Below are 246,636 nucleotides of genomic sequence, written 5' to 3' on the forward strand. Positions count from 1 at the left end.
CTTTATTCATTAATTCATTTTGAAAAGAAGTAATTTATTTTTTGAGAGAGACTTTTTTCAAACCAAGCTGTTCCAAATCATTTTCAAGGTATTTAAAGTCCCTCTTGAATTTCTCATAACTTTACTTAGAGTTTGCCTCTTCTTCTTCCTCAATCATTATAAAGTACATGTTGGCCACTTTATTTTTGTTTTCTTCTTCAAATGATTCTTCTTCACTTTCGGTGGACACCACTACCTTCTTTATTTCCTTTCTTTGCCTCCCATTTGAATAGTGGACAATTATATTTGATGTGCTCCATTTTCTTACATTTATAACATAAGGTATCCTTCTTTTCTTTGTTACCACTTCGAATTCTTCTTTAGATAATGCCTTTTTGCTCTCCCTTTTTCAAATGTAATGAATCTCTCCATTTTTTTTTTCAAATTTAATGAATCTTTTGAACTTTAATATGATGAGGGTTGTGTCTTCATCTTCCTCACTATCTTTTTGTCTTCATTATTATTTGTTGATGCCTTGAGAGAAATAATTTTCTTCTTTTTACTTTCTATTTTTCAAAGACTTCTTATAGTGATTTCATGGATCATGAGTGATCTAATGATCACCTCAAATGGAATCTTGGTGAGTTCCTTGGCTTCTTATATTATAGTAATCTTTGCTTCCCATTGATTAATCAATTATCTTAATGTTTTCATCACCTTCTCCAATTCAATGTGGACTTTTCCCAAAGCTTGAAGTTCATTAATGATGTTGAAAAATCTAGTAAACATTTCAACAATAATCTCATTATCCTTCATGCTAAACATTGCATGATCATGAACTAAATTGTTAATGTTTTTTATTCTTCTAATTGGTTAGTCCTCTCATGTATAACTTCAAGTAATCTCTATATCTCTTTTGTAAATTGACATTGACATGCCCTGATATATTCATTCAATTGAGCTTCTATTTCATCATACTCATTCCACGCATGACTAGGCTTAGGGATAGCTACCTCATTTTCAATTTTTGTTGGAACATGAGAACCATTATGAATGGCTTCCTATAAATCATAATAAATGGATTTTAAGAACCGAATCATTCTTATTTTTTGATAACTATGATCATTTCAATGGAAAAAAAATGTTTATTTATAGAATACCCTTCTATATGTGGGAATAGTTAGATTACTCCATTCCAAGCCCAAAATTATGGGGTGCATGCTACTATAATCCTAGGGATAGTAGATCTAACACAACAATAGCAATAAAAACATAAAAGTTAGATCTAAGTACTCCATAAAACAATACTTATGATATAGATTTTCCCAAATCAATTATATTCAAATCGATGAAGAGGCTTGTGTGGATCTCGTAAACCTTGTGATCATTCATTCAATGGCAACCTTGTGTATTTATCAAAACACCTTTATGCATATATATGAATAAAGAATTCAAATATTCTTTAAACAATGTGCCACTAAAGATTATAAGTTTTAGTAATGATTATTAGGACTCATAGGAAAATATTAGATATCTCAAAATACAATTCTAAAGTTGACTTAATATACCACTATAGAGAGTCAACTATACTCTAGTATCTTATGATATTACAATGAGGTAAAAAGCTCAAGTCTATGACCTATTAACGATTGAATGCAAGCTCCCTATGAACTGGTATTTGTAATCTAACAAGGTAATGCTATCAACCTTTCAAGATTACATTTATAATTCTTGAGCCTTAGATCCTCCTGTGCATACTTTAGCTCTTTAAAAGCTTATGTCATATTCCACTTAAGGAATTACTATGTGTTAAAATATCTTGAAAAATCCATTCTAAGCCTTAGATTGTTGGGGTCATGCAACTATCTTCCTAGGGATTCTAAATCTAGGCAACAAAAACATCAAAACAATAAAACACTAGATCTAGGTGCTAAATAAACCTTTAGCTTTAATTTGAATGTTCTCAAATCAATTTCAATCGAAGAAGAGGATGGTATAGATCTCAAAAACCTCACAATCTTCCATCCAATGGTTTTCTCTTAGACCTTAGCAAGTGAGAATGGTGGGATTCTCTCCATAAAGATGGAGGATAGGTTTTTCTCCTTCTCTCTCTCTCTCTCTCTCTCTCTCTCTCTCTCTCTCTCTCTCTCTCTCTCTCTCTTTCTTTTTCTCTCAAGCTTAAGTGATTTTAACCCATCTTAGACTTGGGTCGCTTAATCTAGCCCATTGTGTTCTAATTAATTAACTAGCCTATTGGGTTTCAATTAAGTAGCCCAATCTAGAAAGACCATTCATAAGCTCTTGTATAACCTTGCATATTCACCAAAATGACCTTATTCACACATATGAATAAAGAACCCAAAATTTCCTTAAATAACATGTCACCAAGGAATATGAGCTCAAGTGAGGACCATTGGGATCTATAGGAAAATATTGGTTCTCTTAGAATCCAATTCTGAAGTTGACTTAACATCCCACTACAAAGAGTCAATTGTACTTTAATCCCCTATGATATTAAATAGAGATATAAAGCCTAAGTTTATGTCTTATTAACTAACAATTGCATGCAAGCTCCCTATGAATTGGTGTTTATAATTTAATGAGGTGAACGTTGTCAACCTCTCATGATGACCTTTATAATCCTTGAGTCTTAAATCTTGTTAGTATGTGATTAACCAACATACTTAACACATTTAGATTCATTAATAAATTTATTTATATATGTATATCGTGCCCTTTTTATATATGAAATCAAAGAGGAAAAATGCAACTCTCTGTTCTATTTTATTAAGAATGCAAGCCTTAAATATATAAGCAATCTATTTAGGAAGATAATTACGAAAAATAAAATATTCCTAAGAACTAAGAACCTAAGAAACATAAAGCTAAAAACTAGGTGGTTACACATATTTATTTGAAAATTACAAAACAGATAAATACTCTAATAAAATAACTAGATAATTAGTTAGAGTTTATCCAAAGTTATCTTCAGCTACCAACACTTTCCTTAAGCTAGGGAATATTTGTCTACTAATCTTAGCTTTCTTGTGAGCTCATTAAAATTTTGATGAGGTAGTCTCTTTGTCAGGATGTCTGCTACTTGTTCCCTTGTAAGCACATAATCCACATTAAGCATCCCTCCTTCGATCTTTTCTTTTATGAAATGATGATCCACCTCCACATGTTTTGTTTTATCATGGTGAATCGGATTGTGTGCTATGCTTATAGGTGCTTTGTTATCATTGTATAATAACATTGGATTAGTTGTAGTCACACGTAGTTCTCTTAAAAGCTTCAAATCCCTAAAGTCATCGCTCTATACTCAACTTCAACACTACTTCTAGCCACTACTAATTGCTTCTTACTTTTCCATGTCACAAGATTTTTCCAAACAAAGGTGTAATATCCTGAAGTTGATCGCTTATTTTCTATTGATCCTACCCAATTTGTGTTAGTAAAGACTTCTAATTTTCTCTCTTATGATTTCTTGACAAAAAGTCCCTTTCTAGGTGTTATTTTGAGATATCTTAGGATTCAAAACTCTGCTTCTAAATGTTCTTCACAAGGGGTGTGTATTAACTTGCCATACTCATTGCAAATGCAATATTTGGTCAAGTGTGTGAGAGAAAAATAAGCTTACCTGCTTGTCATTGATATCTACCTTTATCCATAGAGTCCCAATTTCATTTTTCTTATTTTGATCCATTGGTATATTAGCAAGTTTGTTGCTAAGCATGCTTATTTCCTTCAATAAATCAAGAGTATACTTTCTTTGGGAGACCACAGTACCCTTTCTACTCTTTGCCACTTCCATTCCAAGGAAGTACCTTAGGGGTCCAAGATCCTTAATTTCAAATTCTCTAGCCATAACGCCTTTGAACCTTTCTATTTCCTCATGATCATTTCCTGTGAGAATTATATTATCAACATACACTATAAGGATAGTGATCTTACCATTTGACAAGTGCTTGAAGAATAGGATATGCTAAGTTTGCCCTTATGTAAAGTTGTGACCTTTTACAGTTCTAGTGAATCTTTGGAACCATGCGCTAGGAGATTGTTTTGAACCATAGAAGGACCGTTTCAATTTACAATCAAGATTATTTCTTCTATTGTCTTCAAATCCTAGTGGCGAGTCCATATAAACTTTCTCATCCAATTCTTCGTTTAGGAATGCATTCTTTACATCCAACTATTGAAGAGGCCAATCTACGTTGGCTGCAAGTGACAAGAGGGTTTGTATGGTGTTTAATTTAGTAACAAATGCAAATGTCTCTTGGTAATCTATCTCGTATGTTTGAGTGAAACCTTTAGCAACCAAACCTGCTTTATACCTCTTAACTATTCCATTTGATTTGTATTTGATAGTGAACACTCATTTACAACCCATTGTAGTTTTTCCCTTTGGCAATTGAACAAATTCCCAAGTACTATTATTTTTTTCAACGCCTTCATTTCCTTTAATATTACATTGAAATGAACGAGGGTCTTTATTTTCAAATGAATATGGAAACAAGTTTTTTTAAGTAAGGAAAACTGGGGCCAATCTATGATGCCATAACATTATTTTATCCTTAGAAACAAAAGTAGATTCAAATCCAAAAACAAGAGCATGTCTATTCTTAGAGTCCTCATCCCTAAATAAATACAACCTTTCATGTACTTTAGCATTACCAATCGTCTTTCTCGAGTGTAACTGCTGAATTCACAAGAAGAGGAAAATTTAGCTATGCAATTGAAATCTTTTGTAAGCCTACTTATAAACAGTAGGCTACATGATAAATTTGGAACAAAAATGACTGAAGTTTGGGTAACATTTTCACAGATTTTAATTGAGCCCTTTCCTACAACAATTGACAAAGACCTATTAGCTATCTTGACCCTTAGATTATTGGAACAAGGAGTGTATAAAGAAAACAATTGAAAAGTACTTGTCATATAGTTTGAAGCACCTAAATCTATGATCTAAGGTGCTTTTGAATTTTTTGTGACACTAAAGGCTGCTAAGAAATTACCTGTTTGAGCAAGATTACAAGATTCAACATTGTTGTTGGGCTGTTGTGATTGATACAATAGGTCCATTTGTTCCTTGCTAAGTGATATTTGAGTGGTTGCATATTCTTCCCTTTTAGGGTCGTTCCTACATCTGCTACAACTTAAAAGCTCCTTCCATCACTCTGTCTAGGTCTCCAATTGGCAGGTTTTCCTTATAGCAACCAACATTTGTCTTTGGTGTGGTCGAGTTTGTTACAATGATCACAACACAGTGTTCTTCTAGTTCTTTGCTCCCCACGGTATCTATTTTCACCCCCTTTTGAAGCCACGACATAACCGTTTGAATGCTTCTCTTCTCTGACTTCATCAAACACTTAGTTCCTTTCCAAGAATCCTTCCTCGCATCTCATCTAGGTCCTCGTTGACACCTACAAAAAAATCAAAAAACCTTTCCTTCTCTATTAACCTTCTTTGTTTGTTTTTTTTTCAATACACTTAGGACAACAATTGACCTCTATAAATAAATCTAACTCTTGCCATAAAGCTTGAAGATTAGTGTAATATTGAGTTACACAATGATTACCTTGTTTGGTCTCCTTCAATTTGTACCTGATTTCATAAACCTGGGCTAAGTTTCTGACGTCTGAATAAGTCCTCTTTACTAAAGACTCGTTTAACCATCTACTGTGGACAACCTGAAGTAGCCACTGAAGACTCGTTTCCATCATGGCAGTCTTTGCCATGAGATTGAATTAGGCCTAGATGTGCTGCTGCTGCTCTGATACCATGAAATCACAGAGGAAAAATGCAACTATCCGTTTTATTTTATTGAGAATGTAAGCCTTAAATATATGGGCAATTAGAGAGATAATTATGAAAAATAAAATATTCCTGAAAATTAAAAACAAATAAATACTCTAATAAAATAACTGGATAGTTAGTTAGAGTAGAGGGCGCAAGTGGTAGCCTTGCCGACCGCACCCATACTTACCCCTAGGGTTGTGGCCCAGTTAAGGCGTGACCAACCACATTCGGCCCGTTGGGTTCAGGCCAGTCTGTGGGTTGAGGCCCTCAAACTCTCAGTTGGGGAAGCCTACCAACATCCAATCAATTTTATTAACTTGTATCATTCACTCTAAGAGAGAATCCTTCTACTATTACCAATAAACTGTTAAAACCCACAATCTTGTTCCCAACTATATATTGAATCATTCGACTTCTTTTTCAACGCTAAAAATATTTTCTTTCTCCGCATACTTATTTCTCTCCAAGTTTAGTAACGAACATATGATGCCAAGGCCACCTTTTGTACTTAGGATGGAATACTTAATTCCAAGCAAATAAAGAAAGAGAGTTTAGGATATATTAGGTAATATTTTCAAAAACAATTCTCAAATAATGGGTTGTGAGAACAATTCTTAATTGTTTTTAAAAATCAAATTTTATTGGAAAATTTAACTAAGAAAAATATATTTTTTGGCTTTTTCTTGAAATTATTATGTATTGATGTATGATAATTTTTTTTTAAACCAAAATTATCATCATCATCATCATTGCATATGCATTTAAAGTATTTTCCATAGTTATATTTTTTTTTCCCCATAATATTAGTTGCTCTCATGAATGATTTTGAAAAACAATAATACAATTATCAGCAAATCTTAGATATGAGATATGAAGCCCTACTTCATAAGTTGGAATCCCACTTGTTCATTGCGAATATACCAAGTTTAAGTATTTTTAGTATTTTTATATTGAACTTATCTTTTAAAAAACGAGTTCAATATTTTTATATTGAACTTTTCTTTTTTTTAAAAAAATAAAGATCAATACAAAAATGTTAAAAAAACTAGTTACAAAATACTAAAAACGAGTTCAATGTAAAAATACTAAACTTTTCGTTTTGAAAGGATAAAAATCAATGTCAAAACTAATTTTTTTTTTTTTTTAAAAGGCAAGATCATGATGATTTTTTTCCTTTAATTTTTTATTTTGTCTTTATCAAATGACAAGTTCAATATAGCCATAATAAATTACTATTAGTTTATTATTATTATTTTTATTATTATTTTAATCAAAAATAAAATATACATCGATAATAGTAAGGTTCACGAGAGGGATGAAAAGTTCTTCCCACAAAATACAAAACTGGTCAAAGTAAGACTATACCCATCCATTATTACACAAAACATGTACAAAATATGTCAAAAACCGAAATCAAACTCTCTAAACATTATTCACCCCTTCCTAATTACAAACTGAGAGTCAACTAAATTGAATAATATTAAGTGAAATTCCTATAAAAGTGGCAGTTCCAGAGGTTTAAAAAGAGACATTGAAGTAAAAAGAATATCCTACAATATCCTTTCCGTTCTACATTTTTTTTCAAAAAAATCTAACATTTCTCTTTTTCACATAATCCACAATACTATAATTTAATATAAATTACTGTTATATTAAATTTATCTTTTCAAAATATGAGTTTCATATGGATTCTAATAAGCATAAACTACGATAGTTTTAAAAAGATTTTTGGGAGAAAGAAATTTGAGAAGTGTTTTTTCTTTCTAACTGCTCTAGTCATGCAAAAAAGGACTATCATTCCTTGGAAATTTTGGAAATACTCCTACCAAGACATTCTGCATAAAGAATAAAAACATAAGGGGCACTTGAATCTCCTTAGCGAATGCCAGGGGAAGGTTAAATAAAAGCTTTAGAGTATGAAACAGAAGAAATAATCCAACCTAATCCATTGTTCATACTAGAGACATCCGATACTTTTGGTCAAACACCAATTTAGAAACAAGTTACAACTAGTTTCAGGTCATAATCTCTAATCAGAATCAGATCCTTCTAAGATCCCAGCCCAAAATACAACATGCTTTCTCAAGCTAAAATTCTTTCAGATGAGCACTAGTGCTTGACCTGATGGCCTTAGTTAGATACTCCAGGAACATCAGGTTTGTCTCAAACCCTTCCATGTTTTGAGTGTAGGTTAGCCTAGAAATTTGTCTTTGCTACATCACATGATCTCAGAATTTTATTTTGTTCATCTGGTCTCACATTGTGGAAGCTTTAGCAAAACCTGAAAATCTGGAGGAGTGATCTTGTAGAAGAACCTGCGGGTTTCCTTGTTCAACCTACACAAGGGCAGAGAAAAAGGAACTAAGCACAATGCATAAGGAAGAAATCAAGCACTTGTCTAGCTAGCCCTAACAAGTTATACTTGTTATTATGGTATGGTCGGGTTCATAATAACATAATTAAATGTTTCAACCAGATGCCGATTTTCCAATGTGTAGGACAATTGGAACAAGTGCACAATTTCTTGATAATTTGGTAGAAGATTGGGCAATCGATTCCCCGTATGAGATTATATTTCATGGTTAATAAATAAATAATGGTTCTGTAGCCTTATACAACTCCTGAGAAGTAACAAAACATTAAGAAGTTATAGGTGTTGAAATGCTAATCCAACACACCAACTGAGGCCCATTTCTGACTGATTCTTAAAGTTCCTCATGAAGCAGCATTTCCACCTAAGATCAAAGAAATCTTTGACCATTAACTCCACCTTTTAAACTAATATTAGATGGAGTGTGAAAGAATGATTAACACTAGGGTGACCTGAATTGAATAATAAATAAATTCAGACTATAATCGGGAGCATCCTCAGTAAATATGGCTCATATTCATGGGTGGGACAACAATGAACAAATTCTACCCTGACATCTTTAATTGTGAATCATGAGTGGATGGAATATGTATGTTATTCTGCAATTCATGGTTTAACATGATTTACATCATTATGCTCATTACCTAATAACCTTGTAAGTCGATTGATGATTTAACATGGTATCAGAGCTTTGGTTCTTAGATGTCTAGGTTTGACCTCTTTGTCCCCATGTGTGTTATTGGTTATATGTCTCTCCACCAGTCCACCTCCAGGCTAGGGCTAAAAAGTGAGGGAGGGTGTTAGCTTGATAGCTTAAGCTTTTGGGTTAATTACAGATTAACAATTTGCATGTCAGAGATCTTGCCTGTTTGATCCATTAAGTAATAGATTTCAAAACCTTGCATATGTGCTGCATCACAATACTTTTCTCAAAGGCCAACCCATGAGATCTCCAACATCTATTAAACATTCTAACACCTTTTTTTTATTGGAAAATGACTGATATCTCCTCTTTTTCTTTTTCTCTCTCTTTTTTTTTTTTTTTTTTGGGAACAGAGACTGATATCTCCTCTTAAGCATAAAGATTACAATGATAAGCACACGTGATGAGAGAAAAGAAAAGCATACCAGGATGCCTCGATCAAGAATCAAGATATTATCCATGCTTAAAACTGTGGAAATCCGGTGAGCAATTGTGATCACTGTCATGCCTCTGCATTCAGTAAGTATGGCATTCTGTAGTACTGAAGATGTTTGAGCATCTATGTTGGCCGTGCATTCATCCAGACACAATACCTGAAAATTTTCATGCTGTTCAATATGTGTAAATTATGAATTAGGATCAAGTCTCAGCCTCATTGTTCTCCCTGATGCTCAATAATATCCCTAAACCTGATAATGCCTAACTGGAGCGAAAACCAACAGCTCCAGGTATCTCATCAACAGGTCAACAGGTCCAGCAAACTAATCAAAATTTTCTTTTCCTTCTCACTTTCTTCTGATCCTATGTTTGCAATGAGTCTATCTGACATTAAATGATATAAATGAGAATATAGCAGTTTTAGTATGGATGTTTCTTTTCCAGGTTATACACCATTCTTTCTCTACCTATTTTTTCTCAAGTTTTCATATATTGGGCAGCTGAACTGAGAAACAAACAAAACCAACCTTGATCCATATCAGGCATACTTGTTAGATTTTCTGGAATTGACTTGTGTCTTATTTTATCTGGTTTGATGATAAACCTGAACCAAGTTGCATGCTATTCTATATTGTTAAAAAAATTGAAAAAAAATTGAATGTGGAGCTTTTTATTCTGTCATTACAGCTCTCCAAACCTATGGAAAGAAGTAGAAGAAGCTTGAGCAATATGGAAAGGAAAACCTTTGAGCTAAGATTTGAAGATGAGTTTGGTGGGACATCAATTTCAATATTAGTGCAAAGCCCAGGTACTATTTCTCCTTGGGTTTTGAAAAAGGAAGAGATTGGATGGTTTCTGGAGGACTTGAGGAAGGCAGCTAAGATGGATAGCTTCCTGGGATTCAACAGAAAATATAGAAGAAAGATCAAGGTTTATCTAATTGAAGTGAGAATTATGAGAGCAAGAACAAGAAAATATTAGGAATAAGCTGTCCCTTCACTGATTAGAAAAATTTATGAGGCTATTGACACACATTGTACAGATTAAAAAAGCTAAACAAAGATTATAATAAAGTCATGTTATCCTTAGAAACACCCCACGATCTATTAGTTACTGAAAAATGCTAAAGATTATGATAAATCATCGACTAAATCAGATTCTAGGACACAATTAGACCTTAGAATCTGCCTTAATTCTTGCACTCCCCCTCAAGTTGATGCAAAGATGTCATGCATTCCCAACTTGCTAACTATAGAGTTGAACATTGTGTTCGAAATTCCCTTTGTGAAAATAACTGCTAGCTGCTTCTTGGTTGTGGCAAAGGTATGAAAATTTGTCCATTCTCGATTTTTTCCTTCATGGAGTGCCTATCCACATTAACATGTTTGGTGCAATCATATTGAATTGGATTATGTGCAATATTGATTATTGCTCTATTGTCACAATAGATCATCATAGGCTCTTTAGGTTCCAATTTAAACTCCTCGAGTAAAATTGTAATCCACAAGACTTCATATATACCTTAGGCCATTGCTCAGAATTCAGCTTCAGCAATAGATTGTGCTATAACCGGCTGCTTCTTACTCATCTAACAAGGTTGTCTCTTGCAAAATACAATATCCCAAAGTTAATCTTCTATCCATAAGAGACCCAGCCTAGTACATGAGTAAGGCTAAGATCAAGGCTAAAAACTAGGAGAAAAACAATTGGAAAACAGTAGTAAAACTCCTACAGGCAATTACAGTTGTAGAATGATTTAAATATAGCTACAAATCAACCTAATCAATCATAGAATTTTAGGCTGTTCAACTGAGTTTAACTTCTTATCTTTGACAACAAAGTCCTCCTGACTGTATGATCTAATTTGATTTTGAATTCTCATTAAAATGCTTAGTTCAGTTATGTTGAACTAAATTGTGGTTGTACTAATAACAGACTTCTTGTCACAACAGAGCTTTCATAGAACCTTCCCAACTTACTCTGAGAACACTAAGAATAATTTTTATCCAAAGAAACTCACACAGTCCATGTGCTATATCTTTAAATTCAACCTTAGCACTCGACTTAGAAACCACATATTGTTTCTTACCCCTGTAAGCCACCAAATTTCCTCCTAAGAAAGTACAATGGCCAGATGTTCATCTTCTGCTAGTGACTGGTCCTACCCAATTAGCATCTGCATAAAGCTTAAGTATCATCCTCTCAGTTTTCTAAAACAAAGTATTATTCCATGAGTTAACTTTAAGCATTCAAGTATCTAAATAACGCCTCTATGCGTAGCTCCTTAGGATTGTGCATAAATTGGCTCACAACATATGGTATATCAATTCTAGTATGTAATATGTAAATTAACTTACCCATTAAGAGCCGATACCTCTCTCTCTCAATTAGAGGACTTTCTGGTTCATCAAGTTTGTGACCAGCCTTGATGGGTGTATTTTCTGGCTTACACCCTGACAATTGGTTTCTCTGAAGAGACCTAAAATATACATTTGCAGTTAAATGAGAATTCCTTTCTTTGACGGAGTAATTTCAATCCCAGAAAGTATTAAAGTTTTCTTAGGTCTTTAATTTCAAACTTTTTTCCAACTTCTCTTTTAATCTCCTTATTTCTTCTCAATCACAATGAGAGTAGTTATTTTCCCACTCCCAGAGGGTTTAACAAACAATATATGATCCCCTTGACTCTAAATATAATTCATGTTCTTCATTGCCTAAGCAAACCTTCCAAACCAAGCTTTGGGGGATTGTTTAAGCCCTTACAGAGCCTTCTTCAATTGACAAACCTTGTTCCCCTTGAAATTTTATTCTAGACCAGTTAAGATCTTCATATAAATCTCCTTTTCTAAATTCCCATGGAGGAATGCATTCTTTATATCGGAACTAATGCAAGGGTTAATCTAAGTTATTATTGAGGGATAACAATATCTGAATAGTATCAATCTTTGCCACTAAAGTAAAGGTTTCTTGGTAATCTATCCTACAAGTTTGAATATATCCCTTAGCTACCAATCTTGCTTTGTACCTCTCAAGTGTCCCGTTTTCCCCTATAATTTATTGTAAACGTCCACTTACATTCAAGTTGTTTCTTTACAATAGGGAGATCGTGAACCACAAACACTGAAAACCGAGTTTTAAACCAATCCCTTGAACCAACGCCAACTATGAAGGCTAAAAGGATAAGTGAACAATTCTAGCAATTGAGAATTGAAAAAATTGGGACTAATGCTAGCAATTCAAGCCATAGATAGAAGAGAAAAAAAAAAAAAAAAAAAAGCTACTGAGCACAAGGCTCTTATACCATGGAAACAAAGAATGATTTCTAAATAATACTTGTATATTCACTTAATATATTTACAACATATTTATAACGTTTATAATGGGAAAAAAAAATTGAAATTACTCTATTCTAGGCCCAGATTTTCTACACAACATCAACCACTAATTATAGGAAATAAATCAAGAAATAAATCAAATCAACTGTACGGAAAAAGAAACAAAAATTATTGCACCAATTCTCCAATATTGTCAGACTTATAAGAAAATATTTTATTGTTTAAAGGTATTTCTCATCCTTCTGTGTGCTTATACTATTTCAATGCAATGAAATCATTGTTTCTTATCCCCAGAGAAAACAGAAAACAAAAAAAGGAAGAAGAAGAAAAAGTGGATACTACTAGAGGTAGTTAGGTGGAACATTTCTACCCATGATCTCCACTAACACAACCATTTAGCCTATCAACTTTTTCATCAAGCATGATTAAGTACTTAATTTGCAGATGAGAAACAAGATATGGCAGCATGGTTTATGTTGGATAACCTAGCTAAAATTGACAAAAAATGAAGACAGACATTTAGGTGACCCTGTCTATCAACTATGACTTTCTGCTTAATTGACTCCATATTATGTTGTCTTCTAGACACATGGACACATGTATGCAATGTATTACCATCACTGTAGTTCCTATAATTCATAAGAAAAAAACTTCATTTTGGTCAAAGCCAAGTTACCTCCTTAAACTGAAAAAGTGCAGCTTCAGTTTTTTGTTCATTTGAGTTGTCAACTAGATACTTTTCTCTTTGTTTTATTTATTATCCTTTTTTTTTTTTGTCTTTTTTCCATTTTGGTCTTCTCCTTTTGATAGGAAACAAAATTTTCATTGAAAGGTAAAAAGTACAAAGCAATGATGATATTCTTCAAGCCAAATAAAAAAAGGAGCAAGCACGAGATCTATTAAAATAGAAAAGCAAATAACAGGAAATTTAAATTTAAGAATCTCTATGCTCAAAATAAATACCATCATGTAATATCTAAATTAAGTTGGCAGATGAATTTAAAATACTCAGGTGTTTAGTCTTTCATAGTCTAGGAGCATTTTAAATTATTTTTCTGAAAAATAATACCCTTTTTACCTTAGAAGACTTGAGCAGTGCCCGTGCAAGACAAAGAAGCTGCCGCTGCCCAACAGAAAATGACGTACCAGATTCCTTAACATGAATATCCAGCCCTCCAGCTACTTCTACTTCCTCCTTGACATGACATCTTTCTAGAGTCTTCCAAATTTTTAAGTCATCACTAACCCGGAATGGATCTAGGTTATCCCTAGAAATTCACAAAAAAAATCAAACTGAAGCATAGCTTGATTTCAAACTACAATGTAACTGTCTAATTTGGATCCACAAAAAATGAAAAACCCAGTAGCTTAAGTTGAATGAATAAGTAATCAAAGGAATTACAATGCAGGAACATAAATATTTTGGCTGAATACCTTAAAGATCCTTCAAATAAAAATGGACTCTGGGGAACAACTGCAAAATGTGAGCGGAGATCTCTAACAGGAACATCAGCTATGTCTAATCCATCCACCAAAATACATCCTTTACATATTGGGGTGAGGCGAAAAAGGGCATTCAATATACTAGATTTTCCAGCACCTGTTCTCCCAATGATTCCAACCTGATAGAATAATATGAAGATTGGGAATGTTAACTTTAAAGCATGAACTAAGTAAACAGCCTGAAGTCTTTGTATCCAGGGGCAAAAAATGATTGCATCTTGATGTAAACCGTGCTTCAAATAAACTAACAGATACAGTTGTTAAGTATATGCCATCACCTGTGTTCCTCCAGAAATGGTGAAAGTAATATCATGAAGTGCATCTGGCAAAGAAGGCAAATATCTCAGGGATACATTCTGAAACATGATATATCCTTCAGATGGCCAATTTGGACTTAAAGATTGGCATCCATTGAGTTCTTCTTGAGGAATGTCCATATACTAGAATGACAGAACTAATACATTAAATTAATTATCAGAATCAGAGTGTCCCTGGTAAATGTATAGCATTAGTTCTATATTCATACCTGAAGAACTCTTTCAACAGAAACCATTTCCTTTTCTGTTTCAGTGAAACTTGTTAAGAAACTTCCCAACAAAGACACAATTGGAGCTGCATAAGAGAGAGCCAAGCCTACCTGTAGAGAAAAGCACCTCAAAATATTTTGCAGCTATCATAACATGTGGAAGGTACTAAAAAAGTGCAGCAATTAAACAGTTTTTGTAAAGAAAGAGGTTGGAAAAATCTGAAGACAAATGAGGAGTTCAAAAACTTACAAGCCCTGGGGTGCCCAAACTAATGGGTAAACTATCACGAGATCCAATAACAGCCATCATGGCAACAAATGAGATGACCAATGCTGCTAACAACTAAAAGAAGTTCAACGGTTACCAAAGCAATTTTCAGCAGCTTGAAGATAACATTCTATACTACTACGAATAATAGTGCTTGCTAGAATGAAGCTTCAGGGCATAAAAATTGGGAAGCATATATCAGAAACATGAAGTTGCACTATTTTTATATCCGAGTAAAGGCATTTAAGTCTCAACTGAATGTAGCTGTTTTGAGTCTGTAAGATACCTGAAGGCGAAGGGAAAGCCACAAACTCGCTATTAACTCTGAGTAAGAAGTTTGCTGATACAATGCCACATGCTCAGAAAATCTGGTGAAGAATAAGTCCTGCTCAAAATGACAGTGTGACCGTGGTTTTATTTTTTGATTTAACTACTAATATTCATCATTCTAAGAACGAGTACATTTGAAAATAATTTAATAGCCAAAAACTTGAAAAAAGATAAAGTGAAAACAGCCGATCTAATAGGAGAAAGAACATCTTGCTCATTTGACCTACTTTTATGGACCTTTCAATATATATATATATGTTGAATATAATGTATGTATAGTATACTATCTTTCCTTGTTAATATAGGTCACATGTATGGTAGTTAGGACTCCTAGCCTTGTATATATATATCTCTCAATTGTAAGTAGAGATTACAATGAATGAATAAGGTTTTTCTCCTCTCTCTCTCTCTCAACATGGTATCAGAGCCAAAGGAGAAAACCTAATTTTTTTTTTCGGTTTAGTCGTGTACTCAATTCCGGCGAACCGTCCCGTGACCGTGTTTTCACTCCGGTCCCCTCACTCTCTTTCCGAACCACCCCGGACAACCTCATCGCCGTCGGATCTCCATCACGCCGGCAACCTTTTCCGGCGACATTTTCCGGCGACATTTTTTCCGGGAAACGACCACATATTCCGAACCGCCGGAGGCTGATCTACACGCCAGTGGAAACCCCACCGGCAACCGGCATCTCACGCGCCCCCACGCGCCGCCCTTCTCCTCCGGCCTGTCACCCACGCGTCGGCGCGTGACGGCGCGTGGCCCACTTTCCGGCCACTTCCGACACCTCTCCAGGCTCGTTCGGCGCCGTCTTGGCCTTCTAGCCCTCCGGCAGTCCTCCCCGAGCCCTGCATCTCCATTTTTTCCCTGGTTTTGGCCTTCTTGCCATTCCGGCCACCTCCGACAGGGCTCCCCCTCCATCCCCGAGGCTTGGGTGCTGCTTCTCTTCCTCTCCAGGCACGTCACGACCTTTTTTTCTCCATTGATTGCACCTCTCACAGCCGTGGTTTCACTGTTTTTCTCTCTCCGCCGAAATCTGAACCCATCTTAGGGCTCTCTTCGATCCAAATACGTGAATATGACCACCAAAAATCAGATCTTTACGTCTGTTCTCTCTGGATCTCCTCTGATTACCTCAGAGAAATTGGTTGGCAGTGAGAATTATCTCTCCTGGTCTGCCTCTGTTGAACTTTGGTTTATGGGTCAAGGATATGAGGATCATTTGGTTACCCAGGAGGCAGATATCCCTGAGGTTGACCGCGTACAGTGGAGGAAGATAGATGCACAGTTGTGTAGTGTATTATGGCAATCGGTTGATCCCCGGATTCTTCTTCATCTTCAGGCCTATAAAACTTGTTTTAAATTTTGGACTCAGGCCAAAGGATTATACACGAATGATATCCAGCGTCTTTATAAGGTGGCTTCTGCTATTGTCCATCTCAGCCAACAGGACTTGGATCTATCTACTTATATTGGTCAGATTGCCTCTCTTAAAGAGCAGTTCTTGACTGTGATGCCTCTTACTCCTGATGTTGGGGCTCAACAAACACAGCTTGACAAGTTCTTCATGGTCCTTACTCTTATTGGCCTCCGTCCGGATCTTGAGCCTATTCGTGATCAGATTCTTGGTAGTTCATCAGTTCCGTCCTTGGATGATGTGTTTGCTCGCCTCCTTCGTATCTCGTCCACTCAGACTTTGCCATCTGATAGCGCTTCAGATTCTTCTATGTTAGTTTCTCAAACTACCTCTCGAGGAGGACGCAGTGGTACCCGAGGTAGAGGCCAACGTCCTCATTGCACCTATTGCAATAAACTTGGCCACACTCGCGATCGTTGCTATCAGTTACATGGAAGACCTCCTCGCACTGCCCATATGGCCCAGTCCTCTGATTCTCCGCTGTCTCAGCCTCCGAGCTCCTCCGCATCTCAGACATCTCAGGCTTCTATTGCCTCTGTTGCCCAGCCTGGTAATGCCTCTGCCTGCCTTACCCACACATCTTCTCTTGGACCCTGGATTCTAGATTCTGGAGCATCTGATCACCTATCTGGTAATAAGGATCTTTTCTCCTCTATTACTACTACCTCTGATTTACCTACTGTTACCTTAGCTAATGGTTCTCAAACTGTGGCTAAAGGTATTGGTTTGGCCCTTCCTCTGCCTTCTCTACCTCTCACTTCTGTCCTTTATACTCCTGAATGTCCTTTTAATCTTATTTCCATCAGCAAAATCACTCGTACTCTTAATTGCTCTATTACCTTTTCTGATAAATTTGTGACCTTGCAGGACCGGAGTACGGGGAAGACGATTGGCATAGGACGTGAGTCTCAAGGCCTCTATCACCTCACCTCAGATTCATCTCCTGCAGTTTGCATTTCCACTGATGCTCCTCTCCTCATTCACAATCGTCTGGGCCACCCTAGTCTCTCCAAGTTCCAGAAGATGGTTCCTCGTTTTTCAACTTTGTCGTCGCTTCCGTGTGAGTCATGTCAGCTTGGGAAACATACTCGTGTCTCATTCCCAAAGCGTTTGAATAATCGGGCAAAGTCTCCTTTTGAGCTTGTCCACACTGATGTTTGGGGTCCTTGTCGGACTGCGTCTACTTTAGGATTTCAGTATTTTGTCACTTTCATTGATGACTATTCTCGATGTACTTGGTTATTTTTAATGAAGAATCGAGCTGAGTTATTCTCTATTTTCCAGAAATTTTATACTGAAATCCAAACCCAGTTCAATATTTCTATTCGTGTGTTACGCAGTGACAATGCCAGGGAATATTTTTCAGCCCAATTTACTTCGTTTATGTCTCATCATGGGATTCTTCATCAGTCTTCTTGTGCTCATACTCCTCAACAAAATGGGGTAGCTGAACGCAAGAATCGACATCTTGTTGAGACAGCTCGTACTCTCCTCCTCCATAGTCATGTTCCTTTTCGCTTTTGGGGGGACGCTGTTCTTACCGCTTGTTATTTGATTAATCGTATGCCCTCCTTTGTCTTACACGATCAGATTCCTCACTCCCTTCTTTTCCCTGACCAACCACTTTATTTCCTTCCTCCTCGTGTCTTTGGTTGTACTTGCTTTGTTCATATTCTCACTCCTGGACAGGACAAGCTTTCCGCCAAAGCCATGAAGTGCCTCTTCTTGGGATATTCCAGACTTCAGAAGGGTTATCGTTGTTATTCCCTTGAGACTCATCGGTACTTTATCTCCGCTGATGTCACCTTCTTTGAGGACTCACCATTCTTTTCCACCACTTCTGAGTCTCTTCCTGTTTCTGAAGTCTTGCCCATTCCCATTGTCTCCCCACCTGATGTTATGCCCCCTCGACCACTTCAGGTTTATCATCGTCGCCCTCGTGTCGTTGCTCCTCTCCCTTTTCCTGAGGCACCTGCTGACTCACTTCCTATCCCTTCGGCTTCACCTGCCCCGGCTCTGCCTTCTCCTAATGACTTACCTATTGCTGTTCGGAAAGGTACTCGCTCTACTCGTAATCCTCATCCTATTTACAATTTTTTGAGTTATCATCGATTATCTTCACCCTATTCTGCTTTTGTTTCTGCTATATCCTCTGTTTCTCTTCCAAAGAGCACCCATGAAGCTCTTTCCCATCCAGGCTGGCGACAGGCAATGGTGGATGAAATGGCTGCTCTGCACTCTAATGGCACTTGGGATCTTGTTGTTTTACCCTCTGGTAAATCTACAGTTGGTTGTCGTTGGGTCTATGCAGTTAAGGTTGGTCCTGATGGTCAGGTTGATCGCCTTAAGGCCCGTTTAGTTGCTAAAGGCTATACTCAAGTTTATGGTTCTAATTATGGTGACACATTCTCTCCTGTTGCCAAGATTGCTTCTGTCCGCTTGCTTCTCTCCATGGCTGCTATGTGTTCTTGGCCTCTTTATCAGTTGGATATTAAAAATGCCTTCCTTCATGGTGATCTTGCCGAGGAAGTTTATATGGAGCAACCTCCTGGTTTTGTTGCTCAGGGGGAGTCTGGTTTAGTGTGCAGGTTACGCCGTTCTCTATATGGCTTGAAACAATCCCCTCGAGCATGGTTTAGCCGTTTTAGTTCTGTTGTTCAAGAGTTTGGCATGCTTCGCAGTACAGCAGACCATTCAGTTTTTTATCATCATAACTCTTTGGGGCAGTGTATTTATCTGGTTGTTTATGTGGACGACATCGTCATTACAGGCAGTGATCAGGATGGTATTCAAAAACTAAAGCAACATCTTTTTACCCACTTTCAGACCAAAGACTTGGGGAAACTCAAGTATTTCTTGGGAATTGAGATAGCTCAATCTAGTTCTGGTGTGGTCTTTTCCCAAAGGAAATATGCTTTAGACATCCTGGAAGAAACCGGTATGTTAGACTGCAAACCGGTAGACACACCTATGGATCCGAATGTCAAACTTGTACCAGGACAGGGGGAGCCTTTAGGAGACCCCGGGAGATATCGACGGCTCGTAGGTAAATTGAACTATCTCACCATTACTCGTCCAGACATTTCTTTTCCTGTGAGTGTTGTTAGTCAATTCCTACAGTCACCATGTGATAGCCATTGGGATGCCGTAATCCGTATCCTTCGATATATCAAAAGTACACCAGGCCAAGGTGTATTGTACGAGAACAGAGGTCATACTCAAGTTGTTGGTTACACAGATGCAGATTGGGCTGGCTCACCCACAGATAGACGTTCCACTTCAGGGTACTGTGTTTTTATTGGAGGTAATCTAATATCTTGGAAGAGTAAGAAACAAGATGTAGTGGCCAGATCTAGCGCTGAAGCCGAGTATCGAGCTATGGCTTTGGCAACATGTGAACTCATATGGTTGAGACATCTTCTTCAGGAGTTGAGATTTGGAAATGATGAACAGATGAAACTCATCTGTGATAACCAGGCCGCATTACATATTGCATCCAATCCAGTCTTTCATGAAAGGACCAAGCATATTGAAGTTGACTGTCATTTCATTAGAGAGAAGATCGCATCAGGATGTGTTGCTACAAGTTTTGTCAATTCAAATGATCAACTAGCAGACATCTTCACTAAATCTCTAAGAGGTCCTAGGATTAAATATATTTGTAACAAGCTTGGTGCATATGACGTATATGCTCCAGCTTGAGGGGGAGTGTTGAATATAATGTATGTATAGTATACTATCTTTCCTTGTTAATATAGGTCACATGTATGGTAGTTAGGACTCCTAGCCTTGTATATATATATCTCTCAATTGTAAGTAGAGATTACAATGAATGAATAAGGTTTTTCTCCTCTCTCTCTCTCTCAACAATATAGAACCTGAATTTGTCATATGGAAAAATCTGACATGATGCTGATGCTGAGCATGAGCCGAACAGGAATGTTTGAATAAAGGAAGATGTAGAATGAGTAGAAAACTCTATTGAATTCATTATGAAAATCCAGATGATTACAAAGGGTCTTATATAAGAAATATGACAGCAGAATATCAGCAAATCTCCTTGATTATTATTATTATTTTTTGATAAACTGAGGAACCTTCCATGGTCCAGCCCTTAGGACTCTTCATGGGGACCCAAATGGGAAAAACAATCCTAATAAAGTAGAAGGCTGGAAATATTATCATAAAAACTAGAGACATTATCCTAATCTCTTTCTTTAAACAAATAAAAAACTTAACTAAAATAGGCTACAACACATGATCTCCTCAAATTGCCCTACAAAATAGGGCTCTAAATTCGGAATTCCACACTCCTCAAGCTGGGCCATAGATGTCAATCATTCCCAGCTTGTTGATCAAAGCTTCAAAACTGGTTTTTGGAAGAGCCTTTGTAAGAATGCCTGCAGTCTGAAGGCTTGTAGGAGTGTATAACATTTTAATTAATCCTTCCTCGAATTTTTCTTTGATGAAGTGACAGTTAATTTCCACATGCTTAGTTCTGTCATGATGGACAGCGTTCTTTGCAATACTTATAGTTGCTTGATTGTCACAAAACATCTTCATTGTCCTCTTGGTAGGAATTTTTAACTCTTCAAGCAATCTTTTCAGCCACATTCCTTCACATATAACATGCACCATTGCCCTGAATTCAACCTCAACACTGCTTCTTGTAACCACAGATTGCTTTCTACTTTGCCATGAAACGAGATTCCCTATACAAAAGTGCAATAACCAGAGGTGGCTCTTCTGTCTGTCATAGAACCAGCCCAAATCAGCATCTGAAAAAATTTCAATGCTCTTGTTTATTCCCTTTCGAAAGTACAAACCCTTGCCTAGTGTCATTTTTAGGTACCTAAGGAAGAGTAGGTAGGTTAGGAAAGAATTCCTTATCTTTTGCAAAAGGCTCCACCTGAAGATAAGGATTAGGAAAAAAAGGTTGTTTTTCATTAAAGAATACATCCATAGTGACAAAACACCTTTTAGAAGCTAGGTGATAGCACTTATAATCCTTTTTTTTGTAGGAGAATAACCAACAAAGATACATTTAAGGGCTCTTGGGTCAAGTTTAGTTCTTTGCCGAGCATGGATATGTACAAAGACCACACACCCAATGATCCTTAGGGAAAGGTGGTTGAAATCTTCAAATTTTGGAAAAAATCTAGAAAGTATTTCAATAGGGCTAGAATAGTTAAGAATTTGAGAGGGTAGCCTATTTATGAGGTATGTGGTAGTTAGGACAACCTCTCCCCAAAATGACTTTGGAACATTTATTTGAAAAAATGACGCTCTAGTGATCTCTAATAGGCCTATTTTTAGGCTTGGCTATCCCATTTTGTTGGGGAGTATCATTACAGGAGGAATAATAAATGATTCCTTCTTTTTGGAGATAAGGTATAAGGTATTGATTAAAGCACTCTTTTCCATTGTCTGACCTTATTCCTAGGACCTTGGCATCAAACTGATTTTTTAGTATGTTATGGAAAATGGGGAAGATTATGTTAACCTTGGATTTTTGTTTCATGAGATATACCCAAGTAAACCAAGTGCAATCATCAACAAATAAAACAAACTGGCTTACTCTTGAAATGCTTTGAACTTTAATAGGTCCCCAAACATCCGTATGGATCAAACTAAATGGAACAAATTTTTTCTTATTACTTAAAGGAAAAGACACACGATGATGTTTAGCATACTCATAAACATCACATTGGAAGTTTTGAACATTTAATTTTTCAAACATATTAGGAAATATTTTTTTCAACAATAAAAAAGGTGGATGACCAAGACAAAAACGGGATAACCAAACTTGTTCCTCGGCTAGAGTATGATGTTCTGATAAATAGATATGAGGAGTAGGACATGTTGTGCCACTTTCAGCTTCAAGGAGAAAGTCCCCCTTCTTCTCTAGCATGCCCAATCACTTTCCTTGTAAGAAGGTCCTAAAAAGAACATTTAGATTGTGTAAAGTTGACTAAGCAATTTAGGTCCTTAGTAATTTGAGGAATAGACAACAAATTTACTGATAGTTTTGGAACGTGTAAAACATTTCTTAATGTTAGAGAAGATGTTAACAAGACATCCCCTTGACCAGCCATAGTTACTAAGGTACCATCAGCAATTTTGATCTTTTGATTTTCTGGGCGTGGAATGTAACTAGAAAAGACTTTTGAAGAATTGGTCCTATGGTCCGAAGCCCTTGAATCAATGATCCAAGGGCTAGAAAACTGAATTTTAGAGGCACTCAAGGAGAAGGAATACTTACCCATTTGAGCAAAATGACTGTCCCTCTGGTTTTTCCAGCTTGGAAATGAACCTTTTTAAGTTTGTCAATTTCCTCCTTGTTGAGCTTCATTTCTTGTCCAAAGCTTTCTTCTTGCTGTTTTCCTCCATTTTCAGCAAGATTAGCTCGTGATTTATAGCCAGAATTAACCCCTTTACCCCCATTCCTCTTGAATAAATTTAGGGGCTTGCCATGGAGCTTCCAGCATGTCTCCCATGTGTCCCAATATTTCTTGCAATAGCTGCACCATAAAGAGCTTCTCTCACTTATTTTCTTACCTTCATTTCTACCAGAGTTTGCAACATTAACCACAACACTTCCTTCATTTCTCCTTGGTTTTGAGATGGCTAAAGCAGATTTGTACATGGTGCTTCCCTTTTCTAACATTATATTTCTCCTTCCTTCTTCTCCTCTAACGATAGCAAAGGCTTCGTTTATAGATGGCAATGACTCTTTCCCAAGAATTTGGACCTTTACTTGATCCAATTCCACATTCAAACCTGCTAAGAAATCATACACCCTCTCTCTTTCAATGAACTCTTAATGCATTGTTGCATCTATGCTGCACTTCATTCTTAAATTTTGATATTGATAAAGTTCAAGCCAAAAACCTTTAATAACAGTGTAGTACTCAATTATGGAAAGAATACCTTGTTTGGTGTTGTGAATCCTTGTCTTTAGTTCAAACATTTGGGCTGCATCCCTTCCCTTAGAATAGGTATGACACATGGACTCCCAAATTTCCTCGGCTGTTGAGAGGAACATGCATGTGCGGCTTATCTCTAGTTGCATAGAGTTCTAAGGCCATGACATGATTTGAGAGTCTTCTTCATCCCACACGAAAAACCTTGGATCATCCTTGCTCACAACGGGTCCAATGAGATGGCTTAAACTCCCCTTTTCCCTTAATATAAGTCTTTACCAACTGTGACCACTCTAAATAATTTCCCCCATTGAGTTTGAAGGATCTTACTATATTCTGGAATTCAACAAGTGGTGTTGATTGTTGGATTGTGGCTTGGCCTGATATTGAAGAATCAGTCTCTGAAGTATTTGACATTATGAGGGGAAGAAGAGATATGGAGGTCAAAAAAAAATAAAAATGGGGCAGTGAAGGCCTAATTTAGAGCAATGTTCTATGTACAGAAGGTCATAAACTAATGGGATATGATCTAAAAAAAAATTCCTGGCAATAAAGGCGTAGGACATTGAAATTGCTAGTGATTAAACAAAGAAAATTCTAGCTCTGATACCTTGTTCTGATTTAGATCTAGAACCCTTTTTTGAAATGCTTTCTACTGTGTTTTATTGTATAGGATTACATATGAAGATATACAGAATAATTGTATAGAAATAGCCTAGGAAATAATGCCTATGATTATGCTATCAAAGATAAATAAAATAAGAATGTTAAGAAAGGAAAAAATCCTAGGAGATTCTATGTACAGCTATACAATTGTTACAACTCATATGGGCAGGAAAAATATTCGATAATCTGCCACCCAATCTGCCAGAATTTCCAATTGTCAGATTTTCCAACGCTTATGAATTATTTCTTGTTGAAGGTATAGGGTTAGGACTCGATTGAAATAACCTTTGACGTTGTTAGGCCAAAATCTCTTGATTTATACACCAAACTGGTTTTTTTATCATGTTATAGAAATTTAAGAGAACAAAACTCACATCAAATTTGTGTTTAAGTAAGAAGATCCAAGAGACCCTACCACACTCATCAATGAAAGACACAAACCAATGTGTCCCAGTTATATTACGGATAGTGGAAGGACCCCAAATAACACTATGAATTAGATGAAAAGAATTTGAACTTCTTTTATTATTGGTTAGAAAGGATGTACACTTGTGTTTGCTAGTTCACATACATCACAATGAAAGCTCTCAACATTTAACTACCTAAATAAAGAAGCAAACAAGATCTTGGTTTTATTGTTAACAAACCAACTTGCCTTTTTCTGTATGCCTAACACAAATGCCACATGCTTAACACAAATGCCAAATTGTCATTTTTGAACTTCCACTTGAACTTTAAACAACTGGAAGTTAAAGCTGGACTGCATCATGCTATCTTTAGGGACCATGTGTTCTGATACTTGATGGAGATAAAAAAAATGTACTACCATTTATTGAAGTAATGACATGTAATTTCGAAACAAAAACATTTGTGTACCTCACACTTAAATGCCCTTATAGTTGATGATCCATCTAGTGTTTCTGTAAATGATGCAAAAATGGGAGAACGAGAAACACTGTCTAACCGTCGAAGTTCCCGTGATGTTGACCTGTAGTAAAACTGAAAGTTTTTCTAATTTATTAGAAAACAGTAATGGTTGAGTACTAGTATTTCATTGCATCAACCACCAATACTAACTGAATAAGAATTCTGGTATTTGAGGAGCAATTGCTCTTTATGAATGAAATGCAAGTTTCATTATTTTTTCATCCATAGTTTTATATGGTCCTTTTTATTAATAACCAAAGTTCCCATTATGTTCATGCAAAATGTTCTTTACAAAAGTATCACTAACAAATAGAAATTCAATGTATAATCTCAGCTTTCAATGTATATTCTTGAATAATCTCATTTTCAACTATTAAACCATTTTATTTTAGCAGGTTCAATGTTAGGCAAATACTATATTTGGATGCTTGGAGGCTATGTGCACAATCGAAACACGTGGACCTCCTCAAGGTGAGATCTACTGTTGAGCTATAAATAGAATAGGAGATTTTTTTTTCCTATTATGTTAGTTTCCTATTTCTGTAAATAGATAGGTTTATTAGTTTCCTATTTCTGTAAATAGATAGTTTTATGATTTAGAAATAGGTTAGTTTAGGAATAAGTTAGTCTCCTATTATATATCTTGTTTCCTATTTCTTCTCTTGTAATCTCCTATATAAACCGTGTGTATAGTCAATCTAATAGAGAGAGAACTTATTATTTTTCATCCCATATTTCGTGTCATCTACCATGTTGCTGCACCTGAAATCATTTCCATTCCCACTTTGTGCTTCCAAGAATGAAAATAAAAATGTAAATTATAACAGAAATCATTTGTCATATTCTCTTTTAAAACTTATCTTATAGCAGTTTCTAACAAGTAGAAATGCATGCTCTATATTTTCATATTTTGAACCATTATTAATGATGCCTTTGCATCCAAGAATCTGATCCATGTCAATTACACAAAACACCTGATGGACTTGAGGTGTGGCAGCAGTTTACTCTTGGAACTATTAGAAGCAATAAAAAAACCCTACAAAATATCAAAGGGGCTAGCCAGTAAAGGTAATACCTGAGAAACTTAAATATTTTTTTTTCCTGATAATGAACTAATAAGCTTTAGATAGGAAACAATGATATTTTGCTGCATTAATGAAGAAGATTAAGGTACAGGGATGGGATTGATGAGGATGAATATTCAAGATATATATCAAGAAAGGGAATTAGTATTAATTGTAATTAAAGTAGGATTATTATTACTTGGAATTAAATTAGGATTAATATTTGTTGGAGTCTAATTAGGATTAGCTAGTTGAGTTATAATATAATTAGAATTTGAGTCATGATAGGTTATTAGAGTCCTAGTAGAATAGGTTATTAGAGTCCTAGTAGACTTTGGATTTCTTAGAGAAGCCTATAAATAGGCTAATCAATGTAAATCAAAGGAATGAATTTTTTTATGAATAATATTATATTTTCTTTCATTGCAAGGTTGCAACCCTCAATGGTGAGACTCCATTGATTTTCTTCTAGGTGAGACTCCTAGAAGGCCTTAGTGAGACTCTAAGGTTTTCCATCTTTTCTTCATTGTTTCTTCTTTCTCTCTATTTCTTATTTTATAATTTTCTCTACCACAAAGTTTATTCCTTGTTCCTCTCCTTACACCCTAAAAATAAAACCCTAGCCCACCTACCCTTGAGTGTAGGCAACCATCCTAGGGTTGTCCTACATCAATTTTGGTATCAGAGCCAAAATTCTTGGCTTGAAGGCATATGTAATTGAGGAGTGGAGCAACGTATGCAAACATGGTTGAAGGCTACAACTTTTTTATGCAGCCATTGGTTAACATACCAAGGCTAAATGAAGAGGAGGATTAGCTAGTTGAGTTATAATATAATTAGAATTTGAGTCATGATAGGTTATTAGAGTCTTAGTAGAATAGGTTATTAGAGTCCTAGTAGACTTTGGATTTCTTAGAGAAGCCTATAAATAGGCTAATCAATGTAAATCAAAGGAATGAATTTTTTATGAATAATATTATATTTTCTTTCATTGCAAGGTTGCAACCCTCAATGGTGAGACTCCATTGATTTTCTTAAATCAAATCCAAGACGGTGAACCCTCCTATCCTACGCCTACCAGACTTTGAGAAAGCATTTGAGGTGGCCTGTGATGCTTCCCATGTGGGAATTGGAGCAGTCCTTAGCCAAGAGGGACATCCTGTGGCTTTCTTTAGTGAGAAGCTCAATGGGGCAAAGAAAAAATACTCCACATATGATCTTGAATTCTATGCAGTGGTGCAAGCAATTAGGCATTGGCAACATTATCTCAGTTACAAGGAATTTGTTTTGTATTCAGATCATGAAGCCTTGCGATATCTTAATTCTCAAAAGAAGCTTAACTCTCGACATGCAAAATGGAGTAGTTTTCTTCAACTGTTTACCTTTAATTTAAGGCATTGTGCAGGGATTGAAAATAAAGTAGCTGATGCCCTTAGCAGGAAGACCCTTCTCTTAGTAAACATGTCAACCACTACAATTGGATTTGAAGAATTAAAGCATTGCTATGACAATGATGCTGATTTTGGAGATGTTTATTCCTCTCTTTTGAGTGGTTCAAAAGTAACATGTATTGATTTCTAGATTTTAGAAGGGTACTTGTTTTATAAAAATCGTTTATGCTTACCAAGGACTTCTCTACGTGATCATGTCATATGGGAACTTCATGGAGGCGGAATGGGCGGACATTTTGGACGAGATAAGACCATTGCTTTGGTGGAAGATCGCTTCTTTTGGCCTAGTTTAAAGAAGGATGTTTGGAAGGTTATCAAACAATGTCGAGCATGTCAAGTAGGAAAAGGTTCAAAGCAAAATACGGGGTTATATACGCCATTACCAGTTCCTTCCAAACCTTGGGAAGACTTGAGCATGGATTTTGTACTTGGATTACCAAGGACACAATGGGGCTTTGATTCTATATTTGTTGTGGTTGATAGATTTTCCAAAATGGCACATTTTATCCCATGTAAGAAGGCTTCGGATGCTTCTTATGTTGCTGCCTTATTCTTTAAAGAAGTAGTTCGATTGCATGGATTACCACAATCCATTGTCTCTGATCGCGATGTCAAGTTTATGAGCTATTTTTGGAAAACCTTGTGGGCCAAGCTAGGTACTCAATTAAAATTTTCAAGTTCTTTCCATCCTCAAACTGATGGACAAACAGAAGTTGTCAATCGCAGTCTTGGTAATCTGTTGAGATGCATTGTGAGAGATCAGTTGAGAAAGTGGGATAATGTCTTACCACAAGCCGAATTTGCTTTCAATAGCTCCACTAATCGTACTACTGGGTACTCACCTTTTGAAGTGGCATATGGGCTAAAACCTAAGCAACCTGTTGATCTTATACCATTACCTACTTCTGTCCGCACCAGCCAAGATGGTGATGCATTTGCACGTCATATACGAGATATACATGAAAAGGTACGAGAAAAAATCAAAATCAGCAATGAGAACTATAAAGAGGCAGCAGATGCACATCGAAGATATATTCAGTTTCAAGAAGGTGATCTAGTGATGGTTCGTTTACGACTAGAAAGATTTCATCCGAGCACATATCAAAAGCTTCAAGCTAAGAAAGCGGGTCCATTTCGGGTACTAAAGCGGTTGGGTGAGAATGCTTATTTGTTAGAGCTCCCTTCAAACTTGCATTTTAGTCCAATATTTAATGTGGAAGATTTACATATCTACCATGGCCATCACAACGATGTAAGTGAAGAGTTGGATCTTCAATTACCACCTACTCTTAACCCACGTCCTGAGATCGAGTATGTTCTTGATGATCAACTTGTGTCTACTCGACAAGGCGGATACCAAAAATTTTTGGTGAAATGGCGAGGCAAACCACATTCCGAGAATACATGGATTACGACAACGGATTTTCAGAAGATTAACCCCGATCTCTATGAATTGTATCAAGCATCTAACTCGTCGGAGCCGAGTTCTTTCAAGCCGGGGAGAATTGATGGGGAAAAGCCTTTTAAAGTTTATTCAAGGAAGAAAGGGAAGACCTAAGTAAACTTTAAGTAGGATTAATATAATTAGAATTTGAGTCATGATAGGTTATTAAAGTCCTAGTAGAATAGGTTATTAGAGTCCTAGTAGACTAGGTTATTAGAGTCCTAGTAGAATAGGTTATTAGAGTCCTAGTAGACTTTGGATTTCTTAGAGAAGCCTATAAATAGGCTAATCAATGTAAATCAAAGGAATGAATTTTGATGAATAATATTATACTTTCTTTCATTGCAAGATTGCAACCCTCAATGGTGAGACTCCATTGATTTTCTTCTAGGTGAGACTCCTAGAAGGCCTTAGTGAGACTCTAAGGTTTTCCATCTTTTCTTCATTGTTTCTTCTTTCTCTCTATTTCTTATCTTATAATTTTCTCTACCATAAAGTTTATTCCTTTTTCCTCTCCTTACATCCTAAAAATAAAACCCTAGCCCACCTACCCTTGAGTGTAGGCAACCATCCTAGGGTTGTCCTACATCAATTTTGGTATCAGAGCATATGTATTTTCATAGCCGTCATGTTGAACTTTTCTATCAAAGAGCCAAGGTCTTCCAAGTAAAATATGACTTACTTTAATGGGTAAGACCTCACACCATACAGACTCTTCAAAGTCCTTACCAAAAAGGAATGTTACTAAACAACGAAAACTTACCGGGATAGAGGTGTCATTAACCCATGCTACTCGGAATGGATTTGGATGTCTCTCTGTTTTAAGGTTTAGCTTCTCAACAAGTTCTTGTGAAGCTATGTTCAAACTGCTACCTCCATCAATGATCATGGTGCATAATCTCCCTTGGCAAGAAATACGTGTTTGGAAAATGCTAGTACGTCGCCAATCTTCTTCTCCTTTTACTTTTGGAACGGTTAATAAAGGTCGTACTACAAGACTATGTCCTTCCGTCATACCATCATAGTAGTCACATTCTTCACTAACTTCATCTTCATTGTAGGTCTCTTCTTCCTTTGGGTAACTTTCCAATTCAGATTCTGGTTCTTCAACACAAAAGTGTAAACTTTTGGTTGGGCATACAACAGCATAATGACCATGCCCACCACACTTAAAGCATAAAGGAGTCACGTCTACTTTTCTATCTCCATTACTCATTGAATTTTTACCCTTATTACCATTCTTATAAGCCACATTCGAAGTTTGTTGAGTGTTGCCCCCACCATTCACATGATTAGGAGTTTTGAAGTTTGACGTGCTTAAAGGTTTGCTTGCTGTCCTGTTGGAGAAAGTGCTCCCAATTTGTGAACTTGGACGCCTGGAAACCCGGAATTTGAGGCCTTCTTCTATTTTGAGGGCTAGTTGATAAACGTCATCTACGGTATAAGTGTGTGCAGCTATCATCTCAAGTTGAATCTCCATTCGAAGTCCAGCTCTAGCATCTTCCAAACTCGTGTTGCTTGTCAAGGGAGACTATGTACTTTGATTATTGATGGAGGTAGTTGTTCTAATCTAGCTTCAGAGGAGCTTGTTGAGAAGCTTAATCTAAAGACAGAAGATCATCCAAATCCCTATCAAATAGCATGGGTAAATGACGCATCTATTTTGGTGAGTTCTCGTTGTCTAGTGACGTTTAATTTCAGTAATAATTTTGAGTTATCAGCATGGTGTGATGTTTTGCCGATGAAAGTTGCCCATATTATGCTTGGAAGACCATGGCTTTTTGATGAAAGGGTCCAACATGATGGCTATGAGAACACTTACACACTTGTGCGCAATGGGCGAAAGAAGATCCTTCGTCCAATGAAGGAAATTCCACCACATAAGCAACCAGAGGAAAAAGTAGCACCCTTGAAACTAGAAGAGCCATCAAATATTCTTATTAAAAAGCAAGTCGAAGTTACTAGAAAAGACGAAGAAATCATCAATGATGAATCTAGAAAGCCAGAGGTGATGAAACTAATCTTAGATCAACCAATAGAAGAGCTCAAAGAAGTTGAAGAAGTTTCAGAAGAATCGATGTTTGACTTCCCAAGGCCAAACATTATCGTGAGTGGTGGCAAACATGAAGAATCTGCTGAAATTTCTTTTGAATATAGGGAATTCAAGAATCTTATTCTTCCACAAAACAATTTACAAGAAGAGTGTGGGAAACAACTTCCCACAAGTTTGTTGAAGACACATAATTATTTCGAGAATTATCAACTTGTTGTACAACATCAAAAAGTTTTTCAAAGTCTAGTATTTGTCTTGCATGAAATTGAAAAAGTTCAAGAGATCTTGAGATCTTGTCTTACAATGGGAAAGAGACGACGAAGAAAGAAAGGGTGGAAAGCATTGCTCGGAATTTCAATTGATCGTGGAAAATCACTAAAACTCGAGGTCGAGTTTTTTTCAAGTCAGGGGGAATTGATGAGGATGAATATTCAAGATATATATCAAGAAAGGGAATTAGTATTAATTGTAATTAAAGTAGGATTATTATTACTTGGAATTAAATTAGGATTAATATTTGTTGGAGTCTAATTAGGATTAGCTAGTTGAGTTATAATATAATTAGAATTTGAGTCATGATAGGTTATTAGAGTCCTAGTAGAATAGGTTATTAGAGTCCTAGTAGACTTTGGATTTCTTAGAGAAGCCTATAAATAGGTTAATCAATGTAAATCAAATGAATGAATTTTTTATGAATAATATTATATTTTCTTTCATTGCAAGGTTGCAACTCTCAATGGTGAGACTCCATTGATTTTCTTCTAGGTGAGACTCCTAGAAGGCCTTAGTGAGACTCTAAGGTTTTCCATCTTTTCTTCATTGTTTCTTCTTTCTCTCTATTTCTTATCTTATAATTTTCTCTACCACAAAGTTTATTCCTTGTTCCTCTCCTTACACCCTAAAAATAAAACCCTAGCCCACCTACCCTTGAGTGTAGGCAACCATCCTAGGGTTGTCCTACATCAGGGATATTCTCCAAAAGCAAAATAAGGTAATAATAAGCGACTAGAAAAATACAATCATGTATACCCGAGGGTCATGGGCACCTACTAAACAATCTGCCTAGACTAAGTTGACTTGGCTTTTGGGTTTCCAATGCAGCCTCAGTTTCTGAAGGGATTGAGATGAATCCTTAATCAAAATATCAGCCTTGGCTGGTCAAAGTAAAATATAAGATACAATGAATACCTGTATTTTACTGTAGACATACCAAAATGGCAGGAGTAGAAGCAAGAAAACGACCTGTACATATATAGAATTAAAAGTAACATTTTGAGGCTGAGATAACTAAGAATGAAATAACAGAAAAGGAAAATAATTCACATGGTACTATGGTTTTGTTGCATGCAATCTTTGGTTACCTGAACATATGACAACACTATTGCAATCCCCAAAAGGCCAACAATATTAGCCAGGAGAATGTTGAGAATGAATGGAAGGGAATCATCGATTGTATAAAGATCTGAAGACATCCTACAGAATCCAATCAATAAATAGAGTTAAACCATGTAAACTCGTACAATCTCTGGCACAACATCTTATTCTAACCTGTTGAGTATTCTTCCACCTGGTGTCTTATCAAAGAAATGCACTGGTGCATTGATAAGCTTACTAAGTAGCGTATTGTGCACCTGAACTGCAGCACGTAAGCCTCCAAAAGCAAATGAGAATGCCCGCACCAAAGTTAGAAATGAATTTATGACACAGAAGATGCAGAGTACAACCTGCAACATAGATTACCAGGTCAACAAAGATGGAGATTAAATTCACTCAGGTTCCCTTACTTCTGTGAGTATTTTCTTCGGAAGTGAGATATCATGATGATGTGGAAAAGAGATGCTCTGTTAGAACTTATATTTATACCCTAAAATGACATTGATTAGTCCATCATAAAAAAAAATTGCCCTTCCTTCATTATTTTTGTCCACAGTTTTTGTTTAACAAGTACTTTTGTTTGGCATAACCACTCACAGACTAAATTCAGCTATTGCCCTTTTTGTTTGGCTTAATCTTGTTACTAGGACCAGTAAGAAACAAAATGCAATTGCTTGCTCTAGTTTTGAGATTATTATAACATAACACACACTGCTTTTGAGATGTTATGAGTTCACTCTCTACTTTTTTTTTCTTACAAGAAACAACAATTTCATTACATTGAAATATTTAGTGTGAAGAAGAATGAGAAATCTTTCCAAAAAGTACACAATCCTCTATATAAAAAAGGATAAACAAGGCGGTTAAGTGTATGCTAGTTCAAAAGATCAAATTTAACTATAATTCACATAGGCATAAAATCTCCTACAAAAGAAATTATATGTCTAGCTCTATGTGTTGTTAATGCACCTGCCATATGATCACCTAACTAAGGAGCCCAAGAGCAGGAACATCCCAACTCCGAAGAAATATCAATAATTTGGCACAACCATCTGTTAAATTTCCACTATTTCTTTCTTCGACACTCATGATATTACACTAGAAGAATCACCTTCTATTAAAAAATTGGAGAAACCTAAAGCTTTGGCCTATACCAACCCTTCCAAAAGGGCTAGAATTTCCGCCTCAATGGCTAAACCCTGGCCTGCAAGTATAGAGAAAGCTCTCAACACTGTGATCTTTAATCAACCCTCAAATTCATAATTGCCTTGCCTAAAGAACATCCATCAAAATTTAGCCTCACAAAGCCTACTTGAGGTGGCATCCATTCACTAGGTATCTCCTTGGTTAGTCTCATTGTTCTGCAAACTAGGTTTTGTGGAAATTTGGTTTTAATGACCAGATTTGGTTGACCTACTATCCTATTCAATTAGAAGATATTTAGTTTTAATTTGGTAAATATATGGCCTCAAATAAGGTGGGATCTGACTATATTTTTTATTTTCTAGATTTAGCCATGTAAATCCCTAATTTTAATGGATATTCTCATAACTGTTATAGCTATTACAGTTGTATTGATTTTAAGGGATCTTCACACAGCTGTTATAGCTGTGTATTCTATATATCCCTCTCTTGTATTTGACGTAAGGTATCAATGAAAATTTTAGAGTTTTCCCCTCTAAATTCTTGATGGTATCAGTGCCAAAACCAAAACTGATTAGAGTTTTCCCCTCTAAATTCTTGATGGTATCGGTGCCAAAACCAAAACTGACCATATTCAAATGGTAAAATACAGTATGGCTACTGAAAAGATGGGTCAGCCTCGAAGGTATCATCCGGGTCAGAAAATATTGTTCCCTCTCCTCAAATTAGCTACACAATCGATTATCGGACACAAGTTGAATAGCCAGAATTACATGGAGTGGTCACAATCTGTCTTAATGTTCATATGTGGGAAAGGCAAGGATGATTATCCCATTGGTTAGGCCACTGCTCCATCCACAATTGATTTGAAGTACAAGGTTTGGAAGGCTGAGAATACCATGGTAATGTCATGGCACATCAACTCCATGACTAATGAGATAGGTGTTGACTTCATGTATTATGAAATGGCTCAAGAGATTTGGGATGCAGCAATGGAATCCTACTCCAACAATGAGAATACTTCACAACTACTTGAAGTTAAAGGTATGATTCATGACCTACGACAAGGAGACCTTTGTGTCACTCGATATTTCAGTACTTTGAATCGTTTTTAGCAACAACTTGATCTTTTTAATGATTCTAAGGTTTGTTGTCCTGAATGTAGCCTCAAATATAAAAAGGTTGAGGAAAAAGAGAGGATTTTTAAATTTTTGTCAGGATTAAATCAAAACCTAGATGAAGTGAGAGGGAGAATACTTGCTATAAATCCACTTCCATCTATTCGGGAGGTTTTTTCTAAGGTGAGAAGAGAGGAGAGTAGGAAGAAGGTCATGTTAGGAGGACAAACAACTGTGTATAAAGGGTTTGCTCTTGCTGCCTGCAACTCTAACATCCCAGGACTTGATAACTGCACCAAAAAAGGAGGGAGACCATGGTTTGAACACTGTTGTAAACCTGGACATACCAAGAAACTTGTTGGGTTCTTCATGGCAAGCCTCTAGATTGGAAACCTTGTGAAAATTGAGGTTATGCAGCTACTGGAGATGAACAACCAGCACCAGAAACTACTCCTTTCAGCAAGGAGCAACTTCTACTTCTCCAGAAAATGTTTGCTCAACAGCAAACACAACCAGTCCACCAGAGTCCTCCTAGTCCAAGCAAGTCCAACCCTACTTCGGGTGTTGCAGTTGTTGCCCAAACAAGTAATACTCCCACTACTTTGGGCATTCAGTTAAAGAAAAATAATCCTTGGATCATTGACTCTGGTGTTTCTGACCACATGACTGGTAATGCCTCATTCCTTCATGATGTTACCCCTTGTTATGAAGACTTCATGGTGAGAATTGCTGATGGATCCCTACCCAAAGTGGTTGGAATAGGATCTGTTATGATTTCTCAAAAATTGATTCTGAAATCGATGTTATTGGTTCCTACATTAACTTGCAACCTAATATCTGTGAGCAAACTTACAAGAGATTTGAAGTGTGTTGCTAATTTTTCACATACATGTTGCTCATTTCAGGACTTGGCATTGGGGAGGATGATTGGCAATGCTGAGGAGTGTGTGAGGCTTTATCTCCTACAAAAGGTTGACAATCCTGAAAAACAAACTCAAATTGTAAGGGATGTGTCATTTCCTATCTTCTCTATGTCCAATAATGAAAGTGCCATTATGTTGTGGCACTATAGGCTGGGGCATCCTAATTTCTTGTACTTGAAAAAACTTTTTCCAAACTTATTCAATAAAACTATTGCCAAATTGCTCCAATGTGAGGTGTGTCAATTATCAAAGCATGTTAGGAATAATTACCTTATCCAAGGTTATAAACCATCACAACCTTTTACAATCATTCAAAGTGATATTTGGGGACCATCTAGGGTTGACAACATTTCTGGTAGTAGATGGTTTGTTTCATTCATTGATGATCATACAAGGGTAACCTAGAAATTCCTTATGAAAGAAAAGTCTAAAGTAAAAACCATCTTGTTAACCTTCCATTCCATGATCAAACACAATTCCAAACTATGATTAAAGTTTTTTGTTCTAATAATGACTAAGACTACTTGAATACAATATTGGGTGATTATTTAAAAAATAATGGGACAATTCAACAAAGTTCATGTCTTGAGACCCCTCAACAAAACGGAATTGCTGAAAGGAAAAATAGACACCTCCTAGAAGTTGCACGATCTCTTATGTTTTCAATGAATGTTCTTAAACATATTTTAGAGGAAGATGTTCTAATTGCAACTTGTCTAATTAATAGGATGCCCTCTAGAGTCCTAAATTTTAAAACTCCTTGTCAAACGCTTCTCCAATCCTACCCTCACATTCGAATAATCTCCTTATTACCCCTAAATATATTTAGGTGTATAGTTTTTGTCCATATCCACTCCCAACATCGAAGTAAACTTGATCTTAAAAGGATAAAGTCTATTTCTTGGTTATTCAGAACTTGATTCATTAAAGGCATTACTTTGTTGGGTGCATCTGAAAAACTAAAAAACATTACAGTCCATTTATAAAGACCATGCTTAGTTTCAAAGGCCATTTTCCACTCATCACCTTCTCAAAACCCAATATGATGATAACCACTTTTAAGATCAATTTTAGAAATACCTTTGCTCCATGCAACATATCTAGCATATATTCTAGTACTAGGATTGGGTATCAATACTTTTCCTTATTTGATTTATTGCTCAACTATCAATGCACATTCCTATGTAGTATCTTTCTTTGGAACTACATACAAACTCATTGATTCTCTTATAAATCCCTTCTACAACAACCCTTCCAGTTACCTTTGAAGTTCTTCATGTATTTTTAAAGGCATTCAATATTGTGGCAGGTTTCGTAGGTTGGCTCCTAGTACTAGATCAATACAGTACTTTATGTTTCTTTTTGGAGGCAATCTACTTGGTAGCTCAGTAGGAAATACTTTTGCAAAAATTTTCTAGCAATGCCTTTGCTTTATTAGGAACATCTTGTTGATCTTCTAATATTTCTTTCACCAACAGAAAAAAGGAAACTCCATTAGCTTCAAATTCATTTAAAAAGCATTGAACATTCACATAAAATTGTTCATGTTCTACCATAGACTTGACAAACTCTTCTTTTATCAAGACAAGTAATACCTTAAGTTCATTTTTTTAGAAAGCATAAACATTCTTCTCTCCATGGTAGATACTTTAATTGTCAAATTATCATGACCTTCCTACTAACAAATGGTAGGCTTCCATTTCCACCACATCGCATAAAACCTTATTTGGATAGTTTTTCCCAATTGAGAAGGGTGTTAGACACTAATGCACTACTTTTATTTCACCTCCTTTTTTGAACCAAGCAATTCAATATGGCTTTGGGTGTGGCAACACTTCCAAGTTGGGCTTTGTCACCATTTCTTTAGAAACAAGATTTTCACAACTCCCCTAATCAATAATAGCATTGCAAAGCCTCCCATATGAAGAAAATCTAATTTTAAAAATATTGTTTTTCTGTTAATCACTTTTTAATGCTTTTGGAGTTAACATGGAACGTCTCACTACTAAGTCTAGAAGACCATGGTCTTCATATGTGATTTCATCTTCCATGAATTCCAGCAACCCTCCTTCATCATGAGGTTCCATCACTACCTCCTTGTTATCTTTATCCTCCCATTCATCTTCATTAATCAGTAAGTTGTTGGCTTGTTTCACTTATCAAAAAAGTTGTTGGCTTGTTTTCGACAATCAGAAGATACCCTATTTTCCACAGTTATAGCATATTATTCTACATCCCGTTGGTTGAAATGAGTTGTTACCATTTTTGAGAACATTATTTCTCATTATTGCATGCCCTTGGCCTTGGTTGTGAGCTTGGAAGTAAGTGTTTGATCTAGAATTCTGTCAATCATCAATCACTGCCAAGATTTTTGCTTGACATCTCCTTACCACCTATTATCCTCCAATTGATTAGGCCCCCTTAAACTCTTGATCAGGTGGTTGTTAGACCATCTTTGTTGACTTTCAACCTTTATTGCTAACTGCACAGCACCAATTTTTGTCTAACAAGGTTGTAGTTCCACAAAATTTCCAACGTTTGGCCTCAATCCTATCAAATAACGATGAATGGCCTGCACTTTCATTTCAATTAGTTGTACTCTAGTTCACATTTTGTAAAACTCATTAGTGTATTTTCGCATAGAGTGTTTGTAACAACCCTAGTTTTAATAATAATGCTTTTGAAGTTTCCTTTTAACCAACTTCTTACTAAGCAAGTAAGAGCATCACCTTCTTGCCTATCTCTTACCAAGCTTGAGGTGTCCCAATGCATGCAACCAAGGATGAGATGTTGGAAGACATGCAACCAAGCATGAAGTATCAATAAGCATGCAACCAAGTATGAGTTGTTGAGGGTATGCAACTAAGTATGAGGTGTTAAAAGCATGTAACCCAGTATGAGGTGTCCAAGGCATGCAACCAAGCAGGCGGTGTTGAAATGACGTGTTAAAATAAGTGCAACCTAGAGGACACTAAGCTGCCTTCATCATGTGACACCTGCTAGGGCATGGTGACTCACCAAGTTGTTGCACCTACTCAAGTAGCTGCAAGGATCAAGCATGTGTCATGTATCGTCTCCATGCAATAAGAGAGACACTAATCATTCCTCTTTGATTGACACCTAGCTAGGTCATGCAATGAGTCACCTATATGTTCACTTGCTTTAGGTTCCTACAAATAGGGTGTTCACCTACCAAGAAAGAAAAGCAGAAAAGTATGAAGAAGCTCCTATGGTGGTACTATTCCAAAGGTTTAATCTTTCAATTGTCGTAATAGATGTAGTGCGAAAATTCTAGTCTAAAAGGCGAGTGATCTTATAAAGCATGATTTTACATGGTTTTAAAATTACATATCTTATGTTTAAAATGTTATATGCATTTATTATTTTTCTTTTAAATATCATGAGATATGGTTTGAAAATGTTTTAGTTAAATGCTATTTTTATAATAAATACGTGTTCCATGTATCATTGATATATATGCATATAAATAGTTAAGATGGTTCGGTGATCATGAAGGGATGAGTACGGTTTAGGGAAGCTATGTCTAAGGAGACTAGGTTTTAAATGAGCCCATTGTGACCCCTCTAGCCTTTCTTGGGAGCTTACCTAGTACGCACTATTCACTAAAAATCACTGGTACTATCATTACGGTACTTTATATTATTGCTTTGGATGTGATTGTAATATGCCCTAGACCCCTATCGTGCCATAGAGATTGAGGGGCACACTGTAGCCAATTGACCTTGTAATCCTTTGTGCTAAGAGTTGGAGGGGATGGAACAACTTGTATGAGAAGCGTGCTGAGAAGTGTAGGGGCATTGTGTTTTTAAGGCACCATGATATGTGAGACATATGTCGTCTGCAGATGCATATGTGATATATCCCAATGGAGGAAGGGTCACTATACTAGTTATATTGCATGATAGTTGGATGTGCCGAGAGTTAGAGTGACATCATAGCCATGGATTATGAATGTGTTTGATTGATTATACATTAGGTTGTCCGATGTTATATGCCTACTTGATTGTTGTCCTATATATTATTTACGTTGAGTGTTACCTGCATGATGAAACTCCTTTTTCTATTTTGGACAGACCATCCTAAAACTTGCATTATTTGATCATTCACTGAGTTATACTTACTTTGTAGTTCCCTAAAATTCTCAAATGAGGACCTAGTAGAACTAGATACCAAGGAAGTTTGATGGGGGAAAGCCTTTTAAGGTTTATTCAAGGAGGAAAGAGAAGACCTAAGTAAACTTTAAGTAGGATTAATATTAATTAGAATTGAATTAGGATGGGTATTTGTTAGAGTCTAATTAGGATTAGCTAGTTGAGTTATAATATAATTAGAATTTGAGTCATGATAGGTTATTAGAGTCCTAGTAGACTTTGGATTTCTTAGAGAAACCTATAAATAAGCTAATCAATGTAAATCAAAGGGATGATTTGATATTAATAATATTATATTTTCTTTCATTGCAAGATTGCAACCCTCAATGGTGAGACTCCATTGATTTTCTTCTAGGTGAGACTCCTAGAAGGCCTTAGTGAGACTCCAAGGTTTTCCATCTTTTCTTCATTGTTTCTTCTTTCTCTTTATTTCTTATCTTATAAGTTTCTCTACCATAAAATTTATTCCTTGTTCCTCTCCTTACACCCTAAAAATAAAACCCTAGACCACCTGCCCTTGAGTGTAGACAACCATCCTAGGGTTGTCCTACATCAAAGTTCCAAAGGATGGACAACAAAGCATATAACCCTTGTTGCCCCTTTTCTTTTTGCTTCTTTTTGGATAGCCTACTGGCATGTAGTCATTTCCTTAGGTATGTACAAGTTTTTTGGTCCCTTAAGGCCAACTTTTATGTACTCAAAACCATGTATCTTGGAAGGGTAATGAATATATAGTTCCTTTGGTATGCTTCCTTGTGCTGCTCTGACATAGTATATTTGGTTACGAGTTAATTTCCTTTTGTAAGATAGTACTTTCACCTCAATTTTTGGACTTGAGAGGAGACACTAGCTTATGTAGATGGTGCTTGCAAGGGTGGGTCGTCACAACAATGGCCTTACTGAAGTATTTAGTATTGCTAAAAGAGAATTCCTTCATAGTTCAATGGAAGGAATTGACTACCGATTTTCTGTTATATTTTAGTCCAGATCTAGATTTTCTTCTTTCCAAATTGAACTCTTGTCATCTACACTTGCTACCACTTAGAGGAAGCATACCCCTTCAATTTTATAGCCACCAGCTTCCCCCTTTCGTTTTCTGGAAGATTTAGAAACTTGGAAACTCTTTCAACTTCATTCAACCAATTTAAGACCTCCTTTGGTTGCTTCTCTCTAGTAAAGTGCGGAATATCTACCTTAATATTTTGATTTTGATCACGATCTATAGTACGATAAAATGTTGATTGCCTCTCTAAAGGTAAAACTCCACCTTCTTCATCCAAAAAGCCCCCTACAGTTTGATGGAACTCCTTAATGGCATGTTAATTTCTCAAATTCCTCCGCTGGTAAGTTGAATATTCTGCCTTCTTTGGCCTCTAATGGTGGAATTCAGAGCACCAAAAATATCAGCTTGCTCCAACCTGACACATAGTTAATTAAGCTCCTACTGCAAGTTTGCAAACTCTTCTATAGTTAGACTGTTTCCTGCTGGTTGTAAAGATGTAGCATTCAAATGATCCCCAAACCCAATCATTGATTCAAAACAATCACGAATTTGGAACAAAGGCTTTGATACCAATTGATGAAAATTGAAAAACTAATATAGCTACTATCCAAGTAGACCACAACCAAGTTACTCCAAACACTGCCGGAGCCGAGATTTCTTAAAGGAGAAATAGAGGAAAAATCCTTTGCATGAATTGAAACCAGAAAGTTTTGGATAATCACTCAGTTTATTTCTCCTGAAAGAAATAATGAAAAGTCCTTACAATAAGTAAGGTCTTCTCTTTTATAAGCTAGCTGTCTACTTTTTGATGGTTTTCAAGATACAATTAGTAGCCTTTATATAGTCATTTCCTATAGTTCTAGTAAAAAAAATAAAAAATAAAAGGCTGACATTTTGACTTGTAATTTACTAACAAACTTTTCCCATACAAACCTTTGACTACTCAAATTTGCTATCAATTCTCTATTAATGATTGCATCAAAACCCTCAAGGAGCACCCTCTAAAGGATTACTCCTTTCCTTTGAAAATTTACCTCTTCTCTTACAGTATACTTTGTCCTTTTACTAAGGCCTATATCCTTTACTGCTAAAAGGAATTGAAGATTTGTTGTATTTAACAATGTTGATATCCATAGAAGCCAAAAGTGCATTCACACTCCATTTTAGTAAGGGTTAATCATTTTATCTGAAAGCCATCTAAAGGAATAAGGGGTGGGTCTACAGCCTGATCCTCTTAAGGAACAAGTCTCTTTGGAAGCTCTAGGGAAGGAACTAAGGGAGACAACACTGTCAGGCACATCAGGACCCAAAGCACCCTTGGAAAAAATCTCTAACAGATTTTTGACTAGAAGGCTAGAAGGATCACCACAAGACAACTCTCAAATTTTCTGGGAAGAAGGGACTGGCCTAGAATTACAAGACTAGACAAGAAGGATAAAATAGGAAGTTTCCCAGCTGATTCTGACTCCCTCAAAGATAAATCCAACGCCCTGCCAAAATTCAGACCATCTGTGCCTGCTTTTAAATTAGAAGGCCAACCCTGGATGGCATTAGGATAAGAACACCTCTCTGTATCTTCAGAAACAGAATTCTGGACAGCTTTTTGGATATTGTGATGATATAAGAAAAAGGCCATTCTTCCTATAAGCTTTCACAAAAGCCTGCAAATCCTTCCGAGGTTCTTTGTAGATGAGCGCCCAAATTCTTCATCAGAGGACTCCATACCCTCTGAAGATGGGACAATCTCTAACTCTTTTCTGCAGACTCTTTTCTCCCCTGAAATTGACTCTATGTCAGCTTTGAAGCCACAACAAATGTTCAGATCATCATTAATCTTGTGATTCCTGCCACTGAAAGCCCTCATTTGACTTCTATAAGCCTCAATAGGTGGTGAAAGGTGAATCTCAATGATGGACCACACCTAGAGGGGGGTGAATAGGTGTTGTTGAACAATTTAAAAAAAAAATCTCCCGACACAAATTATCTAACCTTAGAATTTCTCAATATCTATGAACTTCTCTTCCAACTTTTCAACAAAGTATAAAATTCACAAGCATGAATGCAACAACACTCCAACAAATTTCAAATGCAAGTCATATGCCAATGCTTCAACACTCCTCAAGATTAATTCATAAAAACAATTATCTACTTAACTCATTTCCAATTACTACAAGATATCATCAACCAAAATGAACAAAAAAAAAAAAAAAATATTTAAGATATCCAATGGATAATCACACATATTTCAACTCATTTTTCTTCCATTGTTGATATATGCCCAAGTAATCAATGATATCAAAAACTGAAAATAAATCAAAGGGGAGAATGAGAGAAAGAGACAACGACACCAAATTTTTAATGTAGAAAACCTCCGAAGAGATAAAAAACCACGGGTCTACAACCGATTGAAAATGTCTACTATGAAGAACAAAAACCGAATACAAGGTTTTACCTAGCTCAAGCCTACCAATCCTTCCCGAACCACTTGACTAGTACCTTTTACTTGCAACTTCTCGACTTCTTCTTCCGGAGCACACTTGGAGTCTACACCAAGCTCGACTCAGCCTCTTCTTGAATCCACACAAGAAGAAAATGGGTTTTTACCCAAACCCAAATAGATTAGAGATTGAGAAACGAATGAATGAAGAATCAACCCATTTTTTTTCTCAAGAAAATCCATTAAAAATAGTTTGGAAAACAATAGGAAAGTTGGATTTTCTTGGCAACCAAACACCCCAAATTAGGAAAGGAGAAGAGAACCAAAGGGGATGGTTGCTGCTATATCTCTCTCTACTAAACATGAAGCAAGTTTTGGGTTTTTAAATGAAGGAAGCCCTTGATCCAACGGATGAGATTTCATCAAAAAAGTGTAAGCTGGATTCATCCGACCTAAAGCTAGATCAATCTTGGAACAGGGCATTTCCAACACTTAGTAAAAAAAATTCTTCCTAAGCCTTCCTAACTCCTTAAAAAATATTTTATGTAAAATAACATTTAAATAATATGGTTGATTCAATTTCATCCAACTCCAATCTCAACTACATACCTTAGTCACTTGACAAATTCAACAACTTAATCTTCATTGGGCAAGTAGTCCGAAGAAAGATTGGAAAAATTGAGCTAGGAGACACTTAGGAATTTTGTCTGGAATTGTCAACCTAACTACAACACTCACAGGTGGAACCACACTGCTAGGAAGATTCCTATCATGCGCCTTCGTCTTTCAGCCTCAATTGTCTAGATGGATTAGTGCTACTAGAAGCTGACTTTACAGATTTTGACTCCTATACCAACGTATTGTGACAATCAAACCACTATCCTTATTGGGAATAATCCTATCTTTCATAGGCATACTAACATGTAGAAGTTGCATGTTATTTCATACAAGATTTGTTGATGCAAAAGTAGATTGTTACACCTTATATTTGATTTATGATTAATGAAGTGACATTCTTATGAAACAATTGCCTCATAGTACTTTCATTAATTATCATCCAAGTTAGACATGTTTAGTCTTCAAGTTCCAGCTTGAGGGGGAGTGTTAGAGTTTATTTTCTTTTTCTTTTTTTTTTATTTGTAAAGTTATGTGAAGAGTTATTCTATCGATTGGTTATTAGTGCCAATGTTGTAATTTTAGTGAATGATGTAAAGAGATCAGAGGGTATAGGTAAAACCTAGTCAGACAAATCTAAACCTCTTTTATAGACTTTCTTCTTCTCCTCTTTTCTCCTTCTCCCTAACCCTAACCCTAATTTCACAAGTTTCTACTTGTAATGATATTAAAATATAAGTTGTCAACTTATTCTTGGAAAGCAATAGTGTTGCTTTAGGAAGAAAAATAGGCATAAAAATCAGATCTGTAAATGGATACAATTTTATACACATGTTACTCTCAAGGATTGCAACACTTCAGAACTACAGTTGGATTGCACCTCCTCAAAACCGCTCTAATATTCATGACCTTTGTTGTATCCTAGAGGTAATTTGCACCCTTATTAACTAATTCAATAAGTGGCAGCAAATAAAATCTCAAAGAAAGTTTTCATCTATGTGCCTGGACGCTGCAAAAACTTCCTTAATTATCTAGCAACTGCATGATTCTTCTTCCACACGGTAGACTCAATGATATTGCTTAAATTATATAAAATATTGTCCAAATGCCAGATCATGACTTTAAATTTCAAAATGACTTCTAAAAGTTTTGATAAACTACTTTGCATTTCCAATATCTGCTTCCATAACTGAATTCAATCAATGGTTTTTAACTTAAATAATTGAGTTAAATCTTCATCACTTAATTCAATAACTGGAATACTCACAACAAACTTTCACAGAAAACATGTCCATTGGTAGAATATAACAAGTTCAATCAACTGTGGGATGGCTAGGACAACTTTTCTAGTTTGGTTGCTAGGGGAAGTTTTTGTCAGTTGCATTTGCTGTGGAGTCTTTTTTACTAATAGGCTTCTAAAGGTACTTTTCAGTGACTAATTACAATGATTTTAGAACTTTGACAAGGTTTTACAATAACAAATTGATGGAAGTTCATTCAAAGAAGAACTGATCAGTTACCAGATAAAAAGATGTGGAGTACTCTGTATGGCTACTTCCTGTTGTTGTATCAACCCAATATGACAGCCACAGATCATTTCCATTACGTGAAGCTTGCATTAAAATTGCTGACAGACATATTACAACTGTAATAAACCAACCAGAATATGTGGCATAACTTCTGCAGAGGATAATCATTAACAGTAAAAATTACTAATCAAACAAGTATATTAATGAAACAAACAGGAAAAATCCTAAAGATATTTCTCCACTTTAACCACCAAATGTTACAGTAAAAGTTATCACTCACTTGTATACTGTAAGTTCAACTCTGCCCTCTTTCCTCAGCTCAACCTCAATGATCTCTTGTGCTTCCCCAGGAACACATATAGAATCCCTCTCAGGTTTACAATCTTGTTTTGTTTCAGTTGAAGTATTAGTGCTGCATTCTAGGCTTCGAACTTGAGATACAGTAAATTCATTCAGAGAACAGAATGTAGAATATGAAGAAACAGAAAAGTCAGTTGAACTCCCCACCCACTTCACGTGTCCTTTGTCCATCACCACAATCATATCAGCAGAAGACATTGCCTGAATGATGTAGAAATACTGAATAATTCTCAACTTTGTTTGGAAGACCACTAGTTTGTGAAAGTCATAAGTTAAAACAGCATTCAAGATCATAAACATTGCTCACTTGAGCTGCTAAGACCAAAGTATCACTCAACTTGCTATACATTTTTTTTCCCATTATTTAACTACTTAAGTTCTGGGGGTAGCTGATAGCTTAACACAGTACCAGAACCTTGGTTTCCAAGAGGCCTGGGGTTTGAAGCTTATCATTTATTCTATATATTAAACCCACATGCGAGATAAGGTCACAAGTGAGACAGGTTGTCAACTATTAGCCTAAGTATTAGCTGTTTGATAAACATTGTTAGTTCGTCATCTAAATCTTAAGCTTTTGGGTTAACTAGTAGCCCAACACAAGCTATGGCTCACTTTCAAATAATGCTATGCTTGAACAGTAGTATCTAGACATAAGTTGATTCCAAGACCAAATTCACTGAATTAAGAAACAATTATAAAGGTGCCAATAACTACAACAACATCAAAAGACCAGATAACAATATTCCAATTCCACTTCCATCATATGTTATGTAACCATATTGCAACGTGTAAGAAGTTTTTGAGGACAGAGTTCAAACTTAATTTCTGGCTCATGCATGTGTTTCCATCATATTAAGTTCATGAAGAACAATCCAAACCACCCAGAAGAATTATAGATACTGAAATTTCCAAAACAGAACCAACTGAATTGAAAATTGCAACAGTTATTCAATAGATAAACCCTCTTCACTATATCACTATTCTTAATTCTTGCTTTAACAATCAATTCAATAAATAAAAAATCACATGGAATTGACGGACATTACACATTAACAACTTTGCCACTAGATGATTAACAAAAAGTGGAGACACAAGAAAGGGAACAAAAAAAAAAAGAAAATTAAATTGACTAGAAATTTCCATTGACCAATAACTCTTCTTTCTTTTGAATATGATGTAAACATCTAATTTCTGATATAATGCCAAAATATTAAACACAGAGAGAGAGAGAACAGTAAAGAAAAGAAGGCCATCATCATCCAGTTTTAGCTTGCCATTGTTAATTTAATACATTTCATCATTAGATAGAATGCAGCAAAATTTGGAAACATGTTTGATTTTTAGTTGATTTTGGCCCATTTATTTCAAGTAGATGGAGATATCTCACTTCACAACTGTTGATTTCGGCCCATTTACTTCATCTAGGTCTTTATTGAGACTAGTAAGAAACTCAAAACACTCTTTCCTTTTCAATCATTTTTCTCTGCTTCCCACAACACTTGGTACACCATTAAACACACTTTTCTTTTCAATAATTTTTTTCTGCTTCACACTACACTTGGCACACCCCTAATCAGCCTTATAAAATGAATCAAGCTGTTGCCATAAGTTCTTCAATGCATTACAGTATTGAGTCATGGATCAGCTCCCTTGTTTTGTATCTCATAGCTTTGATTGATCTCAAATACTTTTTCAGAATTCCCCAAATCTGAGTAGGTCATTTTGTAGCATCTCAAACATCTTTTGCAATCAACAAAAAAAGGTATCTTTGGCTAACTTCAGTCTCTATGGAATTAATCAAGTTATCAACCACATAACCACTATTGAATTTTTTGCATCCCATCCTTGAAAAGGCAAGGTCATCCTCCTCTGGTCCTTTAGTGGCTCCATCAGGTGTCCAAGCTTTCCTCTCCGTTGAATAACCCATTTGACTGACTAAGACCATTACAAGTTTAATTTTTACCGTTCAACTTGTAGACTGTAAGTTGGAGGGAAACATTCTCTTCTCCCTGCAATATGGTCATCAATTGTTATGTGATGTTTATTGGGATTGGCTCAAGTAGACTATAGACAAGTCCTCTCCTCTACTTGTCCCAACCATGGTTGTTTTAGCCATTAAACCCTAGGGCCAAAGGTACCGCTCTAATACCATTTAAACAGTGACTGGAAAACAAATAAAATAGCTCTATTGCATTATTTGAATGAATGACCAGTACAATTATAGAAAAATACCTAGCAACAAGATAGAATCTAGGCTAAACTAAATCCATAGAAAATAGGAACCAAAATTACAGAGAGATATAGCTTCCTAATCACCTACAACAGCTATATTTCAAATTTTAAAAACAAAATATTAATAAAATTGAAACATAACAAACTTGATCCTAACTTATATTCTCTCACATTAGGTATTTCATGATATCCAAATATGCTATCTATGATGTTAATCCAATTGAAAAAAATCCTTAGTATTAGGACTTGCACAAAATTTAGGAAACATAATCTTAATATTTCTTTTCTATTGTCATTTAGCCCGTTCAATAGGTGATCTTTAATGGTGCAGAATATAGGAAAGATTTTCCACTAAAATCCAATTACTACACATCATTTTCCAGTGAAGATTAAGATCACCAGTGGGCAATTAACTAGCAGGTTCATAATGCATTAAGTTAATGATATGGCCAATATCTTGACTTGTCTTTAAAGAAACTCTACTTGGTCTAAAGAGTGTTACAATAATGCTTTACTTAAAGCAGGCACTTGACAACATCCACTTCTCAATTATTATTGTGGTGGCATGATTGATCATATAGTAAGCTAAAACCAAAGCTCTAACACCAAATTTGATGCATATACCAAGAGAGGATGATGGGGCAAAGTGATGGGGGAAAGCCTTTTAAAGTTTATTCAAGGAAGACAGGGAAGACCTAAGTAAACTTTAAGTAAGATTAATATTAATTAGAATTGAATAGGGATTGGTATTTGTTGGAGTCTAATTAGGATTAGCTAGTTGAGTTATAATATAATTAGAATTTGAGTTATAATAGGTTATTAGAGTCCTAGTAGATTTTGGATTTCTTAGAGAAGCCTATAAATAGGCTAATCAATGTAAATCAAATGAAAGAATTTGATGAATAATATTATACTTTCTTTCATTGCAAGGTTGCAACCCTCAATGGTGAGACTCCATTGATTTTCTTCTAGGTGAGACTCCTAGAAGGCCTTAGTGAGACTCTAAGGTTTTCCATCTTTTCTTCATTGTTTCTTCTTTCTCTCTATTTCTTATTTTATATTTTTCTCTACCATAAAATTTATTCCTTGTTCCTCTCCTTACACCCTAGAAATAAAACCCTAGCCCACCTACCCTTGAGTGTAGGCAACCATCTTAGGGTTGTCCTACATCAATTTTGGTATCAGAGCCAAAGTTCTTGGCTTAAAGGAGTGGAGCAACTTATGCAAGCATGAGTTCCAAAAAAACTTCTAGCAATCAAGATGCCGCTACAATACGCTTGGAGGAAATTTCAGCCACACAACAATCCCATCAAGATGCTATAATACAACTAAATAGCAAACTTGATGAGATCATGAAGCTATTAGAGAAGAGCCAAGAAAAATGACCAATTGAAGAGGAGATCGCAAGTCATCAATTTAGACAATTGCCAAGTCGATCACGCAAAGAACAAGACAATTTTATGATGGGGAATCAAAGAAGGGCCAAACTTTTTGAGCTAGATGATGATGTGACAAAAAAGGTACGTCTTGAAGTTGCTGAATTTATGGAAAACTAAATCCAACAACTTTTCTTGATTGGATTATGTCAATGGAAGATTACTTTGATTGGTATGCAATGCCCGAAAATAGAAAAGTTCGTTTTGTGAAGGCAAAGTTGAAAGGAGCAGCACGTCTATGGTGACATAATATTGAGAATCAAGTTCATAGAACTGGCCAACCGCCTATTGACACATGGGACGAGATGAAGTTGAAGATGAAGGAGCACTTTCTCCCAACTGATTATGAACAACTTATGTATACAAAATTGTTTTCCCTTAAACAAGGTACCAAGTCCGTTGAAGAATATACAGAAGAATTCCATGAATTAAGCATTCGAAATCAAGTGCGGGAAAGTGATGCTCAACTTGCAGCCCGCTACAAAGCTGGACTTCGAATGGAGATTCAACTTGAGATGATAGTTGCACACACTTATACCGTAGATGATGTTTATCAACTAGCCCTCAAAATAGAAGAAGGCCTAAAATTTCGGGTTTCCAAGCGTCCAAGTTCACAAATTGGGAGCACTTTCTCCAACAGGACAACAAGCAAACCTTTAAGTATATCAAACTTCAGAACTTCTAATCATGTAAATGGTGGGGGCAACACTCAACAAACTTCGAATGTGGCTTATAAGAATGGTAATAAGGGTAAAAATCAATGAGTAATGGAGATAGAAAAGTAGACGTGACTCCTTTATGCTTTAAGTGTGGTGGGCATGGTCATTATGCTGTTGTATGCCCAACCAAAGGTTTACACTTTTGTGTTGAAGAACCATAATCTGAATTGGAAGGTTACCCAAAGGAAAAAGAGACCTACAATGAAGATGAAGTTAGTGAAGAATGTGACTTCTATGATGGTATGACGGAAGGACATAGTCTTGTAGTACGACCTTTATTAACCGTTCCAAAAGTAAAAGGAGAAGAAGATTGGTGACGTAATAGCATTTTCCAAACACGTATTTTATGCCAAGGGAGATTATGCACCATGATCATTGATGGAGGTAGCAGTTTGAATATAGCTTCACAAGAACTTGTTGAGAAGCTAAACCTTAAAACAGAGAGACATCCAAATCCATTCATAGTAGCATGGGTTAATGACACCTCTATCTCGGTAAGTTTTCGTTGTTTAGTAACATTCATTTTTGGTAAGGACTTTGAAGAGTCTATATGGTGTGAGGTCTTACCCATTAAAGTAAGTCATATTTTACTTGGAAGACCTTGGCTCTTTGATAGAAGAGTTCAACATGACGGCTATGAAAATACATATGCTCTCATACACAACGGATGTAAGAAGATCCTTCGTCCAATGAAAGAAGTCTCTCCAATTAAGAAGTCAGATGAGAATGCACAACCAAAAAAGGTACTTAGTATGTGTCAATTTGAAAATGAGAGCAAGGAAACTAAAGTTATTTTTGCTTTAATGGCTCGAAAAGTGGAAGAATCTAAAGAACAAGATAAGGAATATCCAGCAAACGTACGTAAAATCCTTGATGACTTTTCTGACTTCTGGCCTACAGAGTTACCTAATCAACTCCCTCCTATGCGTGACGTACAACATGCCATTGATTTGATTCCCGGTGCATCATTACCAAATTTACCAGCCTACAGAATGAATCCAACAGAGCATGCTGAATTGAAAAGGCAAGTTGATGAATTACTTACTAAAGGATTTATTCGTGAAAGCCTAAGTCCTTATGGAGTTCCTGCCCTACTAACACCAAAGAAGGATGGATCATGGCGGATGTGTGTGGATAGTCGTGCAATGAACAAAATCACAATCAAGTATCGATTTCCAATTCCAAGACTTGATGACATGCTAGATATGATGGTTAGATCAGTAATCTTCTCAAAGATTGATCTAAGAAGTGGATATCATCAAATACGTATTAGACCAGGGGATGAATGGAAGACATCTTTCAAAACTAAGGATGGATTGTATGAGTGGTTAGTCATGTTGTTTGGACTAACCAATGCTCCAAGTACCTTCATGCGGATTATGACGCAGGTATTAAAACCTTTTATTGGACGGTTTGTTGTTGTCTATTTTGATGATATTCTTATCTATAGTCGATCTTGTGAAGATCATGAGGAACACTTAAAGCAAGTAATGTGCACTCTTAAGGCTGAAAAGTTTTACATTAATTTGAAAAAATGTACTTTCATGAGCCCTAGTGTTGTATTTCTTGGCTTTGTTGTGTTGAAACAGATCCGGAGAAGATCAAAGCTATTGTTGATTGGCCAGTACCAACAAATATCCATGAGGTGCGAAGCTTCCATGGAATGGCTACATTCTATCGACGATTTATTCGAAATTTCAGCTCTATTATGGCCCTAATTACTGAATGCATGAAACTTGGTTTATTTATTTGGACCAAGGCGGCCAACAAGGCATTTGAAGAAATCAAATCCAAGATGGTGAACCCTCCTATCCTACGCCTACCAGACTTTGAGAAAGTATGTGAGGTGGCTTGTGATGCTTCCCATGTGGGAATTGGAGTAGTTCTTAGCCAAGAGGGACATCTTGTGGCTTTCTTTAGTGAGAAGCTCAATGGGGCAAAGAAAAAATACTCCACATATGATCTTGAATTCTATGCGGTGGTGCAAGCAAGTAGGCATTGGCAACATTATCTCAATTACAAGGAATTTGTTTTGTATTCAGATCATGAAGCCTTGCGATATCTTAATTCTCAAAAGAAGTTTAACTCTCGACAGCAAAATGGAGTAGTTTTCTTCAACTGTTTACCTTTAATTTAAAGCATTGTGTAGGAATTGAAAATAAAGTAGCTGATGCCCTTAGTAGGAAGGCCCTTCTCTTAGTAAACATGTCAACCACTACAATTGGATTTGAAGAATTAAAGCATTGCTATGACAATGATGCTGATTTTGGAGATGTTTATTCCTCTCTTTTGAGTGGTTCAAAAGTAACATGTATTGATTTCCAGATTTTAGAAAGGTACTTGTTTTATAAAAATCGTTTATGATTACCAAGGACTTCTCTATGTGATCATGTCATATGGGAACTTCATGGAGGCGGAATGGGTGGACATTTTGGACGAGATAAGACCATTGCTTTGGTGGAAGATCGCTTCTTTTGGCCTAGTTTAAAGAAGGATGTTTGGAAGGTTATCAAACAATGTCGAGCATGTCAAGTAGGAAAAGGTTCAAAGCAAAATACGGGGTTATATACGCCATTACCAGTTCCTTCCAAACCTTGGGAAGACTTGAGCATGGATTTTGTACTTGGATTACCAAGGACACAACGGGGCTTTGATTCTATATTTGTTGTGGTTAATAGATTTTCCAAAATGGCACATTTTATCCCATGTAAGAAGGCTTCGGATGCTTCTTATGTTGCTGCCTTATTCTTTAAAGAAGTAGTTCGATTGCATGGATTACCACAATCCATTGTTTCTGATCATGATGTCAAGTTTATGAGCTATTTTTGGAAAACCTTGTGGGCCAAGCTAGGTACTCAATTAAAATTTTCAAGTTCTTTTCATCCTCAAACTGATGGACAAACAGAAGTTGTCAATCGCAGTCTTGGTAATCTTTTGAGATGCATTGTGAGAGATCAGTTGAGAAATTGGGATAATGGCTTACCACAAGCCGAATTTTCTTTCAATAGCTCCACTAATCGTACTACTGGGTACTCACCTTTAGAAGTGGCATATGGGCTGAAACCTAAACAACCTGTTGATCTTATACCATTACCTACTGAAGAATTTTAGAATTCCTTTTTATTGATTCATATTCGGTACACACCATACACATATATATACACAAAATGACTGAATAAGAAAATATCAATCTAGCTTGATTCTCTCCTAAAATTAGGAAACTGAATCCTAAGGAAATATCCTAAATGATCTCTCCTTTTTTATTCCTAAAATACTTTCCTAAATTAAAACTCTAACTTTGAATGCCAAATTTCAACACTCCCCCTCAAGCTGGAGAATATATATCATATAATCCCAGCTTGTAAGTTAAGTCTTCGAAGTTAGGTCTAGGTAAAGCTTTGGTGAGGATGTCTGCAGTTTGGTGCTTGGTAGGAACGTAGTTCAATTTAATCGTCTCACTAGTCACCTTCTCTGTGATGAAGTAGCAAATGCTCTGTAAGATGGTGATAGCCCTTCATACGTAACATAATTCCCAATTGGATGATCTGTACATCTCCTAACACCCTTTCTCAATGCAATCGGCAGAGTAGAATCATCAATGCTGGGAATTAACACCTCTCCAGCCCTATCCTCACCTATGTTCTCTTCAGGTAGACTTGAAATGGAGTCAATATATTGGCCACATGTTGGCTGTGATCCGTACTCTAATTCCTGTCTTTTCCTCCTCCTGATATAAACTTGTAAGTTCTCATTAGCAAGTTGTGGGGCTATAGGTTGAATAGGCATGGGAGACTGGATGGTCACGGAAGAAGGAACATTTGTGGGCTGGGCTGGCTGGACTGATGACGGCATGGGTGTGGACAACTCAGTGGGCGCGGATTGGAAAGGATTTGGTGACTCTGAGGGAGAAAAAGGTACAGCCTTAAGAAGAGACTCCCAAACTTGATGTTCATTCATGCACTCCCCCTGAACATGAGATTTGGGATAGAAGAAGACATGTTCAAAGAAAAAGACGTCCATAGTAGTGTAAAATCTTTTGTTGGTTGGAGAATAGCATTTGTACTCTTTTTGGGTTGGAGAATACCCTAGGAAAATGCACTTATTGGCTCGAGGAGCAAATTTGCTACGATTTTGAGGATACACATGAACGAATGTCGTGCAACCAAATACTTTGAGTGGTAAATCAGAAGAGGCTGCATGGGTGTGAGGGAATTTTTTTAAGAGAAGTTGACGTGGGGATTGAAAGGTAAGCACTCTGGATGGCATACGATTAATCAAATAGGTAGTTGTGAGAATGGCTTCCCCCCAGAAATAGTTTGGAACATTAGAGGAAAACATAAGGCACCGGGCAACCTCCAAGAGATGTCTATTCCTGCGTTTAGCCACCCCATTTTGTTGTGGGGTGTCAACGCAAGAACTTATGTGGATAATGCCGTGATTTTGAAGATAAGTACTGAGACTACTAGTAAAATATTCCTTTGCATTATCTGACTTGAGGACTTGAATTTTGGAATTGAATTGATTTTGAACCATAAGATTGAAGATTTGAAAAATGTGCCAGACCTCTGACTTTTCTTTCATAAGGAAAACCCATGTCACCCGTGTATGATCATCAACGAATGTCACAAACCATCGAGTGCCAGAAATATTTTTTATCCGTGAGGGACCCCACACATCACTATGTACTAAAGAGAAAATAGTCGAAGGTTTGTATGGGATTTGAGGATATACTGTTCGAGTATGCTTTGCAAACTGACAAATTTCACAATGATAAGATGCTGGATTTTTATTGATAAATAATTTGGGAAACAATTTTGTAAGGTAAACAAAGCTAGGAAGATCAAGGCGATAGTGTAACATTATAATCTCACTATCTTTATTGACCTTAGAATTTGACACAGAATTGAAAGACTCTAACATACTCTGAGACTGTACGCAACTTGCTTGAGAGACTTGGTTTGAGAATTGGCCACATGGGAGGAGTTAGAGCCCGGAACACAGTTCAGCACTGCCAATCATCTTCCCCGATTTCAAGTCCTGAAAAACACACGAGTTTGGATAAAATTTAGTAACACATTGGAGATCACGGGCCAATTTGCTAATGGACAAAAGATTACAATCCAAGTTTGGAACATGAAGGACAGAGTCAAGATACAAGTCTTTAGTAAGTTTTATGGAACCTGTCCCGACAATTTTTGACTTTGAACCATCAGCAATATGGACGGATGAATGACCATTACTTGGCTTGTAATTTTGAAGAATGGCAGCATCTCCTGTCATGTGATCAGAAGCACATGTGTCCACTATCCACGGCTTCATTCCTCTTCAATTAGCAGTGAAGGCTATCCCGGTAGTACTGCCACTGCCAACTTGGCTTAATAGTTTCTGTAGCATCTCCATCTGCTCTTTGTTGAATGGACTTGGCTCGGGAACAGATGTGCTCTCAGAGTTGGCAGCCACGTGTGCTCTGCCATCTCTGTCAGACCGTGGCTTTGGTTTCCAATCAGCCGGTTTGCCATGAAGCTTCCAGCAAGCCTCCTTATAATGGCCTAGTTTCTTACAATAATCACACCAAGGCCTATCCCGTTTCTGACGATCTCCACCACTACTATTAAATGATCGAGTAGCAAGGGCAGAGGCATCCAAAGTTGGGGCAGGTTGCTCTTTGGATCCCATCATCACTTTCTTTCTACTTTCTTCACGCCTAACCTCTGAAAAAGCCTCCTTGAGACTTGGCAGGGGTTTAATGCCCATGATTCGGCCTCTAACATCATCCAATTCCCTGTTTAGTCTTAGGAAAAACTTGAACAGTCTCCTTTGTTCCACAATTTTCCTGTATGTTGCTGCATCATCCAAACATTTCCATGAGTAAGTCTCGAATAAGTCAAGTTGCTGCCAATACCTTGTGAGTGTGTTGTAATACTGAGTAACTGACTGCTCTCCTTGGCGGAAGTCATGTAGGGCTGATTCAACCTGAAAAAGTTCTGAAGTATTTTCAAAACTTGAGTAAGTTTCTTTGGCTGAATCCTAGATGTCCTTTGCAGTCCTAAACAGTAAAAAATTTCCACCTATGTCATTGTTCATGGAATTGATAAGCCATGACATGATCATGCTGTTTTCAATCTTCCACTTCCTGAAACCCGGTTCTGTAGTTTCTGGCATGGCTACTTCTCCAGTGAGGTACTCATCCTTTCCTTTACCGCAAATGAACAGCAACACAGATTGTGACCACTGTAAATAGTTATGGTCATTTAATTTGTGTCATGTGATGAGAATAGGAGAGGAATCACTGCCACCAAGGTTTGGAATTTCAGAACTGCCCCCTGATTCTGATGCCGTGACGCTGGATACTTGTGATGATGCCATTCCGTATTTTGTCATGGAGATAAGGAAGACAGCCGAATATGGTTAGAGAGAGAAAATCAGAGATACCGGCCTAATGGAAAAGAAAAACAACCGTGGCACCACTGGAAAGGTAGAAGAACACTTCCCAAGGCACATGCAGGGATTGGGGTTGAGAAAAAAATAGCCGGAGGACGCCGGAAAACTGTTCGGAGAGCCCGCGGAGGCAAAAGAACCCCAAAAGAGGCACGTGCAGGGCTCGGATGGCAGAACAGGTATGAAGGGTGGCTAGTCGGCGTCAGGCGAGGCTGGAGGAGGAAGCGCGTCGCCGGAAAGTAGCTCACGCGCCAGTGCGTGAGATGCAGTCGCCGGCCCGTGGGTGGTTTTCTGGCTCCGGTGCTTTGGGAAGAATTGGAGATCTCCTCCAGGTGCTCCTTGCAGTGTGGGAAAAAAAATACGTCGCCGGAAAAGTTCGCCGGAAAAGTCCCCGGCGATGAATGTTTTTCTGACGACGATTCAACCGACCGAAAAGCGTTTTCTCCCTTGTCTCTAAGAACAGGGACTGATGGCCGGAATGAGAGATGGCCAGAGAGAGAGATGGTCGGATTGAGAGATGGTCAGAGAGACTTGGCCGGAATGAATGATGGCCTGAATAAGAGGCGGCCAGAAGGGATTAGGGTTTCAGAAAACTGGCTCTGATACCATGAAGAATTTCTGAATTCCTTTTTATTGATTCATATTTGGTACACACCATACACATATATATACACAAAATGACTGAATAAGAAAATATCAATCTAGCTTGATTCTCTCCAAAAATTAGGAAACTGAATCCTAAGGAAATATCCTAAATGATCTCTCCTTTTTTATTCCTAAAATACTTTCCTAAATTAAAACCCTAACTTTGAATGCCAAATTTCAACACCTACTTTTGTCCGCACCAGCCAAGATGGTGATGCATTTGCACGTCATATACGAGATATACATGAAAAGGTATGAGAAAAAATCAAAATCAGCAATGAGAACTATAAAGAGGCAGCAAATGCACATCGAAGATATATTCAGTTTCAAGAAGGTGATCTAGTGATGGTTCGTTTACGACCAGAAAGATTTCATCCGAGCACATATCAAAAGCTTCAAGGTAAGAAAGTGGGTCCATTTTGGGTACTAAAGCGGTTGGGTGAGAATGTTTATTTGTTAGAGCTCCCTTCAAACTTGCATTTTAGTCCAATATTTAATGTGGAAGATCTGTATATCTACCATGGCCATCACAATGATGTAAGTGAAGAGTTGGATCTTCAATTACCACCTACTCTTAGCCCACGTCCTGAGATCGAGTATGTTCTTGATGATCAACTTGTGTCTACTCGACAAGGCGGATACCAAAAAAATTTGGTAAAATGGCGAGGCAAACCACATTCTGAGAATACATGGATTACGACAACAGATTTTCAGAAGATTAACCCCGATCTCTATGAATTGTATCAAGCATCTAACTCGTCGGAGCCGAGTTCTTTCAAATCAGGGAGAATTGATGGGGGAAAGCCTTTTAAAGTTTATTCAAGGAAGACAGGGAAGACCTAAGTAAACTTTAAGTAGGATTAATATTAATTAGAATTGAATAGGGATTGGTATTTGTTGGAGTCTAATTAGGATTAGCTAATTGAGTTATAATATAATTAGAATTTGAGTTAAAATAGGTTATTAGAGTCTTAGTAGATTTTGGATTTCTTAGAGAATAGGCTAATCAATGTAAATCAAAGGAAAGAATTTGATAATAATATTATACTTTCTTTCATTGCAAGGTTGCAACCCTCAATGGTGAGACTCCATTGATTTTCTTCTAGGTGAGACTCCTAGAAGGCCTTAGTGAGACTCTAAGGTTTTCTATCTTTTCTTCATTGTTTCTTCTTTCAATCTATTTCTTATCTTATAATTTTCTCTACCATAAAATTTATTCCTTGTTCCTCTCCTTACACCCTAGAAATAAAACCCTAGCCCACCTACCCTTGAGTGTAGGCAACCATCCTAGGGTTGTCCTACATCAAAGGATGATCTACTTCGTTCACAATAATAACCAAATTCAGAAGTAAGAAAAATGATTAGAAACAAGGAGAAACTTTAGGTAAATTAAAGCTATTAAATAAAAATATATAATGAAACTAAATAATAATCTTCAAAACATAAATAACATTTAAAATCTTCTTAAACCTAGAAATAATAGGAAAACAGTTCTACTCATAAAAGACCTAGTTGCCTATATATTAAATAGAAAATCTAAGAACATAAAAAAAAATGTAAATATATTAAATATAGGAAATTAGAACAATAGGAAACTAATTCAAATTGCACAAGGATTTCCGATGCTACACAAAATTCTTCATGCACTAAGTTGCATCACTACTAGTGTTTTTGCACGTTCTTTTCTAAAGCACCTCTCGTCCTTCTTTGTGAATCTTTCTATTAGTTAATATAGTTTCAAGTATAGTTTCAAATAAAAAAAGAAATAAGTTTCAAGGATCTAAGAAAGTGCATGGATCTAGATACAAAAAAGGGTAAGGATATTTTTGCATCCAAACCTTTCCCCCTGACCAAAAAAAAAATGGTAGTTGGGACTATGGCTTCATTTAGCAAACATGAGATTAGGATCTCTCTTTTTCACCGGTCATATGAACCACGCTATAAATGCAATTGTAGGATACTGTAATTTTTTATATAAGAAAATGTTGTAAGCACTATTACAAAATAGTACTATCCAATAAATTAAGATATGTTTTATTTCTACTCTGCTACACTGCATCAAACATTATATTTTAAGACTGAATGATTCCTATAGAAAACTTACTCATTGTCCTGCTGCCTCAAACTGAAAATTTTAAATTGTTGTGTGGATCTTACTAGCGTACAAAAATGTCTCAAAAATACCAAAGGGTTCAGAGGAATAACCTGAATATTATGTGTACAAAGAACACGTGTATGCTGGTTCATAAGAGGCCCCAGGATTGCATTATGTAGAATGCACCTGGCAACTTGTGTATCAACAGCACTCAGGACATCATCGAGCATAAATATATCAGATCCATGATAAATAGCCCTGTCAATTGCGCAAAATTCAAAATGAAGTTGCCAAAAATAAAGAAACAAAATAGTTCATGTTCATAATGCTAGCTGCATTAGGCACAGAGGAAAGATAATACCGTGCCAGAGCAAGTCGAGCTCTCTGTCCGCCTGATAAGTTGACTCCTTTATCTCCAATATAAGCCATGTCACCTCCAACCATTAGTGAGATATCAATGTCCAGTGCACATGCCTCTAATACATCTGAGTACCTACTCAAAATAGAAAAAGAAACTAGTATTGAAGAACCGAAAAAAGGTTCACTTGCTGATTGTTTTTCAACATTTCACATGGTCAACAATAAGAAACAAAATTACCTTTTATATTGCAAATGGCAGGAGCAATTGAGCTTAGATAGTGAGAATAGACAATGAGGAAACACAAACAAAATTATCATGACTTCTCAAAATTTTACTCTGATGTTGATAGATTTATACCTTGTAGGATCATACGCTTTTCCAAACAAGATATTCTCACGTATTGTCCCTGATAGAATCCATGGTACCTACAGTTCCAAATAGCAAAGTCCATCATAAGGAAATTCGGCCTTGAAATAGAGTAGATATGGCAAGCACATGTTGGGACATTTACAAACCTGTGGTACATATGTTATAGATCCATCCGAATATATTGATCCATGGATGAGCCTCATTTCTTTCAGAATTGAATTTAACAAGGATGACTTACCCGAACCAACCTGAATGTAGAGTGGATTGAATGTGGTGACTGTTCAAATAGGACCATCCAAAAGGCAAGGATACAAGAAGTTTTGCATTTTATTCTATCAAATATAAATTCTACAATCAAAAATAATTTTTATTATTTTCTCACATTCGTCTGTTCGAGTTTTTTTTAACCTCTGTTACTTCTTCATGATTTTATGGACAGTAAAGAAAACATGAACAAACAGCTAAAAATATCTTGAGAGAGGCCAGTGTTTTGAGGTGGAAAATTTCAAGTAATGGGTTCTTTTCAGTGAAATTCATATTTGATGCTTAGCTGCAAGGGTGATGTTCTTACCAAGCTTCTGAGATTTGGAGCTCCTCAGTCTACTACCCAAATTGGTTTTCTTTGCTTGGTCAAACATATGGAAAAGATTCTAATGATTAACTAGTTGATGCAACAGAGAGGAAGCTAAAACAAAGTGTGTGGCATCCTCTCCATTTTAGGTCCAAAGAGAAAGCAGGGGATAAGAGGCAGTCCTCTATGGAATAAATTATTGCTTGGGTTCTGAGTCTAAGAGTTAGTTGTTTTTATTCATATTTTCTCCAGTCCTTTGCTTTGTGTAAGGTGATCAGCGTATCTTCCTTGGGCACTTGAGATTGAACCTTCCCATTTTCAATGTCACTTGTTTTACTTAATAAAAAAATATCTATCAGACTATTGGCATTATAAATAACTTGAGAAAAACTTATTGGAAGCAGCCTACTGCCATCAACTTAGCTGTTGAGGCACATATTCTAGCCTCATTGGAAACTTTGAAATTGTCGAGCATCTTAGTTTTGACAAGGTTGGGGGCCTCAATGGCTTCTCCATATTATGGATCTTTCTAGAGCTTTATGTCACAGGATGCTTCAAATGACCCTCCCCATGGGCTTATATAGGAGGAGGGAAGCTTCTGGAGACTCCTGGAGTCATCTACACTAAGCCATTGGTGGGAAGAGTGTGGAAGGTTCTAGAAAAGCCTAGAGATATCCACACATCTCTACACTATGGTGGAAGGCATGGGAGGAGTCCAAGGCTTTCTAGAGACTTCTAGGAATCTCTTGTATATTCTTGTACATAGGGTTGTACATAGAATAGGGTAGGATGTTCTAGAATATTCTTGATTTGTAAGGAACCCTCCAAGGTTCTAGAGAGTTCCCTTGGTGCCTATAAATAGGTGAGGGCCTCATTTGGCCAAGGCACCACCCAAATCACTTCCTAACCTAGCAAGTAAGCTTCCAAGCACTTTTAAAAGCTTCTTTGAGTAATAAAGAGCTTCCATTCTTTAAGGAGTTGCCTACTAAGCTTCGTAAGCTTCCGAGTCGCAAGTGTCTTAGCCGAGCAAGCTAAGCATTGGGGATCAAGGCTGACTTAGCAAGATCAAGCATCTTGACTTGCCTAAGTGCCGCACAAGCTTAGTGAACGACTAAGTCCGTGACAAGTGGTATCAGAGCGCGGTTATGAGGTGGGCATAGCAAAGGAAGCATGTCGGGTTCCAACGTGGAGGAGACTAGTGAGCAAACCCGTAGGAGGGAGACCGAGCCTACTGCACGGGGCAGGGGGAAGAAGGATAAATCTCGTGATGCCGTTGCCAACATGGAGGCAAGGTTAGCCAAAGTGGAGCTAGCCATGGCGGACACTCGGGAGGGGTTGGACTTGATCGAGCAAGGCATGGAGAAGGGCTTAGAGGATCTAAGGGAGCAGATCCAAGACCTTCGTGAGAGGGTGCTAGTCTCACAAGTTCAGCCAGTGTCGCACGAGGAGTTTATGTCCTTCCAAGGAAAGGTCTTGAGCATGCTTGCTAGCATGGAGTCAAGGATAGAGGCCTTGGCCACTCGAATGGAGTCCCGAGACCAGGAAGTTAGGCAGGAGTTGGTCATCTACAAGGCTACTGTGTCGGCACGGGTCATGGCCACACAGGAGGCATCTAGGGTGGAGGTGCCGAAGCCACATAGGTTTAGTGGCAATCGGGATGCCAAGGAGTTGGATAACTTCTTATGGCACATGGAGCGATACTTCGAAGCTATCGCATTGACGGATGAGGCGGCTAAGGTGAGAACTGCGACCCTCTACCTTACTGACACAGCTACTCTATGGTGGCGTCGAAGGTTTGCCGATATGGAGAAAGACATTTGCACCATAGAGACGTGGGAGGACTTCAGGAGGGAGATCAAGAGGCAGTTCTACCCCGAGGACGTGGCTTACCTGGCTAGGAAAAACATGAGGCGCCTCAAGCACACGGGCTCGATCCGTGACTATGTCAAGGAATTCTCTTCGCTCATGCTTGAGATTCCTAACATGACTCAGGAGGAGTTGCTATTCAACTTCATGGATAACCTGCAAGGGTGGGCCGAGCAGGAATTGAGGCGTCGAGGTGTTCAAGACTTAGCCACTGCCATGGCAGTAGCAGAGTCCTTAACGGATTATAAAAGGGGAGACTCCTCCAAGGATGAGTCTTTAGAGGATAGCCACGCCATGGGAGACGAGGTTCCAAGGGACCACAATGCTCCTAAAAATGGATCAGGCAAGACGCCTAACGTCCAAGAAGGAAGGGTTAAGGCGGAAAGGAAGGAGTTCACGCCTAAAATCAAATGCTTCCTATGTGACGGACCACATTGGGCACGGGATTGTCCAAAGAGGAAGGCGCTTAGTGCCATGATTGAGGAGAGGGAGCAGGAGGATGAAGCACATGTGGGCTCAATGCAGCTACTGGGTGCCCTCCAATTCAACCCAAAGCCTAGTACGCTTAAGACCTCCTTACTAGCAGGGGTGCAAGTAAAGGAGGAAAAAGGGGAGCGAGCTGAGGTAGCCCGCACACACATGGAAGATGTCACCAAAGGAAAGGTGAACTCAATGGGTAAGAGGAAGCAGCACTCTAAGCATCAAAAGCGCACGGGTCTGCATCCATCTGAAGCCTCACGGGAGAAGGAGGTGAAGAATATCCTGGCTGAACGGGTCACCAGGAGACAAGGGGTCCCTCATGTGATAGAGTATCTAGTCCGATGGAAAGGACTACCTAAGAGGCTGGTAAGTTGGGAACATGCGGATGCCTTGAGAAAATTCTGGAAACACATCGAGAAGTTTCAGAATGAGGCAACGACGAGGACGTCGACGGCATCGGTGGGGGAGAGTGTCACAAGATGCTTCAAATGACCCTTCCCATGGGCTTATATAGGAGGAGGGAAGCTTCTGGAGACTCCTGGAGCCATCTACACTAAGCCATTGGTGGGAAGAGTGTGGAAGGTTCTAGAAATGCCTAGAGATATCCACACATCTCTACACTATGGTGGAAGGCATGGGAGGAGTCCAAGGCTTTCTAGAGACTTCTAGGAATCTCTTGTATATTCTTGTACATAAGGTTGTACATAGAATAAGGTAGGATGTTCTAGAATATTCTTGATTTGTAAGGAACCCTCCAAGGTTCTAGAGAGTTCCCTTGGTGCCTATAAATAGGTGAGGGCCTCATTTGGCCAAGGCACCACCCAAATCACTTCCTAACCAAGCAAGTAAGCTTCCAAGCACTTGTAAAAGCTTCTTTGAGTAATAAAGAGCTTCCATTCTTTAAGGAGTTGCCTACTAAGCTTCGTAAGCTTCCGAGTCGCGAGTGTCTTAGCCGAGCAAGCTAAGCATTGGGGATCAAGGCTGACTTAGCAAGATCAAGCATCTTGACTTGCCTAAATGCCGCATGAGCTTAGTGAACGACTAAGTCTGTGACATTTAGCTTGCTCCTTCACATGAAAGTCTAAGGTAGCTACCATGAAGTTGATAAGACTTACCACAAATAGAGCTCACTCATGTCCTGACTTTGTTGGAAATTTTCTAACCCCAGAGTTTTTCTATCCTTGCCATTGTCTAGTTTTCTTATTGGGAGATTTTTTAGCATTGGGAGATGCTTTTATAGTTTTTCCTCCTTTCCTTTTTAGGTTGTTGTATTGCCAAAATGATCTGTCTTTTCTACTTCTTCTGTTAAACAATATTTTTGTTCACTATGAGCATATAGGACAAAATATTTTTCTATAGAGATATGTGTCCATGTAGCATGTCCCAAGTTCTAACTTTCCAAGTTCACTGTTATTCTAACACTAGACAAATGGTCTTTCCATGTCATTAAAAGCCTATTTGGGAGTGTTTTTAGGAGGGTCAGAAGAGCTTCCTAATGTCTAGAAGCACTTTCCTGACAAAGCTTTGGCATTTGGCAAGGTTTTAAAAATCTAAAGAATCACTTGAAGTGATTTTAGGACTATCACATGAAGTGATCTTAGGACTATCACATGGTAGGTGTCAGGCAAAACTGATGGAGATTAGTTTGGTTGTTATTAGATGACATGGTTAAAGTTGTTAGATTGAGGGGTTTTTTTCTCCATATTTCTAGGTGGTTAGTTATCTGTGTTTTGTTCCTAGAATAAAGGGTGTCTACGGCCTATAAGAGAGTATTGTATCGTTTGATTAAAACTAGTTTTCTAAACTTAAATACTATTGAGTTTTGGCTGCTCTTCTTTCATTCATATATTTTTTCAAAATTGTAGTAAATTGGGCCCTAGATCACTAAAATGTATTTTTTGGGGGGATATTTAGCAACCTAAAAAGGGTATCAGTGTTATTCCTCAGAAAAACAAAATTTTTTTACTTCCATGGATGTCACATTTTTTTAAAATCAACCTTATTTTACCCAAAATTCCCTACAGGAGGAAAATGAACATGAAGGAAATTTTGGTATAGGGACAACGATTCAAATTCAAAATATTTGAGTAATTCAAATTCAAAAAATTCAAGTCTATGGGAGTATTTTTGGGATTTCTCACCTTATTCTTCCCTACCATCCATATCTTCCACACAGCCACTCCAAGATCCTAATCTCTCTCATCAGCCCAAGTCTCCCACCTAATCAGAATCCAACTCAAAGCAAAATTCGAATTCCTCCTAGTCCAAATTTCTCTTCTCCAAATATGATACCAAATCTGCATCAACCTCAGAGTCCATATTGTACTACTCAGTTTATGCCTTCTGTTCAGCTCATATCCACTCAAACAGCACCCAATCCAGAAAACTCAAATCCAAATCAGAGTCCCAACAATTTGGATTTTTCTATAGCTAAGGAAGCAACAATGGCAGGGGAAGATTTGCTTTTATTTAGACCCGTTTACTCACGGAAAGAGACTTCAAAGAAGGAGAACAATCCTAAAAATTCCTACCATTAGGAATCTAATCTGAAGTCAGGTATGAACATAGACTTAATTGGTCTTGACATTCCTTATGCAATGAGGAAAGGAATTATATCTTATACAAAGCATCCTATATCAAATTTTATGACATATGAACACTTATCCCACTCTGTTCAAGCACTAGTTACTAACCTCTCAGGTGTGGAAATCCCTAAAAATGTGCAGGATGCATGGAGGAACCTAGAATGGAAAAAAGCCATAATAGCAGAGATGCAAGCTCTAGAAGAAAATGGTACATGAGTTGTCATATGACAACCTAAGGACAAGACACAAATGGGATGTAAGTGGGTATTTATAGTCAAATATAAAGCAGATGGTTCAATTGAATGCTAGAAGGCAAAACTCGTTGGGAAGGGATACACTCAAACCTATGAAATTGATTACCAAGAAACATTTGCTCCGGTTGCTAAGATAAATACAGTTCGAGTCCCATTGTCATTGGCACCCAATTAAGATTGGCCTCTTCAACAATTAGATGTGAAGAATGCATTCTTAAACGGAGATCTAGAAGAAGAAGTCTATATGGAGTTACTAATGGAATTTGATGAAGAAAGAAAAAAATGGAAAAGTTTGCAGACTAAGAAAGTCATTATATGGCCTAAAGTAGTCACCTAAGTGTCACGGACTTAGTCGTTCACTAAGCTCGTGCGGCACTTAGGCAAGTCAAGACGCTTGATCTTGCTAAGTCAGCCTTGATCCCCAATGCTTAGCTTGCTCGGCTAAGACACTCGCGACTCGAAAGCTTAAGAGCTTAGTAGGCAATTCCTTAAAGAATGGAAGCTCTTATTATCTCAAGAAAGCCTTTACAAGTGCTTGGATGCTCACTTGCTTGGTGTCTTGGCCAAATGAGGCCCTCACCTATTTATAGGCACCAATGGAACTCTCTAGAACCTTGGAGGGTTCCTTACAATTCATGAATATTCTAGAATGTCCTACACTATTCTAGAATATTCAAGAGACTTCTAGAATGTCCTACACTATTCTAGAATATTCAAGAGACTTCTAGATTTCTCTAGAAAGCTTTGGACCCTTCTCATGCCTTCTACCATAGTGTAGAGTTGTGTGGACTTCTCTAGGCATTTCTAGAACCTTCCACACTCTTCCCACTAGTGGCTAAGTGTGGATGTCTCCAAGGGTCTCTAGAAGCTTCTCACCTCCTATATAAGCCATGGGGAGGGTCATTTGAAGCATCTTGTGACACTCTCCCCCACCTAAGCCGTCGACGTCCTCGTCGTTGCCTCATTCTGAAACTTCTCGATGTGTTTCCAGAATTTTCTCAAGGCATCCGCATGTTCCCAGCTTACCTGCCTCTTAGGTAGTCCTTTCCATCGGACTAGATACTCTATCACATGAGGGACCCCTTGTCTCCTGGTGACCCGTTCAGCCAGGATATTCTTCACCTCCTTCTCCCGTGAGGCTTCAGATGGATGCAGACCCGTGCGTTTCCGATGCTTAGAGTGTTGCTTCCTCTTACCCATTGAGTTCACCTTTCCCTTAGTGACCTCTTCCATGTGTGTGCGGGCTACCTCAGCTCGCTCTCCTTTTTCCTCCTTTACTTGCACCCCTGCTAATAAGGAGGTCTCAGGCGTACTAGGCTTCGGGTTGAATTGGAGGGCACCTAGTAGCTGCATTGAGCCCATATGTGCTTCGTCCTCCTGCTCCCTCTCCTCGATCATGGCACTGAGCGCCTTCCGCTTTGGACAATCCCGTGCCCAATGTGGACCGTCACACAGGAAGCATTTGATTTTAGGCGTAAACTCCCTCCTTTCCGCCTTATCCCTTCCTTCTCGGACGTTAGACGTCTTGCTTGATCCCTTTTTAGGAGCATTGTGGTCCCTTGGAACCTCGTCTCCCCCACCCATGGCGTGGCTATCCTCCAAAGACTCATCCTTGAAGGAGTCTCCCCTCTTATAATCCGTTAAAGATTCTGCTATTGCCATAGCAGTGGCTAAGTCTTGAACGCCTCGGCGCCTTAATTCCTGCTCGGCCCACCCTTGCAGGTTGTCCATGAAGTTGAATAGCAACTCCTCCTGAGTCATGTTAGGAATCTCAAGCATGAGCGAAGAGAATTCCTTGACATAGTCGCGTATTGAGCCTGTGTGCTTAAGACGCCGCATGTTTTTCCTAGCCAGGTAAGCCACGTCCTCCGGGTAGAACTGCCTCTTGATCTCCCTCCTGAAGTCATCCCACGTCTCTATGGTGCAAATGCCTTTCTCCATATCGGCAAACCTTCGACGCCACCATAGAGTAGCTGTGTCAGTAAGGTAGAGGGTCGCAGTTCTCACCTTAGCCGCCTCATCCGTCAATGCGATAGCCTCAAAGTATCGCTCCATATGCCATAAGAAGTTATCCAACTCCTTGGCATCCCGATTGCCATTAAACCTATGTGGCTTCGGCACCTCCACCCTAGATGCCTCCTGTGTGGCCATGACCCGTGCCGACACAGCAGCCTTGTAGATGGCCAACTCCTGCCTAACTTCCTGGTCTCGGGACTCCATTCGAGTGGCCAAGGCCTCTATCCTTGACTCCATGCTAGCAAGCATGCTCAAGACCTTTCCTTGGAAGGACACAAACTCCTCGTGCGACACTGGTTGAACCTGTGAGACTAGCACCCCCTCGCGAAGGTCTTGGATCCGTTCCCTTAGATCTTCTAAGCCCTTCTCCATGCCTTGCTCGATCAAGTCCAACCCCTCCCGAGTGTCTGCCATGGCTAGCTCCACCTTGGCTAACCTTGCCTCCATGTTGGCAACAACATCACGAGATGTATCCTTCTTACCTCTGCCCCTGCCCCGTGCAGTAGGCTCGGCCTCCCTCCCACGGGTTTGTTCGCTAGTCTCCTCCACGTTAGAGCCCGACATGCTTCCCTTATGCCCGCTTCGTAGCCACGCTCTGATACCACTTGTCACAGACTTAGTCGTTCACTAAGCTCGTACGGCACTTAGGCAAGTCAAGACGCTTGATCTTGCTAAGTCAGCCTTGATCCCCAATGCTTAGCTTGCTCGGTTAAGACACTCGCGACTCGAAAGCTTAAGAGCTTAGTAGGCAATTCCTTAAAGAATGGAAGCTCTTATTATCTCAAGAAAGCCTTTACAAGTGCTTGGATGCTCACTTGCTTGGTCCCTTGGCCAAATGAGGCCCTCACCTATTTATAGGCACCAATGGAACTCTCTAGAACCTTGGAGGGTTCCTTACAATTCATGAATATTCTAGAATGTCCTACACTATTCTAGAATATTCAAGAGACTTCTAGAATGTCCTACACTATTCTAGAATATTCAAGAGACTTCTAGATTTCTCTAGAAAGCTTTGGACCCTTCTCATGCCTTCTACCATAGTGTAGAGTTGTGTGGACTTCTCTAGGCATTTCTAGAACCTTCCACACTCTTCCCACTAGTGGCTAAGTGTGGATGTCTCCAAGGGTCTCTAGAAGCTTCTCACCTCCTATATAAGTCATGGGGAGGGTCATTTGAAGCATCTTGTGACATAAGGCACGATTCGTCTGGTTCACTAAGGCTCTTCGTCAACATGGATATAAGTAAGCACAAGCAAATCATACTCTATTTCATAGGCAGAAAGAGGGAAAGACAACAATTCTCATTGTTTATGTTGATGATATTATCCTAACTAAGGATGACTGAGCAAAGATAGAATGCTTAAAGAAAAATCTTGCAGCCGAATTTGAGATGAAAGACTTGGGAAGTTTAAGATATTTTCTTAGGATGGAGGTTGCAAGAAACAGAAAGGGGATTTCCATTTCTCAAAGGAAATATGTGTTAGATCTACTAAAAGAGACAAGAATGCTTGGATGTAAACCAATAAACATTCCTTTGGATCCAAACTTGAAGATAGGTGAACAGCCAACTAACAACCCAGTGAATAAAGGAAAATATCAACACTTGATCAAGATGCTTATTTATCTATCTCACACCAGGCCAGACATGGCTTTTGCGATAAGTTGTGTGAGCCAATTTATGCATTCTCCATTGAAAGAACACATGAAAGTAGTATATTGAGTTTTGAAATGTCTAAAAGGGAATCTTGGTAGAGGACTCTTCTTCAAGAAAACAGAAGAAAAAGGTGTTGAAGCCTTTATCGATACCAGTTGGGTTGGCTCAGTTAGTGATAGAAGATTAACATCAGGCTACTACTCATTTGTCTAAGGAAATCTAGTAACTTGGAGAAGCAAGAAGCAAATAATGGTAGCAAGAAGCAGTGTTGAAGCAGAACTTAGATCTGTAGCTCATGGAATTTGTGAGTAACTATGGCTAAAGTTGTTGTTAGAGAAGTTAGAAGTAACAGTAAAGCTACCAGTGAGACTTTACTATGATAACAAGGCTGCCATAAATATCTCACAATTTGGTGTATCATGACCGAACCAAGCATGTGGAGATTGATAGACATTTTATTGAAGAAAAGATACAGGAAGGAGTTATCTGTATGACTTATGTGCCAACATCAAAACAAGCTGCAAACCTTCTTAGGAAAGGACTCGTCAAGCTATCATTTGAGAAGTTAGTAGACAAGTTGGGGTTGTTTAATTTATTTAGTCCAACTTAAGGGGGAGTGTAGGCAAACTGATCACTGAGAGAGATCAGTTTGGTTGTTATTAGATGACTTAGTCAAAGTTGTTAGATTGCTGTTTTTTTTTTCTCCTTATTTCTAGGTAATTAGTTATTTGTTTTTATGTTCCTAGAATAAAGGGCGTTTACAGCCTATAAGAGTGTATTGTATCGTTTGATTAAAAGTAGTTTTCTGAATAACAAAACTGCAGTGTTAAATCAATTCCATCCTTGTGTTAGCATTTATGGGTGTTTTTTTTTTTTCTACAAATCACTTTTTTGTTATGTAGCACTAAAAACACTATAAAATCACTTTTTTTTTTTTTTTTTTGTTTATATCCAAACATCAATGGAATCATCATAAAAGTGTTTTCATTATAATCACTCCCGGAAGGGTCCTAAATCCAACATACTAAATTTGAGACTCTAAATAATTTAACACAAACTAAGTTTTTCCTTATTACAGAGTATGCTACTTTCATTTACAAGACTCGTATCAATCAATCAATATTTCTATTAACATTGCAATATTTTTCAAATTTAATAAATTAATATACCAAAATGAGAATGGATAGATCAATTGGGTCTTTTGCAGTTCAAAGTTTGGTTAGTTTATTTTGATAATGCATTAGACACAAAGATAATATTTTTGTTTTTCTTAATGTAAAATAGGATTTAAAAAATATATTACAACATGAGTTTTTATCAACAAGGAGTAAAGATCTTTATTGACTGCATTTGGGAAGTTGGGACAGCCAGACAGGAAAGTCTTATTCATCTACCTTCATGTCAATCAAACTGATTATGCCAGTATAATTTTTACTATAAGACTCGGAAGAATCAATGAGATAATAAACTTTTAAGAAACTTCAGTCAAGGAGTTGACCTCTCCAATTATTGCAACCAAAGAACCCCTTGGAAGGCCTAGAGTCACATGATGCAAGACCAAATCTTTTTCCACTTCTTCACTGCTTGACCAAGCACAAGATGCATCATACATGGCAACAGCCATATCTTCTAATTTAAAATTAAACTGACCACTGAAGGAAGGTGATGAAGGAGAACCAGCTGTTTGTTCCAGTTCAGCAGGTTTATGCTCAGAGCAGGACAGGAACCTGCTCAACCGCCTTGTAGATATAATGGCCTGAGATAAGGATGAGAGAGGATGTAGCTTTTAAATCCAAAACCATTTATTGTTGAAACGTTATAATTATTAACCAGAGGAAAGATCAAAGCTTATAAGTATCAAACATGAACATGGACTACTCACATCAATCAATCCGTTGATCACCCATGGGAATGAATTTAGAGGAGAGATCAAAGTATTAAACAAAGCAAGACAAGTAAAGACCTGAAAATAAGGTTTCAGAACAGCATTAGGTTTCTCAACAATCACTAGATTTTTACTGGAAAAACATATAAGGAAAAACTAACAAAATTAAACCATGATCACTAAGATATTACACAGAATCAAGAATATGTTACAATACCATTGCAGCATCAAGCTGATATCCCATCAATGTAAAGAGGCCGAATGTGAACAAAGAGAAAAGAGTTGGTGTTGTTGCCCAAAAGAATACACACCAGGCATCTAAATACTTCCGTGTCTAATAAAAAAGGAGAAACATAAGGATGGACGATTAATCCAGGCATTTGAAAGAAGAATATATTAACAGTACTGTTGTAAGAACTCTATGAATTAAAGTACATTTCATACAGATAAGTGTTTCACTTCTGAAGATCTTATCTCCATCAACCAACTCATGAAAAGAAGCTCCCAGCCATACATCTTCAAAGTGCGAATGTACGCCAAAATTTCTGCTGTCTTACTAATCCTGTCAAAGAGCTTCCATGTCTAGGATGTAAAAATTTCCAGAAATTATAAACATTCACTGCTAGAATTTATTTTTCCTGCTGTTGTCACATATCACCACTAGTATCTTTGTTATCACTACTTTCAAAAACGTACATCTAACCTATTGTTGACAAGATTCACATTTAAGATTTGTGGATACAAATTTGATTTAAAAAAAAAAATGTTAGTGACAGAGAGAGCTCCTGTGGAATTCTTAATACCACTATCATCTTACAGCATTGCGGTCTCCCTTTTATAGAGCATTTAATAAATACTAACTCTTTCTGGAAGTGCTGGCATTGCATTTATGAATACATCCAGCTCTTCACTCATTGCTCAGTTACTACCAATGATTGGGCCCACATTTGAAGGTTTTTTAAGGTAACATTCCAAAAAACCCCTTTTGTTCAACTCATCTGTTCATATCAACCATCTATCATAGGTTCTCATGTTTATTTTTGGTATATGTAAGCAATATTATTAATTAAATTACATTTTTGTATTTTTCCCTCTAGCATAGATTTGATACACAAGCAAAATGTTTTTTTTTTTTTGGCTTTCAAATGGAAGTGTTTTTTTATCTTTCTTACTTGTTTTATCTTCACGATTGTCTCTCTCTATCACCTGAGTGATGGTGCCCATATAAATGCACCTCAGCTGTCTGGAATTATTATATTATTATTTTGTAGTTATCTACATCCACCAAAATCAACTCTAGCCAATTAGCTGCAATTGAAATGTAGTTGATCAAAAATCCAACAGAATGCAACCAAATAAACTGTCCAATCAATTTGGAAGTTGATAAAGACTTCAAGGTTGACTAAAATATGGTGAATGCAGGCCATTGGTTTCAATAATAAAATAAGAAGAAAAAGAACATTACATAATTAAGACCTCAAACATAAATTTTAAAATGGTCCAAATATAGCCTTTTCTTTTTAAAATGTAAGGGCTGGATAAGCGTTGAAAGAACCTACCAGATTTAGTCAACATAATGCAACCATTTTCATGACAGAAGTATAACAAATGCACATTACAGTCAACTAATAATTATAATTTGTTTCATTACTCTAAGAATCGATAAGTATTCAAGTATCCTGGGCAAGCAAAACAAGAGTGGAACAGAAACATTGGAGAAAAATAAAATCTAAAAGTCATTTTATAAACTAAATGGAGTGTAATAATGAAAAAACAAAAACAATATATACCTCTCATCCTTTTTCTTCATCATTTTTTCAGTGGCCCTGGCAATGAATTTGGAGATCCATTTGTTCACTGTACATAAGAAAGTTTAATATCATGAGAAATATATTTGGTCACAGAAGAATTAAGCAACAAAATGAAGAAAGGAACATATGAGAAATATCAACAAGTTTGAAGCAAAATGCATGTGGAATTCTTCTAGAATGAAAACATCATTATATCAAACATATGTAGCCTGGTATTAGCGTTTAGTTATCACATATCATTTCCGAAAGGAACCATGGAAAACTTAGCATTGCCTAGTGCAGAAGCTGAAAGCCCATGTTATGAAGCAATGAAAATGAATTTAATGCTCACACAATGCTAAAATCAGGCATGAGTAGTAAAACTTAAAAAGACCATATAACTTGAACATGAATAATATTATGCAGATCAAGATCATCCATTTCACATTTATTATTGGCATAAACATAGGAATAAGAGGATTCATATTTACATTAAGACTGGGATTTCAATTCCCATCAAAATTAGAAAACTTATTTTACTCACCACAGTTTTCTATTTCAGCTAGTATTTTTTTTCTTTTAGGATTCTTGAATTATTTTATTTACTTCAACTAGAATTTTATCCTTTAGGCTTCTTGAAATGTTTGTCTACTTCAATTCATATTTTATTTAGACACTTCTTGAAATGTTTGTCTAAGTGTCTCTCTCTTAGATAAACTAAAACCATTGTAATTGATGGACAACATGTCGGAAATGCTTCTCGGGGAAACCCAATTTGTCTTGGCAAACTAAAATAATTTGTGTCACAACTCTATTGTCAAAGAACAATATAGGAAAAGATGATTTGCTGATTCTCCATGCCTCATGCACAACTTACAAATATCAGGACTAAGAGCTTTGTAGGGTCTTCTCAATTATAGCAAGTCATTAGTATTTACCTTCTTGTGTGCCACCAACCCGACAAAGGACTTGACTTTGAAAGGGACTTGAGAATTTCAAATGAACTTAGAAGGGAAAACTGGAGGAGAACCAGAACATTGGGATAAGGCAAGAAAGAAAGATTTGACTGTAAAAAGCCCTGAAGAAGATAAAGACCCGGATCTTGCATCTGAAACCGAAGATAACAAATGCAAACAATCAAGTGAACGCATGAGACCCTCTAAAACTTCTATCTCAGAATCGGATAGGTTGCGACAAAAATTAAAGTTCCAAGAGAAGGGACAAGTAGAACCGAGAATTGAAGAAATAGGAATATTTTTATCCATGACTACTTTAAATAGTCTTGGATATTGGGATCCCAAAGGTTGGTCCCCCCACCACAAGTCTTCCCAGAACCAAATTCTTTCCTCATCTCCTACCACAAACTGAGTAAACTTGGAAAACTTCTGAAAGGCTTGTGCAATAGCCTTCTAAAGACAACGATGTGACCATCTGACTATAGAGTTTGCATCCCAACCATTAGAGTGTGATCCGTAAATGCTTAAAATAACCTGATGCCATAGAGTTGAACCCTCCCTAGGGTACCTCCACAACCATTTCCCTAAGAGAGCGACATTCCTCAAAGCAATCTTCCCAAATCCCTAACCCCCTTTTGCCTTTGGCTTACACACTACATCCCAACTGACAAGATGATCTCTTTTACCTTCCCCAACCCTTAACCATAAAAAATCCCTTTGCAATCTCTCAATTTTTGCAGCCATTGAAGCGGGTATTCTTAAATAAAGAAAGGAAGTAGCAAGACATGTGGGTGAGGCAAGATTGGATAAGAGTTATCCTACCTCCAAAAGATAAATAAGCCTTTTGCCACCCATCTAATCTTCTTAAGATCCTTTCAATCACTCGATCCCAAAAGCCACAAGCCTTGGGATTCCCTCCCAAAGAAAGACCCAGGTAGGGTATAGGCCAACCAAAAGTCTTGCAATCAAGCAACTCGGCCAACCTAGAAAGATGATTCTGTTCAAGATTGATGCCATAAATATTACTCTTGTCAAGGTTAACCTTAAGCCCAGAAATATGCCCAAACACTAGTAACAAACTCTTGAGAGTCTGTAATTCTTCCTCACTAGTGTTAGAAAAGAAAATAGTATTATCTACAAATTGCAAATGGGACACCTTTGTATTGTTCCTACCCACCTTAAAACCCTCCAACGAATTTCTTTCATCTGCTCTCAATAACATCCTGCTCAATACATCTACGACTAAAGTAAACAAAAAAAGGATAAAGGGTCACCTTGTCTTAAGTCTCTAGATGCCTTGACCCACCCTTTAGCGTTTCCATTCACTAAGACTACAAAAGATACCGTGGACAAGTAATCTCTCATCCATTTCCTCCATCTAGGACTAAACCCCTTATTCTCCAACATATGATCCAAAAAATCCCAACTCACATGGTCGTAAGCCTTTTCAAAGTCGATTTTGAAAACGACTCCTTCCTCCCCTGAACGTCTTTTCTCATCCACTATCTCATTGACTATGAGAACTACATCCAATATTTGTTTCCCTTGAACAAAAGCGCCTTGAGTAGAATGGATAGTTTCATGTAGTACCCCTCTTAGACGCCCTGATAACACTTTGGCTATTATCTTGTAAAGACTAGTGATTAGGCTAATAGGTCTAAATTCTGAGATTTTCTTTGTCATGTTTTTTTTGGCAACAGAACTATGAAGGAGGCATTAGTGCTTTGATTGATAATCTCGCTTCTGTGAAACTATGCAAACACTCTCACTAAATCCTCCTTGATCACATCCCAACAATCTTGAAACACTGCAATGGTAAAGCCATCAGGACTCGGCGCCTTATCCCTATCCAACTGAAAAATGGCCTTAGAAATCTCTTCTTCAGTAAAAAGGGAGTCCAACCTAGATGCACTCTCTTTAGATATAGGGGACCAATCTAAGCCTTCAACTCTCCAAGACTCTCTAGTAGGACCCGAGTAGAGCTTTTCAAAGTAAAGTAAAATCTCCTCTGTGATGCTCTCTGAATTATTCAATACTAATCCTCCTTCATTCTTCAACACCTTGATAAATTTCCTATTTCGCCTGCCATTAGCCACTTTATGAAAAAAAATTGAGTTACAATCCCCTTCCTTAACCCATTTCGCCCTACCTTTTTGTCTCCAATGAATTTCTTCTCTCAAAATTAATTCCTCTAGCTCCCCTTTTCTTAAAGCTCTTTAAACTAAAAGTTCAGAAGTGAGACCCCCTACTTGCTCAATGGCATCAAAGTTAGCTATTTCATTCAGGATGTTTTTTTTCCTTTTGTTTAGCACTCCAAAAGAAACCTTATTCCACTCTTTCAAATTGGCCTTAACAAATTGTAATTTCCTTATGAACTTGTGACCTTCCCACCCAGTTCCTTGAAAACCTCTCCACCAACTTCTAAAGCACTCCTTGAAACTGGGATGTTGCAACCACATATTCTCAAACCTAAAAGGTGTTGGGCCCCACTTGAACGGGTTGGTATCCAAAACTATTGGCCAATGATCCGATGTCCTTCTAGGAAGAACTTCTTGAAGGCTTTAAGGAAAGGAATGCTCCCACTCATTTGAGTAAAAAAATCGGTCCAATCTTTTACACACAAGAGACTCTTGCATGTTTGTCCAAGTGAATGATGCGTTCCGTAAAGGTGGGTCAGGCAATTCACATTCTCTTATAAAACCATCAAAGTCCTTCATGCTTGAAGTTAGACTAGAACCTCCCAATTTTTCTGAACTTCTTCTTATGACATTAAAATCACCGCCCACACACCATAATGGAAAACATAGACCAAAAATGTCTAACAGCTCCACCCAAAAATCCTTCCTAAGTAAGGGACTATTTGGGCCATAAACTACGAACAGCCATAGAGGTCCACATCCATCCAAAGCAAACTTGATCGAGACCGAAAATGATCCTATTACCACCTTCTCACTGTGCAATTTTTTAGAGTCCCAAATAATCAAAATCCCAACTGAAGCCCTGCATGCTGGAAAAGCAGCCCATTCCTTATTTCTGACTGTCCAAACACTACCCACAAACCTTCTATTACACTCCATCTTTTTTGTTTCCTGGATCATCACTACATCCGGATTCTCTAACCTTAGAAAATCTTTAACCACCCTTCGCTTTTTTCTTGATCCCAAACCTCTGGTATTCCAACTAATTATTTTCATGGAAAAACCTCACAAACCCTAAACCTCCAAACCAGTTCCAACAGGTCTCACAAACCTATAGAACATCTGCTCTTCCTCCTGGAGTATACCTTAATATCCAGAGAGCTTAAAACCTCACGCACTTTAGCCATTTTCTTGGGAGACAAGCCTTCAATTTGGAACTCGCCCGATGGGGAAACCACAGCATCACCCTGGCTAACTATAACCAGGTTGGAAACCTTAATAGGTAAAATGGGTTTAGACTTAATGGGGTTGAAACTCTCGGGCAACTAGTTTGAATAAGCAGACTGGGACTCCACCACAACAAGGTTACTATTGCCAACAGAATTTTGACATAAAGTACCATCATCGTCTTTTTTGGAAAAAAATTCAGAAATTACTCGATTTTCCACAGGAAATTGAGACTGAATGATTGAACTAGGGAAATATGGAACAGAAGGACTCAGAAATGGAAGTGCCAAACCAAAAGAGAAGGTGAGGACAAGTTTACCTCCAAGTTTTCCGCTATCGACATTCCACAATTCCCCATAAAGTTGAGCCCTTTACCTCTGATTTCTGGATTAGAAGGTGTTAGATAGTGTACAGTTATTTCAGTTATTTAATTTTCCTTTTCTCTCTTTTCTCTCTTTTCACATGGTATCAGAACTGTCTCAACAAGATGTCAATTCTTACGTACAGTTTTCTTGAGCTCATAACAAAAATTAGGGATTATCCCTTTTCTCTCTTTTCTCTTTTTTTACAGAAGGCAAAAACGTGACTGAAGAACCACAAAGATCGGACCCCACTAAGCCCAAAAATCCTTCTCTCTCTTCTTCAAAAAAGGGTTTGCGCACAGCCTCTTCGCCTCTAGACGACGAAGCCCCTTCCCCCGAACACCGCTTTTGAATCCTTGGAGATCGGCAAAAGGTGATAGGACTCGCACTGAATCCTCGTTCCCACTGAGCTCCCGCCCCGGAAGCCTCCTCCTTTGGTAGCTCTTCGCTATCTGACAATGGCTTCCCGAGCAAAAGAGGCTCGCTGCGACTTCAAAATCCTTGTCGTCAATCAAAACTTGGAGGAAATAGGGTAGTCCACAGCTTCTTTGAACCAAACTTCACTTCCTTCTTCGTGGAGCCTCTCGTCTGAACAACAGGATCAACTGATACTCCTTTCCCCTTTCCCACTACAGAAACTTCTTCACTTCATAACGAACCCTGCTTTTTAGAGGACTTCTTTTCTCCTGTTCCTTAGCCCAACCTCAACGGGCCTTTTAAGTTACAACCCACTTTTGCAACAGTTAGTGGACTAGATTTGGGAAGAGACTGGGTCTTTCTCTCAAAGGCCCGACCATTCTCATCTGAGAAGGCCTCGTCCCCGCTGGCCATAGCTACGCCCGCCATCTCTGTCCCAACTAGCCCAAAGTTCAGCTTTTTTGAATTCAAACTAAACCAGCTATTCCCCACAACCTGACCACTCTTACCACATGTCCCCACTGGAAGAACTTCAGCCAAACTCCTTTCTCATCCCTTCTTCTTTCTGTCAGCTTCCTCAACACGAAAACTACCTCCAACCGTTGATCTATCTCTCTCCTCCTGCCTTCCACCAATTGTCCCCGAGTGAGATTCAAACACCTCCCGAGTCGACTCACCCATTACTCTGCCTCTCCTAAGCTCTTCAATTCCGATCACTGCGAAAAAAATAGTAAACACCCAATCCCTGTCTATCACCTCGATCAAAGTTGGGAGAACTGACCGATCCTTCATTGCAATTCTTACCCTCGCCTTGCTAAGATCAAACAATTTCAACGTTCACCAATCAACTTTAGTCGCCGTCCCCCACTGCTCCACTATTTTCTTCAGATGTAACTCAAACCAGAGATGAAATGGCAAACCCCATAATTCTATCCAACCTCCTCTGAACTTCCCCTCAACTTCCGAATTTTCCTTTGGCAACCACCTTCTCAATTGGACTGTATTCCCTCCCTCAATCTTAAGAATCCTTAAATCCTGGAGAAAAAAGCTTCCTCTATCATTTCTACAAAAAAAAGTCCTTCTCCGCCTGAGAAGGGCACACTCGTAGCCACTCCTTTCTTCCCTAACATTCTCGCCACAGCTTGGCCAACCTCAACCCATTTAACACTATCTGCATTGCATTCACACACCACGGCACACACCCACCTCCCAACAGGAACAAGTCCACCTCTCCTTGGTCCTTTATCTCTGACTACGTTCACAAAAGATCGGTATAGAGGACCCATGTGATTGTGGATAAACCTTTCCACTTTGTATTGTCTTCTTTTTTCATCTACATTCTAGGGGGGGACCATCGGCAATGAAGACAATGCGCTTTTTAGATTCTCCCATCCTCTGCCTTTCTCGCCCTCAAGAATAACCAGAAAAGTTGGTTTTCTGTTGGTAGCGAACTCCGAAATCCTTATGAACCTTCCATGGTTGTCAAAGCATACTTCCATCAAATGGACACAGAATTTTCCCCTGTACTTTCTTTTGAACCCCAAGTGACTCTTCATTTCGATGGCTTTTGTCAAATGTTCGATCAACCACCCGACTTCTTCCTTTTCAAAACATAAGACATAAACAGAGCCTCTGCTGTGCTCTGTAATTGAGCACCAATTTCCTTTGTGCTCGCCTTCCAACCTAATCAAGAAGGTCTTCCTCTCCACAAAGACCTTCAACGTCCTTACCATATTCTCTGGAAAAGATGATATGAGAAGTCTAATCTGTAGAAGCAATATATTAGAGGAATCCTCCAAGGTTTCATCAGAAGATGCTCTAAATATTGTATAGAGAAGAATTAAAGATGATGTTAAGAGAGAGAGAGAAGAAAACCTTGATTTTCATTCATGTAATGTCTACTTACAATGGAGAAGATATATATATACAAGGCTAGGAGTCCTAACTACCATACATGTGACCTATATTAAAAAAAAAAGGAAAGATTGTACACTATAAATTCATTATATTCAACACTCCCCCTCAAGCTGGAGCATATACGTCATATGCACCAAGCTTGTTACAAATGTATTTAATCCTAGGACCTCTGAGAGATTTAGTGAAGATGTCTGCTAGTTGATCATTTGAATTAACAAAACTTGTAGCAACACATCCTGATGTGATCTTCTCTCTAATGAAGTGACAGTCAACTTCAATATGTTTGGTCCTTTCATGAAAGACTAGATTGGATGCAATGTGTAATGCGGCCTGGTTATCACAGATGAGTTTCATCTGTTCATCCTTTCCAAATCTCAACTCTCGAAGAAGATGTCTCAACCATATGAGTTTACATGTTGCCAAAGTCATAGCTCGATACTCAGCTTCAGCACTAGATCTGGCTCCTACATCTTGTTTCTTACTCTTCCAAGATATTAGATTAGCTCCAATAAAAACACAGTACCCTGAAGTGGAGCGTCTATCTATGGGTGAGCCAGCCCAATCTGCATCTGTGTAACCAACAACCTGAGTATAACCTCTGTTCTCGTACAACACACCTTGGCCTGGTGTACTTTTGATATATCGAAGAATGCGAATTACGGCATCCCAATGGCTATCACATGGTGACTGTAGGAATTGACTAACAACACTCAAAGGAAAAGAAATGTCTGGACGAGTAATGGTGAGATAGTTCAATTTACCTACGAGCCGTCGATATCTCCCAGGGTCTCCTAAAGGCTCCCCCTGTCCTGGTACAAGTTTGACATTCGAATCCATAGGTGTGTCTATCGGTTTACAGTCTAACATACCAGTTTCTTCCAAGATGTCTAAAGCATACTTCCTTTGGGAAATGACCACACCGGAACTGGATTGAGCTATCTCAATTCCCAAGAAATACTTGAGTTTCCCCAAGTCTTTGGTCTGAAAGTGGGTAAAAAGATGTTGCTTTAGTTTCTGAACACCATCCTGATCACTACTTGTAATGACGATGTCGTCCACATAAACAACCAGATAAATACACTGCCCCAAGGAGTTATGATGATAGAAAACTGAATGGTCTGCTGTACTGCGAAGCATACCAAACTCTTGAACAACAGAACTAAAACGGCCAAACCATGCTCGAGAAGATTATTTCAAGCCATATAGAGAACGGCGTAACTTGCACACTAAACCAAACTCCCCCTGAGCAACAAAACCAGGAGGTTGCTCCATATAAACTTCCTCGGCAAGATCACCATGAAGGAAGGCATTTTTAATATCCAACTTATAAAGAGGCCAAGAACACATAGTAGTCATGGAGAGAAGCAAACGGACAGAAGCAATCTTGGCAACAGGGGAGAATGTGTCACCATAATCAGAACCATAAACCTGAGTATAGCCTTTATGTCACAAAATGCTTCAAATGACCCTCCCCATGGCTTATATAGGAGGTGAGAAGCTTCTAGAGACCCTTGGAGACATCCACACTTAGCCACTAGTGGGAAGAGTGTGGAAGGTTCTAGAAATGCCTAGAGAAGTCCACACAACTCTACACTATGGTAGAAGGCATGAGAAGGGTCCAAAGCTTTCTAGAGAAATCTAGAAGTCTCTTGTATATAGGCTTGTACATAGAATAGTGTAGGACATTCTAGAATATTCATGAATTGTAAGGAACCCTCCAAGGTTCTAGAGAGTTCCATTGGTGCCTATAAATAGGTGAGGGCTTCATTTGGCCAAGGCACCAAGCAAGTGAGCATCCAAGCACTTGTAAAGGTTTCCTCGAGTTAGTGAAAGCTTCCATTCTTTCAAGAGTTGCCTACCAAGCTTCTTAAGCTTTTGAATCGCGAGTGTCTTAGCCGAGCAAGCTAAGCATTGGGGAGCAAGGCTGACTTAGCAAGATCAAGCGTCTTGGCTTGTCTAAGTGCCGCACGAGCTTAGTGAACGACTAAGTCCGTGACATTTAGCAACTAAGCGGGCCTTAAGGCGATCAACCTGACCATCAAGACCAACCTTAACTACGTAGACCCAATGACAGCCAACTGTAGATTTACCAAAGGGTAAAACAACAAGATCCTAAGTGCCATAAGAGTGCAGAGCAGCCATTTCATCCACCATTGCCTGTCGCCAGCCTAGATGGGAAAGAGCTTCATGGGTGCTCTCTGGAAGAAAAACAGAGGATATAGCAGAAACAATAGCTGAATAGGGTGAAGATAATCGATGATAACTCAAAAAATTGTAAATAGGATGAGGATTACGAGTAGAGCGAGTACCTTTCCGAATAGCAATGGGTAAATCATCAGGAGAAGGCAAAGCCGGGGCAGGAGAAGCCGAAGGGATAGGAAGTGAGTCAGCAGGTGCCTCAGCAAAAGGGAGAGGAGTAGCGACATGAGGGCGACGATGATAAACCTGAAGTGGTCGAAGAGGCACAACATCAGATGGGGAGACAATGGGAAGGGGCAAGACTTCAGAAACAGGAAGAGACTCAGAAGTGGTGGAAAAGAATGGTGAGTCCTCAAAGAAAGTGACATCAGCGGAGATAAAGTATCGATGAGTCTCAAGGGAATAACAACGATAACCCTTCTGAAGTCTGGAATATCCCAAGAAGAGGCACTTCATGGCTTTGGCCGAAAGTTTATCCTATCCAAGAGTGAGAATATGAACAAAGCAAGTACAACCAAAGACACGAGGAGGAAGGAAATAAAGTTGTTGGTCAGGGAAGAGAAGGAAATGAGGAATCTGATCATGTAAAATAGAGGAGGGCATACGATTAATCAAATAACAAGCGGTAAGAACAGCGTCCCCCCAAAAACGAAAAGGAACATTACTATGGAGGAGGATAGTACGAGTTGTCTCAACAAGATGTCGATTCTTGCGTTTAGCTATCCCATTTTGTTGAGGAGTATGAGCACAAGAAGACTGATGAAGAATCCCATGATGAGACATAAATGAAGTAAATGGGGCTGAAAAATATTCCCTGGCATTGTCACTGCGTAACACACGAATAGAAATATTGAACTGGGTCTAGATTTCAGCATAAAATTTCTGGAAAATAGAGAATAACTCAGCTCGATTTTTCATTCAAAATAACCAAGTACATTGAGAATAGTCATCAATGAAAGTGACAAAATACTGAAATCCTAAAGTAGACACAGTCCAACAAGGACCCCAAACATCAGTGTGGACAAGCTCAAAAAGAGACTTTGCCCGATTATTCAAACGCTTTGGGAACGAGACACGAGTATGTTTCCCAAGCTCACATGACTCACACGAAAGCGACAACAAAGTGGAAAAACGAGGGACCATCTTCTGAAACTTAGAGGGACTAGGGTGACCCAAACGACTGTGAATGAGGAGAGGAGAATTAGTGGAAATGCAAACTGCAGGAGATGAATCTGAGTTGAGGTGATAAAGGCCTTGAGACTCACATCCTATGTCAATCATCTTCCCCGTACTCTGGTCCTGCAAGGTCACAAATTTATCAGAAAAGGTAATAGAGCAATTAAGAGTACGAGTGATTTTGCTAATGGAAATAAGATTAAAAGGACATTCAGGAGTATAAAGGACAGAAGTGAGAGGTAGAGAAGGCAGAGGAAGGGCCAAACCAATACCTTTAGCTACAGTTTGAGAACCATTAGCTAAGGTAACAGTAGGTAAAGCAGAGGTAGTAGTAATAGAGGAGAAAAGATCCTTATTACCAGATATGTGATCAGAAGCTCCAGAATCTAGAATCCAGGGTCCAAGAGAAGATGTGTGGGTAAGGCAGGCAGAAGCATTACCAGGCTGAGCAACAGAGGCAACAGAAACCTGAGATGCCTGAGATGCGGAGGAGCTCGGAGGCTGAGGCAGCTGAGAATCAGAGGACTGGGCCACATGGGCAGTGCGAGGAGGTTGTCCATGTAACTGATAGCAACGATCGCGAGTATGGCCAAGTTTATTGCAATAGGTGCAATGAGGACGTTGGCCTCTACCTTGGTTACTATCAGCCCCTTAGCCACTTGATTTAGACCCGGAGAAATAGGCCTCATGGGTAGGCCTTGCACCCATGAGAGCCTAGGCGGAAAGCAAGGAAAGCCTGGAGGTTTGGTGGTTCAAACCTCAGGAGCTAAGTGTGGGGATCGCGGGCGAGCCAAGCGCGCACCGCGCGTGCACCACGGGCGAGCCAGACGCGCACCGTGCGCGCATCGTGAAGGCACTTGGGCCATGGAGTGGTGCAGAAGGATATTTTGGGAATTTAAATTATTTTGTATTTATTTAAATATTCCATTATGTCTCCTCAGACATATTGATGTCTCCTCCAGAAACTTTGAAAACGGCCCGTATTGCTCTTTAAGGGGGGATAGGTGTCTCAAGGGGGATGAGCACCAAGGGCGAGCCTTGACCGCACCAAGAGGGCACCCTGGCACGGCCTTGGGTGTGCCTAGGACACGGATGGCATTTGAGCATGCACACATGGGCTCCACGACGTGTGTGGCATGCACCCCATGGCTGCAACAGCACGGGGCATGGTGCGACCTATCCCCTCCCCGCGCAGGCACGAGGGCGCCTAAACCTTGTGCAAGCGAGCCAGCCAAGAAGACCATGGGCGCAATGCCATGGCCAGATAGGGCATCAGACAAGCAGTTGGTTCACACCATGACGCCTATGCACAGCACAGGGGCGCAATGCCCTGTGCACCAAGAGGAAACAACCATGGGCGCAATGCCATGGCTCGTTGAAATTGAACCTGATGAGTGGGAGCAATAGGCCCAGGCTATGGGCACCTTGACATGGCTTGGGCTCACGCATCATTGTGGGGGAGGCACACTGATGCAGCCTGGTCAGCTAGTGGTGCATGCTGCTTGGTTCCAAGAGCCTTGATCAGAGACGCGTTGGTGGGCACCCGGTCACAAGAGGCACCTTGCGGGGAAGGAGGCAGCTTGTTAGGGGAGGGCTCTCTAGCAACTTGATGAGGCAAGTTCGAGGAAATGGCAGCTAATCAGAGCACTAGCTGGGACAGCCAGTGATCAAGTTAGTCAGCTGCATGGACTGGCAGTGGGCTAAGTCACTGCTGATGCTGATGCTAATGCAAGTGGATGGTTTCTCAGCAGACCACCATCTGGGTGGTGGGTGGTTGTGCAAGTGGTTCTGGGTTGTTGCATAACCACCAAAGGAAAAAAACTGCAGGACAAGTCTTTTAAATAGGACTCCTGCAGCCTTGAGAGAGAGAGAGAGAGGGAGAAGAGGGAAAGTAGTCTCTGAATGTTTGGGATGTAAGCCATTGCTCTCTGACTCAGGGAAAGAATTTTGTATCTTATAGTTGAGATTAATACAAGTTGGGAAGGATTTCCTGTAACCTCGTTGTGTCCCTGTTTCCTTTGATTTGTGGTTGCTGTGTGTGTGTTGAGAAGGCTAGGAAGGAAGGTTGGCTAAGGAAGGGTCCTTAGCACCGCGCACCAGGCAAAAATTTTAGGGTGATTTTCGAGGGTGTGACAGTTACCACTGCGTCCTCCTCGAGAGGTAGTGTGAGAAACTAACACAGAAGAATCTGAAATGCTATCAGATAGCAAAGTTTGAGTGGACGAGATACGAAGGAGGCGAGCAAACACATCATCCAAGGACGGAACTAATGAACTACCAAGAATTTGATCGCGGACAGGCTCAAGATCCGGACGGAGGCCAATAAGAGTAAGGACCATGAAGAACTTATCAAGCTGTGTTTGTTGAGCCCCAACATCAGGAGTAAGAGGCATCACAGTCAAGAACTCCTCCTTAAGAGAGGCAATCTGGCCAATATAAGTAGATAGATCCAAGTCCTGTTGGCTGATATGGACAATAACAGAAGCCACCTTATAAAGACACTGAATATCATTCGTGTATAATCCTTTGGCCTGAATCCAAAATTTAAAACAAGTTTTGTAGGCCCGAAGATGAAGAAGGATATTGGGATCAACTGATTGCCATAATACACTACATAACTGGGCATCTATCTTTCTCCACTGTACGTGCTCAACCTCAGGGATATCTGCCTCCTGTGTAACCAAGTGATCCTCATATCCTTGTCCCATAAACCAAAGTTCAACAGAGGCAGACCAAGAAAGATAATTTTCACTGCCAACCAATTTCTCCGAAGTAATCATAGGAGATCCAGATATGACAGAGGAAAAAATGGAAGTTTTAGTAGTCATATCCACTTATCTGGAGAATGAAGTATATTTGGATCGAAGAGAGCCCTAATACGGCTTCAGATGCGGCTGAAGAAGGAAAAACCGAAGAATCGCCCGTGTGAGAGACCAAATAGAAAAGAAAAACAACCGTGGCACCACCGGAAAGGTAGAAGAACACTTCCCAAGGCACGTGCAGGGATTGGGGTTGAGAAAAAATAGCCGAAGGACGCCGGAAAAACTGTTCGGAGAGTCAACGGAGGCAAAAGAACCCCAAAAGAGGCACGTGCAGGGCTCGGATGGCAGAAACAGGTATGAAGGGTAGCTAGTCGGCGTCAGGCGAGGCTGGAGGAGGAAGCACGTCGCCGGAAAGTGGCTCACGCGCTGGCGCGTGAGATGCAGTCGCCGGCCGGAAAAATGCACGTGGCCGGCGCGTGGGTGGTTTTCTGGCTCCGGAGCTTTGGGAAAAATTGGAGATCTCCTCCAGGCGCTCCTTGCAGTGTGGGCGGTGTTGGAAAAAGACATTGCTGGAAAAGTTCGCTGGAAAAGTCGTCGGCGGTGAATGTTTTCTGACAACAATTTGAACGACCGGAAAGCTTTGGGGGATGGGGAAGGTGACCGGAATGAAACACGGTCACAGGAAGGTTTCCTGGAATTGATGACATGGGGAAACTGGAAAAAATTAGGTTTTCTCCCTTGGCTCTGATACCAAGTAGAGAGAGAGAAAGAAGAAAACCTTGATTCTCATTCATGTAATATCTACTTACAATTGAGAAAATATATATATACAAGGCTAGGAGTCCTAACTACCATACATGTGACCTATATTAAAAAAAGGAAAGATTGTACACTATAAATTCATTATATTCAACACTTATGAATCATGCTCTGTTGATCCCATTGTTATATTCTTATATCTTGACTTGCCTATTGCTCTTAAGAAAGGTATTAGCTAATGTTTGACTTATTTTTTGCACCATCCTAGCTAAGAAAATCCTCCTATTTTCTCATGTCCCAGCCACATTGAGATCTAGATCAGGAATGCAAAAGAACATTATCACACAAGACAATGCCTTTAATTTTCCAACTTCCCAAATCCATGAGTATTAGCATGCATGCACCTCAAACATTGAAGCTTTATTAGTATGGCTACGTCAAAAGCAGAAATATCATTACTTAAAAGAAATGCAGAAATGGGTGAGAGATCCTTCTTAAAAATTATGAATGATTGTTTTCATCCAATGCAAAAACATTTAAGATTAGAAACATACATTTTCATGTTGAGTAACAAGCAATTATGGAACATATATCCAATTTAGATCCGCAATGAAAGTGTCAAAGTTGATGTGTGTGTGTGTGTGATTTTCCACATGCACAAACATGTATATTAGAACAAAAGGAAGCAAAACGTAGAAAAATTGAAATCAAACCATGTATGATACACTAAAAGATCCCATTCAAGAATTAGGTTTCCAAGTGAACTTAATACCTGGTATTAACAAGATAGTTATTGCGATCCCAGAAACAAAAGCAAATTTGACTTGTGTATACAACAAGTATAGTGCTAGTCCAATTTGTAAAGGCAAGCTGAAATATTGGCATGAGAATTAAAAAATATGAAGAAAAATATGAAGAAAAAAATGGTCCATGGAATGATAATTATAAGCTTTTGTTCAAAAAAATATTTTTAACAAAGAATCAACTATTTAATAACAAATGTTACCAACTCCACTTTATTAATAACTAAAATTGCATATCTTTATAACAAAATAGAATATAATAACCACTTTATATGAAGAAATTTGAGAAAGAGAAAAACCTTCTTTTTCTTTTTCTCGCTCTATTCAAACTAATTATTGCATTGATATTTATACATGCATGGCTGAGGTCATCTTGCCATAAAAGAAATCTAATCCTTGATTTTAGGAGAAAGTCTATCACAAAATCAGGAAATAAAATTAGAATAGGAAACAACTATATGCGGTACAATTGGGCGTACAGCTGGAGGTACAGCTAACAGTACATGTATACGGTACAACTAGCAGTACAGGTATATGGTACAGCTGTATGCATAGTTGTACCTTCCAGATTTCCACACTCCCCCTCAAGCTGGGTTGTAAATGTTGATCATTCCCAACTTAGATCTCAAGTCCTCAAAGCTGGTTCTAGAAAACGCCTTGGTAAGAATGTCTACTGTTTGGAGAATTGTTGGAGTGTAAACCAATGAAATCGTCCCTTCTTCTATCTTCACCTTAATAAAATGACGATTTATTTCCACAAGCTTTGTCAACAAAGGGAAATTCAAATAAGTTATTGGGACAACAAGACCACCACTTGAAAGTTATCCTCAGTATGAGATTTGACAGGAAGAAAACTCAATGGTAATGTCTTGGCTACTACACTCCATGCAACCTAAGATCAGTAAGACATATCTACTTCCTCCCACAGCTAAAGACATTTGGGAGACTGTTAATAAAACCTATTCAAAGGTTGGTTTCACCTTCCAAGTTTTTTAGATCAAGTGACAAATTATGAATACCAAGCAAGGGACTTCAAGTGTCACGGAATACTATAACTCTCTCAAATGGTTATTGATAGAGTTAAATCTCTACCAAAACATGGAAATGGAATCTATTGCTGATTCAAAGAAGATGGACATGTTTGAAATGGAATGAGTCTTGCAGTTTTTGTTGGGACTTAATCCTGAATTTGATTAAGCATGTAAAAGAACACTAGGGTAAGACCTTTTTCCTGATCTTGATGAAGCTTTTCCACACATCCGTGGGGAGGAAAGTCGCAAAGAATTAATGGGCGAAAAAACTGAAAATTGTGGAAGTCTTATAACAGAAAATTCTGCTCTAGCAGTGGCCAAACAAAATCAAAATGCAAGCGACAACAGGAAACCAGTGAACAAGGATAAAATGTGGTATGACTATTGCAACAAACCAAGACACACAAGAGCCATGTGTTGGAAGCTACATGGACAGCCTCAAAACCTAAAACAAATTGGTAACAAAGGAGGAAATCAGCCTACTAGATTGGGACAAGCCAATCACATGGCTATTGTTGAAGAAAAATCAGCACAGTTGGGATTCAATAAATCTGATATTGAGAAGTTAAAACAATTGTTGAACCAGTTGGAGGATTCTAATGCAAACCCTTTGTCAAATTCAGATTCATGTTCCATGGCTCAATCAGGTACAAAGGCTTCAATTTCCTTCTAAAATAACTCCAATACCTGGAACACTGATTCAGGTGTTTCAGACCATATGACCAGCATGTAGCTTTTTTCCCGCAACTTAACATGTTCAGGAAAATAGAAAATCAAGGTAGTTAACGGATCATTCTCCTCAGTTGTTGGTCAAGGATCTGTACACATTTCACCCATGTTGGCCTTAACACTTTGTCCTTCATGAGCCAAATTTAAACTATAATCTATTGTCTATTGGAAAAATCACAAAAGATTTGAATTGTTCCATTGAATTCACCCTTACAGATTGTTATTTTCAGGATCATTTGGAGAAGATGATTGGGCATGGTAAGCTGAAAAATGGACTTTACAACTTGGAGACTGATTGGAGAAGTGGAGGCAAAGTGTATCAATGCCTAGTTTCAACCCACAAAACTGGTTTGGACCGAATCCTTCTTTGGCATAACCCGCGCCCACCCCCTCCCCCCCTGCCTTTGTTAAAAAGGTTGTTCCCTCTCTTGTTGAGAAAATAAACATTAGCAAGTTCCATTGTGAGCCATGTACTCTTGCTAAACATCATTGTGTGAGCTTTCCAATAAAAGAAATTCAATATGTTTCCCCATTCAATTTAATTCATTCAGATGTTTGGGGCCCATCCCATGTTACCAATATTTCTAGTGCTCGTTGGTTTGTTACTTTTATAGATGATTGCACTAGGACCACTTGGATTTATCCCATGAAGTCCAAGTCTGAAGTGCCCTTAATTTTTTCTGCATTTCACAAATTTGTTAACACTTTGTTTGGAGCTAAAATTCAAAAACTGAGATCTGACAATGGCAAAGAATATCTCAATCAAAAATTGATGAATTCCTTGAGCAATGAAGGTATTCTACATTAGTCAACATGTGTTAGTACCCCACAACAGAATGGAGTGGCTGAAAGAAAAAATAGATATCTTTTGAAGGTAGCTCGTCCTCTCTTATTCCAAATGAAAGTGTCGAAACGCTACTAGGGTGATGTTATACTAACTGTAGCATACCTTCTCAACAGAATGCCAACAGAAGTCCTAGAAAACCAAGCACCAGTGAAGAAACTCATGACACTATTTCCCAACTTTCAAGGAGTAAGGCACTTTACCACCAAAGGTCTTTGGACGTGTATCCTATGTTCATATTCATGACCAATTACATGGAAAGTTGGATCCTAGAGCTGTGAAGATTGTGTTCTTAGGGTACTCCCCCACAAAGAAAGGCTACAAGTGCTATCACCCTCCTACGAAGAAGCATTATCTTACTATGGATGTGACTTTTGCAGAGAATCAACAATACTTTGATAACACCTATCTTCAGGGGGAGAATATATCAAGATTGGAAGATAGGCGGGATTAGGATGTGGAAAAAGAATTGAAAGAAGGAATAAACATCATTGCTGCTGAAGAGAATGATGTAATTGCTGCTCAAATTACTGCTAAACTAAATGATGCAGCGGCTCAAACTGTGGATAAAGCTTATGGGAATAGAATGGTTGTTTATACAAGTCAAAGAGAAAATCCTAGAAATCCTTCCTACAATCAATCAAATAGTGTTTTGCCAACAATACCTGATGCAATGGCTGAAACCATGGATAAAGCTGATGGGAATAGAATGGTTGTTCATCCAAAGTTTGAGAGAGAATCCTATACACCCTTCCTACAATCAATCAGAGAGTGTTTCACCAACAATACTTTCTGAAAACCCTGTTGAAACATCTCCTAATCCTCTCACAAATAATGAAACCATGGCGGAGAGACCTAAGACCCCAATTCTCAATGTGTACTCCAAGAAGAAAAGATCTATCATCACTTCTCCAGCTCCAAGTGTCAACCTTGAAACAGGTAATGAAAATAACAATTAAGTCCACCCTATACTTTAGAGATCTCTTCTCTTAGTAATCTTGATTTGCCTATTGCTTTTAGAAAAGGGGTTCGAGCTTGCACTTGTTACTCATGTCTCATTTTGTGTCTATGCAGAAACTCACCTCCATACCAAGCCTTCCTCTCGCAAGTTTTGTCTCAAAAAATACCAACCACTGTTCAAGAAGCCTTAAACTCAAAACCATGGAATGATGCCATGAATGAGAAGATGATGGCATTGAAAAAAAAAACCAGACTTGGGAGATTGTTGATTTACCGGAAGGAAAGTCGCTCATGGGTTGCAAATGGATCTTCACTGTGAAGTACACATTTGATGGACCATTGGAAAGATACAAGGCAAGACTTGTTGCCAAAGGGTACACTAAAACTTATGGAATAGACTACCATGAGACATTTGCACCAGTGGCAAAGATGAATACCATCAGAATTCTTTTGTCTTTGGTTTCCATCAAGGATTGGTCTCTACATCAATTTGATGTGAAGAATGTGTTTCTTCATGGAGATTTAGAAGAAAAGGTTCATATGGAGATTGAAAAAATCCCTCTATGGACTAAAACAATTACCTCGAGCATGGTTTAGGAGATTTGCCAAGTCTATGCTTGATAGAGGATATTCCCAAAGTCAAGGTGATTATACCTTATTCATAAAACTATCCTCAATTGGGAGAGTTACTACCTTAATTGTGTATGTGAATGATATTATTGTGATTGGTGATGACAATAAGGAGATGTTAGGATTGAAGGTCTATTTTGCAAAATAATTTGAAATTAAAGACCTTGGAAGTCTAATATACCTTCTAGGAATTAAAGTGGTCTGATCTCAGCACGGAATTTTTATCTCCCAGGAAAAGTACACTTAAGATCTGCTTTAAGAAACAGGCATGGTTGGTTGCAAACCTATTGACACTCCAATGTAGGTCAGATAGACTACTTCCCAAATATCCTTCATGATTAAAACAACAGATACATCTTACTAATTTCTGGTCGCATGGAGTGTAACAACCAAGGCATCACCATTAAATTCTAAACATCCCAAACTTCTAATTTAGGAAGTTTTTGATTGATTCAGATCATTTCATGAAGTTGGATCCATTCATCTTTGAAGTTGCAATCTGTAGAGTGGGATTTTCTGAAGAAAAAGATCAAAATCGGCAGTAAGAGTGACATTGGCAGCAAAGGCAATTTCAGAGGTGTCTAACCTTTTTCAAGAAGGATATGGACAAGATTGTGGAAGAAATTCGAGTGACTAAGGCTAGAATGAAAACCAGAATCGGAGAAAAGTTTCAAACCTCAACCCAATATAATACTATATAGACATAATTGGTAGAATGGCTTGATTTGTTCTTCATTAATACTATTTCTAAGATACATTAGGAAACTTATACAGTTAAGAAATACAACTAGTCTATTCTGATTCATATTCGGATTCCAAGGAATACAGAAATATCTCATTACTACAGTACAAAACGTAAGATGAAACAAATAAAACCTTGATTCTCTCATGTATGTCAACACCTGGTTATATTTTTCCTGATTGTAATACACATAAGGATCTTTGGCATTTTTATAAATCTGAGATTTAGTTTCATGATCAAATTTGAGAGATATGAGAAGGTTTCAATTTTTTCACAAGATCATATTTTGTTTCTAAGAGCAACCTTTCCGCTGCACCTTTCTCAGTTTCCTTCTCTTCACATCTTTCTTTACTTAATACAATTACAAGGTATAGCGTCTTTACCAAAATAAGGGAAAAAAAAAAGTAAGAAAAAGAAAAATAAGCAAATAATACAATAGAATATCAAAGTTAGCAATTCTAAGTATGCAGAGTAAGTTGCTAAATATTTAGTGAATATACAACAAAGTTAAGCCAATACCTCCACATATCATGGAAACTATTACACAAGTTGACAATTCGATCAGCATCTACAGACATGAATGTCTGAATTTCCCCTTCAGAAAACTTTGATCGCTCAGCCAGGTTAACACATAAGCACTGGAAAGTAAGTCTTAATGAGAGACCGATGATAAAGCAATGAACAAGTTGAAGAATAGGGTTTCACGGGAATAATATTCTTTCATTGAGATTATTCTTTTATAGAGTTTACAGCATATACAAATCCTTCAAATTAGGAAACTAAATCACTAATTAAAAGGAAAGAATAACTCCTAACAATTATTTTCCTAAAAATACAAAGATTGACAACTAATAAATAACTCCTAATAATTACTTTCCTAAAAATACAAAGATTGACAACTAATAAATAATTTACAGCTTTACAAAGTTATTTCTTTCCATATCAGTTTCGGTTTTCCAACACTCCCCCTCAAGCTGGCTTAAAGATATCTTCCATAGCTAACTTGCCAACTAGAAAATCGAATTGCCTCTTATGTAGTCCTTTGGTGAAGACATCAGCCACTTGTTCCTCAGTAGGGATATAGGTCATACAGACCAATCCATTGTCTATCTTCTCTTTAATGAAATGCTTGTCCACTTCCACATGTTTGGTGCGGTCATGGAGAACTGGATTGTAAGCTACTGAAATTACTGCCTTGTTGTCACAATACAACTTCATAGGAGATGAACCTGTCATCTTTAACTCTTCCAATAATCTTCTTATCCACATAATCTCACAAATACCATGAGTTACAGCTCTAAACTCAACCTCAGCACTACTTCTAGCAACCACGTTCTGTTTTTTACTTCGCCACGTAACCAAGTTACCACCTACAAATGAACAGTACCCAAAGGTGGATCTTCGATCCACTATGCTTCCAGCCTAGTCTGCATCGATGTAGGTTTCAATTTGTAGGTGTCCTCGTGACTTGAACAGAAGACCTTTACCTGGTGTCCCCTTTAGATACCTTAGAATCCTGTAAACAGCTTCAAAATGCTCTGGTCCAGGCGCATGCATAAACTGACTAACCATACTCACTGAGAATGCTATGTCAAGGCATGTATGGGATAGGTAAATCAATCTCCCAACAAGTCTCTGATAACGATCCCGGTCCTTCACATTCTTGGCTTTTTTAGGTTGCAGTTTTACATTCAACTCTATAGGTGTTTCAGCAAGCTTACATCCTAACATACCTGTCTCATCAAGAAGATCAAGAACATACTTCCATTGATTTACAAAGATACCTTCTTTGGACCTAGCAAACTCCATCCCAAGAAAGTATTTTAATGCTCCCAGGTCCTTAATCTCAAATTCCTCAGCAAGTTTCCCCTTCAGCTTCTCTAGTTCATTGCAATCATCCCTAGTTAACACAATATCGTCAACATACACAATTAAGATGGCTACTTTATCTTCATTTGAATGTTTGTAGAACATCGTGTGATCAGTTTGACTTTAAGTATATCCATAATGCTTTTTTACTTTGCCAAAGCGCTCAAACCAAACTGTAGGCGACTGCTTTAGTCCGTATAAGGACTTCTTCAATTTGCACACTTTCCCAACTCCAAAACTTTCTTCAAAACCTGGTGGAGGACTCATGAACACTTCCTCCTCTAGGTCTCCATTAAGAAAGGCATTTTTAACATCCAATTGGTGTAAGGGCCAATTGGAATTTACTGCAAAGGACAACAAAACTCTAATCGAGTTTATTTTAGCTACGGGGGCGAAAGTCTCTTGGTAGTTTATCCCATAAATTTTGAGTAAAACCCTTTGCCACAAGTCTGGCTTTGTATCTTTCAACACTTCCATCTGCTTTACTCTTTATCGTAAACACCCATTTGCACCCTACAACTTTTTTTTCCCTTGGTAAATCTACAACCTCTCTAGTGCCATTCTTTTTTAAGGCATTCATTTCCTCAAACACTACCAATTTCCAACTCGGTTCATCTAGTGCTTCTTGAATATTTCTAGGTACCACAAGTTTTGAAATATTTGTAGTGAATGTTTTATAGTTGTGAGAAAGGTTACTATAGGAGATATATTTGGCAATGGGATGTTTAGTGCAGGCTCGGGTTCCCTTTCTAAGAGCAATAGGGAGATCAAGGTCAAGGTCCTGTGCAAGAACAATTGGGGCTAATCCTAAACTGGGTTTGGGTGCAGATATTTCTGGACTTGGACCAAAGTGTGACGGTAAACTTAGACCAGTAACAGAAGAAGAAGAAGCATGTATATGAGTAGGAATAGAAGGAGGGTTACCTGAGACATTTAGAGAGCCATTGCCCAGGGCTTTCGGTTGACCATGTGCTGGGATGATCGACTAGTCTTTACTTCTTCCAGGGACTTTTTTCCTTGAATAAACCACAAGCTCAAGATTGTTTCTATTTTTTTTCATTCGTAATATTTCTTCTTCTGACCGACCAATTTCAGATTCAGATTCAGTAAGCTTAGTTTCCTTATTTTCTTTTTCAAGAGAGATATCAAGAATTACACTAGGCAAAGGTTCAACAATTTCCCAAAAATTTGGTTCCACTAATTTCTCCCCCTGAAGTAAATTTTTGGTAAAATATGGGACATTTTCCATAAAGGAAACATCCATAGTTGTGTAAAAACGTTTTGTAAGGGGATTAAAACATTTGTAACCCTTTTTATTAGGAGTATATCCCACAAAAACACATTTTTCTGCTCTTGGGTCTAACTTAGATCTTGACCTTTTTGGAATGTGTACATATGCAGTGCAACCAAATATTTTCAAGGGTAATTCAGAATTAATTCAAGATTTTGGAAATACCTTTTTAAAGCACTCCAAAGGAGTGGTATACTGCAAAACTTTTGTAGGCATCCTGTTGATTAGATATGAAGCAGTTAGTATGGCATCCCCCCATAAGTATTTTGGAATATTCATGTAAAACATCATAGCCCGTGCTACTTCTAACAAGTGTTTATTTTTACGTTCAGCTATTCCATTATGTTCAGGGGTATCAGAACACGAGGATTGATGTAAAATTCCTTTCTCGTTTGAAAAGGTTTCCAAAACTTTATTAAAGTACTCAGTCCCATTATCAGATCTCAAAATACTGATTTTTGTTTGAAATTGGTTTTCAATCATTCTATAAAATTCTTTAAAAATCCTTTCGACTTCAGATTTTTCCCTCATTAAATATACCCAACAAAGACGTGTATGGGTCATCTATAAAGGTCACAAACCATTTTTTTCCTGAAATTGTGGTTACTTTTGAAGGTCCCCAAACATCACTGTGAAAAAAATAAAATGGTTTTGATGAAACATTACTTTTGGAATGTAAGTTTTTCGTTGGCTCTTTGCCAATAAACAACTTTCACATTGAAATGATAAAGGATCAACCTTTTGAAATAACACTGGAAATAAATGTTTTAAATAAGAGAAACTAGGATGGCCTAATCTGCAATGCCAAACCATTATTTGATCACGAACAGAAAGAGAACTAATACTACTTAGTCCTTGAGCAATTTTATTACTAGGTAAATTATCCTCGAAATAATAGAGACCATCGATCATCCTAGCACTGCCAATCGTCTTCCCTAAGCTCTGGTCCTGAAAAATACAATGGGATTCATAGAAAATAACACAACAATTAGAATCTCTAGATAATTTGCTAACAGACAAGAGATTACAAGTAAGTTTAGGAACATGGAGAACAGATTTAAGATCTATTCCCTCATATATTTTTATTAGACCTTTTCCTGCAATAGGTGAGAAATTACCATCAGCTATCTGAACCTTTTTATTTCCAGGACACGGTGAATAGGATTCAAACATGTTTGAGGAATTGGTCATGTGGTCGTATGCTCCAAAATCGATTATCCATGGAGTAGATTTAAAACGACAAGATAGAGCATATAATTCATTACCTATGTGTGCCAAAGAAACACTAGAAGTACCGGATGTCAAGTTGGATTTCAGCAGTGCAAGAAGATGCTCCATTTGCTCAGTGGTGAAGGGGCTGGTCTCAGCCTCATTAGCAGTAGGAATAATGGTTCGGTCTGGCTTGTCACCTGTTTTTCCTTTCCAATTTGCAGGTTTCCCATGGATTTTCCAACAGTTCTCACATGTATGGCGAGGTTTGTTGCAAAAATCACACCAAACCTATGGTCTTTCATCTGATTTGCGCTGAAATGCAGCAACTTTATTATAGCCTCCACCCGTGGTAACCAAGGCTGAACCTTCAATAGCAACTCCAGGTCCTTTCTTGCCCAGCATCACATTCCTCCGACTCTCTTCTCTTCTAACTTCTGAAAAAACTTCACCAATTGAAGACAGGGGTTGTCTTCCAATGATTCTCCCCCTTACCTCATCAAACTCGACATTAAGGCTAGCCAAGAACTTGAAGATCCGATTGTCTTCCATAGTCTTCTTATGATGAAGTCCATCCTCGGCAGATTTCCACTCATAGGTGTTGAAGAGGTCAAGGTCTTGCCAGATCCGCTTCAAGGAGTTGAAGTACTTTGTGACGTTGTCCTCCCCTTGTCGTATCTCACCAAGTTTGAGGGTTAATTCAAAGATCTGTGATTGATTCCCTAAATCAGAATACATCTGATTTACATTCTCCCAAAGCTCTTGTGCTGTTGGATAGCACATATAATTAGAGCTAATGTCTTCTTCCATAGAATTCACAAGCCATGTCATTACCATGGAATTCTCAGCATCCCATATAGCATAGTTCGTATCATCCACTGCAGGAGCCTTCTTTTCACCCGTCAGGTAGCCCATCTTTCCACGTCCTCTGATGTACATCCGAAGTGATTGAGACCATCTCAGAAAGTTGTCACCATTCAAGCAAATCGTGGTGATTTGGACAGAGTGAGATTCCGAGGTGATAGGACTGATTTTTGAAGAATCGGTGATGATGAGATTGTTCAGAGAAGGTTGAGGAACAGTAGTGGACTCATTTGAAATATCCGACATGGTTTCAGAGAACAATGATTGAAAGAGAGGAAGAAGGAGGATTTCGGCAAGCAAATTGCTAGCTCTGATACCAAGTTGAAGAATAGGGTTTCATGGGAATAATATTCTTTCATTGAGATTATTCTTTTTTAGAGTTTACAGCATATACAAATCCTTCAAATTAGAAAACTAAATCACTGATTAAAAGGAAAGAATAACTCCTAACAATTACTTTCCTAAAAATACAAAGATTGACAACTAATAAATAACTCCTAATAATTACTTTCCTAAAAATACAAAGATTGACAACTAATAAATAATTTACAGCTTTACAAAGTTATTTCTTTCCATATCAGTTTCGGTTTTCCAACAGAACATTTCACTAAAAGTCTTAAGGAGTAAGGCAACATCAAGTATAGAATACCATGCTGATAATATTTATTAGTGTAGAAATATAATTGTGAGGCTAAAAGAAGAGGACTAAAGGTTGCATTTAGTAAGAGATCCAAAATATTTATGAAATGAGAACTAAAAGATTCACAAATCTACAAAATGCAAAATAGAAAATATGATCACCATATTGATGTAAACTGACCAGGGAAAGTCTATCACAATTTAGTGTTACGCTTATGTAGATAGTAAATATTTTCTTACACTTTTTGCTAGAAGTCAATGGTTTTTTCAATCCCAAAGGATTTGGAGCACATTCTGCAATTTGAATTAGGCATATTTACGTGTATTATGTTTCTTTCCTTTGTTGTAAAATTATACACTGATTTCAAAGGATCATTCTGCTCAATCACTATTTCCTTTACGACAGAGGAACTACATTTTCCCACATGGTATAAGACACCTAGGGTTGTTTTGATGTTCTTTTTCTTCGGTCTTTGGCCTTCATATCCAATAATTATTCTGTGATTGCACAGCTTTTTCTAGCAATACAATTTCTCCTTTTTCACTGATCATAAGAACTTCATGGGCATTAACCTCCAATTTTTGAGCCGTTTCATTCCATAGAATCCAGAATTCTTTCTATACTTCCTAAATATCTCAGAAACATCAGAAGCTACCCCTGCAACCCCAGGCTCAAACGAGAACACACCATTTTATATATATATATATCAGAAACAAAATATATGTATTAATAGAGAAAAGAAACAAGAAATCCTCCACATGAAGTACAAGCCTGATCAAAAGAACTAAGTGAACCTCCACTAACCAAGGAGGGCCATACAAGAGGTACAAAAGGCCACGTGATCAAAAGAACTAAGTAAACCTCCACTAACCCAAGGATGGCTATACAAAAGAAACAAAATGCCTATACAAGTAAAAGAATCTTGACCCTCTAAACCCAACCCTAGGGTGTACATAACAGAAGCTAACTAAGTTGGATTACACTCAAAGAATAGGGTTTAAAAATGTTTATACAGTAAGCCCAGAAAGAAACATAAAAATGAAGCTAATCCCACATCATCTCTAGCGTCTTCCAAATGTCCTAAAAAATCCTATCATTTCTCTCTCCACACAATCCACAAGAGAGAAAGAGACGCGATCCTCCAAAGAGTCTTGCCTCTAATAGAATTCCCAAAACACTTGAAGGAGATCACCAACATATCGCAAATACTGCTAGGCTCAACCCACTCTATCCCAGCTTGTGAAAAAATTTTGTGCCACAATCCCAAAGTAATCAGACAATGCAAGAAAAGATGATCAATCGTCTCTTTGCTCCTCCTACATAGGATGCACCAATCAGGGTTAAGGGCTTTGAAAGGTCTTCTCAACTGCAACATATCATTGATATTTACCTTCTTATGAGTCACTAACCAAGCAAAGGCCCTGACCTTAGAGGGGACTTTTGAGTTTCACAAAAAATTAGCCGGGTGGAAAGGAATAGAATTTGAGGCACTAGCTAAGGCTGAAAAAAAAAATTAATTGAGAAAATTCCAGAAGATGATGGAATCCAAGCTTTCGCATCTGGAACAAAAAGGTCAAATGAACAAAGAAGAGTAAGGATTTTAGTCTTTCAAGATCCATATTCTCCGCAGCAGTTAGGTTTTGTTTGAAGACTAGATCCCAAGACAAAGAAGTATTATTACCTAGAATATATGAAATAAGACAAGTTTTAATGGTGGTGATTTTGAATAGTCTTGGAAATTGTAAACAAAGAGATTGGTCCCCCCATAACCTACCACAAAACGAATGTGTGTTGAAAAAATTTGAAGAAAATGAGCAATGGTCGTCCAAGGGCAACGATGTGACCATCTAATTATATTGTTGGCATCCCACTCATAGATACTCAAGATAAGTTGATGCCAAAGGGCAGAACCTTCCTTAAGGTACCTCCAAAGCCACTTTCCTAATAAAGCTTGATTCCTCAGAGGGATTTTCCCAAACCCCAACCCACCAAACATCTTAGGCTTACAGACTATGTCCCAATTGACCAAATGATCCCTTTTACCCTCCCTAGAACTTCACCATAGAAAATCCCTTTGTAATTTCTCGATCCTCAAAGCTATTGAAGCTGGAACCTTGAAAAGAGAAAGAAAATAGCTTAGGATGTGTGACAAACAAGACTAAATAAGGGTGATTCTTCCTCCTAAGGACAAAAAGGCTTTTTTCCATCCATCCAACCTCCTAGAGACTCTATCCAACACTCGATCCCAAAAGGAGAGCTAATTTGGATCCCCCCCTAAAAGAAGATCCAAATATGATAAAGGCCAATCAGAGACTGCACACTCAAGCAAAGAAGCCGACCTTGCGGTGTGGTCTTGAGTAATGTTGATTCCCGAGAGAGTGCTCTTATTCAGATTGCTCCTTAGCCCTAATAACTGCCCAAACACCAACAAAATTAACTTGAGAGAATGAAACTCTTCAACGGATGCTCCAGAAAAAAAGATGGTGTCATCCGCAAATTGTAAATGAGACACCCGGATCCTATTTCTACCTACTAGAAACCCCTCGAATAAACCTCTCTCCTCTGTCCTCACAATCAATCTACTTAAAACATCAGCCACCAAGGTGAAAAGAAAAGGGGAAAGGGGATCTCCTTGTCTTAGGCCTTTGTATGCCTTAACCCACCCCTTAGCGCTTCCATTTACTAATGTTGCAAACTATTGAAAGAGAGAGAGAGAAAACCTTAATTCTCATTCATATATTTAACTTCTTACAATAGAGAAGTATATATACAAGGCTAGGTTTAACTAACTACCATCTATGTGACCTATATTAAGAAAGGAAAGAAAGATTGTACACTATAAATACATTATATTCAACACTCCCCCTCAAGCTGGAGCATATATGTCATATGCACCAAGCTTGTTACAAATGTACTTAATCCTAGGACCTCTGAGAGATTTAGTGAAGATGTCTGCTAGTTGATCATTTGAATTAACAAAACTTGTAGCAACACACCCTGATGCGATCTTCTCTCTAATGAAGTGACAGTCAACTTCAATATGCTTGGTCCTTTCATGAAAGACTGGATTGGATACAATATGTAATGTGCCCTAATTGTCACAGACTAGCTTTATCTGTTCATCTTTTCCAAATCTCAATTCTTGAAGGAGTTGCCTCAACCATATGAGTTCACATGTTGCCAAAGCCATAGCTCGATACTCAACTTCGGCGCTTGATCTAGCCACTACATCTTGTTTCTTACTCTTCCAAGATATTAAGTTACCTCCAATAAAAACACAATACCCTGAGGTGGAACGCCTATCTGAGGGTGAACCAGCCCAGTCTGCATCTGCGTAACCAACAATTTGGGTATGACCCCTGTCTTCATACAACATACCTTGGCCTGGTGTTCCTTTAATATATCGAAGAATGCGGATCATAGCATCCCAATGGTTGTCACATGGTGACTATAGAAATTAACTAACCACACTCACAGGAAAAGAGATGTCTGGCCGAGTGATGGTGAGATTGTTCAGTTTGCCTACAAGTCGTTGATATCTCCTAGGATCTCTTAAAGGCTCCCCTTGTCCTGTTACAAGTTTGACATTTGGATTCATAGGAGTGTCAACAGGTTTACATTCTAACATACCTATCTCTTCCAAGATGTCTAAGGCATACTTCCTTTGTGACATAACCACACCTAAACCGGATTGAGCTATTTCAAGTCCCAAAAAGTACTTGAGTTTACCCAAGTCTTTGGTTTGAAAGTGATTGAAAAGGTGTTGCTTTAGTCTTTGGATACCCTCCTGATCATTGCCTGTAATGACAATGTCATCCACATAAACTACCAAATAGATGCACTAGCTCGAAGAGTTATGATGATAGAAAACTGAATGATCTGCTTCACTCCGAAGCATTCCAAACTCTTGAACAACTGAACTAAAACGCCCAAACCATGTCTGAGGAGACTGTTTCAAGCCATATAGAGAGCGGCATAACTTGCACACTAAACCAGACTCCCCCTGAGCAACAAAACCAGGTGGTTGCTCCATATACACTTCCTCGAGAAGTTCACCATGAAGGAAAGCATTCTTAATATCCAACTGATAAAGAGGTCAATGACACAAAACTGCCATGGAGAGAAATAAGCGAACAGAAGCAATCTTGGCAACAGGAGAGAAGGTGTCACCATAGTCACAACCATAAATATGAGTATGACCTTTAGCAACCAAGCGGGCCTTAAGGCGATCAACCTGACCATCAGGACCAACTTTAACAGTGTAGACCCAACGACATCCAACTGTAGATTTACCAGGATGTAAAGAAACAAGATCCCATGTGCCATTGGAGTGCAGAGCAGCCATTTCATCAACCATTGTCTGTCGCCACCCAGAATGAGAAAGTATCACACTAATGCTCTTAGGAAGAGAAACAGAGGATAAAGTAGAGACAAAGGTAGAATAGGATGAAGATAATCGATAGTAGCTCAAAAAATTATAAATAGGATGAGGATTACGAGTAGATCGATTACCTTTCCGAAGAGCAATAGGCAAATGGTCAGTAGATGATAGGGCCCGGGTAGGAGAAATCGGTGGGACAGGAGGTGAGTCATCAGGTACCTCAGCTGAAGAGAAAGGAGGAGCAACAACACAATGTCGACGATGATAAACCTGAAAAGGACGAGAGAGTGCATCTGAAGGGGGGGATATATAGGGAAGTGGCAATACTTCATAAATGGGAAGAGATTCAAAGGATGAGAAGAATGGATAGTCCTCAAAGAAGGTGACATCAGTGGAGAGAAAATAACGATGAGTGTCAAGGGAATAACAACGATAGCCCTTCTGAAGTCGAGAGTATCCCAAGAAGATGCATTTCGTAGCCTTGGCGGAGAGCTTGTCCTGTCCAGGTGTGAGAGTATGAACAAAACAAGTACAACCAAAGACACGAGGAGGAAGGAAATAAAAAGGTTGAGTAGGAAAAATGAGGGAATGAGGGATTTGGTCATGTAATATAGATGAGGGCATGCGATTAATCAAGTGACAGGCCGTAAGAACAGCATCCCCTCAAAAACGAAAAGGAACATGACTATGGAGAAGGAGGGTACGAGCTGTCTCAACAAGTTGTCGATTTTTACGTTCAGCAACCCCATTTTGTTGAAGAGTATGAGCACAAGATGACTGATGGGGGATCCCTTGTTGGGACATAAAAGAAGTAAAGGGTGTACAAAAATATTCCCTAGCATTTTCACTGCGTAACACTCGAATAGAAACACTGAATTGTGTTCGGATTTCAGCATAAAATTTCTGGAAAATAGAGAATAACTTAGCTCGATTTTTAATTAAAAATAACCAAGTACATCTTAAATAGTCATCAATGAAAGTGACAAAATACTGAAATCTTAAAGTAGACGCGGTCCGACATGGACCCCAAACATTAGTGTGGACAAGTTCAAAAGGAGACTTTGTCCGATTATTCAAACACTTTGAGAACAAGACACGAGTATGTTTCCTAAGCTGACACGACTCACACGCAAGCGACGACAAAGTGGAAAAACGAGGGACCATCTTCTGGAACTTGAAGAGACTAGGATGACTTAGTCGATTGTGAATGAGAAGAGGAGCATCGGTGGAAATGCAAGCTGCAGGAGATGAAGGTGATGTGAGGTGATAGAGGCCTTGAGACTCACGCCCTATGCCAATTATCTTCCCCGTACTCCAGTCCTGCAAGATCACAGATTTATCAGAAAAAGTGATAGAACAGTTAAGAGTGCGAGTTATTTTGCTGATGGAAATAAGATTAAAAGGACACTCAGGGGCATAAAGGATAGAATGGAGAGGTAGGGAAGGGAAAGAATGAGCCAAACCAATACCTTTAGCCATAGTTTGGGAACCATTAGCTAAGGTAACAGTAGGTAAGGCAGAGATAGTAGTAATAAAGGAGAAAAGGTGTTTATTACCAGAGATATGATCAGATGCTCCAGAATCTAGAATCCATGGGCCAAGAGAAGGAGACTGAGTAAAGCAGACAGAGACATTACCGGTTTGGGCAACAGAAGCAACAAAAGCTGATGTGGCTGCCTGATATCGGAGATAGGCATCATAATCAATACCAGTAAGGGTGATACTCTGAGACTCGCAGCGGAGTCAGGTCGAGATAGTAGAGGATCAGATGACTGAACAATGTGGGCAGTGCGAGGAGGTCGTCCATGTAACTGATAGCAACGATCTCAAGTGTGACCAAGCTTATTACAATAGGTGCACTAAGGACATTGTCCTCGACCCCCATTGCCACTACGTCCTCCTCGAGAGTTAGCCTGAGAGGCTAACACAGATGAATCTGAAGGACCATCAATCGACAAGGTCTGAGTAGAGGAGAGGCGTAAGAGACGAGCGAACACATCATCCAATGATGGTACTGATGGACTAGCAAGAATCTGATCTCGGACAGACTCAAGATCTGGACGGAGGCTAATGAGGGTTAACACCATAAAGAACTTATCAGTCTGTATTTGTTGAGATTCAGCACCATTAGTGAAGAGCATTAAAGTTAAGAACTCCTCCTTAAGAGACACAATCTGGTCAATATAAGTAGACAGATCCATGTCCTATTGTTTCACATGAACAATATCAGAAACCACCTTATAAAATCGTTGAATATCATTCGTGTATAATCCTTTAGCCTGAGTCCAAATTTTAAAGCAGGTTTTGTAGGCACGAAGATGATGTAAAATTTTGGGATCAACAGATTGCCATAATACGCTGCATAATTGTGCATTGATTTTCTTCCATTGCATTTTGTCAACATTAGGTATAGCATCCTCAGGTGTAACAAGATGATCCTCATAACCTTGTCCCACAAACCAGAGTTCCACAGACGCTGACCAGGAGAGATAATTCTCACTACCAATCAATTTTTTCGATGTGATAGTAGGAGAGCCAAAGTTGACGGATGTAAAAATAGGATTTTTAGTCGCCATATCCGCTTCACCTGAGATTGAATCACGTTTGGATCGAAGAGAGCCTTAAAGGGAGGTCGGATCACAGCTGTGAAAGAAGAACCTGGTATGTCGGGACCTAAACAAAGGAGAAAAGTGATTAGAGATGAAGAAGAGGCCTTCCCAAGGCACACACAGGTCTTAGCCAAGGAAGGGAGCTGCCGTCGGAGGCCGGAGGAGGCTGAAAGAAGACCCGCGTAGGCTAAAATGCCAAAAAAAAATGGAGAAGCAGGGTTCAGAGAGGACTGACGGAGGCTTAGAAGTGCAAGATGGTGTTTGACGAGCTTGCTAGTAGAAGCTCGACACCAGAAAGTGGGTCACACGCCCTCACACGCCGGCGCGTGGGATTCAGGCCGCAGGAGAAAAACGGCGCATGGGAGGCGTGTGGATCGGTTTTTGGCTCCGATGCTTTGAGAAAAGTTGTAGATCTCCTCTTTGCGCTCCTAATGATGTGGTCGGTATTGGAAAATATCGCCGAGAAAAAAAAAAGTCGCTGGAAAATGTTGACGGTGATGAGGGTTTTCTGACCACGATATGGCTTATTGGAAAGCTTTGGGAGATGGAAAAGGTGACCGGAATGAAACACGGTCACTGGACGGATTCCCGGAATTAATTACACGGGTAAACTAGAAAGAATAAAGTTTTCTCCCTTGGCTCTGATACCATGTTGAAAGAGAGAGAGAAAACCTTAATTCTCATTCATATGATTAACTTCTTACAATAGAAAAATATATATACAAGGCTAGGTTGAACTAACTACCATATATGTGACCTATATTAAGAAAGGAAAGAAAGATTGTACACTATAAATACATTATATTCAACAAGGACTTATTTGCATGCCATTTGTTCCTGCAACGCAGCAAACTGCTGATATTTTAACAAAGGGACTGTTTCGACCAAACTTTGAGCTTCTTGTTAGCAAGTTGGGCATGATTGACATCTATACTCCAACTTGAGAGAGGGGGGGGGGGGCTGTTGAAGAAAGTTAGGAAGTTAGTTAGGATTTTTTTTGTTTTCCTTCAATAAAATCTAGTAACAAACTTGGAGTAGATAGGACATTTCCTATTTTTTCTCTTTACTTAAGTTAGGATTCTAGGCTGTTAGGAGTCTCACTTCATTAGAATTCTAGGCTACTACGAGTCTCACTTAGTTAGGTTTCTAGGCTGCTAACTTCAAGTTTATTAATTTCCTGCTGTATTTTCGAGAAGAGAATAATGAAAAAAGGAAGAATTTGGATATTCTTCCAAATAGATTTTAGGTGGACATTTATCAACACATTGAAATGGAATCACCAAAGGTTGTTGCAAAGCTTGTTGATTTATTGGAAATTGTTGAAATAATGCCAAAGTTAGGACTTTAATTTAGGAATAAAAAAGGAGAGATCATTTAGGATATTTCCTTATGATTTAGTTTCCTAATTTTAGGAGAGAATTAAGTTAGATTGATTTTTTCTTATTCAGTCATTTTGTGTATATATATGTGTATGGTGTGTACCGATTAAAATTAATAAAGGAGTTCAGAAATTCTTCATGGTATCAGAGCCAGTTTTCTGAAACCCTAATCCCTTCTGGCCACCTCTTATTCAGGCCATCACTCATTCCGGCCAAATCTCTCTGGCCATATCTCAATCCGATCATCTCTCTCTCTCTCTCATTCCGGTCATCAGTCCCTGTTCTCAGAGCCAAGGGAGAAAACGCTTTCCGGTCAGTCGAATCGTCGTCAGAAAACACTCACCGCCGGCAACTTTTCCGGCGAACTTTCCGGCGACGGTTTTTTCTACACCGCAAGAAGCGCCTAGAGGAGATCTCCAATTTGTCCCAAAGCACCGGAACCAGAAACCCATCCACGCGCCGCCCACGCGTGTTTTTCCGGCCGGCAACTGCATCTCACGCGCCGGCGCGTGAGGGCGCGTGAGCCACTTTCCGGCGACGCGCTTCCTCCTCCAGGCTCGCCTGACGCCGACCAGCCACCCTTCCTACCTGTTTGTGCAATCCGAGCCCTGCACGTGCCTCTTTTGGGGTTCTTTTGCTTCCGCGGGCCCCTTTCCGGTCCATGACAAAATACGGAATGGCATCATCACAAGTATCCAGCGTCACGTCACCAGAATCAGGGGGCAAATCTGAAATTCCAAACCTTGGTGGCAATGATTCCTCTCCTATTCTCATCACAAGACACAAATTAAATGGCCATAACTATTTACAGTGGTCACAATCTGTGTTGCTGTTCATTTGCGGTAAAGGAAAGGATGAGTACCTCACTGGAGAAGCAGTCATGCCAGAAACTACAGAACCAGGTTTCAGGAAGTGGAAGATTGAAAACAGCATGATCATGTCATGGCTTATCAATTCCATGAATAATGACATAGGCGAAAATTTCTTGCTGTTTGGGACTGCAAAGGACATATGGGATGCAGCCAAAGAAACTTACTCAAGTTCTGAAAATACTTCAGAACTGTTTCAGGTTGAATCAGCTCTACATGACTTCCGCCAAGGAGAGCAGTCAGTTACTCAGTATTACAACACACTCACAAGGTATTGGCAGCAACTTGACTTATTTGAGACTCACTCATGGAAATGTTCGGATGATGTAGCAACATACAGGCAAATTGTGGAACAAAAGAGACTGTTCAAGTTCTTCCTAGGACTAAACAGGGAATTGGATGATGTTAGAGGCCGAATCATGGGCATTAAACCCCTGCCAAGTCTCAGGGAGGCTTTTTCAGAGGTTAGGCGTGAAGAAAGTAGAAAGAAAGTGATGATGGGATCAAAAGAGCAACCTGCCCCAACATTGGATGCCTCTGCCCTTGCTGCTCGGTCATTTAATAGTAGTAATGGAGATCGTCAGAAACGGGATAGGCCTTGGTGTGATTATTGTAAGAAACCAGGCCATTATAAGGAGACTTGCTGGAAGCTTCATGGCAAACCTGCTGATTGGAAACCAAAGCCACGGTTTGACAGAGATGGCAGAGCACACGTGGCTGCCAACTCTGAGAGCACATCTGTTCCCGAGCCGAGTCCATTCAACAAAGAGCAGATGGAGATGCTACAAAAATTATTAAGCCAAGTTGGCAGTGGCAGTACTACCGGTGTAGCCTTCACTGCTAATCGAGGAGGAATGAGGTCGTGGATAGTAGACACAGGTGCTTCTGATCACATGACAGGAGATGCTGCCATTCTTCAAAATTACAAGCCAAGTAATGGTCATTCATCCGTCCATATTGCTGATGGTTCAAAGTCAAAAATTGCCGGGACAGGTTCTATAAAACTTACTAAAGACTTATATCTTGACTCTGTCCTCCATGTTCCAAACTTGGATTGTAATCTTTTGTCCATTAGCAAATTGGCTCATGATCTCCAATGTGTTACTAAATTCTATCCAAACTTGTGTGTTTTTCAGGACTTGAAATCGGGGAAGATGATTGGCAGTGCTGAACTGTGTTCCGGGCTCTACCTCCTTTCATGTGGCCAATTCTCAAACCAAGTCTCTCAAGCAAGTTGCGTACAGTCTCAGAGTATGTCAGAGTCTTTCAATTCTGTGTCAAATTCTAAGGTCAATAAAGATAGTGAGATTATAATGTTACACTATCACCTTGGTCATCCTAGCTTTGTTTACCTTGCAAAATTGTTTCCCAGATTATTTATCAATAAAAATTCAGCATCTTATCACTGTGAAATTTGTCAGTTTGCAAAGCATACTCGAACAGTATATCCTCAAATCCCATACAAACCTTCGACTGTTTTCTCTCTAGTACATAGTGATGTGTGGGGTCCCTCCCGGATAAAAAATATTTCTGGCACTCGATGGTTTGTGACATTCGTTGATGATCATACTCGGGTAACATGGGTTTTCCTTATGAAAGAAAAGTCAGAGGTCGGGCACATTTTTCAAACCTTCAATCTTATCGTTCAAAATCAATTCAATTCCAAAATACAAGTCCTCAAGTCAGATAATGCAAAGGAATACTTTACTAGTAGTCTCAGTACTTATCTTCAAAATCATGGCATTATCCACATAAGTTCTTGCGTTGACACCCCACAACAAAATGGGGTGGCCGAACGCAAGAATAGACATCTCTTGGAGGTTGCCCGGTGCCTTATGTTGTCCTCTAATGTTCCAAACTATTTCTGGGGGGAAGCTATTCTCACAGCTACCTATTTGATTAACCGTATGCCATCCAGAGTGCTTACCTTTCAATTCCCACGTCAACTTTTCTTAAAACAATTTCCTCACACCCATGCCGCCTCTTCTGATTTACCACTCAAAGTATTTGGTTGTACGGCATTCGTTCATGTGTATCCTCAAAATCGTAGCAAATTTGCTCCTCGAGCAAATAAGTGCATTTTTCTAGGGTATTCTCCAACCCAAAAAGGGTACAAATGCTATTCTCCAACCAACAAAAGATTTTACACCACCATGGACGTCTCTTTCTTTGAACATGTCTTCTTCTATCCCAAATCTCATGTTCAGGGGGAGAGCATGAATGAACATCAAGTTTGGGAGTCTTTTCTTAAGGGTGTACCTTCTTTTCACTCAGAGTCACCAAATCCTTCCCAATTCGCGCCCACTGAGTTGTCCACACCCATGCCGCCATCAGTTCAGCCAGCCCAGCACACAAATGTTCCTTCTCCCGTGACCATCCAGTCTCCCATGCATATTCAACCTATAGCCCCACAACTTGCTAATGAGAACTTACAAGTTTACATCAGGAGGAGGAAAAGACAGGAATTAGAGCACGGATCACAGTCAACATGTGGCCAATATATTGACTCCAATTCAAGTCTTCCTGAAGAGAACATAGGTGAGGATAGGGCTGGAGAGGTGTTAATTCCCAGCATTGATGATTCTACTTTGCCAATTGCATTGAGGAAGGGTGTTAGGAGATGTACAGATCATCCAATTGGGAATTATGTTATGTATGAAGGGTTATCACCATCTTACAGAGCATTTGCTACTTCTCTTGATGATACTCAGGTTCCCAACACAATACAAGAGGCATTAAAAATTTCAGAATGGAAGAAGGCAGTACAAGATGAGATTGATGCACTTGAGAAGAATGGGACGTGGACTATCACAGATTTGCCGGTTGGGAAGAGGCCTGTGGGGTGCAAGTGGATTTTCACCATAAAATACAAAGCAGATGGATCAGTCGAAAGATTCAAGGCTCGTTTGGTAGCTAGAGGGTTTACACACCTATGGGATAGACTATCAGGAGACTTTTGCTCCTGTTGCAAAACTGAACATTATCAGGATCCTTCTCTCATTGGCTGTCAATCAAGATTGGTGCTTGCAACAACTGGACATAAAAAATGCGTTTCTAAATGGGGACCTAGAAGAGGAAGTCTACATGGAAATACCACCTGGTTTCGAAGAAAGTATGGCAAAGAATCAGGTTTGCAAACTCCAAAAATCATTGTACGGCCTTAAACAATCTCCTCGAGCCTGGTTTGATAGATTCACAAAAGCAGTCCTGAAGCTGGGCTACAAACAAGGTCAGGCTGATTATACTCTATTTGTCAAGAAGTCTCATGCCAGGAAATTGGTCATATTGATAGTCTATGTCGATGATATTATTCTATCTGGAAATGATATGGGGGAGTTACAGAATTTGAAGAAGTATTTGTCAGAAGAGTTTGAAGTTAAAGACCTTGGAAATTTGAAATATTTCCTTGGTATGGAAGTGGCTAGATCAAGGAAGGGAATCGTAGTCTCTCAAAGAAAATACATACTCGATCTTCTTAAGGAGACCGGTATGCTTGGATGCAAACCAATTGATACTCCTATGGATAGTCAGAAGAAACTTGGTATCGAGAAAGAAAGTACACCGGTAGACAGGGGGAGATATCAGCGGCTTGTCGGGCGCTTGATTTATCTCTCACACACTCGGCCAGATATTGGCTTTGCAGTGAGTGCTGTAAGTCAATTCATGCACAGCCCCACTGAGGAACACATGGAAGCAGTCTACAGGATTCTTAGATATTTAAAAATGACACCAGGGAAAGGCCTATTCTTCAGAAAGACAGAGAACCGTGACACTAAAGTATACTCAGATGCGGATTGGGCAGGAAACATCATTGACAGGCGGTCCACTTCCGGATATTGTTCTTTTGTCTGGGGAAATCTTGTTACCTGGAGGAGTAAGAAGCAATCAGTTGTAGCCAGAAGTAGTGCAGAAGCTGAGTACAGAGCTCTTGCACAGGGAATCTGTGAAGGGATTTGGATAAAAAGGGTTCTTAGTGAACTGGGACAAACGAGTTCATCTCCAATTCTGATGATGTGTGATAATCAGGCAGCTATAAGCATAGCAAAGAACCCCGTGCATCATGACAGGAGCAAGCATGTTGAGATTGACAGACACTTTATCACAGAGAAGGTGACTAGTGAGACGGTCAAATTAAACTATGTTCCTACCAAGCACCAAACCGCAAACATCCTCACCAAAGCTTTACCTAGGCCTAACTTCGAAGACTTAACTTGCAAGCTGGGATTATATGATATATATTCTCCAGCTTGAGGGGGAGTGTTGAAATAATGCCAAAGTTAGGACTTTAATTTAGGAATAAAAAAGGAGAGATCATTTAGGATATTTCCTTATGATTTAGTTTCCTAATTTTAGGAGAGAATTAAGCTAGATTGATTTTTTCTTATTCAGTCATTTTGTGTATATATATGTGTATGGTGTGTACCGATTAAAATTAATAAAGGAGTTCAGAAATTCTTCAGAAATACAAAGGATCTTTGAATTCCTTGCTGGCTTGAATCCAAAGCTAGATCAACTAAGGAGTCAAATCCTTGGAAAAGTTCCCCTTCCTTCATTAAGTGAAGTGTGTTCCCTTGTGCATAGTGAAGAATCCAGAATTGATGGTATGATGAAAACACCATATCATGATAATTCTACTCTCAATTTGGCTGTGGAGAACAATCCAAACACAAACAAGGCAGGAGAGAAAGATACAAGATGTTGTGATTATTGCAAAAGACCTAAACAAAAAAGAGAGACATGCTGGAAATTGAATGGAAGGCCACAACAAGGAAACAAGAATGGAAAATTTTCCAAGCCTAGCAAGAGTTTTCAAGTTAAGACAGTATTGGGCCTCACCTCTTGTCACACCCCGATTTCAGACTTATTAATACTTAAATATGTAACTAGAGCCCCCAAATCCTAGGAGACAAAAATAGGTGTTGAGTTTCAGGTAGATTTTGTGAAAAAATGAGGATGTGGAAACCTATTATAAAAAAGTATGTATCCTCTTATATTTTATGTTTTGTAGCGACCCATCAGTTCCTTAAGATTTCTTAATCCTGATTAACCCCCAAGAAACTAATACACATGCTTAAGCCATTAACTAATTACACTTAACCTTAATCAATGTTTAATTCATAATGAAACGAGATTAGCATTAAACTAGTTTTAGCCTCTAATTAAGCACGTTTAAGGTTAAGTATTCAGATAATCATTATTGCTTATTTAATTCATTACTACTAGGTATTACATACTCTCCCCCCAACAAAAGTTTTGTACTTGAAATTTAAAGTAGCAAACCTATGAAGAGTTTCGGGTACTTTCTTATATATGTTTCCAACTCCCACATTGCTTCTTCCACTCTATGATGATCCCACAACACTTTCATTAGAGGAATGGTCCACTTGTTCTTTCTTATCTAAAATCTCTATAGGTGCTTCCTCATACGTTACATTTTCTTGCAAGTTCAAACCATGCCAATCTAGTATGTGTGAGGTATCAAGTTCATACTTTCGCAACATGGAGACATGGAACACATAATGTATACCTGATAGTTGTGGCAGTAAGTCTAGCATGTATGCAACCTCTCCAACCTTTCAAAGGATTTCAAAGGGCCAAATATATCTTGGAGCAAGCTTTCCCCTTTTACCAAATCGAAATACGCCTTTTCTAGGTGTCACACGTGAAAACACATGATCACCAATCTGGAATTCTACGGGTCTCCTTTTGTGATCAACATAACTTTTTTGTCTACTTTGTGCTACTAACAACCTATTACGTATTAGTCGAATCTTGTCAATAGTCTCTTGCACCAATTTTGGCCCAATCAAGCTAGCTTCACCAGTTTCCATCCAACACATACGGGATCTACAAGGCCTCCCTTAGAGTGCTTCATATGGTGCCATTCCAATACTGCTTTGGAAACTGTTATTGTAAGCAAATTCAATCAAAGGCAAGTGTTCCACCCAATTTCCTTTAAAATCCATCACACGTGCTCGCAACATATCTTGCAAAATCTTAATAACTCTCTGATTGCCTATTAGTTTGAGGATGAAATGCATAACTCGATCTGATTTCGGTTCCCAAGGCTTTTTACAAGGATTGCCAAAATTGCGATGTAAACCTAGGATCTCCATCTGAAACAATAGAAAGTGGTACCCCGTGGAACCTCACAATTTCCTTCACATACAATTTACTCAATGCAAGGATTGAGTTAGTGATCCTCATTGCTAAGAAATGTGTTGATTTTGTTAGTCAATCTATTATCACCCATATACAATCCTTGCTTTGTTGAGTTCTCGGCAATCCTATCACAAAATCCATAGTCCCATGGTCCCACTTCCATTCTACTATAGGTAATGGTTGTAATAACCCTAATGGTTTCTGGTGCTTAACTTTCACCTGTTGACATGTTAAGCACTTAGAGACGAATTGAGTTACATCTCGCTTCATACCTTGCCACCAATATTAGCGCCTCAAATCATGGTACATTTTAGTTTCTTTAGGGTGCATTGTCAACTGAGAATGACGAGCTTCCTTCATTACTTCCTCCTTACCTATGCATCATTAGGAACACAAAGTTTGTTCAAGAAATAAATCCCATTATTAGAATGTATTGTTGGAATCCAATAATTATAACTGATTTCATGGAGTTCATTTGATTTATTCTTGATTTTGTGTATATTTTCCACATATTTAGATTAGTGGACCATCTAAATTAAAAAAGTTGCAATTTAGAGGATTTCTAGGAGAATTTTTAGGAGGATTTTTAGGAATAGGTCAGTTGTCTTGTTCTATTCCCATTTATTGTACAAGTTTGAAACTTATATGTATATTTGTACTAATTTTTCAACGAAAGAAGAAGATTTTATTTTCCAACATGGTATCAGAGCTGAAAAAAGGTTTCTGGTAGTTTTTTCTTCTTCTTGGCCTCCATTGCCAAGCCTTGTCTATCATATTCGCAACCTTCAATTGCCATCATTGCAATAAGCCAAGATACACTAGAAAAACATGTTGGAAATTGCATGGAAAGCCACAATCAAGGGCTAAGGACAGCCACAAGGGTAACACACAATTTAGAAACAACAAAGACACTAGGTTCAACATCAACCTCAAAGAGTCTCCCTTTCACAAAAGAACAACTAGATCTCTTGTATAAGATTATGGGAAAATCCAAGTTTCCTATTCCTCCACTTCTTGTGCTTTTGCATAATCAAGTACTAATAATACAGCCCTTAGTACTTCTACTATTCTTCATTCTAAAACTTGGATTATTGATTTAGGGGCAACTAATTACATGACTAAAGAGTCTAATGTTTTTCTACCTTACATTCCAAGTTCTAGTAACCAAAAAGTACAGGTTGCTGATGGATCTTTGACTCCTATTAGTGGTAAAGGCAATGTTTCAGTCACTCCCAATATCACTCTTTCATCTGTTTTGCATGTCCCAAATATGTCTTGTAACTTATTGTCCATCAGTCAATTAACAAAATCTCAAAATTGTTCTGTAACTTTCTTTCCTATTCATTGTGTGTTTCAAGACCTAACTACGGGGAAGGTGATTGGTAGTGCTAAAGAGAGAGAGGGTCTCTATTACTTGGTTACTAAGGAGCAAGGAAAGATTCAAGCTCATCAAATAAAATGAAATATAGAAAAATAAGGAGAACTCTGGTTAATGCATGAAAGATTAAGGCATCCAAGTTGTTTCTCTTTGAAAATTTTGTATTCTAAATCGTGTGTCAACCTGGATCCTTCTGAATTCCAATGCGAAATTTGTGAGTCATAAAAAAACCACCGTATTTCTTATCCTTTGGGTAGTAAAAGAAGTGAAATTCCTTTTTCTCTCATCCACACTAATGTTTGGGGTCTTTCACAAGTTCCTTGTTGTTCAAGAGCAAAATGGTTCATAAGTTCTATTGATGGTTGTACTCGAACCACATGGATCTATCTCCTAAAAGAAAATTTTCATACTATCCTCACCCTTAAACATTTCCATCAAATGATCCGAACCCAGTTTAAGGCAAAATTGCAAGTTATGAGGTCGAATAATGGAGGGGAGTATTTAAACCAAGCCCCTGAAAATTATTTCTTGAAGAATGGGATTGTTCATCAAACCTCTTGTGTCGGTACTCCTCTACAAAATAGGGCAGCCGAAAGGAAGAATAGACATTTGTTGGAGGTAGCTAGAGCCTTAATGTTTGCTAGAAATGTTCCTAAGTTTTTTTTTAAACCAACCCTATTACTAGAAATCTGATCTTCAAAGGGAGAAAATACTGCAAGAAGATCAGTCTTAGATGCTTTTGTTTCCCATTTGGAGTCATGCTACTAAACATGGTGATGTAGAGGAGGTAAACAACATACAACCAGTAACACAAAAAGAAGCTGACATCATAAAACCAACAGTAGCAGAAGATGCTATTGAACATGGTGATGTAGAGAAGGTAGACATCATACAACTAGCAACAAGAAAAGAATCCGACATCATAAAACCAATAGTAGTAGAAAATGTTGATTCAGACTTGATGGTTTACTCTAGGAGACCAAGGCTATCAATGCAAGAGCAAGACCCAATCTCTCTTGCACACGACTAGTCATCAACCCTAGAATTAGGTGGCAAGATAAAAAAGGGGAATTTATGTTACTCAAAGGAAGAATATCCTTGATTTGCTAAATGAAACCAAGATGCTAGGATGTAAACCTGTGGGTACACCTATTGAACAAAATCATCAATTAGGCGTCATCACTGAAGGAATACCAGTTGACAAAGGGAGATATCAAAGACTTGTTTGGAGATTGATTTATTTATCACACACAAGACCAGATATAGCATATGTTGTTAGCATTGTAATTCAATTTATGCACTCTCCCTCAAAATGTCATATGGATGCAATCTTGAGAATCTTGAGGTACCTAAAGTCAACTCTAGGAAAAGGTTTATTGTTCTCAAAGAACAATCACCTTAGAGTTGAGGCTTATACAAATGCAGATTGGGTAGGTTCTATTATTGATAAAAGATCTACTTCAGGATACTATACTTTTGTGGGCAGCAACTTGGTTGCTTGGCGAAGCAAAAAGCAACATGTAGTTGCTCGGTCTAGTGCTGAAGTGGAGTTAAGAGCCAAGACCCTTGGCATTTGTGAACTCATGTGACTAAAGGGTTGATTGAGGGAACTACAAATTAATCTTAAGAATCCCATGAGACTATATTGTGATAAAAAGACTACAATCAACATTGCTCACAACCCAGTACAACATGACATGACTAAACATGTTGAGATTAATAGACATTTCATTAAAGAAAAGATTGATAGTGGATTGATTTGCACTCTGTTTGTTGCATCCAAACTACAACTAGTTGTTGTCTTGACAAAGGGAGTTCAGAATCCTACATTCAACTATGTGGTTAGCAAGTTGGGGATGGAAGATATCTTTAAACCAACTTGAGGGGAAGTGTTGGAATCCAATAATCATTCCTAATTTCATGGAGTCTATTTGGTTTATTCTTGATTTTGTGTATATTTTCTGCATATTTAGATTAGTTCACTATGTAAATTAAGGAAGTTGTAATTTAGAGGATTTCCAGGAGGATCTTTAGGAATATGTCAGTTGTCTTATTCTGTTTCCATTTGTTGTACAAGTTTGAAAGTTGTATATATATTTGTACTAATTTTTCAAAGAAGAAAGAAGATTTTATTTTCCAAAAGCTTTTATTTTCCAACATGTATGCTCCAACCTTCCAATACTTCACTTGCTATAATTTGAGAGTGCATGCCCTCTACCTTTGCATCTTTCCTTTGAGCTTCAGAAACTTTGTGCAACATTGTTAGCTGAGCTACTAAAGTATAAAAACATGCATTAGAATCTTTTACATCAAAACAAGGGTTAAACTCACTAGTGTAATCATACATTTTCCACTCAGAAACCATCAACCCAGATAACACACAATGAGTTTTTCTACTCTGGGCATCAATAACTACATTGGCTTTTCCTAGATGATATTGCAATGTAAAGTTAAAATCTTCAAGGGTTTCCATCCATCTCCTTTGCCTTGTACATCTTTTGAGAGAAAATGTGCTTCAAACTTTTGTGATCAGAAAACACCTCAAAATTTTCACCATATAAATAATGTCTCCATAACTTCAAAGCAAAGACTATGGTTGCTAGTTCAAGATCATGTGTGGGATAGTTTTGCTCGTGGTTCTTCAACTGCATAGAAGCATAAGCAACCACTCTCCCCCTTTGCATCAAAACACATCCCAAACCATTTCTTGAAGCATCACAATAAAGTATGTATCTTTCCCTAGTAATAAGAGTAATTAGCATAGCCGCTATTGATAGCCTTCCTTTTAGCTCTTGAAAAGATTCTTCACACTTATCATTCCAATCAAAGTTCACTCCTTTGCGCATCAATTTAGCATTAGGCATGCAATTCGAGAGAAGTTTTCATCAAACCTTTTGTAGTACCCAACTAATCCAAGAAAATCGCATACTTCAAAAACATTCTTAGGTCTTTCCCACTTTGTCACAACTTTTACCTTTTTTGGATCCACTGAGATACCCTCTTTAGGAACCATATGTCTCAAAAATTGAATTTCCTACAACCAGAAATCACATTTCTCCAACTTGGCATATAACTGTGTTCTCTAAGTGTTTGAAGTGCCAAACGCAAATGATGTCCATGCTCTTCTTAACACTTAGAATATACCAAAATATCATCCACAAACACCACCACAAAATGATCCAAGTAAAGCCAATAAATACAATTCATCATATCCATGAATGCAGCTGGAGCATTGGTTAATCCAAATGGCATGACAACAAACTCATAACGCCCATACCTTGTACGAAATGCGGTCTTCGAAAAATCTAATTCTCGTATCCTCAACTAATGGTAGCCAAATCTTAAATCAATCTTGGAAAAATAGCAAGCCCCACATAACCGATCAAATAAATCATCAATCCGAGGTAATGGATAGTTGTTTTCACTGTTACTCTATTCAATTTTTTGTAATCCACACATAGCCGCAACACCCAAGATTTCAAACTTACTAATCAATACTTAAATATGAAATTAGAGCCCCCAAAACCTGGGAGACAAAATATGTGCTGAGTTTCAGGTAGATTTTGTGAAAAAATGAGGATGTGAAAACCTGGTATAAAGAAGTATGTATTCTCTGATATTTTATGTTTTGTAGCTGCCCATCGGTTCCTTATGATTTCTTAATTTTGATTAACCCCTAAGAAGCTAATACACATGCTTAAGCCATTAACTAAATGCACTTAACTTTAATAAAAGTCTAATTCATAATTAAACAAGATTAGTGTTAAACTAGTTTTAACCTCTAATTAAGCACGTTTAAGGTTAAGCACTAAGATTATCATTATTGTTTATTTAATTCATTACTACTAGGTATTACAACTTTACTACTAATGGATCTGTATAACTGATGAGAATCTGCCTTTTACGAAGGAACAACTTGATCTTTTGTATAAGATCATGGGAGAGTTAAAGGTTACTCCCACTTCCACTTCTTATGCTTTTGCACAATCAGGTACACTCCATAAAGCTCTTACAACCACTGTCGTATCTAATTCTAACTCCTAGATCATTGATTCAGGAGCTAGTGATCACATGACCAAAGAATCCAATTTTTTCTTGTCATATATACCGTGTTATGGCCAACAAAAGGTGCAGGTTGTTGATGGAACTTTTACTCCAATTAGTGGTAAAGAAAATGTGTCTCTTTCGCCAAAGATTACCCTCACTTTTGTACTGCATGTTCCAAAAATGTCGTGTAACCTTTTGTCAATTAGCAAACTTACAAACACTTGCAACTGTTCAATAACTTTTTTCCCAAATCATTGTGTTTTCCAAGACCTTACTTAAGGGAAGATGTTTGACAGTGCTAAGGAGAGAAATGGTCTATACTACCTAGACACCAAGGAAGGAGGAAAAGTTCAAGCTTATCAAATAAAAGGGACTACTGAAGGATTTTTTGAAAGCAATTGGCTAATGCATGAGAGACTAGGGCATCCAAGTTTTGCTTACCTGCAACATTATATCCTAAACTTTGTATCAACCTAGATAACTTTAAGCTCAACTATGAAATGGAAAAAAACCATCGAGTTCCCTATCCTTTAAGTAATAAAAGAAGCGAAGTTCCTTTCTCTATTATACATATATGTGTGTGAGGACCTTCACAGGTAACTTGTCTTTCCAGAGCTAGGTGGTTTCTTACCTTCATTGACAATTGCAACAGGACTACTTTGGCGTATCTATTAAAGGGGAAATCTGAAACTATTCCCATCTTATAAAACTTCTACAAAATGATACAAACACAATTTGGTGTCCAAGCACGAGTGATTAGATTTGATGATGGAACTGAGTACTTCAATGAAAATCTAAGTACGTTCTTTACTCAAAATGGCATTATCCACCAATCTACATGTGTGGACACCCCTCAATAAAATAGGGTGGCTAAATGAAAGAATAGACATCTCCTTGAAGTAGCTAGGGCACTTATGTTTGCAAGGAATGTTTCAATGAATTTTTGGGGAGATATCATCCTTACAACAACCTATTTAATAAACTGTATGTCTTCAAAAGCCCTTGACTTCAAAACTCCCATTGAAACCTTGAAATTTTTTTTTTTCCCATATAACATGGCTTGAGACTCTCCGAAAGTTTTTGGATGCACTATTTTTGTTCATATCCCAAGTAAAGATAGATTTACACTTGACCCTAGAGCTACGAAATGTATCTTCTTGGGCTATTATCCCACTCAAAAGGATTATAAATGTTACCATCCACTTTCTCAACAGAAATTTGTTACAATGGATATTAACTTCTTTGAGGACCAATCTTATTATCAAAAGACTAATCTTCAGGAGAAGAAATTGGAAGTGGAAGACCAATCACAAGATTGGTCCCTACCTTTGCCAATGCCTACTTGGGAGGGTGAGAGACATGGAATTATGGGGGAGCCTAAAAAATCAGAGCTACAAAATCAAGGGAAGCCTCAGGATTCGGAGTTGTTTGTTTGCTCAAGAAGACCTTAGGAAACTAGGTCGGAACAAGGTCAAAATCCTCCAAAGCACAATCAATCATTGACCTTAGAAGAAGGTATGTCTCCTAATCCTCTTGATTCCACAATTTTAAATCCTCCCAATATTGTCCAAGTGGTTGATATTAATCTGGACATTCCTATACCCATCAGAAAAGGCATTAGGAATTGTACCAAACATCCTTTTCGAATTTCTGTCTTATCACAAGATGAACAATAGCTATAAGGCTTGTGCTACAAACTGAAGTTCAAATCCAATCCTAAAAAATATACAAGAAGCACTTGTTGACCCTAAATGGAAAGAGACAATAGAGGAAGAAATGAAGGCCTTGTACAAGAATGACACACGTGATATAGTTTATCTACCTAAAGGAAAACATCGGATGGGATGTAACTGGGTGTTCACCATCAACTACAAAGCTGATGGCTCTATAAAGAGATATAAAACAAGATTGGTTGTCAAGGGGTACACTCAAACCTATGGGATCGACTACCAAGAGACCTTTGCACCTATTGCAAAGATGAACTCCATCAGAATCCTACTATCTCTTGCTACAAATCACAATTAGTCACTTCAACAATTTGATGTGAAAAAAGATTTTCTTTATGGGAACTTGGAAGAAGAAGTCTTCATCGATGTACCTTCTGGATTCGAAGGGCAATTTAAGAATGGGAATATGTGTAAGTTGAACAAATCTTTATACGGCTTGAAACAATCCCCAAGGACTTGGTTTGAAAGATTTGCTTAGTCCTTTTTGGGGTTTAGATATCAACAAAGTCAAGAAAACCACACATTGTTCATCAAATGTTCACCAAGGAAAAAGGTAACTATGCTTATTATCTATGTGGATGACATTATAGTCACTGGGGATGATCATGAGGAGATATAGAACTTGAAAAGCAAATTAACCAAGGAATTCAAAATTAAAGACTTGGGAAGTCTTCGATATTTCCTTGGCATTGAAGTTGCATGATCAAAAGAGGGACTATATGTGTCTCAAAGAAAGTACATTCTTGATCTTCTAGAACACATCGGAATGTTAAGTTGTAAGCCTTTAGATACACCTATAGATCATAATAATAAGCTAAGGATAAACTTAGATGGAGTATTGGTTGATGAAAGAAGATATCAGAGGCTTGTTGGCAAGTTGATAGAGACTTGTCTCATACAAGGCCAAAAATTGCATATACTATCGGTGTCGTGAGTTAATTCATGTATGCTCCCTTAGAAGTCACTTAGAATCTGTCATGAGGATACTGAGATATTTGAAGGCCACTCCGGGCATTGGTTTGTCATTCTCTAAAAACGATCACATGCAAGTAGAAGCTTACACTGATGCTAATTATGTTGGATCAATAGCTGACAAGAGATCTACTTCAGGGTATTGCACCTTTGTAGGGCAATTTGGTGACTTGGAGGAGTAAAAAACAACCAATAGTTGCTAGATCAAGTGTTAAGGCTGAATACCAAGCTATGGCCCTAGGTATTTGTGAACTCATGTAGATCAAAACTCTACTAAAAAACATTACAAGTAGACAACGAAGAACCTATGAGGCTATATTGCAACAATAAGGCAACCATAAACATCGCACATAACCCAGTTCAACACAACCGCACTAAACATGTTGAAGTGGATGGACACTTCATCAAAGAAAAGATTGATAACAATCTCATTTGCACTCCTTTTGTTTAATCTAAATTGTAGTTGGTTGATATACTCACTAAAGGAATGTCTAATCCAAGTTTCAACTCAATGACATGAAAGCTAGGAATGAAGAATATCTTTGAACCAACTTGAGGAGTAGTGTGGGAAATCAACAAAATCCCCTGATCTTAGGGCTTGATTAGCTCTAAAGAACCTATATATGGTATATATTAGCTATTAATATAACTAGTAGAATTAATCAATCAATGTACAAATTAGGATACTGTAACAACCAACTATTGACTAGGGTAGCTATAAATTAGTGATTAGAACATCTGTAAATTGGGTGTTTGCCTCTTAGACACTATTATATATTAGTATTATTGTTTAATAAAAAATTAGAGTTCTTTTTCAACCAATACAATCCCTCATCGACTTCAAATAATACCCAAAATGGGTATTTAAACATCAAGTGCCGATGGCTTTTAACAAGCACACAACATGCTAGGTTGGGTAATGCTAGTAGACGAGAAGGATGAGCTCTCTGATGAATCGAGCCTTGAGCCCATTTCAAAATTTCGGCATTCAAAAATCTAAAATGGCTAACTTGGAGCCAATTAACTGGCACGTCACCCCAAATATCAGGAAAAAGTTGCTATATCAGTGATAAATTGGCGATAAATTGCCAATCTCATGCAAATATCGGCCTATCGAAATTTCTCCCCGCACTTATCATGTTAGAGGCTGCCAATAGACAATATTACAAAATTTATCATCATAATATCCCGACACTTTCAACCTGGTTTGAAACATGATTTTTTTTTTTTCTAAAATTAATATTTAGCAACACAATTGTTTATGCATTTCCTTTTATCTAGTCTTATACATTTAGGTAAATTATTATCAAATATTTTTATATTTCAATAATATAGGATTTGCAGTCTATTATGTACATGCCATATGACTTCTATGGGGAACTAATCATAATTGAAGTGATTGACAAGGTTCATCACAGTCAAAGTCGATCATCAGAGATCTAAGAATACCCTTTTCTTTTATTAATTTACTTATATTTTCATCACAAATATGACTGTCATATCATTTAGATAATGACAATCTAAATAGTAACCAACATTTATGTCAACCAAATGAGGAAGCATTAAAAATTCAATCTTAATGATTATGCAACTTCTGATCAATTTTACATAAAAGCAATATTTATAAACAATGTCATAACTGAAGCATAAATAGACATCAAATTATAACTTAAGATTATGTTATTTTCACCTTCTTTTACTAAAAGAATTAATCACAGAGGAAACATAATGTTCACTCAAACACCATATCATATTTTAAATTTTATGGCATGCACTTCCAGTAACATCTTGCTTTACATGCATAGAAAAATATTTATTTACTGGAGGTCAGCATATATAAAAATAAAAATAAAATAAAAAAAGGCAAACATTCTTGTTACAAGCATTCAATGTTGTAAAAGGTGGATGAACTGTGCATAACAATGCCAAACTAAAAACTTAAAAAATGTTTCATACTAGAAACTTAAAAGGAAAAATGAAAGAAGATATACCTTGTGATATATAACAGTCATAATACTAGATCTCAGCTTTAACTTTAGCTTGGAAAGATGAAATGTGTACTGTGTATCAAGAAATGATCTGCACCAGTGGGCCAAACATTTACCAATTTAGTCTATGGCATAAAGAACATTACAATAAAGTGTATATACATACACACACACACACACACACATATAGCATAGAGAAAATTGCAAAAACATTATAATGTTGTGCACTGCACACAAAGTGTCATTGTACAAGCAGGAAAAAGTAGACATATAATAAGTACTACAGTTGAAAAAAAAAAACATATGCTTTTATTCTTGTTAGGTTTTATTGCTCCAAAACCAATCATTTGACACCATTATTTAACAACTAAGATTTTTTGTAGGGCTTCATACTTTGTGCGTCATATGTCATGTTCATGGAATGGGTAAGGATCCATAAGTTACAGTGAGGAGACTGGGGTGCATGGAATGACTAGTACCTTGTAGTTTAAATACTTCTTTACAGTCAGAAATAAAGTTTGGAGTTTTATCCAAAAGATTGTACTATGTCAATTTCTAGCTAATAGAATAATATAGCTCAATCATCAAATTGGTGACATCATGTTGGTATATTAGCGCATTCAGTATGTGTTGAACAGGATCCCCATGAGAGATATCTATGCAATTAATATAAATTGAATAAGCTCTCAATCCTGGGAGGATAGTGAACTCAAGTTACCTATCAGGTTTGCTTTGATTTGCCAAAGAGTGAGATGATACATGATCAATATCTCATGATCTTGGTTAATCTACATAGGATGATCAAAAGATTTTGTCCTCAAAGATCTATTTCTGAAACTTGGTCTATCAAAAGATTTTGTATGGTAATCAAGCCTTTCAATTAGGTACTCAAGAAACATAAATATGAGTGTGGAATAGATTTAAAATGAACATTTCAAAAAATTCTCAAGAAATTTCAGAGCCCAATCTCTCATAGTGAACAGTCAAATAGGAATAGGGAGGAAGATCTTGAGGCTAACGAGATAACAACTAGTTCCCAATCAAGCTTCAACCAAAGCTCTAATTGGAAGTATTTCCTTTCTCTTATTTTGAATCATGTAAATGAAGAGGTAAACATCTAAAATAATTTTGTATTCTAGTTTATCATCATCATTTTTATCTGTCCATTATTATTATTTTCTTTTTTGTGATAGGCAAAATGAGAGAACATATTATAAGCATCTGACCAAAGTACATACAATGTATACAAAAACCGCCAAAAGGCAAAAAAAAAAAGGAGAAAGAAAACAAAAAACAACCTTTCTCTCCTTAACCAATCTACAAGGCCTATCATAGTCATGGGATAATCATCCATATGCACTCTAGCTCAATCCACAAAAATGCACAAAAAGGAAGATTTGACTGTTTGATTCAACAGTTCTCCATCTTTGAAAGATCTCCTATTTCTTTCCTTCCATAACATCTATGACATACACAAAGAAACAGTTCTCCAAGCTTTCTTCCACTTCTTTGTGTCCCCATCCTCTATATCTATATCCTCGAACAATCATTCCTCATTCACTTTAGCTTTGGACAATAAGTATCTTCTTCTCTACACGTTAGCTATTTTATGAAATAATTTAGGGCTTATCCCCCTTTCTTGACCAAATTTCTGTTGAATTCTACCTCCACATAGTTTCTTCTTTTAAGGCCTTGTTACTGAACTCGACTACTGCTAACCTTTTGGCCTAAAATTCTATAACAAAAAAGGCTACTTCTCTCTCCTTGAAGTCTCAAAAAGCAATCTAGTTTAGGGCATCAAATTTCTTAGTAGTAGCATTCCCAAAGACGTCTTTACTCCATATTTTTAAATTCTGTTTGAGAGCCTTCAGCTTTTGCTGCCAATATCAGGCAAAATGAGTCACTCACATTATAACTCATCCACCCGCTCCTCACCTTATCTTTGAAGCTACATATTTTCAAATCTAAAAAGAGATTTTCCCCTCCTCATCCCACCACCATCTAAAATATTGGGAGAGTAATCAAAAATCAGTTTAGGTAAAACACTCTGAATTAAATCATAAAAATGATCCTCTTAATCATCCAACACTAGGAAGTGGTCAAGCCTCAAAGAAGACTGAAAATTCTGACCGCTGCACCAGGTGAATGGCCCGCCATCTACTGTAAGATCTCTCAAGTTTAGGTCCTCTATGATATGTGAAAAGGGCCTCATGTTGGAAGATATTCTAGGACAGTTTCTCGTTTTCGAAAGGAATCTAACCATATTAAAATCCACTCCTAAGCATGTTATCTCAAAGACCTCTTACTGCTGCCAACTCTACCTAGAAACCCTCTTTCTCCACCTTTTGTGCTGACTCATAAACCCCTAAGAATATCCAAACAAAACCATCTTCACAGTTTTTAAAACAAGAAGAAATGTAGAACACTCCAACTTCTGTACCTATCAATTCCAATGTAATGAACTCAGTTTTCTTTATGAATAATATTTTTGATGTGTTCCTTTTTAATCGCCTTCTTATCTATCCTTAGCATGCAACTAAGCATGAGATGTCAAAGTAGGTAACCAAGTATGAGATATTCAAGTATGCAACCAACTATCAGATATGAAAAGCATGCAACCATGCATGAGTTGTCCAAGACATGCAACCAAGCATGAGATGTCAACGTAGATAACCAAGTATGAGATATTGAAGCATGCAACCTAGTATCAGATATGGAAAGCATGCAACCAAGCATAAGGTGTCCAAGACATGCAACCAAGAATAAGGTGTCTAAGGCATGCAACTAAGCATGAGGTGTCCAAAGCATGTAACCAAGCATGAGGTGTCAAAGAAGTATGAAGTGTCCAAGGCATGCAACCAAGCATGAGGTGTCCAAGGGATACAACAAAGCATGAGGTGTCCAATGTATGCAACTGAGCATGAGGTGTCTAAGGCAGGAAACCAAGCATGAGGTGTCCAAGGCAGGCAACCAAGTACGAGATGTCTAAGGCAAGCAACCAAGCATGAGGTGCTGAAATGACATGTCAAAATACTACAAACAAAGGGACACTAAGTCGTCGTGAACAATTGGTACCTAATTATGTTAATTCATGAATTTACTTTACCGGCCAAGTAGCTACAAGGATTAAGGAGGTCATAACATGTCATCGCCATAGAATAAGGAAGACACTAATCTACTTCCTTTGGATGACACCTAGCTACAGCCATGCATCGAGTCACCTATGAGCTCTCGCTTGATTTAGATTCCTATAAATAAGAGCATTTACCTACCAAAAAAGGGAAGAAGAAAATTGTTAAGAAGCTCGTATAAGCTTATTATCATGAAGTAGGATCTTACATCAACGTAACGAAAGAGTTGCTACAATTCTAGTTTGGAATTCTTATTGTGAGTAATCTTATAACGCATGATTTTACTTGGCTTTAGAATTATGTATCTCATGCTTAAAATGTTATACGTATTCATTATTATTTTAAATATCATGAGATATGTTTTGAAAATGTGTTAGTCAAATGCTATGTTTATAATAGATATGTGTTCCTTGTATCCTTGATATATGTATATATAAATAGTTAAGATGATTCGGTGATCATGAAGGGACAGGCACAATTTAGGGAAGCTTTTTCTAAGGAAGCTAGGTTTTAAGTGGGACCATTGTCACCCCTCTAGTCTTTCCTAGGAGCTTACCTAGTACGTACTATTTGTTGGAAGAAAATTCGAATAAAATCGAATCATTCTAATTATGGGAAAATTTTGTATTAAACCAATAGCTGAATAATCAGCTATTATTTGAATGTTATTTGACTTTTTTTATTTTGAATAAATGTTGTTGATTAATAGCAACAAAATCTTAGGAAATATGATTCTATTAGTCCTAGAATTAAGGCTTATGTCACATTCTGCTTTGTATAAATTAGGGTTTGTACTTTTGTTTCATTTTTAATAAGAATTCTGTGAATGCTGATTTTTTCTCCTAATCGGTGACACTATTCATTGAAAATCACTAGTACTATCATTATAATACTTTAGATTATTGTTATGGATGTGATTGTTATATACCTTGGACCTATATCGTGTCGTAGAGATGGAGAGCAATACTGTTACCAATTGACCTTGTGATCTTTTATGCCGAGAGATGAAGGAGCAATGGAACAACTTGTTCTAGAAGTGTGCCAAGAGATGTAGGGGCATTGTGTCCATATGACACCATGTTATATGATATATATAACGTCTATAGATGTATATGTGATATATGCCGATGGAAGAAGGGGCATTATAACATGTGTTTGTTTGATTGGGATGTGCTAAGAGTCTGAGTGGCATCGTAGTCGTGGATTATGCATGTGTTTGTTTAATTATACATTGGGTTGTCCAATGTTGTGTGCCTACTTGGTTGCTATACTAAATATCATCTACATTGAGTTGTTATCTGCATGATGAAACTCCATTTTCTATTTTGGACTGACCATTCTAAAACCTACATTATATTATCATTCATTGAGTTATATTATCAAACAACAAGGCATATAGTCGTTGTTGCCCTCTTCTTTTTGTTCTTTTGGATAAAGCAATGGCATATAGCCATCTTCGTACAATTGTACAAGGTTTGTAAAAGGGCCCTAAGGCCACTTTTGTGTACAAAAAGCTTTACATCTCAAAAGCTTAATGAATATATAGTTTCTTAATTATGTTTCCTTGTGCTACTTTGACACATTATATTTGGTTACAAGTTAATTTCCTTTCATAATATAGCATTCCATCTCAGTCTTTAGACTAGAATGGAGACACTATCTTACGTGGATGACACCTACAAGGGCAGATTGTCACATCCAGTGCCTCATTGTCCCAAAAGACCAAAATGTCTCCTGTCAATTCTCTTTCTTTCACTACCACCCATTCTAAGAATCTTCTCACTTTCCTCAATATCTACACAGACACCACTTGCAACTTGGTTTCATGTAAACAAGCTAGATCGACCCCCTGAGACTTTATCAATGACTTCATTATCTTCCATTTCTCGTCATCATTTTCACCTCTAGCATTCCAAGAACAAAATTTTAGCTTCATTAAGTAGCATGAGCTAGCTCCTAATTACTTCTCACACTACCCCTTTCATTTTCATATGAGCTTGTATAATTAACCAAGCATTCCAACTTCCGAAGCTTTCTCTCAAAACAGGATGTTCAAGTTAACTTCCTCTTCACCCATAGAGACAAAACACCATGCCCTCTCCAAGCCCCCATCTTTTTCCAAAGGGAAATAACTTCATTTTCAAAACCCAAAATAAAACTACTTCGAGCAAATAGTTAGCTCTTTCTCCAATCCCGAATTTAATTGAAAACAAAAATTAGAAATACATTGGATGAAAACTTTGCTATTGTTAAACTTCAAGAAAAATTTATAATATGTTCCGAAAGTGAACCACTTTAAAACAATGAGTGCACCAAGGGTAAAGCACCAAAAATGCCTCTCCAGGTTTATTTTATTTTATTTTTATTAGAAACTCAAAAGATCTTTTCAATTATTTAAAAATATCCAAAAGAATGAGATATCCTTCCATAAAATACAAATTTAGATCAAATCAAGGAAATACATACCATTACATGGATCCATATCATAGAACAAAAGAGAGAAATTACAAAAAGTACAACAACAATCAAAAGATTCAAAACAAACATTAGATAGACTCAAGGAGGCACATAACCTTTCTCAAAGGATAGCAATCCTTTCGCTCCTCTCTTAGCTAGCTCATCCTCCACTTGATTAGCTAAGAGAGGAACCCATCAAATGGAGAATCCAATTCTGTAAGATATTGAAAATTTAGCACAACCACCTATCAAGTCTCCACAAACCTCTCTTTTTTAGCCACCCATTGCATAACAACAACAAAATCCCCCTCCACCGCAAATTGGACAAGCCTAATGCTTTTGCTTGTACAAAACTCACCGAAAGCACTACAACCTCTACTTCAATAGCAAAACCATTATCTATAGGTTTAAAGTATGCTTTGATTACTAAACCTTGATGACCTTTAATCACAGCACCAATCCCAAGTTACCCTTAAGTGCCTAAGTCACATCCATCAAAGTTCAATTTAACTACTCCTTCAATTGGTGCTACCCATGCTTGTGAGGCCTTTCTAACCAACCTTCTTAACTTGCATATAAGCCTCCAATCTAACAATATAAAGCTCTAAGGGGCCTTTGAAGGCCTTGCTAGTATAGGCAAAAAGAGAGGAAGAAGAGTAAAATAAGTCCTAAATTGCATCCACTGTCCTCCTAGTATCTTTAAATATTCTCACATTCCTTTCTAACCAAATTGACTAAATCATACAAAGGCTTGCAATTCCCCACAGAACCTCTCCTTTTGCATGATTTTCAAAGCCTTAGAAGGAAATAGTCATCATCTCCACCATCAAACATGGCGGTACCCAATCTATCCCCAAAAGGCTAAATAGTCTATGCAATAAGTTCAACTATTGAACAATGAAGACAAATATGATCAATTAATTCTCTAATCTCCTTGCACATACTGCACCACTCTAGATTAAGAGCCTTGAAAGGCCTTCGTTCTGAAGCATATCATTGGTAGTAACCCTCTTACTAGCCACCAAAGTTTTTAAAGGCGAAGGCGTAAGGTGAGGCGTTTTTGTGCCCATGAGGCGAGGCGTAAGCCTTTTGGGACCCTCATTTTATAATTAATAAATATTTTACAATATATAAAAAATAAAAATAAAATAGCATAAATTAAAAACATGAAAACAATCCATTAGAATTATAAAAAAACCTGACTAGTTCCATACTTTCACAATAGAAAATAAAGCCAACCATACTAATAGTTCCAAACAACCATAACCAAGTCAGAAAATATCAAATAGAGTTCAACACATATTACTAGAACGTTTCAACTTAAATCATCCTCTCCAATGTCATCATCATCCTCGTCCAATGTATCAATAGTTGGAAAGTTCCCACTATCAAACCCTCCCAACTCATCTAACTCCTCATCTCCATGAATTGGTGTCAAATTCAACTCCTTCCCCTTGCCTTTGCCTCCACTTTTACCTAACATAAAGTATAAATTAGGTCTAAATATAATAAGTTCATTAATAAATTTAACAAAATTTATAACTTAAAATTTTAAGTACTTACTTGCAAATTCATCATGTTTTCTTTTGTTGGAATGTGAAGAAACCATGTTGTCTAATAACGCTTGAGTCTCTTGGTTTTGGGATGACACAATTCTAATGGCATCAACATTAAATAGTTCATTATCTTCAAGCCAACAAAGATCAAGCGGAAGGAGGGGATCTTCTTTCTCCGCAATCCACTCATCATCCGAATCAATCTCATCTACCAAAATCGGATCAACATTTTGTTTCCTTTGTAGACTTCGCTCTCTCAATCTAGTGTTGTACCTCACATACACTAGAGCATTTAACCTCTTATGTTCGAGTCTATTCCTCTTTTTGGTATGAATCTACAAATAATAATAGAAACAAATTTATATATTAAAATTAAATTAAAGTTCTTTAACATTAGAATAAAAATGCATATACTAAATTTTTTTAAAAAGTAGAAATATTACTGATTCAAAAGTGCTCCAATTTCTCTCACATCCTGAAGCACTACAAGTGAGGCTAAGGACTCGAACAACAAACTTCTGCAACTCCGGTGTGGAACCCCCAAAACGCATCCACCAACTCGTAGGACTTCTTAATCTTCGAGAATCAATTGCAATTTGGCTTCCAAATTCACCCATTGCTTGGTCATATGAATCCAACTGAATGTCAGCTTTTAAACGTTCTTGGTAATCCAACATCCTATCCATGCATTCAAATAATCCCTTCCTCACCTCATCCACATTAGAGAACTTATCTTCATAGCGCAATTGCGGATTCAGATAATAACCTGTTGCATATAAAGGCCGATGAAGTTGCGGAGTCCATCTTGCATCTATTTTTCTCCAAATTGGGTCATATTTCCTCTCCATGCCCCCACAATTAAATGCAATTTTCTTCTTGGCTGAGTCCATCAACTCATAAATATAACCCATGGCTGGTCTTTCCTCTGAATCAACCTCTCTTAAGACACTTACTAATGGAATAGTGGTCTTAATAAAAAAAGCAACATGAGGCCAAAAATTTGGATCGAACAATACTGCACTTCGAGCTTTTACACCTTCTACCTTTTTGGCCCATGTACTAGAACACCATTTTTCATCGGAGAACATTGCTATAAGAGCTTGTTTTTGCTTATAAAGACTTTGGACAGTAAGAAATGCAGTAGCGAACCGTGTAATTGCTGGACGAATAAGTTCATGATTTTTTGTAAATGTTCTCATCAAGCTAAGAACCCAAGTATGCCCATATATGAACTTCACCACTTGTCTAACTCGCAAAAGTGTATTAGTATGAACATTTAGCTTCCCAACATCCTCCAACATCAAATCTATGCAATAAGCAGCACAAGGAGTCCACCACAATCTTCTCCTCTTTTCCATAAGCCTCATTCCAGCATTCACATAATTAGATGCATTATCAGTAATAACTTGCACAACATTCTCCTCTCCAATTTCTTCAACCACCTCATCAAGATGCTTGAACATCAATTCTCCATTTTTTATCGTATCAAATGCATCAATTAATTTCAAAAACCATGTGCCAACAAGACTATTTACCAAAAAATTTATAAGACATCGACTCTTTCCATCTATCCAACTATCTGACATAATTGAGCATCCATATTGCTTCCAAGCTTTTTTGTGCTCTTCCATCATGATATTTATATCATTCACCTCTTCTTTCAAAATCCATGTCCTCAATTCATGCATAGATGGAGGCTTAAACCCGTGCCCAAAATTTGCAATTGCATCAACCATAGGAACCCAATAAGGATCATTCACTGTATTAAATGGGCGACCTTTTGAGTATATAAACTGACCAATTTTTCTACACACTTCCTTCCTTTCTTCGAGCTTCCACTTAGAATTCAAAGTACTTTGTCTAGGTTGTGAAATTGTGAATTTATCCATGGGTCCTCTAGGTATAGGTTCCCCACTCCCATTTACACTCCCACTACCACTTCCACTCCGCAATGTCCCCATTGTTTTAGAGAAAGCACTCTCATTTGGACCCACACTAATTTCTTGGAGCAATTCATTTCTTTTTTATTTTTGTTCCTTATAATTGCTCAATGCCTCTTGGCATTCCAATCTAACATCTTCACTGACTTTAGTACATGGTTTCATACCATGATGAGTTCCGGCTAGGTGATGTTTTAGTTAATTCGCCCCTCCCGCGCATCTTTGATTCCAAAACTTACATCGTATATACTTTTCCTCAGAGACTTCAATAACATATTTCCACACAAAATCTTTTCGTGAAGCTTTCAAATCAGAAGAACTCATTCTAAATAATAATAATAACAATAATAATTAAATTTCATTATATAATTGACCTTAAAAATAATTATAAAACATAATTGAGCTATTTTGGCCTCCAAGCGCGCCTCAAGAGCGCCTTTCAAAACACTGCTAGCCACAAGCCATGCGGAATTCTTTACTTTGGAGGGGGCTTTAGATTTCCAAATGAACAAAGTTGGATCGAAAGGAATGGAGGAGTACAAATGTGAGAAAGCTAAGAAGAAGAAATTAACTGAAAACAAGCCTGATGTGGTCAAAAGACGAAACCCTCACATGTGGGTAGGAAGGTGATAGATGCATATGGGCTGCAAAATACATCAATCGAGCTATTTTTTTGCTATAAGAAGTGGTCTAGGACTAACAAAACAAACAAATTTCCTTTTAAATGTAGCAAGTACCATTTCAAATTGATTGGATTAAAATGTTTGTTTAATCCAAAATTTCAATAAAAATGTGAATTTTGAAATATTCTGTAGGAGAAGCAAGGTAATCTATTTCTCACCAGAAACATCTACAAAATAACTAACAAAGTAAATTAAAGGGAAGATGTGGTCATAAATGCAAATCCAATACAACAACAATATAAAGGAAAAAAAAAAAAGAAACCCAGCAACAGTATTATAATCCAATAATAATATTTACTTGAATATAGGTATAAGGCCCATTGCTACTGCAAGAATATAGCCGTCCAAATTCCCAGAACCTGTTAAAAAATAATATTAACAAAAAATATCACATTATATAAGTTCTGAATCAATATTTCACAATGGAGCAATTACGTAAAGCAACATTTGCAAAACACTGATATGGCAATGCCTGTGCTGTAGATATGGATACATCAAATCAACAAGTGAAACAAATTTCAGAACTTTTTTTATCAGAAGAAATTTCATAATTCTCAAGAACCCACTGTACCATTTGCCTGAAGTACATAAAGATAAAATAAATAGATGATACACCAATGCAACCATTCACCAACCAAAATCTTTCCACTAAAGGAATAGAAAGATCTCAATCATGTGTGATGAACATATGAAAGAAGCTGTTAAAGCTAGACTGTGTCGAATTATAAGAAAGATAAAACAGAACGTCAGATGGCAAAACGTATACCAAGAGAGGAAAAATATAATCCTGAATTTTAATACCTCAAAACTCCTCATGATCAATTTAATGACAAGTTAGCTCCTTATTCAGGGATAAGCACATCAGGAATCTGAAATTGTTTTGTTGCTTATGTAAAAACTCAAAATGCAGCACTTCTACAGTACATAGAAAAATCTTTGCAGAACTGATAACAGATGCATACTGAACATTAATAATGTTGAAAAAGTGTTTCAAATTTCTTTTTGTGCCTATTCTAAGTCTTTGATGTTAATATTGTTGAAAAAAAATGTTTTACATTTCCGTTTGCGCCTATTCTAAGGCGGTGTTTGTCTTTTTGTCTTAAATTTATATAGACATTAAATTAAGTCTAAATAATATTTGTTGGTACATTAGGTTATGCAGTTTAAGACTGACAATTTTTTTCCATTCATTCTAGCATTAAGACCTTTCTAGATTGTGTCTTACTCTCCATTAAAGACTCGAGGTTGTTGCTTGATCAACTGAGCCCCGGAAAGGCAAATTAGTGTTTGGTAAGGCATGGTGTGGATCTGGGAAAAATTGCAAAGAAAGCACATTTTATTGCTTAGAAAAAGTGTATATATGTAAGTGTACATTTGGTAAAGAAGGGCAGAAAAATAGGAACCCTTTAGAATCCCTAGAAATCAAGAAACTAAATTTAAAATCTCCTAAAATACAAAGTTTGACTTCTAAACTAATTCAAAGCTGCAACTCCTAAAGATCCTCAAGTTGGTTCAAAGATGTCTAACATGCCCAGTTTGTCAATTAAGGGAGAATAGATGTTAGAAGGTAAGGCCTTAGTGAACACATCTGCCAGTTGTGACTTGGAGGCTGCGAACAGTGTGCAAATCACCCCTTCGTCGATCTTCTCCTTGATGAAGTGTCGATCAATCTCAATATGCTTTGTCCTATATGTTGCACTGGATTATGTGCAATACTTATTGTTGCCTTGTTGTCACGATACAATCTCATAAGTTCATCCACTTTTACATGTAGTTCTTTCAAAAGAGTGTTGAGCCACGTTAACTCACAAATCCGAAGAGCCAAATGTTTAAATTCTGCTTCTGCACTGGAGCAAGAGACCACTTGCAATTTTTTACTCCTCCATGTAACCAAATTTCAAGCAACTAGAGTACAGTAGCATGATGTAGAACGTCCGTCTGTGAATAAACCACCCCAATCAACATCGATATAGGTTTCAACACTACAATGTTCGTGTTTCTCAAATAGAAGACCTTTTCTTGGAGTATGTTTCAAGTACCTGAGAATGTAAGTCACTGTTTTCATATGACACTTCATTGGAGCGTGCATGAATTGACTAACTAGACCAACGACATAAGCTATTTCAGGTCAAGTATAAGACAAATAAATAAGTTTTCTAACCAATCGTTGATATCGTCCCTTGTCTACAGGTGTTCCCAAGGGGTTAGCGCCCAAATTACGATTAGGATTGATGGATGTAGTTTCAAGTTTGCATCCCAACATTCCAACCTTGTTTAACAAGTTGAGTATGTATTTTCATTGTGACACATAGATACCTTTCTTTGATCTTGCCACCTCAATGCCAAGGAAACACCTCAAACTGCTTGAGTCTTTGATCTTGAATTCTTTGGCAAGTTTTAACTTGATCATTTTCATCTCCTCAACATCATTCCCTGTCAAGATAACGTCATCCACATACACGATTAAGGTTGTTAGTTTTCCTTATGGCTTGCTTTTTATAAAGAGAATATGATCACTGTGAAAAGATGGGAATTTTATTGATTAATTTACAAACGTACAAGGGAAAATATATAGGCTAACAACAATCAACTAAATCCTTACAAAATTGGGATATTGATTGTTAGAAAAGATAGAAAACAATTCCTATAAATCAAGGATAAGGCTAACTAATTAAATCAAATATTTACAACTTTCCTAATTAATCTCAACCATCTTATTCACAAGATTCCAACCTGGTCTAGTCAACTTTGACACTCCCCCTCAAGCTAGCGAGTGGATATCATCCATTCCCAGCTTGCCAACAATAGTCCGAAAGATTGAGTCATTTAATCCTTTGGTTAGCACATCAGCAACTTGATTGCTAGTAGATACAAATAACGTACAGATCAATCCACTATCCAATTTCTCTTTTATGAAATGTCTATCAACTTTGATGTGTTTGGTCCGATCATGTTGTACAGGATTGTGTGCAATGTTGATTGATGATTTTTTATCACAATAAAGTTTCATAGGTCCTTCCCATGCAACCTTTAGATCTTCTAAAATAATTTTTAGCCACAGAAATTCACAAACTCCTAATGCCATTGCCCTAAATTCAGCATCTGCACTTGACTTTGCAACTATGTTTTGTTTTTTGGTTCTCCAAGTTACAAGGTTTCCACCAAGAAAAGTACAATAGTCTAATGTTGATCTTCTATCATCAATAGATTCATAGTCTGCATCTGTTTAGGCTTTTAGAGTTAACTTTTCTCCTTTCTTGAATAATTTTCCTCTCACCAAACTTCCTTGAGATACTGTAAAATCCGATGTGCTACTTGGAGATGGACCTTCTTGGGATTATGCATAAATGGACTCACCACTCCTACTGCATAGGCCATGTCTGATCTTGTATGTGGGAGATAAATCAATCTACCAACTAGCCTTTGATAGGACTCTCTATCCACCATTGTATCTTCAGTAGCTTCACAAAGCTTGTGATTTTGCTCAATAGGAGTTTCCACTGGTTTACACCCAAGTTTCCACGTCTCACTTAGCAAATTCAGCTCGTACTTTTGTTGAGATATAAAAATCCCATGCTGAAAGTGAGCAACTTCAATGCCAAGAAAGTATTTCAACTTGTCAAGTTCCTTTATTTCAAATTCTTGAACTACACATTTTCTCAAAGCTTCTCTACCTTCCAAGTCATCTCCTGTTACAATTAAATAATCTACATAAACTAACAAGGCTATAATTCCCCTTGAAGCCAAATGTTTAACAAACAATGTGTGATCACCTTGACTTTGCTTATATCCCATAGCTTTCATAACTTTGGAAAATCTACCAAACCAAACTCTAGGGGATTGTTTTATCCCATAAAGCCTTTTTTTCAATTTACACACCTTGTTACTTTCTGACTCAAAACCTGGAGGAACTTCCATGTAGATTTCTTCATCAAGATTGCCATGTAAGAAGGTGCTCTTAACATCATATTGTAGCATACTCCACCCACAGTTGGTAGCTAGAGACAACAAAACCCTCACAATGTTCATCTTAGTAACCGGTGCAAAGGTTTTAAGATAATCTATTTCCTAGGTTTGAGTATACTCTTTAGCCACCAACCTAGCCTTAAATCGTTCAATTAACCCATCTGCCTTATACTTCACGGTAAAGGCCCATTTACATCCCAATGGGCTTTTTTCCTTAGGTAGCTCAACCAATTCCCATGTTTTTTTTTTTCAAGAGCCTCCATCTCAACTCTCATGGCTTCTTTCCACTCTTTATGAACCAATGCTTCAAAAACTGTTTTTGCGATGGTTATAGTGTTTAGATGAGTAAGAAAGCTTTTATAACTATCAGAAAACTTCTCATAAGACACAAAGTGAGATAATGAGTATAAAGGATATTGCATCATATTTCCATGTAAGAAGGCGCTCTTAACATCATATTGTTGCATACTCTACCCATGCTTGGCAGCTAGAGACAACAAAATCCTCACAGTGTTCATCTTGGCAACTGGTGCCAAAGTTTTTAAAGGCGAAAGCGTAAGGCGAGGCGTTTTTGTGTTCGTGAGGCGAGGCGTAAGCCTCGCGGCGTTGAGGCGTAAGCTTTTTGAGCCTTACATTATATAATTAATTAATATTTTAAAATATATAAAATAAAATAGCATAAATAAAAACATGAAAACAATTCATTAGAATCATAAAAAAAACATACTAGTTCCCTACTTTCACAAAAAACCATAACAAATTCATAAAATAGATTATAGATTCAACTATACTAATAGTTTCAAACTTTAACAAAAAGCCATAACTAAGTCATGAAATAGAAAATAGAGTCAACCATAATAATAGTTCTAAACTTTTACAAAAAATCCATAACTAAGTCATGAAATAACAACTAGAGTAAATTGTTTCAACTTAAATCCTCCTCTCCAAGGTCATCATCATCCTCATCCAATGTATCAATAGTAGGAAAATGTCCACTATCATGTATCCCCATTTCATCTAAATCTTCATCTTCATTAATTGGTGTCAAATTCAATTCATTCTCTTTGCCTTTGCCTCCACTTGTACCTAGCATAAAGTATTAATTATGTGTAAATATTAAAAGTTTTTTTTTATTAAATTTAATCAAATTTATGATTTCAATTTTTGAGTACTTACTTGGTACTTCATTATGTTTCCTTTTGTAGGAATGTGAAGAAACCATATAATCCGATGATGCTTGCGTCTCTTGGGAGTTGGATGACACAACTCTAATGGCATCAACATTGAATAATTCATTATCTTGAAGCCAACAAAGATCAAGGGGGAGGAGGGGATCATCTTTCTCCGCAATCCATTCATCATCGGAATCAATCTCCTCTACCAAGATTGGATCAACATTTTGTTTCCTTTGTAGACTTCGCTCTCTCAATCTAGTGTTGTACCTTACATACACTAGAGCATTCAACCTTTGATGTTCAAGTCTATTTCTTTTTTTTTGTATGGATCTACAAATAATAAAAGAAACAATTTTATGTGTTAAAATGAAATAAAGTTCTCTAACATTGAAATAGAAATATATGTATAAAAATTTACAAAAATAGAAGTATTACCGATTCAAATGTGCTCCAATTTCTTTCACATCCCGAAGCACTACAAGTAAGGCTAAGGACTCGAATAGCAAACTTTTGCAACTCCGGTGTTAAACCCCCAAAACGCATCCACCAACTTGTAGGACTTCTTAATGTTCGAGAATCAATTGCAATACGACTCCCAAATTCACCCATTGCTTGGTCATATAAGTCCAACTGAATGTCAGCTTTTAAACGTTCTTGATAATCCAACATCCTATCCATGCATTCAAATAATCCCTTCCTCACCTCATCAACATTAGAGAACTTATCTCCATACCACAATTGAGGATTAAGATAATAGCCTGCTGCATGTAAAGGTCGATGAAGTTGCGGAGTCCATCTTGCATCAATTTTTCTCCAAATTGGGCCATATTTTCTCTCCATGCCCCGACAATTAAATGCAATCTTCTCCTTAGCTGAATCCATCAACTCATAAATATAACCCATGGCTGGTCTTTCCTCTAAATCAACCTCTCTCAAGACACTAACTAATGGAACAGTGGTCTTTATGCAAAAAGCAACATGAGGCCAAAAATTTGGATCAAACAACACTGTACTTCGAGTTTTCACACCTTCTACCTTTTTAGCCCATGTGCTTGAACACCATTTTTCTGAGGAGAACATTGCTATAAGAGCTTGCTTTTGCTTATAAAGACTTTGGACAGTAAGAAATGCAGTAGCAAACCGTGTAATTGCTGGACGAATAAGTTCATGATTTTTTGTAAATGTTCTCATCAAGCTAAGAACCCAAGTATGCCCATATATAAACTTCACAACTTGCCTAGCTCGAGAAAGTGTAGTAGCATGAACATTTAGCTTTCCAATATCCTCCAACATCAAATCAATGCAATGAGCAGCACAAGGAGTCCACCACAATATACTCCTTTTTTCCATAAGCCTCATTCCAACATTCACATAATTAGAGGCATTATCAGTGATGACTTGCACAACATTCTCGTCTCCAATTTCTTCAACCACCTCATCAAGATATTTGAACATCGATTCCCCATTTTTTATTGTATCAGAAGCATCAATTGATTTCATAAACCAAGTGCCAGCAGGACTATTCACCAAAAAATTGATAAGACACCTACTTTTTCCATCTGTCCAACCATCTGACATAATTGAACATCCATATTGTTTCCAAGCTTTTTTGTGATCTTCCATAATGATACTTAGGTCATTCACCTCTTCTTTAAGAATCCATGTCCTCAATTCATGCATAGATGGAGGCTTAAACCCGGGCCCAAAGTTTGCAACAGCATCTATCATAGGAAACCAATAAGGATCATTCACAGTGTTGAATGGGAGACCTTTTGAATACATAAACCTACCAATTTTTCTACACACTTCCTTCCTTTCTTCTTGCTTCCACTTTGAATTCAAAGTACTTTGTCTAGGTTGTGAAGTGGTAAATTTATCCATGGGTCCCCTAGGAATAGGTTCCCCACTCCCACTTACACTCCCACTCCCACTCCCTAATGTCCCTATTGTTTTAGACAAGGCACTTTCATGCATTGAAGTTGGACCCATACCAATTTCTTGGAGCAATTCATTTCTCTTCGTTTTTTGATCCTTAAAATTAGCCAATGCCTCTTTACATTCCAATCTAGCATCTTCACTAACTTTGTTGCATGGTTTCATACCATGATGAGTTCCGACTAAGTGATGCTTTAGTCTATTCACCCCTCCCGTACATCTTTGATTGCAAAATTTACATCTTAAATATTGCTCTCCAGAAACTTCAATCACATACTTTCACACAAAATCCTTTCTTGAATTTTTCGAATCGGAGGAACTCATTCTAAAAAAAATCACCAATAATAATATTCAAATTTCCATATAACAATATAATTGACTAAAAAATAATAACAAAGCACAATTGAAAGAAATTTAAAAATGAAATAAAAAATTTAATTGGTTTAAATTAAAAAAAAAAACCAATTTTTTTTTAAAGGAGTTCAAAAATTATACACATAAATTTTAATTGGAATTTAATAATGAAATAAAGAAAATTGAGGTGAGAATTAAAATTAAACCAGAAATAAAAAATTCAAAATTCACAAATAATTATCTTTTATATAATTTTAATTATATTTGTTTATTGATACTATAAGCAAACATATAAAAAACTTCAAAAAAAAATCTTATTAACAAAAGGCACATCTGATTTGATAATTTAAAAAATAATAATAATAATAATAATAAATAAATAAAAAGAAAAAAAAAGATGAAAAACCTACTGGGAGAGAGAGAAAAGTGTGGACAGGAAGTGTGGGCTGTGAGCCTGTGAGAGAATTTAAATGCTGTGAGAGAGAGAAAAAAGGGTTTAAAACTTAAATAGATATACAACACATCTGATTTGATAAAATAAAATAAAAAAAAAATTGAATGAAGAGTTGTCGCCCGTGTGGATTGCAGAGAGCGAAACGAAGAGGGAGAAACCATGGAAGAGGGAGTTCGCAACATCCCTGGAGAAGAGAGGGATTGCCGCCGGAGAAGATCGCTGCGATTGGTAGCCGCCGAGGGTGAGCACTCCGTCGCCGCTTGACTGGAAGAGGTAGGGTTTCGTTTTGGGTTTGTTTTTAGTCGGGACTGGGGTTTTAGGGATTACTTAGGGTTTTTTTTAAAATCTCTGTTCATTGCCACATCAGATCCGACGAAGCGTACGCCTCACCGGAAAAGCGTGAAAGGCGCGATCAAAGCGCGCCTCAATCACGCCTCACCGGAAAAGCATACGCCTTTCAGGTGTTTCGCTTTATTTTTAACACCTCAACGCGTTTTCGTTGCGCCTCGCCTCAAGGCGCGCCCCACAAACGCCTTTAAAAACATTGACTGGTGCAAAGGTTTTAAGATAATTTATTCCATAGGTTTGAGTATACCCTTTAGCCACCAACCTAGCCTTAAATAGTTCAATTGACCCATTTGCCTTATACTTCACGGTAAAGACCCATCTACATCCCACCTGTTTTTTTTCCTTAGGTAGCTCAACCAATTCCCATGTTTTATGTTTTCAAGAGCCTCCATCTCAACTCTAATGGCTTCTTTCCACTCTTTATGACCCAATGCTTCAAAAATTGTTTTTGGGATGGTTATAGTATTTAGATGAGTAAGAAAGCTTTTATGACTACCAGATAACTTCTCATAAGACACAAAGTGAGATAATGGGTATAAAGGATGTTGGGTACACTTTCTCACACCCTTCCTAATAGCAATAGGAAGACCATAATCATCTCCAAGCTTGGGATCATAGACATCACTTTCATAAGCTTTTGAGTAAAAAATTACCTCAATACCATCAGCTCCATCATCAGCACCAAGGTTTGGTTCAGATTCTAGGATCTGCATAGGTTGAATAGTGGATTCTCTCCTCCTTGAATAGACCTATAATGGGTGAGTAGCACTCTGAATATGTTTGTCCTTTCCCATAGAACTTGGAGTGACCGGAGCTGTTTGATTATAAGATGGTGGCTCATTTGGTGACAATGTTGGTGAAGGCAAAGATGATCATGAAGATAAGGAGTGAAAGATCAAGTAAAATCAAATTTTTATCCTTATCTTCCATGAAAGATGTCTCCCCCTGAAGATAAGGTTTGACAAAATAACTTTCATGTTCAACAAATGTAACATCAGTAGATACATGGAATTTTTTTGTAGGAGGATGATAACTTTTATATCTCTTTTGTGTGGATGAATACCCAACAAAGCTACACTTTTGAGCTCTTAAATCAAATTTACTCCTATGATGTGAATGAATATGAACGAATGAGAGAACCAAATATTCTAGGAGTGAGGTGGTTTGTGGTTTTGAAATCAAGAAAGAATTTTGAAAAAAGTTGCATAGGAGTTTTGTGATCAAGGACTTGAGAAGATAAACTATTTATAAGATGAGTAGCAGTTAAAACAGCTTATCCACAATAATTTTTTGGAACATTGTTTTGAAAGAAAAGGGCACGAGTAATTACTAAAAGATGACCATTCTTCTTTTCTACCACCCCATTTTCTTGTGGTACATTAACACATGAACAATCGTGAATTATTCCTTTTTCTTGAAAAAATGATGACAAGGTTTGATTAAACTAGTCCCTAGCATTATCTAATCAAGCCCTAGTAAGTTCTAACCCAAATTGATTTTTAGTCATGTGAAAAAATGTTTAGAAGGTAGAGCTAACATCAGATTTTTGTTTTAACAAAAAAACCCATGACACACGAGTACAATCATCAATAAACAAAACAAACCAAAGAATTCTAGAAACATTTTGGAACCATAGAAGGTCCCCAAACATCAATATGGATAAGAGTGAAAGGAGATGACATTCTTTTATTACTTATTGGAAAAGAAGTGTGTATGTGTTTTGCAAGCTCACAAAGATTACAATGAAATATCCTCATATTAATCTCTTTAAAAAAAATCTAGAAATATAATTTTAAGAACATTGAACAATGGATGACCAAGACGAAGATGATACAACCAAATTTTGTTTTTATTTGAAAGAGATGACTTAGAAAGGAATGAAAAAGGAAAATTGTTCCTAGTGCTATTTTGCCCACTGGATTCAAGGTAGTAAAGTCCATTCCTCTCTCTAGCAAGTCCAATCATCTTCCCCATACCTTGGTCCTGAAATTCACAATGTGTAGAAGAAAATGTCACTATACAATTCAAATCCTTTGTTAGTTTATGAACTGAAACCAGGTTTACGGACAACTTAGGCACATGCAAAACATTCTTTAAAACAAATTTCAAATTGATAACAACATCTCCCCAACCAGCAACTGTAATCACAGTACCATCTGCTGTAGATATCTTTTTATTACTAGGGCAAGGATTGTAAGAGACAAAATCATAAGAAGACTTAGTCATATGATATTTGGCCCCGGAATCAATTATCCAAGATCCTATTGTAGGCATATTCGACACTGAGAGTAAAGGATTGAGGTCTATTACTTGAAAAAGCAAAGGAACAAGTACTTGAACCTGTGGGTTTCTCTAAAGTTCCCAAAAAAATTTTCAGCTTTTCAATCTCCTCTATTAAACTCATCTTGGTCCAAAAAGGAGTTTTTTTCTTCCCCTAGTTGCATTCTGATTACATGTGATTGTCCTTGTCCCTTTTCTGGTCCATTTTTTGTCATCCAGTTTCTGCTATTTGTTTGGGCATTTTGAAAGTTTGAGGGCTTACCATGAAGTTTCCAACATTTTTCCCTAGTGTGTCATGGCTTTTTGCAATAAGTGCACACCACTGGATCTTTGTTTCCAGCCTCGGACACCTTTGACAAGCCACTTTCATTTGTCACTCCACTAGAATGGGTGCTCAGCTGGTGATCTGCTCCTCCACTCCTTGCATTAGCACCTCTTACCACCATAGCAAAACTGTCCACTAGTTGAGGTTCTAACATGACCCCCCTTCTACTTTCCTCTCCAATAGTTTCATTCAATGATGGAAGGTCTTCTTTTCCAAGAACTTGGACTCTTAACAGCGTCAAATTCAGCATTTAATCCAGCAAGAAAAGTGTAAATTCTGTCTTTCTCCACAAATCTCTTAAGAATGGCAGCATCTTCACTACATTTCATCTCTATACATTGATAATGATCCAATTCTTGCCACAAGTTTTGCAAGATATTGGAGAATTTGATAATAGAGTGATTACCCTGTTTAGTAGTCAAGATTCTGGTATTGTAGATTTGGGCAGCATCACAAACCTTTGAATATGTTTGTCTACACATGCCCCAAATATCCATTGTTGTCTCCAAGAACATGTAGGCATCACTTACTTCAAGCATCATCAAATTCCATAACCATGACATTACCATAGAATTAGCTTCATCCTAGGTGTCGAACTTTGGATCCCTAAGTTTCGAACCCTTGCCAAGGAGATGACTCAATTTGCCCTTCCCTTTTAGAAAGGTTCGGGACAAATTGAGACCACTTCAAGTAGTTTTTTTCATTTAACCGATAACTTGGTTGAATATTCTGCAAATCTCCAACTAAACCATGCTTGGTGTCTCTATCACTTGAATCTCGAACCTATTAGACACCTTAGTTGCATCAAACATGATGATGTGTGAGGGAAAAGGGAAGAAAAATATCTGGATAATGAAGGTCAAAAAATATAAGACAAACAAGAGAGTTTTTGAGCTGAAAGAAAAACTTTGCAATTGGCAATGAAGGCCATAATAGATAGATAATATATGACTTCAAGGTACTCTGTTTTGCATCAAAAAACTGAGGAAGATTAAGCACTGTAGCAGTTTCAATGAATGAGACAGCAAACACTCAGAGAAAAAAAAATATTCAGCAATGAAGGCTGAAAAGAAAATATCCCAAGGAGCCAAATTTGGCTCTGATACCATATGAAAAGATAGGAATTTTATTGATTAATTTACAAACATACAAGGGAAAATATATAGGCTAACAACAGTCAATTAAATCCCTATAAAACTGGGATATTGATCCCTAGAAAAGATAGAAAACAATCCCTATAAATCAGGGATAAGGCTAACTAATTAAATCAAATATTTACAACTTTCCTAATTAATCTCAACCACCTTATTTACAAGATTCCAGCCTGTCCTAGTCAACTTTGACAATCACCTTGGCTTTGTCGGAAGCCAAATTGAATAATTGACCTATTAAATCTTTCAAACCAAGCTCCAGGTAGTTGCTTCAAGCTATAGAAAGATTTCGTAAGTTTTCACACTTTACCAATGCCAAAGTATTTTTCGAAACCAGGAGGAGCATCCATAAACACTTCTTCTAGATTTCCATGGAGGAACGAATTCTTCACATCTAACTACTACAAGAGTTAGTCATTATTAGTTGCTAGTGACAACAAGACTCAAATGAAATTGATTTTTGGGCAACTGGAGTGAATGTTTCCTAATAGTCAATCCCATAACTTTGTATGTATCTCTTCACGAGTAGACGTGTTTTGTATCTCTCTATAGTGCTATCAGACTTGTATGTGATTGTAACACTCACTTGCACCCAAGGATTGAAATGTTGGTTTTTTTTGCCCAAATATCGGCGAAATATCATATATCGGTGGGGCCCGAAACGATATTGGGCACCGATTATTGATCGATAGAAATTTCAAGAAAATTTCGGAAAATTTGTCGAAATATCGGCAAAATATTGGTTCAAAAGCAATATATTAACTAAAAAATCAAGCGTGGGGTGACGTGCGGCGGCAATGGATAAGAGCACAAAAAATCGTCGATTTATCGATGATTTTTCGAAAAAATTGGCGATTTTTTGAAAGTTTTTTTTTTTTTTTTTTTAATAATATATCCATTTTTAAATTATTTATTTTTAATATATATTTTATTTTAAATTTATATTATCATTTTATTTTATATTATCCTTTTATTTTTAACTATTTTTTATATTTATCTCATTAATCCTATTTTTAAAAATTACTATCACTTCACTCTTAATTTTTTTTTATTTATCCTTTTAATTTTAAATGTTTTTATTGTAAAATATTAAAAATATAATTTTACTCAAAATTTGCTACAATATAAAAAAATTTAATGAAGTCCTAATATTTTATAAATTAAAATTAATTTGATAAAATAATATTAATTATTTAAATAAATTAATATTAATAGAAAAAAATTGTTGCAACATATTTGTGATAAAATTTTAGAAATTAAATCTCAAATAAAATATTATATATAAATCAATTTAATTTTTTATTTAAAATGTTATAAAACATGTTTTAATAAAAGTATTTTTAAATTTTTTTAAATAAATGAATATAAATATATTAAACGAATTTAAACTAATTTTTTTATAAAAATTTGATAAATATTATCTTTAATCGTACTTATATCAATTATACTTACAAAATAACTTTAACATTATATTTTTGTTTATTTTATCATTTTTTGGAGTTTTTTCAAACATTCCCATGAATTTTGAATAATTTTTGTTTTATCGATATTTTTGTCAAAATATCCACCGATATTTCTACTATGTCGGTAAAATCCAAGTACTGATATATTCGTGTTTACTGATATTTCAAACCTTGCTTACAACCCACAGTATTCTTCCCTTTGGGTAAGTCTACCACTTCTCGAGTGTTGTTCTTCCTCAGCACTTTGATTTCTTCATTGATGGCCTCTTTCCACTTTGGATCTTTCAAAGCTTCTTCAACATTTGTCAGGATAGTCTCTTTTGACAAGCTTGCTACAAAAGTTTTTAAAGTCTTTAATGCATAAGCTTTTTTATTATTCTTTAACTTGTGAAAAAAAAAGGGAAATAAATAGGCTCTTGCTCTAAGTGATCAACAAGGACTTCTCCTAAAACTAGGGATATAGATAACTCTAAAGAATAATCCAAAACAAAAAAATAAAAGAGTCCTAATCCTAATTGCAAGCTGACCTTATTTATTTTGAATGCCTAACGGATAAAGTACTAACTAATAGACAAGAGAAAAACTCATAATTATCTAACTAACAGATAAGATAAAAAAACTCATAATTATCTACACTCCTCAAGTTGGGCAAAAATTATTCAGCATGCCCAGCTTGCCAACCATATACTCGAAGCTGCTTCTAGACAAGCCTTTTGTTAAAACATCCGCAACTTGCTCTTTTGTAGGCACGTAAGAAATGTCTAAGACTCCACTCTCGATCTTCTCCTTAATAAAATGTCGATCAACTTCAACATGTTTGGTTCTATCGTGGTGAACCGGATTTCATGAAATTTCTAAAGTTGCCTTGTTGTCACTAAAAAACTGCATTGGCTGGTGTACTCCTATTTTCAGCTCTTCCAACATTCGTTTAATCCACAAACCTTCACAGATTCCGTGAGCAATTGCACGAAACTCGGCTTTAGCACTACTTCTAGCCACCACACTTTGCTTTTTACTTCTCCACGTTACTAAATTTCCCCAAACCTAGGAACAATAGTTGAATGTCGATAACTTTCTGACCCTGCCCAATCAGCATCTGTGTAAATTTTGACTCCTCTTTCTTCATTTTTTTCTAAAAAGCAGCCCCTTACTAGAAGTAGTTTTGAGATATCTCAGGATCCTGTACACCTCCTCCATATGATCTTTAGTGGGCAAATGCATATGTTGACTAACACGACTGACTGCAAAGGCAATGTCTGGGTGAGTATGAAACAAATAAATCAGCTTACCAACCAGGGTTTCCCACCCCCCCCCCCCCCCCCCCCTCTTGTCGATTGGCATTTTCTCATCTAAATTTCCGTCCCTCTTGTTAACTTCCATAGGTGTATCAATCGGTTTGTAGCCTAGCATCCTGGTTTCTTCAAGAAGATCTAGTGTGTATTTTTGTTGACACACAACAATTCCCTGTGTGGTTCTCACCATTTCCATTCCTAAGAAATACCTCAAGAAGCCAAGGTCTTTAACTTCAAACTCATTTGCCAAAACTCCCTTCAACTTCTCCATTCTGTTTATGTCATCTCCTATAAGTATAATATCATCTACATACACGATTAGTATAGAAATTTTTCCATCAACTAAATGTTTGTAGAACATAGTGTGATCAACATGTCCTTGACTATATCCATGTCTTCTTAGCACTTGGGAGAACCTTCCGAACCAAGCCCTTGGGGACTACTTTAGACCATAAAGAGATTTGTTTAACTTACACACCTTTTTGTCACCTTGGTCATCAAAGAATCTGAGTGGAAGTTCCATATACACTTCCTCAACAAGCTCTCCGTTCAAGAAGGCATTCTTGATATTAAGTTGATAAGTGGCCAATTAAAGTTAATTGCCAAAGAAAGAAGGATCCTTATTGAATTTAGTTTTGCTGCTGGAGCAAATGTTTCAGAATAATCAATTCCGAAAGTGTGGGTGAATCCTTTCTCTACAAGCCTAACACAAATCTTTCAACTTTCCATTCCGAGTTATATTTCATTGTAAATACCCATTTTCAGCCCACTGGATGTTTACCACCTGGTAAATCAACAATTTTCCATGTATTATTTTTCTGCAAGGCTTTCATTTCCTCCATAACAGCTTCCCTCCATTTTGGGTTTTTCAAGGCTTCATGTATATTCCTTAGCATTATTTGTTCAGAGGAAATATGGGTAACAAATGCTTGAAATGAGGTTGACAGCCTGTGGTATGAAACAAAGTTTGAGATTGGGTGTTGGGTACACGATCTTACTCCCTTTCGAAGCGCTATTGGCTTGTTTAAGTTGTCACTTGTTTCCTCACAAGTTTCACCTTGAACATCAAGTTGACTGTTGGTGTCAGATTCTGGTTCTATCTCCAGTTCAGACTTTTGGCAAGTTTCACCTTGAACATCAAGTGGACTGTTGCTGTCAGATTTTGGTTCAATCTCCAGTTCAGACTTTTGGTCAACTCATGATGTGTTGAGCTCTATTTGTTAAGAAGGCTGCCGTTGAGAATAGACACGGAGCTGTTGTTTTGGTGGTTCTGCAAGTAGTGAATTAGTATCTTCCCCTGTAACAGAATTTTCAAGTATTAATGGCACTCTAGATTCAGTTATGATGGGTGATTCAGGTAGTAATGGTGGCAGTTGCTCGGCTGGTGGGCTATTTGGCAATTGAGCTGATGATGTTTTCAGAAGCAATCTTTACTCATATTCTCCCCCTAAAGAGTGGTGATGGGAAAGTATGGTTTTTTTTCAAAAAATTTGACATCCATGGTGATAAAAAGCTTACCCGAAATAGGATCAAAACACTTGTACCCATGTTTAATGGATGAGTAACCCAGGAAAACACATTTAATGGCACAAGGCTCAAGCTTAAACCTACCAGGGGCTGTGTAGTGAAGAATTGAGGTACAACCAAAGATTTTAAAGGGTAAGTTCTGATGAAGCCGAGAGTTAGGGTAGGATTGAAGCAGTGTGCCTAAGGGTGTTTTCATTTTAAATATCCTAGAGGGCATTCAGTTGATTAAGAAGGCTGCAGTTAAGATAGTTTCACCCTAAAAACGTTTTGGCATGTGGGTAGTAAACATGAGAGATTGAGCTACTTCTAAGAGGTGGTGGTTTTTTCTTTCGACAATGTCGTTTTGTTGATGGGTGCCAACACATGAGCTTTGGTGTATGATTCCATGGTCTTTTAGGTAAGGTCCAAGGATGGAATTAAAATACTCTGTTCCATTATCAGTTCTGAGGATTTGAATGTCGGTTTGAAATTGACTTTGGATCATAGAATGAAACTCTTTAAAAATTTGGGTTGTTTCTGATTTTTCTTTTAACTGGTAGATCCAACAAATTCGTGTGTAATCATCTACAAAAGATATGAACCACTTAGTATTGGTTAAGTTTAGAACTCGCGAGGGACCCCAAATGTTGCTATGTATCAAGGAAAAAGGTAGTGAGGCTTTATACGGTCGTGGTGGGTAGGTATTTTTATGGCTTTTTGCAATTTGGCATATTTCACATTGAAAATCAAAAACATTTTTATTACCAAATAGGGCTGGAAACAAAGATTTTAAGTACAAGAAATTAGGGTGGCCTAACCTAAAGTGCGATAACATTATTTCATCATTACTAGAAAAAGAACCTAACTCACTACTTGCAGCATTAGCTTGTCCATTCTCCATGGCTGAATCCTCATAATAATAGAGTCTGTCACATTCCCGAGCTTTCCCAATCGTCCTCCCTGAAGATAGATTCTGAAACTCACAACAAGAAGCGAAGAACTTAGCAGTGCAATTCAAGTCCTTGGTTAACTTTCTGACTGACAAAAAATTGCATGATAAATTTGGTACATAAAGCACAGAATTCAGTTCTAATGAATCTGAAAAAGAAACAATCCCCTTTCTTGCCACTGGGGATAGTGTACCATCTATCTTAATTCTCTGACCATCATTACATGGTATACAGGATGAAAACACTTTAGTGGTTCCTGTCATATGATCTGATGGTCCAAAATCCACAATCCACACCATTCCTTTTGTATGTGCACCATTAAGAGCAGTAAGAAAGGTACCTTTCTGAGCTACTGAACATGATCCTATATTAGAATCCCCATTCGTTCCGGTTAATGAGGATTGATTGAGAAGTTTGTACAACTGCTCAATTTGTTCCTTGTTAAGACGAATGGCAGCACTTTCAGATCCTTCTGATTTGTTGAAGTTAATATTCAGGTCACTAGTTGAGGTTTGGGCTTGGAATCCTCTACCTTCCGATTGTCTCCTTGGTGTCCAGTTTGCTAGCTTTCCGTGAATTTTCCAGCAACTGTTACGAGTATGCCCAATACGGTTGCAATGGTCGCACCACAGGCGTTTCCGTTGCTCTCCATTGCTTCTGTTCACTGGTACACCGTGTGAGACAAGGGCAGAGCCATCAACCAGCCCTTGATTGTTGTTTTTATCTCCAAATATGACTCGTTTTTTATCCTCCTCTCTTCTTACCTCAGCAAAGGCATCGTCAATTGATGGGAATGGCGATCTGCTCAGTATCCGTTCACGGACTTCATCAAGCTCCCCATTAAAGCCTGCAAGGAACTCAAAGACACGCTCCTTCTCAATCATTCGCTTCATTTTCAGGCAACAATCTTCACATCCCAAATCAGATCCATAAAATAAATCTAACTCCTGCCAAATATTTTGTAATTTAGTGTTATATTGATTAACACTCATTGTTCCCTGCTTCATCTCTTTTATTCTTGTTTTTAAATCAAAAAACTGTGCTACATTGTCCATATCCGAGTATTTTTTTCTTGTCGAGTCCCAGATTGCCTTCGCGGATGAGAGAAATATGAAAATCTGACCAATCTTCGACTCCATCAAATTTATCAGTCACACCATTACGATTGAGTTATCTGCTACCCATGACAAATAAGTCAGATCTGTTTTGTTTGGTGCACTCGTTTCTCCGATGAGGAAGCCCAACTTTCCTCTGCCACAAATCACCAATTTGACGGACTGGGACCATTGAAGATAATTTTTCTCATTTAATTTGTGCAGTAATCTACAGGGAGGCGTTATCGTTGACCTGGAACGTTGCTGTTGTCTGCATTTTCGCCTGAATCTGGCTGTCTCTTCGTGCATCTGTTCTGCCACTGCTACCGGTCATGATCATCTTTACCATTGCCAGGATTCATAAGATTTTCTGCTCTGATACCATAAAGTCTTTAATGCATAGACTTTTTTATTATTCTTTAACTTGTGAAAAAACAAGGGAAATAAATAGGCTCTTGCTCTATCTGATCAGTAAGGACTTCTCCTAAAAACTAGGGATATAAATAACTCTAAAGAATATTCCAAAACAACAAAATAAAAGAGTCCTAATCCTAACTGCAAGCTGACCTTATTTATTTTGAATGCCTAACGGATAAAGTAGTAACTAATAGATAAGATAAAAACTCATAATATTTATAGTTTTGTACTCTGAGTCGATTTTCCGATAAGAGAGAATGAGCAATAGGATACTTTGTACAACTTCGCACCGCTTTTTTAACAGTTATGGAAAGATCACAATTAGTGTCAAAAAAACAGCTAGGTTTTTCTTGAACATTGCAAGTTTCAGGACTTACCTCGAGTTCAGAAGATTGACTATGCTTTGGAGAGAGAAAGTTTGTTCCCTCGTTCATCGCCTGCTTGTTCTTCCTAGAGTGAACTTGACGAAGGCGGTCTGCAGGTGTAGAAGCTGTTGGTTCTTGACTTTGAAACTAATCTGATACCTTCGAAGGAACTTGTTTGGATTCATTTTCAATGGTAGGAAGTACAAGAGGGGTTTCTATCTTCTCTACACTCTCCCCCTGACCCGAAGCTCCACCCTACGTGTCAACATTTACGATATCTTCCCACTTTGGAAGTGGAAAATATTTTGTGACTGGTCTTTACTACTTCTGGTCTTCCCTTGAAGATCAGGGCCAGCAAAATAACCCCGTGTCTCAAAAAAGGTAACATTTAGGGAGACATACTTTTTCTTGGTCAGAGGATGGTAGCAAATATAGCCCTTTTTATGAGGTGACTAGCCTACAAGTAAACACTTTAGGGCTCTTGGTTCCAGTTTTGAATGACTCCTAGCTGGAATGTGAACATATGCAACTAACCCAAAGACTTTTGGCGGTATGGAGCTTGGAAAATATTCTATAGGAAAGAACCCATTAAGTGATTCAAGGGGTGCCTTGTAAGCAAGTATTCAGGTAGACATCCGATTTATTAAGCTGCTACTAAAACATCACCCTAATGAATCTTTTGGACATTCCTAGCAAAGAGAAGTGATCGAGCAACTTCTAGAAGATGTCTATTCTTACACTTGACACAGGCTTAATTTCAATAAGAAATGTACAAGAAGATGCCAGTGGAGCTTAGTTAACACCCAACTGCATGAATTACATAGGTAATGAATTCACTAAATCAAGCAATATGTTATGGAGTGCTCCTATACTAACTGTGAAAAAGAACAGTTTTCTACATTTATGCATGATTAAAGGAAGCTTCCAAAGTGACTTAAGTAACTGACATGTGTTCATGCTTATGCATGACTAAGTGACTTTAAATAACTGACATCTTTTCCAGCAGATTGATGAACTTTTGACCAGCTACAAGGAGTTGGATATTATTTTAAGGTTGATTTAATCTTATGACAAAATAAAATAAAATAAATAAATAAAATAGAAGGATTTGAGGTCACACTTGAACTTATAAATTTTTACAGTAAATTATTAGCTTGACACTCTTATAATCTGTTTTAAGCTCTGAAATGCAAGTGGATCCAGGGTTATTTAGGTTGATTTACAAACTCAAAATTTGACTCAATAGATTAGTGTTCTAAAATAGGATATTCCTTTGCATGGAAAGGGTTCAATACATCTCAAAATCCTGATTACTTGCTTTAAAGTAGAAAATGTTGGTGAGTTCAAAGATTTAACTAATGACAACAACCAAACAAGAGATGCAAATTGATTAACATGCAGATTAGCCATTGCACAAGGTGGGTAAACAACCTGCAGCTGCAATTAGTTGACCATCTAATAATTCAACTAATGTCCAGCTTGATGGCAATATCAACTAGCTTACCTCCAACCTTTAATATGATCTGTTCAAGAAGATTTAGTGCATATTGCTTTTGTTCAATGAAAAGCCTCTTTTAAAGAACAACTGATTAAATCTTTAATTTCACAGTCCCTCCCAAGATAACCTTAAAGTTTCTGGATCTCAGTGCTGTTCTCACATTTTATAATCACTACACACACATCAGATCTAGATCTTTAGTTTCATAATCCTTGCCAGTAATTCTTACTGAACAACTGACCTAAATGGAACAAAGTTTTACCCCACATACAAAGTTCCAAAACATAAATGAAGATAAAGTAGAACACAATTAAATAACAGGTCCTTTTTAAGGATTTGTAGAATCAAAATTAGGGAAATTGGACTATCAGTTATTGAAAAACCTTGTTGAAGAAACCGAATCAGATTATTGAGAAGTACCGGCCCCACAAAACCAATACAATCATTAACCACCTGCAAAAGGTTAAAATATTTTTTTCATAAGAAACAAGCAATATCATTTATAAAGAAGAACAAAGGGGAAAAACAGAAGCCAAAACCGACAAAGGAGGATAAGGAATCCCACCACAAAATGAAAAAGACAGAACATTAGAGAATGAACCTCCCACACAAGGCCATAAAAAAGGAAGAAAGAGAGAGAGAGAGAGAGAGAGAGAGAGAGAGAGAGAGAGAGAGAGAAAGAGAGAGAACATTGGGAAATCATTTTCCAAGAACTACCATGTGACTAGGAGGATGGATCTCCAAAATCTACTCAAGAAAGAGAAGAAAAGAAATAAATTAATTTTAAATAGATTAGCATTAGTTTGTATTAAATTAGGATTAGTATTTATTGGAGTTAAATTATGAGTAGCTAATTATTAGAGTCATAATAGGTTTAGGAGAATTAGAATTAGAGTCATAATAGGTTATTAGAATTCTAGTAGAAATTGGATTTTTTAGAAAAGCCTACCAATAAGGTTAATTGATGTAAACCAAGGGAGAGCGAATAAATAATATTAGTTTTTCTTTTAATTATTGCAATTCTCAATAATGAGACTCCATTGATTTTCTTCTAAATGAAATTCCAAAAATACTTGTTTTTACATTCTAATATCCCATTTTGTTGTGGGGTATCCACACAAGATGATTGTCAAATCTAATGCTTCTAATGCAAACCCTAAATTGGTTCCTCATCATTCTGTAGAAGATAGGAAAAATGTTGTTCACTTCCAATCTTTGTTTTAAGAGAGAGATCCAATTTACTATAGTGCAATCATCAATGAATGAAAAAAAAACATTTAGCACCAAAAATATTAGGAACCGTATGTGGACCCTAAATATCTAAATGAGCTAATGCAAACAAAGTAGATGATCTTGTATTATTCAAAGGAAATGAAACCCGATGATGTTTATGAGTTTTCAAAACGGCATCGGGTAAACTATCAATACCAACACTTTTAAACAGCAGACGAAACATATTCTTAAGTAAACTAAAAGGTGGATCTCCAAGACAAAAGTGATGAAGCTAGATTTCATTTTTGTTTGGTGCGGAATTTTGTGATAGATAGAACACAAAAACTGGTCACAACTGCTACTCATTGTTTCAAGAAAATAGAGCCCTTCCTTCGCCTTAGCACATCCAATTATCCTCCTCTTATCCTAATCCTAACATATACAATACGTAGGGAAGAAAGTTACACTACAATTCAAGTCTTTGGTAATTTGATGAATAGAAAAAAGATTGATGAATAGTTTAGGAACATGGAACACATTCTTTAATGAAAGAGGAGTTAGAGTGACTACCCCTTGACTAGCAATAGTTGCTAGAGAACCACCAACAACTTTAATCTACATAGATTCTATGTAACAAATTGATGTGAGGAGTGGGTTATATGATCAGTCGTCCCTAATTCGATGGCCTAGGAACTAAAACATGACATGTTGTAAGCTACTAAGAGCATAACATACAAAAGTGAAAAAACTAAGTCTAGTACGGTAACACCCAGAGCGGGGTCAATGGATGAATTTTAAAGATTATACTAAAAGGATTGACTAAACTTAGCCCAAAATAAACTTGACAGAAAGAATTGAACTATATTGACCCAAATTAGTCTTGTAGGATGAAAGAATAGGTCAATAAAGACATTCACACGAGACACAAGATTTTATGTGGAAAACCTCCACACCAACTATGGAGATAAAAAACCATAGGGTCTAGAACTTACTATATAAGATTAAGATACACAGAATTACCTAATTGCTTATCCTAAAGGCTTATTCTCCAATACCTATATCAAGATCCACGTCCAGGCTGTAACATCTCCAATGCTCTTGTGGATTCACCTCAGCCTTTAAAAGGATGCAAGTCCTTGCAACAACCTGAATGTTGAATCAATGAACACTGAGAGTTTTAGGAATGATGGAGCAAGCTAGGGTTTTTTTTTTTCCTTCAAAAGCATTAAACCATAAAACGGATTTAGAAAATGTATATATACGTTCTAAAACCTAAAGGATCATAATCGGATTTTTTTTAATTAAAAATAATCATGAATTTCCAAAAAGAAGCATTGCCAAAATATACCAAAAATGGTACGACCACTTGAGCGGAATTTACCACCACTCGAGCATCAGCACTCGAGCACAAGCGCTTGAGTGGTTCTAGCACTTGAGTGATTCCAATGCTTGAGTGCTTAAACCAATGTTTAAGCGGTCCTATTTTACCAAAAATAATAATAAAAACATTTTTACACCAATTTTAAACGATCAATCCAATCCATAAGCTTTCATACCCTAAATTTGTCTCAAGCACACCTTTTCAAACTTACTTGTGGCAGTCCATTTGAATGATCAGCAACCTCAATTCTCCAATGGAGAGTAAGTCACATCTAAAAAGGTTCCTATGCCAAAATGAAAAGGAACAAAATTGTCAGTACAAAAAATGTCCTAACAAAGAAATTACCTATCTAGGCTAATGAGCATGGTCTTGTTGGTTTCTCAAGAGTGATAAGGAGATTTCTTAGGCTTTCGATCTCGTCTTTGTTAGGCCCCCAATTTTTGTACCATTGAGACTTGGTTTCTTATGAGAGTTCTTGTGAGAGTGATCTTCCACATTTGTCATGTGTGCTTGACTTTGTTGCTAGAAACTCTTAAAGCCACCATTCCAACCAATATTCCCATGAAGTTTCCAACTAGTCTCTTTCATACAGCAAGGTTTCTTATGGTATGTACACCACACTCCATCATGGTTGGATGGTTTGGAAAATTCATTCTTCCCACCTTCTCTATTACTACTCTGTCCCTCACTATTAATTTTGAATCCCTATCATTCAACTTTGTGGAAACCATAGTGGAGCCATCTGCAGACCAAGAGCAAGCACAACAATTCTTCAACCTTTCTCTGCTCAAATTATGGAGAACACTTCATTTAGAATAGGCGAAGACTCCTTTCCCAGAACTGACACTCAAACTTGATCAAACTCCACATTGAGTCCTATAAGAAATTCAAAAATCATTTCCCTTTCTACGAACTTTTGTAACATTGTAGCATCCTTGCTACACTCTATTTTAAAATTTTGATAATAGTCCAATTCAAGCCATAATCCTTCCATAATGTTGTAATACTTAATAACTAAGAATGTACCTTGTTTAGTGGCTAATATTTTAGTCTTAATTTTCATAAATATGGGCTACATCTTGCACCTTGAAGTAGGTTTGTTGAACTGCCTCCAAAATCTCCTTCATAGTCATAAGAAACATGCAACTTCCACTAATTTCACGCTTCAGGGAAATTCAAAGCCCAGACATGATCATTGAATCTTCCTTATCCCGTACACTAAACTTTGGATCATCTAGGTTTTGTCCAGTCCCAATCAGATGACTCAGCTTCCCCATTCCTTTCAGAAAAGACTTCAATAGTTGTGACCATTGCAGGTAGTTCCTACCATTCAATTGATACGTGGCTTGAAGATTTTGGAGTTCTCTCATTAATTGATTCTTGATTCTACCTAGTTTCAGTGATTGGAGTAGGGAGATTGATTTTAGATGTATCATACATATTTGAATGATAAGGCAAAGAAGGTTCGGTATGAAGGCTGTATAGGAATTTCAGCAATGAAGGCTATAGAATAATATGAGGTATATCAGCAATGACGGCTGCAGTATAATTTGATAAATTTTCCAGAGAAAGTATGGCTCCGATACCTTGTGAGAAAATATGATAATTCTTATATTCAAAGAGAATAATTGGTACAACCTTTATGTACAGGTTAAATGGGTTAACTTAGGAAACTTCAACTATTTTATCAATCTATATAAATCCCTATCAATCCCCATAAATCAGGGATTATTCTGTTTTGAATGGAAAACTAATCTATTTTAAATTTACAATTGCACACAAATATTCTAAGATTCAGAAAACTTAGATTTTCCAACACTTCTCATGAAAAATTTTATCACTAATCAAAAGAGAATCAAGAATTTGATGGTTTCAAACAAACTCTAAGGCTTAGAGTTACAAATGCTCATGACCCCAATATTCCTTGTATGGAAAAAAGGCCATAAAGTAATTTCTAAAGCATCTTTTTTTTTATTGGAATTTCTAAAGCATCTTTTTGTTGGAATTATTTCAAATTTCTTAGCTTATCAAAAAATGTTCACATGTCTGTCTACAAGGAACAATCCTTTCTCAACTATTTTCAAACCCCCAAATAAATTTGTTAATATAAAATGCTAAAATCTCCTAGTACATGTTCTTTGTTTCTTTAATCTAAGTACACAACATCCATCAAATATTGCATCTTCCTCCAAAATGCCTACATTTGATAGGCACCATTTGTTAAATTTTTTTTTTTTTTTTTCATAGGAATGACAAAGCGATATATTGATAAAAAAAGAAGTACAAGAGAAGGATGAGGAATCCTCCCACCAAAGAAAAACTTAACTACAAGGAAACAAATACAACAAAATACAAAGTAAAACAAGCAAACTCTCTAGGTAAGACCAACCCATTGGAATTACACACCGCTAACCAATCAACTGTAACACGTTAAGGGGAGTCCCCTTAAAAACCTTGGAACAAAAAGCCCAAAGAGAAGCAAGGAAATGAATAGAATCCCAAAGATACTTTGAATTCCTTGCTTTATCCTAAAAAATTCTTGCATTTCTTTCCCGCCACACAACCCAAATGAAGCAATGTTTGCAGCTTACCACAAAACAATCCCTCTCTTAGAAAAACCAAAACCGTTAAAATTGGTGGACAGCATGTCAGAGATGCTCCTCGGGGGAACCCAATCCGTCTTGGCTAACTGAAATAATCTGTGCCACAACCCCATCGTCAAAGAGCAATGTAGAAAAAGATGATCTACTGATTCTCCATGTTTCATGCACAACTTACAAATATCAGGACTAAGAGCTTTGTAAGGTCTTCTCAACTGTAGCAAGTCATTAGTATTTACCTTCTTGTGTGCCACTAACCATACAAAGGACTTGACTTTAAAAGGGACTTGAGAATTCCAAACGAACTTAATAGGGAAAACTGGAGGAAAACCAGAAAATTGGGACAAGGTAAGAAAGAAAGATTTGATTGTAAAAAGTCCTGAAGAAGATAAAGACCAGGATCTCATATCTGAAACCGATGGTGATAAATGCAGAAGATCAAGTGACCGCATGAGGCGTTCTAAATCTTCTATCTCAGGATCAGAAAGGTTACGGCGAAAATTAAAGTTCTAAGAGAAGGGACGAGTAGAACCGAGAATTGAAGAAATAGGAATATTTTTATCCATGACTACTCTAAATAGTCTTGGATATTGGACTCCCAAAGGTTGGTACCCCCACCACAAGTCTTCCCAGAACCGAATTCTTTCCCCATCTCCTACCACAAACTGACTAAACTTGGAAAACTCCTGGGAGACTTGTGCAATAGCCTTCCAAGGACAACGATGTCACCATCTGACTATAGTGTTGGCATCCCAACCATTGGAATGTGATCCATAAATGCTTAAAATAACCTGATGCCACGAAGTTGAACCCTCCCTAGGGTACCTCCACAACCATTTCCCTAAGAGAGCGAAATTCCCCAACCCCTGACCATAAAAAATCTCTTTTCAATCTCTCAATTTTTGCTGCCACTGAAATGGGTATCTTAAACAATGAGAGGAAGTAGCAAGGCATGTGGGTGAGGCAAGATTGGATGAGAGTTATCCTACCTCCAAAAGATAAATAACCCTTTTGTCATCCATCTAATCTTCTCGAGATCCTCTCAATCACTGGATCCCAAAAGCCACAAGCCTTGGGATTCCCTCCCAGAGGAAGACCCAGGTAGAGTATAGGCCAACCAGAGGCCTTGCAATCAAGCAACTCGGCCAACCTAGAAAGATGATTCTGTTCAAGAATAATGTCATAAATATTACTTTAGTCAAGGTTAACCTTCAGCCCAGAAATATGCCCAAACACTAGCAATAAACTCTTGAGGGTCTACAGATCCTCCTTACGAGTGCTAGAAAAGAAAATGGTATCATCTACAAATTGCAAATGGGACACCCTTGTTCTGTTCCTACCCACCCTGAAAGCCTCCAATGAATTTCTTTCCTCTGCTCTCAATAACATCTTGCTCAATACATCTGTGACTAAAGTGAACAAAAAAAAGGATAAAGGGTCTCCTTGTCTTAAACCTCTAGATGCCTTAACCCACCCTTTAGTGTTTCCATTCACTAAGACTGCAAAAGATACCGTTGACAAACAACCTTTTATCCATTTCCTCCATCTAGGACTAAACCCCTTCTTCTCCAACACATGATCCAAAAAATCCCAACTCACATGGTCGTAAGCCTTTTCAAAGTCAATTTTGAAGACAATTCCTTCCTCCTCTGATCGTCTTTTCTCATCCATTATCTCATTGGCTATGAGAACTGCATCCAATATTTGTCTCCCTTGAACAAAAACGTCTTGAGTAGAATGGATAGTTTCATATAGTACCCCTCTTAGAAGCCCTTATAGCACTTTGGCTATTATCTTGTAAAGACTAGTGATCAAGCTAATAGGTTTAAAGTCTAAGATTTTCTTTGACATGCTTTTTTTGTGTAATAGAACTATGAAGGAGGCATTAGTGCTTTGATTGATAATCCCACTTCTGTGAAACTCTGCAAACACTCTCACTAAATCCTCCTTGATCACATCCCAACAATCTTGAAACACCGCAATGGTAAAGCCATCAGGTCCCGGTGCCTTATCCCTATCCAACTGAAAAATGATCTTAGATATCTCTTCTTCAATAAAAGGGGAGTCCAACCTAGACGCACTCTCTCCAAATATAGGAGACCAATCTAAGCCTTCAACTCCCCAAGACTCTCTAGAAGGGCTCGAGTATAGCTTTTCAAAGTACATTAAAATCTCCTCTTTGATGCTCTCTGAATTATTCAACATTGGGCCTCTTTCATTCTCCAACACCTTGATATATTTCCTATTTTGCCTGCCATTAGCCACTTTATGAAAAAACTTTGAGTTACAGTCCCCTTCCTTAACCCATTTAACCCTAGCTTTTTGTCTCCAATGAATTTCTTCCCTCAAAATCAATTCCTCTAGCTCCCCTTTTCTTAAAGCTCTCTAAACTAAAAGTTCAGAGGTAAGACCCCCTTCTTGCTCAATGGTATCAAAGTTAGCTAATTCGAACATGATACTTTTTTTCCTTTCGTTTAGCTCTCCAAAAGAAGCTTTATTCCACTCTTTCAATTAGGCCATAACAAATTGTAATTTCCTCATGAACTTGTGACCTTCTCACCCATTTCCTTGAAAATCACTCCACCAACTTCTAAAGCACTCCTTAAAACTAGGATGTTGCAACCACATATTCTCAAACCTAAAAGGTGTTGGGCCCCACTTGAACGAATTGGTTTCCAAAATTATCGGCCAATGATCCGATGTCCATCTAGGAAGAACTTCTTAAAGGCTTTGAGGAAATAATTGTTCTCACTCATTTGAGTAAAGAAATCAATCCAATCTCTTACACACAGGAGACTCTTGCATGTTTGACCAAGTCAATGGTGTGCTCCGTAAAGGTGGATCTAGCAATTCACATTCTCCTATAAAATCATCAAAGTCCTTCATGCTTGGGGTTAAACTAGAACCTCCCAATTTTTCTGAATTTCTCTTTATGACATTAAAATCGCTGCCCACACACCAAAATGGGAAAAAAAGTCCAAAAATGTCTAAAAGTTCCGCCCAAAAATCCTGCCTAAGTAATGGGCTATTTGGGCCATAAACTGCGGACAACCATAACGGTCCGCATCCATCCAATGCAAACATGACTGAGACCGAAAAAGATCCTATTACCACCTCCTCACTGCGCAGTTTTTTAGAGTCCCAAATAATCAAAATCCCACCTGAAGCCCAGTACATCGGAAGAGTTACACATTCCTTATTTCTGACTGTCCAAACACTACCCACAAACCTTCTATCACACTCCGCCTTTTTTGTTTCCTAAATCATTACAACATCCGGATTCTCTGACCTCAGAAAATCTTTAACCACCCTTCGCTTTTTCCTTGAACCCAAACCCCTGGTATTCCAACTAATTATTTTCATGGAAAAACCTCACAGACCCTAATCCTCCAATCCAGTTCTAACAGGTCTCAGCTACCTATGGAGCATCTGCTCTTCCTCCTGGAATACACCTTAATATCCAGAGAACTTAAAACCTCTCGCACTTTAGCCATTTTCCTGAGGGGCAAGCCTTCTATTTGGAACTCACCCGATAGGGAGCCCGCAGTATCACCCTGGCTAACTGTAACCAGGTTGGAGACCTTATTAAGCAAAATGGGTTTAGACATATTTGGGTTAAAACTCTCGGTCAGCTAGTTTGGATAAGCAGACTGGATCTCCTCCACAACAAGGTTAGGAATACCAACAGATATTTGACCTACAATACCAACATTGTCTTTTTTGGAAAAAAATTCAGAGGTTACATTTTCCATAGGAAACTGAGATAGAAAGGCTGAACTAGGAAGATCAGGAACGGAAGGACTCAGAAATGAAGATGCCAAACCACAAGAAGGGGGTAAAGAAGACAAGGGTGACTGAGTAGGTGAAGACGAGTTTACGTCCACGTTTTCCGCTACCAACAATCCACAATTACCCATAAAGCTGAGTCCTTTACCTCTGATTTCTGATGTAAAAGGCAAAACTGTGACTGCTAAGCCACGAAGATCAGACCTCACTCGGCCCAAATATCCTTCTTTGTCTTCATCAAAGGAAGGTTTGCACGAAGCCACTTCACCTCTTTTAGGCTTGCACAAAAAAATGGGAAAATAAATAGAAGGTGAGACTCAAACACATGACCTCCCACTAAACGAGGCACTAATACCATATTGAAGTACCAATTTTCCTAAAAGCTTTGTGGAAAATATGTGGGAGATTTGATCTAGTACTGTAAATGGGATGACGTGATCTGATTTAGTAGAGTAAATTAGGTAATAGAATTAGTTGAGTCAATGTTTCTAATTTAGTTTTTATTTTTTTCTGTTTTCAGGGTAATGATTATTTGCACAGTTGTATCTTTTTATTCTTTTCCTTTTGCATGTACCCACAAGTAGTCCTATATTGTAATCCTATACTTAGAAGATATACAGGAACAATTATTTTCTCTAAACTTTCATGGTATCAGAATCAATTTCCTATTAGAAGTGATACATTTATTTTTGGTTTTAACAACCAGAATTTTTTTTCCTAGAACTATTTGTTAGATAGTATTTTAGCTTAGTTATTTCATATTATCAATAAGGGTAGAATAGTCTTTTACTCTTCTCGTTAGCTTATATAAAGCTTTTTATGTAATCTCTTTCTTAAGTCTTTCGTTAATGAAACCTTAGTTTTCCTTTTTCTTCTTCTTCTTCTTCTTCTTTATTTTCGCAAATCTCACACTATTAGGTCGTTGGTAAGAGTTTCAAGTACCAATTTTTTTTTTTTTTTTTTTTATGGAACTATTAGGCTATTGGTAAGAGGATTTGATGTCAAGAATCAACAAGGAGGAGAATTTTGGAGATTATTCACAGCATGTATCAATGCCTCCATTTCAAGTCTCACCTCATGCCATCGGTGATAATCCTTCACTATACATCACCACTCATAAACTAAATGGATTGAATTTTCTTAGATGGTCTCAATCTGTTAAATTGTTTATTCGTGGGAAAAGGAAACTAAGATATCTAACCAGTACAACAAAGGCCCCAAAAGAGGATGATCCATGCTTTCAAACATGGGACTCGGAAAACTCCATGATCATGGCCTAGTTAGTTAATTATATGGAGCCAGAAATAGGCCAAACTTACATGTTTTTACCAACAACAAAAGAGCTTTGGGAAGCAATTATGGAAAATTACTCTGATCTTGGGAATTCAGCACAAATCTTTGAGTTGAAATCAAAGATCGATGAAATAAAGCAAGAAGATCAAGGTGTGACTAATTTTTATGGATTTGAATGCCAACTAAAATTCTTGGTTTTGAAACTCCTCTTAATCATTTTTTTAAGGTTTATCCTCATAAAAAAATATTTTCCTCAATTCCTCTGAAAATTTTTGGATGTACAACATTTGTTCATATTAATAAAGAACATAGAACTAAGCTTGATCCTCATGCACTAAAGCGTGTTTTTATGGGATATTCACCTACACAAAAGGGGTATAAGTGTTATGATCTTATCTCTAGGAAAATTTTTGTTAGCATGAATGTAACCTTCTTTGAAAATCAACCCTACTTTACCAAAAACACTCCTAAAGGGGAGAATGTGGTTAAGGAAGATTGTTTTTGGGAAATGTCTTTACTGTTGCCAACATTTGACAACAATGTGAGTCTTAGTCTTTCACATTCTTCTGGTTTGGGTCCTATTGGGTTAAAAAACATAGGTTCAAGTTCAACGCCTTAACTAAGTTTTATTGTGCCAAACAATGAAAAATTGTTTATAAAAAGAGAATCACTACTAACAAAATCTCAAACTAAGCTTCATGACTACACAAGAAAAAGAAATCATCAAGGTAATCCAGAAAGTCATACTTTGCAAGTATCCAAGAGTCAGAACCGGTCATAGGGACCCAAGAAGGTATAGTTTTACCTATTCTCTCTTCAAATATAGAGTCTAATGCTTCTGATGACTTTGATATTCCCGTTGCCCTTAGGAAAGGAACCAGATCTTACACCATGCATCCTATTTCTAAATTTGTGTCATATCATAGGTTGTCTAATTCCTTTAAAGCCTTTACATCTAACATGTCTTTTGTGGAGATCCCAAAATCTATACAAGACGCTTTAGTTGTTCCTAAGAGGAAAGAGACAGTCATGGAAGAAATGAGGGTTCTTGAAATGAATGGAGCTTTGGATTTGGTAAGTTAGCCAATAGGGAAGACACCAATAGGATGCAAGTGGGTATTTACTGTCAAGTATAAGCCTGATGGTTCAGTGGAGAGGTGGAGAGGTATAAAGCTAAGTTGGTAGCCAAAGGTTTTGCGAAAACCTACGATATTGACTATCAAGAGACGTTTATGTCAATCGCCAGGATGAACACAATCCAAATCTCATTGTCACTTCCAATCAATCTAAATTGGCCATTACAACAACTAGATGTGAATGCTTTTCTAAATGGAGAATTGGAGGAAGTGTATATGAATTTGCCCCCTGGTTTTTTAGCAATCATTTGGAACTGAAAATATGTAAATTGAAGAGATCTCTCTATGAGCTGAAGTAATCCCCTAGAGCATGGTTTGATCTTTTCACAAAGTCCATTTGAAATCTTGGGTATATGTAAAGTCAAGTTGATCACACCATGTTCTACAAACATTCTAGTGACAATAAGATTGTCACCTTGATAGTATATGTAGATGATTTCATCTTGGCAACTGATAACATTATGGAATTGGAGAAATTAAAGGGGGTACTTGCTAAAAAATTTGAAATTAAAAATCTTAGTTGAGATACTTCCTTGGTATGGAAGTTGCAAGGTCTCGAGGTGGTATATTTGTTTCTCAACGAAAATATACTCTAGGCTTGCTTAAAGAAACAAGAATGTTCGGTTGTAAGCCATCTAATACACCAAATGATCCTAATAGGAAATTAGGGCAAACGGAGTTAAGCTCAAGTGTGGATAAAGGATGTTATCAACGTTTGGTGGGTAAACTGATATACTTATAACATACACGTCCTAATATAGCGTTTGCAGTTAGTATGGTTAGTCAGTTTATGCACTCACCTATTGAAGAATGTTTTGAAGTCGTGTATCAAGTTCTAAAGTATCTGAAAGGAAGCCCAAGGAAAGGATTATTGTTTGAGAAAAAGGGGCATATGCAGATTAAGGCGTATCTTGATGCTTATTGAGCAGGAGAAATCAAGGATAAAAGATCAACTTCAGGTTATCGCACCTTGGTTGGAGGGAACATGGTAACTTGAAGAAGCAAGAAACAAAATGTTGTTGCTCAAAGTAGTGCAGAATTTGAGTTTCGGGTTGTTGCTGATGGAATTTGTGAACTCATTTGGTTGAAGAGGATATTAGAATAATTGAGGATTCCTCATGGGAAACCTATGAAATTATACTATATCAATAAAGCAATGCTTAACATAGCCCACAATCCAGTTCAACATGATAGAACTAAGCATGTTGAAGTGGATCGTCATTACATTAAAGAAAAACTTGAGGGGGGCCTAGCCTATATGCCATATGTTCCTTCAGAAAAACAACTAGCAGATATCAAAACTATCAAAAGCAGTCGTTTGAAGTTCTAGTAAACAAGCTAGCAATGTTACACATCTTCAAACAAACTTGAGGGGAAGTGTGGAAAATCATAAAATATGTGGGAGATTTGATTTAGTGCTATAAATGAGATGTTTTGATTTGATTTAGTGCAGTAAATTAGGGGATAGAATCAAATGAGTCAATGTTTCTAATTCAGTTTTTATTTTTTTCTATTTTCAGGGTAGTGATTATTTGCACAATTGTATCTTTTTATTTTCTTCCTTTTGCATGCACTCAAGAGTCCTATGTTGTAATCCTAAACTTCAAAGATAAAGAGGAACAATTTTTTTTTTCTCTAAACTTTCAAGCTTGAATTTATAGGATTTGGACCCACAATGCAAATCATGCACTCGACTAGTACATGCTAGTCAAGCTAATATTTTTTAACTGAAATGATTCACCCAATAAGTTTCTACACGTACAATTTTTCTAGTTCCAAAAAGTTGGTGATTATGTGTCCTATAACATCAGGACATAAGTAGAGGCAAATATAGCTGATGTATGCCTGCATCACTCAAGTAATACTCGTTGAGGAGTTTAACACAACCAACAATTTCCAGAAATGAGCAAAATACAAAGGGAATACCAATTATGATTAACTAACAAACAAAAAGAATTTTAGGTGTCTAGAATCAATTCACTTCATAAAAATTGAGAAATAAAAAGCATAACATAATAGCAGAATCAAATTAGTATTGTAGCTAAATGATGGAAGCATAAGCTGCAAATTTTTTATTCTTATCTACCAAGAAGAAAGATAAATGACTCATAAAACAAAATACCTTCAATAGACCTAGTCGAAAATATGGCCACCCATATGCACAACAAATTGCTCTAAACAAGGATGGATTAGAGCAATTATGTCTCTGTTGAGCATGCCAACAACTCAGCAAAGTGGCATGACAAGAAGAAGGATCCATATCAATAGGTAGCTGAAGCAAATCTTCAAAGTCAAGCTGCTTTACAACACCGTGGTTCATTACAGAAGTGATTGCTTTGAATGTCAAAAGATGCCAATAGCTCTGAGTCTTTCCCTTTAACTACCAAGAACAATAGAAACCATTATTATGGAGTCATGTAGCCTTGGAAAACAAAAAAATAAGAAGAATAAAGAGCAATAAAGAGGAATAAACCAAAAACCAGAAAAGAACAAAACAAAAAAGAAGCAAACAAAAAAAAGGAGAGAGATGACGGTCAATCTCAATGTGCTTGGATTAGGTATGATATGTTAAAGACACAGATGCCCAAAGTGCATGCAACTAAGGAGGTCAGAGCAAAAATGGTACCATGATGGAAAGGATCATATTTCAATCTCTAGTGAAGGAGTACATAAATAGCCTTACAGACAAAAAAAAGAGAGACAGGGTAGGGGGATGGAGTAATATATGGATCCTAAAGAAGAATGAGCTTGAATTTTACTAAGCATATTTCTTTAAAGATAATGGAGAGTCAAGATAATGAAGAAGCTCTTTTCACTTCTTTTATTTATGCCATTTCAGTAGGATCCAAAACTGCCCAGAATATTTTATTTCACTTTATATCTTATTTCTTTTATTATGGTTTCCTCATTTTGGGGATTTTGTTTCTTAATTGAAAGATTCATTATCACAAGATTACAAAATTAGCAAGGGGCAAAAAGAACCAGTACTGGAATATCTTCTACTGGTTTTTAGGATGGTGAATATACTCTAGGTTTTGGTGATTAGACTGTATAAAATAAGTAAGAGAAGTTGAGGGAAAAGATAAAGATTTCTGTTAATCTTAAAAATACATGAGTAAGACTAGGATCAAGGCCAAAATCTAGGAAGAAAATATAGAAAAGTATCTGAGAAAATCCTGTAGATATTGAACAGCTACAGAATAGTCTAAATATAGGGACAAATCAGCCTAATTAATCCCAGAATATTAAGCGGTTCAGCCAGGCTGACTTTTTATCCTTAACAACAGAGTCCTCACGGCTGTATGGCCTGATTTGATTCCCGATTCTCAGCACTCCCTCTCAAGCTGGTTAATAGAAATTGATCACTCCCAGCTTGCCAAGAATTTCCTGGAGTTGTGGCTTCAGTGGACCCTTGGTAAATCTGCTAATTGTTTTTCAGTTGACATGAATGGTGTACAAATCAGCCCATTATCTATCTTTTTGTTAATAAATGTTGACCAACTTCAATGTATTCATTCTATCATGTTGCACCGGATTGTGAGCTATACTTATGGCAACCTTATTGCCCTAGTAAAGTATCATAGGACTATCATTCTCCATCTTGAATTCTTTTAAGAGAGATTTTAACCATAAGAGTTCACAAATTCCCAAAGCCATTGATGACCTTGCCAGAACTAATTGTTTTTTACTTCTCAATGTCACCAAATTGCATCTAACAAATGTGCAATACCTAGAAGCAGACCACCATCACTAATAGAACCTGCCCAGTCAAAGTATCCATGTTTGCCTCCACCTCTAGATTGTAGGTTTTTGAAAATAGAAGTTCTTTCCTGGGTGCTTCATTGAGATATCTCAAAATTATCACTACTGCATTCACAAGTTTTTCATTTTCCATATGCACAAAATTGAATGAATTCCAACAAAAGACAGTATCTGGTCTAGTACGGGACAAATAAATTAACTTGCCCACCAACCTTTGTTTACTCTCTTTATTCATGGCTAGGCTTATTGCCAATGCTCTCACTTTATGATTGACATCAATTAGGGTGTTTACCAGTTTGCATCCAAGCATTCTAGTTTCTTTTAATAAGTTCATAGTATACTTTCTTTATGACAAGAAGATCCATTTCTTTGATGGAGCCACCGTAATGCCGATGAAGTATCTCAAATTCCCAAAGTTTTAATTTTAAATTATTTAGCAAGGGAATCCTTTAGATTACTGATTTCAACCAGGTTATTTCCAATCACAATTTTATCATTCACGTATACAATTAGTATATTCACCTTACCTCTTTCATGTATGTGGAACATTGAGTGATCAATTTGGCTTTGCAAGTATCCTTGACAATGGAGTGACTTAGTAAATTTTTCAAACCAAGCATATGAAGAGTGCTTCAATCCATAGAAAGACTTTCTTAATCTACAAACCTTCACCCTCCCAAATTTTTCCTCAAAGCCAAGTGCTAATTCCATGTATACATCTTCCTCGAAACATCCATGAAGAAAAAGCATTCTTTCCAAGTCAATTATGAACTAAGAGGTTAATAACAAGAACACGATTAAAACCAACAAGCAAACAAAGTGCCTGTTAAGCTTAACAGGCCATCCCCCAAAATCCCATTTTTTCCTTTTAAGAGAAACTTCCTTTTCAATGACTTTGATTCTATACTCAACATACTCCATCATTTTTTAACCTCTCTTAGGCATTTTTCCACCTAGCAGTTCGTTAGAATTCCTTTAAACATCATCTTTGGATTGGAGACTTATTTGTTTAGGTAACCAAAGAAAAGAGAAAGTTATTTGTCTTTAGTTTAGCAGTTCAAATTGAATTTTGATGGTCTTGCTTTAGTAAGTCTACTTCAATTCAGCAGGGGTGTGTGTGGGAGCAGGTTTTATGTTAGTGCAAAGGAAAGCTATTATAGGCATCTTAATCTTAGTTAGTGTTGATATGGCTGTTAACATTGAGCTTCAAGCTACCTAGGAAAGTTTTAAAATTACTTCCAACTAGGGTGACAAATTATTGAAGATTTTTCCAACTCATATGAGTTGTGACTATTGTATAGTTGTACATAGAATCTCCTAGGATTTTTTCCTTTCTTAGCACTCGTCACTTATTTTATTTATCTTTGATAGCATAATCATAGGCATTATTTCTTAGGTTATTTTTATTCAATCAATCTGTATATATTCATATGTAATCTTATACAATAAACGCAGTGAAAAGTATTTTCACAAATGCTTCTAGATTTGAGTGAGAACACCTTAAACTAATGCTATTGGTTTTTAAGAAATTATCATGGCTAAAGATCAATTTAGACAAAAGCATTCTATCTAGAACTAATGCAAGTTAGGATTTGACTATCAGGTTGGCATCAATGCTTGAATGCAAAGTCTTATAGACCTTTAACTTACTTGGGTCATCCATTAGGGGGGAATCCAAAGGCAGTTGAATTTTAGGATCCAGTGATTGATAGGGTCTCGGGGAGATTCGATGGATGGAAAAAGGTCTTTTCGTTTTTAAGGTAGAATTACTCTAACTCAAACATGCTTGTCCCACATCTTTAACTATTTCTTATCTCTTTTCAAGATTCTAGATTTAGCAACATCTAAGATTGAGAAATTGCAAAAAGATTTTCTTTGGTCAAGAGTTTGGGAAGGGTAAAAAAAAATCATATCATCAGTTAGGATGTAGTGTGTAAGCCTAATGAGTATAGAGGTCTGGGACTCTCTAAGGAATCATACTCTCTTCAGAAAATGGCTTTGGAGTTTCCTTAAGGAAAGTTCTATCCTTTAGCATCAGGTTGTTTTGAGCATATATGGAACACATCCTGATGGATGAGACGCAAACATTATGGTCAAATCATCACATAGGTGTCCCCGGAATGCCATTGCACAAGTGTTCCAGGTTTTTTCAAGTTACACTCGTTATGTGGCGAGTGACAGGATAAGAATTCGCTTTTAAGAGGATTTATGGTGGGGGGATCAACCTTTATGTTCACAATTTTCATGTCCTTATAGAGTTGTCACAATAAAAAATCTTACATTTTCAACTATTCTTAGTCACTCTTCTTCTTCTTCTTGGAATCTTAATTTCCGTCGCAACCTTACGAATTCGAAAATTGAGGATCTTGAAAGACTCATGTCATCCCTCACTTGTGTGCACTTGTCTTCATCCACCCCATATGCAAAATCATGGTCATTCATCTCTTAAGGATTATTCACAGTCAAATCATTCTTCATGCTTTGTCCAATACATAAGATTTGGTTCTTTTTAGCCAAATTTATATGGAAATCTAAAGTCTCATCTAAGGTTCAGGCCTTTCCTTGGTTAGTGGCACACAAAAAAATAAATACCAACCACATGCTACAATTGAGAAAGTCTTTCAAATCCCTTTAGGCCTAATTGAAGCATCTTATGTAAGGAGAGTGGAGAGTCCATTGATCATCTTTTTTTGCATTGTCCAATAACTTTAAGGCTTTAGCACTATTTATTAAGACAAGTCAGGATTGATTAGGTTCTACCCAGGAGTATATGCAATATGATGATCATTTCTTATAAAGGTTTGGAGAGCTCTGGTATCGACAAGACCTATGCAAATAGTTTGTCACACATTACTTTGGATTGGGTGGCGAGAGAGGAATGTCAAAATTTTTTAAGATAAGTGGGGAGCGACAAAAGGGTTGTGGGATTTATTTCACTTCAATTCCTCTTTCTATGCCTCATGCCTTAAGGCTTTTAAAGGCATTCCTCTCAATGTTATCCAACTCAAGGTTATTCTCCTACCTATACTTAAGGTTACAATCAACTAGGCTTTTCTTGTACCTGTACTTAAGGTTATTCCTACTAAACCTCTTGAACAATTCTTTCAGTGGCTATTTTAAGTAACATGAAGTTTTTGTTCTCAATTCAAACCTTCTTATTGGATGATGATAACGTAGAAATATATACTTAAATGTTTCCTCTTCTAGATTCCCACAAAAGAAAGCATTCCTAATATCAAACTAATAGAGAAACCAGTCATGATTTGCCACAAGAAAGTAAGAACTCCAAGATAATTGCAAAGGCAAAGTCTTCCTATTCCCTATTGTTGAGAGAGAGAGAGAGAGAAAGGAGAAAAACCTTATTTTCATTCATCTAATCTCTACTTACAATTGAGAGATATATATATACAAGGCTAGGAGTCCTAACTACCATACATGTGACCTATATTAACAAGGAAAGATAGTATACTATACATACATTATATTCAACACTCCCCCTCAAGCTGGAGCATATACGACATATGCACCAAGCTTGTTACAAAAATATTTAATCCTAGGACCTCTGAGAGATTTAGTGAAGATGTCTGCTAGTTGATCATTTGAATTGACAAAACTTGTAGCAACACATCCTGATCCGATCTTCTCTCTAATGAAATGACAGTCAACTTCAATATGCTTGGTCCTTTCATGAAAGACTGGATTGGATGCAATATGTAATGCGGCCTGGTTATCACAGATGAGTTTCATCTGTTCATCCTTTCCAAATCGCAACTCCTGAAGAAGATGTCTCAACCATATGAGTTCACATGTTGCCAAAGCCATAGCTCGATACTCGGCTTCAGCGCTAGATCTGGCCACTACATCTTGTTTCTTACTCTTCCAAGATATTAGATTACCTCCAATAAAAACACAGTACCCTAAAGTAGAACGTCTATCTGTGGGTGAGCCAGCCCAATCTGCATCTGTGTAACCAACAACTTGAGTATGACCTCTGTTCTCGTACAATACACCTTGGCCTGGTGTACTTTTGATATATCGAAGAATACGGATTACGGCATCCCAATGGCTATCACATGGTGACTGTAGGAATTGACTAACAACACTCACAGGAAAAGAAATGTCTGGACGAGTAATGGTGAGATAGTTCAATTTACCTACGAGCCGTCGATATCTCCCAGGGTCTCCTAAAGGCTCCCCCTGTCCTGGTACAAGTTTGACATTCGGATCCATAGGTGTGTCTACCGGTTTACAGTCTAACATACCGGTTTCTTCCAGGATGTCTAAAGCATACTTCCTTTGAGAAAGGACCACACCAGAACTGGATTGAGCTATCTCAATTCCCAAGAAATACTTGAGTTTCCCCAAGTCTTTGGTCTGAAAGTGGGTAAAAAGATGTTGCTTTAGTTTCTGTATACCATCCTGATCACTGCCTGTAATGACGATGTCGTCCACATAAACAACCAGATAAATGCACTGCCCCAAGGAGTTATGATGATAAAAAACTGAATGGTCTGCTGTACTGCGAAGCATGCTAAACTCTTGAACAACAGAACTAAAACGGCTAAACCATGCTCGAGGAGATTGTTTCAAGCCATATAGAGAACGGCGTAACCTGCACACTAAACCAGACTCCCCCTGAGCAACAAAACCAGGAGGTTGCTCCATATAAACTTCCTCGGCAAGATCACCATGAAGGAAGGCATTTTTAATATCCAGCTGATAAAGAGGCCAAGAGCACATAGCAGCCATGGAGAGAAGCAAGCGGACAGAAGCAATCTTGGCAACAGGGGAGAATGTGTCACCATAATCAGAACCATAAACTTGAGCATAGCCTTTAGCAACTAAGCGGGCCTTAAGGCGATCAACCTGACCATCAGGACCAACCTTAACTGCATAGACCCAACGACAACCAACTGTAGATTTACCAGGGGGTAAAACAACAAGATCCCAAGTGCCATTAGAGTGCAGAGCAGCCATTTCATCCACCATTGCCTGTCGCCAGCCTGGATGGGAAAGAGCTTCATGGGTGCTCTTGGGAAGAGAAACAGAGGATATAGCAGAAACAAAAGCAGAATAGGGTGAAGATAATCGATGATAACTCAAAAAATTGTAAATAGGATGAGGGTTACGAGTAGAGCGAGTACCTTTCCGAACAACAATGCATAAGTCATTAGGAGAAGGCAGAGCCGGGGCAGGTGAAGCCGAAGGGATAGGAAGTGAGTCAGCAGGTGCCTCAGGAAAAGGGAGAGGAGCAACAATACGCGGGCGACGATGATAAACCTGAAGTGGTCGAGGGGGCATAGCTTCAGGTGGGGAGACAATGGGAATGGGCAAGACTTCAGAAACGGGAAGAGACTCAGAAGTGGTGGAAAAGAATGGTGAGTCCTCAAAGAAGGTGACATCAGCAGAGATAAAGTACCGATGAGTCTCAAGGGAATAACAACGATAACCCTTCTGAAGTCTGGAATATCCCAAGAAGAGGCACTTCATGGCTTTGGCGGAAAGCTTGTCCTGTCCAGGAGTGAGAATATGAACAAAGCAAGTACAACCAAAGACACGAGGAGGAAGGAAATAAAGTGGTTGGTCAGGGAAAAGAAGGGAGTGAGGAATCTGATCGTGTAAGACAGAGGAGGGCATACGATTAATCAAATAACAAGCGGTAAGAACAGCGTCCCCCCAAAAACGAAAAGGAACGTGACTATGGAGGAGGAGAGTACGAGCTGTCTCAACAAGATGTCGATTCTTGCGTTCAGCTACCCCATTTTGTTGAGGAGTATGAGCACAAGAAGACTGATGAAGAATCCCATGATGAGACATAAACGAAGTAAATTGGGCTGAAAAATATTCCCTGGCATTGTCACTGCGTAACACACGAATAGAAATATTGAACTGGGTTTGGATTTCAGTATAAAATTTCTGGAAAATAGAGAATAACTCAGCTCGATTTTTCATTAAAAATAACCAAGTACATCGAGAATAGTCATCAATGAAAGTGACAAAATACTGAAATCCTAAAGTAGACGCAGTCCGACAAGGACCCCAAACATCAGTGTGGACAAGCTCAAAAGGAGACTTTGCCCGATTATTCAAACGCTTTGGGAACGAGACACGAGTATGTTTCCCAAGCTGACATGACTCACACGGAAGCGATGACAAAGTGGAAAAACGAGGAACCATCTTCTGGAACTTGGAGAGACTAAGGTGGCCCAGACGATTGTGAATGAGGAGAGGAGCATCAGTGGAAATGCAAACTGCAGGAGATGAATCTGAGGTGAGGTGATAGAGGCCTTGAGACTCACGTCCTATGCCAATCGTCTTCCCCGTACTCCGGTCCTGCAAGGTCACAAATTTATCAGAAAAGGTAATAGAGCAATTAAGAGTACGAGTGATTTTGCTGATGGAAATAAGATTAAAAGGACATTCAGGAGTATAAAGGACAGAAGTGAGAGGTAGAGAAGGCAGAGGAAGGGTCAAACCAATACCTTTACCCACAGTTTGAGAACCATTAGCTAAGGTAATAGTAGGTAAATCAGAGGTAGTAGTGATAGAGGAGAAAAGATCCTTATTACCAGATAGGTGATCAGATGCTCCAGAATCTAGAATCCAGGGTCCAAGAGAAGATGTGTGGGTAAGGCAAGCAGAGGCATTACCAGGCTGGGCAACAGAGGCAATAGAAGCCTGAGATGTCTGAGATGCGGAGGAGCTCGGAAGCTGAGGCAGCGGAGAATCAGAGGACTGGGCCATATGGGCAATGCGAGGAGGTCTTCCATGTAACTGATAGCAACGATCGCGAGTGTGGCCAAGTTTATTGCAATAGGTGCAATGAGGACGTTGGCCTCGACCTCGGGTACCACTGCGTCCTCCTCGAGAGGTAGTTTGAGAAACTAACACAGAAGAATCTGAAGCGCTATCAGATGGCAAAGTCTGAGTGGACGAGAGACGGAGGAGGCGAGCAAACACGTCATCCAAGGACGGAACTGATGAACTACCAAGAATCTGATCACGAATAGGCTCAAGATCCGGACGGAGGCCAATAAGAGTAAGGACCATGAAGAACTTGTCAAGCTGCGTTTGTTGAGCCCCAACATTAGGAGTAAGAGGCATCACAGACAAGAACTGCTCCTTAAGAGAGGCAATCTGACCAGTATAAGTAGATAGATCCAAGTCCTGTTGGCTGAGATGGACAATAGCAGAAGCCACCTTATAGAGACGCTGGATATCATTCGTGTATAATCCTTTGGCCTGAGTCCAAAATTTAAAACAAGTTTTATAGGCCTGAAGATGAAGAAGAATCCGGGGATCAACCGATTGCCATAATACACTACATAACTGGGCATCTATCTTCCTCCACTGTACGCGGTCAACCTCAGGGATATCTGCCTCCTGGGTAACCAAGTGATCTTCATATCCTTGACCCATAAACCAAAGTTCAACAGAGGCAGACCAGGAGAGATAATTCTCATTGCCAACCAATTTCTCTGAGGTAATCAGAGGAGATCCAGAGAGAACAGAGGTAAAGATCTGATTTTTGGTGGTCATATTCACGTATTTGGATCGAAGAGAGCCCTGGAGAGGAAGAGAAGCAGCACCCAAGCCTCGGAGATGGAGAGGAAGCCTTGTCAGATGTGGTCGGAATGGCAAGAAAGCCAAAAACAGGAAAAAAGTGGAGATGCAGGGCTCGTGGAGGACTGCCGGAGGGCTAGAAGGCCAAGACGGCGCCGGACGAGCCTGGAGAGGTGTCGGACGTGGCCGGAAAGTGAGCCACGCGCCGTCACGCGCCGGCGCGTGGGTGACAGTCCGACGGGGAAGATCGGCGCGTGGGGGCGCGTGAGACTCCGGTTGCCGGTGGGGTTTCCACTGGCGTGTAGATCAACCTCCGGCAGTTCGGAATATGTGGTCGGTGCCCGGAAAAGAGGTCGCCGGAAAAATTCGCCGGAAAGGGTTGCCGGCGTGGTAGAGATCCGACGGCGATGAGGTTGTCCGGGGTGGTTCGGGAAGGGAATGAGGGGACCGGAGTGAAACACGGTCACTGGACGGTTCACCGGAATTGAGTACACGGCTAAACCGAAAAAAAAATTAGGTTTTCTCCTTTGGCTCTGATACCATGTTGAGAGAGAGAGAGAGAGAGAAAGGAGAAAAACCTTATTTTCATTCATCTAATCTCTACTTACAATTGAGAGATATATATATACAAGGCTAGGAGTCCTAACTACCATACATGTGACCTATATTAACAAGGAAAGATAGTATACTATACATACATTATATTCAACACCTATTATACAAATAAGCTATTAGCCTCATTTAAAATGACATGAATAAAAAAAAATTAGAAGATAATAGACATAAATTTGTGTACAAGATGCCATTTTAGAAAAATTAATTTTGTAGCCACAAATAGTTAGAAGATTCAAAGGAAAAATAAATATATACCAAGGTTAAACTATGGGAGAAAAATACTTACAGAGTCTCCTAAAGTACCTTCCTCAAGGCTCGTATCAATGGAGAGAAGCGGATTATCCATTGAACTACATTTTATACAAGCAAAACACAAATTACTTAGCAATCAGATCTTTAAGGTTAGAAAGATAATGACAGTATTATATACAAATATGTATCACTTATTGACAAATATATGGGTATATGATACTTGCTACTATAACATGACTATTTTCACTATATGGGTGACAAATGGAAAAGGTACAAATACATTTTGAATTTAAAATTTATAGCATAGAAAAATAACAATGTATTTTCAGTTTTCAATTTATAGAAAATAAAAGACAAATGTTGAGCATTAGGCAGTCAAGCAATCGTCATTATGTCATATTATTGAAAAGTATTGCTCATGCCAAGCATTTAGGATTTAGATAGTATGTGCTGCAAACATCAGAGAAAGAGAAGTTAGGTTGGGGGTTGGGAAATCGAATCCGTAACTGTAAAGGTGGTTTGGGGGCTTAGAAAATGGAATCCTTAACTGTAAAGGCAGTGAACCTATGTATTTGCAATTTTATGAATTGAAAAATCTTGTGGTAAGCGTGTATGCAACTTTGTGAAGCCCAAACTCAAGCTTGGAGACAAAGTACTAAAGCATGAGGAAAGTGAATCAGGTTGAAGACTCCTCCATGCAAGGACACCAACATGGATGGCAAGTTTTCATCAACCTTTGAACTTTCAAGGATGATCTGTTAAAAAGAGAATGCATGTGTGTGTGTTACTTTATTAAATTGGAACTAACTAAAATCTCTATTAAAAAGAGATTCTTCTTTGTACAAAAATGCTAATTCAAGGGTTCAAAGAAGCTTGATCTCACACCAAAATGCTTGACTCAAGAATTGAAGATCTGAAGACTGGAAATGAGTCCTGAAAATTATGAAGAGATGACTTAGGTTTTCTCTTAACTTGAGCCTTTAACTGGCTTGTCTTAGGTCTTGTTTTGACTTGAATCATGAAGATTTAAGGACTAAAGTGAGCCTATTAGCCAGTATCCATCTAACCCAAGCTTTCCAAGAAACATCCATCAAAGCTAAGTTTGAAGCTGGCACTTCCATTTAAGGACAAAAAGTTGATTTCCAAATCACACAAGATTATACTAAATACTGCAAACTCCTTGGTAACAGACATCTAAGGAGTCCTGACTAACAAAACTTCCCATAGGTTATGCAATGATCTATAAATGTCCTTAAAGATTTTAGCTTTCCTCTTTGATCATCTGCAAGATAGCTAGGATAGCTCCCCTCCGCAAAGCTCTCCCATAAGGCTCCTCCCAAAACCCACAAGGATATAAACAATATAACTAGAATAACTCTAAGGCAACAACCCCATAACAAAGCACAACATCTACTAAAGCTCCATAGCAGTAGACTAATTGGAGAAAGGTTATTGATTCACTTAAACTTCCCACAAATTAGACACAAGATTTACAAGTTGAGGCTGATGGCTCCAATGTCACCCAAGGTGAAGCAAGTCATTAAGATTGAATTTCTTATGCGTCAAAAAACAAGTAAAGGCTCTCATTTCTGAGGGATCATTTTCCTCAGAAATGAACTTCGCTTAAGCAACACAAGGAATGACTCTAATCTTGATAGGCACAAAAGAAACAATTTGAGGTAAAAAGATCATTTGGAACTAAATCCCAACACTCTTGTATGAAATGGAGGGGGAGAGAAAAGCATATTAGAAAACCATTATAAGGGAATAAAGACAGCCAATTTCTTGAAAAGACTAAAGTCCTAAATTCCTACAAAGTGAACCTTTTTTACAGAATGAGGTAATTGAAAATCGAGACGTAGTGCTTTATCTCCATCCATTTAAAGGATAAACTTCCTAACCTTAATCCTCAACCTCAGTATATTGATACATTTATATGGTTAGGTGAAAACCAAAGAATTTCATGGGTATTTAAATTTTGATCCTCTAAAATTAATCCATACAGATTCAACGATTAAAATGTTCATGTGGATAGAAATATTGGTGGTTTAATTTTACAAAGATATTAATGTCAACAAAAATATCAATAAAAAAAATGTAGAAATGAACCAAAAAAAAAATGGCAATTTTGAATAAAATTTTGGGACAAAACAATCAATAATGCTCACATTAAACTAGTTTTTTTAATAAAATAAAATAATTAATACATACATGTACATACATACGTACATACATACATATGTATATATATATATATATATATATATATATATACATATGTATGTATGTATGTATGTGTATGTATATGTATATATGAATATATGATCAAATTAGTACCATTGATCAATAATATTAGAGAAAGAAAAAAATCATGAGTACTAATATATACATCTTATACATACTTATCAAACAATATATACATCTTATACACATTTTTTATAAGTACTAATATATACATGAAAAAAAAATTAAATTAGCCGAAATGTGATCTGGAGAAGTAAAGAATGATAATAAGTTTATCTTTTTAAGTTTTATTCTCTGCTAAAAGGAGTACCCTCCAAGGGATGTGAAAAGCTTCTAGAGGTTGAAGAAGATGAGTCTCAGGTCTTGTTTGGTGGAAAGAAAATCATTTCAAGTACATTTTGTTGGAGAGAATGGAGATTTATGGTTGGTTTTGTCTTAATGAAGTGAAGGAGCTTTTTTTTCAATGGGTTTTGAGAAAGATGAGATCAAATGGTTGTTGGATCATTCATAGAAGACTTCAAAGGTGGAAAGGTCACTAGGTTTGAACCGAAAATTCGATGGACGAACTAGAGCTCATTTGTTGGAGGTATTAGTAAATCCTAGTGGAAGATGCTTGCAAATCGCTAAGTTCATGACAAGCCGAAAAACAACATTTGTGGTCATTCCAAAAGGACAGAAGAACAAGGGTTGGATGGCAATGGGAGAAACAATAGCAGTTGTGATGTTTTTTCCCTCCCAATGTGTGGAGTATAGGGGCTTTAAGAAAGTAGTATTTGAGGAGGATAAGCCTGTTTCGGTCCCTCTAAGACGCAGTTTTGCTAGTGTGGTGGTTGGGGAAGGGTCAAGAAAACAAGGTATTGAACCTTTTAGAAGGTGGGCTAAGGTGATGGTCTATGAATTTTTGGAAGCATGTGTGAGCAAAATTGCAATAGGCAAAGCCTAGCCAAAGTTGTGGGAATTAAAGGAGTGATTTCCATTACGCCTTTCTCTGAGAACCAAGGGATCTTCTTTGTGGAGTCTACTGATATAGCAAATTATTTACATGAGAAGAGGATTATTCTAGTGAGTGAAAAAATAGAAGTTAAGGTATACAGATGGAATCTAAATGTGAATGCTAGTTTGTTAGGGTTGTTTCGAAAGGGTTGGATTAAGGTGAAGGGTTTACCATTTCATTTGTGGTCCGAGAAGCATCTGTTTTGCTTGGTTGAAGGGTGGGGAAAGGTTCTCAAAATTGATAGGCATACTACCAAGCTAGTAGACTTGGTGAAGATTTGGATCAAGGTTGAGATGAAGGAAAGGGCAATAATCCCCACGATTGTGAGAGTATTAGATGAAGAATAGACCTTAGCTTTAATAACATTCGTTGAAGGGTTCCCCGACATCCAAGCAAGCAGCAAGAGGATGATGAATGGTCTTCAATCTTTGGCAAACGTGTCAATCAAGTGGAGCTTCAAGAAGATCGTAAGGTTGACATAGTACCATGTTTGAGACCACATGAGGGTCATTGGGAGTAAGGATGAAAATATCGGTTTTGAAAAATACATTGGTAACTTGATTTTACGAGTATATTAGGAAATATTGATGAATATTTTGACACAAAATATCAGTAGATAAAAATTGATATATATTGAAAGATATAATGTATTTAATTTGGATATATTAAAAAATGTAAAGAAATGTTTATATATATATATATATATAGGCATTTTTTATTTAAAAATGTTAATAATTTTATTTATAAATTTATATTTTTCTTGTATTTAATTACTATAACTAAATTTAACTTATTTACAATAATTTTATTTTAATTCATTTATAATTTAAAATTTAAAATACATACATATATATATTATCAAAGGACAGCTTTGCTGTCCACCCTTCTTTCCTTATTTTAGCCCACAATTGTTTCCTTATTTCTCCATTTATTATTCTGTACAGTTAGCATATATTATTTGACAGATTATAGTTTACATGTATAGGGCTAGAATCATGTTGGAATTTATTTGCTTTCATTTGCTTTCCATGTAAAGCATCCTTGTAAAGTCTATATATAATATACAAAACTCAAGGCCAAGGTATTCGGTCATTCACACAATATTTTGACATATATTTAGGGATGTGCATTTTAGGAAACTAAAAGAATCATAGGCCTATTGGCAAGGGCCTTAAATTCCATGTAAAAGACTAGGGTTCAAGTCTTGGTAGTGTACACCTGGGTGTGGTTATTTTCATATCTTTGTGAAAATGAATGCCACATCGGAAATAAGGAACAAAATGAAGCCATATTTTAAAAATGGATGCTCCTTGCTTATTCACACTGGAACAAAATGAAGCCATATTTTAAAAATGGATGCTCCTTGCTTATTCACACTTGAGGTTTGGGTCGGGCTTCATCTAAATGGGCTGGATGACACATGCTTCTCAAGCCCACATCAAATTCCCAAAATTTTACAACCGAAGGGAATGCTGACGCAGCACTGATTTTTCAGCGATAATGCCAAAATTTAAGTAACAAATTGGAATATTGTTCATTTATCGACGAATCAACGATGAAAAATGGAGAAAAAAATCCAAAATATCGGCAATATATTGCAATATTTTCGTCCTTGGCTAGGAAAAAGTGGAAGACAACTGCAATCCTCTCCATGTTAGCCAAATTTCAAAATTGAAATATGGTTACAATGGTAAAAAGGATCAAGGCTTCTCAATGCAACAAGTGGGCCTTTTAATCTTTTGGTCCAGTCTAGTAAGCAAAGTGGGAAGCAAGCCCACGTGCGTGAAAGAAGGCCAAGTCGTGGAGGATGCTCAAGGCCCACCAAAATTACAGGTAACAGTCCAAGAGCCCATTATCATGTTAAGGCCTAGTGTGGAGGAAGCCCAAATAGATCTTGTGGCCTGGGGCCTTTTTCTTCAAGAGAGGTTAGCAAAGCCCACCTAATAGAAAGGGCCTTTTGTGAGCCTTTCAAGGCATCTCATCAGTCCATAGGGAAAACGTCATTTCCATCCAATACAGACCTGATCAATGTTTCTCTCCTTGTTATTCATACCCTTTTATTCTACACATCAAGTTCCAATCGAGCTGACAACATTGAGAGGAATTCCTCCTTTAGAAGGGCAGTTCTTCATGTACTCAACATCACATTTCTTTGTGGCTTATGCTTTTTAGACTGTTGCATAAGGTTTGTTTTTGCTAACCACATCTATTTGAGTTCCTCGCATATCTTAAAATCCCTATATTACCTCATTGGAGGAGAACAAGTGAAGCGATGATAGCTCTTGAAGAAAACATATTATAGCCTGAAACAGCCTTGGAGAAAACTACTTGAAAGGTTTATTGGAGCTCTAACTGAAATTGGTTTGCCCACAAAGCAAATATCAGTTTATTTGTCAACCATAAAGCTAGTAAGACTGTAGTTTTGATTTCCTACAATTTTTTGTTGTATATGCTGATGATATTGTTCGCCACCAATGAAGCAACTGACATTTCCCTATTGAAGAAATACAGGACGAGAGTTTGAGATCAAAGATATGTGTCACCTAAGATACTTTCTTCAAATAGAGAATGATCAGTCTGATAGTGGTATCTTCACTTGCAGATAAAAAATGTGTTGTATTTTTTCTAAAAGAAACTAGGATGGTAGGACCCACAAATACCCCAATTAGGGTGAATCATTAATGATGTGATGGAGATATATGTTGTTGACAGATTCAGAAGCACATACTTCTGCAGTGTCATAGGTTAAAATATCTACTCAACCACTTCTAATCATCTAGAGGTTGTGCATAAGATATTTAGGTACACCTAAAAACATGCCTTGAGAAGGTATTTTGTACAAGTAACATGGCTACATGAGTGTTTAGGCCGTTACATATGCTGATTGTGCAGGTTCTATTATTGATGGTGATTGACGTAAGTATATCGTACCTTTGTTGTTGACAACCTTGTCAGTTACAAAGCAAGAAACAATCAACAATAGCAATCAAGTGCAGAAGTCAAGTCCAGAACAATGATCTTTACTATTGGTTTGTGGAAGAAAAATATTCTTACAGAAATGGGTATAGAGGCTAACTTATCCATAAGTTCATATCATGGCAATAAAGCTGCACCTAACATAGCTTATAATCCTTCAACATGATAGGATAAACATTGAGGTGCATTAAGGAATGATAAAGTTTGGCCAAATCTATATACCTTTTTACAAGGGAGTGACAAGACATGTGTTTCATCTGGTGTTAGGAAAGTTAGGCATGTCCTATATATATGCACCAACTTGAGTGGCAATGTTCAGAGGTTTAACTAATTAATAAGTGGAAAATAATGCGATGTGATGACATATTAATATGACTATTTCTCTTACTTATCAAAAAAATATTTTAATGTGACTTAGAAGCTAATGTAAGGAAGGAGTCAATAAAAAACACTGCACTGAATAATTCTCATTAATTAATTAACTAGTACATTATTTGCTAATATACATGAGTACTAAAGAGAGAGAAAACGTAGGAAAAATAAACTAACCAACAAACTCCCTAATAAATAGGCTAACCAGATGCATGATTCAAAAATAAGCTAACAAACAAAATTGAACTAATTTGGACATATTTGTAACAACTCGTCAACATGACTATTAACTGAAAAGTAAGGGATTAGAAGAGAATGATCAACTAACCAATACTGGCGTTCAAAAGATGAGCGCTTTATTCTATTGATGTTAACAAATATCCCAAATATGATATCCAGAAAAACAACACAGCTCTCTTCAAAGCATCTTAAGCCCTGGGCAAAAGAAGTCTTAGTGAACTTCAATATAATTTATCAGACAGTTTCAAACACAGATCTGCAGTGCCAAAATGGAAGAACTAACTCATAATCCATAGAGAAACTTCTGCTAAAGAAATGCAAGGAATTTAAAATTGGGGCCTACTTTAATAAAAGAAAAAAAGTCTTGAGAACAAAAATTTCAATCACAACCTAGAAGGCCTTCTGGATCACAGGTATCGTCCTGTAAGTTATCTAAAATGTAACTAGTAAATTTTTTAGCCTAATTCCATCTATCATAGATTGGAGCTACAGGATGTTGAAAGTAATTGCCACTTTATGAAAGCATGTTTTCTCCTATTTATTATTTTATTATTTACGAAAATTTTTCAAATTAAGATTTTTCGAACAGTGCCAAATTTCTCACTGGATACCTAAAAACTACTAACAAGGTGGCAGTCAATACTTGTCATCATAACTATTAATGTCTTATTTCTTCTTTTTGACTTACTGCAGCTTAGTAATGAGGTAAAGTTTTAAGTTGTAAACAGTAAAATATGCAGAAAAAAACAAGATTAATACTTGAAAGGATCATATGTTGTCAACTTTTTACAGGAAATACAGAAATTTTATTAAGTCAAACAGGAGAAGGAAGGTTGAGTGCAGCTCTTCTAGATGGCCTTGTGCAGGCCAAAGCTTTGGCCTTTTCCAAACCTGTAAGCGAGGGAGACTTGATGTAGTCAGTTCATCGGTGACTAAGAGAAAAAGAGGCTCATGGAAGTTTGTAGGTGATTCTGCCAAATTTTTATATCATTACAGAGTTGGGGAGTTCCTTTTGTTGGGCTCATCACTTAGCCAATCAAGTGGTGGTTCTTTTAGCAAAAGGAAGATTAAAACTTTTGGTGTCTTTCCTAGGGAATTTTTTTGCCTCCCTAAGTTGTACCTAGTGATTGTTTTGGTTCACTTTATGATTTCTTTTTCTTTTTTTTATAACTTTCCCCAACCATGCAAGCTACATTGCATCTTTCCCCTTGCTTTGATCAGATTTTGTATATTGTGGAAAGATATCCTGTCCCTCTTGATCCTAATAATTAATAGAAACAATCTGGTGTGTTTCTAATATTTTTTTTTAAATGAAAAGGACAAGGAAAGTTGAGGTGTCCTCAAATTAGTTGGAAAAATATGAGGATAAACCCCTATTCTTACCAGGTTAAAAAAAATATCTTACCAGGTTCAAAAAGATCACCTAGAAATGCAAGGAAACAAAGCCTAAATGACTGTAGAAACTCTTACCAGTTCAAACAATAGCATAAGAGATTTACACTTATACTTCATTGCAATTCTTTGATATCACACATGTATTCAAAGAAGATAAGGAACCCAAGAGTTAATGGAAGAAAAACAAAGGGGCTGATTTTGAATGTGGCTATGAATGTTAGGGCACCATAAATTTTGTTAATATAATTACACAGAATGCTCTACATGATAGAAAATTTTAAAGATAAATGAATAAATAAACCATAATACCTGCAGTGAAGAAAAAGTTATTTGCAGATGAGGAAGCCCCAAGAGTGATTTTGCAATCCACCAGAAACACAAGAACCGGTTGCAAAATATCATGCACCAGGAATCTTTCTTTGAGGAGACTAGGATGATCATCTAAAATTAATACAACAAAAAACCAGAAGGAAAATTTCAGAAATCAAATATGAAGCTATCAAGTTCAAAAGAAACAACTCAAGTTATAAAGGCTTACCCAAACCAAGAACTGAGAACATCTGAACAACCACTCATCATACATAACAATATCTCCATGAAGAACTCTTTGAGCAAGAAAAACCATGTCAAAGAATGACATGCAGGCTTCAAGAGCAGGTAGAAAATGCAAGAAAACCTTCTCTGAAAGGTACATCTGTGTATTTTTTTTTTAAGTACAAAATGATCATATGGAACAACACTTCCCAAGAATACCTGAAAACAAAGCTCCACTCTCCCTCCTTTTGCTAAAATTCAACAAAGTAAAAGAAAAAGAGTATGGACAAGAAACTAACAAGAGCTAACAGCAAAAGAACATTATAAACAGAGGGTAATAGAGTCTGTGCTTCTAGATGAAACAAATGCAGATTACTAGAATGCTGATAAAAAAAAATGAAAAGAAAAAGAAATTAAAGCAGAAGAATAAGAACTTCAATCTAATATTTATGAGTCAAACTATAGGATTATGAATAAGCGTCACTGCAAAAGTATACCAGTTTTTCAGCCAATCAATCAGATTCAACATGTGAAATATACACCAGAAAGGCAGACTGCACAAAAGACTCAAGAAAAAAAATAGCGATCGTATTATGTTTTGACAGACTAGTGCGCCAGATAGCTAGGAAGAGATTTAAAAAGAAAAGGATCCATAAAAATAGTTTAACTTAATCAATATGTACAAGGGAAATGTATGAGAACAATTTGCGGCTTAGATCAGGGTCAATTTGCAGCCATATCTTTATGGACTGATTGCAGATGAACTGGCACTAATTCGAACTGAGATTTTACTTTAGCATATATCATTTACACAAGTAAGAGGAAGGTACACTATGGAATTGTGGTAAAGTAATGATCCATAGACTGAAGGATAAGTTCGGTCTACTAGTTCAGTTTATACAAGGGAGGTGTACTCCAGTGCTATATGCCTTAGAATTTCAAGTAAGCAAGATGTTTCAAGCCTAGAGGTTTTGACCAGGGAGTTTATAGCTCCTTGAAAGGTTTTGTGGTTCCCTGTATTGGTTTTTGTTCCCTTGCAAAGGCTCTTTTTTTTTTTTTCCTTGTATGCTTTCAAATGGGTTTTTTTTTTTTTTTTTTTTTTATCAGAAACAAACAAATGTATTAAATTAAGGAAAAAGAAATACAAAAGAAGGATGAGGAATCCTCCCAAAATACAACGAACTAATAAGAAAGTATGCTGAAACATCCAAAGTACTAAATAATACAACAATAAAGTACCACATGAGAATATACAAAAACAAACCATAGCTCTAGTAGTTGACTAATTTCCTTCCAAGGCTCCAAGCAAACTATTTCTCATCCTTACAGTTCTTCTGATTCAGATTGCAACGTAATTTAATATTGCTTCTAATCTCACCTTACCAAACTCTTTATATCTTCTTGTGTGATATCATGATAATAATTTGGATTTTGAATAATCCAATTCAATAAACAATCTCAGTTTTTCCCAATAAAACCTATTATATAATTAAATTGAATTGTTTGAAGTACAAATCATTGTGAGGATATCACAAGCCAAATCTATTCAATGATACATTCCAACTACTGTCCAAGCATAGCATCAAGTAATGTAAAGCAATCCATGTAGAGAACTCTATACACAATTTCTGCATGTGCATTTGATATGTCAAATGTGGATTGTTTTAACTCACTTTTTTTTTTCTTTTTTTTTTTTGATAGGTGTGGATTGTTTTAACTCACTAAACCAAGCACACCACCCCACAACCAGCACCCCCACCCCCTTCTTCTCTTTCCATCACTAAACTTCTGCAAACAAGAGCATAACAACCAGACATGGAGCAGTAATCTTTCAATATGAATTTGTGAATGTCTTAACTCTTCCATGACCATGATTCACAAAAGCAGATCACTTCATTGAGAAAATTTTAAATATCTGATAAAAACATGAATTTCCTACAAATGAGTAGTCCAAGGTGAGACCATTTAACTTATTAGTAGATTGTATGGGAAAGCCATGTACGACAAGCAACTTTTAGAGTTATCCAATCAGTCTAATAACCCAACTCTTGGATAACAACTTTTTCAGAAAACTCAATGACCAGAAGACCAAAAGGCAAGCCATCCACCCTCTTTCTCTTCAAACAATGTATATCTTAGATCTGGCTGAGGAAAGATTTTGGTCTCTATAAAGCAATACCAATTTCTCTTCTAACCCCTGTTTCCCTTGTATCAAATCCAAAAAGTAAAATGCAAATTTGGAAGCCAATGAGTCTCCAAAATTCAAGGCTTTAAGTGGAACAGAGGCTGTATAAAGCTATTTTGCCAAATATGTGTGCCATGTGAAGAGGAACAGAAAGTGAAGAATCAGCTACTGACATGTTTCACTGTTTTCTGTTGATATATGTTCTGGAAGAGACTGTTTCCTTAAGCATGCATGTTGTGGGCAATTTTCAGGAAACACTCGCACTAATGGGGTAAAATTTGGAGGATGGCAACACCTACAAAGACAAAATTTCCTGGATAGATGATATATATATTATGAAGTTGATTGGATTTTTTTTATGCTATCTGTGGATGAGAATAGGGGTGGGGAGAGAATCATCTCTTGGTCATCTCTACAAACCTAAACTTCCAAGCAGTTGTGAGGAGATTCCTCTTCATAATATTGTGGGAGAAAGTGGTAAAAAAATTTGATTCAATCGGCTGTTACAATCCTAATTTATATCCTATATTTACAAAGAAATTTAAGGAAAAAAAAAACTAATAATCACTATAAATCAAGACAATCCTTATAAATTAGAGATTATTCTTCCTAATCTGATTTACAGTTATACACACTTTCCTGATCTAATTTACAGCTATATATTACATAAATATATACAAGAGACCTCAAATAGGAAAATTCAGATTTCTAACACTCCCCTTAAAGCTAGTGAATAGATATTATCCATGCCCAGCTTGCCTATAATTGCTTGAAATGTTGTGCTCGTCAAACCCTTAATAAAAACATCTGCAAGTTGTCTATCTGACGACACAAACGAAGTGCAAATTAACCCACTTTCTAACTTTTCCTTTATGAAGTGTCTATCAACCTCAACATGCTTTGTCCAGTCATATTGTACCGGATTATGAACAATGTTTATGTCTGATTTGTTATCGTAATACAACCTCTTGGTTCCTTCCCATTTAATCTGTAAGCCCTCGAAAATAATTTTAAGGCATCATAGCTCACAAATTCCTTGTGTCATAGTTCTAAACTCTGCCTCTGCACTATACCTTACAACCATTGGTTGTTTTTTACTCCTCCAGCTCACTAAGTTTCCTCCAAGAAAGGTGCGGTAACCTGATGTTGATCTCCTGTCTACTATTGATCCAACGTAGTCGGCATCCGTATAAACTTCAAGGAACAAATCCGTACCATTTCTGAAGAGAATTCCCATTCCTAAGCTACCTTTAAAATACTGTAAAATCCTATAGACAGCTTGTAAGTGGACCTCCTTCGGATTGTGCATAAACTGGCTCACTACATTCATGGCATAGGCAATATCCGGTCTTGTGTGTGACAAGTAAATCATCATCCCAGTAATCTTTGATACATACCTTGATCCACTCCTTTGTCTTTCAATGCTTCCCCAAGCTCATGATTTGCTTCAATTGGAGTCTATCGGTTTACATCCAAGCTTTCCCATCTCCTTAAGCTAGTCAAGGATATATTTGTGTTGTGATACAAATATACCCTCTTTTGACCATGCCACTTCAATTCCCAAAAAGTACTTTAGTTTGTCCAAATCCTTTATCTGAAACTCCTTTGCAAGACATTGCCGAAGTGCCTCTTTTTCTTTTGAATTATTTTTTTTTTGATAGGAAACGACAAAGGCATATATTAATATAAGGGAAAGTACAAGAGAAGGATGAGGAATCCTCCCCCCCAAGAAAACAGAACTACAATGAAACAAGTACGAGAAAATACAAAGTAGATACAGACAACTACTATGAGTTAGGCCAACCCAATGGAGTTGCACGCCGCTAACCAATCAAGGTGAATCACATTAAGGGGAATCCCCTTAAAAACCTTAGAACAAGAAACCCAAAGAGAAGCAAGGAAATGAATCATGTCCCAAAGGTTCTCTGAATTCCTTGATTTATCCTCAAAAATCCTTGCATTTCTTTCCCGCCACACCACCCATAATATAGAAATGCACGCAGCTTGCCATAATACAATCCCTCTCTTAGAAGATCCAAAACCATTAAAATTGATAGATATCATGTCAAAGACGCTCCTAGGAGGAACCCAATCTATCTTTGTTAACTGAAATAATCTGTGCCACAACCCCATCGTCATAGAGCAATGAAGAAAAAAATGATCTACTGTTTCTCCCTGCTCCATGCACAACATGCAAATGTCGGGACTAAGTGCTTTGTATTATGCCACCAACATATAATAGTAATATTGTAACTCCCCTTGATCAAAATGTTTAATGAACAAAGTATGATCTCCTTGGCATTGTTTAAACCCTAGAGATAACATAACTTTTGTAAATCTTCCAAACCATGCTCTAGGAGATTGTTTCAATCTATACAATGCCTTCTTCAACCTATACACCTTATTCTTGTCTAAACTTCCCCCAAAACCAAAAGGAACTTCCATATATATTTCTTCATCAATTTCACCATGAAGAAAGGCATTCTTTACATAAAATTGTTGTAAATTCCAATCAAAATGAGCTTCCAAAGATAATTAAATTCTCACCATATTCATCTTTACTACCGGTGAAAAAGTTTCTTGATAGTTTATTCCATATGTTTGTGTATATCCCTTTGCAACCAGCCTTGCTTTATATCATTCAAGGGATCCATCAGCCTTGTATTTAACTATAAATACCCACTACTTTCTTCCCTTTTGATAACTCCATAATTTCCCAAGTCCCATTCTTCTCCAATGCTTCCATCTCGACTTTCATAGCTTGTTTCCATTTCTCATTACTGAGTGCCTTGGTTAAGGTTTGTGGAATTGGTATGGAATTTATTTGGGTAAGAAAAGCTTTATGAGACGGTGAGAATTTTTCAAATGACACAAAATTGGACAATAGGTGTTGCATACATTTACGTGTCCCTTTCATAATGGCAATGGGAAGATCAACATCATCATGTAAGTCAAGAGGAGCACTATAATTGTGTACCTCATTTCCGAAAGTTGATTCAAATGTTTGGACTTGCATGGGTCTAGGTTCAATCACCCTCCTCGTTGAAAAAACTTGTAGTGGCTTTGTAGCAATAGGTTCTAACTCCTTTTCTGTTGTTCCAACATCTAAAATAGGGCAGGTTTGAGCTATTTTTGGGACTGTTGTAGCTATTTGAGGTGTGCTAGAAATTTCTTGACCTTTTTCATGACTTTCAGACTCTTTTTGGGTTGCATTTGAAGGTTCGGATGGGGAAGATTTAGGAAACTCAAGCAAGAACATGTCTTTATCTTCCATAGATGATGTCTCCACCTGAAGATAAGGAACTGAAAAATATCCCTCTGTTTCTACAAAAGTGACGTCAAAAATTAATTGGAGGATGGAAACATTTATACTCTTTTTGTGTTGATGAATATCCAACAAAAATACACTTTAATGCTCTTGGATCCAACTTCCCTCGATAATGAGCATGAATATGAACAAACATGGGACACCCAAACACTATAGGAGGAAGCTTACTCGATGTATTGAACTGAGGAAAGAATGTTGTGAACATTTCCATAGGACTCTTTAAACCCAAAACTCGAGAAGGAACCCTATTTGTTAAATGAGCAGCTGTAAGAACGCCCTCCTCCCCCCAATAGACTTTTGGAACATTTTTTTTGGAACAAGAGAGCCCTAGTAACATTTAGTAGGTGACCATTTTTCCTCTTAGCTACTCCATTTTGTTGGGGTGAATCGACACAGACTCATGAATGATTCCCTCTTTTTGAAAATAAGATGACAGCGTTTGATTGAAATAATCTTTTGCATTGTCCGATCTAACACGTTTTATTGACACCCCAAATTGATTTTTGACCATATTATGGTAATTTGGAAAAACAATGCTCACATCCGATTTTTGTTTTAAAAGGAAAATCCAAGTAACACGAGTATAATCATCAATAAGCGAAACAAATCAACAAGCTCCTAAAATATAAGGAACTCATGATGACCCCCAAATATCACTATGAATTAAACCAAAAGGAAATGATGATCTTTTGCTGCTCAAAGGAAATGAGACACAACGATGTTTTGCAAATTCACGAACATCACAATGAAAAGTGTCTACATCAATATTCTTAAAAAGCAAAGGGAACATGACCTTAAGTACATTAAATGAAGGGTGGCCAAGTCGAAAGTGATAAAGCCAAATTTGGTCTTTATTAGAAGAAGAGGACTCAAACAAAAAAGAAAGAGGTAGTTGATTCCCATTGCCAACATTGCCACTACTTGTATCAAGGTAGTAGAGTCCATTCTTTTCCTTAGCATGTCCAATCATCTTCCCCAAAACTCAGTCCTGAAAAACACAATGAATAGGGTAAAAGATAACACTACAATTCATATCTTTTGTGAGTTAATGAATAGACACAGGGTTGGTTGAAAGTTTGAGAACATGTAAAACATTTTTAAGACTCAAAGAAGGGTTTACATTGACTATTCTTTAACCTGCAACAGTAGCTAAAGACCCATCAGCAATAGTTATTTTCTTATTGCTAGGACATGGAATATATGTGCTAAATTTCTCTGATGAAAGTGTCATATGGTCAGTAGCTCCTGAATCAATGATCCAAGAGCTTGAAAGGGACATACCTGAGACACTAAAAGCATGAGAGAAAGGAAACTTAACTGAATGTGCAAGAGAGCAAACACCCATAGGTTTCTCCAATGAACCTAAAATTTTTTTCACCTTATCAATGTCCTCCTGATTCAATTCTTCAAGTTCCGTGCTGCTGTACTTTGATTGTTCCTCCACAGAATTATTAGCATCAGCTACATACACTTGGTTTCATTGTTGTCCCCATTTAAAACCACTAGCACAGTTGATACCCTGTGGTTTACCATGAAGTTTCCAGCATGTCTCTTTCGTGTGCCGCGGTTTTTTACAATATGTGCACCAAACATTGTCCTTATTCTTAGAAAAATCATATTTGCTACTGTCATTACTGCCACCTTGTCCCGAGTTTACGCCTTTGAAATTGTTATCTCTTGGCTTTGTTGTAGCAAGGGTTGAACCTTCAGCTGGTTGAGAATCAATCATAACACCTCGTCGTCCTTCCTCCGCTCCAATAATGGAGAACACCTCATTAATGGATGACAAATCTTCCTTTCCCAAGACTTGAACTCGAACTTCATCAAATTCAACATTAAGATCAGCAAGAAACTCGAAAATCTGCTCCCTTTCAATAAACTTTCTTAACATTGCAGCATCTTCACTACATTTCATTTGAAGATTTTGGTAATAATCCATTTCTTGCCAAAGATTTTTCATGAGATTATAATATTCAATCACGGATCTTGTTCCCTATTTAGTGGTTGAAATTTTTTGCTTAATTTTATAGATTTGAGCCGCTTCACATACCTTAGAATAAGTTTGTCTTACTGTCTCCCACATCTCTTTAGCCGTGCAACTGATTTTGGGCAACATAGAATTCCATAACCATGACATGATCATGGAATCCTCTTCATCCCACTAGTTGAACTTCGGGATCTTTGGGCTCTGGACCTATGCCGATTAGATGACTTAGTTTGCCTTTCCCTTTCAAAAAGCTTCGCACTTGTTGAGACCATTGGAGATAGTTTTGGCCATTCAACGGATACGCTGAATTGATATTCTATAACTCTCCAATGGTTTGATGAGGCAAAGTTTCACCAAAGACAGCTATGGGTGTGGCAGAAGTCTCAAACATATTAGACATGGTGAAATCCCAAAAATTGTAGGTAGAATGGATGAAAGATGAAAAAAGATAAAAACAAAACACACAGTAATGAAGGCTGAAAAACTTGAACTAAAATCAGCAATGAAGGTTGATGAAGAATGTCAAAGTGGCTCTAATAACATGTGGGAGAAAGTGGTAAAAAAATTTTACAAAGAAATTTAAGGAAAAAAGTAAACTAATAATCCCTATAAATCAAGACAATCCTTATAAATCAGAGATTATTCTTCCTAATCTGATTTACAGCTATACACACTTTCCTAATCTAATTTACAGCTATATATTACATAAATATATACAAGAGACCTCAAATAGGAAAATTCAAATTTCTAACAAATATCATGTTAGGAAGGAGATTATTTAGCTTTCTTGGGGGTAGGAGGAACATCATGTGCAATAGTAACCATGGTGATATCTTTCAAACTGAACTTCAACAGTTGTTTAATAAAGAGCCCAAGTTAGACGCCTGCTGCAAACAGTTTCAATGGTAGGGGGGGGAGAAAGATTCACCACAAAAGCAGAAGATTTTGAACACTTTGGATGGTCTTACAGAAGTGGATGCTTCAGGGCTTAGAAATGTTATTACTAAAGGGATTATAGAAACATTCCTAACTTATAAATAAGATTCTGGGACAAACTTGCAATGGAGGCTTCAAAGTGAGGAGACTTTTATGAAACAAAATTAGGAGGCTGCTTTTTCCACTAGAAGTGGGAGATTGATTATCAACTTCAGGAAACATTGATATACTAGTTAGGATTCAATACTTCTCTTTAATTCCTTTTTTTTTTTTTTTTGTAAGAAATCAAAATAGTATTACAAATAAAGAGAAGGAATGTACAAGGGAAGATGAGGAAACCTTTCAAAAAGAAAAACTACAATGAAGAAAACACAAGAGAGAACCCTTGTGAGGAAAAGACCAACTGGAGAAGAGGCTTACTGTGGAGCTTTTCAATATCTTACTCTGTAATCTGTATATAAACATATTCATTCTATTCATTAGGAAGGATCTCTCACCCTTGACATCAACAAATCTTTTGATCCCTTGCTGAATAAAAGCTTTATTACTTATTAAAAACAACAAAGAAATAGACAATAAGCACATTATTCTGTTTAATAATGCCTCTACTGGCTTCAACTCTAACTTCCTGTTCCTGGGTAAGTAAACAATTGCTTTACTGTGGACGAGAGCTGAAAGACAACTTCTTCAATTTGTAAAACAAAGTTCTTCCAAGATGAAGCAGAAAACTGCACTGCCAATCTCAAAATGGTTATTAGACATCTTAAGATGAGTTCAATCCTAAATTTTAATCCAAGTAAAAGTGAGGTTTCAGAATAAACATGGAGAATAAAAGCAATGGATCTTTTGTGAAATGCAATCTGATTTCAAGCTTAAAGTTTAACCTAAGTAAAAGCAATAGCTAAGATCCATTTATTTTTATGTATTTTTATCCATTTCTCAGCAATTAAGTGGAGAAGACACTTTTGACTGCCACTAAATTAAAGGAAAGGAAGGAAAATTAGAATCTTGTAAGAGGTAAGAAATTAGAATGACAATCACAAGATCACTAATTTCCATTCTTTTTCCACAATTTCTAGGCAATTCTGCAGACTGTAAGGGTTCCTTCACAATTTTCTGATATTTTCCCTGCCTACCCAGCAACCAACCAGAGCATTAATGGATTAAAAAGTACCCACCCTCCCACTTCCTCTGGCATTTCTTGTGGTAACCCCAAGTGCAGCAACCAGGACCAAGGTCACGAAATTCACCCCGAAACCAAAAATTGTAGCCTTTGTCAAGGAAAAACAAATTATACAACCACTACCGGTTTTTGTTGAAGAAAATTTAACAAAACATCAAACCCTGAAAATAAAGGATATATGTTACTGAAACACTCGGAAAATCCATTTCCTTGCCACACCTGAAAACAAGAAAATCAGTCCAAAAATTTAAACCTTGTTCAGTAAATCCGAACATGATGTAATTCAGCAGAAAATACAAGAAAAAAAAAATTTTAAAAGCTTAACTTTCATGTTACTGAAAATTGGAAAGCTAGCTGGACTGAGCTAAATAGTCAAGTTAGGTCAGAAGAGTCAGGAGTTAAGGTTTTGATTTTCTTGGATTCCAAATATGAAAAATCAAAGATCTATACTTTAATTTAACATATTTGTCCTCTATTTCTCAGCAACCAAATAAAGTTTTAATCTCTGTATGGTTCCTAAGAAGTCAGAATTAGAGAAGAAAAACAAAATTAAGATTATTATATTTACTATTGTTTCCATTTCCAAAAGGAATAAAAACTCAACTCAACAAAGTGCAATGGTTGTATTTTGTTCTATTGAGCTCACTACTGAAAAGTTATTCAAAATCTGGATTTCTTTTCTTGTCCTTTACTTCTTTGCAAAAAAAAATGAAGCATAACCGAAGTTTATAACCAAGAAACACTACTTAAAATGGGTAGCAGGAAGAACAGTTCAAAAGAATTAACAATGCCAAGGTTCAGAGGCTAAACATAACACTCTGTTTGCTTGCTGAATGCTGAGAAAATGTTGAGAAAGAAAATAAAAATAACTATGGAAAATTTCAAACCTAGGGTTCAAAGTATTTCAAGATTTAAGACCCAAGAGGACAAATGCCACCTCTTGACCACGCTCAGTTGAGTGGAGTCTTCCTTTTTCAGAAAACCAAAATAGATTCCAAAACTTGATTTCCTTTTCCCCGTTTTTTTCCTATACTTTCCCTCCGCAACCAGAGAGAGCTTAATCAGAGGTGTATAAAAGAGAAAAGCACCTAAAAATGAAGGAAGAAAAAATCAAAAGAAAGTCACTATCCATTGTGGAAACCTCCTCTCAACTCCATCTGCTCGCTGAGAAAGATAAGGACAAAAAAGGGAAAAATAACCAAAACGCTGAACTATCCCCAGTTAAGTTGAATATTTGCTCTTCAGAAAACTAGAACATCAATTCAAAAGCTTAATTTTCCTTCTTCCATTTTCCTACATTTTCTCAGCAACCCAACAGAGCTTCATCAAAATTTACAAAAGAGCAAAGTGCATAAAGAGTGAAGAAAGAACGGTTTAAAGGAAGTTAAGGAAGGAGAAACAAAAAAAAAAAGTTGGATTTTTGCAAAATTAAAAGCTTTTTTATTTTTCTCGGTAACCAAATAGAGCTTAACCGAAAATGACAGTAGAAGAAAGAACGTAAAATGTTGAAGGAAGAGCAATTCTAAAGAATCAAAAGGTTATAATTCAACGTAGAAGCCAGTAACACTCCGCTACGTCGCTCAGAAAAGGTGAAAAAACAATGAGAATAACTTTGAGTTCGGAAACTACAGACTACAGAAGCCTCCTCTCGACAATACCACTCAGCTGAGTTGCATCCTTCATTTATAGAAAAATCACCTGATCCCAAAAACAAGTCTCGAAAATTTTCGTTTTTGGTTCTTCCATTTTTATTTTATTTTTTTCTTTTTTCCAAGTTTTGTCGGCAACCAGACAGAGCCGAAGCAAGGAAATTCCTCTCAACTTTTATTTGTGCTGAATTGAGTCGCGTTCTAGAGAACAAAATCATCACAAAACACACGATTGAAATTCTTTTAATTTCCCTGAGTTTTCTAGGCAACCAAACATAGGGGAAGGCTAGGCCATGACAGAAATTGAAAAAAAGAAAAATGGAGAATAAAGAACAACGAAAAGAAAAGAAGAAGAAGAGAACGTACAGATGAAGAATTAGGGCAAATGAGGGTGATCAACTCCATCGTTTGGAGGAGCGAAGCGAAGAAGAAAGCAGAGAGCGACAGAAGCAAAGAGGGGGCCTTCTAAAATTCTGAATGTTCAAACTTCACTCACGGTGGCTCGACATATAAAACAATTTGATTTAATTAAATACACTTATAAAATTTATGTGACGTGAAATTTACCTTTTTGTAATTTTATATAGACGAGGACAAAATGGTCTGATAATATTCATAGGATGAATTTTATGGGCCCCACAATCCTATGGGTATATCTGGTGAACACTAAAAGGTACCTTTTGGTTGTCTTAAGTCTTAAACATCTTTCGTCATATCATTTTTAGGATTTTTTTTAAGACTTAAAAACTTTAACGCTAATAGTATTTTCATATTTAATTGTTTAAATTAATTATTTTAATTTAAGCAATTAAAAACACTAGTAACTGTCCCCATCACAATTGATTGTAGAATACCTTCTTTGTTTTTTCTTGATTGATGTTATTGCTCAAAAATATCTTTATATAAAGCAAAGAATTAAGGTAAAAAATTGATGCAGCCATTGGGGATCCACTTTGTTTAGGTTTTTTTTTAAAAAAAAAATTAACATTTTCTTAACCTTTTAACTTATTTTTGTATAAAAATTTCTTTGTATGTTATTATTAATCAAGAAAAATCGGAGAAAATATTACAATTGTAAGTAGTAAGCTCGGTTGCAATTCTTAGTAGAGATAATAATGGGACGGGTCCATCTTTTCGAGTACTCATTCTACGTCCACATTATGATTAGAATGATTTAAAATAAAGATAAGTAAGTTCTAAATGAGTTTGAAAAGTTTTGAAAATCCCAAAAATGATTGAGGATGGGTTCAAGAAGTTTTAGCAAATGAATTTAGATCTCAAAAGAATATGAAATTATTGTTAATTCTTTATTTCTTATTTTAATAATTAAGCGCAGATTCATCTTAATCTCATCTCATGTTTGATTAATCAAAAGAAGTTATCCAATCTTTAAGACATAATTAAGAATGATTGTTCCTTAATTAAAAAAACTATGTATCAAATGTATTCATAAGGTAAAATATTATCAATCCAATTCAACAATCATACTATGGGCTTGGGAAATGGTGTCAAATGGGTATCAAACTTTGCTAAATTCAACTTCCTTGTATCATATTTCTCTCACACAATGTCAAGAGCTGATACAATCGAGTGTCAAACTACTTAGACAACATCTTCCTCAAACATTTGTTATTGAATCGTATTGATTTTGGCTAAGGATTTCAATACAGTAAGGTGATATTTGTTTTTTAATTTAATGTAATTTGCTTTGAGACTTACACGATTTATTTTTAACTTTTTTCCATTTTCTTTTTACTTATTATTTGTTCTTAAAAACTTCTTATTGACCATTAAAAATAACTTTTTGAAACAACCAAAACACAATCTTAATATAACTTTCATCCAATTAATATTCAATAGTTAAAAAATAAAATAATAAAAATCACAAGATTTAATACTTAAAATACTATTAAATTGTATTTAAAGTAAATTAAATTATATTTAAATTTAATTTTTTTAAAAAAAAAAACACTAAAAAAAATTTATTTTAAAGCCTAGATCCTCAATTTGCAACCTAATTATCCATATTTTTCAACGTGATAAAAAACTCAACCCACTATCATCCTACTTATGGATATAAAAAGTGAAGAATTCTTTTTAAAGCAAAATATAACCTTTTAGTGGTATTTAAAATGTTTTGATAAGAGTGGTTAAGACTTTAAAACAGATTTATATAAGGGCAAGGTAATTTCTTCTAGAAGACTTTTTTAGTTTATGCATAAAAACTTCAATTAAAATTTAATAATACCACATTTCCTCCTTTACTTTTAAAAGAAAAAAAATTAAAATTTCGAATATATCCCCTTATAGTTCTAAACTATTCCATCTCTTTTAAATCTTTTATTTTTATATTTATTTATTTTTTTCAAATGAGATAATATTGATTCTATTTTTATTTTTATTTTTTCTATTTATATTTTTGTAAAAAAACTTATATCATTTGTGATATTTAATTATTATTTATGGGTGATATTTAATTATTAATTATTTATGTTGGTTTATAAATCAATATAGTTTGTAATGGTTAATTTATTTTTATATTATTATTTAGTATAATTAAATCATAAAATATGAATGTGTGAATTTAGATAGGATAAATTTATTATTATTTAAATAAAATTTATATTAAAAAAATTCAAGAAATTTTTTTAACACGATAAAATGGTTGTTACAAAGTAACAAAATACTTAATAAATAGTTTTTGCAAAACAATTGAAAATCTCTTTCAAAACTTAATTCCCAAAAATGATTTATAAGTCATACAAAAAGAAATTATGGGTTAGGGTAGGACTCGTTTGGCCATGATTTCAAAAACTTATTTTTAAAAATTGTTTTTTTTTAACTTAAAAAGAGTTTTTAAAAATAAGTTTAAGAAAATATGGTCAAACGGGTTCATGTTTTCTTGTGAAAATAAGTTTTCTAATTTTAAAAGCAAAAAATTATTTTTAAATCACATAATCAAATAAGCTCTTAATTTTATTCACCTCATTTGAAGTTTCGGCTAAATACAATAATTTTCTATAAATTTGAAATTTCATCAAATATATTTCTTATAATTTTTATTTATTATTTTCACTCACTTCCCATTTCATTCAAAATGAGGGAGATGCATGATAAAATTTTAAACCTACGAAAACTAGATATATTTAGCAAAAATCTTAAGGGTGTTGAACGAAATTAACTTTTATGAGTTATGCTTTGACTCCTCATTAATAGCAAGGATGAAAATATCAGTAATCATGAATATATCAGTACTTCGATTTTATGGATATATCGGTACTTCGATTTTATGGATATCTCGGTGAATATTTTGGAAAAAAATATTGATAAGCCTAAAATTAATCCAAATTTATAAAAATACAACAAAAACTTCATAAAAATGTAATTAGAAGTATAATATATATTTTAAAGTTGTTTTATTAAAGAATTTGATATATGTATAATATGATTTATCATATTTGATAATAACATCATATGCATCGATAAAAATATGAATTTTATAAGTGTATATTTATTATTAAATTACATCAAATATTATTTCATAATAATATTATGATATTTGATTATAATATGTCTAACTTAAAAATATATATTAATATATAAAATTATGATCCATTTAATTCAATTGTATTAAATGATATAAAATAAATTATGATATATGTACAATTTTTTAATATTTAATTAATTTATTAATGATATTAAAAACACTATAAAGAAAATTATTATGATAATTTTTATATTTTTGGTAATCAATAAAAAGAAATTTTTGTATTTAATTATAAAATAATTATAATTAATTTGCTCTCTAAAATTTTCTTTTAAAATTTTCTTTACATGATGACTTTGAATATATATTTTAAGTGCAATACATTTAGCAAAGGGCAAGCTTACCCTGGTGGTCTAGTGAGCTGGGGTTCGAATACCTTCAACGACACAAAAAATATGTATTTTTGAGAGTGCACTGTAGCTTACTGTAGCGGGAGCATTGTCGTGTGTTGACTGGCCGAAAAATCGCCGAAATATCGATGATTTTCTTCTTTTTTGGCCCCTTTTTTTTCAATTATATCGGTGATTTTTGCCTATTTTTAGCAATTTTTCTTCTCTCCAATTTTTCTCTACAAAATATCATGTTGACGTCTCCCGATACACGATATATCGTCGATATATCCCGATATTTTCCTCATTGTCTAATAGAAATGCCAATAAGAAGTTGTTCCAATAGAGTCCTAGAGTCCTAGCCATCGATCTCAAGTTAACAAATGGGCAAGCATTGGTTTCAGGGTATGAAAGAGTAATTTATTAAATTACCAAATCATGACTGTAATTATGAATAATATTAGGGAGTGTTTGAATAATTTGCCCTCAAATGTATTCATATTCATTGGAGGAAAAGGAAATGGAAATGGAGGTGGGGTTCCGCAGCCACCGCAGCTTTTGATACACAAAAAGCCAAAGCAATAAAATGAGTTGGGCAGTAATCCTAGTCAAGATTCTTAGGGTCACATGCTGCTGTGAGTTGAGAGTTATGGGTGGCATAAAGAAAGAAGTGGGAAGATTCCCATCTCAATATGCTTTTGGCCTTTTTTCCAAGCACAAGTGAGTCACACATCACAAGACCACTTGCTAGGAATAGGATTCCGGATAACCCCTGCTCAGCAGCCCCTTTTACTTTTGTCTGCTTTCCCACTATATTTGAAAAGCGCTAAAAGCCTTGCGCGCATGAGCCCTCACCACCCACCGTACTGTGAGTCAGGGCTAACTCCTTTTTCTCCACCAAATCTTCTTCACTTGTGATTTTGGTGTTGATAAATTATGTTGTTGATAAATGTCATTAATAAAGGAGGCAAATTGCTAAAATCAATGAACCCACTTCTTTGAATTAAATAATCAAATCTTACAGAATTTAAATTTAATTCTCTAACTCCACCTATAAATAAAGGTGATATGGACCCATGTTTTCATTTATGTTCCCGCTTGACGAATAAATTTTTGTTTATTTAAAAAATGCCATTTATTTTACATTGAGAAAAAAAATTGAAGCCACCTTACATTTTATTCTTTAAAGAGAAAAACAAAATAAGAAAATTAAAACGTTAATGAGATTCTAGTACAAAATATTAGACATTGACCATGAACCTAATCAAATGTGAAAAAAAATTAAGTGTTTGGCAAAATTCAAGAAACTCTTTTAAAAACATGAAAAATCACTTGTATGGTTGAAAAATCACTTATAATATTTTTTTTTAGAAACACTTGATATGTGATTCTTTTAAAAATATTTTTGTATATGACTATAATTATCTTTGAACACTTATTTTGGTTACTTTCTTAATTATAAATTATACATCATGAATTTTCAAAATTAACTTTCTTTAAATCGGAATCTTGTGCAAAATAGGAAAAATATTATGTTATAAAGATTTGGAAAAACAAGAGTTTTTTCTTAAAAGAAATATTTTATTTTTAGAGATCAGAAAATTTTAAATAAAATTAAAATCTCTAAGAATTAATTTTAAAAAGAAAATAAAGTTCTTAATTCATTTTCCAACTTATATTTTCTTAAAATAAAATTTCCTAACTATGTACATTCCAACTTAAATAAGTTTTCCAATTTTGAAAAAATGCATGCAAATTTATTTCCAATTAATAATATCAAAATATCTTTAAGACCATATATGCAATTAATCAAGAGCATATAATAAAAATAAGGGAAAAATTAAAAAGAATATTTCTCATGGCCTTTATGGATCTTGTTGCATATTTGGTAATTAAAGTTTGGATAAAATTCAAATTACCAAAAATATCCCTACAACCAAAGATAGGGTTAGTGAAAATTGAAAACCCAAAAAATCCAATTGCCACCAAAATGAGCCTAAAAGGAGAGATCCAAAATTCAGCCCAAACAACCAAAATGAATTGGATTCATATGCAACCCCTTAACATCATGCTTTTTGCACAACCATGCTTCAATTGACCATATCTCCCTCATTTCAACTCCGAATTGTGATATATTTAAAACGTTGGTTTCCTGACTTCCTAAGCTTCAAAACCATATGTGATTTTTTTTTTTATTTTTACCAAGAAACCTATTAGAAATAGCCTTAATTTTGACTCAAATTTGACATCAATATGCTGCCATAGATCTCAAAATAAGAACTTCCAAGAATCCTCAAGAATTCTTCTTTTCTTTTGAGTCACCATGGAATCTCGAAAAGAAACTTCAAGATTCCTTCTTTTCTTTTGGGTCACTATAGATGAATTTAAATACCGAAATTTTTACAACAATAATTTATATGCTCTTATGATGGAGCTTACAACCAATGAGGAAAATATCGCGATATGTCGGCGATATATCGTGTATCGGACCATCTCACCCTTGTTATATAATATACATTAAACATATATATAGTTAAACTGATTATATAAAGAAAATATTAAAAGAATATTTTAAAGAGCAAATTAATTATAATTATTTTATGATTAAATGCAAAATTTTCTTTTAATTGATTACAAAAAATATAAAAATTATATAATTTTCTTCATAATGTTTTTAATATCATTAATAATTAATTAAATATTAAAAAATTATACATATATCATAATTTATTTTATATTGTTTAATACAATTGAATTAAATGGATCATAATTTTAATATTAATATATATTTTAGACATATTACAATCAAATATCATAATATTAGATGTAATTTAATAATAAATGTACACTTATAAAATTCATATTTTTATCGATGCATATGATATTATTATCAAATATGATAAATCATATTATACATATATCAAATTATTTAATAAAACAACTTAAAAATATCAATATACTTCTAATTACATTTTTATGAAGTTTTTCTTATATTTTTATTAATTTTGATCAATTTTAGGTTTATCGACATTTTTTTCCAAAATATCCACCGATATATCTCCGATATATCCGTAAAATCGAAGTACCGATATATCTATGATTACCGATTTTTTCATCCTTGCTTACAACCTATCTATTAAAAAGAAATTTTTTTACATCCAAATAAACATCCTATATTTTTTATGGGGTGTACAACCCAATTTAGAGAAAAATAATAAATAATCATCAACCAATACAAATATATTTATACATTTAATTGAATGAATAAAAACATTTCATTCATTCATCCTTTTAAGCAATGGGATGAAGAAAAATACCTTACAAAATAGAGTTAGCACACCCTATAAGGGATCTAACATACTAGAGCCCCTAAGGCTTTGATATTAGTTGCTGGGAACCTTGGATTACTTTGTTCCAATGCTCTGGATCTTGTAAGGTGCATGCATCTATTCCTAGGCATCTCTAAATCTATCACATCGAAATAAAATAATAATAAAAACTATTAATAACTATAAGATCTAGAGATTTGAAACTCATATTTGTGATTTGGATGTTCTCATATTATAATCCATTTGATGAAGAACATGCCTGGAAAAACTGGAGAGTCTCTCTTTTCATGTTGCTGCCCACATGTGCGTCATGTGTGATTCTCGTGCTTATGACCTATGCATGTCCAAGTACTGTAGCCCTTCATCCAAGGAGGTCTTATACACCCAAGATCTTTCACCTAATGACTCAAACCATGATCTTGGCACTCCAAAGTGTGAGCTTTGGAAGAGAGGAGGTTATGATTCTCTCTCTCTCTCTCTTTCTCTAGGTGGAAGACAACTTTCACCAAAAGTCATTAGGAAACTCAAACCCAAAAAGGGGTATTTATTGGGTTGCCTATTGGGCATAAGTGACTTAAGCCCATTAAGGCTTGGTTCACTTAATCTAGACTAAAATGGATCCTAATTGATTAATTAACCACACAGAGCCATCTACTTAATCAATTAGCCCAAACCAAAGACCTTGTTTACTATCCCTTGTGCAACCTTAAGTAATTACCAAAATGCGCTTATGCATAAGAATGAACTTAGAGCTAATCCAACCCTTATAAATCATGTCATCATAGTATATGAGTTCAAAGTAGGGACCATTGGGACCCATATAGTGTAGTAACTTGGTGAATCTTGAAATTTGATAGTCTTGCATCATGATTCACCATAAGTCTAGTCCAATATGCATCACATATACTTGTATACTCACCATGGGAAATCTTGATAGCCAATATAAGTCATCTCTTAAATTAGGAGGTGGTGCACTAAAGTTTATACTGGATTGCCCAAATTCATGAACCAATTATGGACAACTTATCTACGTATAAGGAACTCATGACTTGTATCTTCTATGCTACTTCTAATGCACCCAAGTCATGTACAATGTAAGAGACATGAGCTGAATGCTCAAATCAACGTCAATACACCAAAGTGATAGCAAATGGACAATTAAGTCTAACTTTGTTACATTATGTCTTGCTTTTAAGGGCTTAATCCCAATACTAGGATCCAAATAAAAGGCATTAGAAAACTTTACCTATGATTTGAACATTTCCAAATCAATTTCACTCGGTGAAGAAGCTTAAAGAGTTTGGAGGTCTCGTACACTTAAGATCTTCTGTCTAGTGACTCAAACCACGATTTTGACACTCCATAGCGTGGGCTTTGGAATTGAGGATTCTTAGGCTCTCTCTTTCTCACTTTCTAGAGGTGAAATACATCTTTCTCTCAAAAGTAATAGAAACCTTAGCCCCTAAGGGGTATTTATAGGGTTTCCTTATTGGGTTTAAGTGACTTGAGCCCACCAAGGTTTGGGTTACTTAATCTATCCTAAAACCTAATCCTAATTGATTAATTAACCACATAGAACCATCTAATTGATTAATTAGCTCAATCTAGATAACTTGGTCACTATCCCCTGTGCAACCTAGAGTAATTACCAAAACACCCTTATGAACAAGAATGAACCTAGAACCAATCTAATCTATATAAACTATGCCATCATGGTATATAAGCCCAAAGTAGGGACCATTGAGACCCATAAGAGTACTCGCTCTCTCAAAATTCAATTCTTAAGTTGATTCAACATTCCATTAAAGAGAATCAATTGCATTCCAATACCCTTTATGAATAACAATGAGATGAAGCTCGGGTCTGTGACCTCCTATCCACTACACGTAAACTCTCCATGAACTGGTGTCTATAATCCAACAAGATAGTGTTATCATTTATCAAAATGACCCCTCTAGTCCTTGAGTTACAAATCCCACTTATTATGTGATTAATTGACATATTTTAACTCCAAAGATCATATATCAAATTTCTACTAAAAGAAATGCTATGACCATAGTCCTCTAGATCACATGTCCATTTGACCACCCAATGGGACATATTAACTCAAGTCCATGAGATATCATGGTGTTCCTATTGAGAATACATGTTGCCATTAACCTCCATCAACAGTGACCTAATCCATAAGAATATGTGACCCCCTTGGGGTCTCACCTATATCTTAAAGCCTTTTGTTGACTTTGACACAGACTTAATATCCTTTCAAGGTTCAGAGTCCATGCGGTATAGTAGATTGGTTAATCATGACAATCGATAGTCTTGTGTTATGATTCACCGTAAGCCCTATATCCAATGTTCATCACATACACTCTTACACTCACCATGGGAAAACTATCTTGACAACTAGGGATGGCAATGGGGTGGGTCTTTTTGGGTACTCGTCCCGCTCCTAATGGGACGGGGTTTAATTTTAATAAACGAGTTTGAGAATTTTTTTAAAAACTCGGGGCGGGTTCGGGTATTGCCCCATCTCACCCCGATTATATATAAAATTAAATTTAAAATTTAATTAAATTTAAAATTTAAAATTAATTTAATTTAATTTTTATTTTACTATTTTTAATATATAGATAATAATAAAAATATTTTTAATAAAATAAGTTATAAAAAATATAATAATTGAATTATTTATAAAATATATTTATTTTAATATAATTAAAAAATTTAAAAGTAATTTTAAAAAAAATTAAAATTAAAAAAAAAAAAGTTAAATGAGGCGGGTATGGGAATTTATCATACCCGCCTCGTCCTGCCTCATCCTGTTTAATTTTTTAAATAAAACAGGGATGAGAATTGTTTCGAATAAATGGTGCGGGGTTGGGATGGGGGCGACCCATCCCGAACCCGCCCTGTTGCCTCTTAGGGTCTCACCTATAGCTCAAAGCCTTTTGTTGACTTTGAAACAGACTTAGTATCCTTTCAAGGTTCAGAGTCCATGCGGTATAGTAGATTGGTTAATTATGAAAATCGATAGTCTTACGTTATGATTCACCGTAGGTCCTATATCCAATGTTCATCACATACACCCTTACACTCACCATGGGAAAACTATCTTGACAACCAAGACAAGGTGTCACTCAAATTAGGAGGTAATGCACGTAGTCTCAAATGGATTGCCCAAATCCATGAACCACATATGAACTACTCATGACTCTGCAAGGAACCCATTACTTGGATCTTTTGTGCAACTCCTAATGCATCCAAGTCATGTGCAACGCAAGTGATATGAGGTGTGTATGCTTAAATAACCAATTATTGCAAATGAGATTATAAAGGGAAACAGGAAACTTAAATAAATCAATTTATAAATGAATCTTTATCCATTACATCATATCATGCTTTATAGGGCCTAATGCTAACAAACCCCTACTATTCCTAAAGCATGTTGGGAACACATTTGAAACCTAAGTTATCCATATGACCATCAAAGAGTCTAGTAGAAAAAATTGTCATGAAGATATCTTCTAAGTTCTCTATAAAAGCGATCTTCTCCACAACTACAACTCCTCTCATTACTATCTCATGTATCAAGTGATACTTCCTCTCAATGTGGTTACCCTTTTGGTTGTTTCCTGGTTGTTTATACTGTGCCATCGCCTCACTGTTATCACAAAACAGTACTAGGGCTGATACAACCAAGGGTACTATCCCAAGTCTTATCAGGAATTTTCGAAGCCAACCAACTTCCTTTACTACTTTAGAAGTAATAACATACTTAGTTTCCATAGTGGAGTCAATAATATAAAATTGCTTTATACTTATTCAACTAATAGCTCCATAACCTACAATGACACAAAACTCGAGGTATACTTGTGAAAGTCTCTATCAAGCTGAAAGTTTTAATCCATATGCCCAAAGGGTAACGACTCATCACAATGATACACCAACATATGATCCTCATTCTCCAAAGATACTTGAGTGTATGCTTGATCAAGGAATATGAGCTCAGAGTACGAACCACTAGAACCCATAGGAGTATGGGCTCCCTTAGAATCAAAATTTGAAATTGACTCAACATCCCATTATAAAGAGTCAACTGCACTCCAATACCTTATGTATATTACAATGAGACACCAAGCGCTCGGGTCCATGATGTTGATTACATACAGACTCCTCATGAACTAGTGTTCGTAATCTAACAAGTTAGTGCTATCACCTATCAAGATTACCTCTCAAATCCTTGAGTTATAGATCCCACTTATTATATGATCAACTGACATACTCTAACTCCAAGGAGCATGTGTCAAATTCCATTAAAGGAATTATTGTGGCCATAGATTTCATGATCACACATCCTTTGGATCACCTAAAGGAACACACTGTCTCCATCCCATGAGATATCATGGTGCCTATATTGAGAATACATGTTGCCACAAACTTCTATCAATAGTGGCCCAATCCATAGGAATATATGACCACTTTAGGGTCTCACCTATAGGACAAAGTCTCTTGTTGATTTTGGAACAAACTCAATGTCCTCTCAAGGTTGAGAGTCCATATAGCATAGTAGCTTGGTGAATCATGACAATTGATAACCTTGTGTCATGATTCACCGTAGGTCTTGTCTAGTGTGCATCACATACACTAGTGTACTCATCATGGAAAACTCATCCCAACAACTAAGACAAGTCATCCTTCCAATTAGAAAGTGGTGTACTACAGTTTTTACCAGATTGCCCAAATCCATGAACAACTTATCTAATTACAATGAACCCATGACTTGCATCTTCTGTGCAACTCCTAATGCACCCAAGTCATAAACACTGTAAAAGAGATGGATTGAATATGTCACACCCTGAGTTTCAGACTTAACAATTGATACTCAAATACAACATAAGTGTTTTCAGAAATTTGGAGATACAAAAATTTAAATGTTGAGTTCCTTCTTTATTTTGTGCAAAAAGAGAATATGAAAACCTGTTATAAAGAGGTGTACATCCTGTATTAAACTTTGTAACTATTAGTTAACAAAATATGATCCGTTTCACAAAAAAAACTTGTACTATGTTACTTTACATATACCAAAACCCCATGGTTCACTACGGGTAGCCTATATTACAAGTGTACATGACAAATATACATTACATCATTCCTTCAAAAAGATTTAATCTCAGTATGATACAAAGGCAAAGCCTCAAAACACTTTCAATGCGAACAAACAACATCCAATCAATAGAAAAGCAATGCTCAAGCATTATTTCCAGCATAGATCTTCTGACCTGCATCTAAAAGTGGAAGTGATAGGGTGAGTTCACAACTTAGTAGGAAAGTTTATAACCACCCTAATACCCTTAAAAACCTTGAATTAAACGTATAATAGCATGCATGATAAACATTTTATAACCATTAACAAATATGCAATAATGTCAAACAGGTACGCATGTGTTTGTTGGTTTCATCTCTGTTTTTCCTCATCCATTCTTTCACAACTAATAAACTACTAACCCCTAGCAATGTACACATCAAATATCAATGCTCCACAAGATGCTCGGTTAATATAATAATATGACTATTCTGGGACTATCACCCAAGGGTAAGTTACCTTATGTCTTCTGGGACTCATACCTATGGGCAGGACCAACCCTGTGTCTTTAAGGACTAAAACCCAGGGACAAGACCAAACTCATACACCCACATCGGAGTTTCTTCCTCGAGGGCTTTAGGGACTTTCACCCAAGGACCCACGGTCTCACATAAACAATATATCAAAGGATAGTACATGTAGTTTCACATAAACACTTCCCACATATCAATCAATTATCTGGATATCATCTATCATTATTCCATATCCTTCTTGCAATACAACCACACCATGAACCATTTCCACAACACTGAATCATGAATCTTCATACCAATATACGTTTCAATATCTTTGTAATATTTTAATACAATAAATCGAGATGCAATAACACATTAAAACATTTTATGAAATCATAGAAATGACATGAAATTTCAATAAATGACATGAAATTTCAATAAATGTTTCAAGGAAAAAACCAAGATACACAATGGAACGACATAAAATTCCCTACCTTACACCAACTTTCCCTTTGTGATTCTTCTATGTAGGCGATCTTTACCTATTACAAGGAACTGAAATGAAACAACATAATTTAGGTTTCCTAACCATGAAAATTTATACAATTAAAACTTATGACATTTTCCTTTCTTACTAATTTTTAACAACTTACTGTTGTTAATTTTTAATTCTCATATTCTCTAATCTACATGTCCACAGGTTTTCAAATCAAATTTGAATTGAATTAAACAATCTTTACAATGCATATTAATATTCCCCAATTAATTACCAAACACTAGTTATTTTGATTTTCTTAAAACCTAACCCATTAACAAGTCCCAAGTGTCTAAATAACCTAATTAATCACATGTTTCACTAATCTATTTTTCAACCAAACCAAACTAAACAAAGTTGTATGTTGGTCTTTCCATCAATAAAATACTCAAGTTAAAACACTTTAATCCTTAATTAACTCTAATTTTTAACTAAAACATGTTTATAACTAATTACACTCAACTTTTATACATACCTTACCATTAATTTGTTTCAAAATATCATTAGGAACCCAAATATACCAAATTACTAAATTAATCAACTTTCTTACCTCAAATCTTCACTGTTTCTCTCTAACCCAGGCCGCTACGAACACAAGGCTCCTAAACGAGGCTGCAAGCCCTTATAAAGGGTCCCCAAGCAACAAAGCAAGTGATGGCAGGCCATAAGGCTACCATCAATCTCAACTTTCCAAAATTGCTATTTAGTCCTTCAAGTTATCCATTATTAAACCTATGGCTGCCCATTAGTCATTTAGGTTTTCATAACTCTAATCAGCCCCTAAGAACCTAATAAGCATGCTTAAGTCATTAACTAATCCCATTTAACCTTAATCAAGGTTTAATTCATAATTAAATAAGATTAGCACTAAACTAGTTTTAACATCTAATTAAGCACGTTTAAAGTTAAGTACTAAGAGAATCATTATTGCCTATTTAATTCATTAGTACTATGTATTATAGAATGCTCAAATCAATGTCAACACACCAAAATGATAGCAAGAGGATAGTTAAGTCTAACTTTGTTCCATCATGTCTTGCTTTTAGAGGCTTAAGTCTAACATATTCTACTTTCTCTATGCTAAAAAACACTAATTATTAAAGAAAATCAATTCCAAAGAGGTTCACAATAAATAAGACATATAAATATTTATTCAAACAAGATAACCAAATCTTATAAAATAAAAACTTACCATTCCTTTCCTATATAATGCCTCTGGATTTCCAACATCTCTGCAACTTTTAAAGAGTAGAGCAACTTGACTTCTAGCTTCAAACCATGGGCAAACCAAGAATTTTTCTAACGAGATGTATCACATGTTTTCTTTATCTTTTGATGCCTCAAGTAATTCTCTGCAACTACAAATTTAGATCTGATTATTAATCTTTATTTATAATATAGCTATCTATCATATACAAATAGAAATAATTCAAAGGCTTGATGCACAATTTTTTCTAGCATTAAAGAAGTCCATTGACGATGTTTTTACAACACAAGTCATGATCTCAACCAATATTTCAATTGGAAGACATTGAAGATTGTGATAAACACGAGGATTCTTCATTTCCAAAAACGCAGAGAGATTGCCTAGTGAAATTTTTATAATGGAACATGATTCATGCCCAATTGGTATCTCAGCTGATTCGTGTCCAGCTGGTGCTCCTTGATTGAGGGAGTAATCAACAAAATTTATAACCTATAACACCATACACTAGGGTAGTAAAGAAAAAGCTACTATAGTATAGCGGCTCTAGGATCGTTCACTGGGAAAGATTAACAAGCAATCAATGATACCAATTCCAAGTGAATTGGTATTGTTTCATTTCATGGTTAGCTTAAGAAGTAAAACACAAACTTTGATTGGTAAAGGTTTAGACTTAAACTAATTAACATAACAGAAGTTTGGAATAATTTAGGAAGAAAAACATTCCTTGAAGAATTAGGTTCATTAGGGTGGTTCCTCATGCAAAAGACATAGCTCCGGTCAGATGGTTCCTTTCCTCGCGTTAGAGATTCAACATATAGTCAATTCTCTAACCGGTGATGTACAGAGACTCCTTCAATTAGATTTCACTTTAATTCTCTCACTGATGCAACCTGCAATGATTTAAGCCTCTCACTAAGCCTTAACCATTCAAGGTGATCTTTAACCTTGGATTACCCGTCAAAAGCTCGCAAGAGATAACTAATGGATGTCTCCTTGGAGTCCAAAAGCTTATCAAATGTTGGCTATTCTAGAAAATCCTACCCTGAAGTCACCTCCCAGAGGCTCGCAAGGGGTAAACTAGTGCATTTCCATGGTTGGAAATCACTTGCCTTACCAAGTGTTGGCCCAGGTGACTCCAAGATGTTTTAAGTTAACTAAAAACATAGAAATCACTAAAGGATTTCACTTTCTCTTCATTAATAGCTAAAACCACAAAGCTTTGCATTCTTGCACTTGGAACCTTCCCCGGCAACCTTAGCTCTAAGGAATTAGAGGTTTAGTTACTCATTCTCTAGGGAAAACTCCTCAGAAAATTCATAACTTAGAAATAAAATAAAAATACAAAGTGAGAAGGTAAGGCAGTAGAAAGAAATAAACTTTACTTGCTTACCCAAACTTTTACAGAAGGAACTCTTATCTGAGAACAGGCTCTCGAGAGGTATTTATATGAACATAATATAAAACTAATTATTACATTGATATTTTCTCTTTTTACTAACTTAAAAACTAAGGAAACTTGTAATTGGTAGTTTACAAGGAGTATTTTGGGATTTAGACAACAAAAATCTAATGGAAAATATCTCCCAATGTCGGTAGCAAATATCGAGAGGCTTCAGGAACCATTTCGCAGGAGAAAAACGGTGTCTGCGAGATTTCGCAGACACTCAAGAGGGCTGCGAAATATTTTCACATCAACAAGCTAAACTCGCAGGGCTGCGAAGTTGGCTTCCACCTTGATGTTCTCAGCTTCCCTCTCGCGGTATATGTCGAGCATCTTCAGGAGGAAATACACCCTACTGTACAAAAAGGCTGCGGAATCACTTCGCAACAAAAGGGTGATTTCGCAGCACTTTGCAAAATGCTTCCTTCAGATCGGAGTGATTGGATTGTAATGGCTGCAACTTCTTCGTTTCAACTCCGAATTGCGCACCGTTTCAAGCATTGGATTTTTGACTTCTTGAGCTTTGAAATGGTATATAGTATGCATCATTTGGACTTCAGAAAGTGCTCCAAAAGTGGCTGCTACGACTGTCATCAAGAATAGGCTTCATGGCAGATTCTCTTTACTTTTTCTCCTTGCATTCCGGATTTACTCTTGGCAAATGACTTCTAAGCTTTGCCCAAGATTCCTCATAGCTCTCCTCAGTCTTGACTTGCTTTGGTGATCAAAATACTAACAAAAACACCAAAACTTACACAAAGTGATTAAAATTGCTTTAAAGGATCCTTAACATGCCAATTGAGTTAAAAGACCTAAACTACTACTCAAAAGTGTTTAAAAGGATTAATTATAGGCTATCAAATAGCACTTTTTGAGTAGTAATCAGAACACATTCAACTCTCTTACCCTAGCTGAAGAAAATATGATAAGTGGGTAATGACGATTAACTCTGAAGAAGGCAATTTAAAGGCAATTAGGTGCATGAAGGAGCACACTATGATCGGATGTATGGCAATTCATATATTCGCTTAAATTTAAATTTATTTAAAACAACAATAAATATAAAAATTGTTTAATATGGATAAAAAATCATATATATGTGTATAAAATTTTAATATGATCAATATAAAAATAATGTAATTATTTTAATATGAGAAATAAATTTGTTATAAAAATATAGTATTTTATAATAATATTAAAACATAATTTAGTTGTTTTAAATCATTTTTATTTGTTTTCAATGAGTTGTTTTAAAAATAATTGTACAAAAAATTATTAAAAATAAGTATAATAAATGCATATGTATTTATTGTTAATTTATTAATACAAGATAGTTATTATTAAATATAAATTTATAAAATTATATTTTGTAAAATATAAAATATATTATAAAATTAAATGCAAAAATATATATATAATTTGAAATATAAAAATATTTGAAAATATAAAAATTATATCAAATATATATGAATTATAAAGCATTTTTTTTATAAAATATGATAATTATATTTTAAATATAAAATGAATGAATTGATTATTAAAGTATCAATCTTATTTATCCCGAATAGATATGAATTACTACAAACAATTGTTTTTTAACACTTCAATATCTATCGAAAAACTATCAAGGGAAACATGAATGTGAATTTATTATAAATTCATTGTAAAAGAAATATGATTTGTAACGAAAGTAAATGCAACATTATATGATGAAAGAGTTCAGAGAGGATGTGTGCATTGATTCCCAATTGATACATTATATGATGATGGAGTAAATTGAGGAGGTGTGTATTGGCTCCCAATTGATACATTATCTGATGATGGAGTTAACTGAGGAGGCGTGCACTGATTTCCAACTGATTAGCCTACAAATATGATAAACATACGTAGACTCGCGTTTTTCACGTGCATCCCCAATGAACAGCAAGACTAGTATTTATTTTGTGAAAAAAATGATTTTTTTTTAAAAAAAAAACTTGGAGTCTCACTTATTTTAGTTTTTTTTTTTTTAAAAAAAAAAAACCCTTGAGTGACTCTTTATTTGGAAAAAATGTGTTTGCAAAAAATTAAGTCTGGATACGAAGATCAAGTTATCTATTGGGAAGGTACAATGGTGAGCCGTAGCACCCCTCTAAGATTAATACATATGGTATTTACTAAACGAATTAAGGGAACTATGATAATTAATTAATTAATCACAAATACCATGATTAAGGACACAAAAATGACGATAAATAAAATTATAAGAATGTACAAGCCAAATGACATGAAAATTATACAAATCAATTTATTAAACTAAAAAAAAAAAAGATGTTTCAAAAATTACTTTGTCAAGAAATTCCAATGGAGTTTATTAAAAAAAAAAATTTTGAATTAATGATCTCAATTTATTTACTTATGAATTATTATCAAGAAGTGCTTTGATTTAATTTGTGTTCAATTTCCAAGAAAGTTATTTACACTCATTGTTATTAAAAGAATGTATTAAAATTTTCAAATTGACTTTGTTTACAATAAAAAGATTTTTTTTTTTGTTGAAAAAGTAATGAATTTTTATAACTTTATTTACAAAAGTATTTCAAGTTGATTTCTATTTAAGAAAAGTGATTTTTGCAAATTATTTAAAAAAAAGATTTTTTTTTTTATAACTTTAAGAAAGATATTTCAATTATATTTACAAAACATTAAAACTCAATCCAATTTTATTAAAAATTACAAATTATTTATAAGAATGTTTCAATCCCTTTTTTTATTTACCAACAATAATAAATTATTTGTTTTTTTTTAAAGAAAAAATTATTTTTATTGAAAATAAAGGTTTCATTGGAAAAGTTTTACAATTTTATTAGAACCGAAGAAAATACATACATATCTTTGATTTTATAAAAATAAATTTCAAATTTATTGTTTGTCTTTAAAGGTTTTGAATTTATTAAAAAAAGAGTTTATCCAATTTTCCTTTAAAATGATTTTTCAAATTTTATTCACAAAAACATTTCAATTTGATTTTTGATTTCAAAAAGAACTTCAAAATTTTATATTTGGTTTAAAGAGAGAATTTTACATTTTCACAGTTTTTAAGAGGAAGGAATTTTATTTGACTTTTACCATGAAAGAAAATGATTTTTAGGATTTTATGAAAAAAGATCTCAATTCAATTTTATTAAATAAAAATTCCATTTACAATTTTATTTATGGAAAAAAGGTCTCTTACAATTTTTATTTTAAAAATAATTCTTCAAAATTTTAGTTTAAATAAGAGAATTTGCTTAACTTTCGTTAAAAAAAATAAAATAAAATTTCCTTTTATTATATAAGTTTATCTAGAATTTAAATTTAAATTATCTTTTATTTCAAAACAAAGACTTTTTCACAATTTTAGTTACAAACCAATTTTATTCAAAACAATTTTTAATAGTTTTGTTTTCAATTATTTACAAAATATCTTTCAATCCTTTTTTATTGAAAAAAACCAATTTCTATTTGAATTAGAATTTTTTAAAAAAAATATATTTTAATTTATGTTTTGAAAAAAAAAAACTCTCAAATTTATTTAGAAAAGCTTTACAATTTATTTGAAAAAAGTTATCCCCATTTTATTCTTAAAAAAATTATAAAAAAAATTAAGAGGAAAAAGAGTTCAAATTTATTAAATAAAAATGTGATATTAGATTCTAAAAAAAAAAAATTTATTTAAAAATAATAATTTATTAAAAAGGGAAATTTTTCTTAGTAAGAAAATTCCTTTTCAATTTTATTCTAAAAATGTTTTTTTCTTTACTTTTATTAAAAAAAGCCATTTTTCAATTTTTATGTTGAAGAGTTTTATTTATACAAAAAAGTTTTTGATATGATTTTAGAAAATTATTTTTATTTATTAGTATAAAAAATGATTTTAGATTAGTAAACAAACATTTATTTAAAATGATTAAATTTTTATACCAAAAAGAATTTTGGTTCATAAAAGGAAAGAAAAAAAATTAAAATATTAAAAAAAAAAAAAGACAAAACAAAACAAAACAAATCATTATCTCATTATAGGATTATTCTACCAATAGAAAGATAAAATACAAATAAACAACTTTGCTCTAGTTGTTTTCCTTAATGGACGTAAATCTAATTTGAATGTCATTCCTATTCACCATCTTCAATGAACCAAACTACTTTCCAACCTCCTTTTTCTTTTCTATCACTTTCTCTCTCAACGAAAACGTCGACAACTCAAGAAATTCTCTAAAGTTGCTTAGTAGCGGAAGTAGCCGGAATGACATCATTTTCGACGAGGCAGCATTTGAGGTCGAGTGGCTCACCCTCAACGCCAGAGCTCGCGAATCCATGGCAGAGGCTTCAAAGAGGGAGACTAAAACGAACCCCAAAGCTTGGAAATGGGTTATCTGAAAGAGGGTTTGGGATTTCATGGAGACCCGCAACATTGCCCAAAATCCTTGTCCTATTCACCACCGTATCCCCAATTTTGTTGGCACTGCAGCTGTTGCTTAGAAAGTGAGTTTTTCCTTTTGCCCATGTGTTTGGTGAAGAATTTATACATGATATATTCAATTCAATGAACACTTGCAACATGAATTAAATCTATAAAAGACTTAGGGTAGTCCACTTACCTCCAGCCATCGGATCAAGTTGTTGTAATCGGTTCAAGCTTTTGGTTTCCAAACTCTGATAATCTCCTACGGATGGTGTATTACTGAATAATGAAGACGGCAGATATCGAGTTCGGGACCATGAGAAATATATAACCGTGACCTCCCATCATACCACGTTTCTGCAGACTTGCCACACCTTCCTTAAACGCAGCGGAAAAGTAGGATCATGGTGGAGGACGTGGGTGTTGGACCACTTTAGGATCACCCCTTCATGGTGGTGAACGTGGAGACGACGTGGGGTGATAACATTCTCCCACTTGGTCCACACTTTTAACTTAATGTCCTATCTTAATCCATCAATTATCAGTATTAAGTAACAAATACATGAATCATGGCGATAAGTCCTCTATTTAACGAGTGTTACCTTCCATGTATTACAGTGTACTCATTTCTTAACATTATACTTTATGTGGCAATATTACTTAATGAATAAACCCTATGTTCATTCTTGGTCCAATGAAGTTGAATTTTCTCAAAATTAAATAAAAAATGCGCATCAATATGAGAAAACATCATAACAAGAGTTTGTACAATAGAAACTACATAAGGGAACTAAGTCCCATGTTCACTACATGATCCTTGAATTTCAATGGTGGCATGCCCTTAGTCAAAGGATCAGCGATCATCAATTCAGTGCTAATGTGCTCAATAACCACTTTCTTTTCTTTAACACGTTCTCTTATAGCTAGATACTTAATGTCAATGTGCTTGCTTCGACTTCCACTTTTATTGTTCTTTGCCATAAAGACTGCAGCTGAATTGTCGCAATATATACTCAATGGCCTAGATATTGAATCCATAACTCTAAGCCCAGAAATGAAACTCTTAAGCCATACACCATGTGAAGTAGCCTCAAAACAAGATATGAATTCAGCTTCCATAGTAGAAGTAGCAGTCATGGTCTGCTTGACGCTCCTCCAAGATATAGCTCCACCGGCCAATATAAAAATGTATCCAGATGTTGATTTACGTGAATCAACACAGCCAGCAAAGTCTGAATCTGAGTAGCCAACTACCTCTAAATTGCTTGTTCGTCTGTACATAAGCTTGTAATCTTTGGTTCCTTGAAGATATCTCATCACTTTCTTTGCAGCTTTCCAGTGGTCTATACCTGGGTTACTCTGATATCGTCCTAACATTCCAACAGCAAATGCAATGTCAGGCCTTGTGCAGACCTGAGCATACATCAAACTTCCGACTGCAGAAGCATATGGAATGTTCTTCATTTGTTCCCTCTCAAGATCGTTTTTCGGGCATTGGTTCAGATTGAACCTATCACCCTTCACTATAGGAGAAACACTAGGTGAACAATTCTTCATCCGAAATCTCTCTAAAACTTTATTGATATAGGTTTCTTGAGACAAACCTAAGATACCTTTAAATCTATCTCTATGTATCTTAATGCCAATGACATAAGATGCCTCACCCATATCCTTCATGTCAAAATTTTTAGAGAGGAATTGTTTCACCTCATGAAGTAAACCCTTATCATTGGTTGCAAGTAAGATGTCATCCACGTATAAAACAAGAAAACAAACTTTACTCCCACTGACCTTAAGGCATATGCATTGATCCATAACATTTTCTTCAAAACCAAATGAAGAAATTATGTTATGAAATTTTAAATACCATTGGCGGGATGCTTGTTTTAAACCGTATATGGATTTCTTAAGCTTACAAACCAATTGCTCACCATCACTAGAGGGAAATCTTTCAGGTTGTTTCATGTAAACCTCCTCCTCTAGTTCTCCATTAAGAAATGCTGTTTTCACATCCATTTGTTGCAATTCCAAATCAAAGTGGGCTACTAATGCCAGTATAATGCGTAAGGAATCTTTCTTAGATACAGGAGAAAAGGTTTCCGTGTAATCGATTCCTTCTTTCTGAGTGAACCCCTTTGCAACAAGTCTGGCCTTGTATCTCTCAATGTTGCCTAAGGAGTCTTTCTTTGTCTTAAAAACCCATTTACAACCAATGGTTTTTGTACCATTAGGCAACTCAACAAGGTCCCAAACATCGTTGCACTTTATGGAACTCATCTCATCCTTCATGGCATTGTACCACAATTCTGATTCTTTACAACTCATGGCTTGTGAAAAAGATTCGGGATCATTTTCGGCTCCTATATTGTAGTCACATTCCTGTAGATACACTACATAATCATTAGGAATTGCTGACCTCTTAGTTCGAGTAGACCTTCTTAAGGTTGCACCAATATCTTCCGAGGAAGTATGAGGTTCAACTTGTTGTTCAGAAGTATCAGTAAACTCCTGATCAACTTGATCTACTGGAATGTTGTCAACAGCTTGTGGAACTTCAACGACTGGTTGAACTTCAGTGATTGTTCGTTCTACACCCAATTGTACTTGAGGGGTGTTATGAACAATAAACAATCTATCACTTGAAGTGGAAGGTTGAGACTCTGTATGATCAATATCAGATACTAAGTTTCTAAATTGATCGCTCCCACTGACCAAGTCATATTCAAGAAATTTAGCATTTCTTGATTCCACAATCCTAGTGTTGTGAGATGGACAGTAAAACCTATACCCCTTGGACTTTTCAGCATATCCAATGAAATACCCACTAATAGTCCTTGGGTCCAGTTTCTTCTCTTGTGGATTATAAATCCTCACTTCAGACGAGCATCCCCAAACGCGCATATGTCGCAAACTCGGTTTCCAACCTTTCAATAACTCAAATGGCGTCTTTGGGACAACCTTGGTTGGAACTCGGTTTAATATATACACTGCTGTCTTAAGTGCTTCAGTCCACAAGAATTTAGGAAGTTTTGAGCTGCTAAGCATACTCCTCACCATGTCCAATAAAGTTCGGTTTCTTCTTTCTGCTACACCATTTTGGTCTGGAGAACCAGGCATGGTGTATTGGGCAACAATCCCATGCTCTTGAAGAAACTTCGCAAATGGCCCAGGTGATTGTCCATCTTCCAAGTATCTACCATAATATTCTCCACCTCTATCTGATCTCACAATCTTAATTTGTTTACCATATTGTTTCTCTACTTCTGCCTTGAAGACTTTAAAAGCATCTAAAGCTTCATTTTTATTATGAAGTATGTAGAGATACATGTATCGTGAGAAATCATCTATGAAAGAGATGAAGTATTTCTGATCATGAGAGATGTCAAGACTACATATATCAGTATGTATGATCTCTAGTATGGTGGAACTCCTAGTAGCACCTCTCTTTGACTTGTTGGTCTGCTTTCCCTTAATGCAGTCCACACAAGTCTCAAAGTCAGTAAAATCTAGAGTACTAAGTACCCCATCATTCACCAATCTTTTGATTCTATCTATGGAGATATGACCTAATCTCCGGTGCCACAATGTAGAGGAATCCTCTTTTACAACACATCTTTTAATGCCAGTTTGGACATGTAATGAATTATGAGCGGTATCATTTTGTAAGAATATACAATAAAGACCATCAGACAAAATACCATTCCCAACACATTCAGATTTATAAATCAAACTGAAAGATGTTTCTGAAAAATGAAAGAAATATCCAAACGGTACAAGTCTAGAAACTGAAATCAAGTTTCGTGAGAAACTTGGTACATAAAAGGTCCTTTGCAATTCCAAAATAAAACCACCATATAAAGTTAAATAACATGTCCCTATTGCTTCCACATGCGAGCCCATCTTGTTTCCGGATAAGATGAATTGCTCACTTGTCACTGGCTTCCTTAGGTTTTGCATACCCTGCAAGGAATTTGAAATGTGGATTGTAGATCCAGAATCAATCCACCATGTGTTAGTGTTTACATTAACCATATTAGATTCATAACAAACAAATGAGGTAGGGTTACCTTTCTTCTCAAGCCAATTCTGAAATTTCAGACATTTCTTCTTCACGTGCCCTTTCTTTTTACAGAAAAAACACTTTTCGTCTTTCTTAATGTCATATTTAGGAGAAATTTGTTGCTTCCCTTTTTGACTGGCTTGAGATTTTCCTTTCTTTCCTTTCCTTTGCATCACCAGCATGACACTTTCTCCCTGTTCCATCAATAACCTTCCTTCCTCTTGAACACACATGGTCATCAATTCATTGATAGACCACTTATCCTTATGTGTGTTGTAAGAGATTTTGAAAGGTCCATACTAAGGTGGAAGAGTGTTAAGGATAAAGTGCACCAAGAAAGATTCAGACATTTCTACCTCGAGTTTCTTCAATTGAGCCACAATGTCCCTCATCTCCATGATATGTTCACGCACACCTCTTATACCGGTGAGCTTCAGGGATGTGAACTTCATAATTAGGGTGCTTGCCAAGGCTTTATCTGAAGTGACGAATTGCTCGTCAATAGCCTTTAGCAATTCACGGACATTCTCATGTTGCTCGATTGAACCACGTATACCAGCACTGATTTTTGTCTTAATGTACATCACACTAAGGCGATTAGATTTCTCCCAGCGTTCGTACAATAGTATTTCTTCAGGTGTGCTGGTATCAGTGATCTTATGTGGTTCATCTTTCCTTATGGCATAGTCTATGTCCATGCACCCTAATTGAAGAAGAATTCTCTCCTTCCATATCTTAAAATTATCTCCTCTAAGTTCGGGAACCTCACAACGAATATCAGATATGCTAGGTAAAACTGCACAAAAGGATTACAAGCTTATTAAAAAATTTGAGGCTTTAATATAAATTCATGCTTTACCAATGTAGAACATGCTTAAAATTGAATCTAATTTTATTAAAAATTGCCTGTGGGCTAAATCTTTAATTCAATCAGATTAATTATCTTTATGATAGACTTTATCAAACTATTTTATTGAATTATGAAATTTAGTATGAATATAGTTTGATATTTTCTGTCTATAATCTTTATGATAAACCTATTAAATTAATTATTCCTAACTCCTGTGGGTAAATTAGGAAAAATTAATTTTAATATTTTATCCTAATTAATTATATAAACATAATGAAAACCCTGTGGGGTAAAACATCATATTTATATAGTTAATTACAATTGATGTCCATAATATGATTCTTATTAATATATAATTTTTTATATAATTAAGGATGCTGTGGCTATTCCTTAATTATTTAAAAAATCATATGGATTCACTAGACATTAAAACTATATGATATAATTTTAATATATCAAACTCAAATTCAGGTAACAATTTCATGCATCAAAAGCTACAACTTTTAATTTAGGCTACATTTTCATACATATAAACATATAAATTAGAATAGAATAATTTATATTGCTTGTATAAAAAATTACATGATAATTTATAAAATAATTTAAAAGGCTTCAGATTATCATCGGGTACCTAAACCCAATAAAATTATTTCAAATGGGCCACCAGTGCTTAAATTGGCCCAAATTTAACAATTATCCATGGCTAACACTTAAAGCCCCTTAATTTGTAAAAATGGGTCACTGCCATGCATTGAGCTTAATGGGCTAAAAAGCCACTTATGTCAAGGCCCAAATAATAGTGGGACCCAATCTTTCTCTCTAGGATTTTTTTTTTTTTATTATTTTTTATTTTATTTTATTTTTAATATCACTTAACTAAAATCTCCAAGATCCTAATTTGATGCCATCCGCATGAACTGCACCAACACCGACAATGCCATGCATGCCACGACCCCATGTACTGCATCGACACCGACTGCACCACACGAAACTTCAGCGTGGCAGCCTTACAACACCTACAACACTCCAAGCTTTAAAGTTGCCTCCATTAGGCGGGAATAACCATCACTGTGCCATGCAGTCGCCTGCAACACTAGGCTAGAATAGCCTTTATACACTTCGGCCAGAACAACATGGCTGGCCATGATGGAGTCAATGGCCACCACAAAAGGGATGGGGTGGTTCCGCTGGAGTGCAGTCCCTGACTCTTCATCCCCGAGTCAACGCTTGGCTCCACAAGCAGTCCACCCGTGAGCCCCTCCACCCCGATAATAATACCATGAAGGCCTGTGCGTGGGTGGTAGGGTTGGTGCTGTGCGTAGTGGGCAGAGAGCTGATGGACTGTTAATGGCCACCTTTGGTTGACTGGAGGTGAAGACTTATGGAGTGATTTTAAATGATAATTCAAAAATTAAATTAGTAGTTTCCAGATGAAAAACTTTTCTGTAGCTGGAAATATATATAAATGTATGTAGAGAGAGAAAGATATGGGTTTTTATGGTGAAGAAAAAATCTAGATAAAAGACGTTGTAGTTGAATGGGTGGCATGGCTGTAGGTGGAAGTAAACCACAAAAGCTGAACCATTTCACCCAATTTCTGGTTCTATTTGATTTTATTTCCAGAAAGGAAACAATTATCTAAGCAACTAACACCAAGGCAGAGGCAAGATTGCAAGGCTTTGATACCAAATGAAGAATTTATACATGATATATTCAATTCAATGAACACTTGCAACATGAATTAAATCTATAAAAGACTTAGGGTAGTCCACTTACCTCCAGCCATCGGATCAAGTTGTTGTAATCGGTTCAAGCTTTTGGTTTCCAAACTCTGATAATCTCCTATGGATGGTGTATTACTGAATAATGAAGACGGCAGATATCGAGTTCGGGACCATGAGAAATATATAACCGTGGCCTCCCATCATACCACGTTTCTGCAGACTTGTCACACCTTCCTTAAACGCAGCGGAAAAGTAGGATCATGGTGGAGGACGTGGGTGCTGGACCACTTTAAGATCACCCCTTCATGGTGGTGAACGTGGAGACGACGTGGGGTGATAACATTTGGTTCCCTAGAATTTTATTTTTTTTTTTTTATCTAAAATGGAAAATGCTATTTAGTTACCCAGTGGATCAAATTTCTACGGTTTGTCCAAATATGGCGCACCATTGTTAAATAGATTCATATGAATTTATAGTATCCGTAGTATTCAATGATTCATATGGTTTTGTTTTCTTTTATTTATGGATGGAATATTGAAAATGCATTAAAGTTATATGTCATATGGGTTCTAAGAGTTGGGTGGGTTGGAAGGATTTGGGGTTGCCAAATGTGTGAAAGTTAATCCAGATTCGCCACAAAAGCAAGTAAGGTTCCGAACACTCTCTAGTTAGTTGCTGTATTTATTAGTTTTTATGATGTTAATGTTTTAAGGGGTTATTTCAACTGTGAACTTCATCTTATTCAAGAAGTATAATGTGCATCAAAGATTTCTTTCTTGTAGCACCTAGCTTTATGACAACACTAGGCAATGAGTTATTATCTAAGAATCTTATGTGCTGCACTTTTTGAAATTTTCATGCTTTGGCTGTTTTCTTTGATAACATAAAAGGCATTAGAGGATGGTGGGAAGAAGGTGCAACCTAAATGCATGAGATCTGAAGCATACAAGTGCATGCACAAGGGAACAAAAAAATGGGGGGCCAAAAAGAGAGGCCTCTACAGATTTAGTTGGGTGGTTTTTCTCTACTATGATTTCACATATTTTTGTTAACAAGCTTCCTACCTTGATTATATGTAAAGTTGTGAGTGCCTTGGGAGTTCCCTTGAACATAAACTTAAGTAGAACTTGAGACGTAGGCCTTAAAGGACTTTCTACATGTATCTCAATTGTGATGATGGATTTTGACCTTTAGATGTAATTTAAATTATGATGGAATTACTCTATACATGTGGGAACTTTACACTCCAAACATAGCCTTTGTATGTATTAAAAAAGTATTGTTATATTAAAATTAATATTATATGTTAGATATTTTTTCTTTTTGTGGCTAATCAAACTATGAACTTCTATCCCATAGTTCAATTATTAGAAAATGTCATGGGTTTATATAATGGATTATTATTGCTTTGGTTGTTAAAGACCTAGTTGTTTTTTCTACACCATTCTACTTTGGATATAGTTTGTTAGCAATGCATGTTGTAGACTAAAGCTCCTAAAGGATTAGGCTATTTTCTCCAAATGATTTATGGCTAGGAAGAACATGGACATCATTTTTAATTGAAGAAGTTGACACCAACTAAATGGTCATCAGAGTTCAAATTCCAAATAGTTGACATAAAGCATAGTGGATATTTTCTAATGGATTTAGAACCTATATTTATTTGGGTTCAATTGAATTGGTTTTTTTATGTATGCATTGGTGTTGTTTGCTTGCTACATTTCGATTAAGTGACAACTACTTATTTTAATTTTAATATTGATTTATGCAGGTGGAAAGAAGCTATTAACTCCTTAGCCTCATTTAAGGACAAGTTTTTTCTCTCTTATGGAATCATTGATGAAAATATTAGTAATAATAGATATATTGGTACTTCGATTTTATGGATATATCGGTAGATATTTTGGAAAAAAATATCGATAAACTTAAAATTGATCAATACTCATGGAAATGTAAGAAAATTTTCATAGAAATATAATTAGAAGTATAATAAACATTTTAAATTTGTTTTGTTTAAGAATTATATATATATATATATATCATATATAATTTATCATATTTGATAATAATATCATATATGTTAATAAAAAAAATGAATTATATAAGTGTACATTTATTATTAAATTACATCAAATATTATTCCACAATAATATTGTGATATTTAATTATAATATGTCTAATTTTAAAATATATTTAATATTAAAATTATGATCCATTTAATTCAATTGTATTAAATAATATTAAATAAATGATGATATATATATAAATTTTTTTTCATATTTATATTTAATTAATATATAAATGATATAAAAAATTAATAAAATTATCACTATAATTTTTATATTTTTAATGGTCAATTAAATTATATTTAAAAATAAAATAATTAGAATTAATTTGTTTATTAAAATATTTTGTTTTTGTCACTATCTTAGTATATATTCTTCTAGTGTACATCAAATACTAAAAGTCAAGGTAGCCCATCGGTGATTGGTGAGCAGGCTATGTGCACTGGTTTTAGGTTCTCAAGTCCCACACCAGTAGCCCCAAAAAAGGAAAAATTGTGTTTTCAATTGCTTATTTGAAAATGTTATGGTATTCAAACCCCAAGATTGTGGAATATCATATTTGATCGCCAAATGGGATAATATTATCATTCCTGTGCACTCTATGCTTAGTCCATTTTCTCTTCCTAAAGTACCCTTTTATAGTCTCCATGTCAGCAACATTTAAAGTCTCCATGTCAGCAGGATATATTTGAAATTTTATAAAACACAAAAATCTAAAAATTAATGATGTTGGGTTACATCTCCTCATGCCCGACCCAAGAACATAAAATTTCCTAAACACCCAATCTTTTTTCTCTAATTTTAGCAAAAGAAACCCTAAAACCTCCAATCTATCCTATTGTCTCAGCAACCAAACGGAGCACTTCATCGTAAGAACACTGAGTAACTAGTCAGGTTGAAGAGATGTAGTTGTGAGTCTCTCGAAATTAATAGGTAGGACCCATTCATTCTAGCTTGAATTGTTGAGATAAGTCGATGAATATGAGCAGTCAGAATCAATGTCTAGTCTCAATCTACAATTTCTTTTTACCATGTTGAATAAGTTCTCGTATCTATTGAGATCATCCAGTCTCAAAACTTCACCATCAGATGATAAATAATTTTATTTCGTATAGTAGATTTGGGTTTGGGCTTGAGCATCAAAAACTTCCATTTTTAGTAGTTATTGTTTCTTCAGAGTATAAGATTTATTAATCGAGAGTAAGAGAGCCTTACCATGGAAAAGTTTAAATATAGAAAAGGGTGGCATGTCAAAGCTTACTCGGTCGCAAGTTTTTGAAAGAGTCTTGGACATCAATGGACTTAGCGAACTCTAACAAGTGCAAAAGGTTGTATTTAATAGCCCTTAGGTACTACCTTAGTTAAAGTTGGGTTCTACCTATCCAAAGCCTCAGACCTTCCTTTGTCACCCTTAGACTATGCCATTATGTGATTCTTTTGTGTGGTCAAGTGGTTCACCTTTGGTTTTTTAAAGAGTGTACCTTAGGTACTACCTTAATAGCCCTTAGCTACTACCTTAATCTACCTTAGGTACTACTTTAAGGGACCTTAGGTACTACCTTAGTTAAAGTTGGGTTCTACATATCCCAAGCCTCGGGTCTTCCTTTATGACCTTTAAACCATGCCATTATGTGATTCTTTTATGTGGCCAAGTGGTTCACCTTTGATTTTTTTAGGACCGTACCTTAGGTACTATCTTAATAGCCCTTAGGTACCACCTTAATCTACCTTAGGTACTACCTTAAGGGACCTTAGGTACTACCTTAGTTAAAGTTGGGTTCTACCTATCCCAAGCCTCAGACCTTCCTTTGTCACCCTTAGACCATGCCATTATGTGATTCTTTTCTGTGGCAAAGTGGTTCACCTTTAGTTTTTTGAGGACTGTACCTTAGGTACTACCTTAATAACCCTTAGGTACCACCTTAATCTACCTTAGGTACTACCTTAAGGGACCTTAGGTACTACCTTAGTTAAAGTTGGGTTCTACCTATCCCAAGCCTCGGACCTTCCTTTGTCATCCTTAGACCATGCCATTATGTGATTCTTTTATGTGGCCAAGAGGTTCACCTTTGGTTTTTTTAGGATTGTACCTTAGGTACTACCTTAATAGCCTTTAGGTACCACCTTAATCTACCTTAGGTACTATCTTAAGGGACCTTAGGTATTACCTTAGTTAAAGTTGGATTCTACCTATCCCAAGCATCGGACCTTCCTTTGTCACCCTTAGACCATGCCATGTCATTTTGAATGACTTCACTAGTTTCTTCTTTATATATAATTATATTTTTGTAAATTTTTTTATTTGGCAAATAAACTCTAAATCAAGCAAGACTTTGTGCATTGGATTCTTTAACAGATCTAGTAATTTTTAAAAATAAGTTAAACTCAAATAGTGATCAAATTAATATAAGAAATCTACGAACAAAAATTAATAACTTTATTGTTTATTTTCTATATAATTTTTTTTTTTTAGTTTTGTTTACTAAAAAAATAAAGTTCAAATCAAATAAAATTTAATGCGTTGGATTTATTAACAAGTCTAAGTAATTTTTAAAAATAATTTAAAAATCAAATAGTGAACCAATTAATACCATAAATTTTTGGATAAGAATTGAAATATTCTATTATTTATTTATGAACATAGTTATATTTTTATAATTTCTTTCACTAGTCATGACAATAATGTGAAGAATAAAAATCACAAAATTAAAGACAAATAATAATAATAATAATAATAATGTGAAGAATAAAAATCATACAATTAAAGACAAATAAACAACAATGAGACAACAACCATATCAAACAGGCTCTAAATAAAGTCATGACAAATAATTGCAGACCCGTATTACCCAAATCAAACCCTATTACCCTGACCCTTCTCTGTATATCAAAATCCCGCTTCACGATTTGGTTTCACACTAAACTCGTATGGATATGAACAGAAATAGAAAGAGAATCCATATCAACATATTCCCCTAAACATAAACAAAAAAAAAAAAGCAAAAATAAATTGAAAAAATAAATCCAAAAAAACAAAAGGGAAAATTGGGTGGCTTCAAATTCAGAAAGAAACCGATTCAAAAAGAGAAAGGTCCATCTGAAAATTTATTTAACATACACATCTCATATTTCAAATATGTGGGTTTCCAAAACCATATATCTTCCTAATAGCAGCTTGCAAACACAACTTTCCCCCAAAAAAATCTCATTTTGTTTTATCGATCAACAGCCCACTCCTTGTTAATCTCATCTCGCTCCTGTTCTTAATCAAAATCCCTTCCTCTATCACAGTCCCATGGTTTTGCTCTTTCCATTTCCATGTCCCTTTATCTCTCTCTTTCCCTATCTTTGTCCCTCTCCTTGTCCCTTCCTCTGTTCTTAATTAAAATGTGTCTTTCAGTTCTACTCAAATTAGTCTTCAATTCAACATATTTCTATTAACAAAAAGCAAAGATAAGCACACATTTTAGGAAGAAAACACATCAGGACTTCTAATAAATAACATATACATTCCTTGACTTTTGTAACCAATATAGATTCATAACCTTAGAAAATGGGTCCAAGTGCACAACAGGTAAGTACCCCTTCCTGTATTCCATTATGTGGAAAACAATAAGGACTTGCCTTGCTTTTTTAGGGCTTTCCTCCAGTTTTGATGCTAACCAAACATAAATGGAAGTAACTCTCTACCAACAGGAAAAAAAAAAAAAAAGAATTAGGTTCCACACCAGTACTAGATTAAGAAAAATAAAGGAGAAAGCATAAAGATATAACATTGTTCTCAGTTTGAGCTACACCTCAAAAAATGTAAATTAAAATTTTCAAATTTTAGAAATTCCTTTACTTGATATCCAAGAAAGCAAAAACCTCTTAAAAATCCAAAATGTCTGGTCTAGTGGAGGTAAGTTTCCCAAAATTTTTAGGAAACCAGAACATAAATAAAGGATTCAAAATTTATTTTTCGCAAACTAGAAACTGAAAGATAGTTAGGAGTGATAAACCTTCACTTTGAAACGGGCAAATTACTTCTTGTAGTAGCGATGGAACAAAACTTGACTAGTTGCCATTACTACTTCAGGTCTGACATTATAAGATTAAGGTAAACAAACAAATAAAAAATATGAGATATAAGAATTGCATGTACCAATTGCATTTCTATTAAAAAAAATAATAATAACAATATAACAACATAAAGTCTTAGTAAAATGTTGCTTTTTGGATGAGATCGCAACCATAAATTCTATGGGTTGTTTTAGTTGCTTCATCTATACCATCTTTCTTGGAAGGTGAGTTCTTTAGCTGCTCATCGATTATTTAGAATATGTCAATTGTTGTGTAAATCATAGTGGATAACTGAGATGGGCAACCTCAAATAAACTGTCACAAAGAACCCATCAAATTTCAATATTTCAATATAAACAAGCACATATAAATTGATAAAAATAGAAAAATAGGAGGTGGATAGGGAGGGAACCAGTGATTATTTTCCTAGACAATGTCAAAAAATCAGTATAGCTTACATATAACAAGCAATAATTTAACCAAAAATGTTCCTTTTTTAGCTACTCTTGGTTTTTTAATTCAAACAAATTCTCCTTAAAAGTACATTTAAAATTTTTGACTAGTTCAAGACTAGGAAATTTCCACTCAACTATGCTACAATTATTTGACTTGGTTAAGACAAGTTTCTAAAATTTTTGGAAACTGAAAACAACTTAAAGCTTAAAATTCAAAATTCAACAAGTGTTTTTTTTTCTTGGAAACCAAACAGAGGAATCCCAAAACTGATTTTAGTTGAACTTTAAGATGACAAAATAATTCATTAATTAATGAAATAACGTGCATTCAAGAGATTAAATTGAAAAGACAAGAAAATTGCAAACTTGTGACCTCCATAAAACCATATCAAATAAACACCACATAGAATAAAAAAATTACAAAAAAGAACAACAAGTATTTTGATAATAATTATTTAAAAGGAAAGAAAGAATGAAAGAAAGACATGTATACAATTTATAAGCATCAATATACCTTTCATTTTGTGTGTTGCAATCAGAGGTTCATTGTGCAAATTCCAGGTTCCAATTGGGATTTTAGGGATTTCGTTTTTGAATTGCAAATTTCACAAAGGCTTTCAAATTTCCAGATCAAAGAAACTTTAGGGTTTAATCAAGACCAAACTAAGGCAATCCAAATAGGAACAAAATCAATAAGAAGAAAAGTAAATAATTTTAGCAAACAGAAAAGAGGAAGTCACATACTCACATGTTGGAAGGAGATGATTCCGAGAGAGTTGTGGCTAACATGGTGAACTGCAATGAAGCCTTGTCGGTTTCGATGTGTTTCATGGTTGCAAACAATCGCAGAGGTGTAGTGATGGCTGAGTTATGATGGCAAGTAGCAGCTAGATATCAGTGGAAGACGATGAAGAAAAAGAGCGGAGAAAATTTGAAAGTAGAAGAAGTGATCGAAATTAAAAGGGAAACTTGTGTTAACGTGGATGCTAACACGGAGATTAGATAAGGGCAATTTGGGCCAAAAAAAAAAGTCAGTCCAAAGTGTACAAAAAATATATTATTTTTTACATTAACAGCTACATATCATATTTTCAATTCTTCGGTTTTGAAAACCTAATTATTCCCAAATGGTTGGCCCAAAACACAAGTTTCCCTCAAACATATCCAAACTCTCAACCCTCACAAAACACTCACAAAAAATACACAAAGAGAGAAAGTTCATTTTCCTCATCTCTAAATAATAATAATAATAATAATAAATAAATAAATAAATAAAACTAAAAATATATACAAGCAGTTTCCCATCCCATCCATTCCAATATGTTATTACCCATACCTTGCTTAACCACCCAACTACCTCTAACTAACTCTACACCTCTCTTCCTATTCTTAGCAAACCTTTCAAAATATCAACTCAAATGCAAGCAAATTCCATTAGGCCCAAATAAAATAATTTAAATGAGCAAAGCCCATGTCCATTATTAACCAATCCAATCAAATTCCATATCAATAAACAAAGCCCAAATCTCACAATGCTAGGCCCAAATAAGGAGAAATAAAATAAAATAAATTACCCAAATAAAATGAAAAAATAGTCACTTTGGAGATCAAAGAAATATCACCTTCACTTTAAGTGTCCATGGATGAGAGATGTGGCATGGAATGGTGGCATGGGTGTGGTTATGCATGGAGAAAAGAAACAGGTATGAGAAGAGAGGTTGGAAGAGAGAGATCAAGAAAGAGAGAAAACTAGGGACGTCGTGGTCGGCAAGGGACATCAACGTCGTGGTCATCAATGGCAACAAGCGGGTTGATGCTGCCAATATTGGTGGTGTTGTGGATGGGAAAGAAAAATGGAAAATGAAAGAAGAGAAAATGAAGGAAATGAGGAAAATAGGGAGGGGGGGGGGGGGGAATGTTGTGAGTGGAGAAGAAAGAATAGGAGAAAAGAAAGGAAATAGAAAAGGAAGAAGAAGAAGAAGAATAAGGGGCAAAAGTGGGTCGACATAATGAGATGACGAAATAAAGAGAAATAAGGTGGGAAAGAGATTAAGTCTTTAGGGTTTGAAAAAGTCAAACAGGTAAATAGATGGCTAAGAGAATCATAGATGGATGGTCTAGATTCAACCTAAAAAATAAGGTTAAAAATATAAAAATAAAAATAAGTAAAAATAAATAAAATAATAAATATAAAATATGAAACAAATGGGTTTGAATTAAGTAAATAAAATGAGGTGAGACTTAGGTTAAATTTTAGGGTATACAATATATTACTTTTTATCATTCTTGAAAATTAATATAAGTTGTTAGGTTGTCGCTTTGGTTTTTTCATTCTATATTCGCCCTAGGTATTTGATTATGGTTCAAATTTTATCAATCAAAGATTCAAAATGTAAAGTAAATTGACCTAATTCTTTAATATAATTCTAACTATATCTGCTATTTTCACTTCTTAAAATAATTAAAAATAGATTAAATAAATTCATACGGGTTTAGAACATAACTTGGTTTAAATTCTTCAAGGTATAGTGATTTATTAAAGTTTAAGTATCATCTTTATGTATATAAAATTTTAATATAATAAATAAAGTTTAATAGTTGGGCATAAAATATTATATAAGTAAATTAAATTATTAAAACTATAAAAGATTTAATTTGGATTGCAAAAGTCATTTTTTGTATTTATCTTTTTCTTATCTTATTATATATATATATATATATATATATATATATATTTAAACTTAAATTATCATATTTTTTTGAATGAGGATTATAATCTCAACCAAGTTTAAAAAAACAAAAAAACATAATGACTATTTCTATAAAATAGAAACATTAACTAAACTAATTTATAAGTTCTGCAGAAACATTATCCGAATTAATCACATATAACTCAGATAGGATATAAATGTACATAATAGAAATGATTATTAATATAAAATATTCTGAACAGAACAAACACAACAAAAAAGAAAAAAACTGGAAACGATGGGAAAGTGTATTGTATATCATAACCAGACCAACAATAATTAAACGACATTGTACTCTATTTAAATATTTTACAAAAGATGAAGATTTCATTGGTGGTCATACAAGTTTGGCAATGATATTCACCTTCGACTTCTCCCAAATAAGTGACGTTCCAATCTTTGTTTATGACAACTCCTATTTTTTACAACATCTTTTTACACAATAGATATTAAGTTCTCTATATTTAAGACTACGATTTTTAACCCGCATTGTCAATATGAAAGACTTTGCTCTTGCTTTGCATTCCTCCAATTGGGTTGATTTTGTAACCACATCTAAAAGATATAACTCTTCGTTTTCATTGGAACTGCCACCTCTACATAGAAAAATGATTTCATATGCATACATTACTCCCATATGGTTCATTGTAATTGCTTTTTAAAAAAAAGCAATACCTAATTCTACTTTCTCTAAGCTAAAAAAACTAACTATTAAAAAAATCAATTCCAAAGAAGTTCACAACAAATAAGACATAAATATTTATTCAAATAAGATAACCAAATCTTCTAAAATAAAAGCTTACCATTCCTTGCCTGCATATATATAATGCCTCCGAATTTCCAACATCTTTGCAACTTTTTAAGTATAGAGCAACTTGACTTTTAGCTTCAAACCATGGGCTGATCAAGAATTTTTCTAACGAGATGTATCACATGATTTCTCTTTCCTTTGATGCCTTATGTAATTCTCAACAACTACAAATTTAGATCTAACAATTAATCTTTATTTATAATATAACTATATATCTATATACAAATAGAAATAATTTAGAGACTTGATGCGCACCTTTTTCTAGCATTAAAGAAGTCTATTGATGATGTCTTTGCAACACGAATCATGATCTCAACTAATATTTCAATTGGAAGACATTGAAGATTATGACAAACGCGAGGGTTCTTCATTTTGCAAAAAATAGAGATATGACTTGTGTTGAAGCCTCACGTCACCGGGGCCACTACAGTTGCCAAATGGACGCGCCTCTTCAACTGAAGATGGTACCCGCTTCAATCAACCTGCAAAAGATGTCCGAACAGGGGGTCCGGACACACCCTCCGATGGTTTTGTTAGCATTTTTCTCTAATATTTTGTCTATCCTCTTTTGAGTAAGAACGCTTACCTTCTCTCACTGTGTGAGGGTCTTTTATAGTGTCCGGAACTCTATCCCCTTTAATGGTGGGAAGACTTTTTGGCTTGTCATGATGGTGTTGAGGTGGTGGCAGAGCCATCATTGTCCTGCAGGCAGTTGTTAGAAATTGTGGGAGGGATGACTTGCGTCATCCCTGTCTTTTTGCTCTGTAGGCGGCGGGGTGTAGGCTGTGACAAGTTGTTTGAAGTGACTCAAGAGCGTCCCGTCGAGCATGCTTCTGGCAGTGTAGACAATGATGACCTTCATTTCGCGGCCAAGACTTTTGGTTAAGATGCTCGCACTGGGTCCGAACAAGACGTCCGTATAAGAGAGTGGGGTCGTCCGAATAAGAGAGTTTAAGAATGTCGTATGTCCCCTTGAGGGAATCCGGACAGAGAGTTGATGTGCCACGTGTCCCATGGAGGAATGCTCTGCGAGGTAACCACGTGTGCGTTTGGGGGTGATCCCTACAATGCCCCCCTTTTAACCTGGCTATTTTGCCTGGGGAAAAAATGCGGGTTAAAAATGATGTCTTTAACCCATTCGTTTCTTTTTGGGGTTTATGTGACACGTAGTCCTTGGGATGATTTCCAGGCGACATATCATTTCGATAGCGGCGCGGTTGGGCGCTTGGTTGTTTGGAGTACCGAGGAGTCCCATCCCATAAATAAGGAATCCAGCCCCCACGGTTGCATTTTTCCTTCTGCTTCTTTGTTCATCTAGTTAGTGACTGAGCGTAGCCTTCTAGGGTTTCTGTCAGTGGTGTTCGTTTCGCGACTTCTCAACCCGTGCATTTGGGCAACTGTATCTCGGCTTTCGTTCTAGTTGCAAGCTTGTGCCAGGTATGTTTTCTGTTTCTATCATTTCATCTTCAACTTTCTATTTCTTCAATTTTTCTTGGCTTGTTGGGTATTTTGTTTGTGATTGAGGGTTAGAGGTAATGTTTGAGAGTTTTCGGGGAGGGGGGGTTGGGGGATTTGCTTTGTTTTGAGCCCACTGTAGCTTTTGTTGCCCTCTTGTCACCTCTATGAATGGCTGAATTGCGTTTTGGGTAGAGTTAGGGGTTGGGCTTGGGGAGTTTGGTTATTTTGAGCCTTTTGGGGCATTGTTCTGAGGGCTATGGGGCCAGGTAACTCTATTTTGAGTGTTGGCATTTCGCCATGCAGGTTTTGTCTTGGCCCCATGCTCCACCATGCCTGCGAAAAAAAGAATGGGAAAAAAGATATCTTCAGCATGTTTGCCCATATCCCGTCCCTTCAATTGGTAACCAATCTTCCGGATTTGAATAAGGAGGGAGCCAAAGGGCACGTACTAGTCAGGGGTCCCTTGGCCGGTCTATCGGAGCATCCGGAAAGGGAGTTCTCTCCCAACTATTCGCTGAAGCTTCCGGGTAGCGTAGCTCTTGGTGTCTATCCCGTGTTGGTTACTGACTCCTGATTTAATTTTATCAGATCACTAACCTTTTTTGTTTTGGCTAACGCAGGTACACATAAGAGGGGTCGCTTGGTCGAGTGGGTGGAGAAGGCTTCTTTCAACCGTTTAAACAGGCTGTTCGAGATTACTTCCATCGAGAGACACTACCAGACACTTCTTACTGCCCGGAACCTCCTGGCGGTCATCCGGGAACCTTAGCCATACGTCCTCAACATCCTCCCCCGGTGGCTACCTAAGGTTGTGGTGCCCGGGAAACATTGTGTTGAAGGATCTCTCCTTTTACGAAAGGGCCCGCGAAGCTGATGCAAAGGGGTGCTAAGAGCGCCTTGACTAGCGGGAGGAGAAGAGGTAAGAGGGGACACTGAGAAAAGCGCCTGGTGAGAAGGGGCTTAGCGAGAAAAGACGCGGCTATTCTCTTGCGGTCCGCCCTCCAGATACAAAGAAGAAAAAGAAAACCATTGCACAGGCTCTCCAGATTGTGTCCCCAACTCCTGATCTTTCGTCTTCATCTTCAGACTCCGTGTCCAGTCGACCGGATAGCCCTGCCCCGGTGCCTGAGGACACTTCTAGCTCCCCGCAGCTTGACACTTTCTGTCCGGGGTTTTGCCCTTCCCAACCTTAGTCAGACTTTGTTGGCCTGAGAGTTATGCACGAGCCGGAGGAAGAGAGAGACATGAACGATCTCAAAGCCGGGTTTTTAGAGAGGCATCATAAGCAATTGTACGATCTTATCGATATTGCCCCTCCCCCAATCAAGAGGGTCTGCCCGGAGAGTGTTGAAGAGGATCCGGCGACAAAGGTCCCTTCATCAACTATGTCCCATCTGGACAAGGCGGGTCCCAACGCGGCGGCAGCGACTCAACCAGACGTTGCAGGGCCAACACAGCGGTCGTGGTTCAGTCGGATGTGGGGGCAATGTCCCGTCTGCAGAGGAGGCTCATGGGACGGAAGGGGGTCCGGATGCCGCGGTCGACGAGGAGGCTTCGGACGAGAAAAGTAGTTCAGCTGCTATGGTTCCTCCAAGTTGGGAGGAAATGATGGAGATGTTGAAGGGAGTGTCGTGTTTCACGGATGCGGAGGCTCCTTCCACGAAGATGTCTTACTTCTTCCCACTTACCAAGCAGGTCTCTGTGAACACGGGTGGTGACCCTTCTACCTTTGTTAAGGCCCAGCTTCCTTTTGGCCCCCCTGAATCTGTTGTGTCCTACATTCAGCATTTGTAGGAATGGACGATCCCCGAGACTATAGAAGTGGTAATCCTTTTTGTGCTGCTTTCTCCTTCTTCCTTAGCAATTCTTATTCCGTAGCCTAGTATTATCTTTTGTTGTTGTTGTTCTGCTCAGGTTGTGGTCGGCATCCGCTATATGATGCATACATGCGAACATCTTTACAAGCGGCTAGAAGTGGCAGAGGCTATGCGGGCCTTCATCTCCCACCATTCGAACGTCATTGAGGAAATGCACTCGCGGTTAGAGAGAGTGGAGGCTGACTTAGCCACTGCTCAAAAGGTTTTAGCAGATGGGGCGGAGAAGTTGAAGCTGGCCAAGGAGGAGAAGGGGGTTATTTAGGCTGAAGCGGACCTGCTGAATGGGGAAAAGGAAGCTTTTGAGGGTCATGTCAAGGGGTGGAGCAGGGGAATTCTCAGCTCAAAAATAGGGTGGATGAACTTTGGGCTAATCTCGCAGCTTAGAAGTAGGAAACGAAGGGGCTGCAAGTGGGCTTAGTTGCTCAAATGAAGGAGATGGAGGCCGGATTTGCCGCTCAGAAGGAGTTGGAGACGAAAACTCAGAGGTAGGTAGACGAGATTTATTTCTTCGGCTATCGTTGCTGTGTGAAGAAGAATAGCATTATGCATGATATTCATTCTCTCCCTTCTGATGATGAGGATGCGATACTTGGAGGCCCTCCCCGATGAGATTTCTTTGCGTATAACCCTTCTTATAGCTTTTCTCTTTGTTTTGTCGTATGTGGTGCGACCAATTTTGTAAAGACAATTCTTCAGTCATTTATAAATACTTATACTTCTTTGCTTTTCTTCATCCTTTGTTTATTTATATTGGTAATATTGCTTAAGGTTAGATACATTCCATGGACGGAGTAATGGGGTCCGTCTAACTTTTGTAGGTGATAAGCTCAGCTTTCACCTGCTTTAGTGATGATATAAGGGCCTTTCCAATTTGCTTGGAACTTCCCGACTCCTCTTTCGACGATGTTTTCAAAAACTTTCCTAGGGACAAGCGTTCCAATCTTGAAGACTCGGGGTCGTGCCTTGCGGTTGTAGTGAGCAACCGCTCTTTGTTGGTCGGCCATCCAGATTGATGCATTTTCTCTTACTTCATCCGCACAGTCTAGGTTTTTTCCTAATTCCGTACTTTCATCACTCTGTCCTCGTACGACAGTCCAGATCGTGGGCATGCCTATTTCCGTGGGGATGACTGCATCCATGCCGTATGTAAGGGCGAAGGGAGTGTTTCCCGTGGGTCGCCCAGGCGTGGTCCGGTAGGCCCATAAAACGCCGGGCAGTTCCTCCACCCACTTTCCTTTGGCTCACTTCAGTCTTTTCTTTAAGGCAGTCAACAAGGTTTTGTTTGTCGCTTCTGCCTGCCCATTGCTTTGGGGGTAGTGTGGTGTGGAGTACAAATTTTGGATTTTGAGTTTCGAGCAGAAATTCCGAAAGGCAATGCTGTCGAACTGCGGACCGTTGTCAGCTATGATTGTTTGAGGGATTCCAAATCGGCAAATGATGTTCTTCCAAACGAATTTGGTGACATCTTTGTCCTTGATGTTAGCATATGCTTCTACTTCTACACATTTACTGAAGTAGTTCGTGGCAACGAGCAGGAATTTCTTCTGGGCAGCTACGATTGGTAAGGGTCCCACTATGTCCATCCCCCACTGCGCAAACTGCCAAGGGCTGGAAATCGACTTCAACGTTTCAAATGGCACATGCGATATGGGTGCATGTTTTTGGCATTTGTCACACTTCTTGACATAAGTCGTCGCGTCTCTCTTCATAGTGGGCCAATAGTACCCTTGTGAGTGCGCTCGTTGTGCCAAAGATCATCCGCATACACCCTCGTGTAACTCAGCTAATATGTATTAGGCTTCTGAGCGGTCTAGGCACTTAAGGTAGGGGCTTGTGAAAAATCGCTTATAAAGGCGCTCTCCGATCAGGGCAAAACGAGCAGCCTGTACCCGGATCTTATGCGTCTGCTTGGGCTCATCAGGTAGAGAGCCTGTCCGGAGGTACTCTGCTATGACTTTTGTCCACTCCTGGTCCTTTTCTTGGCAATCTTCAATAGTATTGCAAGTGGATGCTTCTGTGATGGAGGGATTAGTCTGCACATATATGGGCAATAGTATGGCTTCTTTGACGGGAAGTGAGGCAGCTATTCCTGCCAGGGCGTCAGCACGTACATTGTCAGCCCGTGGGATTTTTTCGATGGTCCACTTGCCCAGCCACTGTAGGGTGTCTCTCACTTTTGTTAGATACCGCGTCATGCGCTCATCCTTGGCTCCGTATTCCTCCTGTATGTGTCTCACAATGAGTTGAGAATCACTGTAGATTCGGAGCTTGGAGACAGATAGTACGAGGGTGAGGTCTAGTCCAGATAGAATGGCTTGTTCCAATTGTTCACCCGTTGGGGATTGTAGTAAAAGTCCTACTCCGGATCCCGATGATCGAGAGGCTCCGTCAACTCGTAAAGTCCACCATTCTTCCTTGTACGGTTCCCCGTCTCGAGTAGATCGTTGGGGGGATTCTACCACAAAGTCAGCCATTACATGCCCTTTCATGGACAATCTCAGTTGGTATTCGATCCTATACTCACTTAATTCTATGGCCCATTGGAGCATTCTTCAGGACAGATATGGCTTGTGTAGGATGTTGCGAAGGGGCTGGACGATAAGTATGACTACCGGGTGAGCTTGGAAGTAGGGGCGAAGTTTTTTAGCGGCACTTTGCAAGGCTAAGGCAGTTTTCTCTATCTTCGAATACCTCATTTTTGCATCGGCTAATTCTCTGCTGACATAATAAACAAGTTTCTACTCCTTGTGTGTTGGGCAACAAAACAAAACAACGCTAACTGCCCAATCTGACACAGCCAAATACATGTACAACTTTTCTCCTGGCCGGGGGTTGCTTAAGATGGGTGGTTGTGTGAGGTAATGTTTAATATTTTCGAAAGCGCTTTAACAATTATCCGTCCATCCAGTCGTGCTAGCTTTCCGTAAAACTAAGAAGAAGGGTCGCAATTTGTCAGTGAATCGGGCTATGAAGTGTCCCAATGCGACGAGTTTGCCTGTGAGGCGTTACAACTCCTTTTTGTTCATGGGTGGGGGCGCCTCCATAACTGCCTTAAATTGGTCAGGGCTGACTTCTATCCTTCTTTGGGTGACCATGAACCCCAAGAATTTCCCTGCACTTACGCCAAAGGCGCATTTGGATGGATTTAGCTTCATGTCGTACCTTCTTAGTAGGTGGAAAACTTCTTGCAAGTGGTGCGCATGATATTTTCCGGTTTTACTTTTGACCACTATATCATCAGTGTATACTTCCACTATGCAGCCAACCAGGGGTCTGAAGATCTTTGTCATCAGTCTCTAATAGGTGGCACCAACATTTTGGAGTCCGAATGGCATGACTTTGTAACAACAAAGCCCATGCAACATTACAAAGGTTGTTTTTTCTTCATCCGCTAGGGCCATGGGGATCTGGTGGTATCCGGAGAAGGCATCTAGGAAGAAGAGCATTCCCTGCTCGGCGGTGGAGTTCACAATTTGATCTATCCGTGGTAGAGGAAAACTGTCTTTTGGGCATGCATTGTTGAGGTTGGTGTAATCGACTCACACTCGCCACTTCCCTTCGTTTTTTAGGATCACCACTACATTTGCTAGCCAATCTGAATACTCCACTTATCTGATAAACCCGGCTTCTAACAATTTGTCAACCTCATCCCTAATAATCTTTTGCCTGTCCGAGTGGAATCGCCTAACCTTCTACCAGATAGGTCTTGATGAAGGCAAAATGTTAAGCCGATGGGAGGCAACTGAAGGATGGATTCCTGTCATATCGGAATGCGCCCACGCAAAAACGTCGTGGTTCTGTCGGAGTGTACCCTCGATATCCCAAGCCACTTTGAGTGTCAAGAGGGAGCTGATATGTGTGAGATGAGTGCTTTCCTCCGAGATTTGGATTGTCCGCAAAGGATCTGCCACCAGGGGATTTTTATCCATCGGGTTCAGTAATTACTATTGGCCAAGTATGTTGGCAGGTTCGGAGAGTGGCTCGTCATCTTTGCTGGGTCTGGCTTCTCGTGCTATCTAATAGCACTGGCGGGCGACTAGTTGACTACCGTATAAATCGATTTGTCCGTCTTCGATGAGAAAGCTTACCATCTGATGGTATGTGGAAGGGATGACTTTCATGTAATGCAACCATGTGCATCCCAAGATGGCGTTAAAATGGGACAAATTTTCTACTACTGAAAATTATACGTTAAGAATGACCGGGCCTGCTTGGACCGGTAGCACAACGTCTCCAAGAGAGGTGGTTGCCGCTCCTTTGAATCTTGACAAAATCCGCCCAAGGTTTTCTAAGCCGGATAGCTCGAGTCCCATTTGCTTGATTACTGACACCTATAAGAGGTCGATCAAGCTGCCTAGGTCGACTAGGATCCGTCTCACATCAAAGTCTCCAATCCCAAGAGATAGGGTGAGGGTGTCACAGTGTGGTTGTAATATTCGTGTGGGATTTACTAGGGGAAAATGATTGTCCCATCTATTGAGTGGGCGCTCCCGCCAGTTAATCCGGGCCGGATGGAATTGACACGTTCACCTATCGATGCTGCTCGCACCAGCCTCTGCCTCTTTCGTTTGGAGTCGTACTCCTCGTCTAGGGGTCCCCCGTGGATGTAATTGATTACGGCTCTAGGGGCAATTAGGGCCCTGGAGGTCTCGGAGTCGCGACTTTGGGAAGTATCCCCAACTCTGGCTTCTAAGCAGACATACTGCTTCAAATGCCCTGCTTTTATGAGCCTTTCTACCAAGTAATGGAGACTCCTGCATTGCTCTGTAGTATGCTCATGCTCTTTATGATAAGCACACTTCTTGCTATGATCCTTCTTGGCTGGATCTACTCTGATGGGTTCGGGCCACCTGAAGTCGGACAGGTCTCGGGTCATGGGAAGAAGTTTTTCATATGACACAGTAAAGGGTGTGAGTGATGGCAGCTCTAGGTGACTTTGCTCTCCCTGCTTGATGCCAGACGACTTTGGATGGTTCGAAGGTTTGGAACTTCTTTCCGCGTCATTTCTGGCTGACTGTTCGACGACCAGAATTTGCTGGGTGGCTGTGCACACATCATATTCCAGCATTGAGTATTTGCTTGTGCGCGGGAACACGTCATCCATAGTTGTGGGGGCTTTTTAGCAAGTGATTCAAAGAATGGAGTACCCGGGCATATGCTCGTTTGAAGATTTGGAGGACAACATCCATGCTATAATGCTCTACTTGTAATACAACCTGACCAGATTGTTATACGAATTCCCTCAATGACTCATTCTCCCGCATTTTTATGTTTTGTAAGGTGCTGATATTCTGTTTATGTAGGGCGGAGCACAGATATTGCCCCACAAAAGCTTCCGATAGATCCCAGAAGTTATCAACAGAGTTTAGAGGAAGTCAGTGAAACCATGAAAGAGCTTGGCCTTGTAGCCTGGCGGGGAATACCTTGCACAACAACGCGTCATTCCCTATGTCGAGAGTCATGAGTTGCCGGTAGTGCATGATATGGTCAAACGGATCGCTAGACCCATCATACGCAGAAAATTTTGGCACGAGAAATCCCCTTAGGGGATCATAATGGATAATACGTGAGCTAAAAGGCGTGGAGAGCATGTCATCCAGCTGCTTGCTAATGAAACCTTGGGGGGGGGGGGGTTCATTTGATGAATTCCCTCCAGCTTGTCGTACCGCTTGGTGCAGGGGGTTGTTCTGGACGGTGGGTGCGATTGGGGGGTTGGGATATGTTTTCTAGGTTGCGGCCGTCGGCGACCTCTCCTTACCAGGTTCTTGTGGTCCCAACCTCACTCGCGTTGTGTCTGACAACTGAGGTCTTTTATCACGCTGTCTCTTTGATGAGAGATGGGTAGAGTATGAGCTTTCATCTTGTGGAGCATGGTACGTGGGCACGGGTCGTTCTCGAGATCGCTCATTGTGCATATTAGGGATGACCCCTGTAGTTCCAGGGTACACTGACTTTGGGTTAGGCCTAGAATTCGCTTCTTGGTCTCTCGGCCGTTGGTCGTGAGGAGGTCCCGAGGATGAAACCTGGATGCGTAACATCGCGTTTTCTTCTCTAAGTCTCCTTGTTTCTTGGAGCAGGGCTTGCATTTGTTGCTCGCTCTCCAGCTGTCGCCTTTCCATGGTTTCACGCCATTCGAAATAGTCTTTATCTCCTTTAGCTGACGAACGGCTTCTGGAAGGTGTAGACATCTTCGCCGTTGCTACGGTTCCCACATACGACGCCAATGTTGAAGCCTCGTGTCACTGGGGCCACTGCAGTTGCCAGATGGACGCGCCTCTTCAACTGAAGATGGTACCCACTTCAATCAACCTGCAAAAGATGTCCGGACAGGGGGTCCGGACACACCCTCCAATGGTTTTGTTAGCCTTTTTCTCTAATATTTTGTCTATCCTCTTTTGAGTAAGAACGCTTACCTTCTTTCATTATGTGAGGGCCTTTTATAGTGTCAGGAGTTCTATCCCCTTTAATGGTGGGAAGACTTTTTGGCTTGTCATGATGGTGCTAAGGTGGTGGTAGAGGTATCATTGTCCTGCAGGCGGCTGTTAGAAATTGTGGGAGGGATGATTTGCCATCATCCCTGTCTTTTCACTCTGTAGGCGATGGGGTGTAGGCTGTGACAGGTTGCTTGAAGTGACTCAGGAGTGTTTCGTCGAGCATACTTCTGGAAGTGTAGACAATGATGGCTTACGTTTCACGGCCAAGACTTTTGGTTAAGACGCTAGCATTGGGTCCGAACAAGACGTCCGGATAAGAGAGTGGGGTCGTCCGGATGATGAGTTTAAGAATGTCGTATGTCCCCCTTGAGGGAATCTAAACAGAGAGTTGATGTGCCACGTGTCCCATGGAGGAATGCTCTGCGGGGTTGCCACGTGTACGCTCGGGGGTGGTCTCTACAACTTGGTGAAATTTCTATAATGAATCATATTCAACTCCCTTACCCCTACTTGAAGAAAAGAGGAGAAATGGGTAACAATGACTAACTTTGAAAAAGGCAACTTAAAGGTGCATGAATGAGCCTACTATGATAAGATACGTGGCGATTCATACATACGCTTAAATTTTAATTTATTTAATAATTAATAGTATTTAAAACAACGATAAATATAAAATTTGTTTAATATGGATAAACAAATCATATATGTGTATAAAATTTTAATATTATCAATAAAGTTTAATAGTCGAACATAAAATATTATATAAATAAATTCAATTATAACTAAAAAAGATTTAATTTGAAATTCAAAAGTCATTTTCTGTATCAATCCTTTTTTTTTATTTTTATCTTATTATATTTTTTATTATAAAAACATAAGTTATTATATATTTTTTTTTAAAAGAGGATTGTAATTCAATCCAAGTTGTTTTATCAAGAGATTAAAATTATTGCAGTTAAATTGAAATAAAATTTCTAAAGAGTAGCTTGTACTTGGAAAAAGCATTATCCGAATACTTTGAATCAATACATATAATAATAAATACACGATACATGAATAATTTATTAAATTTTTTCTATGAAAAACTTATGCCACCTTCAAATATTAATTTTAAAAAATTGAAATAACCATTAAAAAAAATATTATTATTATATGAATGAAATACATATTAAAGAACAATTTCTATTTAAAATTTGGATTAAAAAAGAAATTAATTCAAACTAATTTTTTGTATTTATTTGATTTTAATTTAAATCTCTATTTTATTGAATAAATTAAGAATGAAAAATAAAATTATGATAAGCTTTTAAAAGAGAAGCATTATCTCATTTAACTTTTAAATATAACATAATTCAGTTTGTAAAAAGATTTATTAATTTTTTTTAAATAATGATAATTTTCATAAAAGAGAAA

At 36.7% G+C, this 246,636-nt stretch overlaps 2 protein-coding genes and 2 long non-coding RNA genes across 8 annotated transcripts; 1 reads left to right on the forward strand and 3 right to left on the reverse strand.

Moving 5' to 3' along the window:
- Positions 1-7,674: 7,674 nt before the first annotated feature.
- On the reverse strand, positions 7,675-198,770 carry LOC100251858 (ABC transporter C family member 13). Of its 5 annotated transcripts, none has more exons than XM_059739701.1 (37): positions 198,633-198,770; positions 196,795-196,836; positions 196,613-196,699; positions 187,003-187,158; positions 186,774-186,905; positions 185,158-185,264; positions 178,278-178,341; positions 168,174-168,431; positions 155,027-155,096; positions 136,387-136,503; positions 134,369-134,429; positions 124,307-124,394; positions 93,438-93,556; positions 87,952-88,049; positions 73,267-73,333; positions 71,921-72,038; positions 71,694-71,810; positions 71,474-71,554; positions 71,090-71,347; positions 60,313-60,414; positions 60,155-60,222; positions 59,798-59,929; positions 59,547-59,694; positions 45,792-46,072; positions 45,503-45,662; positions 32,746-32,921; positions 32,559-32,670; positions 32,386-32,439; positions 25,135-25,257; positions 15,209-15,307; positions 14,905-14,997; positions 14,655-14,765; positions 14,407-14,568; positions 14,060-14,247; positions 13,704-13,893; positions 9,278-9,445; positions 7,675-8,114 (listed from the first exon to the last, which is right to left on the reverse strand). In XM_059739701.1, exons 1-37 carry the CDS (start codon positions 198,669-198,671, stop codon positions 8,034-8,036), a joined length of 4,527 nt encoding a protein of 1,508 aa, XP_059595684.1. In that variant the 5' UTR covers positions 198,672-198,770; the 3' UTR covers positions 7,675-8,033. The 5 variants fall into 5 exon arrangements, 4 of the variants coding, with proteins under 4 accessions (XP_059595684.1, XP_059595687.1, XP_059595686.1 ...); XR_009466598.1 differs by lacking the exon at positions 7,675-8,114 and adding an exon at positions 10,812-10,891 and having other exon boundaries at positions 9,332-9,445; positions 198,633-198,758; XM_059739704.1 differs by lacking the exon at positions 136,387-136,503 and having other exon boundaries at positions 198,633-198,758.
- On the forward strand, positions 29,058-29,452 carry LOC132254321 (uncharacterized). The gene is made up of 2 exons (XR_009466599.1): positions 29,058-29,305; positions 29,354-29,452. It is a non-coding gene; the product is annotated as an uncharacterized LOC132254321 (long non-coding RNA).
- On the reverse strand, positions 193,152-196,606 carry LOC104880370 (uncharacterized). Its single transcript, XR_786629.3, has 2 exons — positions 193,830-196,606; positions 193,152-193,499 (listed from the first exon to the last, which is right to left on the reverse strand). It is a non-coding gene; the product is annotated as an uncharacterized LOC104880370 (long non-coding RNA).
- A 24,264-nt stretch (positions 198,771-223,034) lies between the features above and the next one.
- On the reverse strand, positions 223,035-225,371 carry LOC109123166 (uncharacterized). Its single transcript, XM_019222118.2, has 2 exons — positions 225,362-225,371; positions 223,035-223,531 (listed from the first exon to the last, which is right to left on the reverse strand). Exons 1-2 carry the CDS (start codon positions 225,369-225,371, stop codon positions 223,035-223,037), a joined length of 507 nt encoding a protein of 168 aa, XP_019077663.1.
- Positions 225,372-246,636: the final 21,265 nt, after the last annotated feature.

Source organism: Vitis vinifera, chromosome 9, assembly GCF_030704535.1.
Source record: "Vitis vinifera cultivar Pinot Noir 40024 chromosome 9, ASM3070453v1".
Lineage (NCBI taxonomy): Eukaryota > Viridiplantae > Streptophyta > Magnoliopsida > Vitales > Vitaceae > Vitis > Vitis vinifera.

What these genes read in the sequence shown, in the direction of transcription:
- LOC100251858 (XM_059739701.1), bottom strand. Translation starts at nt 198,671, where the DNA reads ATGGAGTTGATCACCCTCATTTGCCCTAATTCTTCATCT. An exon ending in TAGTGTTGTCATATGTTCAG is followed by an intron (nt 32,440 to 32,558) that starts GTAACCAAAGAT and finishes ATATATGTACAG; the next exon opens with GTCGTTTTCTTGCTTCTACT. An exon ending in GTTTGGGCACCCCAGGGCTT is followed by an intron (nt 14,766 to 14,904) that starts GTAAGTTTTTGA and finishes TTTTCTCTACAG; the next exon opens with GTAGGCTTGGCTCTCTCTTA.